General features: G+C 43.9%; 1 protein-coding gene across 1 annotated transcript; it reads left to right on the forward strand.

The window, feature by feature from the left end:
- Nucleotides 1-56,234: 56,234 nt before the first annotated feature.
- On the forward strand, nucleotides 56,235-243,057 carry LOC147706605 (cell adhesion molecule CEACAM6-like). Its single transcript, XM_086929637.1, has 5 exons — nucleotides 56,235-56,739; nucleotides 138,616-138,969; nucleotides 169,332-169,610; nucleotides 219,632-219,895; nucleotides 242,786-243,057. Exons 1-5 carry the CDS (start codon nucleotides 56,235-56,237, stop codon nucleotides 243,055-243,057), a joined length of 1,674 nt encoding a protein of 557 aa, XP_086785763.1.
- Nucleotides 243,058-243,793: the final 736 nt, after the last annotated feature.

Here is a 243,793-nt window from a genome sequence, read left to right on the forward strand (position 1 = left end):
CCGCAGTTGTTCATATATATATATATATATATATATATATATATATATATATATATATATATATATATATATATATATATATATAGCAGCACAAATCAACTAGTCCTAGTTGATAAACGGCAAGCACACGGGTATCCTGTTGTGAGATTCTTTATTTCAAACCCCCTTCACCCTCGACAGACGCGTTTCGCTGTAAAAGCTTCGTCAGTGTCAGTTTGTGCATAAAAATGGTCGCCATTTTAAACCCCACCTCATATTTCATTTTTCAACGACATAGATGATGGTGAATCTTGGTAAACGTGGTGGCCATTTTGGAGTGTAGTATTGCACATACATTTCATTGGTTGTAGTGGCGAATATAAAGTGCTCTAGTGCAAATTTAAAAACATTGACAGCAACAACCATTTCATTATTCACGTGCACACCTCATTTCAATAAATTCATCAAGTATTAAAACAGTCCCATGATTAAATGGTTAAAATTAGTTTTTTTTATACAAATTCCTGTTTTTACTATAGAGGGGTGTATCTCCTAAGTAATTCTTTTGAAACCACAGGGACTACACAACTTGTTCTCAAATTGGTAATTTCGCCCTGTATGGGCTTAATTTCTCCTATTACTTGAAAAGAATATATGTCTACAATGTTAAATTTTAGGAGTTCTTGAGTATAGTAATGGTGCTTTCTGTTTTTGTTTTTCAGTTCTGAACTATTAGAGAGCAACCCTTCTTTGTCTACAGGTGCACCCACATCTCCTCATCATTATTAAGACCCCACGGTGTCATAGTTTTGAGGTCAATGATGTACCTGGATTCCGCGATGCGGAGTGCTTTTTCCCTGTCCCCACCGCGTTCTAAGCGCCTGATTTGATCTATACAATAAAAACTGAGGAAATCCCTATTGCTTCCATGGAATTCCGCAAAATGACGAGCTACCGGATAGGATTTGTCCTTATTCGCGATAGCTCTCATATGTTCTAGGATTCTCAGTTTTGTGGGGTTAATAGTACTACCTATGTAACGTTTCTTACATGGGCACTCTAAACAGTAAATTGTGTTGTCAGAATTGCAATTGAGATTTTTAGTAATTCTTCTTTTCTGTTTCTCATCTCCCGTTCTCCCTGGATATTCTTTGACTTTTTTACTATACTTACAGGCTTTGCAGCGTAAGCACAGATAGAACCCCTTTATACTGTTTATGGCCGGGGATTCAGTTTGAAGGGAGAAATGACTGTGGATTAGGTGGTCTGATAGGGACTGGCATCGACGATAAGTTATCATCGGCCTATCTGACAAATGTTTCTTCAAAATATTGTCCGTGTGTAAAATATGCCAGTTTTTCTTGAAGGTGTGGACCAGATCACCTGATTTGGTATTAAATGTGGTGATCATTCTCACTTGATCATTATCTGTTTGCGCCTCTTGCACCACTAGGAGATCCCTCCTGTTAATTGACGATGCCTTTACAGCTGCCTGTTGTAAAATGCCCTTTGAATAGCCCCTAGCAAGGAACCTATTACTTGCATCTTGTTTCGCATCTTGGAAATCTTTCTCAGCTGAGCAATTTCTTTTGAGGCGCAAATATTCCCCATAGGGTACGTTCTTGATCAGACTCCTTGGATGGTGGCTAGCCGCGTGTAACACAGCATTACCTGCCGTTGGCTTTCTATAGAATCGAGTCTGGAGACTATCATTTTCTACAAATACCTCTATGTCAAGAAGATAACATACACTCTTTTCGCTGATGTTACTGGTGAATCTCAGATTGAGATCATTATTGTTCAGGGTGGCGACATATTCCTCCGCCGAGGTCCTATCTCCACGCCAAACAATAAAAAGATCGTCAATATATCTTGTCCACATTAAAATTCTTTCACTCCACATTTCATTAATACCTCCCCATGCCTCGTGCCTCTCCCACCAGCCCACAAACAAGTTTGCGTAGCTGGGGGAGAAGCACAAGCCCTTAGAAGTACCCCGTATTTGTCTATACAGTTGGCCAGAATAAAGGAAAAAGTTGTTATACAGACAGAATCTCATCATGCATATTAGCATCTCACTGTGTGCCTGGAATTTATCATGTTTCCTATCCAGGAACCACTTCGTCGCTCTCAGACCACTTTCATGATCTATGCATGTATAGAGATTGACCACATCTAATGTTATTAAGAGCATGTTTTGTTCCCATGAGATGCTGTCCATTATGCGAAAGAAGTCTTGTATATCCCTCACATATGAGGGTAAGTCCTTCACCATAGGGGCAAGATAAGAGTCAATGAAGCGAGAAGTATTTTCTAACAGGCTGCCGATCGCCGACACAATTGGCCTCCCTGGTGGTCTTTTGGCATTTTTGTGGATCTTTGGCAAGTGATAAAAGGTGGGCAGTACTGGAGATTCACAATGGAGAAAAGCATATTCATCTGTACTAAGCATACCATCTTTTTTCCACCCATTTAGTAGTGCCTGATATTCTATGGTGCTTTTTATATATTGTTCTCTCTTTACAGTGATACTAGCAGCCCGCCCCGACATTGTCCGGGGGCAATGAGGCTTCAGGGCCAACAGCCCGCCTAGGCCCCCGCCCGCCCCGACATTGTCCGTATCCCGGAGCCACCTCCCGCCCCGGCCCCCTCCTGCCCCGACATTTTACGTGTCCCTTTGCCTTACCTGAGCCGCCGCTCCTCCCCGCGCTCCTGACTTCACCGCCGCTCCTCGCCGCTCGTCACCGCTCCTCCCCGCCTGTCCGCCGCTCCTCTCCGCACCTCCCCGCCTGTGCGCCGCTCCTTCCCGCGCTCATGTCCGCCGCTCCTCCTCGTCATCACACACGTCGCGGCCAGCGCTACGTCGCAGCCTGCGCTACGTCGCGGCCGGCGCTACTTCCAGGGGACTACTTTTTTTTTTTATTTACATTTAATTTTTATTTTATATAGCCTATGTCCATCTGCACACCCTGACATTTTCAACGATGTATCGGGTGTGTGGATTGGCGCTGTGGTTCCCGAGTTTACCTGGCTCAAAGGTTTGTGTTCTCTCTTTATAATAGTAGTATAGATAGCACTCAGTGTCTTTTAATTGCCTTAGTGCTTCTTGTTCATAATTCTCCTTGCTAGAAATAACCATGTTCCCACCTTTATCCGAAGGCTTTATCTCAATCGTTTTGTCATTTTTGAGAGATTTGATTGCTTCCCATTGCCTTCTTGTAATATTGGTTCTTATAAAAGAAAAATATATATATATATATTTATATTACCTACTGGCGGTCGCCAGTAGGTATATATAGTTAGGATTTTTTCTCTATGTCCAATAACTTTGGCGTTTGTGGACGGAATCGGCTGAAATTTTCAGGAAAATGGCACATTTTGTTACTGAGCAGCCCCTGAAAATTTGGGGGGGTTTCGTCAAGGGGGGGCCGAGAAAAAAGGGGGGTCCAAAAACGCGTTTTTCCCATTCATTTTTCCATAGGGCGTTTGGCCTCACTTTTAGCTCGAACGGCTGAATGGATTTGCACGAAACTTGGCAAAATTGTAGGGACTGGTAGCCCAATGTGCCTTTGCTGGGTCTCAATATATGTGCTCCAGTGGATTTTGAGAAATTAACGTTTTAAAAAATTTATATATCTGTGACAGCGTCCCGGGTAGCGCTCCGGTTCCCGTACTTTTCGCGTAACGGAGCTTTGCGAAGCGAAGCTGATTGGCTCTCCGGTGTCTGTAAACATTCTAAACAGTCCGTAGCGGCCGCCATCTTGTTTCTCGGTAGGATTGAGAGACAAGAGGAGGCCAAAGCGAAGGGGCAAATGACTATAAGGGGGCCTAGTAGATCCTCCCTGACCCCCTAGGTTTGAGGTGGAGGCTTTAAAAGGGCCCCGCGGGGCAAAAAAAAAAAAATCGTTTTTTTTCGTGGGGTGCGCCCGGTACGCGTACCGGAAAGCGGTCTGGGGAGCGTACTATAAGGAAACAAGAATGATTAACTTTTAACTTATTGTATGTTTATTGATTGTTCGTTTTGTTGGGTTTTTTTGTTTATTTTTATTTACGTAGCAACATGTAGGTACCAATGCAGAGTCTAAAAATCAATAAACGTCGTCTCCTTTGTAGATATCTTGCATGTTGTTACAGAAGTTATTGTGGGATATGGAATTCATACCATAGTCTGTCAGGAAAGCCGAAACAACATGGAGGCAGGAGATGATAAAGAGATGTTAAATACACATTGGAGATAATATAGTGGAAGAAAGGAAGTAACTATGAGCAAACTTAGTATGTAACACAAAAAAGTTGCACAGTAGATTTAAAGTCTGATTTCACGTTATAATCAATTTGCTACTAGTTTACAATATACATATAAAATGAATAATGTGTCAAACAATTTTTGAATTATGAAAGAAAAATTTATTATTCTGATTCTTTCTCAAAATTTAAAAGAAATTCTAAAAAATCATTATCATTTTTTTTTCATTTTCCAGTAGAAAATCTACTGCAGAAGTTCATTGTTCAGTGAATCGTCATAGAATTGATGGTCAATTTCCGACTCGTTTTTTGTTTCTGCTTCAATTTTCAGTTATTTTCCTGTTGTCCTTCCATTTTGTATGCTGAAAATGATTTTTTTTTAAATATATCAGTACAGATAGGGCACTGTTGGGTTTCAGTACAGACAGGCAGTTTGGTTATTTAAACAGTGATTTTTTCGTTGGGCAGTGTATGGTATCATACTGGAAGTAGAAATATGAAGAAAATTATCAAATAAACTCTTAGTCAATTCTGAATTATACAAGACAAGTCTAACTCTATCCATAACTAAAACAGTGAAGTCTATTTTATTCTATAAGTATTACAGAGTGAGAGATTTTAACTATCAGAAAATGTTTTCCTAATTAGCTTACAGTAGAGAACATACTTCAGTTTTTTAAATAATATCTTACCTTTTAAATACAACTTGAAGTTATCAGTTGAAATTTAGTGGATATGCACTTTAAGAAGTAGTAGTCAAAATGGCTGTGTTTCTCTCTCTTTCTTTATATATATTCAGGTACATAACCAATCAAATGTCATGATATAATAGTAGAAATTGAAAGTAATATTTTAATTGGTGGTCAATTCCAACACTTCCGATATGTTCTGTGAAGTAATTTACCTCAGGGATTTTAGAGAGTTCTACATGCTAAATGGCTAAATGGTATTCCAACAAAATTTGTGAAAATGGTAGGGATTGGTATGTAGTATGAGCTAATGTTTAATTGGTGAAAGTGTCTCCAGTGGTCTTTCTGTAAATTACTTTCCCACCTTTTTTAAGTGAGCGCTTCTCAGTGCGTGCCCCGGTACGCGAACCTGCAGCGTTATGGGAGTACTCCATTTTGTGTTTCGGGAGAATTGAGATACAAGATGGAGGGTAAATAATGTTCAGAATGGGTAGAAGGGGATACTTTAGACGTATCCTGACCCCTAAGTTTTCTGAGGGTGGCTGAGCAGGCTCATATATGTCGAGAAAAAAAATGCAATTTTTCGCGCGGTTAGCTGCCAGTACGCGAACTGGGTAGCGAACCGGGAAGCGAATATAAGTGAAAATTAGTGAGAAAAGGTACATTCGAAATTTCAAAAGAGTAAATAAAGTTAAGGTAGCTCTGAAAAGAGCTTTTGGGTTCTGTGTAAGTTCTAGATACTTATAAGTAGGAACCAATACACATTCTTAAATTTAGTATGAAAACTCTGTTCCCCTCATCTGAGAAATGCACGCCATCTCCTGTGTAGATATCTTGCATATAGTAACGCAAGTTATTGTTGAAGATGCGGCCCATTCCATGGTCTCTCATGTAAGCTGAAACAGACTTATTTACATGCTTCCTCGATTTCTCAATTTGTGGAAAAAATTGATTGGACCACCTCCATTTTTGTCTTTGGCATATATTGGAATATACCAAGGCAGGTGGAGGAAAAAGTGTCATCAATTGCTCAAAGGTGTCTTTTAGGAGCATTTCCAGACCTACCCCAGTCAAAGTGCCCAAATCGTTTCCTCCAGAGTGCACTATTATGAGGTCAGGGTTTGGCAAATGTAAAAAGGTTTTCACCAATGGTATCAATTGGTGACATTTCAATCCTCTTCGGCCAATCCATTTGATTTCCACATTTTGTAAATTGAGGTTGTGTAAATTTCTGTTATCTGCATACCTGTGAGCCCAGTGGATGTAGCTATGTCCAAGAATCCAGACTGAAAACATGGCTAGAGGAGTTTTTGCTGCAGTCAGATGAAGTGTGGGAATGAAATGGCAGTTGAAAAAGTGAAGTTTGTAATGATAAAAAACTGTGGAGTTTAAGTGCAAATGATTCATTAGTAGTGATTGGTGTATTTTCATTGCTGAAAACAGAAAGTTAGGGTGCATGGATGTGTTCTTTGAAAGATGTAATTTGAATGGTTAATAAAAAATGATGTTATGAAAGATTTCAGTGGATTAGCAGGTGTACTGAGAGTTCAGAGTTCATTTGAAACATTGTTGTGTGAACTTGTAAATCTGAGAGGTCTGGCAGGCGGTAGTTGCTATGGAAAAAGGTCAGAAAGGGCAGAGGGGGGAAGGGTGTTGATTTGAAAATAGTGAGGGAAGAGTTTTGATTGGCTGACATGAGAGATATGTGTGATGAATATCAGCGTTTCAGTGCCTTTGTTGGTTCCAGCCTCTGGAGTGCATACCTTTAATTCTGCTAAAGAATAATTGGTGTGTTTCTGAGACTGTTTTGAAATTCAAAAAGAATTTGTAAAGGTGAGTTATCCTTTCTATATTTTAGATAAAGACTAGTATGCTTTTTTGAGTAAATAAGAAAGTCAGCTGTGTATTTAAAATGATGTTTTGCGTCAAGTGTTTGCATTATGCTTTTAAAGGCGATTTTGCATTCTTTTACCAATTGTTTTTGTAGTTAATGTAAAGTATTAGTACTGATAAGGTGTGTATGTACATAGGAGCTGTGCTGTGTTTTTTGAAAATATGATCAGAAAATCGTTTTTAAGGAAAAGGCATGCTTTAAAAAAATATGAGAATTTATTTACTTGTGATGTGATTCCTGCAATGCGTCGCTTTTGAAGAACAGATGCATGATGCATCTGTGTTGTTATTGCCCCATGCTGTTCTACAGTGTATATGTAAAAAATGATGCATAAGTGTTGCACGGGCATTGTAAATACTCTCCTATGTGTCCTTAGCCATTTCAAGTTACTCCCCCTGGTTCAAGGGCCTTGTAAATACGTCCCCATGTGTGTCTGGTCATTTGTAGTCACTTTCCCCGTGGTGCAAGGCCCTTGTAAATACGCCCCGATGTGTGCTTGAGAAATTTTGTTTTTGATTGTTTGAGTTACATAGCCATGTAAAAAGTTATTGAAAAAAAGGTGCAAGTACCTTAAAAAAAGTTTTCATGTGTATTAGGGCATATTAAGTCCGTTCACCATGAATGTAGGTGTATAATTGTTTTACTTAAAAAGTTTTAAAACTTTTTTTGAAATCAAATGCATGCACACTTTGGGCCCGATGTAGGTGGCCGTTTCAGGCCATTTACCGACCGGTTATGGCCGATTTCGGCCGTTTCCGACTGGTAAATGGCTAATCGGGATGTAGGGGACTAAATCCAAGGCCACATGTAGGTAAATCTTCATTTACAGAATCGGTAAAATTACCGATTCGGTAAAATACCGAATCGGTAATTTTACCGATTCTGTAAATTCCATATGTAGGTGGGACTCTTCTGAGACCCAAAGGCCTTAACGAATCGGTATTTTACCATGAAATCCAACTTCATGGTAAAATACCGATTCCGGTGTGCATGCACATGTGTGCATGCACACGTATGTCATGTGACAGGCAGGTATGCCTGCCACATGGCACCTGTGCCTGTTTTGGGGGTGCCAGAGGGTGTCAAAGTGACACCCCCTGCACCCTTGTGAATTCTTTAATTACCGATTCGGTAAATACCGAATCGGTAATGCCTAATCATTCCTATGGGCTTCAAAGCCCATAGGAATGAATGGGCATTACCGATTCGGTATTTACCGAATCGGTAATTAAAGAATTGTTAAGAATTCGGTAACGAATCCAGATGTTGAGACCTACATACCATTTACCGATTTTGAAATACCGAATCGGTACAATTCGGTATTTTAAAATCGGTAAATGTTTTTTACCTACTTCTGGCCCTAGAATCGGTATTTTACCATCAAATTGGAAAAAAGGTGGGACTTTCATCATTTGGGAAAAAAAATGTTCTAAACCAATGAAAAGTGTTTATTTTACGTCATATGATTCAAGCGTTCCATCATTAGGAAACTAAAAGTAAAATGAACCAATGAAAAGTTTTATGAACTAGTCACATGACCTGTTATGCTTACGTAACGCGCTTCACGCCGCGCCCCGGATTGTTTCCGGGGCTCTGCGTTTCGCGCCTTGGTTCGCGTCCCAGAACACTTCCGGGTGCGCTAACGAGGTGCGTCATAAGGCGCATTACGCAGTAACGCGATACGTTGCGATTACGCGACGCATCACGATGTGGCTTTCTAACGCGGTACTTGCACTAACGGAACGTTTACCGGTTCGCGGACTGGCAGCGAAACAAGAAAAAATGATTTAAACTATAATATAAATTGAATTAAAAAAATATAATACAAAAATATATAAAATATATTTGTAAATTAGAATAAGAATATATTTTACAGCTAGTCAAGTCAAGTCAAGAGATTTATATAGCGCGCTACATACCCATAGGGTCTCAAGGCCCTTGAAGAAGGGTGGGGAGTTATTTGTCGAATATCCAAGTTTTAAGTTGCTTTCTGAATGCTAGGTGGTTCTGAGTAAGGCGAAGGTGAGTGGGAAGTGAGTTCCAGGTTTTAGCTGCCAGGAAGGAGAAGGATCTACCTCCCATGGTGCTTTTGTTCATGCGAGATACAGTGGCAAGGGCTTGGTTGGAGGATCGTAGCTGGCGGGAGGGGGTGTAGAAGGACAGTCGTGTGTTGAGGCCTTCGGGTCCAAGTTCGTAAAGTGCTTTGTGTGCGTGGGTTAGGAGGCGGAAAGTAATCCTCTTATTTACGGGGAGCCAGTGGAGGTTTTTCAGGTGACCGGAGATGTGTTCTTTACGCGGGATGTCTAGTATGAGCCTGGCTGAAGCGTTCTGGATGCGTTGGAGTTTTTTCTGGAGTTTTGCGGTGGTACCGGCGTATAGGGTGTTTCCGTAGTCCAGGCGGCTTGTGACCAGTGCGTGGGTGACCGTTTTTCTAGTTTCGGTGGGGATCCAGCGAAATGTTTTTTTGAGCATGCGAAGAATGTTGAAGCAAGATGATGAAACGGCATTGACTTGTCTGGTCATCGAGAGTGAGGAGTCCAGGATGACGCCCAGGTTCCGTGCGTGGTCCGTCGGGGTGGTTGCTTTTCCAAGGGCCTCTGGTCACCAAGAGTCATCCCAGGCGGAGGGGGAGGTGCCTAAGATGAGGACTTCAGTTTTGTCTGAGTTCAGTTTCAGACAGCTGTGCTTCATCCACTCGGCTACTTCTTTCATTCCTTCGTGTAAGTTGGTTTTGGCGGTGTTAGGGTCTTTGGTGAGTGAGAGGATCAGTTGAGTGTCATCAGCGTAGGAGATGATGTTGAGGTTGTGTTGGTGAGCGATGGTCGCAAGGGGGCAACCACCCATACAGCTGTTTCCACATGCAGTAGTTTTGAACCCATACATCTAGTGAATCAACTGCTCACACATCTATGCACAGTCACACACCTCCCAGACACCCACACACACACACTCGTTCTCCCATACAAATACTTGGGCAACCAATCAATAACCCATATAGTTACTCATATAGGTACGGATTAACACATGTAGCATCTTACACAACAACAGACATAATGATGCACACATTCAGACAGTTTAGTCACTAACCAATGCACTCAGTGAGACACATTTAATCACTCTCCCATACAGTCAGTCATGCACCTACTAAATCCTTCATCCAGACACTTATACATCCACTCATTCTTCAATATGTAAGACATATTTTAACTTTACAGAAACATACAGTCACTGGATGTTGTCATCAGTGATGTCATCAGTGATGTCACTGACCATGTCATGAATGATGTAATATGTGACATCATCAGCAGTGGATTGCGGGTGCGCGATATATAGTTATTGCAACTAACTATATATGCGAATTTCTATGGTTTTGTGCGAGTAAATTAAGGTTTTGTAAATGCTAATCCCTAACTATATATGGTCTATAACCAGTGGTTTTTTCAGTGAATTTTCAAGGTTTTGTAAATGCTAATCCCTAACTATATATGGTCTATAACCTATGGTTTTTTCAGTGAATATATATATATATATATGTATGTAACCTACTGGCAGTGGCCAGTAGGTTGTTATAGTTAGTTAGGACCTATTATCCATAAGATAACTGCCACATTCTAATATGCCAATACCTTTGGTGTTGATTGATGAATCTTCTTGAACAAGGCTGCGGTGACGTTGCTGAAACGCGTCATGCTGGAGGCGACGGAGAAATAAACCACGTTATTATAAATTTCCTCCGTATCTGTGGTCTGTACCTGGGAAAACTTTGGCGATTGTGGCTGAGGTTCAGGATTCGGAAACTCTCTCTATATATATATATATATAAAACCTACTGGCAGTCGCCAGTAGGTTGTTATAGTTAGTTAGGACCTATTATCCATAAGAAAACCGCCCCATTCTATTGCCAATACCTTTGGCGTCGCTTGATGAATCTTCTTGAAAGTTTCCAAACTTTTGGCCAGATCAGTTCCGCTCCTTCCCTGAAAGCTTAGGGGTGATTGGTGAAGCGGGGGCCAAGAAAAAAGGGGGGTCCCAAAACGTGTTTTCCCCTTGCACTTTCCCGTAGGACCTTTAGCCACGGCTACAGCTCGAACGGCTGAACGAAATTACACTAAATTTGGCAGAGAGGTAGTCCTCAGTTCAGACTTGTGCCTTTGGCATATCTGGTGTCAATCTGTTGAGTAGTTTATTTAAAAGGTATGGTTAAAGTCATTTATATATATAAATGTATCATTCTGCACAAAGAAAGACGAATAAAAAGTCAGAAAAAGGATACTTATTTGAAAAAAACTCAACCACAACTCTTAGTAGACCAACATAATGTGGCGCAAAAAAAGAGAACAATTACTGGTAAGACTTCAAAAGACTTTATAAAAAAGATTACTAGACTGAGAAAAAAATATATAAATGTGCAATGCAGTGAAAATGTTCCAAGCACAAGAAAAAGTGCAAAGAATAGGAAAGGCAAAAAAGGCAATGTAAAAACAAAGGATACAACTTATAGTAAAAGAAGAGAAAATCAATATAGAGAACTCCACCAGAAATTATTTTACAACGTAGTTATGAATAACTTACTAAAAGACACAAACAAATATAGAAAGAGAACACAATTTTATAAAAAGAAGAAGCATATTGAATCCATTGTTGAAAAAGCTTTTGAAGTAAAGAGAAAACTCTTCATTTCAGTACTTAAGAGAATTTGATCATTAGATAAACCAATACATTTAATGAACGCCAAAAGTAAGAGGAAAAGAGTAATTAACTAAACTAATTTTTTGATATTTTTTTAGGACAATGGAAACACAGTTCAAGTTCAGAGCCTTTTTTTAATGAAGAGAGTTATTTACAGAGAAATAATTTGTTGCATGCAGTTGACACCAGTGATCGAGCTTATGAGGTTAGAGATGGTTGTCCAATTGAGAAAGAGCAAATGGTTCCTAGAAATGCAGAAGAAGTGATAGCTGATGAAGTTCTAGGCAGACGTCCTAAAGCCCCAGTGTACACTTGGGATTGTAGTAGTATTCTTAGTGTACGGCAAGAATCTATTGATAAATTTCGCAATTTCTTACAAGCATATTGTAAAAAAAAGTGTTAAACAAAATATTAAGCTGTTGCAAGGACTAGACCCTTGCAGAGTGAGAAAACATACTGGTTTGCAAGGTCATTCTCTGGCGTGTCTTTCTAGGAAAGTATGTCAAAGTGTTTTTCACCATTTCAGGATGTTGTCAGTACATCATACTCAAATGCGGAAGTTAGTGAGAAGATTGTATTATGCAAAAAGTCCAGTACTAAAGTTAAATGAGTTGAACAGTGCTCTTTTACGTGGGTCAGTATCAGATGTGAAAAAGGTTTGTGATGATATTGAGGTTTGTTACTTTAGTCCTGAAGAAGAGAGTGAAGAAACTGAGACATTAATAGTAGAAAATGTTGTAGAGAATGTTGAATATAGTTGTACAAATAATTTTGAAAATGAAATTACAAAGTTTAAGGTGATTTCAGGTGAAAGGCCAAAATTATTCTTGTATTTGTTGTCGCCGAACTAACTACAAAAATCAGAATAGGAGTGTTGATCTGTATTTAAAAAGTGAAAAAGAAAATAATGATACGTGGAAAGAATTTGCAACTTATTTGTTGGTAGAGAATTGTTTTGATTTGGGTTCTGATCAGCGTATTTGTAAATATTGTTTAACAAGTTAGATGAGAATAGAATGCCTGCTAGAGCTCTGCATAATAATTTAGAGTTAGTTGCTATTCCTCCACAACTGTCGGATCTCAATACCCATGAGCCTATTCTCATTCAGTGTGTTCACCCGTTTCAGGCTATTGTTCGTATGGAGCCTGAAACAGGTAAATTGCTTCCTTCAGATTTACAAAGAGGATTAAAAGGAAGAGTGGTGTATTTACCATTAGATTTAAAGAAAAATATTGAAACTATTGGTGTAGACACTGTAGAAAGTGAACCTCTAGTTATTCTTGTTAATGGTGTGCCAACTAAGAATAAGGAAATCTGGCAGGAGTTAGTGGATGTAGGAAAGTGCAAATGGAAAGGGGCGACCACTCGGTCCCTCCGAACGTATGGTCGGGGGCCCGGATCCTCCCGGGAAGCCATTTTGGGCGGGGGGCGTGTCACGGCTGGTATGCCCAAAGCGGCGTAGCCGGGGCGCGCCTTTTTTCCCGCCCAAGAGGGGTTGTCCTAGACACCTACACCGATGGCCACGCCCAGTAGGCGTACCAGCGGAGGGTTCACGCCCTCCCGAAGAGGAATAAAGAGAGCGGGAATCCGAAGAAGCATCCTCTTGTTTCTGTGCTTGGAAGCTGCACCCACTCGTTGCACGTGAGCCCTCAACGGAACAAGGAGCAATTTTGAGAACTTGTAATTCTTGTGTTTCTCTTTCAGCGACTTCGAGGCTAAGGATCCAGGACCGTGTTGATCAACTTGGATCGAATATTCGATAACAATGCCTGGCAAGAAGGCAGGAAAGAAGTCCGGGACTGACCAGATGCTTCGCGTGCTGATAAGAGATATGGCGAGCATGAAGAAGCAGATGGCTGCGATGAACAATACGGGTAAACCGAAGAAGGTAATAGGCCCGGCATTGCCGGGAGTTGTCCCCGCGGGTAGGGGTAAACGGGTCAGGAATAGGGCGGCAGGGGAGGAGGTCCCGGTTCCCGAGGTACCCCCGGCAAGCCCGGCCATCCCAGTCGAGGCCCCGGTACCAATCCCGGACGCGGGTCAACTGATTCCGGTTGTTGTTACGCCCGCCAACGAGGAGGACATGCCTCCAGAATTAGCCGCCCAGTTGGCCGCATGGCTCGGCAGGAAAACAGGGGGTGCTACGGCACCTGAAGACACGGCCGAAGAGGCCAAGTTACTAATGCAGCAGTTGCGGCAGTCGCGAGATGGCGCAAAGGCGAATCTCCCTCTTGTCCCCCCACAGGTGACCTTGGAAGGACCGGCATCTGGTGTCGGAAAAACAGCGGGAACGACAATGGAGCCGGGTAAGCAGGCATTGCCAATAGCGAGGGAGGGGTCTTTGCCCTCAAGGAGGGAGAGGGTGGTCCAACATATTCCGTTGGCCACGAAAGAATTGATATGGGCTGATAAGTATGTGAATATGTTTTCTCTGCTGACTGACCATCGCGAGATGGAGTATGCTAAGACGCAGAAAGATTTGTGGCACCCGAGTGTATGTCGAGCAAAAATGGTGGGATTCAGGGTTGATGAGACAATCACAAATTGGGCCAAGGCCTTTGCGATGTTTACTGCAATTATTGGGGAACGTAAGCCCGAGGTTCTGCCCGAATTATCCTGTTATCAGGCACGAATAATGGATTTTTATGAAACGTATGAGGGCAATGAGTGGATGGGTTACGATATGAAGTTCCGTAAGGCCAAGGAGTAAGATTCATCTCTGACGTGGGATTGTCTCGACTCGATATCTTGGCAGAAGCAGCTCCTGCCGGGCGCGACGAAGTCGTCCTCGCTAGGCGGAAATGGGTCAGGGCCTTCCCGCCAACAGCCCGCGGTGCCCTTTCGAGCGGGCCCCGGTGGCGACCACCAAGCAAGGACTGGTGGGAATGGGGGTAAGAGAGGGGTCTGTTGGAATTTTAACAGGGGCAATTGCACCAGGCCACAAGGGACGTGTAAGTTCAGACATGCGTGTGCAGGTTGCGGGAATTCCTCGCACCCCGAGAGTTCGTGCAGATCCAGGAATAGTGGGACGGGGGGTAGAGGAGGGGCCAAGCAAGACTGAGGGGGACCATTGTGTACCGCTACCTACCCCCGTTGATATCATGGCAATGATCCCCTGGCTAAACGAATACCCTGATCATGTCTCCGCTGGGGTGTTGAGGAATGGCTTCTTATATGGTTTCCACATCCCGGCGGGGGATTTTCGTGGGGAACCACTTTGTAGAAACCAACTGTTGGCTCAGCATAATCCAGCGGTGGTGGAGAGGAAGATTGCAAAAGAGGTTGCCCTTGGCCGGGTTGCTGGCCCATATAGGCACCCGCCAGTAACTAATTTCATCTGTTCCCCGTTAGGAGTGGTTCCCAAGAAGGACCCGGGGGAATTTAGGCTGATCCATAACTTGTCAGCTCCGAGGGATCTCTCGGTGAACGATGCGATTGACCCGGGAGTTTGTTCGGTGCGGTACGCATCCTTTGATGATGCCGTCACCAGGTTGAATCGCCTGGGGCCCGGAGCGCTGATGGCGAAGTCAGATATCGAGTCGGCATTCCGGTTGCTCCCGGTACAGCCACGGGATTAGCGTCTGTTAGGCTTTGTGTTCCAGGGACGTTACTACATGGATAGATGTATGCAATGGGTTGCTCCATCTCTTGTGCTTATTTTGAGAAATTCAGCTGTTTTTTGTAATGAGCATTCACCAAAGCCACTGGCCATAGCCATGTTATGCATTACTTGGATGATTTTTTGTTCTTGGGGGCAGCCGGCGACACAAAATGTGCGCAGGCGTTACAGGAATTTTGCACCCTCATGAAGGGATTCGGAGTGCCATTGGCACCAGGTAAGACGGTTGGACCATCTACTTCACTCGAGTTTCTGGGAATTGAGCTCGATTCTGTGGAGGGATGTTTCCGTTTGCCAGTAGGGAAAGTAGCGAAATTCAGGGCTTCCCTGGAACTGTGCCTTAGCAAGGAGAAAGTTACCCTCCATCAGTTACAACAAGCAGTGGGTCAGCTTAACTTTGCCCTAAGAGTGATACCAATGGCCCGCCCCTTTTCCTGCTCTATCGCACAAGCTATGGTTGGTCTCAAGGAAGGACACCACCGCACGAGACTGTCTGCAGAGGTTCGCCAGGACATGCGCATATGGTTGCCATTCCTGGCGGATTTCAACGGTCGAGTGGTGTGGAACAAGCGGCCAGCGTCTTCGGACGAGCTGGGTTTGTGGACCGACTCGGCGGGAAGCGTGGGATTTGGCGCAATCTTTGGTAATCGATGGTCGGCGCAAACATGGCCGACGTGGTGGCACACCAGCGGTCTCACAGGTAACATTGGGTTCCTCGAGTTATTCCCCATTTTTGTGGCTCTGATGGCATGGCCGGATGAGTTCAGAGATCGCTCTGTGGTGTTTTGGTCCGACAATATGACTGTTGTTGAATGTAGAAATAATCAGGCAGCACGCTGCAAGTGGATATTGAGATTACTGAAGGAAATTGTACTACTTTGCATGAGACTAAACGTGCAATTCAGGGCGAAACATGTGCCGGGTGTACTGAATCAGGCTGCTGATGCACTCTCTCGTTCACACATGCAGGCTTTCAGGGGTTATCTACCTTCCGCGGACCTAGCGGCGGCACCATTTCCCGAAGCACTCTGGCTACTCGGTGCCCCGGATTACAAGACCTCGTGGCAGCAAGCCTAGCCCCCAGGACAAAGAAGGCATACGAAGGAGCGTTTCGTTCCTATTGTGCATTTTTGGGTCCGGCAGGGGAGGACAAATGGGGTCAGGAGGATTGCTTCCTAAAGTTTCTGGTAGCATAACACAGGGAAGGCCGATCAGTAGCAACGGCCAAAAGGCACCGGGCCGCCATTTCATTCATGGCGCAGGCGCATGGCATTAAGGACCCGACATCGTCCTTTTTGGTAAAGAAAGCCCTTCGTGGTTGGCAACGCCTGGAAGGTCGTACAGTAGACGAGAGGCGCCCGATTGGGTTAGAAAGGTTGTCCCTGCTTATGTCGATACTTCCCACGACATGTTCCTCCCATTTCGAAGCAGTTCTGTTCCGGGCCGCTTTCGCATTAGCGTTCCATGGGGCTATGCGGGTGAGCGAACTGGTCGCAAAGAATAAGAAAGATGTGGAGGGAGGTCTGTGTCGGGATCACATCCTGATTAGGGGTAATTCAATGGTAGTCCCAATAGCCAAGTCCAAGACTGACCAGAGAGCTATGGGAGACAGTATTGTTGTCCAGCGCATGCGAGGGTCCCCCATGTGCCCGGTAAAGTGCGTTGAGGAATATTTGGCGCGAAGGGCGGATACATGGGGGGAAGCCTGCTGAGACATATTGATGCTACCCCACTGACGAGGTTTCAGTTTCAGAGGGTGCTGACAATGGCAATCGCAGCGGCGGGCTTGGACCCGTGCGATTTTGGGACCCATTCCTTTAGGATAGGGGCTGCTACTGAGGCTACAGCCAGGGGTCAGAGTGTTGAAGAGGTGAAACAACTGGGACGATGGTCCTCGAATTGTTTTAAAAGGTATGTGCGATTGCACATGTTGTGAAGTCAAGTTACATACACTCACGCTTCTTGTCTTCTGTTTGATTTACAGTTTCGCGAGCATGATATGCGGGGCGGAATTTGCAGTCGACCCGGCACCAGGGGACCAGCGGTCAGAGATCACCGGCTGAGGAGAGAGTGGTGTGGGTCGTGGGCCACTCATACGTGAGGCGGGCCGGGGACATATTCAAAGCAGGTGACGTGACGCACGCAGCTGGGAAATACGGGTACAGAGTGACCTTCCACGGAAGGGGCGGGCTCTGTATTGACCAGTTTGAATCTTTTGTCGAGGAACTCTTAGGGCGGCAGAGGTCACCGCCATCTGTAATCATAGTACACCTGGGGGGCAATGACATGGTGACACTCGGTCGGCGAGTACTACTCGAGCGAGTTTTATCTACTGTTAGCTGGCTGGCGAGAAGGATCCCGGGGTGCACGATAGCATGGTCCCACATGATTCCCAGGAAGGTGTGGCGGGGGGGCCTCTCGGTGTCAGCACTGAACCATTCAGTGAAAAAAGTCAACAACAAACTTGGTAGGTTGTTTCGCTCGGCGCCGTTGCACAGTATTCCGCATGGATGTATTCGGGGGGATCACATGTATCTCGATGATGGGGTCCATTTGTCCCGGGAGGGGAATGTCTTACTCATAGGAGACTTCATAGCATGGCTAAGGGGTTTGAGAAAGCATGACCTTTAGGAGGAGTTTGTGGGGGGGCCGGATAGCCGGTCAACTATCCGGCCTGTGACGGTAAGGTCATGATCGGTGAGCAGTAATTTCAAGGTCCCTAGAGGGGGGCGCCACCCACTATGGATGGGAGCGCCCGGGGGGAGGCGGCCATTGGCCCCTCCCACGGGGAGGCGGCACCCACTAAGTATAGGTCACCTAGGGGAAGACGGCCATAGGCCCCTTCCAGGGGAGGAGGCGGCTAGATGCCCCTCCTACGAATTTCCCGGGGCCCGGATATCCGCGACGGCGGATGTGATAGACAGTGTGGGGTGGGAGGGGGAGTCCACGCTGCCTTCTTACAGACACCTCACAACGGTCCTCGGACGACCTTTAAGATGGCGTCGAGTTAAAATGGGGGGCCCCCACAAGACAAGGGAAATTGGAGTTGGCACAGAGGGTACAGTCCTCTGCGCGGCCGCCACTCACACCGTGAGGGCGAGAGTTTTGGTAGTAGGGATCTGACACCGGTTGCGACCTTGCCGTTGGCCCGTAATGCTAGGATGTACAATTTTAATTTAGAAAGTATGCATTTGCAGGATGTTAGACTCGGCTAGGAAAACCTTTGTACTAGAGATTTGTTAAGGTTAGCCAATGAACATGTCTTCATCGAAATGTAATAAATGAAAATTGTACATGATATGAAACTGTTATTTTAATGTTTTAATTTTGTTTCATACTTTAATAAATACGGCCAGGAGGGTAACTCCCTCCCGCCTTCCAAAAGTTCAGTACTGCGTCCGTCTTCCCATCCTTGGGGATTGTGTTGGGAGGGGGTGACAGGCATCCCGGCCATATGGCAACATTGTATTTGATAAAAAACAATACATACTATAAGAATGTTTATGTAGGAGAAGAAGAAATACTTTTAGAAGAAGATACTGAAACGTCAAGTGGACATATTGAAAAAGTGGACATGTTAAGATGTGAAGAAATCTATGAACATTATAGTGTGCAGCCACTTCATTAAAAAGAAGTGATGGGAAACACAATTGATTTGTTCCAAATGAAAAAGGCAAAAGGAAGTCCCATGAGTGTATGGGAAGAGAGCTTGGAAGCTCGTTGTTTTCCACGGTTGTTCCCAACTGGAAAAGGAGGACCATATGATGAACGTCCTGTGCAGATTCCTGCATCTGAATATCGGACAACAACATTATATGCAAAAGATCCAAGATTTCGACAATGTATCTCATATATGGTTCATCTTTTGTTTGAAAAGTGACTTGTCTAGACTTTCATATGCAGTCAACCATATTCTAAAATCTGGAATATATCTGCAAAATGTATTTGCAAAAGATGTTATGGATATAGTCCGCCAGAGAGATGATCATCTAGAATCTCAGCTCATTAATGTTATGACATGTAAGCGTAGGACTAATGAATATTGGCACGGTTGTCATGGAGAACGGAAATGTATGTTACGGAACTTAGGAACTCCAACATGGTTCCTTACCCTGAGCTGTGCTGAGTACACTTGGGATGATTTACTAGAATTTCTTCGAGAGGCAAATTCTAATGTAAAAAATATTGAATACAAGACACCTGGAGAATTGTGCTCTTTGGATCCCGTTAATGTCTGCAGGTATTTCAATCACAGATTTGAGGCTATGATGTCTTTTATCTGCAATAAAAAAAATCCTCCTCTTGGAGAAGTTGTGGATTTATTTTGGAGAAAGGAGTATCAGGCAAGAGGTGCTCCTCATATACATATGCTGTTATGGATTAAGGACGCTCCCAAATTTGGAAAAGATGTGGATGATACTGTTTTGAGTTTTATTGAACAATATGCAACATGTGCTGTACCCAAAAGAACAGAAGAAAAGAAATTAGGAGCACAATTGTTACGATTCCAAAGCCACCGATGTGGAAAATACTGTCGATGAAAGTCCGAATCTAAGGACAAGTTCTACACCAAATGTCGCTTTGCATTTCCACGTCCTGTAATATCCAAAGGAAGAGTGAACAGTTTTATGTCATCTTTGCGACATACTATCACAAGAAAGTCTCAAAAAAATACCTACAACTTAAGAAGAAATGAAGGGGAAAAATACATAAATGACTACAACCCAGTCATTTTGTCCATGTGGAATGCTAACATGGATATTCAGTACGTTGCGGACAATTCCATTGCTGTTGCTCGATATGTTACATCTTATATTACAAAATCAGAAAAGAAAGAATTGAAAGAAATGTGAGAAGAGATTTCTCACGAGAAGACTCTAAGTAAGAAATTATACAGTTTCAGTTTGAAGATGTTATCGCATTGAGAAATCAGAGCATATGAATGCTCAGGTCGGTTATCATCGGCAAGTCTATACTGCAAATCTAGAAGAATCCTTTATGTGAATCTAGGTCTTGCAGCAATGCGAATTCGGGTACTGAAATCGGTTGAAGAAATTGAATATTTAGCAGAAAAAGATTCAGAAAGTACAGATATTTTGAAAATGAATATGCTGGACACATATTGCCCAAACAGAAGTCATCATCTTGAGAACATGTGTCTCAATGAAGTGCTGCAAAACTACACTTTTAAACAGAATACTACTGAGAACATCAATGATGGAAAATATGGAGTCATTGGTTCCGAAGGATGTTTGGTGAAACAAATGAAAGGACATTTGATTAATCACAGGAAGCTGAGTTCTGACACTGCTGATGAAATGGAATGCGCCCCGGTCGCGCCCCCAACTGCGTCCAAGCCGCTCCCGGTCACACCCATGGACCTTTCCCCTGCTACTCCTGCAAATTCATCGGCACTGTCAACATCTCCGCTACGCCCACAACACAGATCCCCGATCCCAACCACCTACAATGCATCCTTCTCAACACCCGATCCGTCCACAGACATGCCATTGACCTTTGGAATCTACTAGACACCATTTCTCCGGACATCGCCTTCCTGACAGAAACATGGATGAATGCTTCCTCCGCACCTGACATCACCATTGCCATCCCTGAAGACTATAAGATCACTCGCAAAGACCGTACCGGCCACACAGGAGGAGGAATCGCGATCGTCCATAAGAAATCAATCCGCATCTCAACCAGCTCTGACGCCAACCTCGCCAACTCCGAACACCTCCACTTCCAGATCCACATCGACCCCAAGACCACACTCAGAGGCACCCTCCTCTACAGACCACCAGGACCCCGCGCAAAATTCAGTGAAGACATCACAGACTTCATCACCCCACACGCGCTCCCCTCCAAAGACTACATCCTTTTGGGAGACCTCAACTTTCACCTTGAAAAGAGTCACGACCGCAACACCACCACCCTCTTGGACAACCTTGCCAACCTCGGACTTAAACAACTAGTCACTTCCCCCACCCACATCGCAGGTCACACACTCGACCCCATCTTCACCTCCAGCAATCTTGTCTCCTTCAGCCACACTACGGATCTCCTCTGGACTGACCACAGCTGCGTGCACTTCACCTACAACAAACCAAAACCCAACATCCACCTCCAACCTACCCTGCAAAGAAACTGGAACAAAATCACCACGGACCAAATCTCCACATCGCTCCTTCAAAACACCCCAACCCTCTCTTCTAACGCTAACGAAGCCGCCGCCAACCTCACCCTATGGTTATCCAACACCGCCGACACCTTAGCTCCACTGAAAAAACGTCAAAGTAAACCTGGCAGCAAGAAGGCCTCATGGTTCAACGATGATCTCAAGAAGTCCAAGAAACTCTGCCGTTCCCTTGAAAAGGCCTGGAAAAAAGACCCAACCACCAGCACCAAGGACGCCTTCAAAAGCGCCACCTGCACTCACCACCAACTGATCCGAAAAGCCAAGAAAACAGCATTCAAGGATCGACTTGACAACAAAGCCCACAACAGCAAGGAACTTTTCAACATCGTCAAGGAATTTTCCAATCCCTCGGCCAATTCCAACGACATCACCCCCTCTCAAACCCTCTGCGACTCCCTAGCCTCTTTTTTCCACAACAAGATTGCAGACATCCACAACAGCTTTGACAACCAACCCGGAAACCAACCCACCCCACCATCTGCTGACCATCTTCCCCCCGTGAACACCCTTAACGCCTGGAACCCAATCTCCACCGAGGACACCATCCGCCTGATGAATTCCATCCACTCAGGCTCCCCCACAGACCCATGCCCTCACCACATCTTCAACAAAGCAGACTCCGTCATAGCACCGCACCTCCGAGACGTCATCAACTGCTCCTTCAACTCCGCCAACTTCCCGGAAGACTGGAAACACGCTGAACTCACCGCCCTTCTGAAAAAACCAACAGCGGACCCCACCGAACTCAAAAATTACCGCCCCATCTCGCTTCTTCCATTCCCGCCCAAAGTCATCGAGAAAGCCGTCAACAACCAGCTCGCCGCCTTCCTCGAAGCCAACAAATCCCTCGACCCCTCACAATCTGGCTTCCGAGCAAAACACAGCACTGAGACCGCCCTCATCGCAGCAACAGACGACATTCGAACTCTAATGGACAATGGAGACACAGTCGCCCTCATCCTCCTCGACCTCTCTGCAGCATTCGATACAGTCTGCCACAGCACCCTTCTACAACGCCTTAATAACATCGGAATTCAAGGAAAAGCACTTGAATGGATCACCTCGTTCCTCACCGGAAGAACCCAGAGAGTCCGCCTTCCTCCATTCAAGTCCGAGGCCTCTGAAGTCATCTGCGGCGTACCCCAAGGATCCTCACTCAGTCCCACCCTCTTCAACGTATACATGAGCCCCCTCGCGGCCATCGCACGCCAACACAACCTCAACATCATCTCTTACGCGGACGACACTCAACTGATCCTTTCTCTCACCAATGACCCCAGCACCGCCAAAACTAACCTACACGAAGGAATGAAAGAAGTTGCTGAATGGATGAAACAAAGCCGTCTGAAACTGAACTCAGACAAAACAGAAGTCCTCATCTTAGGCACATCCCCCTCTGCTTGGGACGACTCCTGGTGGCCGGAAGCCCTCGGAAAAGCACCCATCCCGACAGATCACGCACGGAACCTTGGCGTCATCCTAGATTCTTCACTCTCAATGAACAGACAAGTCAACGCCGTATCCTCTTCCTGCTTCAACATTCTTCGCATGCTCAGAAAAACATTTCGCTGGATCCCCTCCGAAACAAGGAAAACAGTCACCCACGCTCTGGTCACGAGCCGACTGGACTACGGAAACACCCTCTACGCAGGTACCACCGCTAAACTCCAGAAGAAACTCCAACGAATCCAAAACGCCTCAGCCAGACTCATATTAGACATCCCACGCAACGAACACATCTCTAGTCACCTTAGAGACCTCCACTGGCTACCCGTCAATAAGAGAATCACTTTCCGACTGCTTACCCACGCACACAAATCACTCTACGACATCGGACCAGATTGCCTCAACTCTCGACTGTCCTTCTACACCCCCTCCCGCCAACTACGCTCTTCCAGCCAAGCCCTCGCCACTATACCTCGCATCAACAAGACCACCATGGGAGGCAGATCCTTTTCATACCTGGCTGCTAAAACATGGAACTCACTCCCCGCTCACCTCCGCCTCACCCAGAACCACCTAGCGTTCAGAAAGCAGCTTAAAACATGGATATTTGACAAATAATCCTCCTCCCCTCCCTAAGCGCCTTGAAACCCTCTGGGTATGTAGTGCGCTATACAAATTTTTTGACTTGACTTGACTGACTTGTAATGCTTGTAAAGATAGCATACAATGCAATGCTTTTCAAGTTATGTGAAAATGTTGAACAATGAAATTGATTAAGAAGCTATAATTGCAGCTGAGATTGCAAGAGACAGTTCTCAAGACAGTCAATGTTCTGCTGCGCTGGGTCAAGATCCACTGGGACAACCAATTGTTGAAAACAAAGCAGCAATCGCCATGAATGAGGTGGAAACAGCAATGTATCAAGCTAAAGAAGATGTAACAAACTTAGGAAACTTGGAAGAACAACTAAATGTTGAGCAGAAAGAAATATATGAGCAAGTGAGACAACAGATTGGCCATGGATTACTTCATGAAAAGAAAGAGTGCTCATGTACGTCATTTCAACCTATCCGAATGTACGTGAGTGGACAAGCTGGAACATGAAAAAGTTTTTTAATGAAAGTAATTACAAGTTATCTACAGAAAACAACTGAGACGCATTTGTCTTGTGTTGTCACTGCTCCAACTGGGTTGGCAGCACACAACATTAAAGGAATTGCTTTACATTGTTTACTAATGCTACCAGTAGAGCATGAAAACTAATTGGAATACCACAAGCTATCTGGAGAAGCTTGCTGTGAAGTTTCAAGAGTCTTGACGAAAATGAAACTCCTCTTTATTGATGAGGTAAGCATGCTCTCAAACTTAATGCTTGCCTTTGTGCATTTAAGAATGCAGCAAATTCCTAAAACAGAGAATGACGTATTAGGAAAACACGTCATTTTTTTTGGAGATCTACTGCAACTGACTCCTGTAAAAGGAAAACCAATTTTTAAAACACTTGCACATGAAGACACCAGAAAGTCTCTGGGTAGTGTTGGAAACGTGAACATTTGGTCATATTTTGAATACAAAGAACTCATTACAAATATGCAACAGGTAAATGATGTTGAATATGGAACTATTCTCCAAGATATAAGAATTGGACTACTGACTGAATATGGCAAACAAGCTTTGCAGACTCAATTACTTTCCAACTTCCAAATGAAAACGTAGTTCGTGAGAAAATATACATGAACATTGCAGATAAGAAATCTGTAATCTGCTTAATGCCAACACTGCATGAGTGTTCTATATTCAATGAATAACTTTTGAAACTGGAAAATGAAGAAATAATAAAAATGGAAGCCATCGATAAAATAGAACATGAAGGAATCACTATTATTTTGACTGAAAAATTGAAGACAACATTGGATTCTTTAGAAAAATCAATATCTAAAACTGCTGGTTTAGAAAAGAATCTATATGCATGTAGGAAGTGTCGGATAATTATAAGGCGTAATTAGGATGTAGAAAAAGGTTTAGTTAATGGAACAATGGGTAAAGTTGTGGATTTTGTTAATTATCAAAATAAATATGGTATTGAATTCTTAAACATTACATTTGATCAGATTGAAGAAGTGAAACAAATTGGTCGTTAGTCTGTTCGTTTTTTGCTTGTTAAAGATTTATATGCCCATAGAAAACAGTTTCCATTTTCTCTGGCATATGCAGTGACTATTCATAAATCTCAAGGTTTAAGTGTTGACAGTGCTTTGGTGAACATATGAAATTATGTGTTTAAAGAAGGTAAGGCATATGTTGCTTTGTCCAGAGTCAGAACATTATCTGGTTTGTTTTTGTTTGATTTTGATGATACCAAGATTACTGCAGATGCCAACTGCGTCAAAGAATACAATAGGTTAAGAGAACATATGCTCCTAATTTAGGTAAATATCCTGTATTTGAAAAGTGTGTGGTTGCTCGAAAAAGAAGGTATGAGAATATCTGTATTGAAGGTGTAGAGAAGGGAAAAAAACAAGAAAATGTGATTGCAAGAGAGGCGAGAGTCTTGAGCAGGAAACAAATGGTAGAGGCGCTAGAGAGAAGAGCAGTACGGAGCAGCACTGAGGCGGCTAGAGCAGTGTGGTGTGGTGCCGTAGCAAGATTCGATTACCTGCGCCCGCAGGACCCACACGGCAGCAGAGAGCAGGTGGATTTCGCTGTAGTAGTTGCGGCAACCACGCAAGCAAGCAACAGAAGTCCCAGCCGCCGCCGCCCACAAGGGAGGCCTCTGGGGGGCATAGCTTGCGGGGGAGAACAAACCTTGTCCCCCGACGTAATCCCCCCTGACAGCCCACACCGGGAGAGGAGAGACTGGCCGGGCTGCCAGCAACTGCCCCAGCGTGCACAGCGGTCTGGCAGCAGGGGCCAGCTGCAGGGAACAGCACCAGGGAGCAGCAGGGAGCAGTGTGCAGCAGAGAGAACTGGAGAGAATCCGAGCGGCGTAGCACAGAAAGACGAAGGCTGTCCTGGAGGAAATGGTTATTCAGCGTTGGGCACCGGGCCACCTGGGCCACCTGGGCCACCTGGAGGACTGTCGCGGGACCGCTGCAGACCAAAGCAGGCAGAGCAGGCTGGTGTGTCTCCTTCTCCCTCCTCCTGTGGCAGCCCTCAGCCCTGGTTTCTTGGCTCCCCAGGTAGCGACAGCAAGAGCGCATAGAGGCGGTGCCAGGTGGTCAGTGGAGCGTTTACCGATGCTCCAAGTATTCAGAACTCAGAGCACACAGTCCAGCCCGCATAAAACATAACCGCTAATCCTCCCCGCGTTGTGGCAGTAAGAGAATACAGATTGGAGAAGCGGAGGAGTTCCCCTGGACTCTCCCGGGCTTCAGGACATCAGTGCACCGCCCTAGGAAAAAAACCAAGGAAAGGGACCGCATTTCCATCAGAGTTCCCAGTACGGACCTTACCATCACGGTTACAGCCATACAGCAGGGCGTCCGAGAGGCCATAAGGAGCAGGAGGCAAGTCCTCCAAATACTAAAATTCTATCCCTACTATGAGATCAGGGAAAATCAGAACTGACCCCGTAGTGAAATCAAGTAAAAACAAACAACCCCTACGACGGAAAATGAGCGAAGAACTCATCTTCATATCAGACGAGAACTCTACAGAGGACACGCCAGAGGCAAAAGAGGCGAAAGATATCACTGCCAGCGTCTTCACCCCAAAAACACCAAAGAAGACAGCAGCACTCAGGAACATCAAGATCACAGACTTTTTAACATCCGCCTTACCACCAGCCACACCACCAGTGCCGTCAGCATCGTCAGCGTTTCAGGAACCAAAATTAATGACTACAACCCATAACAAAAGAAGACCTCAATCGGTGACTTCACTAACTAATGCTTTGCAGCTTCAAAATAATACCTTGAGTAATAATCTCTACGAAAATGAACATCACCACTGGGATAATCCTCAAAATAACTCAACCAAAAGAACGAACCAATTTAAGGTGAATGCTCAAATAAACTCAAGGGAGGTAATCGGCGACCCCTACCAGGATGTCAAATCAAGCGACGAGCGCACCGAGCGCATAAAGGGAACATTATCGGCACCTACTGGCCCAGAGATGCGACGCTCTCTTAGTCTAGGCTAAGGGACCATTATGACCATGGGGTAGATACATGCTTAGACCTGAGAATGGACACAAAGGGCCCATTGGACACACCGGACAAGGTCTTCATTGAAACAGTCTATAAGCATCAACCCTTTAGTGAAAGGAAGAGATTAAATGGCCCAACTCAGCCAAAAGATGCCTCACCAGGTACAGAGGCTCAAGCAAAGCACGACAACACATTCAATCCTAACGCTTGTGGAGAATCACAGGAGACACACAATTTGACCAGTGCTAGTCCCACAATCATCAGCAAAAGAAGCAGCAGAAAATCATTAATTCGCCCTTCGGGCTATTCCCGCTTCACTTTAACATTTCCACAACAAGTATCATAACTTCCCCTAAGGACCTCGAGCAAAGGATCAGAACGGCCAACCGTACACCCTCCCTAGACATGGGTCAGGGCGAAGACCAACGAGATCTACCAGAATTTTCAGAAACAAAAGTCCTGGGTCCATCCAGGCACATAATAAGGGACAAATCTCGGAGTAGTCCCAATGACCCTAATCAGTCAGTCGACAACAGTTTACCAGTGTATGCACCATTGTGGCCGCCATTCATAAACATGATGGAAACCATCTCAACAGCCCTTCTCCAACATTCTGAAAAGCTGGAATCACAGATAGACATCCTGCAAATGTTAGCAACGCACGTCGCAGGTATAGACAAAAAGATTCTTGAGCTGAATTCCCTCATTGAACGGGTACAGAAAGATCCGCTCACAATGTACCATGAATGCCAGTGCTCGGAAACAATGAATCATCTTAAAGCATTACCAGCAATATTAACTGACATCCTGGAAGAGGTTCAAAACAAACCAAATCATGCACACTATGCCTCTGAGATCCTTGGGACCGGAACCTCACTAGAAAGCACGCTAACCTTAACCCCCAGCACCACAACAGATAGCGAGGAAGCAAGGCTGGGCAAAACGGAAGGCTGCTCCACACCTTGCCTTTCGGCCACTGTGGAATTAACCTTTGAAACAAAAAAAGACCATCAAAATGGCACTCCGGATTAAGCCAACACGGGGAAAGATGCCATCCCAACAAAATGAAATCCAACCTTATAGAAGCACGGCAGAGTCTATAAATTTGAGAAGAGAAGACCTGAACACATCACCCAATGGGCAAATAAACCAAATTATCCTACTGACCAAGCGTGAGCGCAAGAGACTGAGGAAAGCAAGACAAAATAAACACCATGGGAAAAAAGATGCCAGAAGGTTCCCAAAACCCAACTCAATCACAGGTACGACATTGCAAGGCTTACACCATAAAGACCAGGTGGTCCAGGAAGAGCATGCAGACGGGGTTGTTATGTCCTTTAGAGACTCAGCCCCCGGAAGTCATACCGATAGTCGCCATCAGGAATCAAAGCCTTCCAGTTGCAATCCACAAAGAGTCACCTAAGGCGGCCCAGGTGGAGCAAGTGGACCGCGGGCTAACACACCCCCTAGCGACTCAGCCCCAGAAAGTCTTATCAACAGTCGCTATCAAGAATCAATGCTGTTCAATTGCAAATCAACCTCAATCAATAATGCAATCGGCGGTTGGCACTTTCGCGTTGAAACAGTACGCAGAACAGAAAACCATCTCATACTACTTCCCTAAAGCGGTGCTGGGATCCAAAGAGAACCAACCCGCAACAGAGTATCCTCAACTGAGACCTCTAACCCAAGTCTCAGAGGACTCGATATCACAGCAGGCGGCCCTTGATATCGAGCCGGAAATGCAGCTGATTGCACCAAATCAGGCCAGTCTAAACAGACTATTCACGCCAAACAATCAACTCTGCGCCTCAAACCAGTATGAGAAGCTTGACACTACTTATCGAGTGGGCTCTACAATGCACAAACTAATACCTCATTACAGCTCAAGGGGTAACCACAACATCTTAAACCGGAGCGCTATTCTAAAACTTATCAGCTCTTTCGAGACACTAAAACATGTGAATACAACGCATATAGACAGTATTGAATTCAAAATAATGCCCAATACTAATGGCAGAGAAATGACAGTGGCAACATGGAAGGACCCTGATATTGCCAAAGAAGTGTGGCGACACAGAGAAGACTTCGCCAACTGGGGAATCGAAATAAACTCATCGGCGGCGGGGCTGGCGGAAGCATGAAAACCGACTCTAAAAGCCTGCTCCTGGACCATCAACTGCCTTGGGGGCAAAACCAACGACGCCGAACTAACATCATTCTTAAAAAATGTCAACATCATTTTATTACAAGAAACCTGGCTAACAGCCCCCCAGCAAATAGTCGTCTTCAATGAAATCCAAATACCAGCATCCAAAAGAGGCATTTAGGGACTGGCCGCGGGAGGCCTATCAATGTATCTGAACACCGGCATCGCTTGGACCTATGTTAACATTGACACAGGCCAACAATGGATACAGTGCATCAAACTTGAGCTGACGCAAGACTCCTGCAAAGGCACACAGAGGCCTCAAGACTCTCTCTTAATGATAATTTGTAACATCTATATACACCCAGACTCCAAACAAAGTGGAGAAAATTCTGACTGTAAAAGCTCTCATCAAATCCATGCAATATATCTACCCGCAGGCGGGAATGGTTGTGTCAGGAGACCTAAATATGTTCCTGCTTTAAAAGGACCATGCCTTAACCATGACTCAAAACAAATGGAATGGCCAGACAAATCCTAACATCATTACAAACCATCGAAAACGGGATAAGATCGGTGAACAGTGCGCTTTAATGTTTGCTGAGCTCGGAATGCTCAGCCTGAATGGCTGCCTCACACAAGACCAACCTGCATCCTCAACCAGAATAGTCAAACAGGCTCATTCAGTGCTGGACTATACCATTGTGAATTTAGTGGTCCTGCAATCCTTTGTTAGCTATAAAATTATTCATAAACTGGAGAGCGACCATAGCCTGCAAGCATTTGAATTGAGCCTCCAACACAATAGGGCTACAACATGCGTAGCCGTGACCGAACTTCCAAGCATTTACAACCTCAAGAGACTTGCATGGAATGGCAATAACATCAAAGAGATAATGACACACATCACTAATGCCCACTCGGCAGCGATCAGAGACGACCCACCCGCACATCTGGACAACTGGGATAGACTGATTACAACATTAATAGAGAGATTTGGTAACCGACCTCGTAGTTACCAATCGACCTTGGGCAAAGCCCCCCAAGAGCTCCTGGGCCTCATCGTGCGCAATAAAAGGTGCCTAAATCAAGAAATCAGAAAATTACAAGCAATAGCCAAGACAAAGGGTGAAGACACGGCCAATCAAATTTACAATCTAAGGCAAAATTACAAAAAAAAAGTGTGGCAAGAAAAAACAAAAGATCAAACTGGTATCTGGTTATCATTACTAGCCTCCAGCAAATCAAACAATCACGGGAAATGTTGGGCAGAAATTAACAAAATCGCAAACGGTGCTGCTCAGACCTTTAATGCCAACATACTTGAGGGGGACTGGATACAGTATTTAAAACAAACACATAGTAACAGTACTCCGGCACGGTGTCCAGCCCAGCAGACCTCAGTCCCAAAAAACAAAAGAGATGCAGATCCACACTTTGAGGCAAACTGGATAACGCCATCGCAGGTAGAAAAGGTGCTTAAAAACTTGAGATCCAAGGGTGCCCCAGGCCCGAACGGCTTACCGAACGCCCTGTTCAAACAAGATCACCAGTTCTGGGCGGAATATCTTACCAGAACTATCATGAGGTAATATGAATTTTTATGGTCAATTGTGTCCCCTAACGTAGACCCCACCGGCTCCATGTACGTGCTTCAAGTACATGTATGTTCCCTCCACAACCAGCTATGAAGACGCAAATACATTTGCGTCCAACGTTAACATGTCCTCTTTCAGATCCACCATGAATGGATCGATTATTCAGTTCCTAAGTATGCCGTGCCACCGTCTTTACATGGTGCACTTTTCACGTTTCCTGGCTTTGGCGAGCTAGGCCCTGATTTCTGCCATGGAGACTTTTCTGCCTTCTGCCTCTGAAAGCTGCAACCTGGATCTGTACCCCTGACCCTTGCCTTACTCCCTGCGCGGCGAGCGGTGCCCGGCTCGGCCTGCTTGCCTGCCAAAACTGTATTTTGCCTTCAAGTTATCTGCTCCGCTCCTCGAAAATACATTACTGTCTAGTAGTTTAGGTAAACATCCTCCCCAGCTGCAGAGCAAAGGGCCCGGCCTTTCTGTCTCTGTGCAAGTAATTCATTGCTCCCGTTACCATGGTAGGCCCATGGCCCCCTCGCATTACACATAGACACGTAGTCGCATATACATGCACTAGCAGTCAGTATAGAATAGCCTCTGCCCAAGAGACCTTTCCTTCTAGATAATACAGTTCCTCAAACAAAAGATACCAGATATGATTTGGGATTAGGTTGCTCTGACACGCCAGACTTCTGTCTCCACATGTAATGCTAAATGTCAAGTCCCCTTCACCCGCCAGTTCCACGTCAATCACACGTCATGTTGCCTGCGCGCGCATCTAGCCCAACATTTCTGCTGACACTGCAGGATTCTTCTATGGATCCACCCACCTGTAACACTTCTCTGTGACGTTTCTAGCACACACCTTCGTGTACGCCCTCGTGCACGCCTTCTGTTACACACATGTGTTCTTATCTCTTTTCTCTCAGCTGTTACGCCTTCTGTATCCATCACCACTGTATGCATTGACTATATATATTGTACTCTGTTAATAAAGCATTGTCTATCCCTTCCTGAACCCTCGTGGTGATGGAACATGATACCTGGTTCGAACCAATTCCATTTTATGGAATAAAACCCTTATAAACTCAGATGCCACGGACTCTGCCTCTTATTTATCGATTGAGTTATTTTATTGAACTTTACCGCATAGAAATTCAGCAGGTAAATCTTTATTTACCACATAATTTGGCGCCCGAATCCCCGTGGGTCAAGCAGTGGATTCTATGTTGATGAGCTCCCTGGCGCTGATGGTGGGGGGGGGGGGGGGCAAGGGGGGGGCTTTCACAGTAATTGGGAATTTTGCGGGGGGGGTTTCTTTTTGAGGTTTTGGGTTTGTTTAGAAAAGCAGATGACGGACAGTGTTTTATCCGGACCAGCTCCAGCATCCTACTGACCCCAGCTGCATTTGCCGCCCAACCCCAGGGATATGGGCCGATTGGCTGTATAGCAACGTTATGGAAGGGGGTCGGTGGGCTATACCTTGTATAAGTTGTTTATAATACGATACTGGTCGCTACTGTATTGTTTTACTGATTCCTGCAATAAAAATATATTTAAAAAAAAAAAAATAATAATAATAATTTGGCGCCCGAACAGGGACCCCTCCCCCACCTTATGCGCCGGCGGTGTGTTGCAGGCCTGGTCCCCTGCCACAGCCGTGACGGACGTTTACGCGTACCCGCAGGATTTCCTGTATCTCCCTCAGGCCAACGGAGGTGACTGAGACTGCGATCGACACCCAGACGAGGCGGTGAGGAGTGCGGAGGATCCCGACCAGAGCCCAGCCGAGAGAGCAAGGTCCGAGGTGTTCAGAGGCCCACCAAGTTCCGAAGTACCTACGTCACGAGTCGAGTCGAGTCCAGTCCGGTCCAGTCCAGTGTCGAGTCCAGTCCAGTGTCGAGTTTCCGAGGCTTTCCGTTCCGTGCTTCCCGGTGAGTACCGTTGCTGAGGATGCATCTAGACGGGTGCATTAATTTGTGTCCGGTCAAGACGGGTTTGGGTACACAGACCCGGTCTGCACTGTTTTAGCAGTGTATCTGTACTGTTTAGCAGTATATCCAGTATCTAGTTATCAAGTTATCTAGTAAATGTTTTAATGTGTGTTTTAATGTCGTGGTATGAGTGATTGTTTGATTTTCATTACTGTGTTTATTGTATTAGTTGTGTCCAAATCCAAGTAAGTATCAAGTATCAAGTATCAAGGCTCAAAATGCCACTGTTCTCTAAGCTACGTCAGATAGGAACTAGGAAAGGGATACTCGAGGAAGCTATTCCCATCCCGCCCAGGGACACTCCCGGATATTTTATGTACCACAAGCACGGCCTAGATGCCGTATTGTATCTCGACTTGTGGGTGGACTACACTAAAGATTTAGCAGAGAATCAGAGATGGCCCGTTACAGGGACATGGGATGCCGAGTGCATCATGAGAGTAGAGGAAGCGTTATGGAAAAAGAAAGCCAGACAGTCACAGAAAGATGCCATTGAATTATGGCGTAAAGAATCGCATAGACGGACAGAGAAAGCACTCAGAAAAGCAGAGAGAAGTAAAGAGGATTCTGAAAAAGCCAAAGAAAAAGAACTACTAGAAGAAGGAGAACGAGTTAGAATAGAACAATATGATAGACGTAGTAATGCTATTATGACAGGATTGTATCCAGTCCTGGCCGAGGGCCTGCCTAAGGCGACCCCAGAAACACCGAAAGATCTGCCCCCTCCATTGGTTCCGACTAAATTACGTCACAGGACCGCAGCAGATATTTTCCTTTCTTCTTATTTAGACGATGTAGCTCCCGAATATACCAATGTTCCACCTGTACCTGTACCACCCGCTGACCATCGGCCCCCAGGTCCGCAACAGCATACCCCTCCTCCACCACTTCCTGCACCCCCTATTAATCCTATTAATCCGCTTAATCCCTTTGGGCCTGGCACAGGTCAGGTTCCAACCCAGTTACAGCAGGTACCAACCCTACAGTCAGGTTATGCTCAAGCGTCCGGCTCCGGAGGCGCATCAGGAGGTTTCCGTACCCCGCCACCAGTACAGCGATTAACTGTTAGAGAACTAGCAATGCAACGTACTCCGAAACCAACCACAATTGAAAAACTTAGAGAGTTTCTTACAGATTGTAGATATGATCCAGTACCAGGCGAAGACGGTTGCATGATATTAGCCTCGATACTTTTAAGACGTGCTGCAAATTTTTTAGTTCTATTCCCAGGAATGCCAGAGTATCTAGACAGGATATATCGTTTTGTTCAGACTGGGGAGGGTCAGGAATGTATTCAAGAGGCCATGGCACATCAGAAAGTAGACACTCAAAGTATGATTTTAAAATTCCTCATAAACTGTTTCATAAGAGAACGAGACCGGCCTGGTGTAAATAAAGAAGAGATGGAGGTACTAACTACATGGGGTCAGAATATTGCAGACGGAAAACATGATAAAAAGACATGTATAGAGGCCATGTACAGAAAAATTCGTAAAGAAATAACAGTATTTCATGAAAAGGAGAAAGCTGAAAGTGAAGGAGAAGCTGACAAGAACGACTCCTCACAGGATGATGAGGCAGATGATACAGGAAGAATAGCATATGTAGGTAAGGGTAGATCCTTTAATAAAACGTTACGCCCAGAAAGCAAGAGACTCTTTCACTCTGCTATGTCAAACCCGAAGACTCCTGAACACTTATTTCAGGCTACCGATAAAATACTTCAAGAACGAATGGGGTACCATGTACTCAATTCAATGGACGAACAAGAATTAGCCAGGTCAGCAGTACAATGGGCTGACAATTCTGATAAATATAATGATGACGCAGTAGCGCAAACATTTTTAAATCTTTCCCCAGACGAACAGCGACTAGCTGGTATGTACATGATACAACACCTTCTTTTGTTGTATAAAAGCCAACATTCTGATCCAGGTCCCTTACCGGATGTACTAATAGAGTTACTCATGAATAAATGGAGAGGCCTAGGTACCGATTTGATTAAAGTAATTTTAGAACATCGCCACAAATATAGTGCTTTCCTGAATCCATAGTTTGTTTCAGCTCCACTCCCAGAAAGGAAAATGTTTTACATAGACAGACAGAATCCCTTGCGAGAAGTACATCCAGTCAAGAATGCCGATGATACCCTTACACGTGTGTATGTATACACGCCTATAACTAAAATGGAATTATTGGAAATGAAGAAAATAGTGCCTAGTCATGATAAAGACCCTGCAGGTTTCCACCGTGCAATAAAAGACATGTTACTCATGGGTGATTACACCTATCCCGACATCATGAAAATATTGAAAGTATTACTGCCTGCCGGTATTTACGAGAAACTCAAAGAAAAAGAATGGGAGGTGGGAGAAACTAAGATAGATTGGGCTGCATTAGAAAATGAAGAAACGACTCGAACCCCAGGCCTAGGGCTTGGGGATAAAACTAAAGCATTACCAGGATTGTTAATACAGGTTTTGCCACGTTTATTAGCAACTAAAAAGGAGGACTGGGATGCAATCTCAGCCTGCAAACAGAAACCCGATGAAGACACTAGTGATTTCTATTCCCGATTTGAGAAATGTTTTATTATTAATAGTGGCCTGAAAGCAAGTAGCGAGTCATATCCACACCTTTTTGTATCCAAATTAGTCGAGAATTCCCTGCCCCAAGTTAAGAATCGTGTACTGAAGGTCGAGAGCACATGGCAAGCAAACACGCCTTCACAAATGTTACAGATGTTACAATACCACCAGAACAGAATTAGGGAAGAACATGATCACGAACAAAGACGTATGAAAGACACGAAAATGAAAATGTTAGTAGCTCAGTCAGTTTCAGCTGACGGTCAGAAAAAGGGCATGACACAGTCCAATAATTCAGCAGCTCCTGTTAAAGGGACATGCAACTATTGTAAACAGCCAGGTCACTATGTAAACGATTGTGCAGTTTTGAAACACAATATATCCACAGGTAAAACTAAAGAGAGGCCGCGTCAACCTAGACAGGACCAGGCCCAACAACACGTACCACAGAATGTACAGCCTATGCATGCTCCACAACAGACAGTACAGACCGTAGCGGTACCACAGCCACAACCGATTGCCACAACACAACATACGACCCAGCAGATGTACCAGTATGCACAAACAGACTATCCCGAGTATCAGCGATACACATGAAACAGCCTAGAGAGGGAGGTTGGCTTGCCTCTTATTGAGGTTCCTGTAGATCAAGAGGGTCCTTATGTACATAGTCAGGTATTAGGGAAAGATAGAAAGTTTTTGATTGATACAGGGGCAAGCAGGATGAAAATCAGTCACAACGAGGTTCCAGGGGCACCCCTCTCAGGCTCGCAGAATGTTTCCCTTGGATTTTCAGGAAAACCTATTGTTAATGAAGTATCGAAACCAGTTCCCCTTGCAGTTGGTCCGTTGTCTCGCACTACAGATTTGTTACTAACGAAATCGTGTCCAGAAAACGTATTAGGTATCAAGACATTGAAAGCTCTAGGAGCTGTGATATGTTGTTCTCCGGAAGGAGTGAGACTGTTTCTGCGTGACTTTAAGGGTCACTATGTGTTGAGAGATATTGATCCCAGATAACAGAATGTTCCTGCACATTTATGGGCACAAGGCCCCACTGATGTAGGTTGTATGCACATTACACCATATCGAGTTACACTCAAGCAAGGTGTTGTTTTGCCACGAATCCGACAATACAAGTTACCACCAGATGCTGTAGTGGCTTTACTGAAAATCATTGACGAGCTCATTGCACAAGGAGTAGTTGTAGAAACCGACTCCAATGTTTGTAATTCCCCTATCATTCCGATTCTTAAACGCACTGATCCAAATGCACCTCCAGTTTATCGATTAGTTATCGATTTACGCGAATTGAATAAATGCATTGTACCACAGTACCCTGTGGTCCCAGATATCTCCTCACTATTGACAGCTATTGATTCTGAGGCAACGTTCTTTACTGTAATTGATCTGAAGAACGCCTTCTTTAGTGTCCCCATTGATCCGGATAGCCAATATCTGTTCGGATTCTGTTTAAATGTCCGAAGCTTCAAATTTGCACGCGCACCTCAAGGATTCACAGAAAGCCCCAGCATCTATAGCCAAGCATTGAAAAAACAACTTGACAGTATCCACATGCCTACTAATACTGCCCTACTTCAGTATGTCGATGATCTATTGATCACCGCCCGAAGTGAACCTGAATGTGAACAAGCATCACTGACAGTCTTGTATTTCCTGGCTGACAGGGGACACAAGGTATCTCCTGCGAAGCTACAATTCTGTGTTCAGCAAGTGGTGTACCTTGGGCACTTGCTGTCCAAAGGGGGGAGACAGCTAACACCTGACCGCATCCAGTTAATTGTAAATATGTCACAACCCAAGACACAATAGGAGGTACGGGCTTTTATAGGCCTTACTTCTTACTGTAGACAATGGATTCCTCAGTATGCATTCTTAGCCAAGCCACTCATACAGTTGACAACACAGGAGGCAGCGACATCGACTGTCCTCCCATGGACTCAGGAACATACACAAGCTTTTGACGACTTGAAGAAAGCCTTATGTCAAGCACCAGTTTTAGCGACACCATGTTACAGCAAGCCTTTTACACTTTTTGTCACAGAACGCGAAGGTACTGCATTATCAGTACTCACCCAAGATCAAGCAGGTTCACACAAACCGCGTGCGTATTTTTCTAGTACATTAGATCCAGTAGCCCAGGCTCTGCCTGCGTGCTTGAAATCTGTAGCAGCAACAGCTCTAGCAATTAGACAAAGCGATGCCATAGTGTTAGGACATCAATTGACAGTACAAGTTCCACATTCCGTGGAAGTTCTTTTAAACCGTACACAGACTCAGCACTTGGCAATAGCCCGACTGACTGCTACACTTTTGCCATTAAGTGAGACAGACCCTTTGGCACATGATTGTGTTGAAGTCATTACCATTACGACGAAACCCAGACAAGACTTGACAGACACCGCATTATCAGATCCAGACCTGAGACTTTATGTGGATGGTTCATGCATGAGAACAAGTACAGGAGAGTTAGTGGCCGCATATGCAGTAACGACAGAAACTGAAGTCATAGAAACACATCGTATTGACACCCTGTCAGCTCAAGCAGCAGAGCTCATCGCTCTGACTCAAGCCTGTATTCGAGCCAAGAATAGGAAAGTCAACATATACACAGATTCACGTTATGCATTCGGAGTTGTACACGACTTCGGAGTACTCTGGCAAGAAAGAGGTTTTTTGACTTCTCACGGTGCCAAGATCCAGCACGGACCCCTCATTCAAGCTCTGTTAGAAGCAATACATTTGCCTACAGCCATAGCTATCATGAAGTGCAAGGCACATACGAAAGTCACAGATACCATTTCCCAGGGTAACGACCTGGCAGACCGAACAGCCAAGCATACAGCTCAGACTCATACTCACACAACTGACTCGACAAAGACAATAGTCCCGACACCGACACATTGCATGACAGTTAGGGATCCCGCCCTAGATGTAATTGACATACAGACACATGCTACACCAGACGAAATTAAGAAATGGACTGAACTAGGAGGGATCCAAACAGAACAGGGATGGATGACGAAGGGAAAATCTACATGGTTTCTCCCCGACTCTATGGTTCAAGTTATCATTAACACAGTACATAGTCCAGCACATTTAGGAGAAAAAGCCATGTTAGACAGTATTCAAAACCTATGGTTCAATAAACATTTACGAGCAGCAGCAAAACAGAAAGTGCGTACTTGCATGATCTGTTGTCAGTTCAACTCAGGTAAAGGCATTCCCGTGGAGCAAGGTGGATTTCATCCTCCCGATCACCCTTTTGAAGTCCTCCAGATGGATTATATCCAGATGGAACGTTGTCGAGGATTTAAGTATGTCCTCGTAGTTGTATGTGCACTTTCCCGATGGACAGAAGCATATCCAGTCCCAGACTACACTGCTCCGACCACTGCCAAACAGCTGGTACGTGAATTCTTCCCACGGTATGGTTTGCCTCGTATCGTGTACTCAGATAACGGTCAGCCATTCTCGTCCGAGCTTATGAAGCAGGTATCACTCCTGCTAGGCTACCAGTGGAAATTCCACTGTGTCCGACATCCCGAGGCAGCAGGTCTCGTGGAACCTCACAATCAGACCCTGAAAATACGTCTCGCTAAAATATGTAGAGAGAAGGGCGTAGACTGGATAGTAGCTTTACCCGTTGCACTCTTTTTCATGAGAATGGTAGCTCATTCAAGAACAGGGCTATCCCCGTACGAGGTGGTCTTTGGCAGGCCACCGAATATGTGGGGGACGCCTCTGCCGAGAAAAATCACAGATATTGACTGTAATATGCTGACAGATTACCTTGCTTCCTTGATGTCTGCACTACAATCATGTCGTTCACAGGTTGCTGCAGCCTTTCCCGACAACACCGAGGTGAAGCCACACGAGATCGTTCCTGGTGGATATGTTTTCGTGAGGAACTTCGACAGGAGGAGTCTGCTGGAGCCCCGCTGGCAGGAGCCGAAGCTTGTGTTATTAACAACAAGGACAGCACTGAAGGTGGAGGGCCGTAAGGGCTGGCTTCACTCGAGTCACGTTAAGAAATGCCATGGACTGCCGCCAGACTTTGACTCCCAGCCCTGCCCTCCTCCAGAGACTGACACCAAACTCCCCCTGGTAGAGAAAACTTCTTCTCAGGAGTATAAATCAAAGTTGAGGTCTAGCAAGTCAGACAGTTTAATTGTTTAAGTCCTCCCCTAGGTGAATCGGTTAGACAAGTTTCTGACATGTACCCGTTAGACCCCAATAGAGAGAGAGATTCTGAGTCTTATGATTATTGCTGCAAGTATACTGCTTCACGTATATTTTCCTATTTTCACACTTGCACATTCTTCTTCAAATGACACTGTCGAGCACACTTTCAGTGAATTACCCCCTCATGAGTTATCTTACCGACTTGCGCTGCGCAACAATACATTTATCAGTATCTTACACCATTCCCATCAGACCAGCAATGCTACCAATTGTTGGATATGTGGCCGACTCCCTCCTTATCAGAAGTACAAGGGAGTTCTGCCCCTCTTTCCGTATCCGTTCACACACAATGGTTCCTGTGGTGCATGGTTTAGTTTGATTAATTCTTTAAATTCTGATTCCGTAGTTTACCAGGGCAACTGGGTATGGGGAAACCTGAACACAGTCTTGCATAAAGTATGTTTTCCTGACAAGGAGGGTCTTCCCCAAAGGACAGGGACCGATCTAGAAAACGAAGTATATGGATTAGGTAATTTTACACTTAACCTCATGATTCTGAATGTCCAGTCCGATACAAAACCAGACTTACCCGTTATGTCAGTATTACCAGTCAAAGGTGAATTATGTGTCAGAAAGAATGGTTCAGTACACCTAGGTCATAGTACATGTACTACTGTGATCGAATTCAGTGATAAAGGCAAGTCTACATTCAAGGCTTCCCGTCATTCCTATTTCATTTGTGGTCATACAGCATATATACGTTTACCTCTAGATTGGGATGGTACTTGTTACATTGCATTCCTTCTGCCACCTGTTTTCCTAGCCCCTCCTGATTATCATAGGGACTCCCATCTAGTACACATTAGATCCAAGAGAGATCTCCCGATTGTCGACTATACTGAAACGGCATGGGAGCAATACACAGACTTTAATAAAGGCTTCTTTCCCTACTTAGGTGCTGTCTTTAACAGTAAATTGATACGTAAATTAACTAGAACCCTTGAAGCAGTAGTGAATGAAACTACTTCCGCCCTAGGCAACTTAACAGAGGAACAGTCTGCTATGAGACTTGTCGTTCTTCAAAATCGTCTTGTTCTTGACGTCATCCTGGCCGATAGGGGCGGAGCTTGTAGAGTCATCGGATCGAGTTGCTGTGTTTTCATTCCAGAAAACGCGCCATCAGTATATAGAGCCATAACCCGTCTCCACAAGATTGCAAGTCAGATATACCAGAATCCAGGCACTTGGACTTGGTCCGGTTGGTTCTGGAGCGTGTTATCAGCCTGGGGATGGAAAGTCCTATCCTTCCTCGGAATAGCCCTTCTCATAGTATTCAGTTGTTGTCTATGTCTGCAATGTGGGCCAGCGATTTGCGGCTTGTGCCCCACTTCATGTATTCCTCATTCAAGTTCACGTTCTCAATACCGCCTGAAGAAGGAAGAGCAAATGATGTTATATGAACAAATAGATGGACTAATGAAGATTGATATATCATGAAGGGTCCGTAGGGGACAAGGAGGGAATGAGGTAATATGAATTTTTATGGTCAATTGTGTCCCCTAACGTAGACCCCACCGGCTCCATGTACGTGCTTTAAGTACATGTATGTTCCCTCCACAACCAGCTATGAAGACGCAAATACATTTGCGTCCAACGTTAACATGTCCTCTTTCAGATCCACCATGAATGGATCGATTATTCAGTTCCTAAGTATGCCGTGCCACCGTCTTTACATGGTGCACTTTTCACGTTTCCTGGCTTTGGCGAGCTAGGCCCTGATTTCTGCCATCGAGCCTTTTCTGCCTTCTGCCTCTGAAAGCTGCAACCTGGATCTGTACCCCTGACCCTTGCCTTACTCCCTGCGCGGCGAGCGGTGCCCGGCTCGGCCTGCTTGCCTGCCAAAACTGTATTTTGCCTTCAAGTTATCTGCTCCGCTCCTCGAAAATACATTCCTGTCTAGTAGTTTAGGTAAACATCCTCCCCAGCTGCAGAGCAAAGGGCCCGGCCTTTCTGTCTCTGTGCAAGTAATTCATTGCTCCCGTTACCATGGTAGGCCCATGGCCCCCTCGCATTACACATAGACACGTAGTCGCATATACATGCACTAGCAGTCAGTATAGAATAGCCTCTGCCCAAGAGACCTTTCCTTCTAGATAATACAGTTCCTCTAACACAAGATACCAGATATGATTTGGGATTAGGTTGCTCTGACACGCCAGACTTCTGTCTCCACATGTAATGCTAAATGTCAAGTCCCCTTCACCCGCCAGTTCCACGTCAATCACACGTCATGTTGCCTGCGCGCGCATCTAGCCCAACATTTCTGCTGACACTGCAGGATTCTTCTATGGATCCACCCACCTGTAACACTTCTCTGTGACGTTTCTAGCACACACCTTCGTGTACGCCCGCGTGCACGCCTTCTGTTACGCACATGTGTTCTTATCTCTTTTCTCTCAGCTGTTACTCCTTCTGTATCCATCACCACTGTATGCATTGACTATATATATTGTACTCTGTTAATAAAGCATTGTCTATCCCTTCCTGAACCCTTGTGGTGATGGAACATGATACCTGGTTCGAACCAATTCCATTTTATGGAATAAAACCCTTATAAACTCAGATGCCACGGACTCTGCCTCTTATTTATCGATTGAGTTATTTTATTGAACTTTACCGCATAGAAATTCAGCAGGTAAATCTTTATTTACCACACCTTTATAGAACATCGCTTTTCAGTCCGTAAGTATTCCCCAATCATGGAGAGGCAGCATCCTACATCCGATTTTCAAGGCAGGCACAAGATCTGATCCAGCTAACTACCGCCTCATCGCGCTCATAGACGTCGAGGCAAAAATGTACGCCTCAAATCTCTTGAGGGCCTTAGAAGACGGTCTGCGCGAAAAAAGTTCTCCCGACCACGCAGTAAGGTTTTAGGCCCGGAACCAACACACTATGTAACCTGCTTGCGCTAAACCTCCTCGTCGACAAAGCAAGCGAGAAATCAACTAAGCTGTATATGTGTTTTGTCGACCTAAAAGCAACGTTTGACACAGTCCCGAGGGAGGCACTATGGAAAAAAATGGCCACTTGGGAAATTCCATCAATGCTGCTGCAGGCCATTATCAATCTATACTCATCTTCCTGGGTAAGAATAAAACTAGGTAATGGCGACAGAATATCCGGAAAAATACCCACCCATGTTGGCCTCAAACAGGGCTGCGTACTGGCACCAACGCTTTTTAACATCTTTACAGCGGACCTGGACAAAAGCATTGCGGAAATAGAAAGCGATCCTCCAATTTAGCCAAGCACAAAATTAGGACCATACAGTACGCAGATGACATCGTACTGTGTAGTCAGACCCCGATGGGCTTACAACGCTCCATCACGGAGCTCCATGATTACATCAGTGCCCAGGGCTTGCAAATCAATTACAAAAAAACGAAGATCGTCTGTTTTGCCTCGCGGCCAGGGAAGAAATCTTTTAAATGGCATATCGCAGACAACACACTCGAGCAGACTTCTTCGTACAAATATCTGGGCATAGTGGTGGATGCCAGGTGGACTCTAAAAGACCATCAATTGTACAGAAAGGCCCAGGCAAATAAGCTACGTTTCGCCTTAAACTTATTAAAAACAAAACTGAATTGTCCATCTAACTCACACCTGCTGAAAGGTAATAGCTGCTAAGTTTTTACCATCTCTTACATATGGGTCAGAACTGTTCAGGGGAAAGGATGCAAATTTCTTGAACACACAACAATCAGAGCTGTTCAAACACATCTTTCGGATTCCGAAGTTTGTATCCCAATCTGAGATTCGTCTGGAATTTGGCCTATCAAATCAGCACCAAGTCAGACAAGCTGCTATTCTAAAAACATGCTGGAAACTAAGAGCAGCCCATGAGGACACGCTCATGGGCCTCTGCTGGACGGAGATGAATAACCAGACAAAATCGAAAAACAACTGGAAAACAGTATGCGTGAATGCCCTGTCAGATCTTAAGCTGGAAAAGTCATGGAGCACAAACCAAACCTTCGCGGCCTTCAAAAAAGCGAGCAATGGGGCCGCAAAGCAAAGATCATGGCTATCAGATAAAGCCGCAACAGCAAAGAAAAAACACAGTTGGATGGTGTTGGCCACATATGGGAAAATGGCGCCCCAACCCCATCTAGTCAACCACATATCTACGGCCGCCCAAAAAATGCTTCTAAATCTACTGTTGGGAACTACCATCTTAAAAGAAAACACCCCACCATGGAAGCAAACATGGACGACCCCTGACTGCAGACTATGTGGACAAAAGGAAGAATCAACATTGCACATATTGTGCATTTGTCCCTCTTTGAAAAACTTGAGACGTCACTATCTCCTTCACGTATTCCGTTTTTTCTAAATCAGAACATGCCGCCCAGCCGTCATGCTAGCACTGAACAGTCATCAATTGCAGACAGCTTGTAGGGCCGCCAGATTTTTCCAAAGGGCATTGCAGCTAATACAAAACATCGAGAATAAGGAAACTAAAGCCATGAAATCGGATGCATGAAGTGTAACGAATAGACTCATTGAAACACCTTTTATAACCAAACTAAACATATGAACTTCCAGAAAGCTTTTTTTCCTTTTTAACTGTTCAAGAATTTGTACTTTAAAAAAAAACACTTTTTTATGCAACAATATTGTAAAGGTTTTAATGAACTACACAATAAAAAAATGTATACTGATTGCAAGCAAAAAGAAAAAGGAAACTGTTGAAGAGATTGTTGGTTTACAGTTTGAAAACAGTTCTGGTGTCAACTGCTATGCTAATGTAGTGGTCAATGTTGTTTTTTTCTTGAAGGTTTGCAACAGCAAATTATGGAGAATTGGGAAAAAAGATTTTGCTCCTTGTTACATTCTCTTTTTGAAAAATCGAGAACAGATAAAAGTAAAATACAAAGCGTTTCTGATGTTCGTAATCTTTTGGATGTATGTTCTGGTTCTACACAATTTACACAAAATACCCAACAAGATGCTCATGAAGGTGTAGACATAGAGAATATTTTTGGCCTTTGTTATAAATGGGTACAAAAGGGGGTGGTGATGGACGGAGCATCTGAACCAATCAAACACTCACACCCACTTGCTCACTTTGCCACTGGATTCAAGCAAGCCTGGTTGAAGACGGCTGGAATGCCAGAAACCGGTCCTAGGAAGCTTGTTTCCTGTCCAGGGAAGGCATGGCTTGGCAGTTCGGGCTGGACTGTTCCCATGAGGCACAGGGTCAGACTGATTTGCATATTGCCATGTCTGTACTGGGGAGGCAGAGTGGGCTAAAGAACGATGATGGATTAACCCCAGATCTGTTGACTAGGTGTGAGTGTTTGGTTCAGATGCTTCGTCCATCCCCACCCCCTTTTGTACCACTTTGTTATAAATCGGAACATCAATGTGAACATTGTATGTATACATGTAGCACTAATGTAGACATGGAAAGATTTTTATATTTGACATTACTGTACTGTAAATCAGTGTCTTTCAGTAAATTAGTTAAAGCTGCAAACCAAAACATGAAGTGTAGGCAATGCAAATCAGAAATGTTATCAACATTATTTATCCAAAGACATGGAAAATATATAATTTTAATGATGCAACGTTGTACAGCTGATGGAAGAAAATTGGACATTTTAATAAAACATTTTGTTGCTACACAACTATCAATATCTGGAAGGACTTTTGTAGCAGTAGCAATAATTTTCCACAATGGTTCTTCAATAACATCAGGACATTACACTGCATATCTCAAAAGTGGGAAAGGCTGGAGTCTTTGTAATGATGCTGAGTTGATTTTCAAACAACGTTTGCCTTTCGAATTGTCAAATTCCTATCTAATATTTTTAAAGCCAAAGTTTTGAGAAGATAATTCAGCCTCTGAGGAATTTATTGTTATCATTTTATAGGATTATCATTGGACAATTTACATAAAAATTACTGCAAAAATACAATTTGGCCTCAAGGAAATGTATGTCTTTGAATTATGGACTTTTTGTTGCACATTGTTTCGGTGTATAATTTTAAGTGGCATTATTTATAGTGTTTATAAATTTAAGTTATAACATCTTCTTAGCAGTAATCATTTTATATACGTGTGATTTGTATTATCTAGTAATTTACTATAGATGTATTATTGTTTTTTTTAAACAATCTAATTGATTGGGTTTTTTCCCGCTGTTATGTGATGAGTACAATTTAAATCACTGTTTCTAGTGAAATTCAATATATTCTGACAACAGCAAAAAGGCAAAGAAATTACTTTGTAAAATGTTAAAATTATGCTGTGCTGTTAAAAATGTATTATTACATGTAATAACTATGTTTTCTGTTTTATAGAGATCTTAATTTTAAAATATCAAATGTACCACCATTTAGATTATAAAAAACACGTGAATAAAATGTGTAGTGTTTTTTACGTGTATTACTGTTGAGGTAAGTTTTAGTAAGTCTTAAAATGGAGAATGAACTGTGTTTCCACACAGTGGAAGAAAAGGAACACGGATGGACTAGATTTCTGTCAGAAAATTGCAATGCAAGAGGGTTTAAAATAGGGGACAGCTTCAGAACACCTGTCTGCAAGATATATGGTATACTACAGATTAGACTAATATGGTTCTTTTGCAGGTCTTGATAATATCAGAATTAAAAGAAATGAAACTTTAAACCACATCAGTCAGTGTTTTTGCAAATGTCATATTATGTTTTATCTCTTCCCTTCAGTAATATATAAACATGTCCTATTAGTTCCCTAAAACGTAAGTAGTTGTAAATGTATCTTGTTCTCTGTTATCAGTACCGAAATGTACTCCTAGAATAACAATTGGCCTAGCCATTAACTCTCTTTCTTATTTAAAAGGTGAGGAAATGGAATTCTGTATACATTTTCTTTTCCATGTAAATATAATCTCATTATACACAGTACTTTGCGTTGAAAAGGTGTTCTATAGGTTTTGTTGTGTGTGTTTGCACAGAAAACACATAAAACAAGACACATTTCCAGAATTATCAGAAATCATAAATCTGCACATGTTTGTGAATGCTACACCATCCTTCTATTGGTATAGCAAAGCACAACCAGGAAAATTGTTTTCACTTCTCATTATTTCACTTTCAATGTATGGTGGGACGCACAGCATGTATTGAAGGAGAAAAATGCCTTTACTGATTGTTTTTGTGCAGGAAGGTGTCCCTTCTTGCACAAAAACAATCTCCACATGACACGGACATCCTTGCTCCATGGTGCAATGGTGCCTGTGTCACCACATACCTGCAGTTTCTGCAGCTGTGCAGAGAGAAGCACAGAGTTGCAACATATTTATGTACATATATTGCATCCTTGTGCTTCGGAAGTACCACAGCTCGCTGTAGTTAAACAGTTTACAGTGTCATGCTGCAGCACTTCCTTATCATTCTGCACTTATGCATTCACTACACATCAGTCAATTATGCACTACACATACATTCATCTCAACTTTCACACACGAGCATACTAGTTGAGATCTTTCTTTAACCAGAGTAGTTAGTTCTGAAAATAACTTTTTTTTTTCTTTTTGTTGTTTTTTTTTGGGTGGGGGGATTTTTTGAACGATTTTGATTTTTTTATTTTTTTAAACAGGGGAAACATGAGAACTGGGAAAAGAGAACTAAAAACTGGGAGGAGAGGAGAAAAGAAATCTAACAATGGTGGTGGTCAACAGCTCGACACACCAGATCCACCGACTGCTCTCCATATGCTATCAGCCGTCCACATTTTACACAGCTCATTCTAAGTTTTTCAAATTGAGAACGAATATCAGGGTGTGCGGTAGAGGTTGATGGTGCTGGTCCACTCGTACTCGGGCCTTCTGATGAAGCAGGAAGATCCTCTCTCAATCTCCTTAACTCCTCATTTGCAAAGTTGACCGGATGCTTAGATTGCAAGTGCTTCCGCAGACTTGCAGTTCCGAATGAGTACTTTTTGTTGGGGTCTCCCCTTGAAAGCATTTCTTTGCATATTCGGCAAGTAACTTTTGTTGCAGCCCCCTTTTTTAAGCCTGGTGGAAAGGTGAAACATTTCCAGACAATGCTGGTATATTTTTTCTTTTGTGGAGGTTCAGAAACAAATTCTTGCTGTGATGAGTTCCTTGAATCAGAGGATGATGGTGGATTAGGAGCCATAGTATCTTTAAATGAATCTCTTCTCCAAAAAAGAAAGAGCAGCAGATCTTCTCAGGAGGTCTTTCCCTCAGAAATGTTTTAATAAGAGTGATTGAAATGGGTGGGGTCCTATGATAGTTTCAATAGGAAGTATAATGAACAAATCAAATCTCTGTTTTTAAAGTCACATGGGGTACACGTAGGATGCAGGTAGGATGTGGACACTCAATACGCACCCTGCTTGCATCGTGCTCGCGCCCATCATGAGTTCGCAAAATTGCATTAAAAAGTGATGTACTTTTTAAGAAAGTTAAAAATATTATTTTTATAATAACCTCAGAAAATCTCTTCTCTTAATATTTATATTAAATATGTAGAACTACGTTTATCAACATTAAAAAAACATGGAAGCAGCACACCCACCGCGTTCGCTATGCATATGATGTCATGCGCCCGTCACGTTATATGAACATGTCGCGTATGCGCCAGGCATCGCACACATGTCGTATAGCAACCGCGTTGGAGAAGTCGTACCCGCCGGGCACCCTACTCAGATCCTACACAACGACCGTAAAATGGTGGACACGTTTTGCGCAGTAAACGAGCAAGGTGTTTGTACGGTGCACAACTCAAAAAAAAAAGAAAAAAAGAAATACATATAATTTAAGTATATTATGAACAATATATAATAATGGAAAAAATATATGTTTAGGTAAAATAATGTAATAAAAAATTGTGTAATGTAATTTAAAAAATAACATCTAAAAATAAAATGATTAAGAGAAATATAGTTAGAAAATATAAAAAAAAACAATAAATATATTAAAAAATTATGATTTAAAAAATCTTTGAAATTCACAAAAAAAACATAGGTTTTCCATATGTTATAGTTACGAATTAGCAATTTCAAAACCTTTGAAATTCACTGAAAAAACAAAGGTTTCAGACATGCTATAGTTGGGAATTATCATTTAAAAACCTTTGAAATTCAATGAAAAAACATAGGTTTCAGACAAGTTATAGTTAGGAATTAGCATTTAAAAAACCTTAGAAATTCACTGAAAAAAACATAGGTTTCAGGGGTGTTATAGTTAGCTGGACATTTCACTCGTATAAAACCATTAAAATTCCCCTGTTATAGTTAGTTGAACTAACCATAACTCGCACGCTCGCAATCCACTGCTGATGATGTCACATATTACATCACTCATGACTTGGTCAGTGACATCACTGATGACACTACTGATGACATCTCAAATGACATCACTGATGATATCACTGATGACATTATCCATGTGATAAACTAATACACCTCATCATACAGTAGCATACCCTTTCAAAACTCATAAAATATGAAGTACCATATTTCAAACCATTGACACACCAGTACAATTTTCTAAAAACCCACTCAGTGATTCCTACATCTACACACATCTAAACACTTACCTATAGATTCACTCATACATGCTAACAAAGGTCAATAGAACGCTATTAAATATACTTATATACCTACATCAACATTACACACCAGCACATATCCTATTCCTTTATGCAGACATCCTACTCGATTATGCAAACAATTGATCATACTTATAGTTACTAAGCTACTCACTTACACAAACACCACTTTATTTATTCATATTGATAGTAACTCATACTTAGTGTGTTATGAAATCAGAATTACTAGTATACAGTTATCCATACATCAATCATACAATCACTGGGTATTATGTATACTTATTTATATAAAGTATCTGTCACATACACTGCCTTTTATATTTTTAGTTTGTTGGACATATATCATTGAGAAATATATTTACTCATCACCACACCCATAAAGAGATTCACTCACCCAGACAACTGTTTCCACATACAGTCTTAACGTCATATACCTACTAAATCAACTATTTACACATCTGTCCACAGTCACAAACGTCCCACCCAACCACACACACATTCATTCACTATCCCATACAAATACTCGCTTAACTAATTAATAACTAATGTAGACTTTCACATAGGTAGTAACCAACTAATGTAGGAGTTTACACAACAAGAGATAGCATGATACACACAGCGGGGGGAAAACACCCCGGAGAGAAGGGGTTAAATAACGAACCAAACCACTTTCACTGGATGATGTCATCAGTGATATCATCAGTGATGTCATTTGAGATGTCATCAGTGATGTCATCAGTGATGTCACTGACCATGTCATGCATGATGTAATATGTGACATCATCAGCAGTGGATTGCGGGCGTGCGAGTTATAGTTACTACAACTAACTATAACGGGGGAATTTCAAAGGTTTTATACAAGTGAAATGCCCAGCTAAGTCTAACACCCCTGAAACCTATGTTTTTTTCAGTGAATTTCTAAGGTTTATATAATACCTACTGGCGGTAGCCTGTAGGTAGTTATAGTTAGAACCTAGTTTCCATAGGAAAAGCATTTTTTGATTTGCTAATAACTTTGGCGTCGTTTGACGAACCTTCCTGAAATTCTTCCAAAATAAGTTTATCCAGATCAGCTCCTATCCTGTAAGTTTGGAGGTGATTCGTCAAGCAGAGGCTGACACAAAAAGGGGGCCCCAAAACACATTTTCTCCATTAGAAATTTTGCGATGAGCTACAGCCCGAACTGTTGATCAGAATTACCCCAAATTTGACAAAAATGTAAAGCTTGGTTCAGAAAGCTACCTTTTTTTTAAATGGTATAAATCCGTTAAGTAGTTTTTGAGAAATTCAAAAAATAAGAATCAAAAAATAATTTTCCCATAGGAAACTTTGTGCAAGGCTACAGCCTAGACTACTGAACGGAATTACCCCAAATTTGGCAGAAATGCAGTGCTTGGATCAGAAAGGAACTTTTTTTTAAATGGTGTAAATCCGTTCAGAATTTGCTGAGAAAATTGAAAAATAATAGTTTTGATATCCGGGGGGGGAGTCTAAGTCCCGAGCACGAGCTTCACTGTGACTGGCTGCCAACACTCTAAACAAGGAAGTGTTGGCAGCCACCTTGTGACTCAGTAGAAGCGAGTCACCAGAAAACTGAGAAAAAAGATATAAAGCAAGAGAAGGGGGCAGGGTAGAAACACCCGGACCCCCTAGGCCTGCTCAGGGGGTCCCAGAAGGACCCCGAGGGCAAAAAAAATCATTTAAAAAAAAAATCAACGCAATTGGCTCTGGGGTCGCGGGTTCCCATGTTTTATTTTATTGAGGCCTCTGGGTGGGGTAGGTCCCGGGGGTATTTGTTAAAAAAATAATAGCGGGAGCTTGCTGGGGCCCCTGCAGTCCTAGGGCTTCACTTATATTGGGATTGGGAGGGGAGTTCAGTAGGCTGTGGAAATTATATCGGGAAAACAACAATGCATCGTATTGCGGTCTTCCTTTATTGTAACGCAGAATAATGTTTACTTATTATTCAGTGTTCACTGTTATCACGGATAGAGTCACTTTGTTACAGAAAATGTATTAATATGTGGTAGGCAGTGTTCTGTATCCCAGCAGCATTTCTTAAAAAATATTAGCAGGGGCTCGCTGGGGCCACCACAGCCGCTGGGCTTCCCTCATGTTGGGAGGTGGGTGCAGTAGGCTGTGGAAATTAAACTGGGAAAACAACAATGCGCCATATTGCGGCCTTTCTTTAATATAATGTGGAATAATGTTTATTTATTATGCAGTGTTCACTTTGATGACAGATAGAGTCACTTTGTTACAGGAAATTAATTAATATGTGGGAGGGTGTGTTCTGTATGTGTGCGTGGAACACAATTAATGTTTATTTGGCTGAGGTGTTCCAACAACAAGCTTAATGTTCATTGGCTGTGAAACATCGAAAGTGGAAGGGTTTCCTGCCATTCACTTCCCCTCCGCAGAGTAGCAAGGACATCTGATTGGCTCAAATGTTGTAAGGAGGACCTTCCTGAGCTTATTGTTGATTGGTTGCGAACTATTGAAAGTAGAAGTGTTCCAAGGTATTCCCTTCTCCTCCACGGAGTAGGAGGGGCATCTGATTGTCTGATGTGTTCTAAGGAGGAGCTTCCAGAGCTTCATGTTGGTTGTGTGCGAACTATTGAAAATAGAAGTGTTTCCAGCCATTCACTTCCCCTCCGCGGAGTAGGAGGGACATCTGATTGGCTGACGTGTTCTAAGGAGGAGCTTCCAGAGCTTCATGTTGGTTGGTTGTGAACTATTGAAAGTAGAAGTGTTGCCAGCCATTCACTTCCCCTCCGCGGAGTAGTAGGGACATCTGATTGGCTGACGTGTTCCAAGGACTACTTTCCAAAGCCTAATGTTGATTGGCTGTAAACCATTGAAAGTAGAAGTGTTGTCAGCAATTTCTTACCTCTCCGCAGAGTATTAGGGACATTTCATTGGGTAACATGTCCCAAGCGGGACCTTCCGAAGCTTAATGTTCATTGGCTGTGAAGCATTAAAAGTAGAAGTGTTGTCAGGCATTGCCTCCTCCTCTGCGAAACACATGGACATTTTATTGGCTAACGTGTTCCGAGTGCAAGTTTGCTCCTTATTGGGTGGGAACGGTTTACTGTTGTCAGTCATTTTGTGACGCACTTCCAAAGGAGTATGGGAAAACAAAGTAGTAGAGGGGAGAGAAGGAACACTATTAACTCTATACATTGGTCACAAGGCGGTGGACAGGGATTGTGAAGGTAAAAATTGTTTTTTATTTGTTTTAAGGGCCATTTATATAATTGCTGTGGTGTGTACAAATCACGGCGGAAAAATGACAGTGTCTTGCGGTGTTTTTTTAATCAAATTTGCGGGTGGGATACTTCCCAGGAGCACTATTTACTTATAATGTGGTGTTTACTTTTCTGACGGGGAGGTGCGGTTGCGCAGCAAAAATTTCAGTCTAGGTTGAAAACAGTTTTTATTAACAATTAAAAATACACTTTCTTCGGAAACTGATGCTATATACTTCAAAGGGGTGACAAACAAAAATAGAATTTCATAAAATATCAGTTAAGCATGGTGACACCCTCCTTTTTTCTGCTATAGTTTGTAAAAGTGTTGCCCCATATTCTTTTTAAAATAAGAGGGCATCAGTTACTTTTAGATAAAGTAGAATGGAAGTGCTACAACAAACACTCCCGCACTACATTATCAGAGGTCAGAAAAACAAGTAAAAAACTGTTAAACACAAATGACTTCATATTAGATAGAAATGTATGCATTATAATTTTTCAAATTTGTATTTTGTAGAATTCTGGAACGTTCTGTCGTAGTGCTTAGAGGTCGCACACTGTTCCGCTAACAAATCACATACTCATTTAAGAATATATAGGATAATACTAGTATAATATACAGTACTGGTCCGATATATTCAATAGGGAGAACATGAATACGAACGGCAACTGAGAAGAATATAAATTAGAAAATAACATTCAGAAATGTAGGGTTTATCAAATATTTAAAGTATCAAAGTATGTATGAAAGCTATATTTTTTTATACTGCAATTTCATAAAATATGCTCACTGAAAAAATATTTGATCAAGTACGTTCTACTGTTTCGTAAGCTGTTTTACAGATGGTGCAAACAAAGCTCCAATTCCTCTTCTGTAACAATACGAGTCTATTACACTATAGCGAATAACACCATTATTACACAAAAAAGAAACGGAAAATAAAGCTATCTATAGAACAGAAGATACATAACAAAATACTTTCGAGTGGCAATTATTTTCTGAGCTTCTTTTCTCTGGGATGTCGAAAAGTTTGAACTTCATGGCGATGGGTCATAAACTCCTCAGAGATCATTATGACTGTGAAAATTATAATATACATATTCACAGTATGAGATCAAAAGGGGGGAACAGACTAAAAACCAGAAACTGGTGACGTTGGTTATATATCTTTACTCTTAGTGCCGAAGGGTCATGAACTCCACTGAGATCACCATGACTGTTCATATTATAACATATATATTAACAGTATATGATCCTTAAGGGGAAAAAAGACTAACAACTGGAAGGTGGTGACGTTGATTGTAAATGTTTAGGGTTTGCGCCAATGGGTCACCAACACCTCTGAGGTCAAGTACAGTGTCAATATTTTGTAAATGTATTATTAAATGTACAATTAATTAAAATCATTACAGTAAAAAGTGCTCATCATATTGCAGCTAGAACAAATAATTAAAAACTGTAATTTGTAACAGGGGTTTAAAATATGTTTTGATAAAAAAAGTTTGACTCCCCTCCCCAAGTTACACCAAAGTCAATCTTCCCCAGAGTTTGTGTTTATGGAGGTGATTCATTCCCCTTGGCCTCTAGACCATTAACAATGAGAGGGGCTTTCCTGGACAGGATGTTGGAAGTGCAGACAAGCATCAATGCATGGACTAGGCCACCTCAACACCCTTGCGCTGGTTTTGTAATGTTCTTCTCCAGAGTTTTATTTCGTTCATATTTAGTTTTAAGGCAGTCCAGATATGATGGATACATTTCCCCAGTCAAGCTAGGATCATCGTGCTGGGCTTGGAAAAACACATGGCTGACACTTCGCTACAGGATTTTGTTCCATTGGTGGAGCAAATTGGACGCAGTAATCGCCTTCGTTCCTTGATAAGATTGGGGCAACAACATAGAAGGTGGAGCCATGATTACCTCCAGTATGGGCAGAGTCTGCATTTAGTGGCTTCCCCTCTGCGAGCCCACGCAGGATTAAAATCTGCGATTCCAAGGGTGATTAGTCTCATGGACAGGATTTTACTTCGAGCTGATGGTGTAATAGCGTCACTTAAATAAGCCTGGGCTTTGCCTGCTACAGTGTCAATATTATAATATACAACGTCACAGTATATGAGCTCAAAGGAGTCAGAGAAGGAGCAATGTTTGCAGGAATCTGTCTGTTTCTGAAAACAAGCTGATGACGTTACAGAAAAAAAGACAAAAACATGGAATAACACTTTTTTCTACATATAAATGTTTAAATATTGACAAATACCTACATATCATAAATATCTACTATGCCATAATCAAACAACTTACAACTCCCGAATATATTTTGTTGACGCAAAACAAGAATGCAATGCTAGAAAAGGGAACTTGCATCACAGATTGGGCACGGAGAAATAACTTGCGAAAACGAAACTTTTCGCACAACAGGTGTGGTTTATATAGTTTTTGGTTGTTGAGTAGTCTATGGAAGGAAGATGTGGCTCCGCCCATTTAGATGTCACATTTTACAGTTTACATGTGCTCACGTTTTAATTGTTTAACTAGTGCACGTGTTGGGAAAAGTTACAAACTGTGAAGCTGTAAAGGTTTCGATTTCCATTGTAACACGTATACGGTCCTTAATATCTGCATACGTTGGAGAGTTTAAAAAGTGTCACCCGGTAAACTGTGTTATTTGCATTCTCAAGATTAAAAACATCTAAAAAGAAGACATAAAAAAAAATATTGTTTACAATAGAAGAAAAAAAAATGTGCTAATATTTGTCATCACTATGCTGTTAAATTAAAAAAATTCCACCATTTGTAAAGCATAAAGCTACCCCCGGAATGGTGTGCGGGTGCTCGGGGCATTGGGAAGATTAAGCAAGGTGTTACCCACAGTGACATGGTGGTGGGCTTAGATGCTGCTGGAGTCAGGAATCGAACTGTGAACGCTGTTGTTCGAAGTCAGGTATTATAGGTGCTGCGTCATACTTTTACTACACTATTCCTGAGAAATACTCCACTCATAAACGCTGGAAGCTATTTCTTCTTAATTGCAGATCCTTATCCAAACATTATACTGAGTTATCTCTGCTGATAGAAGAACACGAGCCTGACGTTCTCTTTTTAACAGAGACATGGCTCCACCCGGAAGCTGACCCAACCATTGTCTGGGCCATTCTGCAAGGATATACGATAAAAAGAGTCGATCGCACTTCCGGCAGAGGAGGCGGATTAGCGATTATCTACAGATAGAGATATCACTGTCGCATCACCCCTTCTACAATGTCAGATTGCGAGAGTATGTCTTTTGCACTACAACTCTCTCCAATAAACACCTTTTCGGGTATTCTGGTCTATCGCCCTCCTGGGGCCCTGGGCCAGTTCATTCCTAATCTGGTAAACCTAGTCGCTGATTCAGCACTTGCATCTGCCAACTACACAATACTAGGTGACCTAAACCTCCATCTAGATAACCCTCTTGACTCCTTGGCTAATAATCTGCGGATGAGTCTCCAAGCAGTGGATTTGACACAAAAAGGATTGATCCCAACACATAACAAGGGCCATCTATTGGACCATGTATACAGTAATGTTGATACATTAACAACGGAAATTCCTATCCTTTATCCTGGACTGATCATTATCTCATTCCAATGAACTGGGTTACAGGGAGCTCCCTATCTATCTCGAAGCCTAAAAAACAATGGGGTAGGAAATGGTCCAAACTGTCCTCTACTCAATGGGAATCTGCCCTTGCAGATCTCAAACCACCAAAGGTCTCTAACCCCATCCAGGCCAGCAGTAACTTTGACAAATGGATTGAGAATTCTGTTGATCTAGTCCTTCCCAAGGAACGGCTGTAGCACATAAAGAGACAAAAGGTCGCCCCATGGTTCACAACTAGATTAAGGGACTTGAAATTATCTTGCCGTAAGATGGAAAGGAGATGGAGACGGGACTACTCTCTAGATAAGAAAGCAGACCATAGAACAGCGGTCCGTCTCTACAAAATGGAAAGTAAGGCAGCGCAAGCCCACTTCTACGAAACTAAAATCAATATAGCTGCCAACTCGCCCAAGGAGATTTTTAAAATAGCCAAATCATTGATCACCCTGCCCCAAGAACTGGCCTCCGCAGAGGGAGCACTGTCACGATGCAATAACCAGGCAACTTACTTCCATCAAAAAATTCAGACCATCAATGCCTCCTTTACCCCCAATATTGCAAAGCTAGAAATAGCTAAGACTGTCAGTTCTGAATCCCTGCCCAGTTGCAGGCTGGAACAATTTACCCCCATAGACCATGTCTCCTTGGAGAAAATAATTTCCAAAGTCACCTCTGGCTCCCCGAGAGACCCAGTGCCTCCCCAATCTTTAATCAAGGTCATCGATACAATTCGTACAGGAATCCTTGATGTCCTTAATGCATCAATTGGCTCAGGTATAGTCCCAGTACCATGGAAAGGTACGATGGTTAGAGCCCTATTAAAAAAGCCTAATCTGGACCAAAGTAACTTGTCCAACTATCGACCCATTTCTCTCCTGCCCTGGATGAGCAAAGTGGCGGAGAAACATATTAACAACCTATTGGTCCAGTACTTGGGATCTAACCAACTGCTCTCTACATCCCAAACTGGGTTTCGTCCCCAGCATGGGACTGCAACAGCCTTACTAGCAGTAGTAGAGGAGACAAGGAGTTTGTTGGACCAGGGAGGTAACGCAGCCATTATTTTATTAGATCTCAGTGCCGCGTTCGACACGGTAACCATGCCACCTTATTACATCGTTTGAGTGGCATGGGGGTATCGGGCGCGGCACTGACATGGCTGACCTCCTTCCTGGAAGAGCGCTTCTTTCAGGTCTTTGAGGGAGACATTGTTTCCACTAAACAGCCACTCATGTGTGGGGTGCCTCAGGGCTCTGCCCTGAGTCCCACCCTTTTTAATATTTACATGAGGTCACAGGCGGAGGTGGTCCATCCCTTTGGCGTCAAAATTGTCACCTATGCAGATGACACCCAGCTCGTGGTATCACTAAACCAGACTGGGGGGTCGTCTAGCACCTTGGGCCCCTGCTTGGAGGCAGTCGCCAAATGGATGGAGCTCTCCTGTCTCCGACTTAACGGGGAAAAAACAGAAATCATGTTATTAGTGAACCCCGCACCCAACATCTTGCTCCCTCTGTGGCCGGATTGTATGGGACCTCTTCCCTCCCCCAAGACACAGATAAAGAGCCTGTGAGTCTGGTTGGACAGTTCCCTGTACTTTATGGTCCAGGCCACCAAGACCTCATCTACCTGTTACGGTCTGATGAGGATGCGCCGGAAAATACTCCCACTTCTCCCGTTCCAGGCGAGGAGAGTCATGGTTCAGGCACTAATACTCTCCCGCCAGGACTACGGTAATGCTCTTTACCTGGGAGCTCCAAAGACCACAATTAATAAGCTCCAGGTCACACAGAATTGTGCCGCAAGGCTACTATATCAAATTCCACGGAGGCAATCTGTGAAGCCGGTCCTTAAGAAACACATAAAGCAATGTGGAAGACGGGCCCAACCATAATGCATCCTTGGATCACCCCATACATCCCCAACAGAGCCCTGCGCTCTAGCCAACTCCATCTGGCTACCTTAAACAAGATACACAGAGCTCGCTGGGGAGGTCGCTCATTCACATCTAATTCTGCAAAGTTATGGAACGACCTTCGTCTCCTGCTTAGAAAGACTGATAATCTGCTGGCATTCAGGAAACGTTTAAAAACCCACCTCTTTGGTACAATCTGCTAGCACGTAATTCCTGCTTTTCTTCGGTTTCAGACAAAGCGCTGCAAGACCTCAGGGTAGCTTATGCGCTATATAAATGCAATTTTTATTTCATTTCATTATATGTTAATTACTGCTAATTAAGTTGAAAACATTGTTAAATTATAAGTAGGGCTCCTTGTTTTCTGTTTTTACTGATTTTTACAGATAATTACAGACAGAAAAGTCTTTATTTTCCTCTCTTTATTTATTTTAAAATGTAGATAAAAACTGAAATTGGGTTATTTTTTGAGAAATTCTAAATGCTGTCAATGATGAGTACCAGGCCAATAAGTCTGTCATTCTAAAATTTAAAGGGTTAAAACAATAAAAGACTTTTAGTAAAGAGCCTTGAAGAGCAATATATGCTCGTATAAGAAAACATGCACATTTTAATACCATGGTTGTGTATAGTTTATCATCTAAGAGTGTTTATTTGACTAAAAATGGTCAGTCCTTCAGCCATGAGTGCATATTTATCAGATAAATAAATGTGAAAATATACACATTTCAGAATAATTTTTTCACAAAACCCAAAATATATATGAGTAAATACAGATAAAATTATTTAAAAAAGTATGTGGATAAATACAGACGGAAATGCCCAAACAAATAAATACCATAAAACCACGAACCATAACTATAAATTATAAAAGACTACTGTTAAGTTAGTTTTCACTATAAAAAGTATACACGTGTTTTTAAAATTTGCTTAAAAAACATCATAGGTTATAGGGATATTGTAGTTAGAAATTAGATTTAAAAAACATTTGAAATTCACGGAAAAAAAACATAGGTTTCGGGCCTGTTATAGTTAGAAATAAGCATTTAAAAAACCTTAGAAATTCACAAAAAAAACCATAGGTTTCAGGGGTGTTATAGTTAGCTGGACATTTCACTCGTACAAAACCATAGAAATTCCACTGTTATAGTTAGTTCAGCTAACTATAACTCGCGCCGCCACAATGCACTGCTCATGACGCCACATTTTACATCCTTCATGGCATGGTCAGTGACATCACTGATGACATTTCAAATTACATCCCAGATGACATCACTGATGACATCATCCACGTGATAATCTGATGCACCTCCTCACACCCTAATATAACGTTTAAACACCCATTATAAAATACAGACTAGCATTTTCGAAACCATAGACACCCCAATACCAGTTACTACATAACAACTCACTGATTCCTAGGTCTACACACACATCTACTCATTCACCCATACAACCACTCATACATGTAGTCACTCATCAATACAACACTATCATATGCAGTCATACACCTATTCAGACAGTCACATACCGCCACTCATCCATGGAGTTACTCACAGACCTAGATAGTCATGTAAAGAATAAATCACACTCCCATTTACTCACCTGTACAGTTATGCACACACAACCTCACTAATTCATACATATAGTAGTGCATTCTTTCTCTCTTATATAATCAGTGATACAAGTACACACTCATTCATACAGCCACTTTCGGAATCACTCACTGTCACATATAGTTACTTATATACACCATCACTCACATAAACTGCCTTTTACATATGTAACTTCTCACATGTAATAGTGAGATCTCCATTCACTCACAAACACACCCATGCATACACTTGCCCAGTCATAGAGCTGTTTCCAAATGCACTCTTGAACCCATACACCTAGTGAATCAACCAGTCGCACATCTATGCACAGAGTCACACACCTCCAACCCACCCACACACACACTCAGGCACGGCTACAAATACCCAGGAAACAATCAATCACCCATATAAACTGTCATGTAGCTACTGACTAACCCATGTACTAGCTTACAAAACAACAGACACACTGATACAGACAATCACACAGTTTAGTCACTAATGTTTGCATTCAGTAAGACACATTTAATCAGTGACTTAGACAATCAGTCACACACCTCGTAAATCCTTCATCCAAACACTTATACACTCACTGATTCTTCAATACACCTTGACATATATATAAAACATATTTAAACTTTACAGACATACACAGTCACTGGATGATGGCATCAGTGGTGTCATTTGAGATGTCATCAGTGATGTAATCAGCGATGTCACGGACCATGCCATGAATGATGTAACATGTGACGTCATGAGCAGTACATTGCGGGGGCGCAAGTTATAATTAGCTGAACTAACTATAATGGTGGACTTCTATGGTTTTGTACGAGTGAAATGTCCAGCTAACTATGCCACCCCTGAAATCTATGTTTTTTCTGTGATTATGTATATATGAATATATTTACACATCTTTATACACACATCTATATATGTATCTATAAATATCTATATATATCTATATATCTATATATATATACATTACCTACTGGCGATAGCCAGTAGGTATATATAGTTAGGATTTTTTTCCTATGGGACTTTTGAAAATTCTATGTCTAATAACTTTGGCGTTTGTGGACGGAATCGGCTGAAATTTTCAGGAAAATGGCACATTTTGTTTCTGAGCAGCTCCTGAAAATTTGGGGGGGGTTCGTCAAGGGGGGGCCGAGAAAAAAGGGGGGTCCCAAAACGCGTTTTTCCCATGTTAATTTCCATAGGGCGGTTGGACTCACTTTTAGCCCGAACGGCTGAATGGATTTCCACGAAACTTGGCAAAATTGTAGGGACTGTTAGCCCGATGTGCCTTTGCTAGGTCTCAATATATGTGCTTCAGTGGATTTTGAGAAATTAACGTTTAAATCAAGATATATATCTGTAACAGCGCTCCGGGCAGCGATCCGGTTCGCGAACTTTTCGCGTATCGGAACTTTGCGAAGCGAAGCTGATTGGCTCTCCGGTGTCTGTCAACATTCTAAACAGTCCGGTGCGGCCGCCATCTTGTCTCTCGGTAGGATCGAGAGACAAGAGGAGGCCAAAACAAAGGGGGAAATGAAGGAAAGGGGGCAAGGTAGACCCCTTCTGACCCCCTAGGATTGATGAGGGGGATATTATAGAGCCACGCTGGGCCCAAAAAAAAAAAAGAAAAAATCCGATTTTTTCGCCGTAGAGACGCGTCTTGGTTCGCGAACCGGGCAGCTAACCGGGCAGCTAACCGGGAAGCTAACCGTCAGTGTAACCCAAAAAAAAAAAAATCCGATTTTTTCGCCGTAGAGACGCGTCTTGGTTCGCGAACCGGGCAGCTAACCGGGCAGCTAACCGGGAAGCTAACCGTTAGTGTAACCCAAAAAAAAAAAAAAATCCGATTTTTTCGCCGTAAAGACGCGTCTTGGTTCGCGAACCGGGCAGCTAACCGGGAAGCTAACCGGCAGTGTAACCCAAAAAAAAAAAAAAATTCGTTTTTTTCACCGTAGAGACGCGTCTTGGTACGCGAACCGGGCAGCTAACCGGGCAGCTAACCGGGAAGCTAACCGGCAGTGTAACGGGAGTCTGAGGAGTAGCTGATTGGCTGTCAATATTGTAAACAGTCCGGAGCGGCTGCCATCTTGTCTCTCGGTAGGATCGAGAGACAAGAGGAGGCCAAAACAAAGGGGGAAATGAAGGAAAGAGGGCAAGGTAGACCCCTTCTGACCCCCTAGGATTTATGAGGGGGATATTATAAAGCCACGTGGGGCCCAAAAAAAACAAACAAAAAAATCCGATTTTTTCGCCGTAGAGACGCGTCTTGGTACGCGAACTGGGCAGCTAACCGGGCAGCTACCGGGAAGCTAATCGGCAGTGTAACGATAGTCTGAGGAGAAGCTGATTGGCTGTTATCATTGTAAACAGTCTGGAGCGGCCGCCATCTTGTCTCTCTGTGGGATCGAGAGACAAGAGGTGGAAAAAAAAAAGGTGTAAATGAATGAAAGGGGTAAGGCAGACCCCTCCTGAACCCCTAGGATTGATGAGGGGGCTATTAAAGTTCCATGGGGGGTGAAAAAAAAAATTTGCGATTTTTCGCGGTAAAGGTGCTTCCTGGTACGTTAACCGGGCAGCTAACTGGCAGCGTAACGGGAGTCCGACATATTGTGTTTTTTGAACGTTTGTGATATGTGCACGTGTGGATTTTGTCTAATTAAGGTTAAAAAAATATATATATATCTGTAAGCGTGTTCTGGCGCGCTTACGTTTTGGGTTTGGTTTGCGCTGCAGAGACGATACGTCACGGTTATGCGATGCATCATGAGGCGTCTCACGGGCTACGTGATACGTCACTTAATAAAGAATATATTTTACAGCTATAGATATTAGCTTTTAAAAAACCAATGAAATTCACAGAAAAAACCATAGGTTATAGACCATATATAGTTAGGAATTTGCATTTACAAAACCTTGAAAATTCACTGAAAAAACCATAGGTTATAGACCATATATAGTTAGGGATTAGCATTTAAAAAACCTTATTTTATTTGCACAAAACCATTGAAATTCCATATATAGTTAGTTGCACTAACTATATATCGCGGACCCGCAATCCACTGCTAATGATGTCACATATTACATCATTCATGACATGGTCAGTGACATCACTGATGACATCACTGATGACATCTCAAATGACATCACTGATGACATCACTGATGACAACACCCAGTGACTGTATGTTTCTGTAAAGTTAAAATATGTCTTACATATTGAAGAATGAGTGGATGTATAAGTGTCTGGATGAAGGATTTAGTAGGTGCATGACTGACTGTATGAGAGAATGATTAAATGTGTCTCACTGAGTGCATGGGTTAGTGATTAAAGTGTCTTAAATTGGCAATCAATATTTATGTTCTTCTGTAAACTGCTGCATGTTTAAATCAGTAGCTATATCAGTAACTATATGGGTTATTGAATGGTTGCCCAAGTATTTGTATGGGAGACTGAGTGTGTGTGTGGGTGGCTGGGAGGTGTATAACTCTGTGCATAGATGTGTGAGCGGTTGATTCCCTAGGTGTATGGGTTCAAAAGTGCATGTAGAAACAGCTGTATGGACAGTTGACTGTGTGCATGAGTATATTGGTGAGTGAATGGATATCTCAGTTCTACATGTCAAAGTAAGTACATATGTAAAACACACTCCATGTGAGAGTTGACATATATAAATAACTGAACATAAGAGTCAGTGAATGTGAGAGTGGCTGTATGAATCATTGTGAACTTGTATCAAGGATTGTATAAGAGAGTAAATATGTGTTAGTATATGTTTGAATAAGTAAGGTGTGTATAACTGTATAGTTAAGGAAATGGAGATGTGATTGATTCTTTGCATGACTGAATAGGTGTGTGAGTAACTCCATGGATGTGTGACAGTCTGTGAGTGCCTGTTTACACTGAGTGTATCAAAGGTTATATTAGAGTCTGAAGATGTATTATCACATAAATGATATCATCAGTGATGTAATCAGTAATGTCAAATGAGATGTCAGTGATGGCATCAGTGATGTCATTTGAGATGTCATCAGTGATGTCATCAGTGATGTCATTTGAGATGTCATCAGTGATGTCATCAGTGATGTCACTGACCATGTCATGAATGATGTAATATGTGACATCATTAGCAGTGGATTGCGGGTCCGCGATATATAGTTAGTGCAACTAACTATATATGGAATTTCAATGGTTTTGTGCAAATAAAATAAGGTTTTTTAAATGCTAATCCCTAACTATATATGGTCTATAACCTATGGTTTTTTCAGTGAATTTTCAAGGTTTTGTAAATGCAAATTCCTAACTATATATGGTCTATAACCTATGGTTTTTTCTGTGAATATATATATATATATATATATATATATATATATATATATATATATATATATATATATATATATATATATATATATATATATATATATATATATATATATTCACAGAAAAAACCATAGGTTTTAGGCCATATATAGTTAGGGATTAGCATTTACAAAACCTTAATTTACTCGCACAAAACCATAGAAATTCGCGTATATAGTTAGATGCAATAACTATATATCGCGCACCCGCAATCCACTGCTGATGATGTCACATATTACATCATTCATGACATGGTCAGTGACATCACTGATGACATCACTGATGACATCATCCAGTGACTGTATGTTTCTGTAAAGTTAAAATATGTCTTACATATTGAAGAATGAGTGGATGTATAAGTGTCTGGATGAAGGATTTAGTAGGTGCATGACTGACTGTATGAGAGAGTGATTAAATGTGTCTCACTGAGTGCATGGGTGAGTGACTAAACTGTCTTAATTTGTGCATCATTATATCTGTTGTTCTATGAACTGCTGCATGTGTTGATCAGTAGCTATATGAGTAACTATATGGGTTATTGATTGGTTGCCCAAGTATTTGTATGGGAGAGTGAGTGTGTGTGTGGGGGTGGCTGGGAGGTGTGTGACTCTGCATACATGTGTGAACAGTTGATTCACTAGATCTATGGGTTCAAAACTGCATGTGGAAACAGCTGTATGGGTGGTTGACTGTGTACGAATGTATTGGTGAGTGAATGGATATCTCAGTGCTACATGTCAAAGTAAGTACATATGTAAAACACAGTACATGTGAGAGCTGACATATATAAATAACTGTGCATAAGAGCCAGTGAATGCGTGAGTGGCTGTATGGATCATTGTGAACATGTATCAGGGATTGTATAAGAGAGCAAATATGTGTTAGTATATGTTTGAATAAGTAAGATGTGTATAACTGTATAGTTGAGAAAATGGAGGTGTGATTGATTCTTTGCATGACTGACTAGGTGTGTGAGTAACTCCATGGATAAGTGACAGTCTGTGAGTGTCCGTTTACACTGATTGTATCTAAGGTTATATTAGAGTCTGAAGATGTTCATTGTATTACCACATAAATGATATCATCAGTGATGTGATCAGTAATGTCAAATGAGATGTCATCAGTGATGTCATCAGTGATATCATTTAAGATGTCATCAGTGATGTCATCAGTGATGTCATTACAGATGTCATCAGTGATGTCATCAGTGATGTCACTGACCATGTCATGAATGATGTAATATGTGACATCATCAGCAGTGGATTGCGGGTGCGCGATATATAGTTATTGCATCTAACTATATATGCAAATTTCTATGGTTTTGTGCGAGTAAATTAAGGTTTTGTAAATGCTAATCCCTAACTATATATGGCCTAAAACCTATGGTTATTTCTGTGAATTTCAATGGTTTTTTAATAGCAAATATCAAAAGCTGTCAAATGTCAAGTACGTGATAGGTCAAAACTTTTTCGTGTTTATGCACGCTGATGTGCTTTGAACGCTGCCCCCCCCTTTTTTCTCTTAGTAGTACTCTCTCTTTGCAGATAGTGAAGGGTAGTTAATGCAGGCCTTTGCCCCCGTTCTAATCTGTCGTGTCTGCTTCTCTCTCCATTTGATTGATTGTTATCCAAGCATTTACTGTTTGAGAATTGGTTCTCTTTGGTTCATTCTCTATTTACAAACAAGCACAGAGTCGCAATACTCTGTTTAGTCTTTGCATATAGTGAAAAATCGTGTAAAAAAACAAAAGGAATCGAGCAAAATCAGTAGGCCACTAATGGGATCTCTTTTTGACCTAGCTAAAATAGAAACATTAAGAACAACCCTTAATGCGAAATACGAAACTAGTGAGATGAACTGAGCTCCACACGATGATGGCTGCAAGACAGCTCGGCTCCGCCACCCACCCCACCCAAAACAACGACAAACCCTATGCAAATATTATAAATATATACAACACACCAGCAAAGTAACAGGGTAAAACATTTTATTAAATAACTATTTACATAACTATTTTATACTTTTTGTTGCCCGATCCGGCTAGCTCAATCGATCGAGCATGAGACTCATGCACTCTGATCTCCTTGGCCTCAGTCAAGCATCAATACTAAAATTTTAATACATGAGTGTTCGTTCATGGTTTTGGTCCCTGAGTTGCTTCGATGTCACTGCCTTGCACAAATGGCATAAGTCCTGGATGTTGGATGCCATACTTCAGAGTTCTGAGCAGCGCTTGTAACACTGTCTAAACCTTATTTGCACCTGCTGCAGCTTCACTATTCTCAAAGTAAGTGGGGGCCGTTTGTGGACCTGACTGCATTTGAAAACAATGTGATATGGTACCTCCCTAAACCGCTTGACGGAGGCCCCCGAGGGGCGGTGTGATGGCACGGACTCGGAGAAGACGTTTGGCTCCGACCCCCTTCCCAAGTCTTATAGCACTGGTGTAGCCTGAGATCGCACCCGACATAAACGGCCAGCTCCCGGGGTCAAGCTGTCTTTGACGTTTTGTAGCCTTTCGAATTCTATCCTTAGACGGCATTGTCTAATTCCCAAATAATCTGCAGTTGAATCTGTGGTGAAATATAATAAAAAATGTTATTAACCACTATTACCAAACAGTAAATCAATATCAGTAAGAACTAGATTCGACAATGCTATAAAAAAAAAGTATGCACAAGGATGGAGGGGGTATCACTTTGACACCCTCTGACACCCTCAAAACAGGCACAGGTGCCATGTAGCAAGCAAACCAGCCCTAAGGGCAGGTCTGCCTTTCACATGACATAGGTGTGCGAGCACACATGTGCATGCACACCGGAATCGGTATTTTACCATGAAGTTTGATTTCATGCTAAAATACCGATTCGTTAAGGCCTTTGGGACTCAGAAGACTCCCCCCTACATAACAAATTAACAGAATCGGTAAAATTACTGATTCGGTATTTTACCGAACAAATAATTTTTCCGATTCTGTAAATGTAGATTTACCTACACATGGCCTTGGATTTAAGCCCCTACATACCGATTTGTCATTTAACGATCGGAAACGGCCTAAAACGGCCGTAACCGGTCAGTAAATGGCCTGAAACGACCACCTACATCTGGCCCTAAGTGTGCATGCATTTCATTTCAAACAAAGTTTTAAAACATTTTATGTAAAACAATAATACACCTAGGGCCAGATGTAGGTAAATCACATTTACCAATTTTGAAATACCGAATATTACCGAATTTTACCGATTCGGTATTTCAAAATCGGTAAATAGGATGTAAGTACCAACATCTGATTTATTACCAATTCCTTAAAAATTCGGTATTTACCGATTCGGTAAATACTGAATCGGTATTTCCTATTGAATCCTATGGGCCTTGAAGCCCATAGGATTCAATTCAAATACCGATTCAGTATTTACCGAATCGGTAAATACCGAATTTGTCAAGGGTGCAGGGGGTATCACTTTGACACCATCTAGCACCCCCAAAACGGGCATGTGTGCAATGTGGCACACAGACATGCCCTAAGGACACGTCTATCTGTCACATGGCATATGTGTACATGCACAGATGTGCATGTACACAGGAATCGGTATTTTACCATGGATTTGTATTCCATGGTAAAATACCGATTCTGAAAGCCATGTGCCAATGGAAAATTGGCTACCCACATTTCAATCTTGCATTTTCGGTAAAATTACCGAATCGGTAAAATTACCGAAAACGCAACATTTAAGGGCAAATAATTAATTTTACACATGGGGGCGTATTTACAAGTGCCTTACACTACAAGGAAAATGACTTCAAATGACCAGACACACATGGGGACGTATTTACAAGGCACATGAATCCGGGGGTAGTGACTTGAAATTGCTAAGCACACATAGGAGAGTATCTACAATGCCTGTGCAACACTTATGCATCATTTTTTACATGTACACCGTAACATTAACAACACAATTACATCATATATCTGTTCCGCAAAAGCGACACATTGCAGGAGTCACATCATTTTACCATCAAAAACAATTTCACTAAGCATGGGCGGAAAATCCGTTTCGCTCGCGGATTTTGCGGATTTTCGGTAAATTCGCAATCCGCGAGATTTGCGAATCTCCCGCAAAATCCGCAAATCCGCGAGCAGCGGATTTTGCTCGCACTGTTCGCACTGTTCGCGTGAGTTCGCGCCCCGCGAATAAGTGCAAAATTGCAGAAATACGATCTTAGCAAAACTGAAACTACTTACCAGGTTCAAAAGTTCAGGCTCATCATTAGTAGCCATTTCCTGTAGTGCTTCCTGAGGGGCCCCTCCAGAGTTCAGTTGCCAGTTGAAACTATTATGTGACCCTGCTCTGAACCTCATAATAGTTACACATATGCCACAAAGGTCCTGAATTACAGCTAAGGGAGACAAGCAGGAGCCAGGCTGGAAGTTCAAATCCATTAATCAGCCCCTAATTCATTATTGTCAGTTGGGGCAGGGCAGGTGTTGTAACTAATTTTGCAACAATGAAAGCACTTAGCAAGTGCAAAAGATCACTAATCAGGAAGTACTAAGGAAGCAGGTGCCAGCTAAAAAAATATTCTGTGACACATTAATCAGCCCCAAATTAATTCAGGTCACTTGAGGCAGGGAAGGTGTGCTTGCGTTGCCACAATAATGTACACTGACTGGACAACCAGAGGGTGCTGTGATGAAACAGAGGGTGGCATGGGTGGGCCAGAGGGTGGCATGAGTAGTCAGAGAGTGGCAGTGGTGACAGAGAGTGGCAGTGATGAAGAAGAGTGTCCCAAACAGGCTGGACATGTAGAAACAACAAGTTCGCGAAACTTGCGACCCGACAGGTAAGTTCGCAATTTGCGAAATTGTACAAAACCCTCGCGAACTGGCAGAAACCCGTGCAAACACAAAAAAAAAATCCGCAAATTCGCGAGAATTTGCGGATTTTGCGGATTGCGAGTTCGCAAATCCGCAAAATTCGCGAACGCGAGATTCGCAAAATTCGCCCATGCTTAAATTTCACCAATACCTTAAGAAACATGGAAGTGGTGAAAAAAGCCAAGCTTGACGTTACGGCAGCCACGAGGTAGCTAGGCTCCGCAACCCCTCCCCACTGCTCCAAGCATGTCTGTCCCACCACCCGCCACGCCCATTAAAGGTAACATGAAATAGATACAAATCAGCAGATACCTACCCCCATTCCGGAAACTCCCGAAGTGCAACAGGACCACGGTTACGCCCATCCGGAAGATGAGGCCTCGACACGTGCAGGGAGAGGCCCGGCTAACCGCCATCAGCCGTGGGGTGGAAGGCCCAAAATGTACTGGTCTCCCGATTCCCTTCTTCTGCCGCCTTGCAGGCCACGGGGGGGGGATGTCTTGCCTCTGCCTCCGAATCCCCCCCCCCTCTTATCGCCTGGTCTGGACATCACGGATATCAACACCAGGTGTCGGCGTGGGGTGCGCTGGGAGGGAGAGGCGGCGCGAACGAGCCTCTCCCACCCCCACAGGTGGGGGCCCCTCAGCTGCACCCCCAACGCTCCACTCACCCAACAAAAGGGTTCCTCCACTCTTGCGATGCAGCGGCGCTGCACTCACCCGACAAAAGGTCTCGTCCACTATTGCGAGGCAATGATGCTCCGCTCACCCAGCGGGGGTCTCGTTCACTGTTGCGGTGCAACGACGCTTCTAGTTTCCTGCGTCCAGAAACCTTCTCCTTAACTTTGAAGATTCTATAAGAGCCACGGGGGCCCCCGACCCCCGATGGGGAATGACTGCCATGATCACCCACGGAACGACCACGACGTAGCCGCGGGACGTCGGCGCGCTCATGCCGGCGCCGGCCTCAGTCTTGAAATCACCAAAATCCTGCAAGACTACCAACTTGATCAGTTCCGGTGGGACACCAGTATGACCCGGTAGGAGAAATTGATTCCTCCCACCCCACTTTCACTGATGGTTCATTTCACCAGTCCCCTCTGCTACCCTTCAACGAAAACTTTTGGACTGCCGAAAGAGGTCCCGGTCCAACCACGAGTTGGTGGAGACATTTTGACTATACTTGGACCTGCCTGACCTCACCCAAAATGGCGCCGGTACAAATGAAACTCTCAACTCCTTGTTGTGCCCCGATTGCTCAGCCTTGATATCATGAGATATGTATGCAGTTTTTAGCACATGAATTGATATGGGATAAGACTGATTACATGTTCGAACAATGAATTGATATTAAGTTCTAATGCATCATTGATTACTGTATTTATTATTGAAGGTTCGAATTGTCGACACTTTTGGTACTTGCTCACAATGAATTATCGATATGATTTTGTTGCACTTGTCGCACTTTTTACTATGAAATCAACGACCACTGACTCTCTCTTATGTTTTCCACAAATAAATACCCCCCCCCCCATTTTCAGTTCCAGCCTGCTCCGTGGCCAGCCCACGGGGTTGTAAGCCCGTATTTGGGCACCAACATTTTTATTAAAGCTTTTTGAAAAAGCAAACGTAGTTGTAACGCGTAGATTGGTAAGTTTCGAAGAAATGGCCACTGTTTCCGATTTTTTTTTTTTTTTTTTTAAAAGCAGGTGAAATGAAGCAGCTCAATTAGTTAAGGGTTAAAAAGTATAGTACGCAGAAACATTGAAAATATGAATGGTCCAGGTTTGTTGTGTGTTTTTCATTTTTCTACAGCATAAAGCAATCGATAAAGATCCTGGTATTTAGCCTCTACTTTATATGCTACCTGTATCAGGGAAGTTGTTTTAAATGCCCCTAAGCCACCCCGAACGAATGTCACCTGGCCCCCCTAGTACGAACGAAAACGACCCCGTACCACTGTAGGTTATCTCTCTTCCTCAAAAATGACAAAAATTACTTTATAGGACGTTTTGGACATTGATGATTTTCATATGATCTATTTATTAAAGTAATACTCATCTCTCCGCATGAAATTAATTTTCCACATGCTACACAAGTCAATCTCATCTGCCTAAAGTTCTTTTACAGATTTGGGACCGTTTCCCTTGCCTCTGACTCACTTATTGCTAAGTCATTGGTGGATGTTTTTGCCAGTCGGGGATTATCCACCAAATCTCGAAGTTGTGCTTTAGAATAATTAAGAGGGTGCCACCTCTCCATGTGCCAATGCATGGTATGATTACCATAGCTATATTTTTTTTCGGTCCCTCTCGAGAGTTTTTTTTTGGCAGATGAGGCAGGTAACGAACCTGGCATTAACTTTCTTTTCATGAGAAGGAAAAGAAAAAAATTGCCAGATAAAATTCACTTTCACATGGGACGTTCTTGGCATTTCTTTCAGAAACTTTTACATCACTGTGTCATTTCTTTGTCTATCCTGCTTAAAGCAATGTCATGTAAATAGTTGTTTAAAAAGTTTTTTTTAACGTGTTTACTTTGTTGGAGCGTTGTATATATTTATAAGTTATTAAAGTGTTATAATCCTACAACTTTGTTGGAGTGCTATATATTTTTAATGTGACACATAATTGTGAAGACTTTGATGTACAAAAAGGCATCCCTGGAATCTTCCGCTTCAGGCTCGGACCCACACACCCTCACAGTGAGAATCCCCTCCCCAAGCACAATACAGGATGGTTATCAGATAGTAGGAACGCGTGTGGTGTGACGGATCTCATCGGGTGGGGGCCTTGATCTACTGTAACTCCTTTGAACAGGGGTGATTCTCTACAGCTGGAGCCATAAACTACATCTGCAGGGCTAAGTGATAGCCTGGGACCGGCCTGCACAATCAGACACAGAGGAAGAAGAGTGTCAGAGGGTGCGGTAGTGAATAGGGTGAAAGGGAGGTGTCGGGCGGGCACAGCGTGTGATTCTCAGGGAAGAGCAGCGCAGATGGGGGGAGGTTTATGGCCCATGCATGAGAGAGAGAGCGGGGGTGACCAGTGCGTGGGGGAGATGCTTGCGAGGGTGGGGAGCCATGCTGAGGATCGGCGGCGTGCATAGAGTGGGTCTGGTCAAGGCATCTAAAATGGCTGCTGTGCTCAACAAAAGTGTGGCATTGCAAAAAAGGCAAGATGGCGCAGACAATGTTTATCAATAAGGATTAATTTATAACAATTATTTTTAACAAAATATTTACTCGCAGTGACAAAATGGCGATCAACAGTTCCTGATTTCCATCGAATCAAACGTTAACAGACGTCACGCAGCAAAAAAAAAAAAACGCTCACGGACAGCCGCTGGAAGACATGTATCAACATATATGAGCCTCCTCAGCCACCCTCAGAAAACATAAGGGGTCAGGATACGTCTCCCGTAACCCCTTATACCTAGTAATTTAATTAAATCGAAACACAAAATGGCGAATTCACGTTTCGCTACCAGTTTGCGACCCGGTTCGCGAACCGAGAAGCGCTTCTACCGCGAAAAATCAAATTTTTATTATTTGCCCCACGGGACCCTTTAATAACCCAAACATCATTCCTAGGGGGTCAAGAAAGATCTACCTTGCCCCCTTTCATTAAATTCCCCCTTCGTTTTTCTCCTCCTCTTGTCTTTCGATCCTACCGAGAGACAAGATGGCGGCCGCACCGGACTGTTTAGAATGTTGACAGACAACGGAGAGCCAATCAGCTTAGCTACGCAAAGCTCCGTTACGCGAAAAGTACGCGATCTGGTGCGCTATCTGGGACGCTGTCACAGATATATCTGTTTTTTTAAACGTTAATTTCTCAAAATCCACCAGAGCACATATATTGAGACCCAGCAAAGGCACATCGGGCTAACAGTCCCTATAATTTTGCCAAGTTTCGTGTAAATCCATTCAGCCGTTCGAGCTAAAAGTGAGGCCAAAGGCCCTATGGAAAAATGAATAGGAAAAACGCGTTTTGGGACCCCCCTTTTTTCTCGGCCCCCCCTTGACGGAACCCCCCCACATTTTTAGGGGCTTCTCAGAAACAAAATGTGCCATTTTCCTGAAAATTTCAGCCAATTCCGTCCACAAACGCCTAAGTTATTAGACATAGAATTTTCAAAAGTTCCATAGAGAAAAAAACCTAACTATATATACCTACTGGCTATGGCCAGTAGGTAATATATACATATATATATATATATATATATATATATATATATATATATATATATATATATATATATATATACCTACTGGCGATAGCCAGTAGGTATATATAGTTAGGATTTTTTTCCTATGGGATTTCTGAAAATTCTATGTCGAATAACTTTGGCGTTTGTGGACGGAATTGGCTGAAATTTTCAGGAAAATGGCACATTTTGTTTCTGAGCAGCCCCTGGAAATTTGGGGGGTTTCGGCAAGCGGGGGCCGAGAAAAAAGGGGGTCCCAAAACGTGTTTTTAACATTGAGTTTTCCATAGGGCGGTTGGACTCACTTTTAGCTCGAACGGCTGAATGGATTTACACAAAACTTGGCAAAATTGTAGGGACTGGTAGCCCGATGTGCCTTTGCTATGTCTCAAGATATATGCTCCAGTGGTTTTTACGAAAATTAACTTTGAAAAATATATATTGGGCTACATTGGGCTATATATATGTTGTAGCCCAAATGTAGCCCAATGTAGCCCAATGTAGCCCAAAGATGGCCACCAGAGACAAAAAAAAACAAATGTAGCCCAAATATCAGCCAGATGTAGCCCAACTATAGCCCAGTGACAGAATGTCCCAGAGTGTTCTAAAGAACAACTAGAGCGCTAACAGTCTTACTTATGACAAATGTATGGCACACCTGAAGTCATCTTGATTGGAATAAAGTGTTAACACTTAAAACATTTAATTTGCAAAGGAACAAAATGAGAGGTTTCATTTTGCCATAGAAATGTTATATATTACCTACTGGCGGTCGCCAGTAGGTATATATAGTTAGGATTTTTTTGAATAGGGATTTCTGAAAATTCTATGTTGAATAACTTTGGCGTTGATGGACGGAATTGGCTGAAATTTTAAGGAAAATGGCACATTTTGTTTCTGAGCGTCCCCTGAAAGTTTGGGGGGGTTTCGTCAAGCGGGGGCCGAGAAAAAAGGGGGGGTCCCAAAACGTGTTTTTAACATTGAGTTTTCCATAGGGCGGTTGGACTCACTTTTAGCTCGAACGGTTGAATGGATTTCCACAAAACTTGGCAAAATTGTAGAAACTGGTAGCCCGATGTGCCTTTGCTATGTTCAAGATATATGCTCCAGTGGTTTTTACGAAAATTAACTTTGAAAAATATATATTGGGCTACATTGGGCTATATATATGTTAGAGCCCAAATGTAGCCCAATGTAGCCCAAAGATGGCAACCAGAGACAAAAAAAACAAATGTAGCCCAAATATCAGCCAGATGTAGCCCAACTATAGCCCAGTGACAGAATGTCCCAGAGTGTTCTAAAGAACAACTAGAGCGCTAACAGTCTTACTTATGACAAAAGTATGGCACACCTGAAGTCATCTTGATTGGAATAAAGTGTTAACACTTAAAACATTTAATTTGCAAAGGAACAAAATGAGGGGTTTCATTTTGCCATAGAAATGTTATATATATATATATATATTTCACACACAACAGGAAACCCCTTTCGAAGAACCTCGCCACACGAAGATGTAGTTGCAGCTCACTTTATTTGGCAAGCAGCCTGCCAGCAGGCACCATCAAAGAGCAGCAGAATAAAAGTTCAATAGAGCCAAACGCGTTTCAGGTGTTACCCTTTCTTCAGTGGCTTCTCTTGCAAAACAACCGCAAGCGCTGCTGGGAGTACACTTTTATTTCAACACCTGTCCATGTGGGCGTGGCCATCTGCATAGCCTTATGGGTGATGTAGTGTGTCCCAAAGTATTACCAAGTGGGTGCTCTTGCCGCAGTTTCAAGAGAAGCCACTGAAGAAAGGGTAACACCTGAAACGCGTTTGGCTCTATTGAACTTTTATTCTGCTGCTCTTTGATGGTGCCTGCTGGCAGGCTGCTTGCCAAATAAAGTGAGCTGCAACTACATCTTCGTGTGGCGAGGTTCTTCGAAAGGGGTTTCCTGTTGTGTGTGAAATATAAAGGCGGCCTTCCCGGTCGCGAGGAACAGCCCACCGCGGTGAGCGGGTCAGCTACGGCGCTACGGCAGTGTCTAGCGTGAGTGAACGAAGACGAATTGGAGACTTTACAGGGGGAAACCAATTCACAGCAGCTCCGGTTTGCAGCCACAAAGCAGGGCAGGTCCCGCCTTGGAGATGTGTACATGTTACGTATGAACAATTGAAACTGCGGCAAGAGCACCCACTTGGTAATACTTTGGGACACACTACATCACCCATAAGGCTATGCAGATGGCCACGCCCACATGGACAGGTGTTGAAATAAAAGTGTACTCCCAGCAGCGCTTGCGGTTGTTTTGCAAGAGAAGCCACTGAAGAAAGGGTAACACCTGAAACGCGTTTGGCTCTATTGAACTTTTATTCTGCTGCTCTTTGATGGTGCCTGCTGGCAGGCTGCTTGCCAAATAAAGTGAGCTGCAACTACATCTTCGTGTGGCGAGGTTCTTCGAAAGGGGTTTCCTGTTGTGTGTGAAATATAAAGGCGGCCTTCCCGGTCGCGAGGAACAGCCCACCGCGGTGAGCGGGTCAGCTACGGCGCTACGGCAGTGTCTAGCGTGAGTGAACGAAGACGAATTGGAGACTTTACAGGGGGAAACCAATTCACAGCAGCTCCGGTTTGCAGCCACAAAGCAGGGCAGGTCCCGCCTTGGAGATGTGTACATGTTACGTATGAACAATTGAAACTGCGGCAAGAGCACCCACTTGGTAATACTTTGGGACACACTACATCACCCATAAGGCTATGCAGATGGCCACGCCCACATGGACAGGTGTTGAAATAAAAGTGTACTCCCAGCAGCGCTTGCGGTTGTTTTGCAAGAGAAGCCACTGAAGAAAGGGTAACACCTGAAACGCGTTTGGCTCTATTGAACTTTTATTCTGCTGCTCTTTGATGGTGCCTGCTGGCAGGCTGCTTGCCAAATAAAGTGAGCTGCAACTACATCTTCGTGTGGCGAGGTTCTTCGAAAGGGGTTTCCTGTTGTGTGTGAAATATAAAGGCGGCCTTCCCGGTCGCGAGGAACAGCCCACCGCGGTGAGCGGGTCAGCTACGGCGCTACGGCAGTGTCTAGCATGAGTGAACGAAGACGAATTGGAGACTTTACAGGGGGAAACCAATTCACAGCAGCTCCGGTTTGCAGCCACAAAGCAGGGCAGGTCCCGCCTTGGAGATGTGTACATGTTACGTATGAACAATTGAAACTGCGGCAAGAGCACCCACTTGGTAATACTTTGGGACACACTACATCACCCATAAGGCTATGCAGATGGCCACGCCCACATGGACAGGTGTTGAAATAAAAGTGTACTCCCAGCAGCGCTTGCGGTTGTTTTGCAAGAGAAGCCACTGAAGAAAGGGTAACACCTGAAACGCGTTTGGCTCTATTGAACTTTTATTCTGCTGCTCTTTGATGGTGCCTGCTGGCAGGCTGCTTGCCAAATAAAGTGAGCTGCAACTACATCTTCGTGTGGCGAGGTTCTTCGAAAGGGGTTTCCTGTTGTGTGTGAAATATATATATATATATATATATATATATATATATATATATTCACTGAAAAAACCATAGCTATAGACCATATATAGTTAGGAATTAGCATTTACAAAACCTTGAAAATTCACTGAAAAAACCATAGGTTATAGACCATATATAGTTAGGAATTAGCATTTACAAAACCTTATTTTACTCGCACAAAACCATTGAAATTCGCATATATAGTTAGTTGCACTAACTATATATCGCGCACCCGCAATCCACTGCTGATCATGTCACATATTACATCATTCATGACATGGTCAGTGACATCACTAATGACATCACTGATGACATCTCAAATGACATCACTGATGACATCTCAAATGACATCACTGATGACATCACTGATGACATCACTGATGACATCTCAAATTACATCACTGATGACATCTCATTTGACATTACTGATCACATCACTGATGGCATCATTCATGTGATAATACGATGAACCTCTTCAGACTCTAATATAACCTTAGATACACTCAGTGTAAACAGACACTCACAGACTGTCACTCATCCATGGAGTTACTCACACACCTAGTCAGTCATGCAAAGAATCAATCACACCTCCATTTCCTCAACTATACAGCTATACACACCTTACTTATTCAAACATATACTAACACATATTTACTCTCTTATACAATCCCTGATACAAGTTCACAATGATCCATACAGCCACTCACACATTCACTGGCTCTTATGCACAGTTATTTATATATGTCAACTCTCACATGTACTGTGTTTTACATATGTACTTACTTTGACATGTAGCGCTGAGATATCCATTCACTCACCAATACACTCATGCACACAGTCAACCGCCCATACAGCTGTTTCCACATGCACTTTTGAACCCATACATCTAGTGAATCAACTGCTCACACATCTATGCACAGAGTCATACACCTCCCAGCCACCCACACACACACTCAGTCTCCCATACAAATACATGGGCAACCAATCAATAACCCATATAATTACTCATATAGCTACTGATCATCACATGCAGCAGTTTACAGAACAACAGACATAATGATGCACAAATTAAGACAGTTTAGTCACTAACCCATGCACTCAGTGAGACACATTTAATCACTCACTCATACAGTCAGTCATGCACCTACTAAATCCTTCATCCAGACACTTATACATCCACTCATTCTTCAATATGTAAGACATCTTTTAACTTTACGGAAACATACAGTCACTGGATGTTGTCATCAGTGATGTCATCAGTGCTGTCATTTGAGATGTCATCAGTGATGTCATCAGTGATGTCACTGACCATGTCATGAATGATGTAATATGTGACATGATCAGCAGTGGATTGAGGGTGCGCGATATATAGTTAGTGCAACTAACTATATATGCGAATTTCAATGGTTTTGTGTGAGTAAAATAAGGTTTTGTAAATGCTAATTCCTAACTATATATGGTCTATAACCTATGGTTTTTTCAGTGAATATATATATATATATATATATATATATATATATATATATATATATATATATATATATATATATATATATATATATATGTATATATATATATATATATTACCTACTGGCGGTCGCCAGTAGGTATATATAGTTAGGATTTTTTCTCTATGGGATTTTTGAAAATTCTATGTCTAATAACTTTGGCGTTTGTGGACGGAATTGGCTGAAATTTTCAGGAAAATGGAACATTTTGTTTCTGAGCAGCCCCTGACAATTTGGGGGGGTTTCATCAAGGGGGGGTCGAGAAAAAAGGGGGGTCCCAAAACGCATTTTTCCCATGTTAATTTCCATAGGGCGGTTGGCCTCACTTTTAGCTCGAACGGCTGAATGGATTTGCACGAAACTTGGCAAAATTGTAGGGACTATTAGCCTGATGTGCCTTTGCTAGGTCTCAATATATGTGCTCCAGTGGATTTTGAGTAATTTAGGTTCAAAAAAATATATATATCTGGGCGGAGCCTAACCACACATCTGATCTGATTGGCTGTCAGCACTTCATCCAAGAAGTGTTGGCAGCCATCTTGGGACCAATATACATGATAGCACCTCATTAAAAAGCATTGTAGTTAATAGAGGGTTTTAGGACTTTAGTTACATTATAAATCATTTGTTGATGGTACCATACTCGTTTTAGGAATTGTGGTGGGTTCTAAGGTGATTTTACCATGTGAAAAAACCTTCTGCTGTGATATCATGAATATTGTTTGAAAGAAAACTAATATCTCATGATTTTCCCACCCACAGTGGTTTGGAAGGGGATCTATAAGCTAAACTGAAAGCATATTTTCTGTAAATTCACATTATCTTTCTCAGTCATGTGAAAATGAAGTCTGACATTCTCAGTAAAACATGTACATCCAACAAGGACAGAGAGTGTCAGTTGATTCCTTTGTGTTCTACTGCAGCCTCCTAGAGTGTTCTAAAGAACAACTAGAGCGCTAACAGTCCTACTTATTACAAAGGTATGGCACACCTGAAGCCATCTTGATTGGAATAAAGTGGTAACTCTTAAAACATTTAATTTAAAAAGAAACAACATGAGGGGGTATATTTTGCCATAGAAAGTATGATTAGTGCTGCAGAATGAAAAATTAGGGCACATTTTGAGTGACTTCTCAAATCCTTTTCTATTTCATTAAAACATTCTGACATGCAGTCTCCCAAAATGGCCACCAGAGACAAAAGAGCCCAAATGTAGCCCAAATATCACCCAGATGTAGCCCAAGTATAGCCCAATGACAGAATGTCCCAGAGTGTTCTAAAGAACAACTAGAGCGCTAACAGTCCTACTTATTACAAAGGTATGGCACACCTGAAGCCATCTTGATTGGAATAAAGTGGTAACTCTTAAAACATTTAATTTAAAAAGAAACAACATGAGGGGGTATATTTTGCCATAGAAAGTATGATTAGTGCTGCAGAATGAAAAATTAGGGCACATTTTGAGTGACTTCTCAAATCCTTTTCTATTTCATTAAAACATTCTGACATGCAGTCTCCCAAAATGGCCACCAGAGACAAAAGAGCCCAAATGTAGCCCAAATATCACCCAGATGTAGCCCAAGTATAGCCCAATGACAGAATGTCCCAGAGTGTTCTAAAGAACAACTAGAGCGCTAACAGTCCTAATTATTACAAAGGTATAGCACACCTGGAGCCATCGTGATGGGAATAAAGTGGTAACTCTTAAGACATTTAATTTAAAAAGGAACAAAATGAGGGGGTATATTATGCAATAGAAGGTATTATTAGTGCTGCAGAAAGAAAAATTAGGGCACATTTTGAGTGACTTTTCAAATCCTCTTCTATTTCATTAAAAAATTCTGACATGCAGTCTCCCAAAATGGCCACCAGAGACAAAATAGCCCAAATGTAGCCCAAATATCACCCAGATGTAGCCCAAGTATAGCCCAATGACAGAATGTCCCAGAGTGTTCTAAAGAACAACTAGAGCGCTAACAGTCCTACTTATTACAAAGGTATGGCACACCTGAAGCCATCTTGATTGGAATAAAGTGGTAACTCTTAAAACATTTAATTTAAAAAGGAACAAAATGAGGGGGTATATTTTGCCATATGAATTATGATTAGTGCTGCAGAAAGAAAAATTAGGGCACATTTTGAGTGACTTCTCAAACCCTCTTCAATTTCATTAAAAAATTCTGACATAGTCTCGCAAGATGGCCACCAGAGACAAAAGAGCCTAAATGTAGCCCAAATATCACCCAGATGTACCCCAAGTATAGCCCAATGACAGAATGTCCCAGAGTGTTCTAAAGAACTAGAGCGCTAACAGTCTTACTTATGACAAAAGTATGGCACACCAGAAGCCATCTTGATTGGAATGAAGTGGTAAGTCTGAAAACACTCAATTTAAAAAGGAACAACATGAGGGGGTTAATTTTGCCATAGAAAGTATGATTAGTGCTTCAGAAAGAAAAATTAGGGATCATTTTGAGTGACTTCTCAAATCCTCTTCTATTTCATTAAAAAAATTCTGACATGCAGACTGAAACATGCACTTTGAATACCAGCAGCAGACGTCCCTGGTGAGCAGTAGCTTTACTACAGTGATCTAATGTGCAACTAGAGTGCTAACATTCAGAATTTATGGCAAATGTGTGACACATCTGAATGCCTTCTTGATGGAACCAAAGTAAACAAGCATTGAAAATGCAATAGATCTCGCCCTCATTTAAGTTAAAGCCATTCTGTTTGTAATGAGGTGGCTTTTTAGCTTTGCTTTTATTAGTGTTTTTTCAACTTTCATGTAAATAACGCACCGTTTTCACCAAATCGACTTTGCCCAAGCACACCCTTCCCTTCGGCCAACAAATCCCAAAAATCCGGCACACCTGCCGATCCACTCTCCCTACAGCTCACCCAAGCCCCGTCCCTCTAGCGCAACTGGAACACCCCAAATTCACCTTCTCCATGCGCACCAAAAACTCCCATTGAATAACATGACAATTCGCTACTCCGCACAAAAATTGCTCTTTAAAGCACTTCCACTGCTCCGATCCGCTTCAAACTTGGCTGGACACTAGTTCCAGCGATTCCTTAACATCTCACCAAAAATCAGCCCAATCCATCCACTGGAACGGGGACGAATTTCAACCCGAATACGCGCCCCCCGCAAACACAAAAAAAAGCCATAAAACGGCCAAATCTCGACCAAAAACCGCCAAAATCCCTCAAAACCTTGCCAACACCAATACGCACAAAACTGAACCGGCCCCTCAGCCCTAGGCTCCGGAAACCCTACTTAATTGACCCAAAAGCCCTAAAAAAGCAACATAATACACACGAAAACGCCCTAACAACCCTAAAATGCATATAAGTATATGTATGCATGCATTTATGTTTGTATTTATATGTAGATATACAGATGATATATGTTTATATATGTATGTATATATATATATTCACTGAAAAAACCATAGGCTATAGACCATATATAGTTTGGAATTAGCATTTACAAAACCTTGAAAATTCACTGAAAAAACCGTAGGTTATAGACCATATATAGTTAGGAATTAGCATTTACAAAACCTTGAAAATTCACTGAAAAAACCATAGGTTATAGACCATATATAGTTAGGAATTCGCATTTACAAAACCTTATTTTACTCACACAAAACCATTGAAATTCCATATATAGTTAGTTGCACTAACTATATATCGCGCACCCGCAATCCACTGCTGATGATGTCACATATTACATCATTCATGACATGGTCAGTGACATCACTGATGACATCACTGATGACATCTCAAATGACATCACTGATGACATCACTGATGACAACATCCAGTGACTGTATGTTTCTGTAAAGTTAAAATATGTCTTACATATTGAAGAATGAGTGGATGTATAAGTGTCTGGATGAAGGATTTAGTAGGTGCATGACTGACTGTATGAGTGAGTGATTAAATGTGTCTCACTGAGTGCATGGGTTAGTGACTAAACTGTCTTAATTTGTGCATCATTATGTCTGTTGTTCTGTAAACTGTTGCATGTGTTGATAAGTAGCTATATGAGTAACTATATGGGTTATTGATTGGTTGCCCAAGTATTTGTATGGGATACTGAGTGTGTGTGTGGGTGGCTGGGAGGTGTGTGACTCTGTGCATAGATGTGTGAGCAGTTGATTCACCAGATGTATGGTTTCAAAAGTGCATGTGGAAACAGCTGTATGGGCGGTTGACTGTGTGCATGAGTGTATTGGTGAGTGAATGGATATCTCAGTGCTACATGTCAAAGTAAGTACATATGTAAAACACAGTACATGTGAGAGTTGACATATATAAATAACTGTGCATAAGAGCCAGTGAATGTGTGAGTGGCTGTATGGATCATTGTGAACTTGTATCAGGGATTGTATAAGAGAGTTAATATGTGTTAGTATATGTTTGAATAAGTAAAGTTTGTATAACTGTATAGTTGAGGAAATGGAGGTGTGATTGATTCTTTGATTGACTGACTAGGTGTGTGAGTAACTCCATGGATGAGTGACAGTCTGTGAGTGTCTGTTTACACTGATTGTATCTAAGGTTATATTAGAGTCTGAAGAGGTTCATCGTATTATCACATGAATGATATCATCAGTGATGTGATCAGTAAAGTCAAATGAGAGGTCATCAGTGATGTCATCAGTGATGTCATTTGAGATGTCATCAGTGATGTCATTTGAGATGTCATCAGTGATGTCATCAGTGATGTCACTGACCATGTCATGAATGATGTAATATGTGACATCATCAGCAGTGGATTGCGGGTGCGCGATATATAGTTAGTGCAACTAACTATATATGGAATTTCAATGGTTTTGTGTGAGTAAAATAAGGTTTTGTAAATGCGAATTCCTAACTATATATGGTCTATAACCTATGGTTTTTTCAGTGAATATATATATACATATATATATATATAAATATATATGTAAAGAAAGAGAAAGCTGCTCCAGGATAGAGCACTCTCAACACCAGCTTCACTCAAATACCTCTTTATCTATCAAAGTCTTTATGTATAGGTTTATCACAGTGCCTTCCGTGCCGAAATAGGAAGGGACAAACAGGCACTTGCATCAAGGCAGGATTTTGCGAGTCCTTAATTGGATAATTAAGGAATCTCAATTAAGGACTCGCAAAAGCCTATGCATGTTGGAATCGCTATAAAGATAGCGATTCCTACACATTCCTTATTTGCGACTCGCAAATTGCGAGTAACAAATAAGGAATGGCTTCCTATTCATTCCTATGTGCCTACAGGCCCATAGGAATAAATTGGAAATTGCATGCACAATTTGCGAGTACCAATAGGTCCTCGCAAATTGCGCATGCAATTTCAAGGTGCAAGGGTGTCAACAGGACACCCTGTTGCACCCCTGAAATTGATCTGTGCACATATGTTGTGCACATACATGCCCCAAGGGCATGTGTGTGCACAACATGAAACTTTAAAAAATGCACAAAAGTGAATTTCTCAAAGTTTTTGAAACGTATCACCAAGTTCAACTTCAAGGTAATTTGCGCCCTCTATTAGCAAAATCACTATTCTCAATTGGTTCCTGCATTGCATTTAAGGAATCGCAAATTGAGATTCCTTAAATGCAATCGCAATTTAAAAACTCGCAAATAATTGCTATTTTTTAAAGTGCGAGTGGCAAGTTGTTTCATGCATTGCAAAGCTAATTTTGCAATTGCAAATGGCCGATTTTTGTGATTTGCACCGTTTGCGATTGCAAATAGCTTTGATGCATGTGCCTGTATGTCTTTTGCCATTTATGAAGCAATGGCCCACATGCATCATTGTGACATTTCGCACTTCCTAATTTGCGAAAAATAAGGAATCGCAAATTAAGAAGTGCAAAATGCTATGCATCATTATTTTCGGTATTCATTTGTGATTCGGTAAAAATCGCAATTTTTACCGAATCCCAAATGAATACCGAATTCTTAAGTTAATTTTCGCAATTCCCATTGATTCCTATGGGCCAAAAGGCCCATAGGAGTCAATGGGAATTGCGAGTGGCACTTTGAAAATTTCATGGGTGCAGGGGGGGGTCCAAAGGACCCCCCATGGACCCCTGAAATCTATTTTTCGCATCATGTTTCACACACACATGTCCAAAGGACATGTGTGTGTGTGAAACATGAATGTTGAAAAAAAAACATTTTAAGCATTTTAAACACTTTTTCCAAATTTACCGAGTGGTTCAACCACTCGGTAAATTTGGCACCCTAATTGCGAATTTACAGTTTTAAATTTAATGATGCATTGCTTTTAAGAAATCGCACATCTGCGACTTCTTAAAAGCACCCGCAATTTTAGAACTCGCAAACATGTTACGAATTCTAAAATTGCTTCATGCATCCCAAAAAGCACTTTTGCATTCGCAAACGGCCGATTTTAAGTAATCGCACCGTTTGCGTCTACAAAAATGCTTGATGCATGTGGGCCAATGTCTTTAAGCATAGGATTAGCAACGTGCTATCTATGCCTAGCTGTAAAGTGACAAAAGCCTTTTACTACTCCAGACACATTGGGCCCCATGCATCAAACCTAAAACCGGTCGCAAACGGGCAGATTCTCAGAATCCGCCCCTGTGCCACCAGTATTTTTGCATTTGGGATGCATCATCCTAAATGCAAAAATCACAATTTAAGGAATCCCAAATTGAGATTCCTTAAATGCAATGCTTTAAATTAAAAAAATTAGTAATTTCGCTAATAGGAGTAGCAAATTACCTTGAAGTTGAACTTCATGGTAATTTGCAAAAACTTTGAAAAATGCACTTTTGTGCATTTTTGAAAATTTCATGCTGTGCACACACATGCCCTTAGGGCATGCTGTGCACACACATGCCCTTAGGGCATGTGTGTGTGCAACATATGTGCAGAGATCAATTTCAGGTGTGCAACAGGGTGTCATTTTGACACCCTTGCACCCTTGAAATTGCATGAGGAATTTCCGAGTACCTACTGGTACTCGAAATTACTCATGCAATCTCCAATTTATTCATATGGGCCTGTAGGGCCATAGGAATGAATGGGACAACATTCCTTTATTGAGACTAGCAATTTGCGAGAAGCAATTAAGGAATGTTTAGGAATGGCTATTTTTATAGCGATTCCTACATGCATAGGCTTTTGCGATTCCTAAATAGCCATTCCTTAAAAATCGCTATTTAGGAATCGCAAAAGCCTACGTTGATGCATGTGCCAGAGTATTTCAGCTTTGGATTGGTAGAATGCCATCCAAGCCAATCTGAAATTAATAAAAGCAGCCCTTGACATGTGTTTTACTCTCATTAGAGCTCTTCAGAGAGGTATATCTTTGCCCAGACACAAGGGAGCACCCAGTATAAGTTAAAAAAACACACACTCGGGCGTGGACAATCAACAGAGCAGCACAGACGTAAATCCCCAGAGCTCCACTCGGAGCCCAGGAGATTTGTCCCCTGCAACGCCCGAAAAGTGACTCACACCACACAAACCAATGCCGTATGATGTCCGGCATCTGGAGGGCACAGTGGAATTTGGAAGCCCCCATTCTTTATTGCCTTTTGCCCCAGGGGAAAGACGGACCCATAAGGCGGAGCAGCTCCCAAGATAGCACTGGACGAGGCTGCAGATTACGAAAGACTGCAGACTTGGCGCACTTGGCCTAGCAGTAGCAGCTTAGACACGCCGCAACACACTGAGCGCATCTACCACCTACCTGGCAACGGTATAGTCAAGAACCAGGGCAGTGAGGCATGCTCCAACACGGACAGTCCCGGGACGCAAGGCGGCTCCCAAGATGCCGGCTGCTATGGCATAGAGTAAAGGGAGACCTGAGCGGGGTGCGCTCGAGAGCGTGGGTGCTGGACGCCACAATGCACAAAGCACATCTCACCTTCATCTGGCCACACAAAGAAAAGGAACAGGGCGGTGACGTGACCCACCATCCGAGGGCCCGCCAGATACCCCCTAATGCAAAGCCAACCACGGAAGTCCTGCTGCATCATGGCACTAAGGTAGGGGGCCTACATTGCAATGGAGTAAAGCGAAAAAGAAGCCTGAATCCCCCAGGGAAAACCACTTTGGCGCTGCAAGAGTTTAAATCTAGGTCCTGCTGGTGGTGCTTGATCTCAATATGGCACACAACAGAGCCCTATCCTAACTAGAAACACTCAGTGGAACTGCTGAGCAGAGAACACAAGGACCCCAGTGCAACGGCCTGGGAGAAGTCATAAAAACAACAGCAGGGTCTGCAAAGCAGTGGGACCCAGAGAAGAGAGAGTGGCTTCACCTTAATGTAAGCAGCCAGGGGTGCACACTGGGGGCCAGGGAACCAGAAACATATTGGTTACCTGGGGACAACCCTCATCACGTTGGTGAGGCCCCCTTCTATAACTGCATTTAATTGAACAGAGGGCAGCTCCACGCAGTCAGAGGCCCACATCCATATACCTCCAAAGAAAGCTCAAGACAATAGAGTCCCGAACTACTTCCTCCCATTGGATGCCCGGGTGGAAAAAGAGAACGATGAAGGAACAGGGAGCACAATGAATCTCACTAGAGAAGAGCTGATGTCTTCACTGGGAGATTTAAAAAAGAACTCCCGGAGGACATAAAATCTGACATAAACGCCTCATTCGACGCATTCAGAACAGAGATAAGCACGAGACTGGCGGCACTACAAAACAATGTGGACTTGGTAGGAACTAGCACCCTTGACCCAGAAACAAAAGAACTAGAAGAGTGATTGGTCTCTTTGGAGAAGAGATCAGTTACCTTGCATAACCAACTCTGTGGCACAACCCTCAAATGCAAAGACCTCGAGAAACGTTCTCATAGAGACAACACACAGGTGAGAGGCTTGATGGAGGGAAGTGAAGGACCCGATTTAGATGCATTTATGGTGGGACTCTTCTCCACACTACTGGGTGATGGCAGCCCAGAAGTTAAGTTAAAGCAGGTCCACCGGGTTGGCTCATGACTGCAGAATGTCAACAAATAACCTAGAAACATTTTCCCCAAGTTCAGCTCTTTTAAAGTCAAAAAGATGGTCCTTCAAAAGGCTAGAAGCAGTGACAAGGTCACCTTTCAGGGCGCGACAGGCTCTCTCTTTCAGGACGTGGCCCAGGCAACACTGGCCCAAAGACAACAATTTTGCCCGGTCACAGATGCTTTAAGAGGACACCAAATTAAATACAGATGGACTCACCCCTTTGGCATAGCCTTTCTGTTCAATAACAAGCAACTCCACTTTACGGGTCTAGAGGAAGCAGTAGATCTGGTTGGCCTTAAGAACACTCCACCACTATGAGCAGCGTCCTCCAGAGATGACAATGCGAACCAACCAATGGAACAGTGCTCACCAGAGCCTTGGTAGATGCCCAAGAGAGGTGACACAAAGGCAAAGGGGTGACAGTTGCTGTATTCGTAGCCCCCTGACATAAGACTCAAGATGAACACTGATTATTATCCTTTCTTCTCCTTAAAAATGACAAGGTAAAGCAAGGTCTGGGCAGAAAACCTATATGGGTGATCTCTGCATGCACCCTAACACTGTTAACTGTGGTGATGCTAAACCCTTAGCATGAGACTCAAAAGATCCCCAAGGGGCTCCCGATGGTTTTCTTTGAATATGACAGAGTACAGAAAGAGGGAGGAATGAGGGGAAACACTTTTTTCCTTGGGCTGAACTCTGCTCATGCTTCAATGCTTTGGTCTCTAGCAGGGGCCAACAAGTACTTTGGGTCCCATAAATAATATGGTGAAGATGATCTCCTTCTGTTATCACTAGCAGGGTCTTACGAGATTGCCTGTGCCCCATAGGGTACACTACTGGGGCTCTGGAAGCAGAAATGGGCTCTCCCCTGGTGCTAATGTTTGTGAGGTTGCTCTATTTTCTTGGGAGCCTTTCATCTCCAGTGGACTGTTTATATTTGTTGTTAATGCATTTTACCATGGTGTCTGATGATGCAATTCTTATGCATGGTCTGATGGGGGTAGAGGGACGGGGGAGTGGAGGGAGTAATAGGGGCGGGCCTGGGGCTGCCTAACCTGTGCAGAGACACGGGTATCACACGCGGTATGGCGGTTAACTAAGTGTCCTGGAATATGAGAGGTCTTAACTCCCCCAATAAGAGGCAACGAGGAAATTCTTGGGAGATCACAATATTGGGATAGCAGTGCTGCAAGAAACACACCTGAAAAAAGGAAATGACTTTTTCCTGAAACACAGCACAAATCTCTTATCCCTTAACTACCATGAAACAGAATGGGTTTGCCCTTCTCTTCCACGACTCAGTTAACTTTCACCCCCACGACTGACAGATCGGGGAGGTTTGTTATGGTCGGGGGTGACTTGAGGGGTCGACCATGCACCGTAGCCATGGTATATGCGCCCAACACAGGGCAACTGGTATTCCAATCCACTTGTCTAGCAATACTAGTGGGATTTACCAAAGGCAACATAATCTTACTAGGAGACTTTAATCTCATATGGGATACATCAGTGGATACAACTCACACCCACAGGTCAGCTGGAGGGGTTTTCAGCAAATCATTAAAGGCATCCCTGCAATGCATGGGCCAGGTGGACACTTGGAGGACCCAGAATACCTCATCTCAGGATTTCTAATTTTTCTCTCACTCCCACAGGACATAATTGATCACATCTTCATTAGTCAGGCGCTATCCCAAGCACTTCTAGGAACTCGTTTCCAACCGATATGCCTTTCAAATCATGCCCCATTGGAGATATCGCCCAACTCCCTTAGCAGAGATTGGATCCTCTGGGACGAACTTCGGGGTGCGATCAAAGAAATTTTTACCATAAACAATCCCATGGATACCTCCCATGCAAACAATTGGGACGCCTTAAAGGCGGTTATACTGCATATTCCTAGCCACCACACTAAAGAAACAGCAGACTGAAGAGAGACTGATTTTAGAGAGGGACCCACAAAAGGAATAAAAGAGCACATAAAGCTCCCCATCGGCACAGACCGTAAGGAAAATAACGGCAGTGACATCTCAAATGACATCACTGATGAGATCACTGATGACATTATCCACGTGACAATCAGATACACCTCATCATACACTAGTATAGCCTTTCATCACTCACTTGAGTAATTAATAGTGTCTCATTAAATATATTGGATAGTGACTAAAGTGTGTGAATATCTGTATTACTTTGTCAGTTGTTCTGTAAACTGCTGCACCAGTTGGTTACTAGCTACATGAAAGTCTATATTACTTATTGATTAGATAACTGAGTATTTGTATGGGAGACTGAATGTGTGTTTGGTTCGGTGGGGGGTGTCTGACTGACCAAAGATGTGTGAATAGTTGATTCAGGTGGTATATGACATTAAGACTACATGTTATAACAATTGTTTGGGTGAATTAATATCTTTATGGGTGTGGTGATGAGCAAATATATCTCTCAATGGTAAATGTGCAACAACGTACAAAAATAAAAGGCAGTGTATGTGGTATTTGTTGTATATAAAGAAGTATATATATTACTCAGTGATTGCATCAGTAACTGTATGGATGACGCTATACTTGTAATAGTGATTTTATAACACTTACTATGAGTTATTATCTATATGAATTAATGAAGTGATGTTTGTATAAGTGTTAGGGGTAGTGTTTTAGGGTTTAGGGTAGTGTAGTGGTGTTTGTGTAGTGAACGAGTTGTGCTGGGGATAGATTTAGGGTTTAAGGTAGTGCATTGGTCTTTGTTTAGAGTAGGGGGTCGTGTTGGTGGTAGATTTAGGGTTTAGGGTAGTACACTGGTGTTTGTGTAGTGTAGTGGGTCATGCTGAGGGTAGTGTTTTAGGGTTTAGGATAGTGCAGTGGTGTTTGTCTACTGTAGGGGTAGTGTTTTTCAGTGTTTACAGTAGTGCAGTGGTGTTTATGTAGTGTAGAGGCTCATGCTGGGGGTAGTGTTTTAGGGTTTAGGGTAGTGTAGTGGTGTTTGTGAAGTGTAGGGGTTATGCTAAGGGTATGTATTAGCATTACACTATGACCACCCTAAGCACAATTATCAGTAGTAACCACCAAAAAATGCCAGGCGAAGTTATCAGCAGAATGCTAGGAAAACATTTATCAATATTAAATGCTTCTAATCAAGTAAAATTCAAATAATCACATGCAGTGTGCCACAAATGGTATTACCACAGCAGTAAGTCTCCCCAACTTAGATTTAAAGTGGATAAACATGTTTCATGTGACAGACCTATAGGCCAACGCTACAGCTTCCACATGCTTCAACACCCTCCACATACTCAGCAAGACCTTCAAATAGACCCACCCCTGAAACAAGGAAGACCATCACCCAAGCACTCATCACCAGCAGGCTGGACTACGGGAACGCCCTCTATGCCGGAATCAACAAATGTCTACTCCACAAACTTCAGACTGTCCAGAACACCGCAGCCAGACTCATCCTCAGCATCCCACGACAAGACGAACATTACCCAGCATAAACAAGCACTCCACTTGCTCCCAGTCGAAAAGAGTGACCTTCAAGCTGCTCACACACACACCTCCTATAAAGCCCTCCACAACACCCGACTCCAATACCGCAATCTCCTTCTACACCCCCAAAAGAAACCTCCACTCCCCTGACCAGGCCTTGGCCAAAATCCTCTGTATCCACAAAACGAGACCGGAGGCACACCCTTGTCCTACATCATGGCCAAGCCCTGGAATGAACTCCCCCTCAGCATCATATGAACCCCCACACTCTAAGCATTCAGGCAGAGCCATAAGACCTGGCTTTTCGAATGACCAAAGCTGCACAAATCCCCCCCCACATACTATCCCAGTGCCTGGAAACCCTCACAGGCGAATAGTGCACTTTACACATCCCTAATTGATTCATTGATATGCCACCACAGTGTGTGTTTGAGTGTTATCAACAGGCCTTGCCATTGGTTTGGCTGTCTGTAACTCTTAAGGGTAGTGAAATGAGCAGTACTACCTTCTTTAATATACACAGAATCTCTGAGATTGGCTTGGTTTGGCTTCACCTCTGAGAGCTACTTTCACGGTGCTGGTGAGCTACCATTAGCTCCCGAGCTACTGGTTGGAGACCCCTGGTAGGTATAGTGAGTGGGGAATTGTAGTCCTGTTGCACAAATGTGAAGGTTATTACACCACTAAATGCATAATACATAGCAGTTTGAATCACTCCATTACCTAAAGCCTGGCTCACTGCATGAGTACATGCTTACTGACTGAATGATTACATTACTATAAGTAAAGACACTGGGTGAATTCTTAATTGGCTGACTTTTATTTTAGTGAATGAATTACTACATGGTACTGAAAGAGTCATTTTGAAATTGCAACAGCAGTCACACTGTGTGTCCTGGAGTATATAGATAGTGACTGGGGAATTGTAGGCCTGAAGCACAAATGTGAAGGTGGTTACACCACTACATGAATAATGCATAGGAGTTTGAAGCACTGGATATCCTAAAGCCTGGCTTAATGCAAGAGTATATGTACTTATGTAAGTACAAACACATCAACCAACCAAATCATTCTCTCTCAATTTTGCCAAATGGGCACTGATTCATAGTGTGATTCTAGACAAATAGCAGTATCCCTTGCAGTGTATAAAGAAAGATAAAAAATGTTAGATAAATAAATATATTAAAACTCGGAGTAATGGAATTAAATAAATTAATACTCGGATATAAATTAGAATACTCAAAATTTAATAGAGAGTATCTCTGGCATGGGAAACAGGGAAAATAGGGGTTTAGGGTAATGAAGAATAATAAAAAACGTTTTACAAAAAATATGAAAGTTACTAAAATAATAAGTCGAGAAAAAAGGGGAATGAATGTTAATACTCGTATTAAATAAAAATTAACCATTAGAAATTCTCTAATAAGAAAAACAAGTTTAAATAAAGCATTTTAGAAACTATACGAAAGTTAAAAAGAATGGAAAAAGGCACGTATACATAAACACGTGACGCACTAAAACAGTGGAAATGAGAACACCTGTCAACTGAAAAACGTGAGTTAAAAGTGGGAGGAGCAATACATTGATCACATAGAGTGTTAAGTAACCAAAAAGTATAAACCACACCCGTGGGATATGTAGTTTCGTTTCAGAGAATCAATACGGGCGAATAAACTACGAGCAAGGTAATGATTCAGGGCTGTGGAAGCATCTTGAGAATATCTTTCATTTCCTCAGAGAGAACATATTGTTAATGTATATTTAAAAATACATAAAACATTACGTCCCCTCCAGAGGAGTTGGATGAATTTCGACGGAGGAAGGAAAGAATATCAAAGAGAGATAAATTATCTGAATGGGTATATGTTTGATATTTTTAAAAAAGAATGCTCAAATATTTAAATGATTAAAGAATATGGTATGATTAAGTTTAAATGGAATATAATAACGAGTTGACGAAAGAACCATTACAAGAAAGATAGGTTAATTAAGGAATTACTACGTGCAAAGTAATGATTAGGAGCGAGGCCATCATCTTGGATTTAATTTTCATTTCCACAGAGGGATCATATTGTTAATGTATATTTTAATTTATATATAACTTTATGATCCTTCAACTGGAGTTGGATGACTTTCAACAGAGGATTTCAAACAATAATAAATATCATTTTTTTAGTATGCAAGTATTTTTTAATGATTGAAAAATGTAGTATAAATAAACTATCGACGAAAAAACGAAATACTTTCGAATAAAGGAGAATACTCTTTATCTTCTTGAGTGAAAATGGGCTAAAAGTATATATATTGAGTAGTGCTTTTACCAATTTTCACTCATGAAGAACAGGAGGATTATCTTTGTAAGCAGCTTTTTTGAAAAAAAATATATAATTGTGGCCTCAAATGTTAATATTCCTTTCAATTTTTAAAAATGATTGTTAAATGTAATAATGAAATGAAATGTACATAAAAAAGAAAGATGAAGTAGTGAGGGAGTGTATGTCATAGCACTTCTATTCTACTTTATCTGAAAGTAAAAAAAGCCCAAACATTTAAATAAAGATGATGGGGCAACACTTATATAATGTAAACATAAGGAATAAGTGCTTATGATAAAATAAAAAAAGATGTGGTCCAACGCGTGATACCAATGAATGAAAAAAAGATTTAGCATTTCACCCATGTGATGAATGTAAAAGACTCAATAAAAATATTTTGAAAACTTGTGCATTTTTCTTTCAAGGATGGTTTGAAGAATTACACATTTAATGAAAGGACAAAGTACTCCACGCTAAAAGATAAAAGTCAGCACAATTATGAAAATAGAATAATATTTTTAAATATCTTTACAGTCAACAAACTCGTAAGCAGAGTACACAGTTTAAGTTAAAAACACCCTACCACAACAAGTTTTTGAAACGCATTGTAAAATAAAGTGCATCACAAAATGGGCTACGTACATGGTGAGGGTATCGTAACGTCACATTGAAAAAACAAGACAATCAACATTAGGATCAGGAAGGTAGAGTTAACCACACAACAGCCAATCAAATATTTTTCAAAATCTTCGCAAGGAAAGGGATTGGTCGGTAATAAGTCTTCTTACAATGCTTCACAACCAATGAAAAAGAGGTGTAGAAAGTTTCTGTTTTTAACATACGAGCAAATCAGATGACCTTGCAAGAACACGCAACGCAATTATTAAAGATAACTTGCTTTCGCAAGACCCTAAAAGGCTTCTTGCAGAATAAGTACACACTTATCTGCCAGACCTCATTTAATGATTAACCAAGCTCTCAAGCCTAAACACGTCGGAAATCATCTATCGTCACTTTCTTTTCTTCCAGGTTCACTGTGAAAGTGCGTGTCTCCTTCTCCTTTAACTCTTCTTTTTATAGTAATTGTTACTCATACACTATCCAGCAAATACCCTACAGATGCAACCCCCTGGATTTGCAATAGAAATTGTTACTCATACACTCTCCAGCACATACCCTACAGATGCCCCCCCCTGGTGTTAGACTAGTAATTGTTACCTCTACACGAACATGCACTTACCCTACAGATGCACCCCCCTGGACTTAGAATAGTAATTGTTACCCCTACACTAACCTGCACTTACCCTACAGATGCACCCTGCTCTTTCTTTCAAAATCTAAACCAGATTTACAACACCCTTGCACCACTTTGACGTCACTTTTCCCATCTTAAAAATGATGCAATAGTAATGCAATGAACTTGTAAACCTACCCCTATCTACATAACGAGCAAAACAAGTACACGACTCATTCACTTCTTTATCGATCACAATTAGACAGTGTTGTTTCACGATTCACAATGAACTTCAATAAATACGTCGTGCCTATTTAAATGGAAGACGAGATTGTCGACATTACAGAACTTAGTGGCCTATTTACAAAGACAGAAATAAAATTGTTGTCGCTTTAACACCTGCAAAGTACAACAAAACCACTGAAAATGGACTTCAAAATCCTTTGTTATCTTACCGGAAGATTTTCTCAACTTTGCTGTTTCCTATACAAGACTGAGAGCGACCCCCCTGGGCTATAAAATAAATGGTTGAGGGGGCCTCCAAGGCCCCCCCAGCAAAATGAGAAGTGTGGGGATAGACTGCGTGGCCCTCCGCCTGGAGCCCTCAAGGGCCCAGGGGACCGCCATGCCCCATGGTCGGCTCCTTCAGTGTCCCGGGGTGCCTACCCCCTGGACACTGCTGTTTGCTATGAGAGGGCAGGAGTCTCGCGGCTCCCGCCCTCCCATAGAAAACCTAGGGCCCAATTAGGATGGCGTTCGGACCAGCGTCCGTCCGCCTCCCCCGAGGTGGCGGGACCATCCACAGGGGCTGCGGCGTTCCCTCCCTCGGAATTGGCGGTCACATCCACTATATTAAACATTGCGGCGGATGCTGATGCAAGGTTAAATGTGCATGTTTTTCTTTGCATGCACAAAGCGGCAGGCACCGCGTGGTGCCTGCCGCTTCGTGCATGCAAAGGCAGGGGGGTACCATATGTACCCCCCCATGTGCACCCCCCACCCCCCAACACCCCGGGGGGCCCCCATACTCAGACTACACATGCTTTTCTACGGCGGAAAACCCACCATGGAAAAGCATGTCTCCGCCTGCATCCTAATATGGCTGGCGGTGTCTGATAGACACTGCCACCATATTAGAGCTTTTCCGCCACGGTCAGAAGGCGACCGCGGCGGAAAAGCGGCGGACGGAAAAATGACCCCCCAGCCATCCTAATCTGGCGGGGGGTCTTTTCTGTGTCTGCAGAGGTGAATCCGCATCCTCCGGGCCGGCGGAGGCTTCCGCCGGCCCGGAGGATGCGGATTTACCGCGATACTAATCGGGCCCTTAGTTTGGATTTTAAAAGACACAGCAGTGAAATCTGTTCTCACTTTCAAAATCCAAACCAGATTGCTTTTCCACATGCAACTTAGCATCTCCCCATGTGGAAAAGCAATGCCGGCTGCCGAAGGACATGAGGAGCCGGCGGGACATTAGGGACATTGTGGCTCCCCCCACGGTCCCCAACATTTTTTATAAGACCCGGGGTATAGGGGCTATTTTTTATGGTAAAATTAAAAGTCGCGCACACAGCGCAGCGCTCAGTGCGCCCTCTGGTGTGCACGTGCTGGATTCACAACTCATGATCTGTAGGGTGCATGACTCCAGCGCCTTTGGTGCACAACTTCTATGCATTTGGGAGCTGGCATTGCTTTTCCACATGGGGAGTTACTAACATGCAGCTCCCCATGTGGAAAAGCAATCTGATTTAGAATTTGAAAGAGAGAACAGATTTCCTTGCTATGGGAGGGCGGGATGGACACCCTGGGACACTGCAGGAACCGGCCCTCCCACAATACATAAAGACCCGGGGAGTGGTGGTCCCCGGGGCTTTGGAGACCTTGCAACCCCCCCAACCATTTTTTTTGTAGCCCCAGGGGGGTAACAGGACCCTCGAGTGCTCCAGGAGGGGGGCCACACAGTCCCCCTCCCACAATACATAAAGCCCCAGGGGGTGGTGGTCCCCTCGACTTTTGGGGACCTTGGACCCCTCCCACCACCATTTTTTTCTTTTTAGCCCTGGGGGGTGATGATCCCCGAGGCTGGGGGGCCCTCTGGGCCCCCTATAAAATTCAATATTTTTGCCTCAGGTATTTACCCCCCTGGGGGCTAATTATAAGGGCCCCCCATAAAATGTAATAATTTTGTCCCTGGTATTTACCCCTCGGGGGCTAATTAGAAAAAAAGCTCTGTTTTATTTTATTTATTTTACGGCAGAGTTCGTGCACCCTACACGGACCTGCCGGGTTTTTAACCCAAAAAAATTTGTGGGACCCCCTAAGCAGGTCTAGAGGGTAAAAGTATTTCTACCCTGCCTTCTTTCTACGTTTTGCACACATATTCCACTGACTTCTGAGGCAAAAAATGGCTGCCAACAATTCCTGGTTTCGGATGTTGACAACCACTTGACAGCCAATTAGCATTCAGCGCGTGATCGGAAGGGTGCGCTTATGGTACGATGACAATACGCTCAAACTCGGTGGATCCACCGCGCCCATAGATATATAATATGACTTTAACTGTAATTTCCTCAGGAACTACTGAACAGATTGACACCATTTAAGCAAAAGGCACCAGTCTGATCTGAGGACTACCTGAGGACTACGTCTTTTCAATGGGAAATTGGATGGGGAAAACAGGTTTTGGGACTCCCCTTTTTCTCGGCCTTCGAATCATGGTGAAACTTTAAGGATAGGAGCGTACTAGAGCTGGCCAAAAGTTTTAAAAGTTTCGCAAAGATTCATCAATCGGCGCCAAAGGTATTGGGAATAGAATGTTGCGGATTTCCTATGCATAGTAGGTCCTAACTATAACTACCTATATATATATATATATGCCATGTTTTTTGTGTCGACATTCTGTCGGTGAAGTGTTTCTACGCTTCAAAATGGCACCAAAACACTAACAGTACAAAGTACCACTGTTTGTCCTGAAATCCACAACTTGCACAGTCTCGAAATGCATAGCCTTAGGGGCAGCATTCTTAAGGAGGAGGAGAATATTCGTCTACCCCCACTTAGATGACTGGCTCATAAAAATGTCCTTTCCGTCACAAATGGAAAGCCTTTATCAGATTTCCCTTAACACGCTGTAAAATCTAGGTCTACAGATCACTTTCAAGAAAATGATAAACACACCAACTCAAAAACTATGATTTTAATTTGTTATTCTCTGCATTAGTTCTTTGGCTGGGAATATTAGTATTATTTTTATCTTGATATATATCTACTTCTGGTTATTTCTGTGAAAGCCTATCTTGTATTCTAATGTTATTTGCACATAGTCGCAGCTGGCATGACTCGCTGGTGGGGGGAGGTATGGGTAGGAAATCGCGCCTGGGTTCACGCGGGGGGTATTTAAAAATAAAAACTTATCTTACCTTATCGAGTCCCGTGCCGCCTCCGCTCCTGGCTCCTGGCCCAGTCAAGTCAAGTCAAGTCAAAGAATTTATATAGCGCACTACATACCCAGAGGGTCTCAAGGCGCTTAGGGAGGGGAGGAGGATTACTTGTCAAATATCCACGTTTTAAGTTGCTTTCTGAATGCTAGGTGGTTCTGGGTAAGGCGAAGGTAAGTGGGGAGTGAGTTCCATGTTTTAGCTGCCAGGTATGAGAAGGATCTACCTCCCATGGTGGTCTTGTTGATGCGAGGTACAGTGGCGAGGGCTTGGCTGGAAGAACGTAGTTGGCGGGAGGGGGTGTAGAAGGACAGTCGTGAGTTGAGGCATTCTGGTCCGATATCGTAGAGTGATTTGTGTGCGTGGGTTAGAAGTCGGAAAGTGATCCTCTTATTGACGGGTAGCCAGTGGAGGTTTTTCAGGTGACCAGAGATGTGTTCGTTATGCGGGATGTCTAATATGATCCTGGCTGAGGCGTTTTGGATTCGTTGGAGTTTTTTCTGGAGTTTAGCGGTAGTACCTGCGTAGAGGGTGTTTCCGTAGTCCAGTCGGCTCGTGACCAGAGCATGGGTGACTGTTTTTCTGGTTTCGGTGGGGATCCAGCGAAATGTTTTTTTGAGCATGCGAAGAATGTTGAAGCAGGATGAGGAGACGGCGCTGACTTGTCTGTTCATTGAAAGTGAAGAATCCAGGATAACGCCTAGGTTCCGTGCGTGGTCTGTCAGGATGGGTGCTTTTCCAAGGGCTTCCGGCCACCAAGAGTCGTCCCATGCAGAGGGGGATGTACCTAAGATGAGGACTTCTGTTTTATCTGAGTTCAGTTTCAGACGGCTGTGTTTCATCCATTCGGCAACTTCTTTCATTCCTTCGTGTAGGTTAGTTTTGGCGGTGCTGGGGTCATTGGTGAGAGAAAGGATCAGTTGAGTGTCATCCGCGTAAGAGATGATGTTGAGGTTGTGTTGGCGGGCGATGGCCGCGAGGGGGCTCATGTATACGTTGAAGAGGGTGGGACTGAGTGAGGATCCTTGTGGTACGCCACAGATGACTTTAGTGGCCTCGGACTTGAATGGTGGAAGGCGGACTCTCTGGGTTCTTCCGGTGAGGAACGAGGTGATCCATTCAAGTGCTTTTCCTTGAATTCCGATGTTTCGGAGGCGTTGTAAAAGGGTGCTGTGGCAGACTGTGTCGAAGGCTGCAGAGAGGTCGAGGAGGATGAGGGCGACTGTGTCTCCATTGTCCAGTAGAGTTCGAATGTCGTCTGTTGCTGCGATGAGGGCGGTCTCAGTGCTGTGTTTTGCTCGGAAGCCAGACTGTGAGGAGTCGAGGGATTTGTTGGCTTCAAGGAAGGCGGCGAGCTGGTTGTTGACAGCTTTCTCAATGACTTTGGCCAGGAAAGGAAGGAGCGAGATGGGGCGGTAATTTTTGAGTTCGGTGGGGTCCGCTGTGGGTTTTTTCAGAAGGGCGGTGAGTTCAGCGTGTTTCCAGCTTTCCGGGAAGGTGGCGGAATTGAAGGAGCAGTTGATGACGTCTCGGAGGTGCGGTGCTATGACGGAGTCTGCTTTGTTGAAGATGTGGTGAGGACATGGGTCAGTGGGGGATCCTGAGTGGATGGAGTTCATCAGGCGGATGGTGTCCTCAGTGGAGATTGGGTTCCAGTCGTTCCTGCGTTTCCCTGCTGCTTTCCAGGAACAAGAAGAAAGCAGACTCCCTCCCCTCCCCTAAGCCAATCAAAACGCTGCAATGGCAGCGTTGTGATCGATGTGGGCGGGCTCCTATTGGTAGGCCATTTTCAATAATTTTGCCCCCGGTATTTACCCCCCTGGGGGCTAATTATAAGGGTCCCCCTATTAAAGGTAATAATTTTGCCCCCGGTATTTACCCCCCGGGGGCTAATTAGAAAAAAATCTCTGTTTTATTTTATTTATTTTACGGACCTGCCGGGTTTTTAACAAAAAAAAATTTGTGGGATCTCCTAAGCAGGTCTAGAGGGTAAAAGTATTTCTACCCTGCCTTCTTCCTACGTTTTGCACACATATTCAACTGACTTCCTCATCCTCGCTTCTACCGAGGCACAAAATGGCTGCCAACAATTCCTGGTTTCGGATGTTGACAACCACTTGACAGCCAATTAGCATTCAGCACGTGATTGGAGGGGTGTGCTTATGGTACGATGACAATTCTGAGGTTCCGTGACAATTGTAAGTGGTGTTTTTGACTCGCACGAATATGGTCGAGTCTGGTATCTATGAACCGCAAATGACGAGTTTAGTGGGTGTACGCGTTTTCGCTGTGCTAGCCTAAACCGTTCGTTTGTTTCGTGGGTTTCTTCATCTGAACCCACGGTGAGGTTCCGTGACAATTGTAAGTGGTGTTTTCGACTCGCACGGATATGGTCGAGTCTGGTATCTATGAACCGCAAATGACGAGTTTAGTAAGTGTGCGCAGTTTCGCTGTGCTAACTTAAACCGTTCGTTTGTTATGTGGGTTTTTCATCTGTACCCACGGGTTCCATCTTAGATACGGCGTCCATTTTGTCTCTTGCCCTCAAGTAGCCAGCGAACGGACGCTGTCCGCTTCGTGACCCTGGGACTCCCAAGATATTTGCGGAAGACACATGTCCTTTGTAAGTGTCTTTATGATGTGGGGGATGACACTGTAAGGCAGATGGCCCCGCTCGAGGCTCATCTTTCCGTGCCGGTTTATTGTTTCAGTCGTGCATCTCATTAGGCACGTCCCTTTGATGCCTGTATCTCGTGTTTCTCGATACCTCCCCTTTTACACCCTTTCCGACCTTCCCACTGTCTCCGTCTTCCTCTGCACCTGTTTCTGTTCCTATTTCGATCTGTTTTACTGCCGATTGGAATGTACTAATGTTGGGAAGATGGGTTTTTACAGTTGGGAACCGCCAAGTTTCCGCACTTATGTTCCGGACCTTATATGACCAAAACGACCCCTCTGAGGGATAATTGTGGGAACCGGGTTGTAAACCTTTGTATGCCATGTTGTCCTATGGGTAAATTCTGTATAAAAGGAGCGATCCACAGAACCAATTTGAAGCAGTCTCCCCAAGTTGCACGTGTTGTACTTGTCGTGACATCTGTGTTCCCTGCAGTAAATAAACCTTGAATCTTTGACGCCGAAGGAAGTGTCCCGTGTCTCTGTCATTCGTACGCCGGAGCAGGTTACCCACAAAGGTTTCAGGTGTTGTGCCCTGGCACCGCTGGGTCTTAAAGAACCCAGTCCTTCAGTTGGCGCCCAACTCGTGGGGCTGCATCAGAGGTACCGGTCCAAGCCCGACGATCGTGAGGAACTTCGTGTGAAATCTCCGAGGGAAGGTGCACTCCGCTTCATCGATCCTGTTGTCGAAACAAGTGGCCCGAAGACTTTTCCCGCGAAGATTCCCGCCTCCTGACGGCTGTGACGGACTGCTGCCCTGACTGTAGACCTGTTTTGGCGCCTGGCGTAGACCTTGGTATAGCGAGACGATTGACGGGCCTTCCTGGTGACGCCATCGATCTTTGAGTTAAGTATTTTGTGGGTCGCTCCCAGAGTCCTTAGTTGTTGACACTTTTGCTGGTGCTTTTGTCGTATGCACCTTAGCGAGTGTTTTTGTTGTTGACGCTGTGTGAGTGTTTTTGTCGGTGACACTTTGCCAGCGTACTTTGTTGTATTATTTGACGACTGCAATCGCCAAAAACCGAGGGTTTTGTTCTTTGCTGGGACTTGGTAAATCCCGTAACCCTTGAAGTTTGTGAAACTAGACTAGTGTGCAAGATGCCTGGTCGTAGTACTTTGTTCAGCTGCTTTAGACCTTGTGGTAAGGATTCCCGATTGGAGGACTCGTGTCCGATACCTCCGGTTGGAACTCCGACTTATGAACTGTACAGCAAGCACGGGCTAGGCCCGATTACTTTTAATGAATACTGGATTAAATACACGAGCAAGGACGGTGACCTTCGTTGGCCACCTCATGGTAGCTTCGAGGCCCCGATCTTAGATAATTTAGAGATTAAATTGTTCGAGAAAAAGTCAAGGCCGGCCATGTTTGATGCCTTTCGGTTGTGGCGCAAAGAAGCCCGACAGAAAGAAATCAGACAGACTAAACGAAATCAGAGAGATAATGTTGCTACCATTGTAAAGAAAGCAGATCAGTTTCAGCATGATAAGGAGGTTAAGGAAAAGGAAGTGTTTGATAGATTACAGCGTATGACTATAGATAAGTGCTATCCTACTCTGCCTACGGAGTCGGAGAAGAAGGATGAGTCAGTTGAGGATCCTTTAATGTCCTATCTTATGAAGTCGCCACCCCCGTATGTACAGGGTACCACAGCCCCTGTGATTCCCCCTGTACCTGTTCCTGCTCCTTTGCCTGTTCCCCAACCTGCACCCATTCTTCCGACTATTCCTGCTCCTTTGCCTGTTGCTATTCCTACTGCTCCTCCGCTTCCACATACTCCTGCTCATGCTGCTGCTCCTGTTTTGTTAACCCCTGCTGTTGTTTCTGTTTCTACTCCTTCGTTTGTTAGTCCTGTGTCCTATACTTCTCCTTCTACTCGCGGTCGTAATTCTCCTCTTGCGGCTAGCTTCTTTCATTCGCTCGGTCCTGTTCTAGGATCCGCTGGTTCAGATGGTCCTCAGAGACGTAGTCAGCTTCCTGGTAACAGGGAACGTGTTGCGCTATACAACATGGCGATGGGTTGGATGACGTACCCTCTTAGAAATCCACCACGTACTGTACTCGATACGTTTTGTCAGTTCAATATACCAACCCAGAGATATGTGTTCGAGGAAATGTGTAAAGTCCTCCGTGATCAGATATCGGCCGACGCACCTGACGAGGTGCTGACCGCTTTGTCTGATCTACAGCTCCAGTTTTCGGCTGGATTGATAGTGGGCACCAATGTTCGACGTGCCATTGAACGGTTGCTATCCTTTCGTCCCACTCCTATACCTCAAGCCTTGTTTGTTGAGGATGTCGAAAGACTACCGGATGAGTCTGGTCAGTTTCCCATGCGCGAAGTCCCACCAGTATGGATGCCAGGTGATCCTAATGCTAATCCTGCTATTCTACCACATTTCCAGAGAGTATGGATACATCTCCCATGGAAACGCTCAGAAGTGTTGCAGGTGAAGCAATCTTTGCCTGACCCACGCAAAAATCCTGCGGGGTATTATAAAGAATTATCACAGCTCGTAGATGCTACGATAATGAATCTTGCCGATATCGATATGCTGTTTGGTAATGTTGTACCGCAACCGGTATGGGCTAAGATTCGTCAGGAAAATCACGCAAATGAATTAGGTGGTGATTGGGCGGCCATTATAGCGGCGGATGCGTTGCAAACTGGTGGTGCTAAACCTGAGCAGCTGATTACTGCTCTCCCTCAAAGAATAATAACGTTAATGAAGACTCTTATGCCTGCTATGAGAGTGAATTGGGATAAGTTGTCAGCTTGTAAGCAGAAGAAGGACGAGAGTGTCTCCGACTTCTTTACGAGGTTCGAGGAGGCATTCATCGATCATAGTGGTCAGGATATGAGTACTGAGGGTGGTCAGAGGTTGTTCGTAGATAAATTTGTTTCGAACTTATTGCCCGATTTGAGCAATAAATTGAAAAATTCAGAAAGTGCGTGGGCCGTTTCTACTTCTGCTCAGATATTGGCTACGGCGCAATATTACGAAAATAGGGAGAAAGAAGAAATCGATCGTGCCGATAAAAAGACGAAAGAACTTAAAACTAAAGTGCTGCTTCAGCAAGCTTATCCTCCACGCTTGAATCAGAATAATTCGCAACAAAATAGATCACAGCCGCAATCGAACAGAGTACAATCTCGTAATGACTCCTCTTCCCAAAGACCGTCGTTGGGGTACAATCAATGTGCCTATTGTAGACAGGAGGGTCATATTAAATTCAATTGTCCTGTTTTAAATGAACGTAATAGTGGTAACTCATTTCGTGGAGGCCGTGGTGGTTCACAGCAGACACCACGTGGTAGAGGTCGTGGTACTCAGAACGATCGTTTAGATAATTCATCGAATTCCGATAACTGTTTTGATCAACGTGGATCGTCGCAAGGGCGATCTGCGCAGTACAATATGGACGATTATTACGTCGATCAGGGAACTGACGACAGTAATTACTAGGACAGCCATAGACAAGGAGAGGGAGTGGTATCAGTTCCGGTTGATCAGAGAGGGCCTTACGTCGCAGTTGCTGTATCGGGCGTCGTTGTGCCTTTTCTGTTGGACACTGGTGCGGCGAAAAGTTCCATCAAGCATTCGAAACTCCCTGGCGCACCTTTGTCTGGCTTAACAAATGTTTCCGTTGGATTCTCTGGCGCCCCCGTTAGCAATCCAGTTTCACTCCCTTTGCCCCTTACAATTGGGCCTCGTGAGTTAGAAGCTCCGCTGATTTTGACCACAGGTTGTGGTGAAAATCTTTTGGGTCTGGATTTGCTTAAACGTTTGTATGCGACTTTGTATTGTTCTCCTGCTGGTGTAAAGCTTACGCTGGGAGAGAGGGTTGTCTCTCCTATGTACTTGTCTCTCGATAAGCTTCCACCGGAATTGAGTTCTCTTCCTGCGTCTTTGTGGGCAACGGGTCCCAATGATGTGGGCCTACTTGATATCTCCCCCTATGTTGTTCAGTTGAAACCTAATGTGCGGTTGCCGCGTATTCCCCAGTATCGTATTTCTCTTGATGGTGAACGAGCATTGTTAGCAATCATCTATGATCTGATCGAGAAAGATGTTATTGAGGAAACTCGGGGAAACGTGTGCAACAGCCCTGTATTGCCCATTCTAAAACGTACTGATCCTTCGAAACCACCTGTTTATCGTTTTGTTATCGATTTACGGGAGGTGAATAAAATTGTGATTCCTCAGTTCCCCGTTGTGCCCGACATCACGGCACTACTGACTCTGATTCCAGCTTCTGCATCGTGGTTTTCGGTGATTGACTTGAAGAATGCGTTCTTCAGCATCCCGATTGCGGAAGAAAGCAGAGACCTCTTCGGTTTCTCTCTTGGTGGACGCAGCTTCCGGTTTAAACGCGCTCCTCAGGGCTACTGTGAAAGTCCATCGATTTACAGTCAAGCCTTGAAGGGTCAACTGGATGCGTTTAGGTTGCCGGCTGGTGCGGCTTTAATCCAATACGTCGATGACCTATTGGTAGCTGCAGATACTCAGGACATTTGCAAAATCGCTACGGTGTCGTTGCTGCAACATCTCTGTGAGTTAAATCACAAGGTGTCACCTTCTAAACTCCAATATTGTTGTCAAGAAGAATCCTACCTAGGTCACTTATTGTCAAAGGAGGGAAGACGGTTGACCCCAGAGAGAATTGCAGCGATTGCACGAATGGCTGTGCCAACAACCCAAAGAGATGTGCGTGCCTTTTTAGGTATTACATCGTACTGCAGGCAATGGATTCCTAATTTTTCATTGCTAGCGAAACCATTAGTGGCGCTTACGTGCAAGGATGTTTCAACTCCTTTACCATGGACGGATGAATGTCAGAAAAGTTTTTCTGAACTACGTGATTCATTGTGTTCGGCTCCTGTGTTAGGTACCCCTGACTACAGCAAGCCGTTTACGTTATATGTTCACGAGAGAGAAGGTTGTGCGTTGAGTGTCCTAACGCAGCCTTTTGGTGGTAAGCAACGTCCATGCGCATATTTTTCCTCGACCTTGGACCCAGTAGCTAGAGCATTGCCGAGTTGTTTGAGAGCAACGGCGGCAGCTGCGGTCTCCATCCGACAATCAGCAGGATTGGTCATGGATAATATGCTTACGGTGATGGTTCCGCATGCGGTCGATACTCTTTTGAATCGTACGAAAACTCAGCACTTGACGAGTGCGAGGTTGTCTGGGTACGAGTTGACGCTGCTGGCAAGCCACATTCAAATAAAATGTTGTAATGTTCTGAACCCAGCAACTTTGTTACCAATTAGCTCAGAGTCAGATGAAATAGCAGAACATGACTGCTACTTGAGGACTGAAGAAGAAACGAAAGGTCGAGTGGACCTTAAAAACACCCCATTGAAAGATCCAGATGGAACGCTGTATGTGGATGGTTCATGTTTCAAGTTGCCGAATGGCGATGTGACTACTGCGTATGCTGTTGTAACGTTGAATACTATTGTTGAGACTGCGAGATTAAATCAGAATTCTGCTCAGGCTGCAGAGCTGATTGCTCTTACTAGAGCGTGTGTGTTAGCGAAAGGGAAACGTGTGAATGTGTTTACTGATAGCCAATATGCGTTTGGTGTTGCACATAGTTTTGGACGTTTGTGGAGAGAGAGAGGTTTCTTGACGTCGCATGGCACGAAGATCCAGCATGGACAGCTTGTGAATGATCTTTTGGATGCCCTTACGTTACCGCAACAAGTGGCGATTGTTAAATGTAGTGCGCATCGTAAAGTGACGGATGATGTTGGTCGTGGTAATGCGTTTGCGGATGAGGTTGCTAAGGAGACTGCCCGAAACCTTAGCACTCGAATGTATGTGACGAGTTCGGTTAGGTGGCCTACAGAATCTAGTGTGTGTGAGAACACCATTGATAGTGTGAAAGCAATTCAGAATGAGGCCACCGAGACTGAAAAGACGAAGTGGAAAGAAAGTACGGGAAAGTTGGATGCGAATGGTTGTTGGATTGATTTGTCTGATCAGAAAAGATGGATGTTGCCTGATGCGTATGTGCTGGCTGTTGTGACAATGGCGCATGGGTTAGCACATATTAGCGCGAAAGGTATTTGTAAGTTGCTATCTCCTGTGTGGAAGAATGCTGGTATTACGAAATGTGCTGAACGCTTGGTTAAGAATTGTATGGTATGCATCATGTATAATCCTGGCAAAGGAACCCCAACTCCTCCTGGCAGTTTTGCTCCCCCTTCGTGTCCCTTTGAGGTGATTCAATTGGACTTCATCCATATGGAGCGATGCAATAACCTGAAATACGTTTTAGTTGTGGTTTGCGCATTCTCCCGATGGATCGAGGCCTATCCTCTCAAAGACAATACTGCTTTGTCTACTGCGAAAATCCTACTGAAGGAATATTTTCCTCGGTATGGAATGCCTAGAATCGTGTGGTCAGATAACGGAAGTGAGTTTGTGGGGAGTGTGATGAAGAGTGTATGTAAGGGCCTTGGAATTAATCAGAAATTCCATAGCGCCAATCATCCTCAGTCAGCTGGTTTGGTTGAAGGGTATAACGGCACCCTTAAACTAAAGCTAGCAAAGATTCAGGCTACGACTGGTCTTTCGTGGCCTGACGCTTTACCCTTAGCATTGCTGCCAACTAGGGCGACTGTACACTCCCGAATAGGGCTTAGTCCCTACGAAATAGTGTTCGGTCGTCCTGCAAATGTGTGGGGGGTTCCTAGGCCAGGTATTTTTTGTGATCTTGAATATCCAATGTTGATCGATTATCTTCATGACTTGACTGCTAAACTGAGGTTAATTCACCAACAGGTTCACGAAGCATTGCCGACGCAGACGGAGGGTCCAGGCCACCAGCTCCAGCCCGGAGATTGGGTGGTAACGCGCAATTTCTCGCGCAAGAATAATCTGGACCCGAGGTTCACTGGGCCCTATCAAGTCCTCCTGGCCACGAGAACTGCAGTTCATCTTGAGGGCCGTAAGAATTGGGTGCATGCCACCCACGTTAAGAAGATACCTATCTCGTTGTCAGCAGACTCGTGGGTAAGGAGAGGCATTGCATCAACTGAAACCGAAGGATTGCCGGTGTTTGTACCTTTCAGCGATGCACAACCTGTCGGAGAATCCTCAGTGCAGCAAAAAGACATTGTCGAACATTTGTCAGCAAAAGACTCACGATCAAAACACTCAGCTGATCAACAGAACGCTGTCCCTTCAACGGATCCTTTGTTCGACGAACAGACACGTCCTGGGAAAACCCGATACTTTTTGCGATCCAGTACTAAAGACTAATAAAAGATCCTGTTCTGTCCCTTGACAATTGCATTATCCCGTTTTCCACGATCAGTTTGAACATTCGTATTATTGTAGTTGATTTTGTATATATCCATTGAGCTTCGTTCCTTACACTTTTTGCTTCCACAGCTGAGAGACATTGTTTTGCATATATACTTGTGAAATAAAGGCCGTAGGGCCGCGCGCGTACTTCCTTCTGGTTAGTAGGTCTTGACGCTAGGTTAAAGACCGTCGGTTCCTAGGAACTCCTAGGGATTGACTATTGCTACACAGAACGGAGTGCGTCAAGAAACGTTGCGGACGGTCATAGGGAATGGTATCCTCGAAGCTGATGAATTTGGAAGGAGCTCAGGCTCATAGATTCAAGCTGCAGCAACTCAGTCGTACCAAATGTTTTCTCTTTCAAATATTCGTATTGTTCCTGACTGTTTCTGCATTATTGGCGGGTGGGGTGTATTACACGATGTTATACTTCTTACCTTCTCCTACACCTATTCCTACCCCTGAACCTAAACTTACCTCCACTGCTTCTCCTCATTCTTTCCATATCTTACCTGAACACGAGCAGGCTAGACGTGCAGAATTCCGCAATAATTCCTTTATTCAGCTCCTTCATCAGCATCAGTTAGTGGTCAACACTACTAATTGTTGGGTGTGTGGGTTGATGCCACATACTACGGATAAGGGAATTCCATATCTGGTGTTACCGTATAGTTCCCAAGGGTCTGCTCGAGCATTTCAAACAATGTTTCAGAGCGCACTGGGTTTCCACCCCATTCGAGAACCACGTTCCCCCTACTCTGGTCCTACCTCGTATCAGAAACCTTTGTCTATAGCAATAGAGGATTTAGATAGCGATATCTATGATCCTTCGCTTATTCCCGAAGAAGAGGTACAAGCCTATAGGGTCCTAAGTAGAGGCGAATATAGTGTGTTCACTAGTGAGAAACAGCTTAAAAGCTCGCCCCCGATATGGGTCGTACCCCACATTGGTAATTTTTGTTTAATAGGTCGTGGCCGAAGATCGAAAGCCCGACTTGGAGAGAGTGCTTGCACTGGAAATTACATTCTGCCGATGGTCTCTTCCCCTGTATTCCTGGCTGCCAAGGGTACATACTTTATCTGCCATTATCGTGCATATGCATGGTTGCCCTCTGACTTCATGGGCTCATGCTTCATTGCAAACTTGTTGCCTCCGACGTTCACTGTAGATGCAGATTATCACAAGACTAGAGTTGTGAGAGGCGTAATTAGCGAAGAGGATACTGCCGGTCAAGAGGCAGGAGACTTTTTCAAGGGTTTCCTCCCGTTTTGGGGACCTATGGTTAATAGTAGGAACCTGAGACAGTTGACTCGAGTGGTAGAATCGACAGCTAATATTACTGCCAGTGCCCTTGGTAATATCACCACTGAACTTCAGGCGGATAGACTTATGACGTTACAAAACCGTATGGTTTTAGACGTGATCTTAGCAGATCGAGGTGGGGTATGTAAGGTGATCCATTCGAGCTGCTGTATTTTCATTCCTGATAACGCTCCGACTGTATATCAAGCCATCTCGAAGTTGCATAAGATCTCTGAATCCATACACGTGGATGTAGGGGATTGGACGCTACTTGGGTGGTTTTGGGGCCTGATGTCGACTTGGGGTTGGAAGATTCTGATGATCATCGGAGTCGTTGTAGTGTTCCTGTTCACGTGTTGCCTTTGTGTGCAGTGTGGTCCTGCCTTATGTGGCCTCTGTGCTACAACGTGTATGAGACAGCCATCTGTTACCAAGGGGACGCGGTTGGACAGAGCTATGCTACAGCAACATCTCGATGATCTGATGAATATCGAATATGATTCCGACTAGTGCTTGCCTACATGAGGGCAAAAGGAGCGTCTGAGGTTCCGTGACAATTGTAAGTGGTGTTTTCGACTCGCACGGATATGGTCGAGTCTGGTATCTATGAACCGCAAATGACGAGTTTAGTAAGTGTGCGCAGTTTCGCTGTGCTAACTTAAACCGTTCGTTTGTTATGTGGGTTTTTCATCTGTACCCACGGGTTCCATCTTAGATACGGCGTCCATTTTGTCTCTTGCCCTCAAGTAGCCAGCGAACGGACGCTGTCCGCTTCGTGACCCTGGGACTCCCAAGATATTTGCGGAAGACACATGTCCTTTGTAAGTGTCTTTATGATGTGGGGGATGACACTGTAAGGCAGATGGCCCCGCTCGAGGCTCATCTTTCCGTGCCGGTTTATTGTTTCAGTCGTGCATCTCATTAGGCACGTCCCTTTGATGCCTGTATCTCGTGTTTCTCGATACCTCCCCTTTTACACCCTTTCCGACCTTCCCACTGTCTCCGTCTTCCTCTGCACCTGTTTCTGTTCCTATTTCGATCTGTTTTACTGCCGATTAGAATGTACTAATGTTGGGAAGATGGGTTTTTACAGTTGGGAACCGCCAAGTTTCCGCACTTATGTTCCGGACCTTATATGACCAAAACGACCCCTCTGAGGGATAATTGTGGGAACCGGGTTGTAAACCTTTGTATGCCATGTTGTCCTATGGGTAAATTCTGTATAAAAGGAGCGATCCACAGAACCAATTTGAAGCAGTCTCCCCAAGTTGCACGTGTTGTACTTGTCGTGACATCTGTGTTCCCTGCAGTAAATAAACCTTGAATCTTTGACGCCGAAGGAAGTGTCCCGTGTCTCTGTCATTCGTACGCCGGAGCAGGTTACCCACGAAGGTTTCAGGTGTTGTGCCCTGGCACCGCTGGGTCTTAAAGAACCCAGTCCTTCAACGGGTTCCATCTTAGATACGGCATCCATTTTGTTTCTTGCCCTCAAGTAGCCAGCGAACGGACGCTGTCCGCTTCGCGACCCTGGGATTCCCAAAACTCCTGCGGAAGACACGTGTTCCTTTGAAGGTGTCTTTATGATGAGGGGGATGACACTGTAAGGCAGATGGCCCGGCTTGAGGCTCATCTTGCCGTGTCGGTCTATTGTCTCAGTTGTGCATTCATTAGGCACGTCCCTTTGATGCCTGCGACTCGTGTTTCCTGATACCACCCCTTTTACACCCTTTTCGATCTGTTCATTTTCCTCATCTTCCTCTGCACCTGCTTCTGTCTCTTCCTCGATTCGTTTACTGCCGAATGGAATGTACTAATGGTGGGAAGATGTACTTTTACAGTTGGGAACTGCCAAATGCTACTGTAATTATGTTCCGGGCTCTGAATACATGAAAGCGACCCCTTATGATCTTTACGATGGGAACCAGGTTGTAATCCTTTGTGCACCATGTTATCCTATGCTCAAAAACGGTATAAGAAGAGCGATCCACAGATACAATTTGAAGCAGTCTCCGTGAACTTACATGCTATGTACTTCTCGTGACTTCTGTGTTCCCTGCAGTAATAAACCTCGAATCTTTGACGCCGAAGGAAGTGTCCCGTGTCTCTGTCATTTGTACGCCGGAACAGGTTACCCACGAAGGTTTTAGGTGTTATCCCTGGCACCGCTGGGTCTTAGAGAAACCCAGTCCTTCAGTTGGCGCCCCACGTGGGGCTGCATCAGCGGTACCGGTCCAAAGCCCGACGATCGTGAGGAACTTCGTGTGAAATCTCCGAGGGAGGGTGCACCCCGCTTCATCGATCCTGTTGTCGAAACAAGTGGCCCGACGACTTTTCCCACGAAGATCCTCGCCTCCTGACGGCTGCGATGGACTGCTGCCCTGACTGTAGACCTGCTTTGGCGCCTGGTGTAGACCTTGGTACAGCGAGACGATTGACGGGCCTTCCTGGTGACGCCACTGATCTTTGAGTTAAGTATTTGTGGGTCGCTCCCAGAGTCCTTTGTTGTGGGTGCTTAGTTGTTGCATGGTTCCATTGCATTTGTGGTTCTTGGTATTTTGCTCTTTGTTGTGATATTTGACGTCTGCAGTCGCCAAAAACCGAGGGTTTTTTGCTCTTTGCAGGGACATTGTAATCCTATAACCTTGACGTTTGTGATACTCGGTTAGTGTGCACGATGCCTGGCCGTAGTACTTTGTTCAGTTGCTTTAGAAGTTGTGGTGCGGATTCCCGACTGGAGGACTCGTGTCTGATACCTCCGGTTGGAACTCCAACTTACGAGTTGTACAGCCGACATGGTTTGGGTCCAATTACATTCAATGAGTGTTGGGTTCGTTACACTAAAAAAGACGGTGTCCTTAGTTGGCCACCTCATGGTAGTTTTGAGGCCCCGATTTTAGATAATCTTGAAGCTAAATTGTTTCAAAGAAAAGCATGTTTGATTCCTTTCGGTTGTGGCGTAAAGAAGCCAAGCAGAAAGAAATCAAGCAGAATAAACGTAATAAGAGAGAAGGAATTGTTACAACGGTAAGAAACACAGAGCAGTTCCAGCGAGATAAGGAGGAAAAGGAAAAGGAAGTTTTTGATAGATTGCAGCGCATGACTGTCGATAAGTGTTACCCCGCTTTACCGACGGGTACGGACAATAAGGAGGACGTAGTAGAGGACCCCTTGTTGTCCTATCTCTTGAAGTCACCACCTCCGTATGCACAGGGTACCGCAGTTCCTGTCGTTCCCCCTGTTCCTGTTCCCCAACCTGTTCCCGTTCCTCAACATTTTCCTGCTCCCTTACCTGCTCCTGTCCCTACTGCTCCCCCGCTTGTACTTCCTCATACTCCTGCTCCCGCTGCTTCTACTGTTCTGGTTACTCCTGCTGTCCCTTCTGTTCCTGACACTTCTCTTGTTACCCCGTTGTGTTACTCTACTACCCCATCTGCTCGACGTCGTGTCCCTTCTGTTGCTGCTAACTTCTTCACTTCTCTTGGACCGATTCTTGAGTCCGCTGGTTCTGATGGTCCCCAAAGGCGAAGTCAGCTTCCTGGTAGTAGGGAACGTGACTCGCTATATAATATGGCGATGGGTTGGATTAGATACCCCCTTAGGAATCCTCCATGTGTGGTGCTTGATACGTTCTCCCAATTCAACGAACCGACACAGAGGTTTGTGTTTGAGGAAAAGTGCAAGCTTTTACGTGATCAAATATCGGCTGATGCGTCCGATGATGTATTGGCTGCTCTAACTAATCTTCAGCTCCAGTTTGCGAGCGGAATAATGGTGGGTAGCAATGTTCGACGAGCTGTCGAGCAGTTGCTATCTTTTCGTCCTTCTATAATGCCTCGGGCATTGTTTTTAGAAGACATTGAGGAACCGCCAGCAGCGCCTGGTCAGTATCCCATGTGCGAAGTTCCACCGGTGTGGATGCCTGGCGATCCTAATGCTAATCCCATTATTCCGCCGTATTTCCAGAGGGTGTGGATACATCTTCCGTGGAAACGGTCAGAAGTTTTGCAGGTAAAGCAATCTTTGCCTGACCCTCGCAAAAACCCTGCAGGGTACTATAAAGAATTGTCGCAGCTAGTGGATGCTACGATAATGAATCTTGCCGACATTGATATGTTGTTTGGCAATGTCGTACCGCAACCGGTATGGGCAAAGATTCGTCAGGAAGATCATGCGGCAGAATTAGGCGGTGACTGGACTGCACTTCTTGCTGCGGATGCCTTGCAAGTTGGTGGGGCTAAGCCCGAACATTTGATTGCTAATCTCCCTCAGAGAATAATTACTCTTATGAAAACGCTTATGCCAGCTATGAAAGTGAATTGGGATAAGTTGTCCGCTTGCAAGCAAAAGAAGGATGAGAGTGTCTCTGATTTCTTTACAAGATTTGAAGAGGCATTCATTGATCATAGTGGTCAAGATATGGGTACTGAGGGAGGTCAGAGATTGTTCGTGGACAAGTTTGTGTCAAATTTGTTGCCGGACTTAAGCAACAAATTGAGAAATTCAGAGAGTGCGTGGGCTGTTTCCACTTCGGCTCAGATATTGGCTACGGCCCAATATTATGAGAATAGAGAGAAAGAGGAAAATGATCGTGCCGATAAAAAGACGAAAGAGCTCAAAACTAAAGTGTTGTTGCAACAAGCGTATCCTCCACGTTCGAATCAGAATGATTTGCAACAGCGGAATCGATCGCAGTCTCAGTCGAATAGGTCGCAATCACGAAATGACTCCCCTTCGCAGAGATCTACGTTGGGGTACAATCAGTGTGCCTATTGTAGGGGAGAGGGTCATTTGAAATTCGATTGTCCAGTCTTGCGTGATCGAAATAGTGGTAATTCATCTAGAGGAGGTCGTAGTGGTCCTCAGCAGGCATCACGTGGTAGAGGCCGTGGTACTCAAAATGATCGTTCTAATAATTCTTCCGATTCTAATAATTGTTTTGATCAGCGTGGATCGTCGCAAGGCAGATCTGCACAGTATAATGTGGATGATTATTACGTCGATCAAGGCACTGACGACGGTAATTACTAGGACAGCCATAGACAAGGAGAGGGAGTAATATCAGTTCCGGTTGATCAGAGAGGGCCTTACGTCGCAGTTGCCACTTCGGGCGTCGTTGAGCCTTTTCTGTTGGACACTGGTGCAGCGAAAAGTTCCATCATGCATTCGAAACTCCCTGGCGCACCTTTGTCTGGCTTAACAAATGTTTCCGTTGGATTCTCTGGCGCCCCTGTTAGCAATCCGGTTTCACGCCTATTGCCCCTTTCAATTGGGCCTCGTGAGCTGCAAGCTCCTTTGATTTTGACTACTGGTTGTGGTGAAAATCTTTTGGGCTTGGATTTGCTGAAACGACTATATGCGACTTTGTATTGTTCTCCTGCGGGAGTAAAGCTTACTTTGGGTGAGCGAGTTATCTCTCATATGTACTTGTCTCTCGATAAGCTTCCACCGGAATTGAGTTCTCTTCCTGCATCTTTGTGGGCAACAGGTCCCAATGACGTGGGCCTGCTTTACATCTCCCCTTATGTTGTTCACCTGAAATCTAATGTGCGTTTGCCACGTATTCCCCAGTATCGTATCTCCCTTGATGGCGAGCGAGCGTTGTTAGCGATCATTTACGATTTGATTGAGAAAGATGTTATCGAGGAGACTCGGGGAAACGTGTGCAATAGCCCTGTGCTGCCCATTCTGAAACGCACTGATCCATCTAAACCTCCTGTTTATCGTTTTGTCATCGATTTACGGTAGGTGAATAAAATTGTGATTCCTCAGTTCCCTGTGGTGCCCGACATAACGGCTCTACTGACTCTGATTCCAGCCTCTGCATCTTGGTTCTCAGTGATCGATCTGAAGAATGCTTTCTTCAGTATTCCGATTGCTGAGGAGAGTAGGGACCTTTTCGGTTTCTCTCTTGGTGGCCGCAGCTTTAGGTTTAAACGCGCTCCTCTAGGGCTACTGTGAGAGTCCATCGATATACAGTCAAGCCCTGAAAAGCCAACTTGATGCGTTTGTGTTGCCGGCCGGTTCGGCCTTGATCCAATATGTCGATGACTTATTGGTGGCTGCGGATACTCAGGACATCTGGAAACTTGCTACGGTGTCGTTGTTACAGCATCTCTGTGACTTACATCACAAGGTGTCACCTTCTAAACTGCAATATTGTTGCCAAGAAGTAACCTATCTAGGTCACTTATTGTCAAAGGAGGGAAGAAGGTTGACCCCAGAGAGAATTGCAGCGATTGCTCGAATGACTGTGCCAACAACTCAGAGAGATGTGCGTGCCTTTTTAGGTATCACGTCATACTGCAGGCAATGGATTCCAAATTTTTCATTGCTAGCAAAACCATTGGTGGCTCTTACGTGCAAGGATGTTCCAACTCCTTTACCATGGACGGAAGAATGTCAGAAAAGTTTTTCTGAACTACGTGACGCGTTGTGTTCGGCCCCTGTGTTAGGTACCCCTGACTACAGTAAGCTGTTTACACTATACGTTCACGAGAGGGAAGGTTGTGCGTTGAGTGTCTTAACGCAACAATTTGGTGGTAAGATGCGTCCATGTGCATATTTTTCCTCGACCTTGGACCCCGTAGCTAGAGCATTGCCGAGTTGTTTGAGAGCAACAGCGGCAACTGCGGTGTCCATCAGACAATCTGCAGGATTGGTCATGGATAATATGCTTACGGTGATGGTTCCGCACGCAGTTGACACTCTCTTGAATCGTACGAAAACCCAACACCTGACGAGTGCAAGGTTGTCTGGGTATGAGTTGACGCTTTTGGCAAGTCACATTCAAATAAAACGCTGTAATGTCCTGAACCCGGCGACTTTGTTGCCAATTAGTATGGAATCAGATGAGGTAGCTGCACACGACTGTTACTTACGAACTGAGGAGGAAACAAAAGGTCGTGTGGACCTAAAAAACACTCCTTTGGAAGACCCTGATGGTACCTTGTATGTGGATGGTTCGTGTTTTAAGTTGCCGAATGGTGATGTGACGACTGCTTATGCTGTGGTAACGTTGAGTACGGTTGTGGAGACTGCGACATTGAATCAGAATTCTGCACAGGCGGCAGAGCTGATTGCCTTGACTAGAGCGTGTGTGTTGTCGAAAGGGAAACGGGTGAATGTGTTTACGGACAGCCAGTATGCGTTTGGTGTTGCTCACAGCTTTGGGCGATTGTGGAGAGAGAGAGGCTTCATGACGTCACATGGTACGAAGATTCAGCATGGACAACTTGTGAATGATCTTTTGGATACACTTACATTGCCCGAGCAGGTGGCGATTATTAAATGTAGTGCACACCGTAAGGTGACGGATGATGTTGGTCGTGGCAATGCGTTCGCTGATGAAGTTGCTAAGGAGACTGCCAGGAATCTTAGCACTAGAATGTATGTGACGAGTTCGGTAAGGTGGCCTGCAGAAACTGGTATGTGTGAAGACACTATCGAGAGTGTGAAAGCAATTCAGAACGAGGCCACTGAGTCTGAAAAGACGAAGTGGAAAGAGAGTACGGGAAAGTTGGATGTGAATGGCTGCTGGATTGATTTTTCGGAGAATAAGAGGTGGATGTTGCCGGATGCGTATGTGCTAGCTGTTGTGACAATGGCGCACGGCTTGGCACATATTAGTGCGAAAGGCATTTGTAAGTTGTTGTCCCCTGTATGGAAGAATGATGGTATCACTAAGTGTGCTGAGAGATTGGTTAAGAATTGTATGATATGTATGATGTACAATCCTGGTAAGGGAACTCCTACACCCCCTGGCCATTTTGCTCCCCCTTCATGTCCATTTGAGGTGATTCAGTTAGACTTCATCCATATGGAGCGATGCAATAACTTGAAGTACGTTTTAGTTGTGGTTTGCGCATTCTCCCGATGGATTGAAGCCTACCCTCTTAAAGATAACACTGCCCTGTCCACTGCAAAAATCCTACTGAGGGAATACTTTCCTCGGTATGGAATGCCACGGATTGTATGGTCCGATAACGGAAGTGAGTTTGTGGGGAGTGTGATGAAGAATGTGTGTAAGGGCCTTGGAGTTACACAGAAATTCCACAGCGCCAATCATCCCCAGTCAGCAGGTTTGGTTGAAGGGTATAATGGCACCCTTAAATTGAAACTAGCAAAGATTCAGGCTACGACTGGTCTCTCGTGGCCTGACGCTTTGCCCTTAGCTCTTCTGTCAACCAGGGCGACTGTACACTCCCGAGTAGGACTCAGTCCCTATAAGATTGTGTTTGGCCGCCCTGCCAATGTTTGGGGGGTCCCTAGACCCAGTGTGTTCTCTGATCTTGAGTACCCAATGTTGATCGATTATCTTCATGATCTGACTGCTAAACTGAGGTTAATTCACCAACAGGTTTTTGAAGCACTGCCGACGCAGACGGAGGGTCCAGGCCACCAGCTCCAGCCTGGAGACTGGGTTGTGACGAGGAACTTTGGCCGAAAGCGCAACCTTGAGCCTCGTTTCACCGGACCCTACCAGGTGCTCCTTGCCACGAGGACTGCTGTTCGTTTGGAAGGGCGTAAGAACTGGGTGCACGCCACCCATACCAAAAAGGTACCTATACCTTTACCAGCAGACTCATGGGTGAGGAAGGGCATCGCCTCGTCTGAAGCTGAAACTGTACCGAACTTTTTCCCATTCAGCGACGCTCAGCCTGTCGGAGATACCTCAGTGCAGCAGAACAATATTGTTGAACATTTGTCATCACAGAACTCAAGATCTGAACAATTGATTGGTCAACAGAACTCTGTGACACCATCGGACCAATTGTTTGACGAACAGACTCGTCCTGGGAGAAGCCGATATTTTCTCCGCTCCAACACCAGAAACTAATAAATAAATATCTTTGCTTTCTCCCCTGACATCCACGTAACCCCATTATCACTATCCAGTTTGAACACACTTGCATAATTGTGATTTTGTAAATTTTGAGTCTTTTTCCACGCATGTGTTTTTGTTTCCACAGCTAGGAGATTTTGTATATATTGTTGATTAAAAATACCTTGCATCCGGGTGGACCGTAGGGCCGCGCAGGTACTTCCTTCTGGTTAGTAGGTCTTGACACTAGGTCAGAGACCGTCGATTCCTAGGAACTCCTGGGGATTGACTACTGCTACACAGAACGAAGTGCGTCAAGAACGTAGCGGACGGTTTTAGAGGATGACTTTCTCGAAGCTGTCGGAATTGGAAAAGGCTCAGGCCCAAAGATTCGAATTGCGCAGAATTGCACGTACAAAATGCTTCATGTTTCAGGTGTTCCTTCTGTTTTTAACTGTTTCCTCGTTATTGGTGGGTGGGGTGTATTACATGGTACAGTCATCGTTGCCTTCTGCCTCACCTACCCCTTCTTCTGAACCTAAACTTACCTCCACTGTTTCTCCTCATTCCTTCCACATCCTACCCCAACACGAACAGGTTAGACGTGCGGAATTTATGAACAATTCCTTCGTTCAGCTCCTTCACCAGCATCAGTTGGTGGTGAACACCACCAATTGTTGGGTGTGTGGGTTAGTGCCACATACCACCGATAAGGGAATTCCGTACTTGGTCCTTCCTTACAGTTCCCAGGGTTCAGCTCGAGCATTCCAAACAATGTTTCGAAGCGCACTAGATTCTTACCCCAATCGAGAGCCACGTTCTCCACACTTTGGTCCCGGTCCGTACCATAAGTCTTTGGCAATAGTGATTGCTGATTTAGATAGGGATATCTATGAACCATCGCTCATCCCAGAGGAGGAGGTGCGAGCCTATAGGGATCTGAGTGAGGCTGAATATAGTGTGCTCGTGGGCGATAGACAGCTTAGAAGTTCGTCTCCAATATGGATCGTACCCCACCTTAATAATTTCCGTCTGAAAGGCCGTGGCCACAGCCCGAGAGCTCACCTTGGGGAGAGTGCTTGCTCTGAGACTTATGTTTTACCAATGCTCTCTTCCCCTGTTCTCCTGACTGCCAAGGGTACCTACTTTGTCTGTTACGACCGTGCATATACATGGTTGCCCTTTGACTTTGCGGGCACCTGTTATATTGCAAACTTGTTGCCACCGACTTTTACGGTTGCCTCAGATTATCACAAGACTAGAGTTGTGAGGGGCGTGATTAGCAAAGAAGACACCGCCCGTCAAGAGGCAGGAGACTTTTTCAAGGGTTTCTTGCCGTTTTGGGGACCTATGGTCAATAGTAGGAACCTGAGACAATTGACTCGAGTGGTGGAATCGACTGCTAATATCACTGCCAGTGCCCTTGGCAATATCACAGCAGAGCTTCAGGCGGATAGGCTTATGACGTTACAAAATCGTATGGCTTTAGACGTTGTCTTAGCAGATCGAGGTGGAGTATGTAAGGTGATCCATTCGAGTTGTTGTATATTCATTCCAGACAACGCTCCGACTGTCTATCAGGCCATCTCGAAGTTGCATAAGATCTCCGAGTCCATACACGTGGACGTAGGGGATTGGACGCTACTCGGGTGGTTTTGGGGCCTAATGTCGACTTGGGGTTGGAAGATTCTGATGATCGTTGGGGTTGTTGTAGCATTCCTGTTCACGTGTTGTCTTTGTGTGCAGTGTGGTCCTGCCTTATGTGGCCTCTGTGCTACGACGTGTATAAGGTGGCCGCCTGTTACTAAAGGAACCCTGATGGATAGAATTATGTTGCATCAGCATCTAGATGGTCTGATGAATATCGAGATTGATTATGATTCCGACTAGTGCTTGCCTACATGAGGGCAAAAGGAGCGTCTGAGGTTCCGTGACAATTGTAAGTGGTGTTTTTGACTCGCACGAATATGGTCGAGTCTGGTATCTATGAACCGCAAATGACGAGTTTAGTGGGTGTACGCGTTTTCGCTGTGCTAGCCTAAACCGTTCGTTTGTTTCGTGGGTTTCTTCATCTGAACCCACGGGTTCCATCTTAGATATGGCATCCATTTTGTTTCTTGCCCTCAAGTAGCCAGCAAACGGACGCTGTCCGCTTCGCGACCCTGGGATTCCCAAAACTCCTGCGGAAGACACGTGTTCCTTTGAAGGTGTCTTTATGATGAGGGGGATGACACTGTAAGGCAGATGGCCCCGCTCGAGGCTCATCTTGCCGTGTCGGTCTATTGTCTCAGTTGTGCATTCATTAGGCACGTCCCTTTGATGCCTGCAACTCGTGTTTCCTGATACCACCCCTTTTACACCCTTTTCGATCTGTTCACTTTCCTCATCTTCCTCTGCACCTGCTTCTGTCTCTTCCTCGATTCGTTTACTGCCGAATGGAATGTACTAATGGTGGGAAGATGTACTTTTACAGTTGGGAACTGCCAAATGCTACTGTAATTATGTTCCGGGCTCTGAATACATGAAAGCGACCCCTTATGATCTTTACGATGTGAACCAGGTTGTAATCCTTTGTGCACCATGTTATCCAATGCTCAAAAACGGTATAAGAAGAGCGATCCACAGATACAATTTGAAGCAGTCTCCGTGAACTTACATGCTATGTACTTCTCGTGACTTCTGTGTTCCCTGCAGTAATAAACCTCGAATCTTTGACGCCGAAGGAAGTGTCCCGTGTCTCTGTCATTTGTACGCCGGAACAGGTTACCCACGAAGGTTTTAGGTGTTATCCCTGGCACCGCTGGGTCTTAGAGAAACCCAGTCCTTCAGTTGGCGCCCCACGTGGGGCTGCATCAGCGGTACCGGTCCAAAGCCCGACGATCGTGAGGAACTTCGTGTGAAATCTCCGAGGGAGGGTGCACCCCGCTTCATCGATCCTGTTGTCGAAACAAGTGGCCCGACGACTTTTCCCACGAAGATCCTCGCCTCCTGACGGCTGCGATGGACTGCTGCCCTGACTGTAGACCTGCTTTGGCGCCTGGTGTAGACCTTGGTACAGCGAGACGATTGACGGGCCTTCCTGGTGACGCCACTGATCTTTGAGTTAAGTATTTGTGGGTCGCTCCCAGAGTCCTTTGTTGTGGGTGCTTAGTTGTTGCATGGTTCCATTGCATTTGTGGTTCTTGCTATTTTGCTCTTTGTTGTGATATTTGACGTCTGCAGTCGCCAAAAACCGAGGGTTTTTTGCTCTTTGCAGGGACATTGTAATCCTATAACCTTGACGTTTGTGATACTCGGTTAGTGTGCACGATGCCTGGCCGTAGTACTTTGTTCAGTTGCTTTAGAAGTTGTGGTGCGGATTCCCGACTGGAGGACTCGTGTCTGATACCTCCGGTTGGAACTCCAACTTACGAGTTGTACAGCCGACATGGTTTGGGTCCAATTACATTCAATGAGTGTTGGGTTCGTTACACTAAAAAAGACGGTGTCCTTAGTTGGCCACCTCATGGTAGTTTTGAGGCCCCGATTTTAGATAATCTTGAAGCTAAATTGTTTCAAAGAAAAGCATGTTTGATTCCTTTCGGTTGTGGCGTAAAGAAGCCAAGCAGAAAGAAATCAAGCAGAATAAACGTAATAAGAGAGAAGGAATTGTTACAACGGTAAGAAACACAGAGCAGTTCCAGCGAGATAAGGAGGAAAAGGAAAAGGAAGTTTTTGATAGATTGCAGCGCATGACTGTCGATAAGTGTTACCCCGCTTTACCGACGGGTACGGACAATAAGGAGGACGTAGTAGAGGACCCCTTGTTGTCCTATCTCTTGAAGTCACCACCTCCGTATGCACAGGGTACCGCAGTTCCTGTCGTTCCCCCTGTTCCTGTTCCCCAACCTGTTCCCGTTCCTCAACATTTTCCTGCTCCCTTACCTGCTCCTGTCCCTACTGCTCCCCCGCTTGTACTTCCTCATACTCCTGCTCCCGCTGCTTCTACTGTTCTGGTTACTCCTGCTGTCCCTTCTGTTCCTGACACTTCTCTTGTTACCCCGTTGTGTTACTCTACTACCCCATCTGCTCGACGTCGTGTCCCTTCTGTTGCTGCTAACTTCTTCACTTCTCTTGGACCGATTCTTGAGTCCGCTGGTTCTGATGGTCCCCAAAGGCGAAGTCAGCTTCCTGGTAGTAGGGAACGTGACTCGCTATATAATATGGCGATGGGTTGGATTAGATACCCCCTTAGGAATCCTCCATGTGTGGTGCTTGATACGTTCTCCCAATTCAACGAACCGACACAGAGGTTTGTGTTTGAGGAAAAGTGCAAGCTTTTACGTGATCAAATATCGGCTGATGCGTCCGATGATGTATTGGCTGCTCTAACTAATCTTCAGCTCCAGTTTGCGAGCGGAATAATGGTGGGTAGCAATGTTCGACGAGCTGTCGAGCAGTTGCTATCTTTTCGTCCTTCTATAATGCCTCGGGCATTGTTTTTAGAAGACATTGAGGAACCGCCAGCAGCGCCTGGTCAGTATCCCATGTGCGAAGTTCCACCGGTGTGGATGCCTGGCGATCCTAATGCTAATCCCATTATTCCGCCGTATTTCCAGAGGGTGTGGATACATCTTCCGTGGAAACGGTCAGAAGTTTTGCAGGTAAAGCAATCTTTGCCTGACCCTCGCAAAAACCCTGCAGGGTACTATAAAGAATTGTCGCAGCTAGTGGATGCTACGATAATGAATCTTGCCGACATTGATATGTTGTTTGGCAATGTCGTACCGCAACCGGTATGGGCAAAGATTCGTCAGGAAGATCATGCGGCAGAATTAGGCGGTGACTGGACTGCACTTCTTGCTGCGGATGCCTTGCAAGTTGGTGGGGCTAAGCCCGAACATTTGATTGCTAATCTCCCTCAGAGAATAATTACTCTTATGAAAACGCTTATGCCAGCTATGAAAGTGAATTGGGATAAGTTGTCCGCTTGCAAGCAAAAGAAGGATGAGAGTGTCTCTGATTTCTTTACAAGATTTGAAGAGGCATTCATTGATCATAGTGGTCAAGATATGGGTACTGAGGGAGGTCAGAGATTGTTCGTGGACAAGTTTGTGTCAAATTTGTTGCCGGACTTAAGCAACAAATTGAGAAATTCAGAGAGTGCGTGGGCTGTTTCCACTTCGGCTCAGATATTGGCTACGGCCCAATATTATGAGAATAGAGAGAAAGAGGAAAATGATCGTGCCGATAAAAAGACGAAAGAGCTCAAAACTAAAGTGTTGTTGCAACAAGCGTATCCTCCACGTTCGAATCAGAATGATTTGCAACAGCGGAATCGATCGCAGTCTCAGTCGAATAGGTCGCAATCACGAAATGACTCCCCTTCGCAGAGATCTACGTTGGGGTACAATCAGTGTGCCTATTGTAGGGGAGAGGGTCATTTGAAATTCGATTGTCCAGTCTTGCGTGATCGAAATAGTGGTAATTCATCTAGAGGAGGTCGTAGTGGTCCTCAGCAGGCATCACGTGGTAGAGGCCGTGGTACTCAAAATGATCGTTCTAATAATTCTTCCGATTCTAATAATTGTTTTGATCAGCGTGGATCGTCGCAAGGCAGATCTGCACAGTATAATGTGGATGATTATTACGTCGATCAAGGCACTGACGACGGTAATTACTAGGACAGCCATAGACAAGGAGAGGGAGTAATATCAGTTCCGGTTGATCAGAGAGGGCCTTACGTCGCAGTTGCCACTTCGGGCGTCGTTGAGCCTTTTCTGTTGGACACTGGTGCAGCGAAAAGTTCCATCATGCATTCGAAACTCCCTGGCGCACCTTTGTCTGGCTTAACAAATGTTTCCGTTGGATTCTCTGGCGCCCCTGTTAGCAATCCGGTTTCACGCCTATTGCCCCTTTCAATTGGGCCTCGTGAGCTGCAAGCTCCTTTGATTTTGACTACTGGTTGTGGTGAAAATCTTTTGGGCTTGGATTTGCTGAAACGACTATATGCGACTTTGTATTGTTCTCCTGCGGGAGTAAAGCTTACTTTGGGTGAGCGAGTTATCTCTCATATGTACTTGTCTCTCGATAAGCTTCCACCGGAATTGAGTTCTCTTCCTGCATCTTTGTGGGCAACAGGTCCCAATGACGTGGGCCTGCTTTACATCTCCCCTTATGTTGTTCACCTGAAATCTAATGTGCGTTTGCCACGTATTCCCCAGTATCGTATCTCCCTTGATGGCGAGCGAGCGTTGTTAGCGATCATTTACGATTTGATTGAGAAAGATGTTATCGAGGAGACTCGGGGAAACGTGTGCAATAGCCCTGTGCTGCCCATTCTGAAACGCACTGATCCATCTAAACCTCCTGTTTATCGTTTTGTCATCGATTTACGGTAGGTGAATAAAATTGTGATTCCTCAGTTCCCTGTGGTGCCCGACATAACGGCTCTACTGACTCTGATTCCAGCCTCTGCATCTTGGTTCTCAGTGATCGATCTGAAGAATGCTTTCTTCAGTATTCCGATTGCTGAGGAGAGTAGGGACCTTTTCGGTTTCTCTCTTGGTGGCCGCAGCTTTAGGTTTAAACGCGCTCCTCAGGGCTACTGTGAGAGTCCATCGATATACAGTCAAGCCCTGAAAAGCCAACTTGATGCGTTTGTGTTGCCGGCCGGTTCGGCCTTGATCCAATATGTCGATGACTTATTGGTGGCTGCGGATACTCAGGACATCTGGAAACTTGCTACGGTGTCGTTGTTACAGCATCTCTGTGACTTACATCACAAGGTGTCACCTTCTAAACTGCAATATTGTTGCCAAGAAGTAACCTATCTAGGTCACTTATTGTCAAAGGAGGGAAGAAGGTTGACCCCAGAGAGAATTGCAGCGATTGCTCGAATGACTGTGCCAACAACTCAGAGAGATGTGCGTGCCTTTTTAGGTATCACGTCATACTGCAGGCAATGGATTCCAAATTTTTCATTGCTAGCAAAACCATTGGTGGCTCTTACGTGCAAGGATGTTCCAACTCCTTTACCATGGACGGAAGAATGTCAGAAAAGTTTTTCTGAACTACGTGACGCGTTGTGTTCGGCCCCTGTGTTAGGTACCCCTGACTACAGTAAGCTGTTTACACTATACGTTCACGAGAGGGAAGGTTGTGCGTTGAGTGTCTTAACGCAACAATTTGGTGGTAAGATGCGTCCATGTGCATATTTTTCCTCGACCTTGGACCCCGTAGCTAGAGCATTGCCGAGTTGTTTGAGAGCAACAGCGGCAACTGCGGTGTCCATCAGACAATCTGCAGGATTGGTCATGGATAATATGCTTACGGTGATGGTTCCGCACGCAGTTGACACTCTCTTGAATCGTACGAAAACCCAACACCTGACGAGTGCAAGGTTGTCTGGGTATGAGTTGACGCTTTTGGCAAGTCACATTCAAATAAAACGCTGTAATGTCCTGAACCCGGCGACTTTGTTGCCAATTAGTATGGAATCAGATGAGGTAGCTGCACACGACTGTTACTTACGAACTGAGGAGGAAACAAAAGGTCGTGTGGACCTAAAAAACACTCCTTTGGAAGACCCTGATGGTACCTTGTATGTGGATGGTTCGTGTTTTAAGTTGCCGAATGGTGATGTGACGACTGCTTATGCTGTGGTAACGTTGAGTACGGTTGTGGAGACTGCGACATTGAATCAGAATTCTGCACAGGCGGCAGAGCTGATTGCCTTGACTAGAGCGTGTGTGTTGTCGAAAGGGAAACGGGTGAATGTGTTTACGGACAGCCAGTATGCGTTTGGTGTTGCTCACAGCTTTGGGCGATTGTGGAGAGAGAGAGGCTTCATGACGTCACATGGTACGAAGATTCAGCATGGACAACTTGTGAATGATCTTTTGGATACACTTACATTGCCCGAGCAGGTGGCGATTATTAAATGTAGTGCACACCGTAAGGTGACGGATGATGTTGGTCGTGGCAATGCGTTCGCTGATGAAGTTGCTAAGGAGACTGCCAGGAATCTTAGCACTAGAATGTATGTGACGAGTTCGGTAAGGTGGCCTGCAGAAACTGGTATGTGTGAAGACACTATCGAGAGTGTGAAAGCAATTCAGAACGAGGCCACTGAGTCTGAAAAGACGAAGTGGAAAGAGAGTACGGGAAAGTTGGATGTGAATGGCTGCTGGATTGATTTTTCGGAGAATAAGAGGTGGATGTTGCCGGATGCGTATGTGCTAGCTGTTGTGACAATGGCGCACGGCTTGGCACATATTAGTGCGAAAGGCATTTGTAAGTTGTTGTCCCCTGTATGGAAGAATGATGGTATCACTAAGTGTGCTGAGAGATTGGTTAAGAATTGTATGATATGTATGATGTACAATCCTGGTAAGGGAACTCCTACACCCCCTGGCCATTTTGCTCCCCCTTCATGTCCATTTGAGGTGATTCAGTTAGACTTCATCCATATGGAGCGATGCAATAACTTGAAGTACGTTTTAGTTGTGGTTTGCGCATTCTCCCGATGGATTGAAGCCTACCCTCTTAAAGATAACACTGCCCTGTCCACTGCAAAAATCCTACTGAGGGAATACTTTCCTCGGTATGGAATGCCACGGATTGTATGGTCCGATAACGGAAGTGAGTTTGTGGGGAGTGTGATGAAGAATGTGTGTAAGGGCCTTGGAGTTACACAGAAATTCCACAGCGCCAATCATCCCCAGTCAGCAGGTTTGGTTGAAGGGTATAATGGCACCCTTAAATTGAAACTAGCAAAGATTCAGGCTACGACTGGTCTCTCGTGGCCTGACGCTTTGCCCTTAGCTCTTCTGTCAACCAGGGCGACTGTACACTCCCGAGTAGGACTCAGTCCCTATAAGATTGTGTTTGGCCGCCCTGCCAATGTTTGGGGGGTCCCTAGACCCAGTGTGTTCTCTGATCTTGAGTACCCAATGTTGATCGATTATCTTCATGATCTGACTGCTAAACTGAGGTTAATTCACCAACAGGTTTTTGAAGCACTGCCGACGCAGACGGAGGGTCCAGGCCACCAGCTCCAGCCTGGAGACTGGGTTGTGACGAGGAACTTTGGCCGAAAGCGCAACCTTGAGCCTCGTTTCACCGGACCCTACCAGGTGCTCCTTGCCACGAGGACTGCTGTTCGTTTGGAAGGGCGTAAGAACTGGGTGCACGCCACCCATACCAAAAAGGTACCTATACCTTTACCAGCAGACTCATGGGTGAGGAAGGGCATCGCCTCGTCTGAAGCTGAAACTGTACCGAACTTTTTCCCATTCAGCGACGCTCAGCCTGTCGGAGATACCTCAGTGCAGCAGAACAATATTGTTAAACATTTGTCATCACAGAACTCAAGATCTGAACAATTGATTGGTCAACAGAACTCTGTGACACCATCGGACCAATTGTTTGACGAACAGACTCGTCCTGGGAGAAGCCGATATTTTCTCCGCTCCAACACCAGAAACTAATAAATAAATATCTTTGCTTTCTCCCCTGACATCCACGTAACCCCATTATCACTATCCAGTTTGAACACACTTGCATAATTGTGATTTTGTAAATTTTGAGTCTTTTTCCACGCATGTGTTTTTGTTTCCACAGCTAGGAGATTTTGTATATATTGTTGATTAAAAATACCTTGCATCCGGGTGGACCGTAGGGCCGCGCAGGTACTTCCTTCTGGTTAGTAGGTCTTGACACTAGGTCAGAGACCGTCGATTCCTAGGAACTCCTGGGGATTGACTACTGCTACACAGAACGAAGTGCGTCAAGAACGTAGCGGACGGTTTTAGAGGATGACTTTCTCGAAGCTGTCGGAATTGGAAAAGGCTCAGGCCCAAAGATTCGAATTGCGCAGAATTGCACGTACAAAATGCTTCATGTTTCAGGTGTTCCTTCTGTTTTTAACTGTTTCCTCGTTATTGGTGGGTGGGGTGTATTACATGGTACAGTCATCGTTGCCTTCTGCCTCACCTACCCCTTCTTCTGAACCTAAACTTACCTCCACTGTTTCTCCTCATTCCTTCCACATCCTACCCCAACACGAACAGGTTAGACGTGCGGAATTTATGAACAATTCCTTCGTTCAGCTCCTTCACCAGCATCAGTTGGTGGTGAACACCACCAATTGTTGGGTGTGTGGGTTAGTGCCACATACCACCGATAAGGGAATTCCGTACTTGGTCCTTCCTTACAGTTCCCAGGGTTCAGCTCGAGCATTCCAAACAATGTTTCGAAGCGCACTAGATTCTTACCCCAATCGAGAGCCACGTTCTCCACACTTTGGTCCCGGTCCGTACCATAAGTCTTTGGCAATAGTGATTGCTGATTTAGATAGGGATATCTATGAACCATCGCTCATCCCAGAGGAGGAGGTGCGAGCCTATAGGGATCTGAGTGAGGCTGAATATAGTGTGCTCGTGGGCGATAGACAGCTTAGAAGTTCGTCTCCAATATGGATCGTACCCCACCTTAATAATTTCCGTCTGAAAGGCCGTGGCCACAGCCCGAGAGCTCACCTTGGGGAGAGTGCTTGCTCTGAGACTTATGTTTTACCAATGCTCTCTTCCCCTGTTCTCCTGACTGCCAAGGGTACCTACTTTGTCTGTTACGACCGTGCATATACATGGTTGCCCTTTGACTTTGCGGGCACCTGTTATATTGCAAACTTGTTGCCACCGACTTTTACGGTTGCCTCAGATTATCACAAGACTAGAGTTGTGAGGGGCGTGATTAGCAAAGAAGACACCGCCCGTCAAGAGGCAGGAGACTTTTTCAAGGGTTTCTTGCCGTTTTGGGGACCTATGGTCAATAGTAGGAACCTGAGACAATTGACTCGAGTGGTGGAATCGACTGCTAATATCACTGCCAGTGCCCTTGGCAATATCACAGCAGAGCTTCAGGCGGATAGGCTTATGACGTTACAAAATCGTATGGCTTTAGACGTTGTCTTAGCAGATCGAGGTGGAGTATGTAAGGTGATCCATTCGAGTTGTTGTATATTCATTCCAGACAACGCTCCGACTGTCTATCAGGCCATCTCGAAGTTGCATAAGATCTCCGAGTCCATACACGTGGACGTAGGGGATTGGACGCTACTCGGGTGGTTTTGGGGCCTAATGTCGACTTGGGGTTGGAAGATTCTGATGATCGTTGGGGTTGTTGTAGCATTCCTGTTCACGTGTTGTCTTTGTGTGCAGTGTGGTCCTGCCTTATGTGGCCTCTGTGCTACGACGTGTATAAGGTGGCCGCCTGTTACTAAAGGAACCCTGATGGATAGAATTATGTTGCATCAGCATCTAGATGGTCTGATGAATATCGAGATTGATTATGATTCCGACTAGTGCTTGCCTACATGAGGGCAAAAGGAGCGTCTGAGGTTCCGTGACAATTGTAAGTGGTGTTTTTGACTCGCACGAATATGGTCGAGTCTGGTATCTATGAACCGCAAATGACGAGTTTAGTGGGTGTACGCGTTTTCGCTGTGCTAGCCTAAACCGTTCGTTTGTTTCGTGGGTTTCTTCATCTGAACCCACGGGTTCCATCTTAGATATGGCATCCATTTTGTTTCTTGCCCTCAAGTAGCCAGCAAACGGACGCTGTCCGCTTCGCGACCCTGGGATTCCCAAAACTCCTGCGGAAGACACGTGTTCCTTTGAAGGTGTCTTTATGATGAGGGGGATGACACTGTAAGGCAGATGGCCCCGCTCGAGGCTCATCTTGCCGTGTCGGTCTATTGTCTCAGTTGTGCATTCATTAGGCACGTCCCTTTGATGCCTGCAACTCGTGTTTCCTGATACCACCCCTTTTACACCCTTTTCGATCTGTTCACTTTCCTCATCTTCCTCTGCACCTGCTTCTGTCTCTTCCTCGATTCGTTTACTGCCGAATGGAATGTACTAATGGTGGGAAGATGTACTTTTACAGTTGGGAACTGCCAAATGCTACTGTAATTATGTTCCGGGCTCTGAATACATGAAAGCGACCCCTTATGATCTTTACGATGTGAACCAGGTTGTAATCCTTTGTGCACCATGTTATCCAATGCTCAAAAACGGTATAAGAAGAGCGATCCACAGATACAATTTGAAGCAGTCTCCGTGAACTTACATGCTATGTACTTCTCGTGACTTCTGTGTTCCCTGCAGTAATAAACCTCGAATCTTTGACGCCGAAGGAAGTGTCCCGTGTCTCTGTAATTTGTACGCCGGAACAGGTTACCCACGAAGGTTTTAGGTGTTATCCCTGACACCGCTGGGTCTTAAAGAAACCCAGTCCTTCAATACGCGCAGACTCTGTGGATCCACCGCGCCCATGGATATATAATATGACTTTAACTGTCATTTTCTTAGGAACTACTGAACAGATTGACACCCTTTAAGCAAAAGGCACAAGTCTGATCTGAGGACTACCTGAGGACTACCTCTTTCCTATTGGAAATTGGATGGGGAAAACAGGTTTTGGGACCCCCCTCTTTCTCGGCCCCCACTTGACGAATCACGGTGAAACTTTAAGGATAGGAACGTACTAGAGCTGGCCAAAAGTTTGAAAAATTTCGCAAAGATTCATCAATCCGCCCTAAAGGTATTGGGAATAGAATGTTGAGGATTTCCTATGCATAGTAGGTCCTAACTATAACTACCTATATATATATATACATATATATGCAATATTTTAGGTGTCGATATTCTGTCGGTGAAGTGTTTCTACGCATCAAAATGGCACCAAAACACTAACAGTACAAAGTACCACTTTTTGTCCTGAAATCAACAATTTGCACAGTCTCGAAATGCATAGCCTTAGTGGCAGCATTCTTAAGGAGGAGGAGAATATTCGTCTACCCCCACTTAGATGACTGGCTCATAAAAATTTCGTTCCCGTCACAAATGGAAAGCCTTTATTAGATTTACCTTAACACGCTGTAAGATCTAGGTCTACAGATCACTTTCAAGAAAATGATAAACACACCAACTCAAAAACTGTAGCATTTTAATTTGTTATTCTCTGCATTAGTTCTATTGTAGGGAATATTAGTATTTTTTTTATCTTGATATACATCTACTTCTGGTTATTTCTGTGATAGCCTATCTTGTATTCTAATTTTATTGGCACACAGTCGCAGCCGGCATGACTCGCTGGTGGGGGGAGGTGTGGGTAGGAAATCGCGCCTGGGTTCACGCGGGGGGTATTTAAAAATAAAAACTTACCTTACCTTATCGGGTCCGTGCCGCCTCCGCTCCTGGCTCCTGTCCGGTCCTGCGTTACCCTGCTGCTTTCCAGGAACAGGAAGAAAGCAGCCTCCCTCCCCTCCCATAAGCCAATCACAACACTGCAATGGCAGCATTGTGATCGATGAGGGCGGGCTCCTATTGGTAGGCCATTTTCTATTATGTAGGCAGCATGCAACCTACATAGAGAAAATCCAGAGTGCACATGACCAAATGGTCAGGGCCTGTAACATTGGGCAAGCCACTCCTCCCTGATCCGCCCATCCGCCCGCCCCCAACCAGGCATACCATTCTGCTTTCTCGCAACGCGAGAAGCAGGAACATAAAATGGTATTTAAAATACCATTTTATGTGTCTGCTTCAAGCACTGCAAGAAAGCAGTGGGGCGACGCTTCTCCGCTCTAATGGAGGAGCCCCCCCCGTTGGTAGAGCATACCAGTTGGTCTCTAATTTTATTTATTTATTTATTTGGAGTTTTATATAGTGTGAACAAGACCCAATCCGGGCGACAGAGCGCTTTGCAGTAGTTTGCAAAGAAAGGAATATGAAATAAGGAATTATACATTAAGTAATAATACAATGTATACATATATATTGATGAATACAAACGGACTAATGAAACAGCCATTCAATTTCCCAGGTTACACATTTCGAAAGCTAGTATTTCATATATTTCCTATACTATACTTCATTCCTAGTTACTCTCAATTCATCGTGAGATTGGTGAATCTAACATTCCATGCAAAGAATAAGTGAAGTTTTTTTAATCATACTTGACAACTCTTCACGGTGAGAAATTTAGCCCTGTAGAAAGCAGCATATTTTACTCCATAATTTAGGCTCTCACGGCAGGAACATTTATGAATCATTCACCAAACCAGAATTAACACAGGATGACGAGGATGGTGAAGATGAATACAATACCTATAGGAAATGAGAAAATCAGTTTGGGGACAACATCATCATTGTTCTTGAACATCATACATTTTTCTGCTGCACTTAAGGCAAACACGAGTGTAAAAACTACATAGCTGCATTCAGAGGGGTGAGTAAGTTGTACACCTTTGGAGAATCTAATGACTCATTAGAGACCAACAATATGAGAAAAGTTATTACAGACACAACCCAGTGTGACATTTGGGGAAAAAATAACAAGGAGTGAGAACAACTTTACATTATGTAGAACAGTTTTCCCTTCAACATGAATCATGGAGTTGTTGGTTTGCTGCTGTTGCTAAGCCCCTTATTCTACAAGAGAGTCATTGGATGGCCAATTTGTGCAGGAAACTAGTCGGGGAGGAAAGCTAGAGGGCGGACATGGCAAAGGGGAACAGTTTGAGGGCAGTGACAACGAGAGTGCCAGCCTTCCGCACGAGGATAAAATAATGGCATCCATTAAAATGTGAGGGAAAGTACTGTGGTGATGTGTTTAGTTGAGAGGTCGCTCACCAGGTGGAGAATTTTGTGTTATTGTTTGTGATTATTTTTTAATGCCGTTTTGAAATCGTTATCAAACAAAACAAGATGCCAATACTGATGTGAATGATTTAAAATAAACAAATGATCATCCAAAGATAGAAGAAAAATTCTAGAGCGGGAATTTCTAGTAAATAGCTTTTTATTTTAGCAAATTTTTCAAAGAAAAGTTTCAAAGTTTTAATTCATAGTACAACAGAGAATTTTCTTAAAAAGACACATAAGACATTTGAATATCACAGTACATCAATCATTCATTCAAAACTGCACTCATATCACAATCAACCATATCGCAATCAAACAATCATAAGCAAGGGACAAACAATATAATGCAATATATATACAGAAAAATAAGGGACAATTACCGGAAAAATAGCCAAGGTCTGGAGATATTTTACAATGGTATTAAGGTGCCCAGTTTTTTTACGTGGTACATTCCTGTATATCAAACAAGATGATCTAAACTCATTGGGATTATTACTACTTGATCTCAGCTGCTTGGAAGGATTCCTCTCCCCCCACTTTCTCGATGTGGTTGGCCAGATTTCTCACTATACATAACATAGAATACTCTCTGTATTCTCATAAAGGTAAAAAATTGCAGGATTTCGGCCTTGAAATGTGGGCACCTGTGAAGGTATGGAGGGAGGGTATGTCTATTAACAGTGCTTTTATGTAATTTATTACTACTTAGTTTGAATACTGCCAATCTTTTTAAACAGTGGTATATATATATGTAAATAGGTATTAATCGATCTTTTTACCTTTTTATATGGATTAATAATTTTATATACCTTTATAAAGCTAGGCAACAACAAATCCGAATTTAAAGGCTGTATTGACGTATTAACGGGATGTTTTGGTATATGAATTTTGTAAATTTCTATTGATGCATCATAATTATATGTCTGTCTGGTGGTGTTTTCATATATTATTAATTCTCAATAAAAAAAAAAATAAAAAAAAAGGGATTATTACTACTTGATAATGTACAACAAAGAGCTGCAGGGTAAATTCATTAGATCCCCGGTAGCTCTTGCAGACCAAAATATGGCGGGGCCTACGCGTTTCGAATCCCGCTGGAGTTGTAGGGGATTCTCTTCAGGGCCTGATGGAATATCTGTTGGAAAAACAATGAGAGAAAGGAAATAAATGACAACGAATGGACAGCAGTTTAGTTTGGGACAAAAACAGGAGGCGTTGCCAAGCGTCTTGAGCGTCCCCACAGCGGCTTACCAATTTTTGGAAGATCTAGGTGGTGTGATGGGGACCGAAGTTGTTTAGGGGTCGATCTGTGCCTAGAAAAGAACAACATAAGGATGGATTTGAAACTTCCGGGAGATGTTATCAAGTTTGGGACAAGGGTTGGGCCATACCGTCTAGTTGAGTGCCTAGCTTTACTCACCTTTTCCACAATGTGGGGAATCTGGCAGAGAGTATTGTTTCATGTGTTCCAGTTTGAGGGAAATGTAGTTATGTATGAGTAACACTCAATACATTGTATCCCTGGACCTACAAGGTATGCAGTAGAGGGCGAGAGTGTGTAGTGATCCTAGTCCTTCAAGGTATGCAGTAGAGGGTGAGTGTGTGCAGTGTCCCTTGTTCTGCAAGGTATGCCGTAGAGTGTGCGTGTTGAGGTCCCTGGTCCTACAAGAGTATGCAGTAGAGGATGAATGAGTTGTCCTTCAAGGTATGCAGTAAAGGATGCGTGTTGGGTCCCTGGTCCTACAAGAGTATGCAGGACGGGGAAATGAGTTGTTCTTCAAGGAATGTTGTAGAGGGTGAGGGCTAATTCCACTGGTCCTTCTAGGTATACATTAGAAGGTGAGAGTGTGTAGTGTTCCTGGTTCTGCAAGGTATGCAGTAGAGGGTGGGTGTTGAGTTCCCCTCTCCTGCAAGAGTGTGCAGTATGGGGTGAATGAGATGTCCTGCAACGTATGCAGTAGAGGGTGAATGTATAGTGTTCCTTGTTCTGCAAGGTACACAGTAGAGGGTGTGTGTTGAGTTTCCATGTCCTTCAAGAGTGTGCAGTAGGGGGTGAATGAGTTGTCATGCAAGGTATGCAGTAGAGGGTGAAGTTTGAGGTTCCTAGTCTTGCAAGAGTATACAGTAGGGGGTGAATGAGTTGTCATGCAAGGTATGCAGTAGAGGGTGAAGTTTGAGGTTCCTAGTCTTGCAAGAGTATACAGTAGGGGGAGAATGAGTTGTCCTGCAACATATGCAGTAGAAAGGGAAAGAAGACTTAGGGTAAGGGATAATGCTGAACTATTACCCTCCATAAACTAAGGATAAAATATAAAATGATTATTAGGAATAAAAAAAGAACCAATAAAGATAGTTGCTGGGCAAGCAGGATAGTCGTAATTGAGTCCAAGGATGTGAAATGTTTTTGGAAGCTGGGCCAAGAAAGCTCCGGTAAAATATTAGGGTCTTTGCACTGTATGGTCCCCGAAGATAACTGGGTGGGTTACTTAGGAGAAATTTATGGGAAATGGCCTATGCTAGAGAAAGTAAGTACAATATTATGCATAGGAGTGAGGGAGGATGTAAAGGAGCAATTTACCTTCAGTTATATTAGAAAAATAATATCTAGCCTAAGCAGGCCCAGATAATCTGCCGGCAGTGATTATAAAAAAGTAGCCTGAGTGGTGGGCAGAGTTTTTTGCAAAAATGCTTAACACAGGCATTGTGGCAGGAAACTGGAGAGGAGATATCATAAGGCCAATCCATAAAAAAGGAGGTTTACAAGCCCCAAATAATTTTAGATTAATAAATCTCCTTGATATAGGAGAAAAACTCTTTGTCGAAGTAATTTTGGGAATACTTAAAGACTGGGCAGAAGTAAATCGGATTGTGCCCCAGGGGGTTCAAAGAGAGACATTTAATGGTTGACCACTGTTTTGCGCTCTGGTGCATTGCGCGGAAGTCAATTGAGCAGAGGGGAAGTCTGTTCTGCTGCTTCGTGGACTTCCGGCCAGCATTTTATCTGGTGGACGCGGAGCAGCTGTGGGAGACTTTGACTGGATATAACATCCCAACAGATTTGTTAGGGCTGGTTCAAGCACTTCATACAGATAATTGGGCCCAGATAATTTTAGATGTAGAGGGGGCTTATCTCAGAAAATCCAGAATGGCAACGGGCTGAGACAGGGGTGCATATTTGCCCCCCTGCTTTTTTCCTTGTTCATTGCAGACTTGCCATTAACCCTAGGCAATGTAATTGGGGCAAGCCCGAAGCAAGACAGGAAACATATCTTATGTCTACTATATGCGGACGATCTTGTAATTATGGATCAAATAGAGATTGGCCTGCAAAGAAAGCTAAACAGGTTCAATGAATGCTGCCATTTAAAATAACTTGTTGTCAAAATGGATAAGACAAAGATCTTTTATTTTGGCTGAAGGAAAATAGGGTTCACTTGGTTTCTGGGCTCGGGAATTTGGAAATGGTAGCAGAATATAGGTACCTCGGGATGTGGTTTGAGAGAAGTCTGCAATGGCATACTCACCTCGACGCACTAACGCTGAGGGCAGTAGCATCGGTCAGGGGATTAAAAAGATTCAACTGTGCTTGTGGTGAAATGTCCGACAGGCCGGTCCTAAAAGCTTACTCAGCAGTGGTACCACCGCAATTTTTGTACTGTGCAGATTTGCTTTATTTGAGTGGCAAAAACGGATGGGACATTGAGGAAATAAACACTCTGAAAAATCTATTTTCATTTCCCAAGTCGTCAATAGTCCAGGCAGTGAGATTAGAATTGGGAATCACCTCATGGGGTATAACAGCTTGTATGGCCCGATTACGATTCTGGCAGTGCCTGGGATAAGATTATAAAATCTCACAATGGTGCAAAAATGAGATTTTAAAGAGTGAGCTAATGTGCGCAAAAGGGATCAGACCTACCATCACTAAAGCCTGTTGCATGATGAAGGTCAGGCTGCGCCCCTGGACTCTCCAAATCGAGATCAATAAGAGGGAACTTAGGGCTCTGGGTAAAGAAATCTCTAGAGCACAGGACCAAGATTACCTCTTGAGGAAAAGCTCTGTACGTTTCATGGCTTCGGAGTGGCAAAATATATATATATATATATATATTGATAGGCTACCTAGCTGTCTGTTAAGAAGAGAATTGCTAAGGCTAAGAATTGGGGTTAGCCTATGTAATGCGAATATTGGGGTAAAAAGATCTATGATAGACAGTAAGGGAAAATGCACCTGCACTTTGGGAACAACATGTGATATTTTACATATACCATTGGAATGTCAGAAGGTCTTAGAGATATGAAGAGAGTTTTTATGTCCAATTTTTAATAAGGAGAATATTAAAAACAGGGCTCCGGCAGGAAATCGTCTAACAGAAATGAGTAATTTAGACATAGCTTGTGCCATGGGGAAGTTCACCTAAAAGTCAAAGTATTTCTCAAATGTGATTAAAATTGATATGTTTATTTTATAGTTTTATGTCGCCAATGATATATGAAATGTTGAAAGGAAAGCTAAGTGTATATATGAATTTTTTATGAGGTGAAATAATGAACTTTGATTTTAGAAGTTTTATTATTGTAGTTTTTAAAACGTTTAAGGACCATCGATCTAAATAAAATTGTATTGAACTGAACTTAAGGGGAAGGGGAAACAGGAATATACTGCTATAATGAAACAGGAAATAATTGACAAAAATGCTGATTTTGTAGTCACTGTGTTTTGTTTTACAGAACTACAATATTAAAAAAGAAGCAGATGAAACCCTTATAATCATTGCTCTCCCTTGTCATCACTTAAAATAGGAAACATGAAACTCCGAACTCGAGAATGCACAATACTGTGGTCTAGAATGTAGGCACTGAGTGATGACGCGGAGCCACTGGACAACTATAGACCCATGGCTCCGTACATTTTAACCATAATCTACACATTCAGTGTGGAAAGCTGTGTCTTGGCATTAACAACTCATAGGGAGAGAGGCATGATTTTACAACGCATACCATTACAACACATTTTTTAAAACTATCATTACAACGCATACCATTACAATGCATACCATTACAACGCATATTACCTTTAGGGTAGCAGTGGGCGGGGTAAAAACTAGGTAAAAACTACTATTCCCACACCAGTGAGTGCAACAGTAGGGTAATTGTTGGATAGTGTATGGGAAATATTACTATTCCTACTCCACTGAGTGCAACAGTAGGGAAAGTGTTGGATAGTGTAGGGGTTACATTTACTATTCCCATGTACCCCAAAACACATACCCACCCAAAAACAAAAAAATCTCTATTACTTACCCCATAATGTGTTGTAATGGCATGTGATGTTATGGGATGCGTTGTGAAGGTATCTGTTGTAGTAACATGTGTTGTAATGGCATGCACTGTAAAGGCAGTTGCAATATAAAAGCTGCGTTGTAAAGGTAGTATGTTGTAATGACTGTGTTGTAATGGTTGTTTCCCCTCACAGTGACCTCTATTTGTCCCCTAGTGTCAGCTCTCAGAGAAGAGATCATAAAAAGGAAAGGTTGCTAAAGTCAGATATTTTTTCTTGAAATGCTCTAAACTCAGTGAAATGAGGGTGCATTCATGCCGTAGTTCACATGGTTAAATCTGCTGACTAAGGGGTACTCAATTCTTTAGTTCTACTTAACTACTATGGGCCTCATTTATGAGCCTGTGCGTCACTTTTACGCAGCCGGTGCATCACTTTTTGTGACGCACCCGTGGTGTAAAAAATGTGCCTTGTTGCGCCATATTTACAAAGTGACGCATCTAAGTAGATGCGTCACTATGTAAACCCCTGCGCCACATTTTACCTGCGCCACTTCTAGAACACAAATGCGTAAATTTCTTACGCCTGCCTCACAGCAGGCGTAAGACTGATGCAGGCCCTTTCACATCGGGCTTGCCCCATGTGAAAGGACACATTGCTGGAGTTGCGTCACTTTTGTGAAACACTCCAGCAATCCGTCACTTTTGCGCCATAAAGATACGCCAGAAATACTGACGTATCTGTAGCTCCATGCGACATAATGCGTCATATTATAAATATGACGCATCCAGCATGTCGCAAGGAGGGCGCAATGAAAAGTGACGCATCGCTGTTTTTACGCAGCGATGCGTCACTTTTCATAAATAAGGCCCTATATACTGAAGGCTAGCTCCATCCTTTCTATAATTCTAGTGTCTCCTACTACCATGTTGTCTACCTCCTACTATCTTTGTGCCTCTTCTTCCTCTGGACGAATCACACTCACTGCAAAAAATGGGCTCCTTTGCCATTGGTAGAGAGGCAAGACTATTGTCTGAGTTGCGTTTTTTTACAAAACTATATTTTTAAACCCAGTGTCAACTCTCATTTCTTTCAGTCTGTCCCTGTGTCTGTGTTCAGCCGGCCTCTGGTCAGGGGGTGGCTGCTGAAGTGATAAATGCCCAAGAGGGACAGACGGCCACCCTCACTTCCCCTGTCACTCGGAATATACTGGCGTTTTCCTGGTACAGAGGAAGAAAAGTGGATGATCTACAACAGATCTTCACTTACATCGTGTCACCACCACCAGAACAGATCAATGGCTCCAAATACACAGGTCGGGAGACTGGCAGCCTAGATGGGTCTTTGCAGATCAGAGACCTGCTGATAAACTTCACCGGACATTACACTGTGATGGTTTCACTAAACTCTCATATCGTCAGGATAGCCACCAGAGAGCTGAGAGTCTATGGTAAGTGCATGATCTCTGCCATGGAAGCCGATGTTTCCTCTTCCTCTGAGGGGAGGTTTACATGTAACATTTTATCTTGGTTTATATAAGTTGTGGTTAGGTTGAACTGTTTATTGGATCATCAACATCCTACATGATCCTCTCCCATTACATCATTTTTTGCATTACTGATATTCTGAAATGGGGAACAAGATTAAATGCCAAAAAATGCCCTGCAAGTCCCTCAGATATCTATACAACAACTTTGAATGTTAATAATGTTGCATGAGCTCAATCTCAACAAAGAAGACCCCATAACAGTCTAGTCCCAAATAAGAATTTTAAACACACTGCACCAGTAGTCTATAACTGAGAACATGCAAATCATGTGTACAGTAATCATCTATGTGTTATTCCAGTAGCTTGCTGGGGTGTGGAGTTGGAGGGGGGGTTATTTTCTCTAACCTTTGAATGGAGGAGCTCAACATTGACATACTACAGGCTATTTAACTATTCCTGCTTCGCTTTCTCTTCTTAAGTAGAATATATGTGCATGCCTTTAAATTTACATACAACACTTCAAAGAATGCTCCCATGTTCTGTTTAAAAGACTTTATTAAATTCAATATATACTGCATAACAATAACAGAATTAGATCAACAATAATGATCAGAAGTGCATATACGGTATTAAAAACTATCAAGAAAGCCATAAAAGTCTTTATAATTATAAGTGATAGAGGAAGAAAAGGGCAGGTAGGGAAGGGGAGGGAGGGTCAAATGGAGATCTTAGAACAAATCATAGGTGTTTTATAGAAACAACTACAAATTGACTCAAATGTAAACCTTATAAGGTAAACATTATATCTATAAGCATATCATAAAAGTTACTATAATATAAAAGAACAGAGAGAGAAATTCTTGGAGGATGGAAATTTTCTGTAAATACAGAAACAGTACATGATACACAACTATCAACTTGATTATGATATGAACAAAGATGTAGCCATACCAGTTGTGGATTTTGCAAATAAGTACTTTGTATAGCAGGATACCCAAATTATGCCTTTATCCTTCCAAGTATGCCAAAAAAGCCTATTGTTTATCTTGAGTAAGAGTTATACCATATGGGCATTTTCAAAAGCAAGTCTGTATCTAGAGTATTTGGAGGAAAAGTGGATTTGAGAGTTGATACTGTGTTACGTAATCAAGCGGAATGAAGAAGCGACGTCCTAGCAGTAAGAGATAGGACCTCTCTAAAGCTAGAGGGGAGAAGAGAAATAATCTCAATATCTAGCTATTATGGAGAAAAGGACGAAGGTAAATCATGAGTCCAAAGAGCCGCTTGGCGCAAAGAAAGCAAAAGCTTTATGATAATCATATAAATGTGGAACATTAGCCCCCGCCAATTTCGGTTTTTGTAAAGTGACTATTGCTACACTTGATTTTTTTCTGATTCCAGAGAAATTTAACTAGTAGCGTGTTGATATATTTTTTTAACTGTTTGAGAATGTGAACTGGCAAAATAGAAGGAATAACAGGAAGGGAGAAATCATCATTTTATATCATTTTATTTTATTATTTTATCATTTTAGGTAGTGAATCTTCAGGAGAAGAAATGAAGAAAAACAGGACATTTTAACCCCTACCATGCTGCCGGCGGCCATTGGCCGACGGCAGCACTACCTCGCTGGCACTGCCGTCAGCCAATGGCCGACGCAGCCCCACCCGTTTTGCGGAAGTGCCGCACTTCCGGAAAATCAGCTGTGCAGCCAACGTGTTAAATGCTGGTCTCCATATGGAAAGCCAAAAATAGAAGGATTAAGATGGAGAAAGAAAGGGCTTAAGAACTAAAACAAATAGTAAAGGAGAAAGTGGGCAACCTTGTCTGACTTCCCTATTAAGAGGAAAATATGCCATTAACCATTACTGATGCCTGGGGTGCATGATATAAGAAAGAGATGAGAGCTATAATTTTAGAGCCAAACCCATACCATTTTAAAGAATGAAATGAAAAAATCTCAGTTTCCTCTATCAAATGCCTTCTCAGCATCAATCGTTATGGCTACTAGAGAAAAATTAAAAAGAAGGGGCTTTACTGAGAACATTCAAAAGGAATCTCGATTTATCTGATATAAGCCTTCCCTTGATAAACCCTGATTGTTCTTTACCTATAAGGTGGGGAAGAAAAGATTCTAACCAAAGAGCTAAGAGCTTAGCAAAGATTTCATAATCAACGTTCAATAAAGAGATAGGCATATAAGTTTTACATTCACGAGGGTCTTTACCATCCTTATGAATATATAGCTTCTTGCAGAGTGTCAGAAGTAGAAGAACATTCAGTAAAGTGATTAAATAAACAATACAGATACGGAAGACTAATTTTGGAGAAGTGAAGATAGAATTCCAATGTGAAACCGTCTAGACCAGGCGTTTTCCCTAATTTAAGCGCTCCTAAGGCTGAAACAATTTCTTCAGTAGTAGAGGTCGATCTCTAAAGAATCAAAGCCTAAATATGGGGCAACAGAATGAGGGGTAAATGTAAATGTAGTTGAGCTTATATAGCGCACAGCTACCCGCAGTGGGTTTCCCAGCGCTTGCTTAGGGAACCAGTCCTGGTATTCCCCTGCGCGATAACCCATTTCTGGGCATCCCCAAGGTGAAAGTCAGGCATCCCGCCGCGAGGGGCCCTTGTGGAGATTAAGTAAGCTACTGCCCAGAGTTACAGAGTGGGACTCCATGATTGGAATGGGCACCGAGGCGAGAATTGTCAGGTCCGGGGAAATTTGAGCCCAAGACCCGCCGAGGCGGGGAATTGAACCCTGGTCCGGGCCAGATCTCTGCATCAGGGTCTGCCGCTCCAACCACTTGAGCCACACTTCTCCACAGTAAATACTCCACAATTGTGGCAGAAGGAGGAATTGATTCAGATGTATAAAGAGATTTGTAAAACATAAAACATTCTTCTAAAATAGCCTGATGACTAGTGAATAGACTTGCAAGTCAATGTGGAAATTGAACCAATAATGTGCCGCTCTTTTCTTCCCCTGAGATATTTTGCTAATAACTTGCCAGCTTTATTTCTCCCGCCATAGTAACAGGCATTTATCCGAAGAAATAGAACTAAATTCCAATTTGGCTTTAAGCAGGGCATTAAGGTCGGAGGGCAGTTTAGTGGGGAAATACGTCCTTTCTAGAGATTTAATCGATGAGAGAAGTCCAGTATGCTCTTTTAACTGCGTCTTATTTTATTCTAGAGACATAGTTTAAAATGAATTCACTTGCCGAGGCCTTGACTGTATCCCAGAAGTAAGGATTGAAACATCTATATTATCATTAAAGGAAATAAAGTCTGTAACAAAAGCTATAAATGAACTAGAGAATTGAGCCAGGTGTAATAAATAATTGTTGAATTTTCAACGATGCAAAGGGGGACGGGGAGAAACCAATTCCAAGTCTGTGATAACCATAGTGTGGTCGGGAAGCACAATTGGAGAAATATGCGACTGTATGATAAACTGTGCAAGGGACATAGAAATAAATATATATATTCCAGTCATGAAAGTGAACCATGAGAAGCAGAGTAAAAAGTAAACTCTTGGGCAGTTGGGTTAGACAATCTCCAAGAGTCCACCAAGGCTCCCTTATGAATAACATAGTGAAATTGCTTATGTATTTTATGGGATGGGAAAGGGACTGAGAATTATCTATCTAAAAATGGGTCCATTATTTGATTACAGTCTCCTCCTAGAATAAAGTAAGAGTCATGAAATTGTGTACATTTCTGTGCAATGGAGGACCAACAAGATGTATCAGGTTGCATTGGGGCATAAACATTCATATTAGTAAGGGGGACATTATCTATAATGAGTCTATGATAATCCACCTACACATATCATCTATTTGTTGAGAAACCAAATTAACATTAATGGATTTTTTACCCAGTACCATAACCCCATTCTTCTTATTTACCTATGGGGAAACAAACACATAACCAACCCAGGCTCGCTTCAATTTTCAAGCTTCAGAATGTGTAAGTTGAGTGTCCTGGAGAAAAACCAGGTCAGAATTAGATTTACTTAGATGGGATAACACTCTCTGTTGTTTGATCAGATTAAGCGATCCTTTAGTGTTCCATGTGATTACTCTGAATTATATACAACAGAAAAAATAGTATAGGATAACAATGCAGCATATATAAAAATTACAGCATATAATACAAAAAAGAGAAAGAGCAATGTAGAAGTGAGACAAGAAGGAGAGGAGGGAGGGAAAGGATGAAAGGAAACACAGGAAAAGGAAAGGTAGAAGGGAAAAGGGAAAAAAGCCAAAAGAGGAGATAGTACATATCCATAAAGGCTGACTGAAAGAACATACCTGATAAAACAAAATATAACAGGGGTGGTGACGACACAAAAAACAATGACACTTCTAAGGGAAGGGAAGGACAAGCCACACCAGGATCAAGAAAACTTTGGAAAATGAACCAAACATACTGAAGTACATAAGACAAACCTGCAAGGAGATTAAAAACCAGCATAAGACATATCATATACAATAAAACATACAAAGAATTACAGTCTGAGATATATTAAGGAGGCACAAAAAATGCAATTCAATTTCTTTGAAAAAGCCAACAATGGGAGCAATAAGAAGCAGGGACAGAAAAATCAACCATTAGATGGGCCAGCTGTATCCATACTACTCAAAGTATGGGATTGAATAAACTTCTTAAGTTCTTCTGGATCTTAAAACTTCAGTGTTATTTTGGAAAGTTACTTTAAAAAGGCAGGGGTGAAAAAGACCATATCTTGTCCCAAGTGAACAAAGGGGTGCTCGCAGATTGAGACACTCTTTTCTTCTGGTTGCAGTGGCATTAGAAACATCTTGAGAGATGAACAACCTTTGACTTAGCCAGGAGAATTGATGCTTAACCTTGGCTGCAGAACGAACCAACACGTTAGTAAACTTGAGTAAGAGAATGATAACCCCTATGGGTTTAACCAAAGACATAGAAAGCGGAGGACGAGGTCCAAGCCTATGGGCTCTCTGGATATTGAGCGAGCTTGATGGAGGCATATCCAGTAGTTTAGGCAGCAAAGCGGTGAAAAAGGAGTCAGGGTCATCTGCATCCAAAGCTTCCGGTAGGTCATAAATGCATAGACCTGTTTTCCAAATCCTCTGTATGTTGACGAAAGTTTGCACACCTCTTTTTCCAAGGAGTGAATTTTATAAGTTTCATTCTGGACCACCAGAAGTTTTTGCTCCATCACAAATACATGATTTTCTATTGATGACCATTTGTCAACAGGTGCTGTATTCTATTATTAGTTTCTTCCAAGAATGGGGGTAATGCTTGAATTTCCTCTAGCAACAGCTAGATAGGGAATCCAGAATAGTCAGATGAGGGCGGGTTTTGTTTCAGCTTTTTAGATTCAAAAGAGTGCTATGAGGCCTTGTTAACGACAGAATGTAGCGAGAAACTGCAAGCAGAAGCCGAGGTAGCCATTTCACCAGCAGCTGGGTATTTAATTCCTATTGACGAATAGAATGCCCCCATTTTTCTGACTGTTACATTAGCCCACAGTATGCACCTAATTCTTGCTTTTGCATTTACTGGAAGGGAAGAGGAGGGTGCTGGTGGTAACAGGAATGTGGGGACAGAGGATTAGCCAGGGGGGCCGTACCATGCTGGCATCAAGCTGGACACAAATATTCACACAGAGGAAAGACCGTCCGGTTGGGAATGGAGGCAGCATCACCATTGTTTTTAAACAGGAGCTGGACTACACCTCTTTCACACCAGACCTTGTAGAGGGTGCAGAATGTCTGAGTTTCCGCTGTATTTTATCACCCCGTCAATGCATTGCTGGGATCCTGATTTAGAGAACCCCAGGGACACCTGGCAATTTCCTCAAGTCTCAAAATGAAAACATAACCTCTCTCAACCTCAGATAGAACCATCTTCTCATCTTGGGGGACCTCAACTTACACATAGATAAACCTTTGGATTTTCATGTTACAGCTTTGTCCGAAATAACAGCAGCATGCAACTTTGTCCCTTTCATTTCCTCTCCCACAAATAATTTGGGCCATACTCTGGATCATATCTTTTGTAATGTGGAGTTGGAAACCGATCCTCTGACCCCGTCACTTCCTCATTAACTTCAGCATAGGGATTGATATCCCACCCAAGGTGAAAACTACAGAACATAACTAAAGAGCATTCAACAAAATACCCCTGCCGGTTCTGGTGGTTGTTTTAGATTCTTCCGCCTGTTCACTATCTGAAAATCCTGAAGTAGATGCATGTGCTCTAGAATCCTGGCTCAGGATAAATGTTGACGCATTAGCCCCTCTGACCCCCGCACCTCCAGAAAGATTAGTGCTCTGCCCCCTGGTTCAATGAATCCCTGAGCACTAGCAAAAGTGAATGCAAATGTCCAGAAAGAAAGTGGCGTAAACACTATACACTAGGTCATAGAATGATCTATGAGGCTGCTCTAAAATCTCACTATCTGCATGTGAAAGAGGCAAAGAAAAGCCATCTGCAGACCGAAATTGTGTTCTCTAATAATAGATCTTTAGCATTGTAAAGTCTTTCACTTCTCCTAAGGCGGCTAGGAAGGAAGCCCTGCACTTGGCTAAATGGACAAGCCATCTGGCCCTATCCCTCCGTAACAAGATTGTTACGATCCATCAGTCTTTCTCTAGGGAGACAAAGGGGGACCTGCCCTTTCATTACATTTCTGATGAAAAAGCCAGGTCCCAGTCTCCCCTGGCACTATTACAATTCCCGGCTATAAAACTGGACAAATCTCTTATATACCTGAAGGACCTTATGTCGGGCTCCTCGGTGGATGCATGCCCAGCAAAATTAATACCCTCCCTAGCCCCTTCTAGAAATCCCACAGTGAATAAGGTGCTAAACTCATCACTTTCCACTGGCACTGTGCCATCCATTTGGAAGCAGGCAAATATTCTGCCACTCCTTAAAAAAATCAACTGGGGACCCGAAAGTTTCCGCAAACTATAGGCCGATTTCTCTCCTCCCGGCTTTCTCCAAGGTACTTGAGAAACATGTCAACAGAGTGATCTAGGATTACACAGAAAGTCACAATCATTTGACTCAATCGGGCTTTAGGGCAAATTACAGCACCAAGACAGCTCTGTTGGAAGTGACGAAGCATGTTAAGGAAAAGCTTGACCTGGGGGGCAGAGCTATTCTCCTGTTACTTGATCTTTCGACTGGGTTTGACACTGTCCCACACAAGATACTCCTCAATAGACTAAGGAACATATGCATTGTGGTTTGCACTAGCCTGTAAAAAATATGGATGCCCATTTTTTCAGCCCCCATGCCCAAAATGAATGTAGGAGTCCCTCAGGGCTCCAACCTGAGCCCAGCTATTTTTAGCTTGTGTATGTCTCCCCTTGCATCCCTGGTGGAGGCCAACGGTGCAAAGATAATACCTTTTGATGATCATTCACAGCTGATCTTTTCCTGTGAGAAGGGGGCAGACTTTGATGGGGATGCAATTGGATCTTGTCTCATGAAGGTTTTTAAATGAATCAAGGCAAACCAGCTTAAATGCAACCCTGGCAAATCAGAGATTGTATTTTTTGGACTGCCTTTTGCAATTGGAGTCATTGGTGGCCGGAGGAGCTGCCCCCTAATCTCAGCCCAAACCACAGTTAAGAACCTTGGTATCTAATTTGATGATGTCCTCTCTATGAGATCCTAAGCCCAGGCTCTGGTGGGTACCTGTTTTGGCATGCTTTCAATGCTTACAAGATTCCTCCTGTTCCTTCCACCTGATTCCAATAAGATAGTGGTTTAGGCTCTGGTGACATCTAGATTAGACTATGCTAATTTCTTATCCTTGAGCCTGCTGGGCTACCTCCTCCAGTGCCCCCAGGTGGTGCAAAACTCAGCAGCCAGCGCGATCCTTGGACTGAAACCTGGGTCGCACACGGCCCCTCATCTCAAGGCTTTACACTGGCTTCCAGTGAAGGAAAGGTTAAAGTTTAATGCCCTGGTGATATTCTTCAAAGCCCTCCATGGCAAGGGGGCGGGATACCTCAAAAGGTGTGCTAGCCACTATGCACCTATCAGACCCTTAAGATCATCCTCCTCAGACCTTGCATGCATCCCCAAAGTACGCTAGGTACACATGGGTGGCAGATCTTTCAGTTTCTTTGGTGCTCAAGCATGGAACCAACTACCTGCTACACTGAGAGTCACAACTGATTTGACATCCTTTAAGAAACATCTGAAAACCTGGCTCTTTAAGAGCTAGTAGTGCCTCGGAGTGCTGTCATGTGTGAATGCCCAGCACGGGACACTCTTGTTGAGTAGCTGTGCGCTTTATAAGCTCACTTCATTTCATTTCATTCATTCATTCATTCACTGCACAGGTTTGAAAATACAGAGCAGCATCTCTACAAAAAACAACCTTTTCTTTTTGCTGAACAAGATATGCTGGATAATACACCATACTAAATCAGTGAAAGAGTTACAAATTGTTCAAATAAATTAGGAAAATTATGAAATCCAGTATATTTCCCCTTGTTTTATGTTATGTTATGTGTATCTGTAAAGAGCACTAAGGCCGACGAGAGTATCCTGGTACTACCCAGGTGCTTGTACCTACCTTGCCTGTGGTAGGCCGGTTAATTAATAAGACAAGTTTTCCGCTTCTTCGGATGTACCATGTTACAACGCATACTATTACAACTACCTACCGTTACAACGCGACCATTACAACGCATACCATTACAACGCATAGCGCTTTGAGGTGCTGGATAGTGGTAAGTATAATTTACTATTCTAACTCCAGTCCCCGTGGACCACAGACACGCCATTGACCTTTGGAACCTACTCGACACCACATCGCCGGATGTCGCCTTCCTTACAGAAACCTGGATGAACGCCTCATCAGCTCCCGACATCGCCATAGCCATCCCGGATGGCTACAAGATCATCCGAAAGGACCGCACCAACCAAACAGGAGGAGGTATCGCCATCGTCCATAAGAACACCATCCGCATCACAACCAGTTCCGACGATAACCTCACTACCGCCGAACACCTTCACTTCCAGATCCACACCGACCCCAAGACCACACTCAGAGGCACCCTCATCTACAGGCCATCAGGACCTCGAACACAATTCAGCGTAGACATCACTGATTTCATCAGCCCACACGCCCTCCCCTCAGAGGACTACATTCTACTGGGAGACCTCAACTTCCACCTGGAAAAGAAAAACGACAGCAACACCACCACCCTTCTGGACAACCTGGCCAACCTCGGACTCGAACAACTTGTTGATACCCCCACCCACTATGCCGGGCACACGCTCGACCCAATCTTCACCTCCAGCAAGCACATCTCCTTCAATCACACCACAGCTCTCCATTGGACGGACCACAGCTGCGTTCACTTCAACTACAAAAAGACCACGACCCACAACCACCCACAACCAATTCCCCGAAGAAATTGGAACAAAATTACCACCAACCAGCTCTTCACATCGCTTCACCAAAACCCTCCTGTCAAATCATCGGACCCAAACCAAGCAGCCACCAACCTCACACAATAGATCACCCACAGCGCCGACGTTCTAGCACCCTTGAAAAACCATCAAATTAAGCAAGGTAGAAAAAAAGCCCCCTGGTTCAACGATGACCTTAAGAAATCCAAGAAGTTCTGTCGCACCCTCGAGAAAGCCTGGAGAAAAAAACCCAACCACTGACAACCTGGCCACCTTCAAGAACGCCACCCGCAAACACCACCAACTGATGCGATCCACCAAGAAATCAGCATTCAAGGATCGACTTGACAACAACGCCCACAACAGCAAGGAACTATTCAACATCATCAAAGAATTTACCAACCCCACCGCCGGCACCAACGACATCACTCCCTCCCAAGAACTCTGCGACTCCCTAGACTCATTCTTCCACAACAAAATCGCCGACATACATAACAGCTTTGAAAACCAGTCCGGAGACTAATCCACTCCACCCACCTCCGAACCAAAACCCCCCTCTAACAACCTTTGCGCCTGGAACCCAATCACCACTGAAGACACCATCCGCCTGATGAACTCCATCCACTCAGGATCGCCAACCGACCTATGTCCCCACCACATTTTCATCAAAGCAGACTTCATTATCGCACCCCATCTCCGAGACGTCATCAACTGCTCCCTCAACTCCGCTACCTTCCCGGAAAGCTGGAAACATGCCGAACTCAGCGCCCTTCTGAAGAAACCCACAGCAGACCCTACTGAACTTAAGAACTACCGCCCCATCTCGCTCCTCCCATTCCCTGCCAAAGTCATTGAGAAAGCGGTCAACAGTCAGCTCGCCGCCTTCCTCTAATCCAACAAATCCCTCGACCCCTCACAGTCCGGCTTCCGAGCCAAACACAGCACCGAAACCGCCCTCATCGCAACAACAGACGACATTCGAACACTACTGGTTAACGGAGAAACAGTTTCCCTCATCCTACTTGACCTCTCCGCAGCCTTCGACACAGTCTGTCATAGCACCCTCATACAACGCCTCAGCAACGTCATAATACATGGAAAAGCATTGGACTGGATCATCTCGTTCCTCGCCGGAAGAACCCAGAGAGTCCGCCTCCCCCTTTTAGATCAGAGGCCACCGAAGTCATCTGCGGCGTACCACAAGGATCATCACTCAGTCCCACCCTCTTCAACGTGTACATGAGTCCCCTCGCTTCCATCGCGCGCCAACACAACCTCAACATCATCTCCTACGCAGACGACACCCAGCTGATCCTCTCCCTCACCAATGACCCAAACACCGCCAAAACCAACTTACACGAAGGAATGAAAGAAGTAGCCGAGTGGATGAAGAACAGCTGTTTAAAACTGAACTCGGACCAAACGAAAGTCCTCATCTTAGGTTCATCCCCCTCTGCCTGGGACGACTCATGGTGGCTACCGGCCCTGGGAACCACACCCATACCTACGGACCACGCACGTAACATCGGCTTAATCCTGGACTCCTCCCTCTCGATGACCAGACAAGTCAACGCCGTCTCATCATCATGCTTCAACATCCTACGCATGCTCAAAAAAATCTTCTGTTGGATCCCCACCAAAACAAGAAAGACGGTCACCCACGCACTGGTCACAAGCCGACTGGATTACGGAAACACCCTTTACGCCGGAACCACAGCCAAACTGTAGAAAAACTCCAACGCATCCAAAACGCCTCAGCCAGACTCATACTCGACATCCCCCGCCAAGCTCACATTTCCGGTCACCTGAAAGACCTCCACTGGCTCCACGTCAACAAGAGAATAACGTTCCGTCTCCTCACCCACGCACACAAAGCCCTCAACGACCTAGGACCCGAATGCCTCAACACGCGCCTGTCCTTTTACACCCCCACCCGCCAACTACGATCGTCCAATCAAGCCCTCGCCGCAATTCCGCGCATCCATAGATCCACCATGGGGGGAAGATCCTTCTCCTACTTAGCGGCCAAAACCTGGAATTCTCTCCCCACCCACCTCCGCCTTACACAGAACCACCTCTCCTTCAGAAAACAACTAAAAACTTGGATATTCGATAAGTAAAGTACCACCCTCTCTCAAGTGCCTTGAGACCCTCTGGGTGAGTAGTGCACTATACAAATATTGAACTTGAACTTTATTGAACTACCTTTTACCATACGGATCCCAGGGGTTAGATTACCAGAGCCAGCTCTTTTGAGCCACCCGAGGCGGAGATGGGCCACTTTCTCCCAAGCTAAGTTCAATGCGGCACTTATTAGAGGGGGGAGTCCAGGGGGGGGATGATGTGGAAACAGCTAACACTAACCTATGTAAGCGCATTACCGAGGCGCTAGACTGTACTGCCCCACTCTCCCTGGCAAAATTGGGTTGCCGTACTCAAAAAACGGCCCGTGGTATAGTGATGATCTTCGGGTGGCTAAAGCCGTACTTAAGCGCGCTGAAAGGCAGTGGCTGGTGGCATTTGCCACGCAAGCCAAGGAGGAATATTTAACTGGGAGGCGTGCTTATCATGGGTTAATCAGGAAGGCCAAGGCGGCATACTATGCCAAAAGGATCAGTGACGTGGAGAATTCCATGAAAGAATTGTTTTTAATATACAAAACTCTTTCGGGTGGGAAGTCTTCCACTGTGTCAGATGACTGCTCAGTGGAGTCTTGCAATCAGATTGCGGACTTATTCACCGAAAAAGTAACAAAAATATACTCTGCCTTCCCTAGCCATCCGACAACAGGGTCTGAGTTTGTAGAATCTCCTGGGGAAAGGGGGACCAATACATGTTGACCAGTTTTGTTACCCCATCCCCGGAGATTCTCATGCAGATCTGTGGGTCAGTAAAGTCAGGTTCCCCTCAGTATCCAACCACGCCAAAACGGCTGGTCGGCAGCCTGCCGGTTCTGGAGCCTTACATCAGATATCTTTTGGGCATCTCCTTCAGGACCAAGACTGTGCCCAGAGACTGGAAACAGGCGGTGGTGCTTCCTCCCCAAAAGAAGCCTAACATCAGCTTCGAAAAACTGGAGAACCTCCGGCCTATTTCCCTTTTACCCTACATGGCTAAGGTGGGGGAAAAAATGGTTAATACCCAACTGATGGACTTTTTGGAAGAGTGGCATTACACCTGAAGACATTACAGGTGCAAAAAGTTTTTCACCCATCTAAAGCTGAGACACTAAGCTGAGACACAAACACCTGTTGCGACAATACCCTTTTGCAAATACAAAATCTCTGAATAACTTTTTGCACCTGTAATGTCTTCAGGTATAATGCCATGAATTCTTCCACTACATGTACCACCTCTGATCAATGCACTCCTGCTTTGAATATTATTATACAGCAGGCGAAAGCGCTTCCAAATTGCTAGGCCTGCTTCTCAAGCCTCGTTCTCACTAAAATGCTAGCCTCGCTTTGACCACGTTTTTCCAGCAGGCAAGAGCGCTCCCTATTGCAAGGCCGCCTGTGGCTTGCTTCCCAAGCCTTGCTTTCATCTTGAATCCAAGCCCCGTTTGATGAAACCTCTCGCGGGAGTACGGGACTTGTCCTTCAAGCCTCGCCCTGAATAGCGGCTCCCATTGGCCCCAGCCCTGTCACCTCCCTCATAATACCGGGCTCGCCCTTCACTCAGGATCCACGAGATCCAGTGAGGGAGCAGCTAGGTACCGAGAGGGTGCAGAGCGTTGCGGGCGTAAGAAACTTTTTCCGGACATCTTCCACTAAGATAAGTCTATTGCACGAGACTCTGCCAGGTTCCTTTTTGTGTGTTTTTTCCTTCCCAAACAGGGTGTGCCATTTTCGCTTCCACCCCCCTCCTGAGTTCTATGGGGCGTGGTTCATTTGTTTACAAGTGAGGATAATTTTTCTTTTCACGCTCATGTGTATGTGTGCTTGATCATAGTTACAAGTCACGGCCAGCAGAGTTACCGGCACGTACTCGGTAGCTTTGCCTCCACGCTCACCACTTCGGGGACCAATTCCTTGTCTCCCGACTATAGGTAGACATGTAACAACGGGGAGCCACTTCTGGCCTCCCGCACGGATGGACTTAACACTGTAAGCCTCCATTTGTGTCAGTCTGTTGCCTCAGATAAACGTGCGACAGAGCGCGCTGGACAACACCTCGCAGCGCTAGTTGAGGCCCACCACCCCGGTTTGTGGCACAACTTTCCTTCGCATCCCATTCATCTCGGCCACGGCCTTTGATAGGAATGCCAGCACGTGTCACGCCACCGAGTTGCATAATTGCCATCAAAATATGAACAACAACGATTGATTTTGTGTTCTTTGTTTGTTTATTTGTCTGTCTGTCTCATTATTTGTCCACAGACTTCTAGGTTCCTAGTAATAGAGGTAAAACCCCTTACTTACAAGTTTGTATGTTTTTATTTTTCATGCACCTTTTCACACATAGTGCTATTTTTAACTTTCACTGCCTTTGGCAGGGTGGGCCTTAGCGTGCCCAGACCTGTCAAGGTGACACTCGCAAACTGGTCCTGAAGAAAGCCCTGTAAAGTCACACATAACACGGGCAGAAACATGTTGACCTCTCTTTAAAAGGGAAACACCAGTATACTTTATTTGGTTAGTTTTCCCCACACATAGTAAGCTTTTAATATGTCAGGTTGACCAACCAATAAATGATTTTTTGGTACAACCTTGGACATTTTTAAATTCACTACTTTTTTCACTCTCTACCCTCACGAAAACCTGCTCCACAGTCCCCTGGCGTCGCAGCACACCGGGGAGGTATTCGATCTCTCCCGGTGGACCCGATGATGAAGCATGTCACCACTAGGGAGAGTGAGGGTTTCCTGAAAAAATCTTGCATTTTTTCTTGAAATTGGTCTTTCCATACGACCACTTACAACTGGCCTCAATCTCACGTGCTATAATCATTCTGAACGCTTATTCTAAGGACACTCTTCCTTTGTTTATTTACTAATGAAAGAACCAGGCATGCTCCTTTTTTCTATAGCCATTACCAGTCGTTAAAATTGCGTCTCCATGTGTTATTCTATTTCACTTCCACCTACTCTCTATGAAATTCATTCTCAGTTGTCGTTGTCTTTGTATTTAGTGGAGAACAGGGTATTAGACAATCTCATAGTGTAGTGTAGTTCCGATAGTTCCCTTTCATGCAGGATCTATGCTGTTTACGGATAACATATACTGTGGACTTGGTGGCAAACTGAGTCTGTAGACCCCCACCGAATATGTCAGCCTATGTTTTCACATTAGCTAGCTCGCAGTGCCACTAGAATCTCCTTTTATCAGAGAGATTAGTTTTTGGCAATCTCAGAATATAATATTCACAGACTCGTGGAAACAATATACTACTTTTCACCCAATCACTAGTGCTTGCTTGTTTTACTCTCCGTGAGATACACAGAAGAAATACTTGAGCGTATTTACAATAAGAATTTATTGTACCGTTGTTCTTCTCATGCAATATAAGTGCCCTGCTACAACTGATACACAGTAGCAGAGATATAGAACCAGCAGTACAGTGTTTGAAAGTACATTACGGGCATTGCAGGACCTACCTGGGGGCTTATGCTGTGACGCTGCTGATCGCCCTGTGGTCTCCCCCTGCCGCCGCAGCGCCTTAATACCTGAGCGCGGCCGCAGTGAGGGAAGGGACTACCACTCCCAAGTGCCCTTGCGGCAGGAAGCCACCACCGTGAATCCCGCGTCAGGAGGCGCTTTAAATTCCGATCAATCCCCGCGTCGCGGGACAGCGCGCGGGCAGTGCGGGACTAAGCCTGGACAAAGGGCGGGCCATCTGTGGCCATCCGGGGCCAGAAGAGGCCGGGCTGGGCCAGCCCCCTAACACCTCCTCCACTGTACGGGACTCAAGATCAGCTAAGTGAGCTGACTGACATTTACGGAATTGTCATAACTGCATGATATTTTATGTTTAAGTTTGGCAGGGCATTATTGTCAGCAATCGCAATTTGCCTCTAAGTATGAGTAAATCCAGCTGCAAAGGGGGGTGGGGGGTGGGGGAGTGGGGACGCTGGATGCCTTCCTCCAGCGGGCTGAATCAGTATTGACCAAGGAGAAAGAGCTCACGGAGAGGAGGTTTTCGCTTGATCCTCTTAACCAGATTTTAAACCAGGCACCAGGAACAGAGTCAATTGGAAGAAGACTTCTCTGCCCCAATTCCCCGCAAGTGTTGATTTCTCCTTCCCAGGGTGATCGGGTGTTGGGTACACACATGTCAAATTCTTTATGTTTGTCTTCATCTAGTTCCCTTCCCTCTCCCCCAAACACACGTACAAGGCAGCTATGAGCCCCACCAGTTGTTAGAGCCAAAGACCAATCTGGGAAAAGAAAAGCAAAAAGTACTCCTAAAGGAAGCCGCCAAAATGAAAAATATGCTAGGAATAAAACTTCTGGATCTGGGTTGGGAATCCAAACAGAAAAATCTATGATTCAGGGAACTCACCCTATAATATCAGGAGGGAGTAAGTCCACGATATCTGTACCAGACTCTATTGTTGAGGGCAATATGCCAAAGTTAATTAAGCATATGGAGGAAAGGCTTAGGGCAGTCATACATCCAGTAATGGCGAAACTTGACTTAATACATCGTAGACTTAACATCCTTGAAAAGCACCTTTCAAACGAGCAAGCTCCCACTAAAGGGACTCTACCTAAAGCAGTGTGTCCTGATAGTGCTTCTACATCCAAGACTACTGGATTTAGCGGCCCTCCTGTGGCCCCAGTGGACTTAGTTCCAAAGACACCGGCTCCCGTTACTAATACAAATCATGGAGCGATGTCTCACCCTAAGGGTCCTGTTGGGAGATTGTATCCCAAGGGTAGCGGCTCTACTAAGGATGTTTTCCTTCACCTCCCTCCGGAGGCATGTCCATATTCTATTATTTTGGCAAATGTCCCAAAAATCTCGGACAGTGAGGAGGAGCATTGGTCTGCGCTCAAAAATAAGGCTCTCCACTTCCTAAGTAAGAAAACAGTGTTAGGTGAACATCTCTATAAAAATATCAAGATGGTAAGAAGAGTTGCCTGGGTGGGACACTCAAGGAAGGGTATGGAGGGAGATTGTGTTGTTGTGAACTTGAGTTCTCCAGAGTTGGTAGGGCATATCCTGAGGCAGGCAGGATCATTTAAGATCCATCACGATTGTAATAATGTTTTACCATTGGGTTGCTTCTATCACCCAACGCATACCCAGGTGCCTATGCTAGTAGCGATTACGCAAATCAGGCAGATCCCCCCCACTAGTTTTGTTCCATTAAGTAACAGATTTGAGCTCTTTAGTTCGCTAGACATTAACGATTGACTGCAATGTGAACCGAGCAAGATTCAATTGGATGTCAATCCAGCTAACACCCATAGAGAGTGTCCACCCTTAGGCGCCTGCCCACAGGAAGAGAATTCTTCTGCCTGGGTAGTAAATGGGTTTTTGAGTAGATCTGACAATGGTAACAGCCTGTTTAAAGATGTTCTTCAAATTGGGAATAAAGGACATGGGGGGTCAGTTGATAGAGGACCTCATGGTCAATATAAAATTGATACTTACCCTGATGCAACTTCAATGGTCTTGTGGAATGTGTCGGGGCTTAGAAGCAAGGTGACATCACTAGATTGGTTGTCTTTTTTAGACAGCAAAGATCTAATATTGCTCCAGGAAACTTGGTTGGTTGCACCAGAGCATTGACACGGATATCTTAATTTCTGTGTACCAGCAATCCCGAGTCTGCGAAGGAGACCGAAGGGGGGCTTACTAACATGGGTCAAACAAGACAGTAGATATACAATCCATCATTGGATTCTAAAAGTCGTGATATTCTACTAATCCAAGTTCAGTGCCCTGACTCTAAGGATCTTTTCATTTTTAATATATACTCAAGGGGTATGCCAGGGGGGAAACCGTCAGACACCATGGAACAGTTGGATGTTCTCCTTGAGTCTTGTCGTAATAAAGGTAATATCATAGTAGCTGGTGACTTAAATTGTTGTTTTGAACCATTGGACTGCAATGATATAGATCTTACCCTGGAAGAAGATTCCTCATGGAATATTCCTCAGCTGACTGTAGTGTCAATTAAAAAGTGGACAGAGGCTGCTCTTCAGCTCAACGTTCTATGTTTAGGACAAGGGCTACGTGGAATAAATGGTAGATCAGCTTCTGACAAACATGGAGGATTTACTTTTAATAATGGTCTACGTAAGAGCCGCATTGATTATATACCCACTAATAAAGAGAATTGGCCCAATATTAATCCCTTCCAGGCTGATGACGAGCTGGGCTCGTCATGGCGTAGCCTCCTCGCACGCTGATGACGAGCCCAGCTCGTCACGTAAAGTGCGATTTAAAAAATCTCAGCGTGCGAGCGGAATTCCGCTAGCGCGCATGAGGTTAAGGACATGATGGTAGTTGAAAGGGCCGAGAGTGATCACAATCCCTTAATTCTATCATTTAAGTTATTTAAATCTTATCACCAGGAGGTCCCTTTGGACTGTGTGGATATTGTCCTCTCTAATGATACTAGACTGATTAAATGGGCAAATTGTCTAGTGAAAGAAGACAAGATTGGGGAAATTAGGGAATTGACTATTCAGGCAACGATGGAACTCCAAAAATGTACCACACAGGAGGAGGTTATAGCAAATGTCAATCCGATCCATAATAAACTTTTCAATCAATTAAGGCATTTTTTTATAAGAAAGGTGTCAAATAGACAGCAAAGGCCTGTTAAAAAGGAAGATCAATGGTATGGGAAGTCCTGCAGGGCCGCATACAAAGCCCTGGCAGAAGCAGTCAAATCAAAAGATAGAGATAGAATTAAGAATGCCCGTGCCCTCTACAAAAAAGCCCAGTATGATGCCAAACGAGCATGGGACGAGGATTATCGGCGGGAGTTGCATTGCACTAGTAAAGAACGATTTATGTGCACCTTTTGGGATATGGTTAAGTGGGGTAGGGGGATTGAAAGGGGAGAACCAACAAACCATGTTCCACCTAACCTCTGGGTCTCTCATTATGGGTCCCAATTTGCATCTATAGAAACGGATGGTGAAGCAAGTGAAGATTCTATCCTCTCTAACAAGGAAATTATCCTGCTACGCTTTGAGAGAACCGAGGTTGATAAGATATTGAATATTATCCCTAAAGGTAGAGCACCAGGTTTGGACCTAGTCCCAGCCGATTTATTTATGCACGACAAGGAGGTCTGGGCTCTGTACATCCAATCTCTAGCCAATGGCATTGCCTTAGGCTCACCCATACCTGATACCTGGAAGGGTGCCTAGATCATTCCGATCTTTAAAAAGGGGGAGCGCTCAGATCCAGGAAATTACAGGCATTAAAAATTTAATTGACTGCATACGGAAGGTGGTAGCAAGACTTGTTCTGCAGAGAATCCAAGGGTGGATTGAGGAGGAAGAAGTACTGTCACCTCTCCAGGCTGGGTTCCGCAGTCATACAAGCACAATTGACCAAGTTTTTAGATTTGTTTTAATATATTGGCGAGTGGTAGTGTTGGGGGGGCACACTCTTCGCGGCATTTGTCGACCTTAAATCAGCGTTGGACTTGGTGCCACGAGCAAAAATGTGGGCTGTCTTTGCAGACCAGAGCATGCCACAGGGCGTGCCACTGGATATTTTGTCCTTTTTAATGAAACTACATGAGGACAATTTTGCCCAAGTTTGTTGGAATCAACTGGGGAGCGTAACAGTCAAATTTCCAATTGTTAGGGGAGTACGCCAAGGGTGCGTACTGGCGCCGACTCTCTTTTCACTGTACATCAACAGGGTGATCAATTACTACGAGCATCAACCAACAGATGCTCCCAAGTTGGATGGTAAGTTGATCCCCCTGTTGATGTTTGCAGATGACACTTTATTAATTTTGAAAACACAACAAGGCCTGCAAAAGGCTATCGATGTTTTTGAGGTATTCTGCAAAGACCATGGACTTTCCATAAATGTAAGCAAGACCAAGCTCATGGTCCTCCACAAGTCCAAGTTTGTGAGAGGGAAGGTGGCCATGAATGGGGTTCAACTTGAACAGACTCAGGTTTTTTCATATCTGGGCATAACCATCGCCTCTAAATTAGATTGGAAATATCATACCAATCAGTTGGTCACGAAGCACGCACAGCTAGCAGGAGCATTAACAAAAGAGTTTCTCCTCGCCCACACTAGACCAATTACTCCAGTACTCAAAATCTATGATGCGAAGGATGCCGCAGCAGTTCTTTATTGGGCAGAATTGTGGGGGTATAGTAATCTTACCCGATTGACTAGCGCCCAAAACACATTTTTACGTGGAATCACAGGTCTTCCAATGTCTACCTCCCTGATTCCCCTTTTTTATGACTTGGGATCTCAACGTTTGGAAGACATGGCACGGTATAGACCGGTTGCGTACTGGAGGAGATTGTGGGTTACCCCGGAACTCTCCCAGTACGCACAGGCATTCCTTGAAGTCAGAGTTGCTGACAGTGCAAACAAAATCCCTTGGATGAGGGAGGCAAGGGCAACATATACCGCTATGGGTCTATCCAGTCTGTGGGATGATCCAATAGCCAATACGTTCCCACCTAGAATTTTTTTAGAGAACTTTATTGGAGCATGGTTTCAATTAAAAGATTTGGTCGTTGTAATGGTCCGTCATTAACTGCAGACTTTTTGGAACTAAAACATTCATATGGCTGAGATACCCGCCACCCCCTCTCAACACAATCCCCAAGGATGGGAATCCGGAAACGGTTCTGAACTTTTGGAAGGCGGGAGGGAGTGACCCTCCCGGCCGTATTTATTAAAATATGATACAAAATCAAAACATTAAAATAACAGTTTCATATTATGTACAATTTCATTTCCACATTACGATGTTTGGCTAACCTTAACAGATCTCTAATACAAAGGTTCTCCTAGCCGAACTAACATCCTACAAAACATTTGACTTGAAATTGTACATCCTAACGTTAAGGGCCAACGGCAAGGTCGTAACCGGTGTCAGATCCCTAAACCAGAAATACCCCCCTCACTTGTGAGGGGAGCGACCGCACAGAGGCGTACCTCAAATGCATCTACCAATTTCCCTTTGACTTGACGGGGGCCCCAATGAACTCGACGCCATTTAACGGTCGTCCGAGGACTCGTGTGAGGTGTCTAAAAGGTAGCGTAAACCCCCTCCCAAACCCCACACAACTTACCCCATCTGCCGTCGCAGATGTCCTGGCCCCGGGAAATTCCCCAGGAGGGCCCGTAGCCCCTCTTATCCAGGAAGGGGCCTTGACCGCCTTTCCTTTCCTTCCGGCGGCCCATCCTTAGAAGGGACCGCCTCCCCGTTGAGGGGCCAGTGGCCACCTCCCCCGAGCGCTCCCATCCGTAATGGGTGACGCCCCCCCATAGGGATCTTCCAATTACTGCTCACCGATCATGACCTTACCGCCCGACCAAAATAAATACGACAATTTACCTAAATTACAAAACAACCATAACTATTACAAGTATGATTACTGATCAGTACTAGTGCAGAATTACTTTATTTGAAAAAACATACTGAAAATGACCATTCTTTATTGCATACTCAAAATATCACGACAATCATCACAACCTGCAAGAAATAGAGTTACCACATCAAAACTTTATTCAAAACAACTAGCTGTCCTCAGGGGCTGGTGGGTGGGTCAAAATTGGCTCTTCGTTCCGTCTCGAGCTCACGTGCAGCGGGGAGGTGCAGCTTCAGAGCACAGGAACAAGAGGATGCTTTCTTGGCTTGTTGCTCCTTTTATCCGTCTTCGGGCGGGCGTAAACCCGCCCCCGCCTGCCTCCGAGGGCGTGGCCGGCCGCGTCGGTGTCTAGGACAACCCACTCCAGGGCGGGAAAAAGGCGCGCCCCGGCTACGCCGCTTCGGGCATACCAGCCGAGACTCGCCTCCCGCCCAAGATGGCTTCCCGGGGGGATCGGGGTACTCCACCATACGTTCGGGGGACCGAATGGTCGCCCCTTTCCATATGGCTGAGATACCCGCCACCCCCTCTCAACACAATCCCCAAGGATGGGAAACCGGAAACGGTTCTGAACTTTTGGAAGGCGGGAGGGAGTGACCCTCCCGGCCGTATTTATTAAAATATGAAACAAAATCAAAACATTAAAATAACAGTTTCATATTATGTACAATTTCATTTCCACATTACGATGTTTGGCTAACCTTAACAGATCTCTAATACAAAGGTTCTCCTAGCCGAACTAACATCCTACAAAACAGTTGACTTGAAATTGTACATCCTAACGTTAAGGGCCAACGGCAAGGTCGTAACCGGTGTCAGATCCCTAAACCAGAAATACCCCCCTCACTTGTGAGGGGAGCGACCGCACAGAGGCGTACCTCAAATGCATCTACCAATTTCCCTTTGACTTGACGGGGGCCCCAATGAACTCGACGCCATTTAACGGTCGTCCGAGGACTCGTGTGAGGTGTCTAAAAGGTAGCGTAAACCCCCTCCCAAACCCCACACAACTTACCCCATCTGCAGTCGCAGATGTCCTGGCCCCGGGAAATTCCCCAGGAGGGCCCGTAGCCCCTCCTATCCAGGAAGGGGCCTTGACCGCCTTTCCTTTCCTTCCGGCGGCCCATCCTTAGAAGGGACCGCCTCCCCGTTGAGGGGCCAGTGGCCACCTCCCCCGAGCGCTCCCATCCGTAATGGGTGACGCCCCCCCATAGGGATCTTCCAATTACTGCTCACCGATCATGACCTTACCGCCACAGGCCGGGTAGTTGACCGGCTATCCGGACCCCCCACAACAAATCCTGCCTAAAGGTCATGGTTTAAACTCTTTAGCCAAGCTACGAGGTCACCTATGAGGAACTCATTGCCCACCCGGGACAAATGAACCCCATCCCCCAAATACATACTGTCCCCTTTGATACAACCATGCGGAACAGAATGCAGTGTACTTGAACGAAACAATCTACTCAATTTGTTATTTATTTTCTTTACTGAATAATTCAGAGCAGAAACCGAAATGGCCCCCCGCCACACTTTCCTTGGGATCATATGGGACCATGCAATTGTGCACCCTGGAACTCTTCTTGCCAACCAACTTACTGTGGAAAGCATTGCCTCAAGAAGAAGTCGTCTACCAGTGGCCACCAAATCGTTGCCCCCAAGATGGACTATGATTATAGACGGCGGTGACCTTGTCCGCCCTAACAAACCCTCGAAAAAGGATTGAAACTGGTCAATACAGAGCCCGCCCCTTCCGTAGAAGGTCACCCTGTACCCGTATTCCCCAGCCACGTGAATCATGTCACCTGCTTTGAATACGTCCGCGGCACGCCTCACGTATGAGTGGCCCACGACCCACACCTCCTTTTTCGCAGCCGGTGATGTCTGACCGCTGGTCCCCAGGTGTCGGGTCGACTGCACAGTCCGCCCCGCCTCGTAAGCTTGCGCAACTGAAAACCAAACAAAACAAGAAGCGTGAGTACATTATTACAGCTTCACAACATGTGCAACCGCACATACCTTTTATAACAGTTCGAGGACCAACGCCCCAAACGTTTTATTTCTTCTACACTCAGACCCCTGGCTGTAGCCTCAGTAGCAGCCCCTATCCGAAAGGAATGGGTCCCAAACTCGCCGGGGTTCAAGCCCGCGGCCGAAATCGACATCGCAAGCACCCGCTGGAACTGAAACCTCGTCAGTGGGGTGGCGTCAGCGTGTCTCAACAAGGTCCCCCCCCATGATGCCACCCTCTGCGCTAAATATTCCTCTACGCAAACAACAGGGCACATGGAAGACCCGGGAATCCTCTGAATGATTATGCAGTCCCCAATTGCGCCCTGATCGGTTTTGGACCTAACAAACGAGACCGTCATCGTATCCACCTTGACCTGAATGTGCTCCCGGCACAGTCCCCCCATCGTATCCTGCTTGTTCTTCGCCACTAGTTCGCTTACCCGCATAGCCCCATGGAATGCTAGCGCAAATGCGGCTCGGAATAACACAGTTTCATACTGGGATGAACACGTTGCAGGGAGTACGGACAATAACAGGGTCAACCTATCCAGACCTATCGGGTGCCTCTCATCTACTCTGTGACCCTCAAGGCGTTGCCACCCACGTAGCGCTTTCTGCACAACAAAAGACGCTGTCGGGTCCTGGATCCCATGAGCCCTTGCCATAAAGGAAATGGCGGCCCGATGCCTCTGGGCCGTAGCTACTGATTTGCCTGCCTGATGTAAAGCCAGTAAAAATCTTACGACAAGCTCTTCCTGTCCCCAAAGCTCCCCCTCAGCAGAACCCAAAAAGGACAAATAGGAACGGAACGCCCCTTCATACGCCTTCCTTGTCCTGGGTGCTAAACTCTCTCCCACGAGGTTTTGTAGTTCGGGGCACCGAGAGACCAGAGAGCTTCGGGAAAGGGTGCTGCCACCAGGTCCGCTGTGGGCAGAAAACCCCAGAAGGCCTGCATACGGAAACGAGAAAGCGCATCAGCCGCTTGATTCAGTACCCCCGGGACATGTCTTGCCCTAAAGAGCACATTCAACTGCATACACAATAACACAATTTCTTTGAGCAGTCTCAGAATCCATTTGCAACGTGCTGCCTGACTATTGATACACTCAACCACGGTCATGTTATCAGACCAGAACACCACAGAGTGATCCCGAAACCCCTCCGGCCATGTTTTCAAGGCCACCAAAATAGGGAAGAGTTCAAGAAAGGCAATGTTATTCGTCAGCCCGCACTCGTGCCACCATGACGGCCATTTTTGAGCCGACCATTGTGTACCAAATATGGCACCAAAACCTACACTCCCCGCCGAATCTGTCCAAAGCCCCAGCTCCTCGGAGGACACCGCCGGTTTGTTCCAGACAATTCGACCATTGAAATCCGCCAGAAATGCCAACCAAATGCGCATGTCCTGGCGAACCTCTGCCGAGAGCCTCGTGCGGTAATGTCCTTCCTTCAGGCCGACCATGGCTTGTGCAATCGAGCGGGAAAAGGGGCGGGCCATTGGCATTACTCTCAGGGCAAAATTCAACTGACCCACCACCTGTTGCAATTGATGCAGGTTTACTTTCGTCGCACGAATACATGTTTCAAGGGATGTCCTGAATTTAAACACTTTTTCCATGGGTAATCTAAAACAACCTTCTTCCGAGTCGAGCTCGATCCCCAGAAACTCGAGCAAAGTTGAGGGACCCACAGTCTTACCTGGCGCCAATGGCACACCAAATTGATCCATTAAGACACAAAATTCATGTAGGGCCTGTCCACATTCAGGATCCCCGGCTGCCCCCAAAAACAGAAAGTCATCGAGATAATGCATAACATGCTGAAAACCCGTCTTCCTTGTGAATACCCATTGCAGAAAACAACTGAACTTTTCAAAATAGGCACAGGATATAGAGCACCCCATTGGCATACATCTATCCATGAAATAGCGACCCTGAAACATAAAACCAAGGAGACGCTGATCGTCTGGGTGCACCGGGAGCAACCGGAACGCTGACTCGATGTCTGATTTTGCCATCAGCGCCCCGGGCCCCAGGCGATTCAACATGGCAACGGCCTCATCGAAAGATGCGTACCGCACCGAACACACTTCCGGGTCTATCGCTTCATTCACGGAAAGACCACGTGGGGCTGACAAGTTATGTATCAGCCGAAACTCACCCGGGTCCTTCTTGGGGACCACCCCTAGAGGGGAACAAACAAAGTTAGCAACCGGTGGCAAATCAAATGGACCGGCGACACGACCTCGAGTCACCTCCTTCCCAATCTTTACCTGTACCACCGCCGTATGCTGCAAGACCGACAGTTGATTCTTACAGTTTGCTACACCCTGAAAATCCCCCACTGGGATGCGGAAACCATATGAAAACCCGTCACGCAACACCCCAGCGGAAGCATGATCCGGATATTCGTTGAGCCAAGGAATCATTGCCATGGTATCAATCGGAGTAGGTAAAGGCGCCCTTCGGACTATTTCAGACCTGTTTGGCGCTTCCCCTACCACCGTTATCACCCGTTTTGGCTCTGCACATGGACTCAGGATGGGATGGCTGCCCACACCCCCCACATTCATGTCTGAACTTGCATGACCCCTGGGGCCTCGTACATTTTCCCCTGTTAAAATTCCAACAAATCCCCCTTTTACCTGCGTTGCCACTTGACTTCGAGTGGTGCTCGCTACCTGCACCCGTCCGAAAGGGTGTCCCAGAGGATTGGCGGGAAGATTCACCCCCGTTACTCCCTGACAATGGCACTTTTAACATTCCTGAACTCTCCATTTTTTGCCATGAAACGGAGTCGAAACAATCCCATGTTAGATCTGGGTCGTGCTCCTTAGCTTTTCTAAAAATGTTGTCATAACAGAACCACTGATTGCCCCCGTACGACACGGAATACTCCATGATACGTGACTGATAAATAGGCAACTCGGTCAGCAACTCGGGCCTGCGCTCGCCCACGATGGAGGTAAAAATGCCCCACGCTCTGCCCCAAGTACCTATGTTTTCGTCAACCTTAAACGCGGCCATTTTTGCGCGCCAAACACTCGGATGCATGAGCTCCTTTTGGCTCTTAACATGCTCCATCTCATAATGGTCGGTAAGCAAAGAAAATATGTTCACATACTTATTCGCCCAAATCTTCTCCTTAATTTCCAGTAGAACATGCTGAGCCACCCTCTCCCTTCGTGAAGGTACCGACCCCTCCCCCGCGATCGGCAATGGCCGCTTACCTGAACCAGATGCTGCATTTGCTGCCGAACTTGGGCCTGCTGCATTTTCCGCCGCCGGAACTGGCGGGGTAACAGAAGATGGTGCCTTCGCAGCCTCTCTAGATTCCCGCAGTTGTCTCATTACTGCCCGGGCGTCTTCAGCCGTGGTGCCCTCACTATCTTTTCCCAACCACGCCGCTAATTGTGCCGCTAACTCGGGAGGCATATCTTCCCCGTCCACGGGGGTGACAACCACGGGGATCGGATGCCCTTCCTTCGGAACCAGGGTTGGCTCCTCAAGTGGGGTATCGGGAACCGGGGTTTCCCCCCCAAGTGCCCCCCTTTTGGACCTCTTGCCTCTCCCACCAGGGACTACTCCTGGCAAAGCTGGTCCGATGACTCGCTTCGGTCCTCCCTCCCCGTTCTTAGCCGCCATCTGCTTCTTCAAATCGGCTACCTCCTTTATGAGCATGCGGAGCATCTGATCGGTACTGACCCGCTTTCCGACCTTCTTGCCTGGCATTCTCAAACGAAGATATCTGTAAAACAAAAGGAAAGATTACAACGCTCAAAATTGGCTCTTCGTTCCGTCTCGAGCTCACGTGCAGCGGGGAGGTGCAGCTTCAGAGCACAGGAACAAGAGGATGCTTTCTTGGCTTGTTGCTCCTTTTATCCGTCTTCGGGCGGGCGTAAACCCGCCCCCGCCTGCCTCCGAGGGCGTGGCCGGCCGCGTCGGTGTCTAGGACAACCCACTCCAGGGCGGGAAAAGGCGCGCCCCGGCTACGCCGCTTCGGGCATACCAGCCGAGACTCGCCTCCCGCCCAAGATGGCTTCCCGGGGGGATCGGGGTACTCCACCATACGTTCGGGGGGACCGAATGGTCGCCCCTTTCCAATTGTCTAGAGGGGTATTGGGATTGTATTACCGCTCCTGAGGACAGGAAGAGATACCACCAGTTTAGGGTGGGAACTTTACCTATCAACTCTTTTACTGCCAAATGGAGTGGAGGATATAACCCCAGTTGTCCTTTTTGCCCACTCAACGGGAAAGTATTGGTCATATCCTATATATCTGGCCTGAATATAAAGTTCCAAGGCAAGCATGGCTAAAACCTATTTGCCTGCAGTTAGGCCTTAAAACAGGTTGTGAGTCTCTAAGGATTTTAAAAACTAATAGCTCCCAGCCTGTGGTTATAGCTGTTGCGAAGTTTCTGCACTGGATGTGGATAATCCGAGCTCGTAAATCATGTTTACAATGATTATTTGTGTACTATTTAAAAAAAAAAGGAAAAAAAAATACACTATGATCATGCTACCCTAATATCATATATAGATATACACTGTTCATAACCTTCTGAATTTTTCATCATGTTATAAAAAAAATATGAAATTTAATGTGTATTAAATTAATGTCAAAAAGTATGTCAAATGTTGTTTAATGTGCTTAACTTATTTTTTTAATTAGTAGTCCGATGGATGACAATTTGATATATCGCCCTGATGTTATTTTGTACTATGAAATTTGCTACATGATAAGTTACCCCATTGGTTTTAAAGCTGTCAATTGTTTTTTTATAATGTTGTCTTTTGTGATTTCTAAATCGAAATAAAGACTTTTGAATTTGAATAAAAAGGAATTGTATTGTTCTACATTTTTACAATAGTCATGAACACATACATGAATATGAAATGCATTTATAAAAATAAAGTGTGTCCTCCTAAGATGCCTGTCTAGATGTACCTAAGTGTACCTAGCATGTGGGTAGGTGCGAAAGAGCCTAAGCCTAAAAACCTAAGTCTAAGAGCCTAAGTCTAAGAGCCAAGAATCCCATTAGGATTTAGTTAAACCCCCATACCTGAATAGTGAGAGTGTGGGACTTCGTCCTGGACTTGAGCTGGATATCCCGCAAGGGATCGGCAGACCACTGTCAGCTGGAGCGATGGCATGCCGGAGCTGCAGCGTCTCTGGTCAGTGTGTCAGCCATGAAGTCTCGGTTCCCTCCAGCTTTCTGATAGCAAGAGGTGCTTTATATATACAGTCTATGTACATGTGTTTTCCATTGTTCAGTATGAGGATGACATCGGGGATTAAACCTTGTGCGTCGATGGTAGATGTGAAGTGTACATCCTGGGGAGTATACCCAGGTGAAAAGGTTATAAGCCGTTATGTCCATACAAGGCAGTCTGTCCTTATTTGGAGTTATGTCCCTATAACTCTCATATGAAATGACGGGGAGATGATGTAGGGAAAGTGTACGATGTTCCCTGTACCTATATCAGGGTACCGATATGAAATATAACAATAGCACAGGAAGCATGGTCACAAGAGTCCTTTCAGAGTCCTTCAGCTTGAATCAATCAGGAGTCCCACAGGGGTCCTTGTTAAGTCCACCCTTTTCAACCTCTATCCATCTCCTTCAGACGTGCTTGTCCACTTCTTTGGTTTCAACTTCTTGTCCTATGTGGATAATACTCAAATTCTGATCTCTATTCTAGAGGACCACAACCATTTTCTAACCATCTTCGAATCACTTGCCAGTTGGATGCAGAATATGTCTCAAGTTCAACAGTGACAAAATGGAGATTCTCAATTTCTGCAACAAATCTCATGCTTGGACCGCTTCTGGGTGGCTGTTAAGGTTAGTCTTGCCTCCCTCCTCTTTTGGTATTGGTCAAAGACCTAGGCTTCACCATTAATAACCAACTTACTTTTGGGAAACAAATTAATCCGGTATCTCGAAAATGCTGAGCACATATGTTTGCTCCTTCTACTTACCTCCCATAAAACTATGAATCATGGATTATTCATCTCCAAACTTGATTGCTGAAATCCTGTCTATTTATTGATTCCAGACTATTTCAGGTTATTTAGAACTCGGCCTAAACTCATCTTAGAAATCGGTCATATCTCTCCGGCTTCTGCAAACTCAAAGCACTTAATTGGATTTAAATTAAGAAGCCTACAAGCTTCAAAGCTCTTATATGGTCCCAACGTTATCAGCATTGCAGGTCAAGGCTAGGTGAGACATACGTTCACTCCACACCTTCTCTTTCACCCGCTCTGGCAGTGGCGTAATGTAAAATGAAGGGCCACAGCTGCAGAATGTGATGAAGGGCTCCATCCTGAGTCTCTGATACCTTACAGATATCCATACATTGGCCTTGGGTAGTCCCCTTGGGGGCTGCATAATTGGGGGGCTGCTGGTGGGTTCGGGCCCCTTATGCCTCAGGGGCTGTAGGGGCATGTGTTACGCCCCTGCTCTTTGGTCTGCCTCTGCCGAGAGACTGCTGATCATCATTTAGTCAGCCCCTGAATTGAAGGCCACTCCTATCTGGAAGCCAAACTCTGGAATGATCCGCCCCTCACTCTTAAATCAATCAGCTGTCCTTCAAAGTACAGGCATAATCATAAATCTCCCCTTTTCAGATAATTTTCTTCGCCTCTTGGTTATCTGATTCTTGCTGCTTATATTCCCCTTTCTCTGGCCCCACTCTTCTTACAGCATTTGGGCCCCTCTGGGAATTTGTTACTCTATATACATGTATTGCCATAACCTCTCACATTGGTTAGTCTTGCATGACCTGGTTGATTATGGGATATCTCCCTGGGGATTAATGCAGTGTGCCACCTCCTTCACATTGCTTTGTTTCTGTTGGACAATCGATTGAGGCTGGTATTGTACGAGGATGCTATGGCAGTGGTGACGAGGAGACAGAGTGTATATTGGAATTTATTTTAGTAAAATTCTACTGTCTGTGCCTTTGATCCTTCTTCGATAATTGTTTTGTTTTATTTTACTTTTCCTCAAAATAAACAAATCAAGCCATTTACAACACTGTACATTGTCATTTATTGAAGCTGTGAGAGGTCCTCTGAGATAATTGTCCAACTGCACCTGGTGACTTGAATTTTAAGAGGTGATTTAATTTATGTTGTAAAGAAGAGAGATTTGTATACAAATGAATGCAAATGGTGAGTGCAAAACTTAGTAGAAGTTGTTTGAACAAAGAGATACTCTGGAGTTGGAAAAAGGTTGGTGGAATATTGTGGCAGGACGGAGAGATCCTGTATGGAGAAATGCATCTGAGAAATTGATATTTGCACCCTTTTCTTCTCTACAGAAAGGGTTCCTATCCCTGTTATTCAAGCTGTGACTCAGAACACGGTAGAGAATGGATCACTGGTTCTGGTCTGCAATGCATCGGGCACAGACATCACCTATCAGTGGAACCATGATAACAAATTGATTACTTCTGGAGGAAGGATTACTATCACTAATAACAGCAAGACCCTCACTCTTTCACCCTGCACCAGGACTGACTCAGGAACCAGCTTCAGCTGCAGGGCATCCAAAGCTGTCGGTATTTCCAGCAGCAGCCAATACACTCTCACCGTTAGCTGTAAGTATGACCAGGAAACCTGCTTTTTTTCGTAGAGTATAAATGTTGTAGCAACTTCAAATCTTAATTTTATCTGATTAAGCTTTAGACTTTAAAAAAAGGATCTAAAGATAGATGCTGTGTCATCAAGTTAACAGCATACACTGCTACTTCAACACATCTTGGAACATTAAAAGTAGGCTGGAAACCACAGCGTGGTAATAGAAGACCTCGACCCTCATTACAAATGGCCTCTTAATTCCTTGGTAACTCCTCATTTTTTATTGCTCCCTCTTGATCCAGCTGATAATGAGCGAACCACAGGAGTTAAAGATATCTGTGGGATCTGGCCTCCATGGGGAAATTCTGTCCCATTTAAGGCTGTAGTATTACCTTTAATGGGCAGTCATTTTGCAACTTTATTGGCCCATTAGAAGTTTTGGTCTTGGATGAGGAATGTCACACAGGGTGTGAAAATACTTCGCTCTTTCCTGCTTGTTTTTCCAAAATGTAGTGCTCCTTTGGGGCAGGAAATCCAATAAAGCCACTTGTAATTCCCTTCTTGCTGATGGGGCCTAGAGATTTTTACTTTTAGTTTATAACTAAGCATGAGAAATCTCAGGGGTCCTTTTAAACAAATCACATTGATAACACATTACAAACAAACAATGTTCAGAATCACAGAACTTTAAAAAGCTGATTGCTGGATAGCCCATTTTCCATGTGTATTCACCCAGTGATTGTAATCCAGACAGAGCTGAGTTTGACCTCCACCTCTGTATTTCATCTCCACTGTAACAGGGATTCTGCGCAAACACAGAACTGTGCACAGAGACTTAGGAACTCAGTGAATTAGGGTGTGCCAAAACTCGCCTTGAGGTTCCGTGACGATTTGAACCCGTGTTTTCAAGTTTGTCGGAAATACATAATATTGGTATCAGCGAACCGCAAATGATCCATTTAGTATATCCTGGTGTTTTCGCTACGCTACGAGCAAGAGCACTCCTTTTATAAACATATTTCTGATCTACCCATGGCATCCATCTTAGATCATGGCCGCCATTTTGTGTTTCTTGCCCTCACATATGCAATAGCCTCTGATCACTTCATTTCGATTAAGGACACGTAGCCTTAGCCGGAGATTCACCTCTTTCATGACACGTGCACCTTAAACCAGATCACGCTGTAGCTGCATGACTCGACAAAGGCTACCTCCTCTGCCCGAGGCCAGTCCTGCCAAACTGGTCTTCGTGTCCATTGTCCTGATCATGATTAGGCGGCCGAAGCTGGTAGCCTTGCCCATTTACAACCCACAAACATCCCTTATCCTGCTTTTCTATCTTCTGCACCTGGCTCTGCTCCTTTCCTTCTGGGCCTTTATTAGGGGGAGGTAACGAACTTTACGATGAGGCGGTCCGGGTCCTGAATGCAATATTGACAAGGGATTGTGATGAACTAGTGGGAACCCCTCGTTAGCAATGTTTGGCCTCAGATATTATCGACGGTTCCTGTATTTATTGTTTTAGACACAAAGGTTTTTGGGAATGTATTACATGTAAAGAATTTGCCCCTAGCGTAAAAAACAGTATATAAGGAGCAGCCCTCTTTGTACAAATTGAACAGGCTCCTAGAATCTGCCCATGTGTGGTTTCTGTGACTTCTGTGTCCCTGCAGTAATAAACCTTTGGTCTTTGACGCCACCATCGAGAAGCCCGTGTTTCTGTTCATTTGTGCACCAAGGCAGGTGGAACTCCGGGGTCTTTGGGTGTTGTTCCCTGACACCTCTGGACGGAACCAAAAAGTCCAGAACTCCAATTGGCGCCCAACGTGGGGCGACGTCATTCGGTACCGGTCCAAAAGCCTGAAGAGTTCGAGAAGCTTCGTGTGAAGATTCCTGAGGGAGGCGCCCCACTTCATCGATCCCGGCATATCGCAAAAGTGGCCCGAAGTTCTCTTCCACGAGGGTTCCCGTTCAGGACGGCTGCAGTGGGCCGTTGCCTTGACCGTCGCCCTGTCTTGGACCCGAGGTGCAGTCCTTAGTACAGCGAAACGTGACGGGTTTCTCCTTGGTGACGTCTTCAGTGACTCAGTTAAGTATTTAGTGATAGCTAGCTGGTTACTTTTGTGAGGGTTGTTAAAATCCTTGATCGGTTCTTGGTTTGGTTTGGTTTCGTAGGATTATCACTAGTTGTTCTAGTTACGATAATCTATTTGGTTTAGTTTGGGTATCGATACATCAGTTCGTTTTGGTAGGCCTAAGTTCTTGGTTCGAGTGCACATATTTGTTCCGTGTTTTGTTTGTTTTGTGTTCCGGACTGAAAATGGTAAGTCGGAAAAACTGTATGTTGTCTTGTTTTAGTTGCAACAGTGACTCACGATTGGAGGATTCTTGTCTGGTTCCTCCGATTGGGACTCCCCTATATGATTTATATTGTAAATTTGGTGTGGGTCCTATATCTTATAATGAGGTATGGGTCCGTTACTGTAAGAAGGATGGTGTCCTTAGTTGGCCACTGCATGGTAGTTTTGAACCAGAGATTCTCGACAACTTAGAAGCGAAATTGTTTAAGAAGAAAGCCCGGCCGGCAATGTTTGATTCTTTCCGTTACTGGCGAAAAGAATCTAAACAGAGAGAAATGAAAAGATTGAAGAAAGAACAGAAAGAACAAGAAGAGTTAACTCTAGAGCAAGCGACTAAACAGTTGCAGGCTAACGAGTGTGAGAAGGCCATAGATGTAGCCATCAGAGAACATAACTTAGCGATTGACAAGTGCTATCCTGCCTTGCCATCGAAAATGGCTAAGATACTGGAGGATTCTGAAAACGATCCTCTGTTGTCTTATCTGTTACGGTCACCTCCACCGTATGCACAAGGTGCTACGGCACCACTTGTTCCGAATGTTCAATTGCTGGTTGCTGGACAACCTGGTGTTCCTGCTCCTGTCCCTCAGAATCAAGCTCCTATACCTCCTGTGATGAATGTGAATGTACCTACAGCTCCTCCTTTTCCTGCATTGCCAGCTCCTATACCTACATCTGTGCCTACTGTTCCACAAACTATTTTCCTCGATACTCCTACTGCTCCGTTATCTGTTCCTACCTCTACTGCATTCTCTACGTCTGCGAGTGTACTAACTCCAGTTTCTGTTCGACGAAGAATCACTGATTCTGTTACTAATATGCTGTCTCCTATTTATAAGACTCTAATTAAGACTCCTACTCCTGCCTCTGTTCAGAGACGTAGTCAGCTACCAAGTACTGAGGAACGGGGAATTTTAGATTCCACGGCTCTCAGATGGATTTCGAAGAGTAGAAGGTATAGTACGAGAGATGTGTTAGACACATTTATGCAGTGGGGGGAACCAACGCAACGGTACGTCTTTGATGAGATGTGCTCGTTGTTACGTGAGGAGATAGAAGAAGACAATGTCGAATCAGATTTGGAAGATTTAATTAAAGTTCAGAGAGAGTTCGCTGCTGGAATGATAGTGGGTGAAAATATAAAAGAAGCGATGGAACTTATTTTAAGTTTTAGGAATGATCCATCTCTTCGTTCACCAAGAGATTTAGAAAAAGGTAAAACGAAGCTGAGTCGCCAATATCCGATGAGGGAGGTTCCTCCAATCTGGCGCGAAGCAATACAACGTGATGATAATGCGGGTATTGCAGCTGCTCCAGCGCAGTTCCAACGAGTGTGGATACACATTCCATGGAAGCGAGCAGAAGTGCTAGCGGTGAAACAGGCCTTGCCAGATCCGCGTAAGAATCCAGCGGGATATTACAAGGAATTAACGCAGACAGTTGAGGCTTGTATAATGAACTTAGCAGACATCGATATGTTGTTTGGTAATGTAGTTCCACAACCAGTGTGGGCTAAAATTCGTAGAGAGGATCATCAGGCTGCTTTAGGTGGTGATTGGGCAGCTATCACTGCAGCAGATGGTCAGCAAGTGGGTGGTGCGAAACCAGAACCCCTAATTGCTAATCTTCCAGGTAGAATAATTGATCTAATGAAGACTCTGATGCCAGCATTGCGTGTAAATTGGGACAAGTTGTCAGCATGCAGGCAGAAGAAAGACGAAAGTGTCTCCGACTTCTTCACGAGGTTTGAAGAGACTTTTGTAGATCATAGTGGTCAGGACATGAGTACAGAAGGAGGACAAAGATTGTTTGTCAATAAATTTGTGCATAATTTGTTACCTGAATTATGCAATAAATTAAAGGATTCAGAAAGTGCGTGGGCTGTATCTACGACAGCGCAAATACTTGCGACTGCACAGTACTACGAAAATAGGGATAAAGAGGAAAAGGAGAAATCAGAAAAGAAAACGAAAGATTTAAAAACTAAAGTTCTTTTGCAGCAGGCGTATCCGCCTCGCACGAATCAGACTAATGTGCAGCAAGGTTCGTACCAAAAGACAGATTATAGTTCATCAAGACCTCAATATCAGTGGAATCAGTGTGCGTATTGTAAGAAAGAGGGTCACTACAAAAATGAATGTCCGATCTTAGCGCAAAATAATGCAGCAGCAGCTCAGAGAGGTCGTGGTGGTTTTGTGCAGAATTCTAGAGGTCGAGGACGAGGTGCTATGCCTCCACAAACGAATGATCGTCCCTCCAATCACTTTGATCAACGAAATGGACAATCTACTCAGCAGAATAGATCTCAACAATATCTTGTCGAGGACTATAATGAAGTAGATGAGGGTTATCAACAAAATGGGTACTAGGACAGCCATGGACAAAGAGAGGGAGTAGTATCAGTTCCAGTGGATCAGAGTGGGCCTTATGTCGCAGTAGCAACATCAGGTGTAGTCGAACCGTTTCTGTTGGATACTGGTGCCGCAAAAAGTTCTATCATTCATGCGAAACTCCCTGGCGCACCTTTTTCTGGCTCAACAAATGTTTCCGTAGGTTTTTCAGGCGCCCCTGTTTACAACCCGATATCTGGTCCTTTGTCTATTTCTGTTGGACCGTGTCACTTAAAAGCACCCCTGATTTTGACGACAGGTTGTAATGAAAATCTGCTTGGCTTAGATTTGTTAAAACGACTATATGCGACATTGTACTGTTCTCCGGAAGGAGTACAGCTTACATTAGGTAAAAGAATCACCTCTCCGATGTATTTGTCAATGGACGCACTCCCGCCAGAGCTACGTTCTCTCCCTGATTCTCTTTGGGCGACTGGTCCTAATGATGTAGGTCTCCTAGGAATTCCACCGTACGTGGTGACTTTGAAAGCGAATGTAAAATTTCCAAGAATTCCCCAATATAAAATCTCTAGTGAAGGAGAGCGTGCACTTTTATTGATTGTGCAAGATTTGATTAAAAAGGGTGTGGTTGAAGAAACTAGAGGAAATGTCTGTAACAGTCCTGTACTGCCGATTTTGAAACGAACTGATCCTACAAAACCTCCAGTTTATAGGTTTGTCATAGACCTTAGAGAAGTTAATAAGATTGTAGTCCCGCAGTTTCCTGTAGTGCCAGACATTACTGCCTTGTTAACATTGATTCCTGTCACAGCCACATGGTTCTCAGTTATTGATTTAAAGAATGCCTTTTTCAGCATTCCAATAGCTGAAGAAAGTAGAGATATTTTCGGCTTCTGTCTAGGAGGTCGCAGTTTCAGATTTAAACGAGCTCCACAAGGCTATTGTGAGAGTCCATCTATTTACAGTCAAGCATTAAAAAGCCAGTTAGATTCCTTTGTCCTTCCTCCAGGTTCTGCCCTAGTACAGTATGTAGACGATCTTTTAGTGGCTGCCGATGATAAGGAAACTTGCAAAGCAGCTACGATCTCGTTATTGCATCATTTGTCTAAATTGAATCACAAGGTGTCACCTTCCAAAATGCAATACTGCTGCCAAGAAGTGACCTACCTAGGTCATCTCTTGTCAAAGGAGGGAAGGAAGTTGACCCCAGAAAGAATAAAAGCAATTATACAGATGAGTGTTCCACGCACACAGAGAGAAGTACGTGCCTTCCTAGGTATTACCTCTTACTGTAGGCAGTGGATTCCAAATTTTTCTCTTTTAGCAAAACCGTTGGTAGCTTTGACTGGGAAAAATGTTCCGAGTCCGGTGCCATGGTCTGATGAATGTCAAGAGAGTTTTTCTGAATTGCGAAAAGCATTGTGTTCAGCTCCTGTATTGGGTACACCTGATTACAGTAAGCCATTCACGCTCTACGTTCACGAGAGAAAAGGTTGCGCGTTGAGTGTTCTGACACAGAAGTTTGGTGATAAACAACGCCCTTGTGCGTATTTTTGATCAACATTAGATCCGGTAGCCAGAGCGTTACCTAGTTGTTTGAGAGCTACAGCGGCAGCTGCGGCTTCCATTCGACAATCTGCTGGTTTGGTGATGAACAACATGCTAGTGGTCATGGTTCCTCATGCAGTGGATACACTCATGAACCGAACAAAGACTCAACACCTTACTAGTGCAAGATTATCTGGTTACGAGCTGACATTACTAGCGAGTCATATTCAGATCAAAAGATGTAATGTATTGAATCCAGCAACACTGTTGCCGACTGATCAAGAGTCGAGTGATTCCGAGCCACATGACTGCTGTTTCAAAACGGAGGAAGAGACAAAAGGGCGCATCGATTTGAAAGATACTCCGTTACCCGATCCGGATGGTACGCTGTATGTGGACGGGTCATGTTTTAAATTGGAGAATGGTGATGTGACTGCTGCTTACGCAGTAACGACTTTGAAAACGATTGTGGAGACTGCAAGAGTGAGTCAGAATTCTGCCCAAGCTGCAGAATTAATAGCTCTAACAAGAGCGTGTGTTTTAGCTGAGGGAAAGAGAGTGAATGTGTTTACAGATAGTCAGTACGCATTTGGCGTGGCCCATAGTTTTGGCCGATTGTGGAGAGAAAGAGGTTTCATTACGTCCCACGGGACTAAAATCCAACATGGTCAGCTAGTTAATGACTTGTTGGAATCTCTAACCTTGCCAATTGAAGTTGCGATTGTGAAGTGCAGTGCTCATAAAGCAATCATGGATGATGTTGGTCGTGGGAATGCTTTTGCTGACGAAATTGCTAAACAGACAGCTAGAGACACGATGAGCAGAATGTATGTTGCTACGTCTGCAAGATGGATTGCTGAATCTGGAATGTGTGAGGATACTATGGAAAGTGTGAAAGAGATTCAGAGAGAAGCGACTGAGGAAGAGAAACGTGTATGGAGAGAAAGTACGGGCAAGTTGGACTCGAATGGATGTTGGATTGATTTGACAGAACAGCAGCGTTGGATGTTGCCCGATGCGTATGTGCTTGCAGTAGTGACGATGGCGCATGGAGTAGCGCATATAAGTTCTAAAGGGATATGTAAGATGTTGGCTCCGGTTTGGAAGAATGAAGGAATCAGTAAATGTGCAGAGAGAGTGGTGAACAATTGTATGGTGTGTTTGATGCATAATCCTGGCAAGGGAACTCCAACTCCAGCTGGTCATTTCGCTCCTCCTTCCTGTCCCTTTGAAGTAATTCAGTTAGATTTCATTCACATGGAGCGCTGCAATAATTTGAAGTACGTCCTGGTGGTAGTTTGTGCTTTTTCCAGGTGGATAGAAGCATACCCACTAAAGGACAACACTGCCCTATCTACTGCCAAAATTCTTCTCAAGGAATTTTTCCCTAGGTATGGAATGCCACGGATTGTATGGTCAGATAACGGAAGTGAGTTTATAGGGAAAGTTATGCAGAGTGTGTGTGCCGGCCTAGGATTGAAACAGAAATTTCACAGTGCAAACCATCCCCAGTCTGCTGGTTTAGTGGAGGGTTACAATGGCACCCTCAAGCTGAAAATAGCTAAAATACAAGCATCCACAGGTCTAGCCTGGCCAGACGCACTTCCCTTGGCCTTGTTATCAACGAGAGCAACAGTACATTCTAGAATAGGGCTTAGTCCATATGAGATAGTTTTTGGTCGCCCGGCAAATATCTGGGGTGTGCCAAGGCCTAAACAATTTTGCTCCATTGAATATCCTATGTTGATAGACTACCTTTATGACTTGACTGCTAAATTGAGTCTTATTCATCAACAGGTCTTCGATGCTTTGCCAAAACCTCCGGAGAGTCCAGGGCATCAGCTGAAACCAGGAGACCTGGTTGTCATCAAGAACTTCGCGAGGACGAAGAACCTTCAGCCAAGATTTGTGGGGCCTTTCCAGATCTTACTGGCCACGAGGACAGCAGTTCGAGTAGCTGGCCGTAAGCACTGGATACACGCCTCCCACGTTAAGCGTGTACCTTTGCCGCTCCCTTACGACGACTGGGTGAAAAAGGGAATTGGTGCCTCCGAATCTGAAAGCACACCGAAGTTCATCTCTTTCAGCGATGCCGAATTGATTACTGACACTTCAAAACCTGACTCTCCTCCCGAAAAGACTCCTTTGAACACTGAACATTTGTCTCCAGCATCAGAAGAAACCTTGCTATCTGCGAACTTAAACTCTGCAACAGCTGCTAGTGAAACACTATTTTCCGATCAGACAGTACCAGCAAAGCAGAAATACAACCTGAGAAGCCGTAAATTGGACTAATAAAGCAGGCAACTGCATATTGTGATTTTGATATATATATATTGAACTTTTGCCTTCAGCCAGGAAGTTTGCTATTGTTTATTGTTTTTAAAATTGCCTTGCCGTCTGGGTAGCCGTAGGGTCGTGGCTGTGTGCCTAGTTTGAATTTGCAGGGGTCTGACACAAGGTCGACCTTTCTGTTGGTTCTGGGAACTCCCAGGGCTGATAGAGGCATTTTCATCTACGTACACATCATCAGTGGTCGCGAGCGGATTGTAGAAGATGGAGCTTCCTGCGCTGCAACGAGAAAATGTGATTTATGTTCGCAGAAACAGACTCAATAGAATTCTTCATAGCAAATGCATTTTGATGCAATGTGCCATTACATTTTTGATTGTTTTAGCAACATTGGTGGGTGGAATCGTCTTTGGTATAAATTTGGTTTTTGTGCCAGTTACTACAGTACCTCCCCTTGATCCTGTTATTTCTACTGTTTCTTCTATACACTCTTTTCATTCGTTTCCTGAACATGAGCAAGCCCGACGCTCAGAATTCATTAACAACACTTTTGTACAGCTCTTGCACCAACACCAACTAGTAGTTAACACTACAGACTGCTGGGTGTGTGGCTTGATACCCCACACTATGGATAAAGGTATTCCTTATCTGGTTTTACCTTACAGCTATAATGGATCATTTCAGGCCTTCCAAACCATCTTTGCTTATGCCCTAGAAACCTATCCACCACGTCCACCGCGTTCCACTAAATATAACTCTGCCAACAAAGCTTTAGTCCAGGGAATTATTGACATGGTCAAGGACGTCAATAATACTCCATCTTACCCTAGAGACGAATTGCAAGTATATTTAAGTTGGAATACTTCAGAGTATCGCCTTAGTTTAGGAGAAAGCAAGCGTAAAAGCTCAACTCCAATCTGGGTCGTACCTCACCGAGGTCAGGTCTGTTTGCAAGGTAATGGGAGAAATCCGAGAGCTCAGCTAGGGAGGAGTGAGTGCGTAGAGACTTATGTGTTTCCGGCTAACTCTTCCCCTGCCTTTCTTACTGCTAGGGGTACCTACTTCATTTGTCGAGACAGAGCTTATACATGGTTGCCTGCCGACTTTTCAGGATCATGTTATATTGCTCGATTATTGCCTCCGACATACACTGCTTCATCTGATTACCACAGAACAAGAGTAGCGAGAGGTGTCTTCAGCAAGGAAGATACCGCTGGTCAGGAAGCTGGAGACTTCTTCAAAGGCTTCCTTCCGTTCTGGGGGCCTATGGCCAATAGTAGAAACATACGTCAGCTAACACGGGTAGTTGAATCTACTATCACCGAAACTGCTGGTGCCCTTAGCAATCTGACAGCTGAGCTTCAGGCGGATAGACTCATGACGTTGCAGAACCGTATGGTTCTAGATGTTATACTTGCAGATCGAGGTGGGGTATGCAGAATGATCCAATCAAGTTGCTGTGTCTTTATTCCTAATAATGCTCCAACAGTCTATGAGGCGATCTCTAAGTTACACAAGATTTCAGACTCCATACATGTAGACAAGGGAAACTGGTCCTTCATGGAGTGGTTTTGGACTCTGATATCAGCGTGGGGATGGAAGGTTCTGATGGTCATTGGTGTCATCTTAGTATTCCTATTCTCATGTTGCCTGATTATCCAGTGTGGTCCTGCTCTGTGTAGTCTTTGTGCTGCAACTTGTTTTAGGAAACCACCTGCGTTTGGAGAAAAGGCACGAGAAAGGATGATGATACAACAGCATGTCACTGACCTGATGAGCATAGAACTAGATTCTGACATAGACTGAGTAATTGCCTATGTAAGGGCAAAAGGAGGGTCTGAGGTTCCGTGACGATTTGAACCCGTGTTTTCAAGTTTGTCGGAAATACATAATATTGGTATCAGCGAACCGCAAATGATCCATTTAGTATATCCTGGTGTTTTCGCTACGCTACGAGCAAGAGCACTCCTTTTATAAACATATTTCTGATCTACCCATGGCATCCATCTTAGATCATGGCCGCCATTTTGTGTTTCTTGCCCTCACATATGCAATAGCCTCTGATCACTTCATTTCGATTAAGGACACGTAGCCTTAGCCGGAGATTCACCTCTTTCATGACACGTGCACCTTAAACCAGATCACGCTGTAGCTGCATGACTCGACAAAGGCTACCTCCTCTGCCCGAGGCCAGTCCTGCCAAACTGGTCTTCGTGTCCATTGTCCTGATCATGATTAGGCGGCCGAAGCTGGTAGCCTTGCCCATTTACAACCCACAAACATCCCTTATCCTGCTTTTCTATCTTCTGCACCTGGCTCTGCTCCTTTCCTTCTGGGCCTTTATTAGGGGGAGGTAACGAACTTTACGATGAGGCGGTCCGGGTCCTGAATGCAATATTGACAAGGGATTGTGATGAACTAGTGGGAACCCCTCGTTAGCAATGTTTGGCCTCAGATATTATCGACGGTTCCTGTATTTATTGTTTTAGACACAAAGGTTTTTGGGAATGTATTACATGTAAAGAATTTGCCCCTAGCGTAAAAAAACAGTATATAAGGAGCAGCCCTCTTTGTACAAATTGAACAGGCTCCTAGAATCTGCCCATGTGTGGTTTCTGTGACTTCTGTGTCCCTGCAGTAATAAACCTTTGGTCTTTGACGCCACCATCGAGAAGCCCGTGTTTCTGTTCATTTGTGCACCAAGGCAGGTGGAACTCCGGGGTCTTTGGGTGTTGTTCCCTGACACCTCTGGACGGAACCAAAAAGTCCAGAACTCCAGCCTTAGTACCCAAAATCCCCTACCAGACTAGCAATCAGTGTCACATTAGCTCTTCGTCCTATAGCAAAGAAACCAATGATTAGACAACCTAGAACATGCGACTTAGGACCATCTCAGGAATGGTGGGAAGTGAGAACACTCTTTTGTTATACGTTCATACCAGTCCACAGCAGCAGTAAAATAGAGACACAGTAAGGTTAAAATGTTTATTTTAACGACGTGATCTCAAGCACAGTATTTTAATCAACATAAGCATACATATTATTAAGAATAATACTGTCAGCAAGGTTACAATTACATAGACTACAAAATGAGGAATCATATTACAATGATAGTGCAAACAGGTGATGAAAGTGCCTATTTAAAGCACCCTCCCTATCTAGGAACTATGTATTATGCAAACTATAGAAGGTCTCTAGAGCTTTCTTAGGGGGCCCCCATTTACCTGTCTGCTCAGTAAGTGTAAATTACATCAGGATCGGTTATTCTCTCTGCATGCCTGGAATCTTCCAAGTGTGTTCAATTCTGGCAAGTGTGCTACGATAAAGGCGCCAGAAATCTACTCGGCTTGCAGCTGCCAAATTGTTGTGTCTAGAATGTGTTACACGGACACGCCAATAAACAGGCTCGCACGTTATGATAACCTTGGCCTCTCAGCACTCACTATACAGACTGGTGACACAGTGTATGTCTAGAGATGTCGAAAAACAAACCTTTTCTCATGTATAGACCTTCGTGAAAGCTAACGCAGCAAAAACAGCTAAGCAGTGTCGTGTGCAAAAAGCAGCAAAAAGAAAAGATGGCGTTTAAACTTCTAATAAGCCATGCTAACTTAACATGCTCGCAGAAAGAGGCCCACAAACCACACAACACCACTTTACTCATTTTCTCTGCCCATCTTATTGAAGGTAAGGCTGGTCTTTTTGCTCTTGCTATTTCTAATAAGAGGTTAAATCCCCTTTTCAGTGTCTTATCTTGGGAGGCCTTTGATTGTATACTCTTAAAAGCTTCTTACATTACCCTGTAAGTTCCTTCTTGCCCATATAGATGCAGTTACAGCCTGACGTCCCATCTGGTAGGACTTGTTGCTCAGGTCCTTAATCATTCCGGTCCACTACTTCCACTCTTCACAGTAACTTCTCAGCATATGTTACCAGTTGGACAAGCTTTGTATTATAGGCACAAAACAGCACCAACCTGACATCTATTGATAATAATGATTCATGTACACATAACCATACTTATCCCAGGCTTAAAGAATCTCTTCATACTCTCTGATTGTATTTCCTTGGGCTATTTCTGAATGCTCATTTGTGCATTAGTTTCAGATCCAATCTTTAACCAACAGTAGCATGTTAAGAACGCGGTTCACGAAGCAATCCACAACAGGTAAGCCTTCAATATGTGTTTTATTTAGGGAATAAGTACACTGTATAAGGGAGTGATGCCATTCAACTGCTCACAACCATCTGAAAACCCAAGAATCCACACAACATTCTGGTTCTCCCCTAACATTTTCTTACCTTCCTAAAATACTGATACCAACATCCCACACTTCTGCCCTCCAAAATATCATATAAGAAGAGGTTAAAGTTATTAAAAGGAAATGTAAGATTTAGCACTTAAGACACTCACAAAGAACAATATTTGGCTAACACAATCCTGCTAGTACACATGGTGGAAATACAAATTATACATAACGCAATCCCACTGATGCAGAATGGAGAAAATGTCATCCCACCATATAACCCTGGAGATAACCAAGTAAATGTACTCCCTTGGACTGTGACAAACTTGTACCTCCAGGTTTTCTTGGACTTTCTCAACTGCTACTTCTTAGTCAATGACTTCACTCCCCGTACCTCTCCTGCACACCTCAGGTACATGTCCCAAAGTCCCACGTTTGACCTCCGGGCATGCATTATCACCCTCGTGTAACCATTCATGTAACCACTTGCACAACTCTTGCCACACAACTAATACCAGCATTATCACAATGTACACAATGTAGATTCCACACCTTCCTGTCCTCCCATTTAACAGCCCTTCTCAAAACCTTCACAATATTCAAGGTTTCTGACCAAGGCGATCCCCTCTCTACACAAAGCCTAGTTTCTTCACTCGCACATGCTGACCTACACATATGTTGTGCTTCTTCCTATTAGTATTTTGCCTACGTTTGGTTTGTGTTTCATAAGCGTCCACTCTCCTTCTCATCTAATGATCACCATCCATTCCAAATATCATCTCCTTCTTGTTTCTCAACCACCAAGAAACCAATTTGGAGGAACACTTCCTTCCCCCTAAAAGCTCAAATGGCATCCTGCCAGTTACTAAATGAGGGGTGATCCTTTAAGACAACAACATTTTCTGAAGAAAATTTTTCCAAGGTGAATCAGATTTTAATGCCAATTGAATGAATTCCTTTATGACTCTATTGAAGCGCTCAACCTGGCCATTAACATCAGGATTGTAATATAACACCCTCAGATGCTTAACATCACAGTCCCTAAGAATGACAGAATTTTACTTGACGTCTGTTGCACTCCGTTATCTGAAACCAAAACGTTTGGAATGCCTTTCCTGGAGAAAACATCTTCTAGGAATTTGATAACCCCTTCAGTGATAATGTTATCTGATTTGCATAATTCTGGCCATTTAGAATAATACTGTTATGTTATGTTATGTTAGGTGTTTTTATTTGGCGCACAGATGCTCCAGCTAAGAATAATCAATGAACTCTATGATATGCTCTTCTCTAGAAGGTAAGGTGGGAATAAATACATAGGCTAATGTCCGCCATGCATAGTTTGAAATGGTACAACCACAGGTTTAGCTTCTTTGTCACTTGTGCTACAAGCATTCCAACTCCTTACCCACTGGTCCACCATGGCAAGCACCACATCCTTCTCTATTTCCTGCATTAACGCCACTTCGGATAACTGCGGTCCATATTCAGATTCCACACTGATACCCAAAACAACATCATCATATGTGAAGGCCATATCACATTCACCTTCATAAATTACTCAGTTTTAGAAATTGGGTTTCTGTTTGTCAGAGGCATGCACCCTGACCAAGCAGGGACCACAATCTTGGTCAGGCTAAATGAGATACACACCCTAAATTAACCAGTGCTCACACTCAGGTAGCTTGGCACAGAGCAGTCAGGCTTAACCTAAGAGGCAATGTGTAAAGTTTTTGTGCTATTATAACACACACTATGTACGTGGATGGGTGTGAGAAGAAGGAACTGCTCAAGCAAAGATGGAGCACTGCACTTTTTAGGACGTGAACCATCACTCACCCGAAGGTGGCATGCTTCATCTTTGGATTAATTCCTCTCACTGGGACCGCAAGGAACCCAGTGTGGGCTACAACTTCCCTAGGGTAGGAGTGGAGGTTTGTTTGTCATAAAGATGAGCAATGTCAATGTATAGGAGTGAGGAGCAGATTCCATTACTCATGAGAGAATAGTAAGAAAAAGTGTGATCTAAAACTATCTCACGGTGGATGAAAATTATACTTTATTCTGATGCCCCAGTTGGATAGAGTTAAGATTAATGGATAGGGTTTTCTATAAATGCCCTATAACATGTTTCTGCCACAGAAACTCAGAATGTGGGCAGTGGACCAAAAATACAAACAGCACCCAAACCGTTGATCACCTATACTGTTTGTGACCAAAAAGTACGTCCGTGTGTGCAAATCTTCCAAATGCACCCCGTGCCCGAAGATGCCTCTCTTCCAAAGGGAGAATAGAACAACAATGCACAATAGGAGCTGACACACAAATAAATAGAAACAAAGTCAAAGGAACACAATCCAATGGGACACTTTCTTGTGACTAGCAGTGTCTAAACAGTTCATGGGTATTGTTTCTTCCTTTATTATGTTATATTCCATTCATAAAAAAACATCAACCAACATGCTTCATCCATTTAAACATTGGACTTCTTCAGGGTAGCTAAGACGTTAATCAACTATGCGAATCTAAAGGCTATGCACCAATGGTCAAGGAGCAATTCCATAACCTGTGCCGGAATAAGGCAAAAGTAGAAAAGGGATTCGAAGAACTCAGGCATAGAAATGTATGGTCAAAATACAATCCAAAGTTCGGCCACACGCTCATGGACAGCACCATTGCACAAGTTTACAGTAATTATTTGAACAAATCAGTGTCAAGGTGCTAAAGTCTTTAGCACCTTGACACTGATTTGTTCAAATAACTACTGAGTTCTTATAATCATTTTTTCTTCTTTATGTCTATAATACTGTCCCACGTTCTTTTTTAAAATTCATGATTGGAATAAAAGTATTTAATGTCCTGTTTCTTTATTGTATCACTTTGTTGACCTTTGTCTTTTGTCTATGTTGTAAGGGGCAATTGTTCCTGTATAATTAATTTTACCCTAAGTCTCTCCCTGATTACTTGAGTTCTCTTGTTCTTTGCAAAATATAACTTTCTGAAAGTGGCATTTTCAGATTTGCTTCTTAAAATCAACTTCACCATAAATTGTGATTTCAAATTGTAAGTCCAGACTTGAAATATCTATATTTTCCTAATTGGAAATTATACTTATAAAATATAACAAGGTAATGCCAATGTTAACCTATGGGAGCGACATGCCTGGCAAGAGTGAAAAGTGAATTTAAGAGTTTTTCACTACCGGAATAAGTAAAACTTAAGAGTACATGTCCTACTTTTTAAATACATTACGCCCTGCTCTTAGGGCTGTCTTGGGCCAACCTTAGGGGTGACTTATATGTATTAAAAAGGGAAGGTTTGTGCCTAAGAGGGTTAACTTGCCAGATCAACATGGCAGTTTACAACTGAACACATAGGCTTTGCAAAGGCAGGCCTGAGACACATTTAGAAGGCTACTTAAGCACGTGGCACAATCAGTGCTGTAGGCCCACTGATATCATTTATTTACAGGCCCAGGGCACTTGTAGTGCACTTTACTAGGGACTGGTATGCAAATCAAATATGCCAATTTTGGACAAGCCAATGTTACCATGTTTTAAAGACAGAACACTTGCACGTTAGCAGTGCTTTGCAGTAGTAAAGTGCCCAGAGCACAACAGCCAGCAAAAATAAAGTCAGCAAAACAGGAGGTCATAAGACAAAAAGTCAGGGGAAACCATGCCAATGATGCTAGGTTTAACACTGAGCCATTACTGATTTTCAACAATACGCACCATAAATCATCTGCAACAGAGTTATCCTTCCATGGGACATACACAATGTCGGAATGGTATATTTGCAGTTTCGAAACCAAACATGCCAATCGTGGAGTAACATTTTTCCAACCACCTTGTTTCAAAATATTTACCAATGGTTTGTTCTCATTACAGATTTTAAATTTCCTCCACCATCCATACATTCTAAACTGTTTCACAGACCATGTGGTTGCCAGTAATTCATTTTCAATCATGGAATAATTCCCTTCATCCTGTGTCAAAGTTCAAAATGCATACTCCACAATCCATTCAGTGCCATTCTTCCTTTGAGATCAAAGTGCACCAACATCATTCACACTGGCAACCACCAATAGTATGCAATCCACTCCCAAAGGAAATTATTTAAAAAATGGAGGACACTATATTTTTTTGCTGATTGCAGTAACATTTTCTGCTTGTTCCTGGCCCCAACAATATTTAAACATTTTCCTCAATAGGAACCATAAATGCTCCTCTTTGGTAGCATAATTTCCTACATAGCGTGAATAAAATTCATTTTGACCTTAAAAGGGCATCAGTTGTTCCATACATGTAGGTTCAGAGACATTGATAATTGATTTGACTTGGCTAACTTTTGGACAGATACCATCTTTCAATATCACATGACCCAGGTATTCTACTTGCTGTTTCCCAAAATTACATTTCTCACCTTCAAACTTAAATCCTTCTGAATAAGAATCATTCACTCTTGTCATAAATTACCATCATGCTCACTTTTGTCCTTCCCAAATATTAAAATGTCATCCTGAAATACCCTTGCTCCTTTTACATTCTGTAAAATTCTAGACATTACTCTCTGGAAGACAGAAGAGGTACTTGCAAGACTAAAAGGCATCCTATTATACTGTAGCAGTCCTTTGAGTGTTATAAATGCTGTTCAATGCCTTGATTCATCATCCAATTCTTTTTGGTGGTACGCACTAGTAAGATCAATTGTTGAGAAAACAGCAGTATCATCAATGGACAACATTAGCTCCTGTAAATTAGGTCACAGAAATTCATAAAGACAGATGGCTTCATTCAAACATCTCAAGTCTACACATAGTCTTAAATCCCCATTAGACTTCATCATCATCATTATTTTCCTTTATTTCAGCTCAGTTGAACCATAGAAGGGTACAAGATAAAACATTCTTTAAAAAATATAATAAAAGCAAACAAATTAAATACACAGAGGGAATACTTAAGTCATTACAATGCAGTTTCCTTCAGTAATTGGATTATTCAATACAAATCGTTGTCAAAATGCAAATTTCCAAGATGATTTATGTACACGAATGCTCATTCCCCTAAAGGAATGGCATCCTAAAAGGTCTGAATATGACAAAACTTAAAAACCAGGTAAAACAGTAAAAACTTGGCAATGAAAAAGGGTAAAATCATGATTCAAAAAGATGACCCAGGCTACGTAAAATAGCCCATGTGCAAAAAATAGCCTTGAGTCTTATTTTAGTGCATACTTCCTAGTATGTCATTTTTGAAGACAAGTAACTCCAGATTGATATTACATATTCTTGAAGCAGTATGGCGATCACTAAAACCAAAGAGTCGACAAAGCGGAATAGTACAATATGAGCGTTATTTTCCATAGGCCGTACAAAAAAATAAAACATGTTCATCATTCTCAACTATTTGGTAACCCATGGAATAAGTGTTGGATATAGTTTATTTTTTGTTCTAAGAACAAGTGAAGGATCTCTAATCTGAAATTGATATAAAGTGCTTGTGTAACTGGAATAATAATAAAGTTAATCAATGACTCAAAATCAGGTAAGCAACATCCAGGAATCTACAAGGCTGTCCAAGGAGACAGCAGATATTTTAGCTTCTGTGACAAAATTACAGTATCTCATTTTTAGTTTCTCATGAGCATCTCTAGCCAATTATGTAACAAAAAATCATTCAAACTCAGCTTAGGAACCTTGTTGTTTTATGTGATAGCCAGAAATGTTGTTAACGGATTGCCCATCTAGTTGAGCTCTAACAGAATCGCTTTAGGTACCCAAAGCCTCCGTTATCTACAATCTAATACAGTATTGGATTGGCCTCAGGGTGGTAATATCAAAAACGGAGCTAAGATTCAAATCGAATCTTACTAGGGGAGTATGGTGTATTAGCGGGGAGTCTCAAGAGAGATGTCTCAAAGGCATTTTCAGCCTTTTTAGAGCATCAAGGTTTCAATGGGCCTACAAATCTGCCTCCTACAAGGCTTACCACAAATGTGGATATTCTATATCTCAATGGGGGGTGCGATGACAAAAGCAGACACCCTTTTGGTGAATCTTATAAATGCTGTTTGTTTTAAATATAACACAGTATTCTCAATCTGGGGCAGCCATTTGTGTGAATCATTCAATCGTGCATACAAATATTCAAATTATTCAACCTTACCCAATATCTGACCCTCTAGAATGACCTTACCCTTGGTTATTTTGCAGGCACTGAATACCAAATATTTATTTTTATTACTATAAATTTCTAAGCCGTGGCCATGGAGGCGACCAAGATGGCCGCTTATGCCTGAAGCTCCGCCGGTCTGGCGCGTTTGCTTCCGTTTTGCCCGATGTAGGAGCGATCTGACTCTGCCGGATACTGTCCATCCGTGCCCGGGGGTATGCGGTGCTTGGTTCCATGGCTGGAGGAGTGGCGTGACTTGCCCAGAGGGATCTCTGACGTCCGAGGTGCCCTGGACAACGCTATGGCCTGATCCATAAGTTTGCGGCGCCACCGGGGGTGTAGGGAGCCTGCGCCCGTTGCTGCCCTGTAGGCGGCCTTGCTGCCTCTCCCTGCCTTCGCCCCCCCTGCCATTGCCTGCTCCCCGGCTGTCGCCCTCTCCGGTCTGGTCCCTGGGCCTGGAGTGGGCCTCGGGCCTCTGCGGCCTAGTGCATGCCTCGGATCCGGGGCCTTGATTTCTGGGGACGGTAGGTCGGGGACGTGTCCGCGGAAGGGTTGGGTCACGGGTTGGGGGCGGGTGCCTGGGGCTGTGCTGTGGCGGCTAGGGCTGTCTGGGCTTCCCCCCCTCGGTACTCGGGGGGCTACCTGCTGCCTTTGGTGTGTTGGGGCCCGCACTAGGGGTCCCCCCATGATGCATTGGGCCCTTTCCAGTTTTGGTTGTGGGACTCCCTAGGGGTGCTTGCGACGGTGGAGCTTGGACTGGGTCCCGTGCTGCCGCCTCTTCACTGCCCGCTCCTGCCCTGCTGCTGTTGGCTGGCCTGCCTGAATCCCCGGGACCCCGGTCCCTGCCTGCAGTGACAATACCTCTGCTTTTGACTGGACATTGTTGGTGTCTCCTGCTTTATCTGCGGCCCTCTGGGCCTGGCCGTATATGCCTGTGCTGTGCCCGGTTCCTTCCTGGTCCTCCTTCTGTTGCTTTGTTTTGGGGCCCGCACCTGGACGGTGTCTCTTTGCCTTGACCTGGTTGCTGTCACCTGCATCACTCCCTGTCACCCACTGATTTGGTCTGCCAACCATCGCTGGCTATAGCTGGGCTGCCTCGCTTTGGTGTATGGAGGAGGCTGCTCACCTCCTTCTGGATTCAATTCTTTACCTTTCTCTCCACGCGAGTCGACTGAAGGAGCCCCCTTTTTCCGCCCACTTGGTTCACATACGCTCATCGCGAGGCCTGCGCTGCTGAGCACTTATTGTTGGGTCCAGTGTTTCCTACTCCCCACTTTCTGTGACAATGGTGAAAAAGGACCCCAAGCAGCCCAAGCTCCAATTTGATAATACCTCGGGCGCTGCGGTGGAGGCCCCGGCTGCTCAATCCGCGGAGGTCCCGCTTCCCCAGGACGCCAAGGGCTCTTCCCCCTTGTTGCAGCCATGTTGGTGGAAATGAGAGAGGGGTTTAATACTCTGGAGGGCCGGTTTGACGATCTGGACACCAAGTTGGCTGGGATGAATACGAAAATCCAGCCTCATGACCGTAGATTGGATGTGGTGGAATCCAGGCTTTCGGACGTCGAGGACGGGGCTTCCTCCTCCTTAAAGCGGCTGGAACGGGTAGAGAAGATCCTCAAAGAGGTCGCCATTAGGAACGAGGATTTGGAGGCCAGGAGTCTCCGCAACAATATTCGCATTCTTGGCATACCGGAGTCAACAGCCACTGGCCGCATGGACTTGTTTGTGGAACAACTACTCTCGGACCTCTTTGGCAGGGAATCTTTCACCCAGGGCTTTGTGGTCGAGCGTGCTCAAAGATCGTTGGGCCCACGTCCCAGTCCTGGTGTACCTCCAAGGCCCATCATCGCCAGGCTCATGAACTTTCGATATTGTGACACTGCCCTGCGTGCGGCTCGTGATCTGGGAGAGGTCCAGTGGCAAGGGAGCAGACTCTCATTGTTCCCGGATTTTACCATCATGGTGCAGGAGGCCAGGCATAAATTCCACAGGGTTAAGGCAACGGCGAAGAACTTGGGACTGCACTACGGCATGCTTTATCCAGCTTGACTGAAGGTGGACATAAACGCCAGATCACGGGTGTTCGACACTCCCGCTGAGGCGCAGGAATTCATCCGTGATTACAAGAAAGTTCATATGACTGAGTCTGGGGGACCGAGGCCTTCTTCCACACAGTCACAAGTATTGCAGTCAAGTGTGGACCTTTTCTCCCAACCCGGGACTGGCTGATTACTTTTCATGTTTTCGTGCTCCTTTGATGTGCCCTATCAATGTTTCTTCTTTAATATGTTCGCTCCGCAACACAAAGTATTTGATTGCTGCTTAGCCCGACCGGTGTGGCGTTGCCATGCCCCATGGTGTTCACCACTGTGGTTTTCCTTATTGTTTGGATGTTGCACAGTGCTTCCTTTGCTCCTCTCGATTTGCTTAGATTTCCTTCACACAAGTGCAGAGTTAGCTATGTTTGGGTCTGCCTCTTTTTGGGGTGTAAGAGGTTGGGTGGGGGTGGTGGTGGGTTAGTTCTTTGTTTAGTAATGGTTTTTGCAGCTTGCAGGTGTCGATCATTATTTTATGGTATGTATCAGATGCACGTAAAGTTTTGATTGTTTTGATGCAATTTGGAAGGTATAGCTAGGGAATGTGCCCGGTCCTTCCGGGCTTTCACTGATCACATGGAATGTACGTGGACTAAATAACACCAGAAAGCGCAGACAAGTACTTAATTATGTAGCTCGACACAAGGTTGATGTAATTTTTATGCAAAAAACTCACCTGTCTGGTACGGACGGAGTCCCGATTGCCTCTAGCTGGGGCCCCCATAGATTCTTCTCCAATTACAGTAGATACGCTCGAGGGGTTTCCATCCTTATACACATAAAGGTGCAGTTTGCCTCTACAACCCGCATCAGGACCCCGAGGGACGCTTTTGGATTGTTTCTGGATTGATGGTGGGGCATAGGGTTACCTTGTTGGGAATATATGGCCCGAACACTGACTCCCCTTCCTTTTTCCAGTCCTTATTGACTCGCCTCCTCTCAATAGATACTGGGCTTTTCCTCATGAGAGGGGACATTAACCTTCTGATGGACCCTAATAGGGACAGCACCGCCACATCCCCGGACACCAAACCTTGTGCCCGACAGGCCCTCAGGGAAATTTGTGCGCAGTATTCCTTAGTTGGTGTGGGACTCCAAATACACGCTCACCTCCCCACCTTCACCCATTATTCTGGGTTCCACAACACTTGGACGAGGATTGACTTTTGATTGGTTTCCCCTGGGGTGGCGGGCTGGATTGGGACAGTCCTGACTCTCCCCCACACCCTCTCTGACCATTCCCCGGTGGTCCTGCAGTTGCATATTCCAAGAGCTGAGGGCTATGAGAGTCAGTGGCGATTCCCTGGCCGAGCCTTAATGAATCCCGTTTATAGCGAAGAGATTAGATAGGCTATTGAAGATTATTTTGAGTTAAACAACGGGTCGGTTGACACATGGGCGGTTGTATGGGAGGGCCTCAAGGCTTACATCAGAGGGGTTTGCATCTCGAAACACGCTGATGTCCTGCGCGATCTCCGTTCCACTTTAAACTGTGTCAAGAGTGATATTTAGATCGCGAGTCGCTTACCGCGCCCTCTGAATCCATTGGGGCACGACGGTTGGAGTTGCTTGTGGAATTTAGAGAAGCCGCCGACAGAGAGCTGTCGTTTCTTAGCAGGCATCATGTAGCACGGCGTTATGGCGAAGGCGAGGGCCCAGGTAGGCTCTTGGCCAACACATTGCGTTCTCTTCGTAGTTCCACCTATCTCACTTCTATGGTAGGCCCTGATGGCACCCCTTTACACTCCACCCCGGAGGTGTGTGACCTATTTCTCTCCTATTACAAGTCCCTTTATACTTCTCGACTGTCCGGTGATTTAAGTGACCAAGAGAATTATTTATCAGAGATCACTTTGGTTTATTTGGAGTGTTATATGCAGGACTTTCTTTTGACACCTATTACCCCTGATAGTATTGTTGAGGCCATTGATGCCCTACGTGCCTCTTCAGCACCTGGCCTTGATGGCTTTTCTGCCGCCTTCTACAAGGCATATAAGGACATCCTGGTGCCGCGCTTAGTTGAGGTCTATGCCGAGGCACTTGAAGTTGGTGTCCTCCCCCTACGTTTCGGGAGGCGGTAATTATTCTTTTGCCCAAACCTAGGAAGGACCCAAGCTCCGTGGAGGCCATTATCTCTATTGAATCTGGACTATAAAATCCTGGCCAAGGTCGTCGCCATCAGGTTGTCATTATTGATGGAATTCATAATTTCTCCGGTGCAGTCGGGTTTCGTACCACATAGGTCCACCTCTCTTAACCTCCAGACATTATTTACAGTGTTGCACAGAATTGAGCCCTCTACCCCAGCTGCTGCTATCCTTCTCGACGCAGAAATGGCGTTCGACTCTCTTGAATGGCCCTTTTTTCTTTCGGTCATGCATCGTTTTGGGCATGAGGGAGTGTTTTGTCGCTACGGTTGCTTTATTATATACTAAACCCATGGCTAAACTGCGCCTTAATGGCACTCTTTCTGATCCTTTCCCCCTGTCGCGTGGCACGAGGCAGGACTGCCCCCTATCTCTGCTTCTTTTCATTTTGGCCATGGACCCTTTAGCTCGGCAATTCCAAGAAAAACACCTACAATGCGGTTTGCAATTTCGTACTGGTCCCCAATTATTATCCATGTATGCCGATGATACTCTTCTTTATGTCTCAAACCTATCTCGCCCCTTTAATGCTGGAAATTGTTCGGTTCCGCTGGTTTTCTGGACTCAGTAATAATTGGCATAAATCTGTTATTTTGCCCCTAACGAAGGGCACCACGCACTGGCAGTGCGAGTTCCCATTGGAATGGTGTGATGACGCAATTAAATACCTTGGAGTCCACATTCATCCTAACACCGCCACTATGGTAGAGCGATTAGCTTGTTAGAATCACAGGTCGCAAAATGGTTACGTCTACCTCTGTCCATAGCAGGCAGAGTCGCCATTATCAAAATGGTCGTCCTGCCCTGGTTTTTGTACCTCTTTAATAATATTCCCATTCCTCTTACCAGGGCCTTTTTTTCGCAGCTGCGCTCCCTATTGTTACATTTGGTATGGGGAGACAAAACTCACCGGGTCAGCTGGAAGATTCTCACTTTGCCACCGGACAGAGGTGGGTTTGTGTCCCGGATTTTTATTTGTATTATTTGGTGGCGCAGTTGGAGAACCGCAGCCTTAAGGCCCGGCGGCGCAGGGTACGCCTAAATCCCCGGAGTTCACCTGCCTTATCAAATACAGAGACATGGACTCTTCGTCTGGCGTAGAAGATGGTATTTATTAGCTGCAGCTAGTACAGTCATCTTAGAAGTCGTCAATGCAACGAGGTTCAAAAGTGACTGCCACTTAACTCCGTGGCGCACAGGTTTAAATATGATACAACACAATGCAAAAAGGCAATTACACACGAGCATGAGCTATAGGCCAACGTTAGAGACAATATTTAAGACTAAGACAACTCAAATTCCCGGTCCTGTTTGTCACTCGACCCCTTAAGTAAATTACAAATGAATCCACATATTCGATTTACAAGCAGAGAAAACCACAGCTGTGTGTTGTAGAAGGACAGTCGTGAAACAGGAGAATGCAGGAGACATGTAGCGAAGGACAGTAGATAAGATAACTTAAAGGAAACAATGGTGTGAACCAACATGTAGTCCGGACGGGGATTAATCAGCTCAGACAGGAATTAGTGTACTCGGCCAGACCCTGACACTCGCTAGTAAACATAAGCAGAGAAGCCACCTGACACGCAAAGGCAGAAATGACAAAAACATCGCGTTCGCCGAGCTGCCTGAGTGAGGGCAACATAAAATGGCGGCGATCACAAAATGGAGGCTGAGCACGAACGAATTCGTAATTTTCAGAACCTCAGACCCTCCTTTTGCCATTACTCAGGCAAAGACAAACTAACTCACCCTAATCTGGGTCAGAGTCTACACTGATGTTCATAAGGTCTTCAAGTTGTTGCTGAACCATCATTCGAATATTCTCTGTCTTCTGAGTAGCAGATTGTGGAACACATAAAGTAGCCAGCAGGCCACAAACTGCAGGACCACATTGCACACACACACAACAAGAGAATATGACGGCTAAGATTGCTCCAAGGAACGTTAAGATCTTCCATCCCCAAGTTGACAATATTCCCCAAAACCATCCCATAAAAGACCAATCTCCTTCGTCCTGGTGAATCGACTCGTGTGCAATTTGGAAATGGCTTGGTATACTGCCGGAGCGTCGTCTGGAATATAAATGCAGCAACTAGATCCGATCAATCGACAGACACCTCCTCGGTCTGCTAAGATCACATCTAATGCAATTCGATTTTGCAACGTCATGAGACGGTCAGCCTGAAGCTCTGCTGTAATGTTACCTATCGCACCTGCAGTAACATAAATAGTAGTCTCAACCACTCGAACCAATTGTCTAATATGTCTACTGTTAATCATCGGGCCCCAAAAGGGAAGGAATCCTTTAAGGAAATCTCCTCCCTCTTGTTCTGGCGTGTCTTTGGCATCAATTACACCTCTGCAATGCCTAACTCTGTGATGGTCTGACGGAGCCGTATATGTAGGTGGAAGAAGGAAAGCTATGTAACAGGTTCCAGAAAAATTGGAAGGGAGCCAGGTATGAGCTCGGTCATTGCAGACAAAATTCGTTCCTTGTGACGGGACCAACGGAGGAAAATCAAGGGACGAAAAGAAGTATGTGTATGCATATTTCTGCTGCATGTCAGCTTTCCTAGCTATTTCTTGGAGACAAAATTTACCTTGATGGGGCACAGACCATACTGGGGAAGACTTACCCTTCTTAGTTTTGTCACCAAGAATAGAGACATTGTGGGTAACATTCCATCCATCGTAAGCTCTCTTCTCATCTAATGGAATCTTATTCTTCTCTACAATTTTAGCCATTATCACTATGTTTTTTTATCAGAGAGCTATGACTGAAATCTAGTCCATTCCCAGATGTTCTTACAGGGCTTCTAAGTCTGTTGTGGTATGCAGCTGAGAACATCGTCAGATAAGCTCAAGCTGAACCTTCGTATGAGAAGGGAAGAACCAGATATGGCATTCCCTTTTGCGCATTATATGGGATAAGACCGCACACCCAACAGTCAGTCATGTTAATAGCCAACTGATGTTGGTGCAACAATTGAATGAACGTATTGTTCATATACTCGTCTCTCCTTATCTGCTCATGAGGGGGTAGAGTATGCATTTTATGTGAAAGGACAGAAAGACGAGAAGGCAAAGAAGATGTAGAATTAGCAACATTTCTCGTTTGCAAAACATGAACAATCCATCCTGTGCAAGCTAATAAAATACACAAAACCATTAAAACACACAAAGTTACGCCAAAACGACTATGCAATAATTTACAATATTTGGTTCTCATTTCCTGCTTCCTATTTTCCCTACCTATGGTTGTTGCGCCATCCATCTTTATCTAAAAAAAATGTCGCTCACTGCAATCTTCCTTAATCACTCAGCTACTTATTTCTGTATATCCTGAGGCACTAGCCACTTACTAAAAGGTCAAAAACCAGGTTACAGTCTGAGACTCCTACGGTGACCCTGCGACGGAGACAGATGGCACATCTAAAATTAAAATTGTATCAAAGGAAGCAAGAAGAGTTCAAAAAGAAATGTCTTTAAATATGAAAATGTTAAAATAAAATTAGTTCTCTTTATTAGTTCTTGGTCTCAAATTGAAACGTGTTTTGCTCGGCACGGTCTTGTCCTGAAATAGAGCTTCTGGATTTGTAGTGTCTATCCGACAATGCAAAGGGACAGCAGCTTGAAGAATATCATCATCCGCTTTTTCTGACTGAGTCCCATAGATTTGAGCGTCACTGAAGGGAACGAAGCAAGGAATGGCTGCAGTGTCCGATTCTCTCACACCACTACGAATCCACTGGTCAAAGGGCAACGGCAGTGGCACTTTTTTACAGTGCACGCCGTGGACCCAGTTTCGTTTTCCCACCACCTTGACAGCCGTGCGGGTGACAAGCAAAACTTGCGTAGACTTAGACCAGCGAGGCTCCAGATTCTTGGTCCGTGGAAAGTTCTTCACACAGACCCAGTCTCCAGGTTGAATCGTATGACCTGGGTCTGTGGAGGCCTCGGGCAAAACACTTTGCTCCTGTTGGCGAATAATACTCAAGTTAGTAGTCAAATCGTGCAAATAATCAATCAACAAAGGATATGGTATGTCAGAATATCTTTTGGGACGAGGGACGCCCCAAACATTAGCCGGGCGTCCAAATACCACCTCATAGGGGCTAAGTCCCATACGAGAGTGCAGAGTAGTTCTGGTAGACAAAAGAGCTAGGGGCAAAGCATTAGGCCAAGCAAGGCCAGTGCTAGCTTGAATCTTGGCTAGCTTCAGTTTGAGTGTACCATTGTAACACTCAACCAAACCTGCTGACTGTGGATGGCTTGCCGCATGGAATTTCTGTCTAATACCAAGACCAGAACATACTTTCTGCATAATCTAGCCCAAGAATTCACTTCCATTGTCACTCCAGACAATGCGCGGCAAACCAAATCTAGGGAAGAATTCCTTGATTAGCACTTTAGCAGTCGACAGAGCAGTATTATCTTTCAAGGGGTAGGCCTCTATCCAACGGGAAAAGGCACATACCACCACCAGAACATACTTGAGGTTGTTGCAGCGATCCATATGAATGTAATCAATCTGTAACACCTCAAAAGGATACGACGGGGGAGCAAAATGACCTCCCGGAGTTGGGGTACCCTTTCCTGGGTTATGCATTAGACAAACAATGCAATGTTTAACCACATTTTCTGCACATTTCGGAATTCCTTCATTCTGCCATACTGGGGTCAAAAGCTTACATATGCCCTCTGCACTAACATGAGCTGGACCATGAGCCATAGTTACGACCGGTAACACATAAGCGTCCGGTAACAACCATCGCTGATGTTCCGAATTCTGTCAAACAGCCCATCTGATCTAACATTCCCGTACTTTCCTTCCACGTACTCAATTCCTTTTCAGTAGCCTCTCCCTGTATCGTTTTCACACTCAACCGTGTCTTCACACATTCCAATTTCCCTAACCCAATTTGCAGGGCCTGCCACATACATTCGGCTAGCGGTGTTTCTGGCTGTTGCTTTCACTACCTCATCTGCAAACGCATTTCCACGACCCACATCATCTGTAACTTTCTTATGTGCACTGCACTTTATGATTGCTAATTGTGTAGGTAAGGTAAGTGACTTGAGAAGATCAGTCACTAACTGGCCATGCGGAATCTTCGTCCCATGGGAGGTGAAGAATCCTCTCTCCCTGCACAACTTGCCAAAACTATGTGCAACACCAAAGGCGTACTGGCTATCCGTGTACACATTCACTCTCTTTCCCTTTGACAACACACACACTCTAGTCAAGGCTATTTATTCAGCTGCTTGGGCTGAATTATGTCCAATACGTGCCGTCTCAACAATAGTGCATAAGGTAGTGACAGCATAGGCAGAAGTGGTTTCTCCATTCGGAAGCTTAAAACAAGAACCATCCACCCAAAGGATCCCATCCGGGTCCTTGAGCGGAGTGTCCTTTAGATCAATCCTACCCTTCGTTTCTTCTTCTGTTCGGAGAAAGCAATCATGTTTCTTCTGATCATCTTTCTCATCTGGGAGTGGCAACAGCGTAGCTGGATTTAACGTGTTACATCTTTTAATATGTACATGACTCGCTAAAAGTGTCAACTCGTAACCAGACAAACGAGCACTCGTGAGATGCTGCATCTTAGTTCTGTTCAGCAAGGTATCCACTGCATGTGGAACCATAACAATGAGTGTGTTATCTAATACTAATCCAGCAGACTGTCTAATAGAGATTGCGGCAGCTGCTGTAGCTCTGAGACAACTGGGCAAAGCTTTAGCTACTGGGTCTAATGTAGCGGAGAAATAGGCACATGGCCTTTGCTTATCTCCAAATTGCTGTGTCAGAACTGACAATGCGCAACCTTCTCTCTCGTGAACGTACAGTGTAAAGGACTTGCTGTAATCTGGGGTACCCAACACCGGAGCAGAACACAGGGCGGTTCGTAAATCAACAAAACTTTTCTGACATTCAGGCGTCCAAGGGAGCGGATTGGGCGTATCTTTCAACGTTAGTGCCAACAATGGTTTCGCCAAAAGAGAAAAGTGGTAGGTACAGACATCTGTGAAATAGCATGAATGCGTTCTGGGTTCAATCGCCTTCCCTCCTTTGACAAGAGATGACCTAAATAGGTCACTTCTTGGCAGGCATATTGCAGCTTAGAGGGCGACACCTTATGATTTAAAGCAGACAAATGATGCAACAAAGTAACAGTCGCACTCTTACACACATCTTCCGTATCAGCAGCCACCAGTAAGTCATCCACATACTGAATAAGCGTAGCACCTGGAGGCAAAGAAAAAGCGTCAAGCTGAGACTTAAGAGCTTTACTGTAAATAGAAGGACTTTCACAATAGCCCTGAGGAGCTCTCTTAAAGCAGAAACTTCGGCCATCTAAAGAGAAACCAAAGATGTCCCTACTTTCTTAAGCAAAAGGAATGCTAAAGAAAGCATTTTTTAGAACTATCACAGAAAACCAAACTGCTGAAGCAGGGATCATTGTTAACAAAGCTGTAATGTCCGGGACAACAGGGAACTGTGGCACCACTATTTTATTGACCTCCCTCAGGTCGATAACAAATTGATAGACAGGAGGCTGTGAAGGATCTGTTCTCTTAAGAATCGGAAGAACAGGACTGTTACAAACATTGCCTCTCGTTTCTTCAACCACACCTTTCCGAATAAAGTCATCAACAATAGCCAATAGTGCTCTTTCTACATCAGTTGAAATGCGATATTGGGGAATACGTTGCATCCTAACATTCTCTCTAATTGTAACAACATACGGCGGGATCGCAAGACGACCCTCGTCATTCGGACCCGTGGCCCAAAGACTTTCCGGAAGAGAAAGCGACTCAGGTGGAAACTGATCTCGGGACAAGCACATAGAGGACATCAATTTCTTTCCCAACATAAGATGCACACCAGAAGGAGAACACTACAGTGTTGCAGCTAACCTTTTTAACAAATCCAAACCCAGCAAACTCTCACCACAACCAGTCGTCAGAATAAGGGAAGCTTCCAAATCATAAGGATCAATCGAGACAGGCAAGGGGCAAGAAACCGGATTACGGACTGGGGTGCCAGAAAATCCCACAGATGTATTCATAATGCCAGACAAAGGTGCCCCAGGGAGTTTAGAATGCATGATAGAACTTCTCATCGCCCCAGTATCCAAAAGAAGCGGTTCTAAAATGCTCCTAGTATTGACAATGACATATGTCCCATTTTGATCTACTGGAATCCACACAACTCCCTTACTTTGTCCATGGCTGTCCTATTCAATTTGAAAATCATCGACCCTATTTTCAACATGATAAACATCATTGTAATATTGTGTGGACGGGACTGCCTGTTGATCAAAGTAATTCGAAGCAGAGGAAGAAAAAGAACGTTGCTCCTGGGAGGACGCACCCCGTCCTCTACCTCTAGATCCTGCCTGAAAAGTACCACAACCTCGGGGAGCAAACATCCCATTATTACGCTGTAATAGAACCGGACAACTATTCTTGAAATGCCCTTCTTCCCTACAATATGCACATTGATTAGGACCTAACGAAGGTCGCGGCGCATAATACTCGGGCTTTTGCAACAATCTCTGAAACTGTGGAGGCTGCTGAGACTGGGAAGATTGCTGATTCTGATTCGAGCGAGGCGGATACGCCTGCTGCAAAAGAACCTTTGTTTTCAAATCTCTATTTTTCTTCTCTTGTTTCTCCTTTTCCTCCTTATCTCTGTTCTCATAATACTGTGCAGTAGCCAATATTTTAGCAGGAGAAGAGACAGCCCATGCACTTTCAGAACTCTTTAATTTATTTGATAACTCGGGAAGCAAATTGTATACAAACCTGTCCACAAATAACCGCTGACCACCCTCTACACTCAAATCCTGACCACTGTGGTCTATAAACGTCTCTTCAAAACGAGTGAAGAAATCCGAGACACTTTCGTCTTTCTTTTGCTTGCAAGCGGCCAGCTTATCCCAATTTACTCATACTGCAGGCATCATTGTCTTCATCAATTCAATTATTCTAACTGGTAGAGCCGTAATCAAATCCTCAGGTTTCGCACCGCCCACCTGATTCGCATCCGCTGCTCTGATAGCAGCCCAATCGCCACCTAATTCAGCCAAGTGATTTTACTTACGAGTCCGCGCCCATATACCTTGCGGAACCACATTTCCAAATAGCATATCAATGTCGGCCAAATTCATAATACAAGCGTCAACTGTTTGGGACAATTCTTTATAATATCCAGCAGGATTTTTACGGGGGTCCGGAAGAGTGTTCTTAAGCGCCAACACTTCAGACCTCTTCCAGGGTTCATGGACCCATAAACGCTGGAAATGAGCGGGGACTTGAGGTGGACCAAGCACCTCTTCTCTCCATACGGGAGGAACCTCACGCATCGGATAATTCTCACTACCTTGTTTATTGGTGGGATTAGCCTCGGAAACAGACAAGGACAAGAACATTGTACGGAATGCAATGAGTTTATTCACTGCCTCTTCAACCCGGTTTCCTACAATAATGCCTTTATTAAAGTCAGCCTGCAACTTCAGCAATTTCAAGGGAACTGTATATGACTCCATATCTTCCCAACCTTTAATAAGTGTTTGACACATAACGTTAAAGACATACCTCTGCGTAGGTTCTGGCCATTGATAGAAGTTACTCATAATATCTGCGGTACTATATTCTAATCCCTGCTCAATCCATCTACGAGCGAGAGAACCCAAAACTACTTTCTCATCAGTAAGAGGAAGCTGACAGTGAGATTGTCATCTAGAGAAAGCTGGAGACAGATTAAAAGACCCAATGAAAGGAGAAAAGAAAATCGAAACAGCATCCGCTATCCTCCTCTGCAAAGTAGGAGAATCCTTCAAAAGAATAGGAGGCATGACAGATGTAGAAGGCAGCGGAGACTGAAACATAGCAGGCTGAAGAGTAGGAGCAGGAGAAGGCAGAGGCTGAATTACAGACTGTGAGGAGGGAGCAGAAGCAGGCAACAAAGCATTAATAGGCTAAGCCTGTTGCTGAACAATTGGCAACTGAGCAACCACTTGCTGAGCAACAGGAGGGGGTAACGGAGGTGCAGTAGCATTTTGCACATAGGGCGGAGGGGAATTCAATAAACAAGTCATTAGGGCATCTTCTTCTAATTCCTTATTTTTATCTGAAGAGGAAGTAGGCAGCATCGGATAGCATCTATCTATCGCCATACGATGTTGTCTCTCTGATACCTCCTTTGCATCATCCCCTTCATTATCTTTAAACTGTTGGGCAGCCTGTAAAATCGACAAGTCTTGTGCTTTCTTATCCTTTTTCGCTTGCTTAATTTCTTTCTGTTTGGCTTCTTTACGCCAAAGGCGAAAGGAGTCAAACATAGCCGGCCGGGCTTTTCTTTTAAACAAAATCGTTTCTAAATTATCTAATATAGTGGGATCAAAGCTACCATTCTGGGGCCATATTAAAACTCCACTATTTTTCGTATATCGGACCCATGTCTCGTTAAAGGTAATGGGACCAATACCATGTTTCGAATAGAGCTCATAAGTGGGAGTTCCAACTGGAGGGATCGTGCATGATTCCTCTAACTGGGAATCCCTCGTACAACCTAAACAACAAAATCTCTTAAACTTACTCAGCCCAGGCATCATCACTTCACTAGAATGATCACTAAACAAGAAGGGGTATAGATCAGCGAAACAGTACATTCATACTCACCCCTTGTCTTCAGCTATTGCAATACCTGAATGTACCAAAAACAAAACAAAACAAAGGTCTGTGGGAGCGACCCACCAAATACTTAACTCAGGATCGTTCTACACCAACGAAGGTCAGTCTATCGTCTCGCTCTACCAAACATCATCAGAAGGGTCCAAGGCAGGGCGACAGTCAGGGCAGCAGTCGTCAGCAGCCGTCGGAGAGGAGTAGCTGCGCTGTCAAAGACCTTCGGTCCACTTCCGACATACAGGGGTCGATCAGGTGGTGCGCCTCCTCCGGAATTTTCTTGCAGGGCTCCTCATGACCCTCGGGCTCAACCGCTACCGCTGAAGTCGCCCCACGTTGGGCGCCAGTCGGAGAACCGCAGCCTTAAGGCCCGGCGGCGCAGGATACGCCTAAATCCCCAGAGTTCACCTGCCTTATCAAATACAGAGACAGAGACTCTTTGTCTGGCGTAGAAGATGGTATTTATTAGCTGCAGCTAGTACAGTGGTCTTAGAAGTTGTCAATGCAACGAGGTTCAAAAGAGACTGCCACTTAACTCCGTGGTGCACAGGTTTATATACGATACAATACAATGCAAAAAGGCAATTACACACGAGCATGAGCTATAGGCAAACATTAGAGACAATGTTTTAAGACTAAGACAACTCAAATTCCCGGTCCAGTTTGTCACTCGACCCCTTAAGTAAATTACAAATGAATCCACATTATTCGATTAACAAGCAGAGAAAACCACAGCTGTGTGTTGTAGAAGGACAGTCGGGAAACAGGAGAATGCAGGAGACATGTAGCGAAGGACAGTAGATAAGATAATTTAAATGAAACAATGGTGTGAACCAACATGTAGTCCGGACGGGGATTAATCAGCTCAGACAGGAATTAGTGTACTCGGCCAGACTCTGACACTCGCTATTAAACATAAGCAGAGAAGCCACCTGACACGCAAAGGCAGAAACGACAAAAACATCGGGTTCGCCGAGCTGCCTGAGTGAGGGCAACATAAAATGGCGGCGATCACAAAATGGAGGCTGAGCACGAACGATTTCGTAATTTTCAGAACCTCACAGTGTTGCTACGCGTTTGCTTGGTTCCACCCGGATGCGCGCATTCCATATTTGAAGCCGGAGGCTGATCTTGTACTCCCGCGCCAGCTTCTTACAATCCTTCCCTCTGGCTTCCCCCGAGATCCACAGGATGTTCAAACGGTCTCTACCACATGGTGGGCTTTGGACAGGCTACGCAGACTCTTGGGGTTAGACTGGGGTTAGACTTATTATACTCCCCTGCCCTACCTTTGCCTAACTCTTCCTTTTTCCCGATTACTGGGTAAACCTTGGTCAATCGCACTTTGGAGAAGTTCCAAGTGCACACGCTCGGGGACCTGTTCCCTGACGGGCACGCATTTTCAATGACGGAAGAGCCCCGCTTTAGTGAACATACATTTATGGACTCATTTATCCTGACTCGGGTGCGATCGGCTCTCAGGGCCAGGTTTCCCTCTTTTCCCGTCGCCTCTGATGATACTCCTCCCCTTATGCTGCTGATTCAGAGCCCGAATGAGGCGCATCTGAATTCCAAAATATACAGGCAATGTGGTGCGATCAGGCACGTGGATGATTCCAGGGTTCGGGTGGCCTGGGAGGCTGACTTTGGCAAATCTATCTCAGACGACCAGTGGGAGCAGTGCTGCAGGGCCACCATTGAGGTCTCCTTGAAAAGCCAACACAAACGACTTCATTTTAAGTTTCTCCGCCGGATGTATTTCACCCCTGCCCATTCCCATAGAATTGACAATTCCAGATCACACCACTGTCAGAAATGCTTATCTCCCTTTGCGGACTTTGCACACCTTACTTGGACATGTCCTTAGATTCATCAATGCTGGACGAGTGTGCACGTTGGGAGACATATTGTCCATGCAACTTCTGCCTACTCCTGAGATTGCATTATTAGGTTATGTGGTTAACTTCCCTAGGAAGTTTCGTAAGCTGGCTGCACTGGGTTTCCTTTTAGCCAAACGGGAGATTGCACTGCTGTGGGGCAGCAGACGTGCCCCCACACTACAATACTGGTTGAAAAGCCTTGCGTTCTTTAATGTCAATTGTGAGGAATTCAGCACTCTGCTCCCCAGCTCATCCAGAACAATAGATATTTGGGGCCCATATAAGGACTACCTTTCCCGGTGTAGGGCGGCACAAGACTCACAGGTGCTGCCCGGCATTACCCTTGAGGGGGTGGGTTAGATCCTCGCTGTCACTGGGGTGAGATATGCATAGGATATACTCTTTGCTTCCCGAAGATGTGCTGATGTCCGAGTGGATTCCTCCCTCTGGTTCTTGGGCGATGTATTTTTATTTGTCTAATCATTGTGCTATGCTCTGTTTTTGTGCTTGGGTGTGTTTTATATTCTCTGACCATGATACATTACCCTCAGCTGTTATTTTATGTGCCTTTGTTTTTATCTGATCTGCCATAATGCCATTTCACAACTGCTGATTTATTCCTTTTTTTTTTTTTTTTTTTATTTTTGTTGAAAGTTCATGTCAATATCATAACAAATACAAAACAGAGAATACAAATTGGCACGACATTACCACGTAGTTATAAATATCAAGGCATAGATAAAACTGACAAATTTTCACCTTCTAAAAAGTACTTGATCTAATTAAAACCATTAATATAGCGGAAGATACATATGCTTATAATATAATAAGGTTAAGCAGGAGGTAATACTATAGATATTTGACAGATTAAAAGCCATGGGTTTTTGTCCGCCTCCATGCTGCCACAGGTGACCAGATCCTAAGTCCCATATCTCTGGATTTCACCCCCTTCAATGCGTATAGCTCTGATTCAATGTTGTGAATCCCTAATAGCCTACACATCCACATCTGAAAGGTTGGGGCCTCAGTGTCTTTCCAAGCGGCAGCAATTAATATTCTGAAGACTGCTGTAGCTATGAAAACCAGTGCCTCCATCTCTACACTCAGCCCCATTTTGGTATCAGCCCCAAGAATTAATACAGTTGGGGATAGATCAATCCTAGTATCTAGCAACCCCTCTAAAAACTTTCCTATTTCAGTTTTAATTGGTCCTAATTTCTCACAGCCACAAAACATGTGAAGCAGATCTGCCGGACCCTTGCCACATCTGGGGCAATTATGGTCTACTCTCTTGCCCCATTCAAATAATTTTGCCGGCGTATAATAGAGATTGAATAAAGTTTTAAAATGCTGCGCTCTTAGATTTGAAGATCTTAAAAACCTTTTATCCATAAGAATGGCTCTGTCTAGATCGATATCAGGATCATTTAATTTCCCTGCCCAAGTGGTTTCTGTCTTGAGCAAATCATCCAACAGTGTATCTAAAAATAATACATAAAATTTCCTTATGCGACGGCCACCTCCCTTTAAATAGTCTAGAAGTGCACATTCTTTAGATACATCTATGGTCGGTCTCTTGGATTTAATTGTATTAGTCAGTTGTATGTATTTAAGCTCCTGAGAACCTTGAAGTGCATACCGAGACACCAGGAGATCTAGGGGCCTCAATAGATCCTTTACCATCACTTGACCCAATGAGGTGATTCCTTGTCTTTCCCAGTGTCTCCAGGGCCCATCTGTGCTCAAGTGGGGAAATAACCCAGAGTTCCAAAGTGGAGTGTGTTTATTGTGCTTCGGGATATTCTGACTCTTCTGTATCCCTACCCAAATTGTATAAATATCTTCCAACATTTTGTGCCCTTGAGATTTGAAGAAACGTTTGTCAAAATGTCTTAAAAGTACTCCATCAGTCTCATTCCCTAATAATAGCTTATAGAAAGAGGGAATACCACTTTGAGATTTTACCGTGTTAGCAGGGAAGAAAAGTATAGCCATATCTGTAAGCAGACAAGACCAATGGTAAAATTTTAAGTTTGGTATACCCAGGCCACCCTTTTCCTGAGGAAGAGACATAAGTTTGATTGATCTCCTCACCTTGCCATATTGCCAAATAAAACTCATAAAAATTGCCTCCATTTCCCTGATCAAAATATCATCAATTTTAAAAGGGATCGATCTAAATTTATATAAAATTCTTGGAAACATTGTCATTTTAATGACATTCGCCCTGCCTATAATTGATAAATGCAAAGTATCGATCCGCTTTAGATCCTGTTTCATTTTTGACAATAATGGCGAGAAATTATCCTTGATAATTTCCTGTGTCTGGGAATTAATTAGGATTCCCAAGTAAACAGCGGAGTCCACATATCTATTATCCAACTTAACTATCTTGCTGGAGCATAAAACCTGTGTTTTTGCCACATTTAATCTGTATCCGGATGCACTACCAAAATCAGAGGTAACCTTAATTAGTTCCCTCATAGCACTAGCAGGATCCACAGTAGTGATGGCTAGGTCATCTGCATAAGCGAGAATTTTAGTTACATATCCGTTCGTGATAATTGGTTTAATATTTATATTGCCCATAATGTGACAAATCAGGGGGTCAATATATAGTGCAAATAGGATAGGTGAACATGGGCACCCTTGTCTTGTCCCTCTTGAGATATGGATCGGATTAGAGCCCTCACCCATTAGATGGATGTTAGCTGTTGGAGTATGATACATGGCTTTGATTGCCTGAACGTATCGGGGGCCAAATCCTCTGCTCTCCAGCACTTTCCATAAAAAGCTCCACTTAACCCGATCAAACGCCTTCTCGGCGTCGAGGAGGATCATTGCGATCCCCTCCCCCTCCCTTGCGTGGATATCAAACAGGGTTATAGCTCTTTTTATATGGTCGGTGGTGCCCCTTCCGGGGATAAAACCATGTTGCCAGGAGGAGACGAGGCCTGCAATAAACCTTCCCATTCGGGTGGCCAATATTTTTGCGTAAAGTTTATTGTCGCTGTTAATTAATGAAATAGGCCGGTACGAGCCTGGGCTCTCCTTGGGTTTGCCTTTTTTATGAAAGACCACTATATTAGTTTTAGTCCAGGACTCCGGTATAATGCCTGTATTAATAACCCCATTAAATAGATCCAATAGGAGAGGAGCCGTCTCTTCGCTCAGATGTTTATAAACTTCCAGGGGTATAAGATCCGGTCCTGCTGCTTTTCCTGCTGATAGTTCTTTCAGTGCTTGTCGGAGCTCCTCCATAGTAATATCCTGTTCTAAGATTTCCCTCTCATTGGGCAACAAAATTTTACCCGTATCCTGCCAATTCTTGCTTGGATAGGTTGTATCTGCATCCTCTTTATAGAGAGCCTGATAGTAACGCCTAAAGACCTCTAGGATTTCTGTTGGTTTTTTATAAATATGTTCCCCCTCTTTAATTTCAGTAATAATATTTTTTGAGGTAGCCTGTCTAATTTTTAATGCTAGAGCCCTTCCAGCATTCTCACCTGTTTCATACATTCCCAATCTGTGGGTATGATATTCTACTGCCGCTTTCCTTGCTAGTTGCCGGTGAATATCTGCTTTAGAATGAAAAAAAATGCCAGAGAAGGGGACAAGCCTAGAGCAATCTTAATTTACATAGGTAATTTTCTTCTTCGTCAATCCATCTCAGAGAAAGCCCGGCCAGATGCTAAAAGGACATTTGAAGGAGGGTCCTTCTTTGTCAGACCGGACTTCTGTCATTCCACTGTGGAACGTAGATGGAGATTAAGGCAAATGATCAAGCCTTTTCAGGACAAAAAAGTCCAGGTCTACCTTATTAATCCTGCTCAGTTAAAGATTATCCATCTTGGTAAGACTTTGTATTTCTCCTCGGAAATCAAGGCCCAGGAGTTCTTGGACTCTATTTAGTATAGGTTGTCACTAAATGAAGGCTTAGGCTTAGATTAACTTAAGGTTCAGTTAGAGTATCACTCAGTAAATTTTGTTACTGCCGGGAGATCTGTGGTGTGATTTGGGGGAGCTTTGTAGGTTAACTGCGGGTGTATATAAGCCGAGGTTGACGTTGGGTCTATTAATTGCACTGTGTTCATTGCCGCACCCATCACTTGCACAGACTTCGTCTGCGCGCCTCACCGGGGGGTGAGTTATGTTCAGGGGGGGGGGGTTGGGAGGGCTCTTCGTGGGAGGGGGGGGGAGGGGGAAGAAAAAGAAGCAAAAAGAAAGTTCATGCATTAATGTTTGTTGATACACTGGAGAAAATGAAAGTGGTTATACATGTTATTGTTAGGCATAAGATAAAAAGTGATTGGTTAGTTTGTTGGTTGGTTTCTCTCCAGGGCTATGTCAAAGATTAAGATAATTAGTCTTAATATAGGTGGACTGAATGACTGGAAAAAAAGGGAAAAATTCGTGGAGTATGTTAAAGCAGTAAACCCCGATATTGTTTGTCTACAAGAGACTCATCTGCCATGGAAAAAGAAACACTGGCTAAATATAAGGGGGTATGAAATATTCTCGTGTTCCTCACAGACCTCAACTGTAAAGGGGGTAGCTATCATTGGTCGGGTTGGATTGGGGGGGGTGAAAAAATCAAAAGCTGACCCACTGGGAAGATGGGCTATATGTGAATTGGGATTGGGTATTACTCTCTGCTCAGTGTATGGGTCTAATCTGGATGATGCCGGGGTGATGAACCACATTGAAAGGGAGCTTACCAACTGGCCGTCACCTGTGGTATTATGTGGTGACCTTAATATCTCGGCAGATTTTACAGGTAATACCCAATATAAAGGAAGAAAACCCCGGGTTTTCAGGGCAATCTCTTCTATAATTCATTCTTATGGCTTGAAGGATGTCTGGGGCAATTTAAAGAAAGATGATCCTGGGTTCACATATTTCTCACACCCATTTAATAAATACACAAAATTGGATTACTTCTTGGTAACAGCCACTCTCCTCAGCACCGTAAAAATTTCTATGCTCCCAAAGTTAATATCGGATCATAACCCACTTGTCTTGGATCTGTCTATCACTAATCCAAGAGGAAAAATGAGACCATGGTCCTTCGATAGGAAACTCCTTTTAGATAGTAATTACATCGCACATATAAAGGGATGGTCTCAAGCATTTTTTGATGCCAACAGATATAGTGCTTCTCGTGGTATGGTTTGGGATAGCTTCAAGGCGGGTTTAAGAGGTGAGACTATCAGCTTTTCTGCACGATTGTGGAAAAACATAAAGGAAGAAAGGGAGGGATTCTTGGATAGGTTGACAAAGGCCGAGGAACAACATAGGAGAGATGTATACAACGGGATTCAGTGTCCTCAGAGTCTAGATAGTTTAAACATAATAAAAGCAGATATTAACTGCTGATTTATTCCACTGCATTGTATCATTGCTGTTTTGTTTTTGTACAAAACCGGAAAATAAAGTAAAAAATTAAAAATAAAAAATAATAATTCTAAGCCATTCTCCTTGCAAAAATAGAATGTTTCTAAGAGAATAGTTAGACCCTTCACAGTTTTAGGCAGCAACGTGGTATCATCTGCAAAAAAAAGACCCCCAGTATTTTTTGTCCCGCCATTTTGGGACAGTGATTTTCGCAGTCTAGATGGTAGGAGATTTATCCATTTATATATAAGAGAAAGAGTGCTGGGGCCTAAACGCACCCTTGTCTAAATACTCTTCTGATGGGAATATACTCTGTCAATTCCCCAGTCAATTCCCCTGTTGGACTCCATCTAACTCTTGCAAAATTCTCTCTGTACAAGGCCCCTATTACATACAAAAAAACAATCGGAAACCATGACCACTGCAAGACCTCCCAAGTTTTGCCCTCGGTACAAGGTCACAAGTGGCATTGAGTTCCACAAAGGCTTCAAATAGCCACCCATCGAACAATGTCTACAGTCTTCCATTTAATGGACAGAAACCATATAATCTGATCAATTTTAGTTTTTTTTGGTCTGAAACCCACCTGAAAATGAGGAAGCACTTGTCCAGTGGAGATCCAATCCCACAACCTTGTTAAAATGTGAATGCTGTAAACATTTTGCATGTTTTAAATTAGCCTTAATGGTCTATAATCTACCTGGCAAGCTTATCTCTCTTTTTACATTTTTACATATAGGGATTGTTTATACCCTTTTCCAGGAGCTCAAAAGAGGGGCTTCTACCAGTAAGGTATATGACAAGAGAAGTCACAAATGACCCAAACCTAAAGCTCTGTGCGAAATAAATCGGCTGAGACTCTATCCAAGCCAGGTGCTTTCCAAGGATTCAGGGCTTTGATAGCAGCATTTATTCTATTGTGAATGGGCTTATCTCATCTCCAGAGAATTCAGTAGGGGCGGTGGGGGAAATACCTATTTTGCCTTCACTTGGCTTTTTACCTGCATAGAGAACTGAAACATATTCGATTCAATGTGGTAGTTAGGGTGGGCTTTAACTTTGCGTCCACTTTGCATAGGCAAGTGCCAGAAACACCTATTGCCCCCCTTGTTTAGATGCATCTAGCAGGTCATCTCAAATGCTAAAGACACACAGTTGATTAACGGAATGCAGAGCAAATAAAACATTCACCCCCAGTCAAAAGATCTGGGTTAAATCCATTGTTCTTTTGCTCACCATGCCACCCCAGTTTAGACCCAGCCATATGCAAATCGGTCCTGACCCTGTGCCTCATGGGAACAGCCCAGCCCCAACTGCCAAGCCAGGTCCTCCCTGGACCAGAAACAAGCATCCTGGAACTGGAATCGGGGCATCACCCCTTATCAGCCAGACTAACTTGAATCCAGTGGCACAGTGAGCTTGGGACCCAGTCTGGGCATACCCGACACATTTAGGGCGAGAAAACAAAAGACACAGTGAGCTTTACTAAACTTGATGGTATTATCATATTTTTATTTTGCTTCTCTGTTTTATGTTTACTCTTTAAGGCATTTTGATAAATCATGTCAGAGTAAACAATCGAATGCTGTTGCCTGATGTGTCTGATCCAATACAGAACCTTATTTTTCAAAGAATTGCTGTTTGAAAGAGTCAAGTGACAGCTTCGGGGCATTTAACTTGAAGGCTGGGTAGAATGCCTGATAGACAGGACTCCTCTGCATTCTCCTTGAGGGGACTATCACTAGAGCTTAAGGGAGTAGTATGATTGGGTACCAAACAAGCAATAAGTGAGTGCGGAGCAGGTCTAATGTCAACACCTCGACCCAAACTACCATGGTGATTATTCCATTGACTATGAACAGATGTTTGAGGGATGGAAACAGATTCAACTGAAGCCACTGGTAGACCCGTCATAGCCCTTTGTCCTTGTAAGGATTGTAAAGTCTGAACGCTATAGAGCGACTGTGCTGAGAGATTTAAGATCTCTGGCAAGATGCTGAGAGATTTAACCATGCCAAGAAAAATGTCCTTCAAGTTCAAAACTTCTTCCCTTAAGGCAAAAATTAAACTAATTACTTTGTTGAGAGTGAAGGGATCATGTGGGGGGAATATCTGGACAGGGTACATCAATAGTCTGTGGGTGGAGAGCTGAATTGCAAACCTCCTGTAGTGCAGCATACCTAGTTGAGCATTCTATATTAATATGGACTTGGGGATCCTCCTTACATTCTGGGATAGAAGTATTTTTTTTTGCTGGATCCAATGTGGAAGGTGACAGCATGGTTGAAACAGGGTGAGCTGCAGCTATGGTGGGGTTCTTCTGTGGCCTGTGTTTCATCTTGAATAATCCTGGGATCTTTCCCCCTTTAGCAACTTTCTCTCCATTTATGTCTTTATTTTTTAAGATATTTGATAGACTGCCGCGTGACTTGTCCATTTAACTTGAAGGCTGGGTAGAATGCCTGATAGACAGGACTCCTCTGCATTCTCCTTGAGGGGACTATCACTAGAGCTTAAGGGAGTAGTATGATTGGGTACCAAACAAGCAATAAGTGAGTGCGGAGCAGGTCTAATGGTAGACCCGTCATAGCCCTTTGTCCTTGTAAGGATTGTAAAGTCTGAACGCTATAGAGCGACTGTGCTGAGAGATTTAAGATCTCTGGCAAGTTGCTGAGAGATTTAACCATGCCAAGAAAAATGTCCTTCAAGTTCAAAACTTCTTCCCTTAAGGCAAAAATTAAACTAATTACTTTGTTGAGAGTGAAGGGATCATGTGGGGGGAATATCTGGACAGGGTACATCAATAGTCTGTGGGTGGAGAGCTGAATTGCAAACCTCCTGTAGTGCAGCATACCTAGTTGAGCATTCTATATTAATATGGACTTGGGGATCCTCCTTACATTCTGGGATAGAAGTATTTTTTTTTGCTGGATCCAATGTGGAAGGTGACAGCATGGTTGAAACAGGGTGAGCTGCAGCTATGGTGGGGTTTTTCTGTGGCCTGTGTTTCATCTTGAATAATCCTGGGATCTTTCCCCCTTTAGCAACTTTCTCTCCATTTATGTCTTTATTTTTTAAGATATTTGATAGACTGCCGCGTGACTTGTCCATTTGGAAAGTTTGGTGAGTATAGGTTGTTCAGTCACACTCAGAGGACTGGCTTCAACCTTTCGGTTCCCCATTCTAGACACACTGTAAAACAAAATAGATGGGTACTGCAAGGGTACAGAGCCTGTTGCTGGTGCTGACGGGGTGCTGGATGTGCCCGTCCTTGGCCTGGGCACGGTCCACCTATATCCCACGCTGTGGGATTGCCGGGTGAGATTTATAGCACAGTGATAGGCCCCAGCCTCCTTGGCCTCCTCTTAGCAAGCTCACCTCCTGTGTGTCTCAGGATTGGAAATGGATCCCCTCAAATATATTGGGTCTCAGAAGCTGGGTACCTTTTGTAGTGCAGCACAGAGTCCAGCGCTAAAAGGTTGTCAGGTGCACTTTATTGCCGGGTGCACTTTAGACTTGATGGAAATCACAACTGGAGACAACCAGTCTGAACTCTCAGTGGGTCACATTATGTCTTTTTCAAGTAGATCACACAGAATTCCCTTTAACTTCATCCAATAATTCAAAGGCACATTCCTTAATTTTTCCCTCACAACTATCACATTCACATGCAGAATCATTTTGTGCTGGAAAGCACTCCAGCTTACCCAGTTGATTTCGAAAAACACTTGAAAATTCTTCCTTCAACTTTCATACTCTGTGCTTGATACACTGGACACATGTTCCTCATTATGCACAGAATACACCTGTGGATTAGCGCTAGGATCTAAATAAATATTAAAATTAGTAATGTGGGACCAGCCCAAAGTCATGGCACATTTGTTGGCCACATAAACCTTGCCATGGCTCTTCCTTGTTCCAAATTCCTGTTCTGCCCATATAAAACATGCCATTGGAATTCTGTGGCCAGAATAAATACCTGGGTTGACATCAGTTACAGCCAAATGTTATGTTATGTTGTTATGTTAATAGTTTTGTAAGCGCGACAGCTGCCCCAGCAAAGAGGCGTCCTGGCGCTGGTAGATCAAAAGGTACTGAACAGTTAGTAGCTGGCCAACCTAGGTCGTACATCCCTATGATGAAGAAAACAGGAAGGTTTTAATGGCTTTCCATAAGGCAAGCAAGTTCTCCATTCCACGGATGCCAGCCGGCAGGGAGTTCCAGAGCTTGGCCGCCAGCACCCGGAAGGAGCGACCACCCATGCGACAGAGTTTGGTCCGAGGTACAATCACTTGATGTTGTCCTAGTGAACGCAGACTACGCTGGGGCTCATACGGAATCAAAAGAGGACGCAGGAGATCTGGGTTCCCGGATTTAAGAATGTTGAACTCCAGACAGAGAGCTTTAAACTGAATTCGGGAATTGATCGGAAGCCAGTGCAGCTTTCTGATCGTAGCTCTGGCCGAGCACCTGCGAGGAAGTCCTACCAAGGTCCTCGCTGCAGAGTTCTGGACTCTCTGAAATCACGCTATCTCTGCTTTATTTGCGCCCAGAAACAGCACACTGGCGTAGTCCAGGTGTGATAGAATGGTGGCTTGGACAATGAGCTGACGCACTTTAGATTAAAAAACTTCAGAATGGGATTAAGGCCTCTTAACAAACCCACACAAGTAGCTGCCACTCTCTTGGTGTGGGTCTGAAAGCTAAGCGAGGAGTCCATCCAAACTCCCAAGTTTTTGACTAGTGACTTAGACGCTGGCATAGTGCCCAGTGAGGTCGGCCACCAGTGCTCATTCCAGAGGGCGATGTTCTTCCCAACAAGCAGAACCTCTGTCTTGCCTGCCTTAAGCTGCAGGCAATTATCAGTCATCCATTGAGCTACTGCAGCCATCCGTCGCTAAATCTCGTGGACGATGTCGATGGCCCTTCAGCAAGAGTGATGACCAGCTGAGTATCATCAGCATATGATACCAACGTGAGGTCCCACTCTTTAGCCACTGCCGCAAGCGGCTGAACATAGATAATAAATAGAGACGGGCTGAGTGACGAGCCCTGAGGGACTCCCTGACCGATGTAATGGGGCTGAGAAAGGTGCGGGGTGCCAATACCCGGAAGGATCTGTCTTTCAAAAATGATCGAAACCATTCTAAAGCGAGTCCAGTAATCCCTACTGTCTCCAGACGATATAACAAGATGTCATTCAACACCATATCAAAGGCAGCGCTGAGATCTAATAAAATCAGCGCTGCACTCTGACCGGCGTCAAGAATCGTCCGGAGATGTTTGGTCGTAGCCAGCAGGGCAGATTCGGTGCTGTGACCTGGCCTGAACCCATTTTGAGATGGATCCAGGATGCCATTAAGATGCATAAATTGGGATAACACATTATTCACGTGGGCCTCAGCAATCTTGGCCACCCATGGGAGGAGGGAAATTGGTCTAAAGTTTTCTGGTTTTGACGGATCCAGGGTGGGCTTCTTGATGATAGGAGATACCCATGCCTGTTTCCAGGCCGTAGGAACACTGGCCATAGAAAAGGACAGGTTAAGTATGAACCCCAGATGCTGCTGGAAAAACGTCAGGGACTCAACAATGTGTGCCGGCCTCATAGGGTCCGACGGAGATCCAGATTTAACTTTCCTACAGAGTTTGACTAGTTCGACATTCGTGATCTCTGGTATGGTTGTTAGGGTGGCACCATCAACTTTGGTATTGGTGGAAGAGTGCATGTCTGGGGAATGCTGCGGGAATGACCTATTCATTTTTTGCACCTTTTCTACGAAAAAAGTAGCAAGGTCTTCACACTGCCATGCGGAAGTTATGCTAGATGCAGTAATTCTGATACTCTGGGGTTCCTGAACGAGTTTAAAGATACATTTGGTGGTGTTAGAACTAGCTTTGATTTCCTCCGCATAAAATGAGGCACGCGTGGAGCAGATCGCTTTATGATAAAGCTTTAATTTAGCTAGATAGGTCACTTTGTCTCTATCTTTATACTCCCTTCTCCATGCCCGCTCTGGTCTCTTGTATTCCTTCCTCATGGATCTCAGGGCAGCATTATACCAAGGGTTGGAGGAAGATCTACGCCCCTTGGTCCATTTAGCCGGAATGAGGGCGTCCAATCCCCCCACAATCCAGTCGTGGAAGGTAGTGTATGCTATGTCAGGGTCTGCCATGTCTCCACAGAGAAACATCCCTGAGGAGGTATGTAGGTCCTTTAATTTAAGTTTATGCCATGGCCTCTTAAAGACCTGGTTCACCCCTTCCACCTTAAAAGGCTCAGTGACCTCCACAGTGGATTTAACTAAATAATGATCCATCCACCCCATAGGTTTGGGCAGATCAGTGTTGACTACTGGGATTTTGGAGAACAGTGGATCCAATATATGTCCTGCCGAATGCGTAGCGACCTGAATTAATAATAAGTCTAGGTGTAAGGCCGCTAGATCCACCAGCAGATTCCTGATGGTCGGATCGTGAGTCTGGTCAAAAGAGAGATTTAAATCTACTAGGATCGTGAAGTTAGCCGAGCCCACTACCTAGGAACTAGCCACCTCTAGCATGGACTCAATAAACTTAGAGGCAGGTCCCGGGGGACGATAAATGTATAGTCCTGACAATGTAAAATGCGGGCTAATTACAATCCTAAATCGGGCACATTCACAGCCCCAAATAACTTCCTTAATAAAGGTGCAGGGGTATTGTTCTTTATGAATAACCGCTATACCGCCACCCCTTGAGTCCCTGTTTACTGACTTGATCAGATAACCTTCTGGGAGAGTAAGATTAGGTAAACTAATCATATCATCACGCATCCAGGTTTCACACAGGAAGAAAACATCAGGGGATTCCTCCACAATAAGTGTCTGTATCTCTAAATAATGCTTAGCAAGCGATCTTACATTTAGTTGGAGGACAGTGAGCTGCCACAACTTATCAAACATATCTTTGCTCATAAAGGTATACCAAGCGCACAAATTAACCGTAACCTCCACCTGCACCCCATCAATACTTAACACTCAACAATTTGTATTTTTGTATTTGTACCTAATAGTATTTTTAGAGCGTATCAATCCTCCCGAGGGACATCACGGCGCTTGGACAGATTCGAGTGCTGTGCAATTTGGTTCTTTGGTAGGTTCAGAGTCTAGGGAACAGGGTGGTTTTCAGTTTTTTCCTGAACAGCAAGTAATTGTCTGTCAGGCGAAGATCAGGGGGAAGCTTGTTCCAAAGGACCGCGGCTGATTTGGAAAAGGACCGGTTGCCCATTCGAACCCTGGATGTGCGCTTGACTGAGGCAAGAGCTTGATGGCATGATCTCAAGTTGCGTGAAGGGACGTGGAATTGTAACTTGTCTGGCAAAATGTGTGGTCCTTTTTTATGCAAGGATTTATGTGCAAAACAAAGGAGCTTGAGACTGCCTCTCAGGGGGACTGGTAGCCAATCTAATTCCTTCAAGCAGTGGGAAGCAGAGCTGTATTTTGTAATGCATATTAATTTAGTTGCAGCATTCTGGACCACCTGAAGTCTGGAGAAAACATAGTCAGCCACGGCAACATAAAGGGCACTGCCGTAGTCAAGTCAGCTCAGGAGCAAAGCCTGTGTTACCGTTTGTCTGCACTTTAGTGGTACCCAGGGAAAGAGTCGCCTGATAAGTTTCAGTGTGGAAAAGGCTTTTCCGCACAGAGTGCATACTTGGTCCTGCATAGATAGTGTGTTATCAAAGAAGATGCCCTTACTTTTTGCTGCTCGCTTAGATTCTGGGGCCGTGCCTAGTGCTTGGGGCCACCAGCTATTGTCCCAAATTGCCTGGGCACTCCCAAACAGCAGAATTTCAGACTTCCCGGCAATTAGTTTTAAGCTGTTTTGGAACATCCAGTCTGCGAGTTCAGTGAGACAATTTATTAAGTTGTTCTTAGTCTCAGTGTTGGTCCATCTGTTTATCAAGGGATCACCAATTGCGTGTCATCAGCGTATGAGCAGATGTCAAATCCCCATTTCCTACTGATATCCACCAGACAAGAAACATATGCGTTAAAAAGGGTGGGACTCAAAGTTGCTCCCTGCGGAACTCTATACTTAATGGTCTTTGAGGTGGAGGTACAGGATCCCATTTGAATTGTTTGGGTTCGATCTTTCAGAAATGAGGCGAACCATGAAGGGCTTTAGAACAAATTCTTTTTTTGTGTAGGATGTGGAGAAGTTTATTGCGTGATACCGTATCAAAGGCCGCGGTAAGATCTAGTACAACCAGTGCTACGCCTCTGTCTTGATCCACTAGTGATCTAATATTGTCAGACACAGCCAGTAAAGTTGCCTCAGTGCTGTTATTAGTCCTAAAGCCAGTCTGCAAAGGGCAAACAAATATTAGATTTGAGGAAGGTGGCAAGTTGCTTATTGACTAAGCGCTCCAGAACTTTGGATACATAAGGTAATTGAGAAATGGGGCGATAATTGGCTGGATCATATATACCAAGTCCTGCATCTTTAAAAGGGGAAAAAACACTTTTTTTCCAAATGTCTGGGAATGAGGCTTGCTCCAGAGATTGGTTGAGGATTTTGGTGACCTGAGGGGATAAAACTGGCACTAGTCTGTTAAAGATAAAATGCGGGCCAGGATCAAGTGGGGATCCTACCTTGACCTCACTCATAGCTTTGGCCACCTCGTCCTCTGAGAACGGAGTCACAGTGTCAAAGTGGATTTGTGCAGAGTGATGAGGTGCCAAGTTTTCCCAGTTAATATTAGCGTCTTCATCAGGGTTGTCAAAAGAAGCGTAGATATTTGTCACTTTTTCAGTAAAAAAATTATTAATTAGTTCACAGTACTCTGTCGTGGGAGCCATGGCTTGTGATAAACTGGTGGGTTCACAAAGTTTGCTAATAAAAGTTCCTTGGATGAGTTGCCGTTATATTCAATGCTTCTTGTATAATAGTTTGTTTTGGCATTTTTTATAGCATGATGGGAATTTTTAAGTTCGGCTAAGTAGCTTTGTCTATCTATGCTGTCCTTTGACAGTCTCCATGTATGCTTCAAAGTTCAGCATTTTCGTTTGTTTGTTCTACTGACCTTTCAACCCATTCACAAAATCATTCTGTATACTCAAAACCACTGCTTGCATACTCAAATCATCTTCCTAAGCATACTCAGCAATATAATTAATTTGCCTCTCAGCACTCTTACATACCCTGCTACAGTGCCCCTTTTTCTTGCAGGCCCTACACTTCTTGCTTACATCAGGACAAATTTAAGATTTTCAAGATGGCTACTCGGCCCACATCTGTAACATGACATCCATGTGAAATTACTACTTGTTCACATTACTTCATACTTTCTCTTTTTCCTTTGTGTTGTTACCACTTCCAAAACTACAGACAGACCCAGTCCTTTCATTCTCCTTCCTAATCACGCATATGCATTTTTCTGATCCCTCAGAACTTCTCACAACATTCACCACTGCCTTCAATGACAATTCACCACATGACTATAATTTTTCCTGTATCTTCTTAGATTTACTTTTTATTAATAATTTGTCCCTTAACACTTGATCATATGACATATGCTCACAAGCACGTCACCACTAACCCTCTTAAGGATGCAATACATTGATCAATTGTGTCAATTGTAGGCAAAAACAGCACCAGCCTGATGGTTCACTGATAAAAGAGGTTCATGTGGGAAAAAACATAATTTTCGCAGGCCAAAAGAATGTATACATACAGTCTTTTGTATATAGTATTTTAAAATACCTATTTGTATGATTGTTTCAGATTGAAACTTAAATGAACACTAGCAACAGTCAGGATAGGAACAATTTGTTCTGTTGTTCTAAAATGTTCATTCAATGTGTTTGCTTCAGATGGACCGGACACTCCAGTGATCTCTGCCAGTCCTGAGAAGGCGGTCTACCAGGTCGGCTCAGCTCTAACCCTCTCTTGCATGGCTGCATCTCACCCTCCTGCACTGTACACCTGGCTTCTCAACGGGCAATCCTTATCAAAATCAGGACCTGAACTACGCTTTGATTCTCTAACTCAGACTGACTCTGGAAACTATACCTGTAACACCTCTAACAATATAACACACATTTCTAATCAAGCGACCCGGGGGATCCTGGTCCAGGGTGAGTAAACTTCTGCAGATTCCCTGAAGAGGTGGCAGATCCTCCCTCATATAGATGGTGCTGGAGGTGGTCTTTTTTAACGGTTGTCTTTCAGTTTATGGATCTTTTCTTTTTTTCCCTATTGTCTTCTCCACAATTAGCTTCTTTAATTTACTTTTGGATATAATGTGCAATATTTAGGATAGGTGAAAATTCCAAATTTTTAAGGTGCTAGTGTGTTTTGAGAACTACCTTATAAAAGTACTTTGGTAATCCACTAACTAAATTGAGATGTTAAACAAGTTTTTGAAAACGAATAATTATACACCTTTGATCAGAGCATGTTCGATAATGTGTGTTAGAACTGTTCCTCTAACTAAACAAAAAAGTGAGCTTAGTATCCTTTACACAACAGTTGTGTCCTACTCAGCGGTAGTGATGTATTCTTTACACAACAGCTGTGTTCTACTAAGTGGTAGTAAGTTATCCTTTACCCAAAAGTTGTATCCTACTCAGCGGTAGTTATGTATTCTTTAGACAATAGTTGTGTCCTACTGAGTGGTAGTAAGGTATCCTTTACACAACAGTTGTATCCTACTCAGTGGTAGTGATGTATTCTTTACACAACAGTTGTGTCCTACTAAGTGGTAGTAAGGTATCCTTTACACAACAGTTGTGTCCTACTCAGTGGAAGTAATGTATCCTGTACATAACAGTTGTTTCCTACTAAGGGGTGATAATGTATCCTGTACACAACAGTTATGTCCTACTCAGTGATAATAATGTATCCTTTACTCAACAGTTGCATCCTAATTAGTGCTAGTAATGCATCATTTATACAACAGTTGTGTCCTACTCAGTGTTAGTAATGCACCATTTACATTTATTTTGCATATATAAATCAAGATTGGCAAATTGTATTTTTGCATTTATACAAATATATTTTGCAAATCTAAACATTTCAAAAAACTGTGTAGAGAAAAATTTATTATAAGCGATTGCAAGTTGAATCAAGCCTTACTTTCTACTTTGTGCAAATCTTTAATTCAACTCAGCTAGCAACAACAGCCATAAAGATAAACTGAATGTTACAAGAGATGACATCACTAAGGGTTTAAGACTCCAATATAAAGACACCACCAAAGGTTCTATCTTCTTTCTTGCTGTGATGTAAATATAAAAGATGAAAACAGTGAAGATTATATTGGATGCATTGAACATAGCAACTTAGAGATGGGAAGACCAGAAATGTGAAGTCTAGCTAATGTGAATTTAAGAACAAGCAGCTGCAAATTAGAACAAAAAAGACCAAAACATGAAAAGTGGAACCAATTAAAATGGATAAACTTTGCCCCTGTCTTTTTCTTACAATTAAGACTTTCTACCTGATAAGAGGAAATGTAGATTTTACTTCCAGCCAATGATGGTAACTTTATGCATTATGTACTGCTTGTATCTCTACCGATAGGAGCAAAAGGCTTTCAAGGTGGAACCATAACGCTAGGCTTGCACTTGTAGGGCGTCAGATGGACTGCCCGCTAGGAGGAAGACTCTATAAGTAACTGTGCCACAGGGAAAATGTGCAGCAAAGTGACCTCTCTCTAAACAAGCCTTTTGGAGGACACTGCACAGCCAGTGCTGAGACCTTCTGCAGATCTCACTCCCTTGCAGGCAAACCTGTGAGAAGACATACAACACAACTGACATCCACAAAGAGATGTAACAAGCAGAAGGATCATTCTAACTAACACTATTTAAAAGGTGATACATTACAACTTCCCACAGATATACAGTCAGCCAGAAGGTGACCATTAGAAGCATCAGACTTCTAAAAATATATATATATTTATAAAAAGTATGTGTTCACAATTAAATATTGAAATTAATGTTAGTAGAAAGGGGCGTTACCAACTAACTTAAAATCATGTGGTTAAAAAAAACATCCCCAGTACAGCCAGCTACCTCTTCGCTAAAGGGCAAGAGTGCATTGTTTTTCATATCTATAATCTATGCTTAATACTGGATGTAAAAAAATTGGACAAAGACCATCTTTCCATTTAGGCAACGATTATGATTTGCATGGTAAGGGTGGGCTGAAAACTCCACACTTGTAACTACTAGTACTGTTCAGTAACACAAGCCATATCTGTGCAATTATGAGTAAATACTCATGGAATGAGTAATAACTGTAGAATGTGACTTACTCGCATGAATTTTGCAAGAAATCCCAATACTGCAGGGTGCAACAATGACATTTACCACTTGCTCTGAGCAGGAGGTTGTGATCCATGTTCGAAGGAGTCATGTACAGAGCAGGAGGAAGCCATGGGGGGTGGGGTGAGTGTGCTCCGGGGGAGGTACAAATACTCGAGGAGGATGCCAAGTCATCGATTTTGAAACAAGCAAATTTGAGTGCCAGTTAATCAAAGCTATAGTCAATAGAGTGAGCAACCCAATGAACCTTTGGGGGCTTGGGTAAAACGTAATGAGATGGGTAAAGTTGCCTCCAAAGGAGTTTGTTTTGGTAGATAAATTCAATAACTTCCGTAAATTAATTTACTACAGGTAACTTAATCGTCCTGAAAAAATTAATTAAATCAATCGAATGAACACATATGTAAACAACACTAAATAGACATGACAATACTCAACATAAACAATAACCAATAGACATGTGTATAGGCAAAGTGATAGATTTTATCTAATTTAAATCAAAACGGGAAAATACAATACAAAAGAATTGTAAACAGGAATACAGGACAAATGTATGAAAATAAATCACAAAATCTCTGTAGGGCCTGTTAACCGCCTATCCAAAAACAGATGTCTGAGTTCTCCTTTGGATCAAGCAGGAAGTCGACGTTTCGGTCTTGTCTGAGTAATTCTATAAGACCATCATCAGGACAGAAGAGTAATAATATTGTAACTCCCTAATGAAAATAAATGAAACGTTTTTTACTAAAACATGAAGACTTGATCAAACATCATGTATGCACTATACACATCATTACAAAAATAAACATCAAAACTCTGTTAAAAGTCTATCAAAACATGAATGCACTTCACTTAATACAATACAAAAAGACAATATTTACAATTGATAAACAGAAAAACACAATTCATTTTAGTAGTTCAACTCATGAGGGTGAATTCATAAAATAATTTCAAGAGTTTAAATAAAGGGCTAGTTGAGGAGATCTGCCTAAGACCACACTAGATAGTGGACGTTAAATTAGAATCGAAACAAGGTTTTCTAAGGTGCCCTGTTACCTTATATACATATATACAAAGTCTGTTCCACACAAATCTATTAATTCAGACAACAAACATTTTCTAGAGTGCCCTATTTACTCAGATGTATATAAACATACGATCTATTCACTCCAAGTATATTAATTCAAAAAGCAAATATAACTAAAAATACATTGAACGATTGAGTGTTAGGCTCAGTGGCTATTCCACGCATGTCTATTGATTAAGAGATCAAAACATACCCAAAAACGAAAGGCTCACAAGAGGATCGAGAACGTTAAGCTCTATGGGCATCAGAAATGTTGCTTCATACCAGATCTGTAAATATTAAATTTTAAAGTGATTTCCGATATCATCACAGTCATTAACTAAAGCTTAGAGGTCAGTCTATTTAATATCATAAATGCGTACCTTGGTTCTGTAACCGTCATTCAGTATGGTCAGAACGTGATGATTTGGACAAATCGGGCGATGAGTCAAGGATTAGTCTGTAACATTTGAGGAAATGGTATTAATGTCCGGAATCAGTTACAGTTATTTTAAACGTTCTAGTTTAAGCTAGCGTTATTTTACCTTAATGGATGTACCAAGTTGAGTGACCAAAGTTCCACTCTAAATAAGTCATTCAATGCACATTCGTCGAAATTGATCGCAGTGTGCCAAGAGATCGTCACAAATATCCGATCTAAGGAAATAAAAATGGGCGAGAAATTACAACCCATTTCTAGCTTAACCACGTTAGTTAGCTAACCGCACGTGAGTCACAAGGACTCAGCTTATCGGTAAAAGGCATTTACGTGCGTGAAAGTTGAGAGCTGTAGTCGCGGGGCATCAATCGTCACTCTGCAAGCACGAACCTGCATGTGCAGAGGCTCGGGTTTATAAGCTCACAGTGTTTGGAGATCGAAAGAGGACTGCGCTCATGTTTTTGAGCGCCATCTTTGAACAGTGTCAAGTGAATCGATGGCCAAACGGAAAACTTTATTGTTTTCTGTAAGAATCCATGATATTTACAGAAAGTTTAAATGTTAAAATATATCGCAATATCGATCATTAAATAATTCATATATGTCGAAGGCCTATATATCTTAAGAGGCTATTGATCTTGAAAGGATCATGACCATAAAGATCACGTCTACTGCGATGCTAGACAATCTGTTAATTTTTAAACCGCTCATACAGCAGTGTGCTGAAAAGTGGATGTTGTTACACAGCTTAAACAATGACATTAGTTAATATAAATGTGCCCTTTAGAACGGAGAATATCAAATTGCATTCATAACCACATACAGTATATGTTTACAATCTCATAAACAGAATAAGTTGGTCAGTATTCTCAAATTGCAACAGATACCATTACGTAGTTTCACCTCTTCAATTTCAAAGTGAAAGAACGGTTATCGACACAGGGACTTCATGGTAGGCATGCCAACGAGTGCCACTCCGTAGAGGAGTTAAGTCCTTTGTTTACAGTGTCCGTAATACATATCAATTTGCCCTCTCTTAAAGAGAGAATTCTGTCCATGTTATTTTGTCTTTTGTTGGCTTTAATGACCTCCAAAACCCACCAGGTCATGTCGGTTTCTTAGTGGCCCACACTAAGATAATGCTCAACTAAGGGTGCATTATCCTTCCTACATCTGATCCGTGACTGATGCTGTAGGATCCTTTTTTTGACCGGTTGGACTGTTTTCCCGATGTAGTACAGTTTACACGGGCATTGAATACAGTATACTACAGTGGTAGTGTTGCAGTTTGATAAGCTCTTCGCTGTAAATTTGATACCATTAATTTCACATGATTTGACTGTAAGAGTTGTGGAACAAGCTGTACAGTTATTGCATTTAAAATGCCCTACGACAGGAGTAGTTTGTAACATATTAGTCAAAGAATTCTTTACCACAGGTTCCTCATAGGCATGAACCAATCTGTCTCTAATATTGGTGCCTCTTTTAAAGGCAAACAACGGTTTCTGTGCTAGCTCGGGAATCGATGTGAGTAAATTCCAATTTTTCGAAATTATTTTCTTGATGTTATTCGAGTGTGTGCCAAAGGTGGACACAGACACCAAGTCATTTTTAGTTTGGCGCTCACGAGTGCTAAGCAAAGCTTCCCGGTTGTAATACCAAGCTCGTTTCATAGCTTTGCGAAGTAACCGCGAAGGGTAGCCACGTGCCATGAGTTTCAATTTAAGTTTGTTGGCCTCTGAGAAATAGTCATTTTTAAAGGTGCAATTTCTCCGCAAGCGGAGAAACTGTCCAAAAGGGAGGCCATCTTTGAGGGCTTGGGGATGATGGCTTTTATAGCTGAGCAAAGTATTCCTAGCAGTTTTCTTTGTGTAGAGAGTTGTGTAAAGATTGTTCTTCTCATCTATTTTTATCGTGATGTCCAAGAAGGGCATTTCAGTTGGACTGTGGTCTAGGGTGAACTTTAAGTTGACATTTCTGGAATTAAGCCAAAGGTGAAATGATTGGAGTTCTTCAATGTTACCATGCCATATCATAAAAACATCATCAATGTAACGAATCCACTTGCGTATATGATCGACAAATGGATTCGCTACATTGAGAACATGTTCATCCTCAAAAGAGGAGACATAAATGTTAGCGATGTCAGGAGTGTAAACTGCTCCCATCGCTACTCCCTTAAGTTGCTGGAAATAGCAATTTTGAAAGAGAAAGAAATTTTCACAAAGGGATATTCTAATGCATTCCATAATGAATGTCGTTGGCACTGAATGTGGTCGAGGTCTTGAGTCTAGCAGTTTGTGAAGGAGGTATAGTACTTCAATTCGGGGAATATTGGTGTATAAGCTCTCTATATCCATAGAGACTAGGATATCACCATTGGGATCAAAAATGTAAAAATAGCCCTTGGAAGCAATAAGCTCTTATGGGCGCTATCTGGCTGCGCTAGACCGGGTCAAAGTCAAGAGTTGAAGCCAACTGCGATGGAGCTCAGGCTGGATACAGGGGCCACAAAAGGCCTGCTGAACAAAGTGCCTTGATCCTGGTCGCAAAAGTGCAATTTGGGTTACAGCCGAGCGGTGCATTGTTGTTGATCTCGCAGTCAAGGTGATGCATCGATTTTCTTCACGATGTGGTGGAAATACGCTGGTTCCCAACACCATATGGCAAGCTTAGAGGCAGTGGTTCCATAGATTATGGTCTGGGTTTTTCCACGTAGTAGAGGGAATTTGTCGATCTTCCCACACTGCAGAGGCAATGCAGCAGATGCGATTCATTGGGTCTTTTAGGCGATGTGCTGATTCTGAGTGCAATTTGATGATTCTGCTCTCGCTAAAGTGACAATGCGTCGGTTCTGCGTCCAGCTTGATTAGAGCAAGCACTTAGGTCCACTTGCAGTGGACCAGGCACATGAGCAAGTGGTGAGACTTTGTTTTCCCTAAGTCTCAAAAGCAAAAATCAATCCAGCAAGCCCTTGGAGATCGCTCCGGGTTCAAACAGAGTCCAGTTATTCCTCAGCAGGGGCAGAGAGTAGCAGACAGAAAGGCAGTACAGCCTTTTAGTGCAGAATTTCAGCAAAGCGACAATCCTTCTAGTGGCACAACAGTCCTTCTTCCTGACAGAGTTCCTTTACAATTCCAGTTGTGCCTTTGAAGTGGGAGTGACTTCAAAGAAGAAGTGTCTTTAGTCCTACCCTGGCTCCAGACTCACTTCAGGGGGCTAATAAACCCTTTGTGTGGGGACAGGACACTGCCTATTCAGGTGTGTGTCTAAGTGGTTATCTTCCATCATGCCCAGGATGAGCCATCAGGATGCAGATGGGCAATCATGCACATCTAACCTTCTTTTGTGTGTTACTCTCTAGAGGAAATGCACAAAGTCAAGCTGTCACCCACCCAGACATGTATTGGAGACAGGCTGCAGGCACAGAGAGCTTTAACCTCTTCGCCGCTAATGACAAGGGTAACTCGTCATGTACTTTATATTGATTTCAATGGAAATTACATTGAAGTTCCAGAAGTAGCATAGCATCCAAGTGGTTAAGAACAGAGAAATACCAACTCCCTAAAAGAGGTATTTCTAAAATAGTAATGTTTATACTTACCATTCCAATGATATATTTCAAATTTCAAGTTAATTGCTTGATTACTTAAAATCATTACAAAACGTTAAAACCATTTGACTCACGTATACATATATGAATTTAAAAAGGAGCGAAAGATGAACTTAGATTAGTACAACAGCAGTGCAATAGTCTAGCAGTAAAATTGAATAACATTTACAAAATGTCCGAATGTGCGTTTAACTTTTACAGATCGTCTTGTTAAATAACATGGCAGTCACAGAGTGGTTTTAAAAAAGTTTAAATAGGGGAAATAAATCAATATGACAGCTGGTTTTGGGGAGCTGAATGCTGTGTCCATGTAGGCCTTGCGGAGGGGGGCCGGTGGCCGCTTGAGTTTTTATTACAGGGTGATGTCTGCGCCGACCGGCAAAAGAAATGCTGACTTTTCTTTTCCCAACGTTTTACAGCTCTAACAACAAATGCCAATGATATGAAACATGACATAGCTACTCCTTCTTAATCAGGAATTACAGTTTAAAAGTGTAATATGGAATTCACAATGTTACCCTATGAGATGAGTAGGCCTCACAGTAGTAAATAATGAATTTGTGTGTTTTTCACTACCAGGACATGCACACAATAGAAATACATGTCCTACCTTTTACATAAACAAGCACCCTGCCCTATGGGCTACCTAAGGCCTTCCTTAGGGGTGACTTATGAGTAATGAGAAGGGAGGCCTGGCAAGCGATTTTAAATGCCAAGTCGACATGGCAGTAAACTGCACATACAGGCTCTGCAGTGACAGTTCTGAGACATATTTAAAGTGTTACTTTCTTGGGTTGCACAGTCAGTGCCGTTGGCTCACTAATAGCATTTAATTTACAGTCCCTGGGCACAGGTAGAGCACTTTATCAGGGACTTACAAATAGATTAAATATCCCAATGGTGTATAAACCAATGTTACCATCTGCAGGGGAGAAGCACATGCACTTTCGCACTCGCCAGCAGTTGTAAAGAGTTCAGAGTCTTAAAACCAACAGAAAGAATCAGCAAAAAGAGGAGGTAAGCAGGCAAAAGACTTGGGGGAAGACCACCCTAAGGATCACAAGTCCAAAACATGCCCCATCACCCCCACGTGATAGCAGGTAGAGCTACCCAGCCTCTAGAGAGTTCTCTTCATGTAGTTCTTCAGTGGCGAAGTTTACAAGTACTTCTCCAAGCTGACAGAATCCCACCCATCCTATTTAGGTGTACAGGCTGAGCCACCTTCTGCATCGACAGAGTGTTTCTCATCACATTAGTGAATAAATAAGCTTGATTAATATATACACATATTTTCATCAGCACAAGTCGTTTTCTTACATTGATGAAGTCTCTCTATGAATTCTGATTAAAACAAATGGATGGCAGAATTAATAAAATAAATATATGTTGCAAGCCAATGGTGACCCCCTCAGGGATATACTGTCTACACATTGGTTGTTTCCCACTATCGACGCCGTAAGCATAGCTGTTGGCTAACATTACTCTATTGCCGCCAGGGTGGTGGGATTGCACCGAGTCTATTGAAATTTCACAGTTGTGTTGGCAGTGCTATAACGGCAGGTTGCTGATGGAGGGATTCTGTTGAGGGACACAGTCAACATTGGACTAGTCCTGTAGTTGTAGGATGGATGTTTGCATCACACATCTTATGTGTTTTGCCTAATTGTTGCACATGCATACCACCCTATAAAGTACATTCAGACCAGGATCCTCTGCTATTCCAGCACAGCACAACATTTTCCTGGAGATGTTTGTGCTAGAGTATTCTGGGTTTATTTTTTGCTCCCTGTGTTACCTGTGCATTTTACATTTTATTGTATTTTACTTGTGGGTATAAAGAATCATTCAATGTAATTACAATATAATAGCAGGGAAGAGAAAAACTAATTTTACCACAATTGTTTGGAGCCCAAATTCAAAATACAACCATATCTCGGAAGAGGAAAATGTGGGCCAGAATAGTTGACAGAGTGAATGCTGTAGAAAACACCCTGCGCACATGAGGAAATTAGGACAAGGTGGAATGACCTTCGTGGGACAGTACATTTCCTACTCTCCAATCATCACCTGGATAACCAGGTTCTCCCAGCCCCACCTCCTTACAACATTTACACTGGAAGGAGAAGGTCATGCAGATCCTACTTCCTGAAGGCTTTGCAGAAATCACTGGAGTGAAGACTGAAAAATTAGACCTTTGAATGTACCACTGAACCTAAATCTCACTTTGCATTTTTATTTAGCTGTGGCTAAGTGTTTTGAACTTTTGTTAAACAAATAAACCGAGATATAGCAGTATAATATGTTTTGTCTTGTTTGTTGGTTTGAATGTATTGGGTTGTTATTAAGACTACAGGTTTCAATCTCTATTACAGTTGACATGATGCAATGGTTATTTTACACCAAATAATATATTTTATGTATGTGGTTTGTATTATAAATGTCAGTTTTTTGCTTTTTCTGCTTATTTTCAATAGGTATGTTTACCTTGCAGCTTTGCAACTGTTGTGCATGTGTAGTTGAAATTACTACAATTAACATGATGCCTTGTTTGTTATGTGAAAAAGATATTGCAATATTATTTTGCTCTTTCTTTCTTTTCTGTCAAATTTTCACATATGTTGAAGAATTTTGTAGTTGATATATCTTTATTTTATGCTATGTTTTTGGTGTGCTTGTGTTTAATGTTGTATGTTGTCCTATCCTTGGTATCTCATTGAATTGATAGCGTTAGTTTCGCAAATCAAAGATTTCTGACCTAGAAATGTGAAGGTATTGTATTTGTGTATTTGTGTATGCAGAATATCAGTTGCCTTTTTTTCTTTAAATAAATGTACTCTGCAATGTTTATATGATGAGTATTGATACATATCCTCCTAAGTTGGGTAATTTTTAGAATGTTTGTCTGAAGTGCCCTGGTCTCGTTTCTGCCACATTTCTCCTCTCTTCAGTGTTGCATTGAATCTTTGGTATATCTTATGTAGACTTTCTAATTTCTTTTAATTTCATGTCATTTTTTTACCTGCTATTCTGAAGTTGTTTTGTGTGTAATTTATTGTAATACCACTGACTGAAAGGTAGATTCAGTATATTATTTAACTTTTTCCTTTGAATCATCTTCATTTTTAGCTTAAAGCTCATTTGACATATAATCCAGACTTTTACAACTTTTACATTCATTATTGGTCTGACTCACAGATTTCTGGGCTGACTCCACTCATGATAGTACGGATGATGAGAAGCATCCTTGTCCATCTGGTCTACCTGGGCAGGCAGCTCCAATGAGTCACACTTGGCCCACACCAACACCCCCCACCCCAGCTGTTACCATACCTGAGCCTATGGATACCTCCACTTACTGAATTCAAACTAACATCACCCCAATCCTGTGCCCCCCAGTCGTGGCTGCAGTCGAACAAACACCACACCACCTCTCTTTTAGCCAAGAATCAGTGCGATGGGGCACTGTGGGTCAAGGCACATGGCAGGGGTATAGGGGTTGTGAGAGGGAATCTGTGGGCCAGCAACGTGAGGCCACTGGGTTCACTGTCACCCAGGCCACCATCAACCAAGTCTTGGTATCCCTCCATCAGTCCAAAGACATGATAGCCTAGGTTCTTACAAAGCTCCGGGAGATGAAGCAGTTGCAGAAGGAGCACAATGTACAGATGGTAAGTAAGTAAATTTTATTTGCATAGTCAATTAAAACCATTGCAATACAACCATTTAAAATTACGTCTACACACAAAACATTTCTCACTACAAGCATAAAATTGCATCTGCATAAACAAAAATAGTATATATTCTGTTTCAGATTTCCCATTTAAAATCATAAAATTTTAAAAACTTTAGACGATCATTATTAAATGAGATTCAACTTGTAATTTAATGTTATCTGAGAGTTAATGATGGGTCAAGTTTTGACATCTTCTTTTCCACCACCTTCATAAACTTCACAAAACTACAGTTCAACTGCGGGTCGTTGGGTGCAAAGCAGGCAAGAACTGCTTGTCTTCGTGAGCGTATTCCTCGCTGGTTAAATTGAAATTTTAACAAACGTACAATGTACAGATGGAGAATCTGATCTCCAATTTGAGCTCCACGACTGGGGTGCTGCAAGACATTCACACCCTTATGTGCAGAGTTTTCCCAGCAGCATCTTCCCTTTTTTTTGTCAAACATGATCTAACTACAAAAGCCTCAGCCACAGAAAGGGAGGCCCTGCCAAAAGAGGCAACACCTGCACCCACCTCAGTCTCTGCAACTGTGAATCCACAAGCCCCCGCAGGAGCACATGCTTATCTGGACCACCAGGAGAGGATAGCAAGACCACCACCAAGAGACGCAGAGCCTAGTTTTCCCCAGTGTGTGACTACCATTGACCCTGTGGACTATTCTCTGGACACATGTGCCTTTCTGATGCCAGTTGTATTTTTGACATTGTATTCCAAACATGTTTGGCTCGTCAATATTAGTTTCATTCACCAAGATTGATTTTTATCATTGTTTTACCTTTTTTGTGTACATCCTGTTTTAGTTTAGTTGGATTTGGTGAATGAAAACAAAATTAACAAAGTCAAAGGCTGCTAATGTATTTTGTTTCTCAATGTACCTATCATTTTTCCCTTACATCACACATAGTAAAATGTAAATAATGCTTGTTTATTCATAAATAAGTGCTTTGTAACTAATGTTTCTCACAATTACCAAAACAAACTAATAGCACTAACCTAACCGATGGCTTTTATTACATTGTTAGAATGAAATGTTTGTCATTGTTTACAAAACCATTACAACCCATGCTGTATCCCAATTATCAGTGCCAGTTTAACATTTACAGTTCCAGACATTGCCAGCATAGAAGACTGTAATATAATCCAAAATCAATAGACACACGTTCATTGATTTATATCATCAGCTGGAGCCTGATCTTCTGAGAATAGTAATCAAACATCAATAACACCAGTAGTGTAATTCCTGGCATTACTCCATCTTGTGGCCACAGGATCATACCAGGACACTGTGGCAGTATCTAGTGCAATGTCACAACCAACTTTAAGTGGTGTGATAGAAGAGGTTTTTTCTACAATGATGAGACACATCAGCAGATTCATACAATTAACACAAATGAGGATTGAGCCAATGTGAAGGGAGATTAGTATGCTTTGGGTTGTATACCACATGTGGTTAGAGCAATTCAAGCCCATATATTGGAATGGTGGCACCATCCAACAGAAACAAAATGTCTACTGAAATTCGAATAACTTCAAATAAATAACTGCAAGTTGGTTTTGTACAAAATATGTACTTTCAAAGTGAGTGTCTTTCATAGGAACAATCCATGTACACTTTGTCCTTTGCAACAGCAGCATATTCCTGCAATTATCACAACTTTAAAATGTCCAAATGAAAATGACATGGTGAAGGGTCCTAAAACAGATTAAAAACAAAAAGATTCATTGAATTACATTGCAAAATAGACACCTTAAAAATCAATATTTTAAGGACACCTTTTGTGTAGATGATGATGCACTAAAGGGGAAAAGGACAAGCTAATCACAAGCAGAATTGTTCAAGTTATAACTGGACATCATACATATGGAAAGGGGCGACCATTCGGTCCCCCCGAACGTATGGCAGAGTACCACGATCCCCCCGGGAAGCCATCTTGGGCGGGAGGCGAGTCTCGGCTGGTATGCCTGAAGCGGCGTAGCCGGGGCGCGCCTTTTTCCCGCCCTGGAGTGGGCTGGCCTAGACACTGACGAGGCCGGGCCACGCCCTCGGGGCAGGCCGGGACGGCTTTACGCCCGCCCTGAAGACGGATAAAAGGAGCAACAAGCCAAGGAAGCATCCTCTTGTTCCTGTGCTCTGAAGCTGCACCACCTCGCTGCACGTGAGCTCGAGACGGAACGAAGAGCCAATTTGGAGCGTTATAATCTTCTTGTTTGTTTTGCAGATACTCTGTCGGAGAATGCCTAAGAAGGCGGGAAAGCGAATGACTACCGAGCAGATGCTGCGTGTTCTCATGAAAGAGGTGACCGAACTAAAGAAGCGAATGGCGGAGAAAGACGAGGAAGGGGGGCCGAAACGTCCTCTGGCGGGAACAGCTCCAGGAGGAAAAGGCAAGAGGCCCAGGAGGGGAACAGCTGGGGGAGACGTCCCAGTTCCCTGTACCCCGCTCGAAGCTCCCACTCCGGTCCCAGAGGAAGGGAATCCGATTCCCGTAGTGGTCACCCCCGTGTCCGGGGAGGAAATGCCGCCCGAACTGGCAGCACAATTAGCAGCGTGGTTGGGAAAAGGTAGCAAGGGCGCCACGGCTGCCGACGCGCAGGTGTTGATGAAACAGCTGCGGGATACAAGGGAAGCGACAAAGGCACCATCGCCGGATGCGGCAGTAGAGAAACCACCGGGGTCAGGCCCAGTCGCAGATACAGCTTCCGGTTCAGGTAAGCGGCCATTGCCGATTGCGAGGGATGAGTCGGCACCCTCTCGAAGGGAAAAGTTGGGTCAGCATGTCCCTCTGGCTATCAAGGAGAAGATATGGGCAGGGGAGTATATAAACATCTTCTCGTTGCTTACCGATCATTATGAGATGGAGCATGTTAAGAGTCAAAAGGAGCTCATGTATCCGAGTGTTTGGCGCGCTAAGATGGCCGCCTTTAAAGTAAATGAAAACATTGGTAATTGGGGCAAAGCATGGGGGGTTTTTACATCCATCTTGGGGGAACGTAGGCCCGAATTGCTGCCCGAATTGCCGATTTATCAATCACGGATCATGGGGTATTCTGTATCTCACGAGGGCAACCATTGGTTTTGTTACGACAATATTTTCAGAAAAGCAAAAGAGCATGATAAAAACTTAACTTGGGATTTTTATGATTCTGTGTCCTGGTCCAAAATGGAGGATTCTGGTATGTTGAAAGTGCCATTGGTAGGGAGTAACGTGGGTGAATCCTCCCGCCAATATGCGGGGACGCCCTTTCGATCAGGTACGAGTAACGAAAATCACTTGAGCCCAATCGGCAACACAGGTAAAAGGGGGGTTTGTTGGAACTTTAACAGGGGGAAATGTACTAGGCCCCAGGGGTCATGCAAATTTAGGCACGAATGTGGGGGGTGCGGGCAATCATCCCATCCTGAGTCCATGTGCAGAGCCAAAACGGGTGATAACGGGGGTAGAGGAGGCGCCAAACAGGTCTGACATAGTCCGAGGGGCGCCTTTACCTACTCCGATTGATACCATGGCAATGATTCCCTGGCTCAGTGAATACCCGGATCACACTTCCGCTGGGGTGTTACGGGACGGATTTTCGTATGGTTTCCGCATCCCAGTGGGGAATTTTCTGGGTATAGCAAAATGTAAAAACCAGATATCGGTCTTACAGCATACGACCGTGGTACAGGAAAAGATCGGGAAAGAGGTGGCTCGAGGTCGAGTCGCCGGTCCATTTAATGTGCCACCAGTTGCTAACTTTGTTTGTTCCCCTTTAGGGGTGGTCCCCAAGAAGGACCCGGGTGAGTTTCGGCTGATACATAATTTATCAGCCCCACGTGGTCTTTCCGTAAACGAGGCAATAGACCCGGAAGTGTGTTCGGTGCGGTACGCATCCTTCGATGAGGCCGTAGCCATGTTGAATCGCCTGGGGCCCGGAGCGCTGATGGGAAAATCGGATATCGAGTCAGCGTTCCGGTTGCTCCCGGTACATCCAGACGACCAGCGTCTTCTTGGTTTCATGTTTCAGGGTCACTATTACATGGATAGGTGTATGCCGATGGGGTGCTCTATATCGTGTGCCTATTTCGAAAAATTCAGTTGCTTCCTGCAATGGGTCTTCACAAGGAAGACGGGGTTTAAACATGTTATGCATTATCTCGATTACTTTTTGTTTCTGGGGGCGGCCGGGGATACAGAATGTGGACAGGCGTTAACTGCATTTTGTGTCTTGATGAATCAGTTTGGCGTGCCATTGGCACCAGGTAAGACTGTGGGTCCATCGACTTGCCTTGAGTTTCTGGGGATCGAGCTTGATTCCGAGGAAGGTTGTTTTCGTTTACCAGATGACAAAGTTTTAAGATTCAGGGCATCCTTGCAAACGTGTATAAGTGAGTCTAAGGTGAAGCTACATCAATTACAGCAATTGGTGGGACAGTTAAATTTTGCCCTAAGAGTTATACCGATGGCTCGCCCCTTTTCTCGCTCGATCGCTCAAGCCATGGTCGGCCTGAGGGAGGGTCATCATCGCACAAGGCTCTCGGCAGAGGTTCGTCAGGACATGCGCATTTGGTTGGCATTTCTGGCGGATTTCAATGGTCGAATTGTCTGGAACAAACCGGCCGTGTCCTCTGAGGAGCTAGGGCTATAGAGCGACTGTGCTGAGAGATTTAAGATCTCTGGCAAGTTGCTGAGAGATTTAACCATGCCAAGAAAAATGTCCTTCAAGTTCAAAACTTCTTCCCTTAAGGCAAAAATTAAACTAATTACTTTGTTGAGAGTGAAGGGATCATGTGGGGGGAATATCTGGACAGGGTACATCAATAGTCTGTGGGTGGAGAGCTGAATTGCAAACCTCCTGTAGTGCAGCATACCTAGTTGAGCATTCTATATTAATATGGACTTGGGGATCCTCCTTACATTCTGGGATAGAAGTATTTTTGCTGGATCCAATGTGGAAGGTGACAGCATGGTTGAAACAGGGTGAGCTGCAGCTATGGTGGGGTTTTTCTGTGGCCTGTGTTTCATCTTGAATAATCCTGGGATCTTTCCCCCTTTAGCAACTTTCTCTCCATTTATGTCTTTATTTTTTAAGATATTTGATAGACTGCCGCGTGACTTGTCCATTTGGAAAGTTTGGTGAGTATAGGTTGTTCAGTCACACTCAGAGGACTGGCTTCAACCTTTCGGTTCCCCATTCTAGACACACTGTAAAACAAAATAGATGGGTACTGCAAGGGTACAGAGCCTGTTGCTGGTGCTGACGGGGTGCTGGATGTGCCCGTCCTTGGCCTGGGCACGGTCCACCTATATCCCACGCTGTGGGATTGCCGGGTGAGATTTATAGCACAGTGATAGGCCCCAGCCTCCTTGGCCTCCTCTTAGCAAGCTCACCTCCTGTGTGTCTCAGGATTGGAAATGGATCCCCTCAAATATATTGGGTCTCAGAAGCTGGGTACCTTTTGTAGTGCAGCACAGAGTCCAGCGCTAAAAGGTTGTCAGGTGCACTTTATTGCCGGGTGCACTTTAGACTTGATGGAAATCACAACTGGAGACAACCAGTCTGAACTCTCAGTGGGTCACATTATGTCTTTTTCAAGTAGATCACACAGAATTCCCTTTAACTTCATCCAATAATTCAAAGGCACATTCCTTAATTTTTCCCTCACAACTATCACATTCACATGCAGAATCATTTTGTGCTGGAAAGCACCCCAGCTTACCCAGTTGATTTCGAAAAACACTTGAAAATTCTTCCTTCAACTTTCATACTCTGTGCTTGATACACTGGACACATGTTCCTCATTATGCACAGAATACACCTGTGGATTAGCGCTAGGATCTAAATAAATATTAAAATTAGTAATGTGGGACCAGCCCAAAGTCATGGCACATTTGTTGGCCACATAAACCTTGCCATGGCTCTTCCTTGTTCCAAATTCCTGTTCTGCCCATATAAAACATGCCATTGGAATTCTGTGGCCAGAATAAATACCTGGGTTGACATCAGTTACAGCCAAATGTTATGTTATGTTGTTATGTTAATAGTTTTGTAAGCGCGACAGCTGCCCCAGCAAAGAGGCGTCCTGGCGCTGGTAGATCAAAAGGTACTGAACAGTTAGTAGCTGGCCAACCTAGGTCGTACATCCCTATGATGAAGAAAACAGGAAGGTTTTAATGGCTTTCCATAAGGCAAGCAAGTTCTCCATTCCACGGATGCCAGCCGGCAGGGAGTTCCAGAGCTTGGCCGCCAGCACCCGGACGGAGCGACCACCCATGCGACAGAGTTTGGTCCGAGGTACAATCACTTGATGTTGTCCTAGTGAACGCAGACTACGCTGGGGCTCATACGGAATCAAAAGAGGACGCAGGAGATCTGGGTTCCCGGATTTAAGAATGTTGAACTCCAGACAGAGAGCTTTAAACTGAATTCGGGAATTGATCGGAAGCCAGTGCAGCTTTCTGATCGTAGCTCTGGCCGAGCACCTGCGAGGAAGTCCTACCAAGGTCCTCGCTGCAGAGTTCTGGACTCTCTGAAATCACGCTATCTCTGCTTTATTTGCGCCCAGAAACAGCACACTGGCGTAGTCCAGGTGTGATAGAATGGTGGCTTGGACAATGAGCTGACGCACTTTAGATTAAAAAACTTCAGAATGGGATTAAGGCCTCTTAACAAACCCACACAAGTAGCTGCCACTCTCTTGGTGTGGGTCTGAAAGCTAAGCGAGGAGTCCATCCAAACTCCCAAGTTTTTGACTAGTGACTTAGACGCTGGCATAGTGCCCAGTGAGGTCGGCCACCAGTGCTCATTCCAGAGGGCGATGTTCTTCCCAACAAGCAGAACCTCTGTCTTGCCTGCCTTAAGCTGCAGGCAATTATCAGTCATCCATTGAGCTACTGCAGCCATCCGTCTCTAAATCTCGTGGAAGATGTCGATGGCCCTTCAGCAAGAGTGATGACCAGCTGAGTATCATCAGCATATGATACCAACGTGAGGTCCCACTCTTTAGCCACTGCCGCAAGCGGCTGAACATAGATAATAAATAGAGACGGGCTGAGTGACGAGCCCTGAGGGACTCCCTGACCGATGTAATGGGGCTGAGATAGGTGCGGGGTGCCAATACCCGGAAGGATCTGTCTTTCAAAAATGATCGAAACCATTCTAAAGCGAGTCCAGTAATCCCTACTGTCTCCAGACGATATAACAAGATGTCATTCAACACCATATCAAAGGCAGCGCTGAGATCTAATAAAATCAGCGCTGCACTCTGACCGGCGTCAAGAATCGTCCGGAGATGTTTGGTCGTAGCCAGCAGGGCAGATTCGGTGCTGTGACCTGGCCTGAACCCATTTTGAGATGGATCCAGGATGCCATTAAGATGCATAAGTTGGGATAACACATTATTCACGTGGGCCTCAGCAATCTTGGCCACCCATGGGAGGAGGGAAATTGGTCTAAAGTTTTCTGGTTTTGACGGATCCAGGGTGGGCTTCTTGATGATAGGAGATACCCATGCCTGTTTCCAGGCCGTAGGAACACTGGCCATGGAAAAGGACAGGTTAAGTATGAACCCCAGATGCTGCTGGAAAAACGTCAGGGACTCAACAATGTGTGCAGGCCTCATAGGGTCCGACGGAGATCCAGATTTAACTTTCCTACAGAGTTTGACTAGTTCGACATTCGTGATCTCTGGTATGGTTGTTAGGGTGGCACCATCAACTTTGGTATTGGTGGAAGAGTGCATGTCTGGGGAATGCTGCGGGAATGACCTATTCATTTTTTGCACCTTTTCTACGAAAAAAGTAGCAAGGTCTTCACACTGCCATGCGGAAGTTATGCTAGATGCAGTAATTCTGATACTCTGGGGTTCCTGAACGAGTTTAAAGATACATTTGGTGGTGTTAGAACTAGCTTTGATTTCCTCCGCATAAAATGAGGCACGCGTGGAGCAGATCGCTTTATGATAAAGCTTTAATTTAGCTAGATAGGTCACTTTGTCTCTATCTTTATACTCCCTTCTCCATGCCCGCTCTGGTCTCTTGTATTCCTTCCTCATGGATCTCAGGGCAGCATTATACCAAGGGTTGGAGGAAGATCTACGCCCCTTGGTCCATTTAGCCGGAATGAGGGCGTCCAATCCCCCCACAATCCAGTCGTGGAAGGTAGTGTATGCTATGTCAGGGTCTGCCATGTCTCCACAGAGAAACATCCCTGAGGAGGTATGTAGGTCCTTTAATTTAAGTTTATGCCATGGCCTCTTAAAGACCTGGTTCACCCCTTCCACCTTAAAAGGCTCAGTGACCTCCACAGTGGATTTAACTAAATAATGATCCGTCCACCCCATAGGTTTGGGCAGATCAGTGTTGACTACTGGGATTTTGGAGAACAGTGGATCCAATATATGTCCTGCCGAATGCGTAGCGACCTGAATTAATAATAAGTCTAGGTGTAAGGCCGCTAGATCCACCAGCAGATTCCTGATGGTCGGATCGTGAGTCTGGTCAAAAGAGAGATTTAAATCTACTAGGATCGTGAAGTTAGCCGAGCCCACTACCTAGGAACTAGCCACCTCTAGCATGGACTCAATAAACTTAGAGGCAGGTCCCGGGGGACGATAAATGTATAGTCCTGACAATGTAAAATGCGGGCTAATTACAATCCTAAATCGGGCACATTCACAGCCCCAAATAACTTCCTTAATAAAGGTGCAGGGGTATTGTTCTTTATGAATAACCGCTATACCGCCACCCCTTGAGTCCCTGTTTACTGACTTGATCAGATAACCTTCTGGGAGAGTAAGATTAGGTAAACTAATCATATCATCACGCATCCAGGTTTCACACAGGAAGAAAACATCAGGGGATTCCTCCACAATAAGTGTCTGTATCTCTAAATAATGCTTAGCAAGCGATCTTACATTTAGTTGGAGGACAGTGAGCTGCCACAACTTATCAAACATATCTTTGCTCATAAAGGTATACCAAGCGCACAAATTAACCGTAACCTCCACCTGCACCCCATCAATACTTAACACTCAACAATTTGTATTTTTGTATTTGTACCTAATAGTATTTTTAGAGCGTATCAATCCTCCCGAGGGACATCACGGCGCTTGGACAGATTCGAGTGCTGTGCAATTTGGTTCTTTGGTAGGTTCAGAGTCTAGGGAACAGGGTGGTTTTCAGTTTTTTCCTGAACAGCAAGTAATTGTGAAGGCGAAGATCAGGGGGAAGCTTGTTCCAAAGGACCGCGGCTGATTTGGAAAAGGACCGGTTGCCCATTCGAACCCTGGATGTGCGCTTGACTGAGGCAAGAGCTTGATGGCATGATCTCAAGTTGCGTGAAGGGACGTGGAATTGTAACTTGTCTGGCAAAATGTGTGGTCCTTTTTTATGCAAGGATTTATGTGCAAAACAAAGGAGCTTGAGACTGCCTCTCAGGGGGACTGGTAGCCAATCTAATTCCTTCAAGCAGTGGGAAGCAGAGCTGTATTTTGTAATGCATATTAATTTAGTTGCAGCATTCTGGACCACCTGAAGTCTGGAGAAAACATAGTCAGCCACGGCAACATAAAGGGCACTGCCGTAGTCAAGTCAGCTCAGGAGCAAAGCCTGTGTTACCGTTTGTCTGCACTTTAGTGGTACCCAGGGAAAGAGTCGCCTGATAAGTTTCAGTGTGGAAAAGGCTTTTCCGCACAGAGTGCATACTTGGTCCTGCATAGATAGGGTGTTATCAAAGAAGATGCCCTTACTTTTTGCTGCTCGCTTAGATTCTGGGGCCGTGCCTAGTGCTTGGGGCCCCCAGCTATTGTCCCAAATTGCCTGGGCACTCCCAAACAGCAGAATTTCAGACTTCCCGGCATTTAGTTTTAAGCTGTTTTGGAACATCCAGTCTGCGAGTTCAGTGAGACAATTTATTAAGTTGTTCTTAGTCTCAGTGTTGGTCCATCTGTTTATCAAGGGATCACCAATTGCGTGTCATCAGCGTATGAGCAGATGTCAAATCCCCATTTCCTACTGATATCCACCAGACAAGAAACATATGCGTTAAAAAGGGTGGGACTCAAAGTTGCTCCCTGCGGAACTCTATACTTAATGGTCTTTGAGGTGGAGGTACAGGATCCCATTTGAATTGTTTGGGTTCGATCTTTCAGAAATGAGGCGAACCATGAAGGGCTTTAGAACAAATTCTTTTTTTGTGTAGGATGTGGAGAAGTTTATTGCGTGATACCGTATCAAAGGCCGCGGTAAGATCTAGTACAACCAGTGCTACGCCTCTGTCTTGATCCACTAGTGATCTAATATTGTCAGACACAGCCAGTAAAGTTGCCTCAGTGCTGTTATTAGTCCTAAAGCCAGTCTGCAAAGGGCAAACAAATATTAGATTTGAGGAAGGTGGCAAGTTGCTTATTGACTAAGCGCTCCAGAACTTTGGATACATAAGGTAATTGAGAAATGGGGCGATAATTGGCTGGATCATATATACCAAGTCCTGCATCTTTAAAAGGGGAAAAAACACTTTTTTTCCAAATGTCTGGGAATGAGGCTTGCTCCAGAGATTGGTTGAGGATTTTGGTGACCTGAGGGGATAAAACTGGCACTAGTCTGTTAAAGATAAAATGCGGGCCAGGATCAAGTGGGGATCCTACCTTGACCTCACTCATAGCTTTGGCCACCTCGTCCTCTGAGAACGGAGTCACAGTGTCAAAGTGGATTTGTGCAGAGTGATGAGGTGCCAAGTTTTCCCAGTTAATATTAGCGTCTTCATCAGGGTTGTCAAAAGAAGCGTAGATATTTGTCACTTTTTCAGTAAAAAAATTATTAATTAGTTCACAGTACTCTGTCGTGGGAGCCATGGCTTGTGATAAACTGGTGGGTTCACAAAGTTTGCTAATAAAAGTTCCTTGGATGAGTTGCCGTTATATTCAATGCTTCTTGTATAATAGTTTGTTTTGGCATTTTTTATAGCATGATGGGAATTTTTAAGTTCGGCTAAGTAGCTTTGTCTATCTATGCTGTCCTTTGACAGTCTCCATGTATACTTCAAAGTTCAGCATTTTCGTTTGTTTGTTCTACTGACCTTTCAACCCATTCACAAAATCATTCTGTATACTCAAAACCACTGCTTGCATACTCAAATCATCTTCCTAAGCATACTCAGCAATATAATTAATTTGCCTCTCAGCACTCTTACATACCCTGCTACAGTGCCCCTTTTTCTTGCAGGCCCTACACTTCTTGCTTACATCAGGACAAATTTAAGATTTTCAAGATGGCTACTCGGCCCACATCTGTAACATGACATCCATGTGAAATTACTACTTGTTCACATTACTTCATACTTTCTCTTTTTCCTTTGTGTTGTTACCACTTCCAAAACTACAGACAGACCCAGTCCTTTCATTCTCCTTCCTAATCACGCATATGCATTTTTCTGATCCCTCAGTACTTCTCACAACATTCACCACTGCCTTCAATGACAATTCACCACATGACTATAATTTTTCCTGTATCTTCTTAGATTTACTTTTTATTAATAATTTGTCCCTTAACACTTGATCATATGACATATGCTCACAAGCACGTCACCACTAACCCTCTTAAGGATGCAATACATTGATCAATTGTGTCAATTGTAGGCAAAAACAGCACCAGCCTGATGGTTCACTGATAAAAGAGGTTCATGTGGGAAAAAACATAATTTTCGCAGGCCAAAAGAATGTATACATACAGTCTTTTGTATATAGTATTTTAAAATACCTATTTGTACGATTGTTTCAGATTGAAACTTAAATGAACACTAGCAACAGTCAGGATAGGAACAATTTGTTCTGTTGTTCTAAAATGTTCATTCAATGTGTTTGCTTCAGATGGACCGGACACTCCAGTGATCTCTGCCAGTCCTGAGAAGGCGGTCTACCAGGTCGGCTCAGCTCTAACCCTCTCTTGCATGGCTGCATCTCACCCTCCTGCACTGTACACCTGGCTTCTCAACGGGCAATCCTTATCAAAATCAGGACCTGAACTACGCTTTGATTCTCTAACTCAGACTGACTCTGGAAACTATACCTGTAACACCTCTAACAATATAACACACATTTCTAATCAAGCGACCCGGGGGATCCTGGTCCAGGGTGAGTAAACTTCTGCAGATTCCCTGAAGAGGTGGCAGATCCTCCCTCATATAGATGGTGCTGGAGGTGGGCTTTTTTAACGGTTGTCTTTCAGTTTATGGATCTTTTCTTTTTTTCCCTATTGTCTTCTCCACAATTAGCTTCTTTAATTTACTTTTGGATATAATGTGCAATATTTAGGATAGGTGAAAATTCCAAATTTTTAAGGTGCTAGTGTGTTTTGAGAACTACCTTATAAAAGTACTTTGGTAATCCACTAACTAAATTGAGATGTTAAACAAGTTTTTGAAAACGAATAATTATACACCTTTGATCAGAGCATGTTCAATAATGTGTGTTAGAACTGTTCCTCTAACTAAACAAAAAAGTGAGCTTAGTATCCTTTACACAACAGTTGTGTCCTACTCAGCGGTAGTGATGTATTCTTTACACAACAGCTGTGTTCTACTAAGTGGTAGTAAGTTATCCTTTACCCAAAAGTTGTATCCTACTCAGCGGTAGTTATGTATTCTTTAGACAATAGTTGTGTCCTACTGAGTGGTAGTAAGGTATCCTTTACACAACAGTTGTATCCTACTCAGTGGTAGTGATGTATTCTTTACACAACAGTTGTGTCCTACTAAGTGGTAGTAAGGTATCCTTTACACAACAGTTGTGTCCTACTCAGTGGAAGTAATGTATCCTGTACATAACAGTTGTTTCCTACTAAGGGGTGATAATGTATCCTGTACACAACAGTTATGT

The sequence above is a fragment of the Lissotriton vulgaris genome, chromosome 7 (genome assembly GCF_964263255.1).
Source record: "Lissotriton vulgaris chromosome 7, aLisVul1.2, whole genome shotgun sequence".
Classification (NCBI taxonomy): Eukaryota; Metazoa; Chordata; class Amphibia; order Caudata; family Salamandridae; genus Lissotriton; species Lissotriton vulgaris.

Excerpts from the sequence above, each read along its gene's own strand:
- LOC147706605 (XM_086929637.1), top strand. The coding sequence starts at position 56,235 with ATGGAAAGGAGATGGAGACGGGACTACTCTCTAGATAAGAAAGCAGAC. Across the intron at positions 169,611-219,631 it reads ATACACTCTCACCGTTAGCT|ATGGACCGGACACTCCAGTG; the intron begins GTAAGTATGACC and ends TGTTTGCTTCAG. Across the intron at positions 219,896-242,785 it reads CCGGGGGATCCTGGTCCAGG|ATGGACCGGACACTCCAGTG; the intron begins GTGAGTAAACTT and ends TGTTTGCTTCAG.